Genomic DNA, 287697 nt, shown 5'->3' with positions numbered 1-287697 from the left:
TTAACGGAATTTAAATGGATTTGTATAAGTCAGAAATATTAAGCACAATTTTTTTTAACATTTATTGGTCAATTGAATGATTGTTTAAATTTTAAAATCGGCATGGAGTGTTAGGTTTATTACATGACCATGGACTATAGAACAGAAGATACCCATACTATAGCACACATAGATAACTATTTTAAAGATAACTAAATAGGTATACATAATTTAAAAGTTATTACAATCTAGTTATTATTAAATTTGGAAATTCTTTGTTATTATCATTATTATTTAATTATAAGACAACGGATCACTAAAAAAACAAAGTATTACAAGAATATATTTTTTTTCGAAACGTTATTATTTATTAATTACGCGCATAACTACTTACTGTGTTTGAAATCATTTCTTCGAAGTTATTCTATTTTAGATTTTCAAAAGTTGTTTCTAAAAATATTAAAATAAATATTCATTTTTAGCCAATAGAAAAATTATAACTTATAATACGTATATAATAATTAATTAGTCATACGTAATTAGATTAACATTGTGTACTTAAGTTAAGTACGTACCTACTGTAAACAGTTTTAAAAATTAATGTATTCTGATTTGGAACAATGTATGCTGCATATATAAACAAACTATTTAACTTTTAAATGCTTACATTTTAAATAAATATTATTTGTTCGTTAGTCATTGTTTAAATTTCATATATATAATATATATATTCTCTCTATTTTCTGTCTTTAATGGCTTAATTCATAGAACATAATTTAATTTACAATACATGACGGTGTTAATGAAAACTGAAAACTGTAAATGTTTTACATGACATCTTAAATTATTATTTATGTCTTGGTATTACAAAGAGTGTACCTAATATATTATGTAGGGATACTGCATGAGTGACCAAAAAAAAAAAAAAAAATTCACTGGTGAGGTGTATTATATTACCCATATTTCAACTCAGCTTAGATACTATAAACCAACCGTCATCCGCCACCTACAGTATAAAGCCAAAACATTAAGTATTTATACACGAATATCATGATATATCATCTTATAATTTATTCAATGCATGTAATAATGATATATCAACATTTTAGATAAAAAATTACTCTTAGTAATGAAAAATTAAAATATAAAAATCGTTGTTTCATTTGATACACACTAAAGCAGAATAGATTTCTAAAAATCATTTTAGTATACAAATATCGAATATTTTACCATGTTATAATTATTTACAATGGTCATAATATTATGAGTTATTTATATTTATATTTATATTTATACTGTTACAAAATTGAAATTATGAAGCCTCAACTTATCGTAAATAAAGTAATATAAATTCAAAATTTAAATATTAAAAAAATGTTCATTAATAATTCATTAAACAATCCAAAACAAAATACATGGTTTTCTCAAAATTTAAAATATTATAAAATAAAAATATAAATAAAAAAAGTATAATTTAGTAGTTAGTACTGTATTTTCTCGCGTCTAAAATCATATGACGTGAACAATATTATATTAAAATGGTTATTAGATATTTTAGCTTTTATTGATCGTTTACTAATTGAAACTAAATTTAAAACATATCTAGTATGTATTTAATTATATTGTAATAGGTAAGTTGTTCATAAAACGAAATATTCCACCTATAAATAATTTGGAGTAGGTACCTGGTTGTAAGTATTATTATTGACTGTAAAAGACATTTAGTAATTAAATTTATATTTGATTATTTAAATGCTATTAACAAATGGTTGATCATAAAAAAAGAAATATTATTTACAGTTATTATAATGCTTTCTAGGAGTTTAATAATCATGTTTATAATTTACGATATACTTATCAATAATATTGTGCTTGGTTATTTTTAGGGTTTAATGGTCAATATGTTGCTTTAAAAGTGTAAATAATAATATATAATATGGTAGCTGTCTAAATTTAAAATATGTAAATATAATGTTTATTATACCTACTCAGTACTATTTTACTTAAGTCAAACATAAAAATATACAATAATGAGTACTCATAAATATACTAAAAGTAAATTTAAATACAATTATTCCACTTATTAAAGAAGACAGGTATCTAATTATTTAATAGTATTATGATTGAATTATTCTACATTGAAAAAAGCAGTATTATCTAGTACAACGAACCGATTAAGCCAATAAATAGTTAGTGATAATGGAAAATTGATTTCGTCTATATTAGGTATCATTCAAATTCATACATCAGACACATAGCAAAGATTTTTTTCATTTGTTTAATAATTAAAAATGAGAAGATATGATTTATTTTTGAAAAAAAAAATGAGTCGTTGACATGTATAATATCATATTATCAAGTTCCGGTTGTTTAGCTGTCATGATAGCAGCCAAAAAGGATATCATAGACCTTATACTTAGTATATAATCTTTGTATAATATTATGTATAATGTAGTAGGTATTTTTAATTCGTATATTATACATCAGACACGTATTGTATGACGTACGTGGGCAATGGGCATAGATTATTCGAACAATCGTACCACGGTTTCTTCGTGCATCGAGAGAGATTTAGGATTTTCCGGTCGGTTCCCTATATGGTGGACGAGGTTTTTCTCTATATCCGTTCTTTCTGATCAATATACATACCTCGAAAGAAAAAGAGAACAGCCAAGGGAGTCCACCATTATTCATTTGCGGACATCTGGAAAATATTTACCATTTACAAATACATAGATGCCTGCCTTCCGCATTCGAGTACTATACAAATAAGCGTTGTATATGTACCGACCAATATTATGTACACCAGCTGCATCGAATATTAACATTTACGTATTTTATTATTATTATTCGGCGCAGCTTTGAGAAAATGTTAAAATAAATAGATTTATCAGCCATTTAACTCGTTCATCGGTCAAAATTCGGATCTTATTAATAATTGAACACCGTCTGTGCACGTTTTTCATTTTCTCGACGACTCGTGCGTTTTATCGTGGTACATCAGCCCGTCACCGCTACCGGCTACTACCACCAACTACCACCAAGCTGATGGAGTACTCTATTTTCGAGTATAAAAGTGAAACATTTTACAAAAATTAGCATAATAATAATAGTTCTAGGTACGGTAGTATATTATGCTATAGAAGGTCCGGAACGAACATCATTTATCTCACTTTTTGTATTAATGCGATACAAACTGATACGTTATAATAACAATATGTTCGGCAAATATGGGTTCGCGAATTAATATGAATGTCGTCCCGATGGGTAAACGGACGTAGGTCCACAGGATGGTGTAGGACGAAAAATATAAAATAAAAGAAACAAAGAAAACCGAGAGAAATTGAATATTTAATATGAAAAGTGGCTTTGAACTTTCGGCTTGGCCCTTTGTTCCCTTTGGGTTTGGTTGCCGGGGAAACGGGTGCGATAATACCAACCACCGCAGCCAGAGCTCGGTACTTGGTATCCGTTTCCAAGCATACCTATACATATACACATAAATATTGTATATATGTATATACATACACACACAACATGTAGGTCTTTACCTGTTGATCTCTACCTACCCTGTTCGACCGTTCCATATAATAAAAGGATAAACGTGTATACGTATAATATGTACCTACATATATATATAGTATGTATTGTGCGTGACCATGTACGTAGATTGGCTCACGATGGTTACGGAGAGAGGAGGGTATAGGTGCAGGAAGAAGAAAAAATGGAAACTCGAAGAACCCTCCATCCATTAATTGTTATAAGGACAGTACGACGGAGACGCGTGGACCGTATGAAAAAGTAAGGCATCCACTCAGTGTGAGTTTGTAAAATATAAGACGTTATTAATGATACATTATCTTATTATCTTATTGTATAGTTAGGTAAACTATGATTTATCTATTATTATTATTTTAGGCGTCTATTGTTCCGAATTGCAAACGCCAAAGATACTGCCATTGTCGCACAAGTTCCGGTGTGTATATTTATCGCCTTAAAATCGTATCATTGCATTATATTTATAAATATTATAATATATGATGTGTATAATTAAACGTTAATGATATAATCCAGAAATCTCGTGAATCTCTGTACAAACATTTTAATTTAATTAAATGCACGCGTTGTCATCAAAACTACGCAAAACAATAACTAGAAAAAAGAAAAATCGGCCTATTAGAAGTGGTCAAAATCATTGGGACATGAAAAACAGCAAAAAATAAATTGTAACAAAATATGAAGTCAACCATAGTATAAAAAAGGTGGACAAGTAGTGAGTACCGTTCTGCTTTATAATAGGTATTGAATATTTGAATGGATCACTGTAGTAATGGATGTGTTAAGTTTGTATTCAGTGGTATTACATCATCGTACACGAAAAACGATTCTCAGCGGTCAACCTGTGTTGTTAAATACATTATGTGCATAATATGTTTTTTCAATATTGATAGGTATTAAAGTAATTTATTTTACCTTATAATATTACGGTAAGTTGATTTAATTTTTGCTAAAAACATTGCATTTATTATATTATTAATGTTTAATATTATTATAATAATAACTAATACAATATAAGTATATTATTAGTATGTCATAACGTACATAAAGTTGGCCCCCCGAATTTGTGCAAATTTTTAAAATTTGTTGCAAACAATTGTAAATTAATTTTAAATAATTTTAAATTTATTTGCAAATTTGTAAACCACCAGAAAACTTAGAAATCAAAAAAACAAAAGTCAGGAGGCCTAGTTCGTGCAGCCCCTGATTTTGAACGATTAGGTTCAACTATACGTTGGCTAATTTTGAGTTAATTAAAATATAAAATAAAATAATTAGGATTAGTTAAAAAATTACAAACTTTTATCTTTAGTTTAAAATATAAAATACAACTGTAAAAAAATTATGATTGGTTAAAAAGTACAAACTTGTATGTAACTTATTTTTGACTTAACTTAATTTTTGAATTTTTGAAGGGGGTGTTTACAAATTTGGTTATTGAATTTACAATTATTTACAATTAGTTTACAATTGTTTGCAACAAATTATAAAAGTTTTGAACAAAGTTGGGTGGTCAATTTCATGCACGTTATGTCGTATTGATATTGTTCATAATATGTTATTGTTATTAAATTTTGAGTCAATATTCAAACATAGGTACAATAAATGTATGTTAAATAGGTATAGTGTTCAACAATTGGCGCAATTGACGAACACCGTTAAAAAAATACAAAAAATAAAAATAAAAATAAATAAAATAAATAAATAAAAAAGCAAAAAACTTAAATAATTTTATTTTGGATTTTATTGTATTAATGAGTGTGTTTAAAAAAAAAAATCATAATTTTATAACACGTTTATATTACTTATATCATATTATTTTTAACTGTAAGAAATATAATTCTAAATACTTTTGTATTTGGCTCGTTTTAAGAATTTTAAGAGAATTTTTGAAATTTTTCCGGGGCATTAAAAATTAAAATATTATATTTTCTTAAGTTCGTATAATAATATTAAATAAATCGTAAAATATTTTCTGATAATGTATTATAATTATATTTATATGTTTAATTTAATTTTTACTATAAATTATATTAATTTATGTATTATTAAAAATTTAAAGAAGGTACGTGAAAATAAAGTTATTGTCATTGATATAACTATATCACTAAGTTTTTGTTAAAGTTAACTTTATTTAAAAAATAATGTATTACATATAAATAAATTTTATAAAACTACAAAAACACCTTTTTGATTATAACGTTTAATACTATACCAGTGTTAATAATACTGTTAAAACTGTTAAAAACATTTAATATTATTTGAGAAGAAACGTTTAAAAAGGAAAAATCGTTTTTTATAATCGATAAATCATATTAAGATATAATCTAATTTAAAAAAGTTGACTTTTGGCTATTTTTAAAACTTCTTATTTGCCGGTGATACTTTAAAATAGCATCACCGATTTATAATCAAATTTATAAATTACATGTATAATCTAAGTTTGATTATACTAGATATTATATGAAATTTGAATACAAACGAGGGATTAAATGCCTTAATTTGGTTTGTAGCCATTTACTATCTATCAGAAGAAAGTAACATTTTATAGTGGGAATTGGTGCTTTTCATGCCCCCACAAAAGTTGAAAGACGGCGATAAAGATAACACAAATTTAGAAAGGGCAAAAAATTTTCATTATAATACATTTCCATTTTAGCCCGAGTTTCAATTCTAAAATGTATAATTCCTTAAGAATTAAATTCAGCTTAGGATCAAAATAATTCTTAAACATCAGAATTCATTACAGTTATTATTTCATTATAATAATTTACATTTCAAAACGGCTATTCTTAAAAATTATATAATTCCTTAAGATTTATATACACGGGTACCTTAGATATTAAAATAATTCTTAATCCTTAGGAATCATATATTTTTAAAGAGGAATCGTTTCAAATGGGAATGTATTATAAGAAATTAATAACCGTAATGAAGTCTGATGTTTAAGAATTTTTCGGTCCTAAGCTGAATTTAATTCTTAAGGAATTATACATTTTAGAACAGAAATTCGTTCTCAAATGGTAATGTATTATAAAGAAATAATAACCGTAATGAATTCTGATGTTAAAGAATTATTTTAATCCTAAGTTGATTTTAATTATTAAGGAATTATATATTTTTGAAGAAAAATTGTTTTAAAATGGGAATGTATTATAAGGAAATATTTACCATAATGGCCGTAATGAAGTCTGATGTTTAAGAATTATTTTTTTTTATAAGATGTAAAAAAAATCTTTAGGAATTCTATATTTTAGAACTGAAACTCGTTCTAAAATGGAAATGTATTTTAACGAAATAATAATTGTTATGAATTTTGAAGTTTACGAATTATTTTTGTTCTTACGCTAAATTTTACTCTTAAGGAATTATATACTTTTGAAGAAAAATCGTTCTAAAATGGGAATGTATTATAAGGAAATATTTACCGTAATGAAGTCTGATGTTGAAAAATTATTTTTTTTAAGCTGAAAATAAATCTTAAGAAATTATATATTTTAGAATAGAAACTATAACAGTTATTGTCGATTTAGTTAATTATTTATTAAGATTTATGATTATATTCTATCATAGTTTAAAATAATACTAAAAATACTGTTGGGCATTAATATTCATTCAATCATTTTCCAAGATTTTAAATAAGTTTTATGTTTTGCATAAATTATATATTATACATAATCTTTACTAAAATGTATTTTGTTTATCCTAGGAAAAACTATAGTTATCGATTGATGAAACTGATGAGTACCTAATAGAGTTAAATGAAAACGAAAACAACAAAATTAAATGTTTTATATAAGGTTTAGTTTCTAGTTTTCTTCAACGATATAATACAATGAAAAATTATACAAAATATAATGTACCTATATTTATGTATATAGTTTTAATAATATTTGTTAAAAAATATTATAATTTTTTTTAGTAAGTTTATCTAAGCAATTTAAGTTTTGAGCGTCTACAGTTTGGTAAAACAATATAGTTTACAACAAAAATTTTATGTAAAATAAGCTTAGTTTTAATCTGTACTTAAACTTGTATTCTTGCATCAAAATTAATTCATAATACTATTCAGATCCATCTACATTTCTTCTATCTGCTATAGACAATACAAGAGCTGTTTTCTGTCTCAATATTATGAATTTGTGAGTTTCGAATACAATAAAAATAAAAATGTCATAAACTATTATACAAGATAATTGTAACAATTTGTGGTATGTGATTGTTGTTATTTTAATAACCACTATCATAATATATTTTAAAATTTAAATGTACTCTGTTACATACCTAACTTGAATTTTTATTGGAAACCTTTACTTTAAAATTTCTAGTAACGTTTTTCTGGCTATTTTAAAATTGACTGTTTCAAGTTAGGCAACAATTAATAATAACTTGCATTTAATTAGTGAAAATTATAAGGATAAACCTAAATATAATAGTTATTTTTAATTAAAACAAGTATTAAGTAATACGTTTTCGTTCTGTAGGGAAACCTGTGAACAACGTACCTACAATCCGTGTTTATTCAACATCGTTCCATATTTTATTTTTTCGTGGAACGAAGCTTGTTTGTGAGTTAATAAAATAAATAGGAACGATTATTTGCAAAAATATCAGCGTTGTTGATTTTGTTATCGTCCCAATGAAACAGGCTTCTAAATAGATCGTGACTGAATATCATATACCTACTGCAATACGCGGAAGTTAAGTTCGTATGAGTCCACGGCCTATCGGACGAAATTGTTTTTCATCATGTCTAGCTCATCAGCGTAGTACATGATCAGGGCGCTCGGTAGTAGAGTTGCATCATATGGAGGCTGTCCATCAACATTAGGTTTATCATAAACGCTAAACCGTGAATCATCTAAGTGCTAAATTAAGTATACACAATACAAAATATTACCTATACACTAAGCTGAGTTTGTAAAGATTGACTTACAAGTTAAGACAATAGTACTATAGTTTTTAAGTAGGTAACTAGGTACTTACAACCCAGTTGGGCCATTTGTTTTTGGATATATGTTTAGAACCCAGGTTTTAATAACATCACAAACTTCATTGTCGATTGAACTATAATCTTACAAGTGAAAGGTTAAAAGAGAAACGAGCACCGGGTGAAGTATTGTTTGCTTTTTATCATAATTTTGTCCAAGGATGAATGGCATTTCAAATGGTAACCTATATTTAAAATTATATAAAATAATAATATTATTTTTTTTTTATGAATTTTAACGTTAAAAGTTAAAACTATTATTTTTCATTCAACAATCAGCGAGTTATAGCTAATGGTGAAATGAAAAGGTTTTCAGGTGTTAATAACATAGGTTTTTAAGATTATAACACGGACTAGTTATACATGTACGTAGTACCTAACTACAACTATTGATTTAAATACTAGTATTTATAATAAATGCTACAACCTACAGGTACAAAGTTCGTCATTGCTGTGAACGATAGTTGATAACGAGTTTATTATATGTGAAAATAATAAATATGTACCTATTATAATATTATTATTTATTATTCGTATGTAACTACTAGTCTTCAGAAATAAGACGTATAATAAAAACTAGGAACTACTTATCTTTGAGCAGCTATAATTCGTTAACGGTTAAATGAAATATAATAATTTTAAAGTTAAAACTCATACAAAATGCTGTATTTTCTTATGATATTTTAAATACAGGTTGCCATTTAAATATGTAAAGTTGATATAGGTTTCATTATTAAATGTAAGAGTGAAAAAAAATACAAATGTATATACTCGTAGTTTTAAAAAAGCATAAAACTAAAAATTTTGAAAAAAAAAATTGATAAAAGTCAATATTTTTCGAAATAACGAGTGTTTAATGATAAACGAATCACCATGTATATATTTAATACACATTACACATAATAATATCTCTATTTTAAATTTTTTTTGAACACTTGTCATTGGTTTGGGTTTTAATCTTACATGGTTTTTTTCTCTCTTGCCGAAAAGTCATCAAATAGTCTCTGTATGCACGCCATTTTATTTTTTTCCGGTTGATCTAATGTGCTCATGTATGTTAGCGAGGTCCAATCAGTTTCCAAGGTTCCCGTTAATATTGGATTTTGGTTCATTAAATTTTCTCAACCTTCTTTTCCTTATATAAAACGAATAGCATCGATTTTGAACCCATCCAATCTGTGTAACGTCCAGTATAGAAATATGTTCTAAAAAACTTGTTTAAATTTTTATATTTTAAAAATAATAAATACATATATACCTACTCTATAGACATAAAACGTGTATAAGTATATACTAGATTACTAGAATAACATTATTCTACACAGACCTAGTGTTGAATATAATTAACTGAAATAATAATGAATAAACAATGATTGATTTTATAGATATTATTTTATTAATTATTAATATTAATTTAAATAATTATAAATAAACCTGTTTGTTTTTAAGTTACAACTAACACAGTTCATTAAGTTAAGCAGAGACAACACATACGGGTACGATGTGCAAGTGGGTAGGTAGGAAATATTTTCTGAGGGGGTTTTGGTCTAGATATAAATTAAGTTTAATTCACAGTATTTATTTTAAAATTGTTTTATCTTTAATTCCGGGGGTTTTAAACACCCTCCCCTTACATACGCTCATGACGATGTGCAGTTATTAATATTTTATCTAGCTACTGCAAGATACACTTTTAAAACTTACTCACCCGATTATTTGGAGGTTGTCTATCAGCAATTTTGTCAAATTTTGGGGCTTTTCATACATTATATTCTGTAAAAATATATTTCTTTTGAACTAAAAAATTTAACTAAATGTATTCATTGATTGTATGGTTGGGTATTAAGTTCAATATTATCTTTATAGTTCACACCTTTATAATATGAGGTTGGATTTGGTATGTATATTGTACACAATTATTCATCAAAATTGAATAAGTTCAATACCTATCTATTGTTTTGGTAAAATGTAACTCTCAATCAATTTAAATCTGCACTAGCACTAAATAACTAATTGATTTTTTAATATTTGTTAGACCACTAAAATCATCTTGTAATAATTTAATTATACAAAATAACCAAATCGCTCCAATATGTATGTTTTTTAAATAATCCTATTTTTTCGTTATAGCTGTTTATAAAATTCAATTTTTATAAAATTTGAAATTTACTATAACTGAATATTTTTAAAACCATATTTGTAATGAATAAAAATAAAAGTACTCGCATAATACGTATTTAAAGTCATAAGTACTCAATTTTATGCGTAACTTTTGCAACAAAATCTAAACTCGCAAAAATAAATTTTCCATTATATTATTAAAATTGTATTTTATCGTGGATGATACATTTTGGTTGTGGTCATAAAATATGCAATTACATTTCGTCAGTATAAAAAATAAAGCTGGCCTTATAAAATATAGACATGAGGGCTAGATGTGGAACGATGGCCGCCAGTTTTCGACCACTGTGATGATACGATAGTGAGGAATGAATAATTAATTTTATACTTCGTTTTCGTTCAAGTTATTATATTTTATAAATAAAATCTGTTTTAAACGATTTAGGTTTTCAAAAGAGAGGTGAATGTATTGATTGTACGACGATGCATGTTTTGAGTCTGTGCACCGTGTACATGTTTTATATGTATATAAAACATACTACAGTATGCTTCGATGGTCATTTCAAGGGTGGTTCCTGGTATAAAATTGGTATTTTTAAATTGTCAACATTCCTAGTCCTTTTTAATATAATAAGGAGAAAAATAAATAAAACGAACATTTTGAGTTAAGTTTATCAATTTTCTTATAAACTTAACTCAACTTAAACTTAACTTAAATTATTAATTTGTTGTAATTCTGAAATAAAATCAATTGTAAGAATTTGAAATTTTCACTAAGTGAAGATATGTTATAATATTCAAAAAATATATATATAATATAGTGATCTTTTTGTGCTTTTTGTAATGTATATTTTTACATTTTTGAATATTTTTTATTTAGGCGTGATAAAATTGTCGTTTGTTAGTTATAAAGTTTACAAATCTAATGTATAATGTTATATGGGTTAAAATTAGGTACCTATTATTACAGAATGATAATTAAACTTTATTTATACATATATATATATATTATAATAGTTATAAATTATAATATTATACAGTTGAAAATGTATTTATTATTATAATAATAATTTATTAACCAATGTTTTCAATGTTTAAAATATAGCATTTGAAAATATCGTTAGTCAAATATTTGTGGAACCAGAAGTTATCCAACCACAGGGTGACAGAATTTGATAATGTCTTTTAAGTTTTAAGATTCATGTATACCATTTATATCGTAGGTTATTGTTAGCTAATATTGACGATCTTATTAAAAACTGGTTTAGTAGCTTCTAATGTATTGTATATATAAATTGTTGTGCAGAGATTTTTTTTTTTTATCACGGTCAATATGAAATTGAGATAAATCAATAAAGCGTTCATTATATCAACTTCGTTATTATCTATCATCATTTCATTATAAATCAATTATTTAGTTTGTGTAGGTTAAAAAGAGATGAGGTTTTATTTTATTTCAGCATCTATATTTGTTATATGATTATTATCATTTGGCTTAGTTTCGTTTGACTGATTTTTCAAATAAATAAATGTTTTTTTTTTTTTTAACCAGGTTTGTTTATCACTTATGCATACTTGACTTGGCTTTTATTTATTGGTTTAAAATTGTTTACGCTTTCATTAAAGTTTAAAAAGGTACTTAGAGTTTCTACTTCAGATTAATGAAAATCAAAATTTTTTGATTGATGTTATCCTGTTTTATAAAAAAAAAAAGATTGGAATTCTGATAACTTTTTTCTTAAATTTTTCATAAATACAATTTCAGTTATTAAGTAATTAAGAATTTTTCTCATTCAACGTACAAATATGATAGACGTGCTAAAATAGTATTGTAGAACTATATCTAGGAAACATTAACCAAGGTATAAGGTAAATTTAATATTCCTAAATAATAAATATAAACAACTCAATTTCTTGCAAATATAAAATGATAAAGTATTTGTTTGTATTATCAGAACTTAATTTAATTTAAATTTTAACTCAGCCAAACGCCAGCTAGAATAATATAGTCAAACAAATTATAAGCATTCATTTATAAAATTTGACGTTGCACCTTATTTTTTTAATTATTTACAAATTAATTATAACTTAATATTATTTATATTATAAAATTATATTTGTAATCTTCTTACAAGGGCAATTGAAGTTATTTTACTTTATGATATTTCCCCACAAAATTTATATTTAATAACATAAATGTGAATATATTATGTTAATTTATTTTTTTTTTTTAAGCTTAAATAAATTGTTTGGAATTTTGATTAAAATATTTTGAATATACGTTTAAAATACTTTGCAACTATAGAAATAATTTTATAGTATTTGAAACTAATACTACATTTGGTGTTATAATATGTATAATATATACGTAATAACAATGGACGTATGAACATGATTTATTGTCATTATTAATTATTATTGCAGAAGGGATGTAAAATTAAATATTAATATTTTTTATCGAATACCAGTCCAATAGTAGCGAGTAACAGTGAAAAATTAAAGGTATGTATTAAAAGTGATTGTCTTTTTATTAAAGTATTCTATGTGTTATATCTTTGAACTTATCACACCCATAACTTATAGTACATAATTAGGTATACAAAATAGTATGTACGTTCAGTACCATTGCGATATCCTAGCCTAACACTATTACTGTCTTTAAATAACTTAATGTAATCCTGATAAATTATATCCGATTGCCACCAGTATTGTTCTAATTTATCGTAAAATCGTTTGGGTAATGTATTTTGACAACACAGACCCACAAGTAAAAAATAACAATTTTTAACATTTTTACATTAAAAAAACCGTGAACTAAATAATTTCGTGATCATGGTTAGCTGCCAGTGTAATAGTAAATCCAAAACACGAATCGTACATTATATAGATTACATAGGTACCTAAGTATATTTATATATTATTATATACGTTTTATGCTTAACATTTTTTATTACATACTGTAATATATTTTTTTCATTGTTTTTATGATTGTAAAAATAAGATAAGAACTATACTATATAATCGTGCTTATATTTTATTTTAATAACTGTATTAGCTTGTATATGCTCGATTTAGTTTTAAGAGGTAATTGCAACATTGACAATTTTTATTAATATTACTAAATATATGGTTTCGCATGATATGATAAATGATACATAAAAATTTAGATATTATCTTTAATTAATAACACAATATATTGACATTTTATACATAAAATATTGTTTGACTATACAATATTGTATTACTAATAAAAATATAAATTACTAATAGCGATATAAAAATATATAATAAAATATCCTTAGGTATTATAAGCAGACAGACTGACTCCGTTTAGAATCGTTTAACAATGTATACAATGATTCATTATTTAATTAAAATGCAATGTTTCCATTCATTGATCTATTCAATGAGGATTTAACCTCAATCCCTAATATACAGAATACCTTTTCCCTGGTTTCTTTTTTTTTTTTTTACATTAAAGTAAGAATGAAAAAATTCGAATTAGTTTTTTTTATTAATATACCTACGAATTCTTTAAGAAAAGTCAACTCTATTATATTCTACATTATATATACTACACGTATTGCATATATAGGTATATGCACAGCAAACATATAGTACGCAATATATGTAAAAAATACATAAACATACTAACATAAGATATATTATATAATACCTATGTCCTATATATAATATATATTTATTTTATATTATGTAAAAATGATATATATTGGCGTAAATTTAAAAATAAATTATATATTAATTAATTTTTTGGTATGGAAAAACGAAAAATGATTGTATGGGACAATTAGAAATTAGAATATAAATAATGCATTAAAATAGTTTTTTTGACATCAATACAAATTGTATTATATATGTGGATATTTCGTAATAGGTACGAATAATTTTGTTAAGCAAAAGTAGGTATAGTTTTTTTTTTTTAATTTAGAGTAATTTTCAAAGTGGGAGACACATAAACCACTTGGTCTTACTTATTAAAATATTTTAATGTAAATGTTTAACTTATTAGCTGACCAATAGACTAATTATTATAAAAATTTAATATTAATTGGGTTAGAAAATGATATGCATTTTATTTTGATTTACTTAGACGTTTTCTACATAAAACAATCTTAACATTGAAAAATAAGAATTCAAGTGATTAAACAATTAATTATTGTTAATACATTTGATTTTTAAAATTATTCTAAAAATGTATTATAAAAACGATTTAGTGGTTCTATTGATCGTTTTTATTTATAGTCATTCAATTTCATTTATAAACAATAGTTTTTTACGCAACAGTAAATAGTATTTTGTGGATAAGATAATAAGATTATATTAGTAAAACATTACATTGTTATTAAAATCCTGATAAAATAAAAAAAACTTACCTACGGGTTTTGTACCAAAAGGTCTACTATCTAGGTTACCACAAAAACAATATTCGATAACAAACATATGGAATTTAATCGTTAACGGAATAATAAAATGTTTTATAATCTTTGAGCTTATTATTAAAGTGAAACATGAACGAACAAGTTGGTATTTTATGATTTTATTACTGATAATATTTTTAAAATATTTTTTTTTTAAAGACTGAGTTTATTAATTAACACTGTATTATTAAATTATAAACTCATTAAGGTATCAATTATGTAGGTAACTAGTTCATTCGTAATACATGGACAGAGAAAGTTGTATATAGTATTGTAGGGGATGGCCACATCACATTCGTCATTCGTTGTTGTCAAAATGTTAAATTAAAAAAAAAAATAAAAGAACAAATTAAATATTTTAAGCATAATAATTATAATATAAATAATACAACTTATGCGGTGAACTTGGCGTGTGGCTAAAAAGGGATGGAAAGGATGGAATATAATAAAAAGTTATTAGTCGGCGTTGTCGTGATTGAAGCATGCCGACAATGATACATCAATCTATAAATAAAATTATAATAAAAAAAAATATAATAACAAGTGGTTGTCGTCGTGGTCGGCCAGACACATGGCGATATCGTAACCAGACAATATGTAAATTTAGATAATATAATAAAAATAATAATAATTTATAAAATAGTAAAATTACTACAGTATAGTATAAAACCGAATAAGTTTAAGTTTTTGAAAATCTAAAAGGACTCTTCTTTGTACACCATTTTATTGTTAACTAGAGATAAGTAATACATTTTGAAAGTTCACGGGAAGATAAACAGAAAATAAGTGGATTAGTGTCATTTTCAGTTTAATAAGGAATCGCTTACAGAGTTTTGAGTCTTGTGGCACGGAAATTATGTATATTTAGGTCACCATAGGATGTTTGGTTACTAACGAACAAGAGAATATTATCATAGTTTTTGTGTCAGCTAATACAATCGTATTACTACGTATATGTAAGGATTTTATATTCACTGATGGTTCGATTACCATAGAGGATGAATGATATATTTAGCAATATTTTTGGAACTCGAAAATGTTTGTTTAGATTGATTGTTTTATGCAATTATATTATACTTAATTAGTATAGTCCAATAAAACGGACAATTTTAATTAATTTCGGTAAAACTAGCTTAGACAAATTATATGTTTTAAAACAGTTTTAAACATTTTTATACGTTAAACATATCAGAAATTATTAGTTATGTCGTAGATTAATAAAGCACCGAATTACTGATAATACCTATTATGTTTTATTGTGCAACTGAGACAGCCATCCGCGATTAATATTATAACTTATTACTTACACACTGCATATATGTACCCATTATATATAAATGAATTATTATTTAAACATAAAAACATAAATACCTATATACATATATATATTATATATATGTATATTGCTGATTACCGGTCGGACGGCTTCATTTACATAACACAAATGATGCGAGTTATCTAATAATAATAATAGTTATGATGTCCTAGAAACCCGCTATTGCTCGGTTTCGAATTATTGGGATAAAAAAAAAGACGATTTAAACATAATACTATAATAACATATAGTAACTTGTACATTTGTCAATGAAAGAAAGAAAAAAATAGGTTTATTCATGTTTAGTTGTTGTGGCGACATCCCTATAAAATTGTAATAAAATAACAATTTCGACACACACGCACGCGTGTGTATAAAAATAGAAATGTATTTGAGTGAGTATATACTTGTTTCAATGTACTTTATGTGGTTTTCGATTTTCGTGTATGTTAATATAACTTATTACATTTATATATTTACATATTATATTATATTTTAATACATGTGGGCTGTTTGTACCTGTCAGAGTTACTTTTAACGCGTGCCTACATTGTGTAAGATATTTCATATTATTATATAGTTTTGGTAACAAGTTCAATTTTAACGTGTGTCGTAGTGATGCATTTACCATTTCGTTTTTGTATACACAAAACGTTCTACCGGAATATGTATTGATAGTTTGGTATTATATTCACTGTCAAAAACAATAGCTTCGCAAAAAAAAAATAAATATATTTTCTGTTTTCCTGTAATCGATTACCCCCTTATTACATCCAAACTTCCACTCAATAAAACCAAATAACAGGTATATATAATAACAATAACAATAACAGATAAGTCACAATTAGGCGTAATAATAATAACAATGATACCTGAACAAGTTGTAAATATTATAGTGACTATAAATATATATTATGCATTTTCATAAAGTCCATATTATTTTATCTAACGTTTAGTTTAAATAACTTGAAAATTATGGCCAAGCAACTTTGGCTGATAATGGTATATAACTTATCATGGGTTTAATTTAGGGCAATAGGATACCTATTAAGAAAATTTATGATTGGCTAAAACTATTTGCACAAACAAATTAATCAATTACAAACTAGTCCAACTAATCGGCTTCTTACCACTAAAGCTTATTAAATAGAAAAAAATAAAATATTTCTTTAAAACTCATAGTAATTTAATTATTTTTATTCCAGTATAGTACTAAACCTTTTTGTGGGCATGTCCTTGGTGCGATATTACCAAGAATCTATCTAATTTCTTTATTTGATTAATTTTGACGAATATTCTAAATGTCCAATACTATACACTATAAAACTTTAAATATAAAATAAATAAGAATAATTTATTAAAATATATATATAATATATTATATGGGTCATAGACGTTATTATACGTCTTATACTACAACATTTTTACACCAAAATCGCATTTAAATGTGCAAATCTTACAATGATTTCTCACCAGTTTTTTTTTTTAAGCACTTATTCTGGCTTAAAAATAATAAATAATTTAATTTAAACAAATTGTAGTTAATTAATAATATTCGTAAAATTAAATAATTTTTAAGTATTTGTGTCCATGCACATCTCCTGTTTCTGGTGTAACAATTTTAAACAGTCTCGTCTAAATGATCTTTATATTTATTAGTATTATTATGCAGGTATACTTAACGTCAACGAACGTGTTATTATATAACCTAAACAGTTTGTCAGTTTATTTATATACATTATTGTGGTGAGATCAATGCGCAAAACGTCTCCGCGTCGCATGAATTATTTAACCGTAATTTATTGTTGTTTCAGAATATTTAGGTGCAAATAACAACAACTTATTATTATTAAAGTTGAATTATTTATGAAAATAAGTATAAGTTAATACACGGGGCAAAACCAAAACACGAGATGAAAAAAAATATATTTATTAATAATTATGAAATGCTGAAAAGCGCAATTATAATGACGTATGGTCGTACGGGCAAAAACAGACATTAATAATTACGAATAAAAATACACACTTAATTGTATAATGCCATTTATAAAACTCCGTACTTTTGAAATCAGTAGCTACCCGCTTATATTCATACTAATCAGTGTTAAAAAAAAAAATAAAACACAGGCACAAAGCTTTTGAAATTCCATTACGTATAAATTAGTTACCACCATGACGTGTCGAGGTATACGAAATCCTCGTGATCAATATTCGGTTTTTACAATATTCGGTTACATATTATTATGTGGGATGAACAAATTTTTTCGTTTATTTTAATAATAACATTATTGCTTATTAATGTATTAATATATTTCTTTCAATATTATCGAGTATAATTCTCTTAAATTTTTAATCAAAAACTATCGCCATGTTTCAAAATAATTTATATCTATTTTTAATAAATGATATGCAGATAAATAAATTTATTAATTTCTTAACCAAAATTTTATTTTCTAAATAATTACTAATACGAGTAGTATCATAATAATATAATGTCTCATCGTATTTTTATTAACTTAAATATTAATATTTGTATTATATTTAACTTGTAACTTAGTTAATTAATTAAATAAAAAGACGCTTTTTTTAGCTTTTATTTATATCTACCAATACCAGAATAATTAATATGGGTTATGAACTATTAATGAATTAATAAATTAAAATATAATATGCTCATACTTATTTATTACACAAATAATTATATATTATTTTTTATGAGTAGCTAAAATATCTAAAAATACAGGTTTCAGGATGATTAAGAAAATTTAAATTGAAAAACATTATTATACAATTTTTGTTAAATTAGCTTTAAATATGCAATCATTAAATTATAAAATATTTTGAAATTTATATTTATTTGATTAATTGTAAGAAGTTAAAAAGCGAATAACTGAAAAAAATTTTAACTATCAAATTTTCTGATTGTATAAATAAAAGATAATATTTAGAGAGGATATTATAAAATAAACAAAAAGAAAATCAATGAAATTCACTCGAAAAAATATTATAAATAAAAAAAAAAAACGGAAAAAATATTTTTATAAATGCTGGTAAAAAAATATTCAGATTAAAATTCTTGAAAATAGATAACAAGAATCCTCATAGTAACTTCATATTTATAACATTAAATCTAAAAAATATATAAAGGTAATTTATTTTTTATACCTAAGCACTTAAATTTCAAATTTTTATGAAATTTATTATTTAAATTATTAAATATAATAATGTTAATTATTTTGTCATAATTAATAACATTATTTGTGGAAACTTAAAAATTCTATCTATATTATATTATTATAAATTTTATTACACGCAATGATATTTTTTATTTATTTATAGATAATATGTATTAAGTATTTATATTATAAATCTATATTTTATGGTATTTATAGAAAGATAAAATAAAATTTTGAATGGTATACAAACTCGTCTAATTTTTATATTTTGTTTTTGGTGTGTATGTTGAATAAATAAAATAAACCTAATTTCTAAATATATTTACTTATCATTATATAAGTATTTAATTATTATGTATATTTTATGCAAACGACCTATATATGAATATGAACGGGTGATATAATTTTAACGATAAATTAATAATATTTAATTTATATCTCAATATTTTAATAATTTTATATTGGTAACTAAAACAGTGTACTGAGTGATATTGGTTATTACTAAATGGTCGAAAAGTTACACTGTTCGAAAAGGGAAAGGTTTATTTTGGCCGAAAAGAGTCCTACTTAATATTTTATAAATGTATTACCTACTTATATATTTTTACTTTTGAAAATTATTAAGATTTCATTATCATGTTTTAGTATGATAAATAATATTTAAAAATATAGCTATTATAATTTAATAGTTTGTTCTAGGGAAAAATGTTTAATAATTTAGTTTGTAATAATAAACACGTGAATATGGAAAAAATAAAAGTATTTATTTTAGTTAAAACGTTTGGTTATTAACAACATTTTAAGTAAACAAAGAAAAATTGTCTATATAAATATACACGGTATAAATAAAAATCTAGTAGATTCATTGTTGTTTAGCTAGGCTGGAGCTTTAGCGAGAGTTCTATTTTTTGTAGTCAAAACTGTGTTCATGGCCGTAGGAAGACAGACCGCTGCTGTATCCCAAAGATCCACTGTAGAGGCTTCCAGATCCGTAAGATGATAGTCCGTAACTGGAACCGTAACCAGAACCGTAACCGTAACCAGAACCGTAACCGTATCCAGAGCCGTAACTGGCACCGATGGCAGAAGTTTCAAGTCCAGAGCTGTAGCTGGATGCGATCAGTGGAGTTGATTGGTGTACGACGACTGGGCTGGCTACCGGAACTGGAACTTGTTTGACTACTGGAACAGCGTATGGTTTGGATACAGGCACGGGAACATCATGGACTACTGGAACTGGGTATGGTGAAGCTACTGGATGAGGAACTGGCCTGTCGACTGCGTATGGGACTGGTCTTTCGACTGGAACTGGGTATGGAGCAGGTACTTTGACTGGGTAAGGGGCATCGACTGCGTATGGCACTGGGTGTGGTACGGCGACGGGCACGTCGTGTTGAACTGGCACTGGGTACGGGGCGGATACTGGTTGGGCGTGACGGTTGACGATGTGCACTTCCTTGGAGATCGGTATGAGTGGACCAGTAGTTGGAGCTGGGGCGGCAGAGGTGACGATAGCATCGCTGGAGTATCCCAAGCCGGATGATAGTCCCAAACCGGAACCGTATTTCAATCCTGAGCTGTAGCCCAGACCAGAACTGTATCCCAGACCAGAGCTGTATCCCAAACCAGAGCTATATCCGAGACCGGAACCGTATTTCAAACCAGAGCTGTAGCCAAGACCGGAGCCGTAGCCCAGACCGGAGCTGTAGCCTAGACCGGAGCTGTAGCCCAGACCAGAGCTGTATCCCAGACCGGAACCGTAGCCTAAACCGGAACCGTAACCCAAACCGGATCCATAGCTAGCGAATCTTTTTTCTTTGTTGGCAGTCTTCTTGTCATCTTTGGATGTGTCGGCACTGACAAGTGCTACGACCACCAAAATAGCAAAAGCGGTTGCCTGAAACCACACACAAACAATATAATATTATAATATGGTTATTAAGGTAAATACAACATATTCATAATATGAATACCGTTTATTTCTTTTAAGCCAAAACATCGATATTATTTTACCACAGGTACTTACTATCTATATTATAGTAAGCAATGCTGGTATTATAAATCGTTAGACAATCTTTATAGCATAATATATTATACTTACGATTTTCATCATGTTGAATGTAGATGGTTGGACGATGTTCAATTGAATGATGATTATTGAACGTGGTCTATCGACTATATATACGGTTGCGGGTGTATGCGACGAGTACCCCCAGACTTGTATGGTGGTGAAAAAAAAACGAAGATAATCCGGTCGGCGACAATGATGCGAACCGGTACTGGTGTATATTGTGTCATCGTTGCTGCTCGTCGCAAATGACAAAATCTGTAATGAAATATTATTGCGTTCACGTTGTCCTCGAATCACGTAATTTTCCATGCATTATACTATACATAATATCATATTATACATAGTGTGAGTGGTCCTCGTGTGTGTATTCCTAATGTTTGGACGTGGGTATGCTGATTATTTGGTGCAAAATATTCGAAAGTCTAACGATATAGGGGACCGTCTGTGCGCGAGCTAAGCCGAATGTGGTTTCGGAATCTGTTGACCGAATTTCATACTCTTTCAGTATTATAATATTATTATATATTTTATTATTCTACAATCCGTTTACATTTAAATCCGCCAACGTGTGCATAGATAATGGCTGCAGCTGGAGTGCGTTCAAATATATTTTTTAATCCCGTAATTAGTCATTAATTTTCTGTTAGAGTTATTAATCGGCGATGTTTTCATAATATCATATGTTTAAACATTAAACTTAAAAAAATTATATAAAATTGTTTAAAGTAAAAAAATTGCATATTCGATGTTGAGTGGAGCGTTAAATGAATTAAATTTAAATTATTTTGTGTTTGTTATGTATTTGCACACCTTTAAAAATCAATTTGATCTTCAATATAAAAGTTTTGGGCGTATCTAAATAGTAAGAATTTCCAATAATTTTCAAAATAATTGAAAACGGGAGTTTTTACGCTAATCCTGATTCGAACCAAATTATTTTTTTTTTTAAATTATGTTCATTAAATTTTTGATTGCGTATTATAAACCTTGATGATCAAATATAAGGTGACTATTTTAAGAGAAAACAAAAAATTACGTAAATAAATATTCACAACATTTTTTATAAACATTTAAAGTTTAAATTGTTACAAAATTCATAATAGTCACAAACATTCAAAAATTTACAAAATTATTTTAATGTTAAATTATAAAAAAAAAGAGACAGTAGTAATCGTCCTGATATACAATATGTGTCGAGTACTAGAGTGTATCTCGTCATTTGGTAAGCCACTGTAATGAATGCACAACATTTTAATTCAATTATAAATCATTACTTATGAAAAACGATTCTAAATGAAGATGGTTTGTTCTGCTATATTACTATACAATTATACGAGTATATATTCTAATATATTTATATTGCTGTTCAAGTAATTTATTTTACTTTCAGAGTAATCTGAATTAATATTTTTTGAAAACATTCCATTTATTATACTTAATTATTATAATACTATGTATTCAATATTTATATAATTTATTATTGTTACTAACTTTTGAGTCAATAGCGTCATACCGCAGAACGGTGTAAATGGGTTCGTCGGTAAGTTGTGGTATAAAATGTACACAAGAACTTAAAATTAATACAAATGTTTTGAAAATGACTTTGTGTTTATAAAATATAATAATTTACGTAAAAGTTTCAAGTTCTCAGGAATAATATTTTTAAATTATAACAAAGTAACTAAAATCGTTCTTCTTCATTTAGATATCGAATTTCATACAATTTTTAACTTCAGATAGGTATCTATAAAAAAAAATATATGTCAATGAATCATTAATATTTTTTAGCTATAATTAAAATTTAATAGAAAACTTGAGTTCAATTTTTTTTTCTTGTATCAGAGAAATATTTTTTTTTATTAACAATTATTAAAAAAATCAAAATTCTTAAATGTTTATAAAATATTAAAAATTATATAAAATATTTTTAAAATTATACTTTGTATACAAAATGTAATACTAACATTTTGTAAAAATACCAAGTATTAACAGTTATGAGTTAGAAATAAAAAAATAATTAATTAGGTAAAAACTAGTTTTCTTAATAATTATTTATATTTTTTGGTTTTTCCCAATTATTTCGAAAATTAGGAATTTTTAATTTCCATATTCAAATAACACAAATATATTCTTTCCTAACAGAAAAAGTATTTAAGTTTAAAATTGAATTATTTTTCACATATAATTAAAAAAATACATTATAGTAAAATCAATAAAACATCATTTCACTCTACAAAAGTTGTTTATAAATGAAAAATGCACAATATTATTTTTTATGAACTTTTGATATTATTAAACACACGTAAAACAATAATCTTTTTTCAAACGAGTTTTGGTATTGTCTTTAGTTTAAACTTATCAGTATTGAAGAAACTATTAACATTCAATATTTATTTAAATTATCATTTTCTATTTACATAGTTATAGTATTAATAAAGATTTTTTATACCGATAAAAATGATTAATGTCACCAAAAAACTTAAAAATGTCTTAGAAGATGTAAGATGAGATAATTTTATAGCAGTTTTAAAATATCTTAAATACTTTAGCACTTTTTTTTTTTCAAACAAATTACCTAACTAAAATCGTCAAATTTACAAAATTTTCAAATTATTTGTAGTTAAACATTTTAAAATTTAAAATTTTAATAGCTAAGGTTTGAACATCTTTTGAAGATTTTTCGTAAAAGATTACAGTAGAAAAATTATTTTTGATTATAAATATATTAAGTTCAAATTATTTTAATTTTGAGCAATTTGAATACAATTTTACAATTTTTGTTATTTTATTGTTACGTAAAAAATATCATTGTCTTGAATTCTTTCGTTATTACCTATTTTACACAATTCTATTTTCAAAAATATTTAGTTACCTTTTAAGTCATTTCTTATTAATTATGCCCTGAATCTATTCACACTTTTTTAATGAAATTTATTCAAAAGTTTATATAAAAATATATATGATTTTTTTATTTTATTTTTTTTTCTACGCTTGATGACAGTTTAAAAAATACATAAATCTTGGAAAATATTAAAGATAACAGTTAAAATATATAAAAATAACAATAATAGATAGATAGAATATTAAAAGGCATACAAATAAATAAACATTTTATTATCAAATTAAAAACAAAACGTAATTTAGTCACTTTATATTGGAATAAAAATTTTAAAGCCTGGGACTGAGTTAATTATATGCAGGGTTCTTGGAATAGGTTCATTGCATAGATAATTTGTTTTATGAGTATTTATTTCAAAAATTTGTTTATTACAGGATCCAATCCTAGGTAAAAGAAATGTAACCCATTATAATCGGTCTTACCTAAAACTAAATTATTTATGGATCTTATATCTAACATATTTCTTTTGAATTTAAGGTTAAATAAGTTTAAAAATTCCGATACCGATTTATAATTATGAGGAGGGTGACTAGTTTTTAAAACATAACCAACGAATGAAAAAAATCATTTTTATATGCTTTCAATCCGTTGGGTTTCCTTCTGAATGTAGACGGTCATATTATAACAGATTCATATTCCAAAATTGACTATACTAATAATATGTATAAGTATATAACGTTAAGAGATAATTTGCTTGATTAAGATCAGACGCATTTTGGTGAATAAAACCCAGTGTACGTACTACGTAGTGCTCTGAAAGTAATGTGCTTAACATGAATATTGAATACTAAAAGATAAATATGGTATTAATGTGAATTCTAAATCTTCTACCTGATCTACTCGAGGTAAGCATTCCCTTTAAATTAAGTAATCGAAATTAATTTTTAGGTGTGTTCTAGAAATATCATTACCTTGCGTTTATTGAAGTTTAAAGAGAGTCTAACCAAATTACACCAATCAACCAGTTTAAAAATAACATTTTTCAGTGCAATACACATAAATATATAGGTACTATTATAATAAGAAATATAATTTCATGTATTGATGTTGTCAGTAAAAATTAATTTAACATTCAGTATTATTAATTTTAATATAAATAGCAACTATAGTAAATAGTAAAAATTTAGATATATTATAAAATATTCTTAGTTATATAATCTGACAGATCCTCTTCGTTTAAAGTCGTTTTTTTTTTTTTTGTTTTGTACTTAATGATTTATAATTCCATTTAAATTTTATATCATTTATTGCAGTAACTTACTCAATAATAAGGTACCCACTGTACAACAGGTCGGTTACCTATGTTCGTCCACAATTCAAAAATATATTGTTTCTTTCTAAAGCCAAACAAATTTTAATCGTGAAACTTCTGAAATTATTAGTTATTGTAACAAATAAAATACCTATGTTTATTGCATTAAAGTTTTCGTTTGCCATTGGACGATCGAATGACCTATATTTACACGTTTTGATGTATTTTTGTCAATATTATAATCTCCCACTTTCTGTGGATAATAGAACTGACGATTCGTATTTTTTCCAATTTAAACGCATATACCACTACGACATCATGGCAGCTGTCTGAGGATAACCTGTTCGAAACATATAACGATTAAATCGTCCAGATTTCAATGTTCGAGTTTGTTTCAAGCGACGCGTACCTATCTGTGTGGAACAAAACGAACAAGTATATACAATCGCATTCCGTTCACGAAAACTATTCGATTTAAAACACGTCGTGTGTGACTTTATTATGTCATGTTATTTTGTCCATAAAATAATGTAGAATATATCGTATTCACATCATCACACTCGGTCGCATTATAATAATGTATAATCGCACGCCATAATATAATATTCAAAAGCCTTCCATGTGTATCGTACACCGTATTATAATGTTACATGTGCCGCACGGTTTGCTGTGTTGCGACAGTGCGAAGTTGTGTTGGCCTTTGTGAGACTTTGTGAGGGTCGAGATTTTAATTATCGTTATCAAAATTTGCTATCGTTAGACGTGTCAGTGGGTCGGTTTTTGCGTTCGGCCAAAACGCCATTCAAAGTAAACGTTGCGTAATGTTATCTTTGTTCTGCACACCACCGGGGCGAAGCACACTGTACGAGTACGCCGTAATGCGCATACAGGGTGATTTTTTTTTGTTTTCGTTAAAAAAAGAATTTTGTAATATGATTTTTTACACAGATGTTGCTTGATTTTTTTACTTGTAAATAAAGTATTTGAAATACGAATAATACGAAGAACGCTACGCCCACAACTCTCAAGAGTCAGGAAAAATAATATGTAAAACCGAACGAATAACAATGCGAATAATGTGTCGCATGGTTCGCTATAAAACAAATCATCCTGTGTATAAAATATTATGTATGCATACGACACACTATTATTGCGGTAAATGTCATCCGGTTATGTTGAAGCGGCAGCGGACGTGAGAATTCGCGTTGCATTAGTCCAATATTCGTTTTTAAAACTTTATTTCCAGATTAGCGACAGGTTAGGTTTTACTAAATAGTGGTAACACCTGTGTGTATATTATATTATACCCCATTTTTCATTTGTTCACCGCCCGTAATACTGTAGTTATTGTTTTTTTTTCACGACATGCAGTTTTTGGTATATTTAGTTATGCCTACAGCCACGTATACATACCCTTAAATTATAATATTTATACCTAACTACCGGACGCTGACTGTCCCTATATTACCATACAGGAATAATACGTATAAAGTAACCTTTTCAGAGTAATTGCTATAATAATTAAAAACGGTAACTCCATAGACCTACACAAAACAGATTATCGACAAAAATGATGTATGTGTATACTGTATACACGAGCGTTTATCTTTCGCTTTATATAATATGCGAAGGTATTGTAAACATATTTTACATGATATAGAAAAGATTGTTCATGGGTTCTGATTTAGGAAATAAGTACATATCTATTTTATCTAAAAAAATAAGTGGATTCTTTAGTTATCAACTTTCTAATTTTGTTACTTTGCTACGTGTAAGGGTAGTTGTATTATAGTAGTAAAACATTGTTATTATAATATAATATATCTACTTTCAAAAAACAAAATGCATAAATTATATTTTGGTCTTTTTAGTTTTTAATGTATAATTAGAACATTTTAATCGATAATTTATTTATAGTGATAAAGTACACACACACACATATATATTATATATATTAATTTTTTAAATCAAAAAGTTATAGAAATATCTTGTAATATTTTTTTTAAAAGTAATTTACTTCACTATGTCAACAAATAAAATCGATAATATTATTTTATAATTAAAGCTTAAAAAAATAGGTTATGTTGTGTTATGTGAATTAATTTAAACATAATAAACTAAAATTTCTTGGTTACTACACTAGTTAAAATTTAACTAGACAAAAAAGTTGATTTACAATATTTATGATAATTAATTTAAATTTACAACAATTTTTTTTTTGTTTTTTATTCTGAAATTGTATAATATACATTTTTTTTTTATATAGAAAAGTTGTTTTATTTAATTCAGGCAATCATATTAAATAGAATTGGGATTACAAAAGCATGTTTAAAAAAAAAATGTGATTACACAACGTTCAAATGTGGTAATGACATACTTACGATCAACTTTTTTGTATTTAATATATTTAAAAAAAACTAATGTAATTTAAATATATTTTGTTAAATTTTATGTAAGTATCCACATTCAGAAAAAAAAAACTATAAATACTTGAAATAAAATTGTTTATTATTTTTTGAATTAACGTTTACTTCAATAATTATTTTGCAAATATTATTAATTAAATTGCAGGTTATTCGAGTAGGTCAGAAATAATGGGAATTATTCATTTAATTATCTTATCTAGATGAAAAATAAAATGAGTAGTTATATATTATATTTTTATCTAGAGAAATTTAATCTGCGTAAATTTATCTAAATAAATATTTTGAAAATTTTGAAATACTGTTATAGTTATAGGTAACCAAGTCATTATTATTGTTTTTAATAGTATTTATAAATTTAAAATTTATAATTAGTGATTTTCAAATTTTCATTTTAGTTTTTACAATTAAAATTTTAAAATTGTGATATAATATTATACAAGTCTAGTTTTGCGTATAACAATCATACATTACGATAATAAATTACATGTCACATAAGAGCAAGTGTAGTGTAGTACTAAATTCAAAATGCTTTATCTAAAAGATACTTACATAAATACACGAGTTATACGTTTATGACAAACAATTTGGAATAAAAAAATGTTTAATGGTTATTTATTTTGTATTTATAAACTATTACATAACCTTTCTATATTAGTGGTTTTTTAAAGTTAGTGGAGTCAATGCATGCAGATGCTATAATTAAGGCATACACTTAGAGAAGGGGCGTCGATATTTAAATCCCTTCTTTGAAGTTTTGTCAAAATCACCAAGGTTTATGCAGGATGTGTAATACGATATTATACATGTGTATTATGTAAATTCACTATTAAAGTATAAGTTTATAATAGAAGAAAAAAAAAAACTTTTTTCTACAAAAAAGTGCTGTAGGTAATTTGCTAATAAAAGTATGTATTTATTTTATATTTTTGATTTAGAATATTTAGATATATACCTAGGTAGATAAATTTTAGATAATTATTTTTCTTATACTCATATTAAAAAATATTCATAAAATTGATAATAATAATAACTATAACTAAGATGTAGATATGTATTTAAGTCAATAATACAAACGGATATTTTATTTTACCAATACCAATATTATAGAAGTGTCTATGTCATATAAAATATTCGTTATTGTTCTATCGATTGTTTTTATTATAAAGCAACTGTTTATAACTGATTTAATATTTATTAGTTTGTTAATCTTGCCTTAAGGTTAACCTAACCTAGTAGTATATTGAACTATGTATTGTGATAGACCAATTCGAGAATAACACTAAAGTATACATTTTAATATTTAAGACTTAATACACCTTTTTTATTTTTCTTATATTATTAAGAAAAATAATTCCTAAATCTTTATGTTGTTTAATTGTAAATTATGTGTATATACAATTAATTACTTTAAATATTATTATAAGTTGCCATTTAAACTTGTCAAGTGATTTCAATTGTATGGAAATCGATGTGAGCTTAGAAATAAGCGGTGGAATATTTACGATTTCATTTCCCTCAATTAATGTTAATTAATATAATTAATAAATAATATTAATTATTCATATATTAATATATTGATAAGACAATAAGCACACCTTGAATACTCAACTGCAAAAGAAATTATGTCCTATACAAAAAGCAATGAGTTTGTCGTTTATTGATTTCTAGTAAAAATAAAACTTGACAGATAATACATTTTACATGATAATAAGTTTAAAACTCGAAACTGAAGTTACAACATTTTATTTTGTTTATAGTGTTAAGTTAATAGTAATTTTATAAAATGTGTAGGTATGTGTTGGAAATTTAAATGCAATTATATTAAATAATACATTGAGTTGATAAAATACAGTTTCGATCGTCTAAAAACGAATAATTTGATTGAGAATATTATTATTATTTTTTTTATTATTATTATGTCATTTAGACTTAAAAATGTATAATATTGTTATAATTTAACTTTATCTGTTAATTTTTGTTCTACATTAAAACAGTGTCATTAAAAACTGATTATATATATATTATATTTTATATAGAATCATAGAGTACTATATTTATATGATACCTACTTATTGATTATTTGGAACTATAATATTATTTTATTATTGAAACGTGTATTTTCCGCATTGCAGATATTTAAAAAAACAAACATAATTGTAATATTATATAATACTTCCAAGTCTTTGAAAGTAAACAAATTTCATTTTTTCTTCGCACTCGCCACTTCATTAGTAAACATAGAACAATATTTATTTTGTACAGGATATTATTTGTACAAAACGTACGATAACCTTGCCCGAGTGTTTACGCGTGTCCTACGTGTTCAAATAACGTAGCGTGCGATACAATACAACGGGACAATAATATAGTAACTCCATTCATTTGATTATTTTTATTCTATAATATAAAATTGATAACGTTTACTGGTAAGACGACGGTAATGTTTTATTATCACGATAGGCCAATAGATGGTAATAACAAGTAAGTAATATGGTTATAATTTACAGATGAAAAATTTTGTGAACCTTATATTGTACACTATACTATATAATATTATTTTAACGTCACATAATATTTATTTCACTAGTTATATCTCTGTTACGCTTTTAACAGAGACGGAGACTAAATTCGAATTATTCATTATAAAATATATTTTTAAATACCCTGTTTTTTCATATTCCCGGTCTCCCGGATACGGAGTTAGTGAAATATTTCCGTCGTAACATTAGACTGTAGTCTATATATATTGAATACTGGAAATTCAGCCTTAAACATGCTAAAAAATTCTGTTTTCGCATCACATCAAAAGCTTTTTTTTTTTTCAATTTCATTTTATTAACTCTATCAAACATTATTCATTTATATTTAAAATTGAAATCTAATATTAATATTCAAAAGTTTATTCGTGACATCTCTATAATATTATATTATTACTTTACATATTATGTCTTACTCATTTTCATTGGAAGTAATTTTCTGAATTTTCAATTGCTATTCTATCATACATTTATACGCACCAACAATAACAGTAATGAATGTATTATAATGTATAACTATTTATAGGTACCTAGTTTCCATTTTATGTGAATGGATATTGTTTCATTAAAATATTTATTCTGATGCACCGTGACTCCACTTAAAAATAGTATGCAATTATTTAATGTTATTCAATTAATGAAAATATTGTTGGAATATTATACTTTTAAAACGATCATATTTTACACGTTTTGTTGCATTTAAGTTCGTTTTTGAAAGTCATAAGCTTAAGTGAAAAACTGAATATGGTAAGTATCGTTCTCACTACAATATGAAAAGTATACGTTTTTTTTTTATGTAATATTTCAATGAAAGCTTAAAATGAACAAATTATGTATTACGGATTTGTTTGATATTGAATTGCATTACACAACATCAAATGAGAAATGGTTGATTCTAAGTCTACCATTACGTCTTCTCATGCAAACCTAAAAGGGTATATATAAACCAGAATACCAGAGACGTTTGAAGACTTAATATTGTTCTTATTGTTAATTCGTTTGAAATTTAATAAAACATTTTGTATTTGTTTTTGCACAATGTACCTACCTTTCTCAACTTCTTTTTTACTCTCTTTTGTCATCAATGCAAGTTTTTATTTTGGCTTTGTTGCATAACCCGCAGAATTTCACTCAACCTCAAAAACTTCTGACCTCAGTATTGTAAATCTATTCGGCTTCGCAACATATCTATACAATAGGGGTAACTATTTTGTTGTACTTTTTTGTACCTTTTTATTATTTTATTTTTTTACTATAATATACTTTCTTTATTTATATATTTTTAAATATAGATAAAAATATATATTTGTATATAATATATCTCATTTTATGATATTTTCCAAAACAAAACGCAAGACATAGATGACAAAATAATCCGTACAATTTTTGGTTCCTTCAATTTTTAGTTATGACAAAAATTATGTCTCAAAACCATTTATTTCTTATTATAATTTATGGGCTATACGAAATTAAAGTATTTAACTAATTTAAATGAATTTTTAATAGAATTAACTAAAATAATTACTTGTTTAGTATAACTTATATAAAATAATATTATTAAATTATATAGATTATTATAATTATTTTAATAATATAATGTAATATGAATTATAGTCTAATAATAAATTACAAATTAATTTTCTCTTGATTATATACATAATTAATAAATATTATTCAAATCTATTTGGTTAAACATTATTAGTAGAAAATACTATGCATTAGCTATGTTACATTTAAAAGTAACAATATTAAATTTCTTCCACTTGCAGATCTCATGCATTTTTTTTTTACTTGATTCTTGATTTGTACTAAAAATTGTAAATAGAAAATGCAAAGAACTTGTATATTAGTTTTAAGTTTATATAGTCATTATTTTTCGTATAGAGTAATGTAACAATAAAGCTGTGAACATGTTATTTTATTATTATTTTCTCAAGATGAACTCATCCTTTATTGTTTGTTTATAGTTGACCTTTTTGAATGAAATATTCCAAATGCAGGATTGTTACTTTTTCTATATAACTTGACAGTTGTGAAAATAGCATTTTGTAATCTTTTTAAAATAAGGCGAAAAGAAGTTTTCAATAGAATCTATAAAAGAAAATCGATCATATCGAAGTCATTAGAAAAATTGAAAAAAGAAATGTAATATAAAACGTATGTGATGTATTTATTGTCAAAATACTTTAAGGTCATTGAATATGTTATGGTAATATATTATTATAAAAGGATTACCATCAGTCTGACCAGCTTAGTTAATATAACAACACACGAATAGTTGGTTTAAATGTCTTAAAGATTTATATTGGCAACCAAATCGTTGAATATTTACCTCACCCCTCTTACAAAAAAAAAAAAAAATATTTAAAACAAAAAAGAAATGTTAGAATGATAGAACTTATTGAAGGCATGTGCGGATTAATGCATTAATGGAAATTAGGGGAATGTTGGGTTACAGGATATAGTTAGTTTATTAATTTCACACGACGGCGACAACGAAAAAAAAAATAAAGTCGTGTTATATAGTTTGAATAACATTAATATAAATATAAATATGTCACTTGGTAATAAGCGAAATAAAAATTTAAAAATACACATTTATAAACTGAATTCTTTATTTTATTGGGTATCGATGATAAAAAAAAAAAATGTGTGTAATTTAATTTATTCCTAGTAACGTAACGATTGTTACCTACCCATAATGTAAGTTGTATTTGATATGACAGATATTTAGCAATGGTATTAGATATACATGGTATATCATGGAGGTATCATGATGATTTTAAATTAAAATTACATTTTAATGTGTCAGATACGTTTTTTATTATACAAATTAAACGGTTCAAAAAAATTAAAAAAATCACAAAGATGTGATTGTGGTAAAAAGAACCCGCCCGTTGTGCACTCCTCCATTTTGTTGCAGTGTGCACCTGTTGCTGTTGTGATGGTGTAGGTTCCTGCATGAAAGGACTAGGCTGTTGACGTGAAAAAGCGGCGTGGTTGCGAAGAAGAGGTGTCGGAAATCGACGGGCACCGAAAGAAATGGAAGATTTACGAGCTTCAGTATATGCACATACATTACAGTCAGCACAGGCAGGCTATGGCAGTTGATTAATGAAAACTCGGAGTATAGTGTATACGTCATATTATACATTTTCACACATACTCACACACACACATATAATATATACACATCAGTATAAGTAGGTATGTATATTGTATATGGTTACTTACCACACGTTCTAAGTCATTTTTAGATCCATCCAAATTGTTTTCACCCCTATTGTTATCAAAATACATATTGAATGCTTGTAGTATATACTCTATATACCACTGAGTATATTTTGTTGCCAATAATGAGTTACTTGTATTACTTAAATGTATGAAAAATCTTTTTATTAATTTCTTAACAAGAAATAATTTCATAACTATTGATAAAATAATATACCTAGGTATAATAAGATACGAAAACAAACAATGATAAAAAGAATAATTTATTCATTGTTATATAAGTATATTAAACAATTTATATCTACACAATTGCCAATAGGTTAATCATTTAATATTTTAGTCGTTAATATTTATATAATAATATAAAAATTTGGGTTTAAAGCAATTAGTTACTTGGAATAATCCTTAAATTATACTTCAAAATAAACAGAATTTAGTTAACAAAAATGTAATAAGAAAAGTAGGTACATGATATCAATCAAAATACATTATTACGTTCTTATAAACCAATGTCATGTAAAGGACTTTTTTTTGTATAAGAGCGTTAACACTTTTTTTTTAAATAAAAGAGTTGCTGCTCCAAAAGTTGTATGTGTTCCTATAATTAAACAGGTACTAATTTATTTAGATTATAATTTTTTTTTTGTTTTATTCATTTGAAATTAGTACCTACTTTTTTATTTTTAATACTTGAAAATTAGAATAAGTATAGGAAGTGTAATGAGAGATAAATAACTTTTTTAATGATAAATGTAAATACAATACCTTCCTTATTTTTATATATATTTAAAATTTGAACATAGTGAAAAAAAATATTATTTCATTTTATTAACCTTATGATAAAATAGATTGTTTTGTTAATTTGTACAAAATGCATAAATTTATTTACAAAATTAAGACTCAATTCTTGATCTTGATTTTTAATAATTGTATAGATAATTATTTCGAAAAATTCTAATAATATTAGTATTTAATATAACGAGTAATAAAATCTTGATAATTTTTTTAAATATATTATTGAAATTATAGTCGTGTTTAACACATCCAATTTCAAGGCAACTATTGTTGCCTTTATATTTTATTAAAATTTCAAATCTAAGGTAAGAAAAAATATTATAATACATTTGACAATTTTTTTTCAAATTTAAATATTTTTGGCATCAACGACAGTTATTAGTTGAAAAAAATCAGTTTCTCTTATAAATTTTATAAGTCAATAAGTGGATTGTCTGTTTTTATTGAAAGCGCGAGATTTTTTCATTGAAGTTTCTGTAAGCTTATATCTGTATTTAATTCGGTATATTTTGGTAATTCAAAAAGAATATACTTAATTAAGATGAGTGTACGCTAAAAATCAAGGTAGACATTCCTTAACATTAAAGTGTCTAAATTCTGCGTGTGATATAAGTGTTGTTTATTTGAAAGTGGTTAATTAGGTAGAACCATTTATTTCATTAACCTTTTACTATAACCTTATATTTTTTTTATTTTTTTGACTGGTCTTGACGCATAAGGTTGTACAGCTTGATTTAATTAAGATTATAATTGTGTAAATTAAAGTATATGATAATGTGCTAACACACTCAAATTAAAATATAATCCATCAAATAAAAGTTCAACTTTGAATCGTAGTTCAAATTCAGTGTTTTATTAGGTTTATTATTGTTATTAAATATATTAGGATATTAATAAATTCGACTAAACATAATTTATTCCCAATATTGTCTTTTAACTATACACTTACTTCTAATTTCCATTATGATTTTTTAAATGTTTTATTATATATCATATTTAAAATAATTAGATTGTGTTTACCATTTTATGAGTTTTTTTAATTCTATAATTTTTGTAATAATGTTGATGATTATAAATTCAAATTCAACGAGTACTTTTTTGTTTTAAACTTTATGTACTAATGATATTAGTCCATAATTAATGATTTAAAATGTACGAAGACTATAATGATTTCAAAACTTTAGTAACTAATATTATTATATTTATTATATTAAAATTTAATAATTTATAAAAATGTTAGAGTATAATCATGAGTGGTAAATAGGAAAAAATGTTACACATACTTTTAGTAAACATTTTAAATTAAACATATTATTATCGTTTCAATTTTGATTTAAATACATTATAGCGCCAACGCATAAAAAGGAGGCGAAAACGCATGGTGTATCTTTCAACTTTCTGTAGAAAATATAAATTAACAGTTTTCTAAATTAATTTAATGAGAAAAATGTCCCACGCCCAGTCATTCATACAGTTCCTACATTTTTTCTTAGTATAAGTATTGTTTATAATACCAACGATTTTTATGCAATTATAACATCCATTACCTTCCTGATGATTTTGTAACTTTGTCATTTTCTCAAATTTCCATGCATTATACATTACACTAGATTATTCATATTTCCGGTAATTTATACGTAGGTTATAATGTTATATATATATATATATATTGTAATTAATTATGCATTGGTAGTATGATAGTATGAGTAGTGTATACAAGAGTACATAAATTGAAAAGGCTTTAAGAACCGAATTATAATTCATCGTGGTTAGTTAACTTATAAGGACGTTGTTAATCCACATCACACTTTTTTACTGTGTATAAAAATATAAGATCGATAGAGCACTCAATTGGCCATGTTTGATGGCAGTTAGAAACTATTATTTTAATTTTATTTACAAATAGTAATTTTTATTCGTATAGTATATGTACATACCTACGTATATTGGTTTAAACAATAAGGATTATCTTTTGTTATATTATATTAATTTATATTAAAATATAATTTTTGATTTAAATTATAAATCTATATATATATATATATATATACATAAATATTAATATTTTAATACAAGTATAATATAATATTACCATTTATTTTATCAAATTTATTCCGATTGAAAATGCAGAAATTAATTTTTAAAATTCTGAATTAATAAGTATTCACCTTCGTTATAAGAATTTTAAAGAAAATATTATTAATTTATTATTAATTTTTTCCCAAGATTTAAAGTTAATCAATTTTAATTTAATTAATTGTTGTATTGTTTACGGAAAAATATCTTACAATGAGTCTGGTGTGAAAATTAACACATGCTAAAGTTGTTTCTAAACTAGGATTTTGAAGATAAAAAGCTTTTATCGGCTTCAATTGTTTTCGTGAGAAATAAATCGTTGATATAAACATTCTATTTGTACACTTGAATTCCCTTAACTAAACTTTATCAAGCGTATAAATAGGTACAATAATACATTTTTGGGTATACGAGTATTAAAGTAAAATATATAAAATCAAATATTATTTTAATTTTTTTAATTAATTTTGTTTTGATTCTTAGTATCAAAAAAACAATGATGGAAGAATATTAAAATACTTTTAGGAAATTTTTCATTATAATTAAAAAAAAATACTGCAAAGAAACTCATATCTTGTAGACTAAAATAGTTTAAATAAAAATAATGTTTTTCATAATTTTACTAAAATTGCACGATGATACGATTTATATTTTATATATTTTTACGATGATATTTCACTGATAATAATAATTACAATGCTCTTAACTTAAAATATTAATTTAAGTACTTATTATTACAACAAACCAATGTATTACCTACTTATAGACTTCAGAAATTAATAACATTAATAATCATAAAAACTACTAACTAAAATTAAATTTAAACACGTTGAAAATACCATTGACACACCTACTAAAGGTATATATAATATAACAAACTGATTGATATGGATTATTAATTTCAACATCAATGTCTATAAAATTTCTAATTTCAGTTTCTTATTTAAGATAAAAAAAATATTATATTAAGTTTAAATTAAATTTGACTATTAATTATTTATAGCTTTTTAAAATAATCAGTTTATCTTTAAATGTGTGATTATATGTATTTATTTGTTACTATTTTTGTAGATTTATATTTATTTTATATTTGCGTACCTAATAATGATAGTTTTAAAATTGTAAAGTGTTTGATTATAAAAATATATTAATGAGTAGTATTTCTTAATCCTCAATTGGTGTCTGTTTTCTTTATCAAAGAGGTAAATAACTAACCTATGGCTTAACATTTTACATATTATGTATAATATACCGTATACACTATACATGTATTCTAAGTTGAATGTGTTATATAATTTTACATACTCGTATGATAGGTACTAAATGGATTAAATATCTTTGGATTCTATTGTATCGTAAATCGTAATACTTTTTAAATTATTGTTTATCCTTTTATTCCATAGTATTGTATTCATGAGCTATAAGTTATATTTAAAGATAAAAGTATATTTATTCTATTTCTCAGTTATTATTATTAAAAATACTGATGTTAATTTGTAATAGCATAAAACTTATGCTTAAAAATTTAGATTGAAACTTTGAGATTACTAATTAATGTAAAGAATAAAATAATTAAAAAATTATAAATTAAAAAAAAAAATTGGATAGTTTTATGTATTTAATTGTTCTTATTACCAAGTTTGTATTATTATTGTTTTTTTTATTTCTAGTCTCTACATGAACAAATCGCAATAAATACATTTAAGAATCGAATACTGCCAAAACTTTAATAATTGTTTATTAGGTTTGCTAATATATATTTATAATTTTAATTTATTTTAAATCTATTGAAACAAATATTGTTTATAAGTTACGAGAAAACAATTTAATAAACAAGGTGCACATTAATATAATGCATAGTTCAAATTTTAAACATTTTTATCAGGTTTGTGGTGTATCAAATATGCTATTTTATACTCTAAATAATACTTTGTGAATGCCTTAATTTATATTAAAATTAATTGAGCTTATATGGAAAAAGCTGTATTAATTTTTTAATGACAGTCCTAAAATGATTAAAACTTAAAAGTTTAACTATTTTAAAAAAAAAAAACTGGGTTACATAAAAAATAAAAATAATTAGTGAATGATTTTTTTTTTTTTTTTTGATTTTTTTTTATATTTTAAACCTACATTATTTTGAAGAGAGTATAAAGTGGCTTTTTTTAAAACATTTATATCATAAAAATAATGTTGTCGTTAGAACTTTAGAAGTGTGAATAATAGTTTAATTTAAAAAAAATTATGGATGGTAAAAAGTTTTTTAAAATAAAATTTTGGTCTAAGTTTAAGTTTGTAATTAGTTATTTTAAAAAATATGAATATATACATATTTAATTACTACTGTGTACATGGAAAAATATATTTAGTTTTTTTTTTCTTAGTAACTTTGTAATATTGTTACATTTAAATACATTCTATAGTATAAATATGACTTTTGAAATGTATACCTTATACTTGATTATTGTCAATTTTTATAGATTATGTATATTATCTAGAGTATCTATCTTTTATTCTGTCTGTTTACCTGAAGTTTTTTTAAATTAACTAAGGTATACAATTTTTGTTTTTTTAGATTATTATATGATATATATTGACATAGGAAACTGAAAAAAAATGAGAATTAAATATGTCTGTGAGATACCGTAATATTATGCAGGGTCAAAGGATCTTATAAATTGTTTAAATCGATCTTATTTCTAAGATTTCAGTAATCAAGCTTTAATTTAAATAAAGAATTATTTTTTTTTATCCTTACAATTAATGACTTATTTTGAATGATCTCTCTTCTCATCGTTCAACCTCATCCTATCGTGACAAAATACATAGGACTTGGTTATATTAAAAAAAAAATAATAATAATTCATTGAGTTTAAAATAATATACTCGTATAATTGATGTAAGTTGTAAACATTCTGCATTTGATGAGCTATTTTAATTCTAATTTAATTCTTATCTAACCAACTGAAATTGGTGTGCTTAATTAATTTATTTAAAAACTAAATTCATTGTTTATCTTAAGTTTCATTTACAGTTTTATGGCTGTTATTTGGAACTGTTAATTTTCCTTATTTATGAATGATTCAAAGTTTCTTTTAATGTTAAACTTTTTTCACGTATCTCATACAAAAGCTATTGTATCTTGACAAACTATTTGAGTTTATAGTGTAATATTTATAAATGTTTCTCCATATTATATCCGTTTTATATATTTTTATCTATTTAATTCTGTTTATTATTTATTTGGTATTTCATTGTTATATCTAAGTAGTAGAATTATAGATTTTAGAATTAATTTGACTTTTATTTGTTTATGCACACATAAAATCAACATAGAATAGATTTTTAAAAATGCATGTGTTAGTTAAGGTTTTAGTTATGAGTTCAAATTGATGGATTTCCATAAATCACATAACATATTGTGAATATGATATGAATATGTCTTATGATATCTATGTATCCAATATTCATTGGATAGTTATATATGATAACTATGCTATATGTGAGAATCATTGTATTGGATGAGTATAATAATAATGTACCTGTATATATGTATATAGACTGTGTTCATTAGCCAATAGTTGAACTAAAATAAATGTATATATCCCATAAAATTATTATTGATTATTAATGGATACATGGAAATGATGTAAGTCTTAGAACATATTTATTAAGAATATCTCGAATAAAACACTTGTTGATATAGGAGGATTTAAATTCATAATATTAGCACGTTAATATTTAATCATCGGGTTATTATTATGGATCACAGTCAGTTATTTTAATCAGTTCATATAAGTGAGAAAGCATTTGATATTTAACATAATCTAGAACCAAACATTTATAAATGATGTTCGAGAAATTAAAGCATTATTTTGACTCTTTAAGTGTATATTAACACTTTAAACCAATTATGAATACAACATATTTTATATCTCATTAAATAAACCAAACGTAATAATGCACTTAAGTTAATACGAACAAAACAAAACTTATATTCTAACATATAGTATTATTGATTATTAAATTTAAGTAAATAAAGTATATTATATATATTAGGAAATATACACTAAAATAAATACCAGAAGAGTGAAGATTAATACCTATATATGATTTTACTTAAAATACAGAAAACTTCAGGAACAATCGGATACATCGTCGATATCTTATATTATAAATATTTAGTTATATTTAACGTTTATTTCACAATAAACACGTACCTTACCACAAAAAATATCCAAAAAATACACTTAAATAATCACAAAAAAACACATCTCATTTCAAATATTTAAAATAGTTTATAAAACTCCTCTAATTATTTATGAAACATTCCATTTATAACTATAGTATATACCTGAAACGGTAGCCAACATAGAAGTGTTCGTAAGTCACGAGGATAAATACAATTTTGTCAAGATCCAAAACGTTTATAAATACATTTTATATAATTTGATTAAGTTTTATAAATGTTTACCGAAAAAAAAATTATAATTCATAACAATAATAAGTAAATTTTGATTTCATAAATAAGATATGACTTTGACGAAAGCCGCATGCGACTTGTTAGACACGAATTAGTCACACCCCCAGTAGGTATAATATACAATCATATTAATTGACTATAAATATAAGAAGGTACTATATAGCTCTAACAAGATTAGAACAATCAAACAATGTTTAAAGCAAACATCTGTTGGTGTGTATATATATTATATATTTATATAAAAAAAATATTTACTCTATTTTTAAACAATACAATGTAAATAGATGTTTTAATACAGTAATGGAATCTTTCTATCACATTAAATTTGCACATGTAATAGAATTCGATAAATCTTTTATTTTATGCATTTTTATATTCTTGAATTTGAAAACGATGCTTGTAATATTGCAGACTATTGCATGTTTAAACGATTTTGCTTATTGAAAAACACGCTTCAAAGGTTACACTACTCGTAGTTCAAATAAATGCAAAACCCAAAAGCTAAGAATAGTATAATAATGTACATTATCATTATAGCTAATTTGTATATAACTTGATATTGTTATGTATTTTAAATGTGTATTATTAAATGATATTATAGTATTACAGGTTTAGAATAACAAAAAATATCAATGTAAATTACGTTCCATATTTTTTATAGGTTAATTTAATCGCGTGTTGTTCAGTGATAGTATTTGAGTCAAGGTAAATCCAGATATCTTACTTGACAAGATATTGTTTAGTTTTGATATAATCGATTAGATTATTTCCTGACATATTTTGACGGTAATACGATATTGATCAATTTTAAATTAAGTAATTAATATTTAAGATAAAAAAAAGTTAAAATCATAGTCATACACATGATATGCCTTTTTTTTTGACAGATTTAGGTATATTTGAAATTTGATATGTTACCTAGTTACCCGCTATTAATGAAATTTGTCGTTTTGATATGGATGTTTGGATACGGGGTCTATTTTCGTTGACATAAAAAATAATTTAGTGATCATTAAATATTTCAAACAATATAAAATACAATCTAAGAATAATTAGTTATTAGATATTATGACCATTATTCATTATAATGTTCTGTAATAGGTAGGTAATAAATTATATCCATGTGTTTTAGTGGTTAATGGATATTTATACTGCTAATTCAAAAACCAAAATGTTTTATTGAAATTATTTTTAAATTTATGTACTTTTAGTAAACAACAAAAATTAGGTAACATATTAAATAATTTATACGCATAATATAATATAATTATATTTATTTTTATCATACTTTTTAAAGAAAAGTATAATAAATTAATGTAATTATTCATAATTATACACATATTTTTAGTATGTTCGTCAACTTCCTAGTTTTTTTTTTTTATTTACCTATACATTATTGTTAACGTATTAATTAATTACAAAATAATAATAACAATTGTATATGTACTAACCTATACAAATGATTCGTAATAACGTCTAAAAAGCTTAAGTCATTATACTATGTAATAAATACACATTTTTCATTTTTATAAAATAACAATGCTTGAGTTATTAAGTTTTAAATATTATACTTAACAATAATTATAACTACTCATTGTATTATAATAATATAATATAATGTATTATAATGTTACAATGAGTAAATAATGATATATCTTACCAGAAAAAAACTATTTTAGTAAGTTATAAATTATAACTTATAATTTATTTTGTTATTCTGAAAGTTATTAATGCTTATAGTTGAATTTGTGAAAAGAGCTTACCTCAGTCCTCAACCTCTCATGTATTCAATTTAAACTTGCTTTTCTAATTATAATCTATTATTTTAAAATTAAAACTCGGGATTATTTTCAGAAAATGTGTGTATCAAACTAATGTGTTATTGATTGAAATAAACAATTAAAAGTAATTTTGACACACTAAAATTTGTTTTGTATGTAATTTGTTAAAAAAAATAAAAATTCTTTGAAATAATATTTTGAAATGGAAAAAATTTTTAAAAAATTCAAAAAAAAAAATAACCATAGATACTTATAGGTATATAGGTTTAAATTAAATATTTTTATTAACATTTTCTATTTATGATAAAATGTTGAAAGCTATTTTTAAACATGAGAAATTTTCATAAGTTATTAATTTTTTAATTAAAAATTATTGAAAAACGGTTGAAAATTTATTGTTAAAATATATATATATATATAATATATATATTTTTTTATAACCGTAAACAATTCGTTTTTATATCGAAGACTTATTTAATACAAAGTCCGTCTGTAGTTTTATAATCTAAAATATATTTATAACCCTTCATAAAATTGAAAAAAAAAATTACATTAAGTCAAAATAATTTTTTATGATAATTTTTAGTTCGCATTCGATATTCACCCATAAAATAATTATTTATCCTCAAATAATTTTTGTAATTTTATTGCATTTCAAATAATAATAATAATAGGATTATTCATTAGAGTATTACGTATTATAAACTTGAAATTTTTACCAAATTTTTATGTTATCATTTTCATTTTATTAATTTTCAAAGTTTTGTAACTTTTTTTGAGAGTTATTTTTATACATAAGAAATTTTAAATTTTGAATAGATTTTTTTCTATAAATGTTGATAAACAATTATTCGTTAAAACTCTTGAAAAAATAATACAACATCCCACAAAAGTTTTTCTTATATCAATATAAAATATTAAAAATATATAAGCACGCATTTTTTATATGCATTTCTTGTTAGAATTTTAACAAAATTCGTCAGAATCGCAAAATGTTTTTGTATCTAAGTTTTGAAAATGCATCATAAGTTTCTTCATTCTTCATATTGAAACCACACAATCTACAAAAACAATAAAAACAATAATTTTTATATTTTATTATATTGTATTCCAAGTTTTAATTTGAATAAAATTTCTTACTTAGAGATATATTTTTTAGAAATAAATAGCGATATTAATGTATTTGTTATTATATAAAAATATTATTTATGAAAACTCAAAATTTAAATAAGAATTTTTTTAAAAATATCTTATTATATATTGTATATAATATATATATGGTATTTACAGAAATATGATATAACATTTAGTGTTATATTAGTTGATATAATGTAGTGTAAATATTTATCATTATAACAGTTAAATACTATAATAACCTACTGTAATACTAAATGTAAAATAAATGATGTTCATAGTTATTATAAAAATAAATTACTTAGTAGTACAGACTATAGAATGATAGACTGACAGGTTGTTCCCGCTCTGAATCATTTTTCGTATACTATCATATATCATTGAATTCAAATTTAACAAACCCATAACAGTGACACACTCAATACTTGATATACAGTAGATCGGTACCCACTTACTTACCTTTTTTTTTATCATTATGTATTTTATCGGAACAAACTATAAGAACAATATTTTACGTCCCAGAAATGGTGCAATGTTTAAAAATATCTCGGTATGTAAGAACAAAATTTGATTTATATTGTTGGATATTAGCTTAAATTCATCATTGAGTATACAACAAATTATAAGTTTACACAAATATTTGAAAAAGAAACTCATAAAAAATTCCATCTTAAGTGTTGAAATCTGTAAACCTTTAAAGTATTTCCATTTTATATCGCACTCAGTTAGAAATGTAGAACGAAAAGAAGATTGCAATACGTAATAACACGAGTAATGTTACTCATATAAATTAGTTCTGTATAATCTTTGACCTAAAAAGTCAATTAGTTAAATTTCGTTTATTTATTTGATGCATTCGACGATTATTATTAGTCGACAGCTGTAAAGCCAACTTAGGATGTAAAATGCCGATGAATTCGATTATTAAATAAATTACAGATCTTTCAAGTCGCAGACGGGTACTCAAACCAGTGTGATGAATTGGGATTACAAAAACCATTAGTGTAACAACTTTTTTTGTTACTTTTACTAAAATGAATTTGTATGTATTGGAACAAAGATTCAAAAAAAATTAACTATGGTTTTCAAATGTCTACTGCAAAAAATAATTTACTTTAAAAATGTATCAATTAACTATTATCAATGCATGATGCTTGTATTAGAAATTCCTTACGTACCTGTTTTTTTCATCAAATACGTTTGATGATAAGTAAACAATCTGGATTGATTTTTGGTATTCACGATACATTCATATTTATTTGGAATCAGTCAAAATAACGTAAAAATGTGTTTTTAGTATGTATCAGTGTATTTTATACATAATCCTTTATGTTTTTTATAGGTTTAAATTGCTATTCTTCCCGTTCCTCTTTGTTGGATTCATAATACCGTAGTTCTATTATTATTAATGTAATGACTTTCAATCAATTATTTAAAAATTTAATATTGTTAAATATTTAATGTGATTATAAAAACGTTTATAAAATAATTTAATATAATACGTTAAGTAAAATCATATTCAATTGTAGACGATACACAAAACTAATTAGAAAAATCAACTTGATTAAACTAGAGTATCTATTATTCTTTATTCATCTAACTTATACTTATTTGTTATTTAACATGATAATAAATGTTTAATAAATAGTTTATGACATTATTTAAAAAAAAAGTTTTTTTAGTAATAATTTAATTTTTAGATAAATGTTGTATAAGATGAGTATATTATTATTTTATATTGTGTAGATTGCATATTGAATTCTAAATTTTAATTTTTAATGAAAGCAAATGTGTGAAATGTAAGTTTAGATATATTAACCAAGTTTCATTAAATGAGATTACTTTATATATTTATATATAAGTATATTGTGTACTGGTAAATATCATATTATCATAGTGATCTTAAACGATTTTAAACTTATATTAAAATGCGATTTCAGATTGAACGATTTGTTCGTCCTATGAGTCTGTCAAGCTGTAAAACACATTATGGTGTTGGATAAATCGAAATTAATACATTCTTAATGCGTAAATGCTTCTCTGTACGTTTTAGGTAAACCACTGATGTGTAATGCGATATACGCACCTATACACTTTGGAATGGCAATGGTAAATCTATATTATAATACCTATCCAATCTATTATAATATAATATATCGCTATATAATTGGCGGTGAATGTTTGTGCCAACACAAGCATATTTAAACGCTTAGTTAAATTTATATTCTCGCATAGGTCTAAATAGAAGTAAAGTTTGGTAAGTATTTTGGATAGTGGCGACGATAATAACCTAAAATATTTTTTGTGTGAAGTTAGGCTTAAAAAAAAAACGATTTTGTGTAAAGCTTAACAGAATTAGATGTTTAAACATGGGACTCAAATTTTACAACGTAATGCATGTCAACCATTTTTTTTCAATTTAAAAAAGTGAAATTAGAATTTTAGTCTTTAAAATATACTTTGTAAAATGTGTTTTCTCACTCCAAAAATCCAATATATACCTATAATATGTCACATTTGACTGCAGTTAATGAATTATTTTATCTTTTTTTTTTTTTCAACAATAATGTTAAGACTAATTTGTATAGTTATATAATATAATAATATTATTAAGTTATGCCTACATTATACGATTAGGTTTTATCCCTTAGACCTTTGTAATATATATATAACATATATTTTGTGAACCAAATTAAATACGCAAAACATACTATAATCTTTTGAGCTAAAATACATTTGTGACAGTTGATACATTAAACATAAGTTCCGTACTACATTATCAGAAATATTAATTAAAGAGAATATAAAATAGAGAATTGAAAGTAATCGATTAACCGTTTGTATTAATATCAAGAGGTTTTACGTAGAAATAATTGGTTTTAGTGGTCTATTATAAAAACAGTTTGATGATAAAATATATCAGTGCAATTGATGATTACTGTAATCTTAAAAAAATTGCACTATCAAGAATAATAATTAATAGGTTATTGATTGATTATAAGTTAATTTACTATAAATTCATTGTTATTTTCAATTACTTTACGTTGCATTCCGTAGATATTCATAATTCATATAGATTTAAATAGCGTATTTATAAATTTCTCATTTATTATACTCAATCGAATATCATATCGTTCTTTTATGTTGTATTTTGTAAATTTTAATAAACTACGCTCAGAAAGGTAGGTACTGGAAAACGAATTTAATTCATTAACCCATTAATGATTATGTACCCACATTGCCTATTTACAGCGCCGTGTGACCAGATGCCTCATATTAAGACTACCATAATTCAGTGCATATTTTTTTACCGTCATTGTAATATTTTTTATACGATCGAAACGCACGCGACCATATCTCTTGGCCCAGAGGGAATAGTGCGGGATATTAGAAAATAATATATACATATATATATATACCGGAGAAACGTAAATTTTTATCGGAAAAAAAAAACTCGAAACGTTCTGTAAATTCGTCGAAAACTGCTAATAAAAATCGGTGCGATTCGGTGGATTCAGCAGCAATCGGTTGTCGTACAGCGATGGCCGTGCGACCGTTGTAATCGTCGCGGGAGAGACTAAGAGAGGTCATCGCGGTCATTATGCCGAACGTGTATTGGATTCCGACGAGCTAGCGTGTACCAATTTTGAAATGTAGAAAAGAAGAAATTATATTTTTGATAACCGTCTCGTGCAGCAGGTTGCGGAGAAAAGTTTTTCGTTTCGGAAAAGTCACGTGTTGTGCACCGTATCGGGAGGTGCAGGACCTTCCCCGCATCGCTCCTGCGTACAATATATTATATTATTATATGCGGCCCGAGTCGGAGTCGTCTCTCGTAGACGCGCGTAATCGCGGTCGTTTTGACGGCGGCGGCGGCGGCGTGGCGGCGGCGGAAAGAAAAAGTAAAACCACCGCCGTCACACCGCCACCGAACTGGCGGGTCGCGGGCGAGTTTCGTCGACGGGGTGCGGTGCACTCACTCGCGCGACAGGGCGCCCCTTGTGTATTCTCTCGCTATGGTCAGCCACCGTTGCCTGGGGGACTGCCGCCAGCACGGCGACGCGGAAAAGCCGGGAAACGCGACGCGCACACGGGGAAAAACCCGCGCGTCATCAAGTGTTGCACCTCTTTAACGTTTGCACGCCACGGCCGTACGCACGGCGAACCTCTCAGTCGCGCGTTGTTCGCCCGTGCCCGTCGCCGCCGTCGTCGTCGTCGTCGTCCGCCGTCGTGCCAGCGATATATTTCGACATCATCGCACTTTCCACGCGAGTATATAACTTTTTGATTTTGGTTCGGTTTCCGGTTCACTCTCTCTCTATCTCTCCGTGTTCCCTCCCACCACCGTATCGCGATAAGTTCACTCGCGTTCCATCGACGGTGTTTGGCGGTTTTTTTTTCACCGAATTTACTGGACATCGATGTAAGTACCATATAATAATATTATGCATCGCCGCATACGACCACCATATATTATTATTCTATTGCAATATACCTCGGCACTCACTGAATAATTTATTATTTCGCCTTTGTCGAGTCCGATGCGTTAAAAATAATAACCTAGTACTATACCAATCGTGTTTACCGTATACCGTTTTGGACGACTTGAGGTTTTCTGTAGCTCGTTAACGAGTCACGAGTATATAGTTAAAAGTTTATTTTTTTTTAAATTTTATAACAATAAAAAATTCTTTATTTACACCGTCAGTAATCAATAAAAAATGTTTCTAGAGATATATTTTTATTTTAAAATTCAAGTTTATTATCACGAGTGTTTATTTTTATTCAAGATTATTTAATTTTATTTTTTATAAAAATATTTAAAATACGTTGTTTTCTCGTAACGCCATCGATCTATATAGGCACTTATGGAATGAAAACATAATTCTTCAACAGCATATCATTTATTTTATTTTCACTAAACATTTTATTAGGTATGTTTATCATGAATAAAATGTGAAAAAATACAGGAAATATAATGTTATTGTATATTTTTAAAAACGCAATAATATTCAATAGTTTGGATAACTACGAGAAAGTCGTAAGTCGAAGGTCGAAATACTATCACTATTTGAACCCATATTCGTACACAATGTTTAAACAAATAATTATAAACGCTTGTAACCAATTTGGTTAAAATATTTTGTGAACCTGAAACTAATTCATACTTTATTTAGAACGGTAATCATTTTTCGACCCACTTGAGCGTAGTTGTAATAGATTTAATTTTCAAACAAAGCGATAACAATACGCTTACTAATAGAACGGTCGAGTTTAAGTACTTCCGGTATTATACAGACATTTGTATATTTTATAAGTTGTCGATCAAATATTTAAGATGTCCGATGTAAATACTTCCCTATATTGCTTCTATATGCATTATACATAAAACACCATATAAATGGAAAGCGATTGTTATTGATTGGATGTAATAAATATGCTCTTATATATAAAATTAACATATTATATTCCATAAAACTCTGAAAAATTATAATTATTAAAAAGCACAGAAACTTAAAAAATAAACACTTATAATTATTTGCGTGAACATTTTTAATGTCGTCAATGAAGAAAATACGTTTACTTATTTATATTATACATAAACAATGTTAAATTAAAAATAAATAAATTTAATATCAATTTTATAATTGTAGGAAACCAGAATATTTCGGTATTCATAATCTTATCTTTCCTCTTCAATATGTGACATTTTATTAAAATTAAAAATTAGAACGCATATTATATAGATTATATAGTCATAATATTATTATTATAGAAATCATAATTCCATATGTGCATATATTACTCGGCGTTCGTTTTAATACATCTATTTGTTTTAATTGTATCATTGCTACAATATGGTATATTCTACGTCCTTCCTTGTTTTATTGATATTAATCAGCAAGTGTATCTTTATTTTAAGACAATACATTTATTTAATTTAAATATATTTATTTTTTTTTCATATTGTAATAAAATATGTTTTGTCATTACCTTAGAAAAAAAAATAGATAACGTGTATTTATATTTTTTTTTATCGTATTTTTAACTCTCTATAACCAAAATATCAAAATCCTGTAATCAATATATAAAATATAATAACATTTAATATATTTTACAATTTGTATCTACTCTAAAGAATTCTGCATTATAATATACGATATATAACAACGTCGTATCGATGAACAAATTAAACGTATTGTGGAAGTACTACGAACCACTTAAGGTCAATTAAAGCCACATTTAATTCTAGAACGAGGGTAAAAACTGATACATATATATATACACACAATATAATATAAAGGTATATCTATATAGGTATTTCTTATTCCCAGGAAATAAATACGCGATAACAATCCAAAAATAATCGGTTTTCGTTTACGATTTTCAATTTGTCTTGAATCGCTGTCCGTTGAACTATAATAACGAGTAAAAATTCCTGTGTAATGAATAAAAATACAACGTCATTTACTAAATGAATATTATGCACTTATTGTAATATTATTATAATTATTAATTTAGAATCTTTAATTAGATGTGTTATATCTATTTGTGTTTTATGACCATTAACATCTTGCACTTCCACGTATATAGTATCAATCGTGATTTCAGATAAATAGGGATGATGAGTAATAATTATTATTAAACATATTTCAGTTTTATTTTATTCAACATTTTCGGTGGACATAGTTTTATTGATTTTTACTTTTTGAGCTAGTAAATACATGTACAATATATAGTTTCGAAGCCGCAACGAATTCCTGAGATTCATTACACAGATTATTACTTCTAACTCTGCTTCTTTCTATTTTGTTGTCCACTAAAAGTTGTGCACGTTCGACGGTCTAAAGTTATTTGCGTCCTTAACTTATCCTACCCAGCTATAGTCAAACATTTTGAAATTATTACTAATGGTTTTGTAACTAGATATGATGAAATATGACGTTATATTGTATTGAAGAAGAACAAACTAGAGAAAATATAGGTGAATGTTGTTTAGAGAGGGTGAGCATTATCGAAATTCAGACTAAAAGTTTGAAAGGGAATGTTGTATACTAGAGTTTAGTAATGCTTTCAAAGTAATACGAACAATAGGATATTGTGAAGGTAAACAAAAATCGTTTAGTAATTTAATGCCAAGTAGTATTTCATATCAAAATACTTATACTTGATACTGAATATAATGCCAAGTAATGATTTATCCTTAAACGATTTAAAAATAAATTATATATAACTAGAGTTCACAATACATTTTTAAGAGTTTACTTAATTCGTGTTTTAAAAATTATTTTTTTGATTTTTTACATAAAAAAAGAATATAGCGTAGAAAATGTATTTTTAATATTATTTTGGTATGCACCGACTGATCTATAACGTTTTGTATTATGAATTGACTTCAGTATGTTTATTTTGAACAATTATTTATACGTACTGAAATGTGTGGTTATTGTACTAGGTACCTATATACATATATTGGTCCTTATAATAATGAAATTACTAATGAACCTGATAAAGAAGCCTACTATATGATCAAGAATTCTGGAAAATCTTCGTTGGTTGTTACTTTTGAGTTTAAAATGAAAAACAAACTAATAATACTTAATGTTATATTGTAATAATGGTTCTGGGTCAATCGACCGACAACCAAAATACCGACAATACAATCAACAAATAGAGATTATTACCGACAAAAATATATAAAATAGTCATTTAATTTCACTATCAATGTATTCTTGTATTAAAAATTATGATGTTGATAATATAGTAAGTTAATTAATTAAATAAATAAACAAATAATAAAAATATCACTATTTTTTTTTTTTTTTGTTATGTTATATAATAATAATTGACAATTGTTTTGTAATAAAAAATAATATATAATTGAATATAGTAAATAATTACAAATGTATACAATTATTCGTAATATATAATAAAAAAAATATTAAATACAATAAAAATATTGTGTACATATATTAATACGATTGTAAAGTGTAGATTATATGGTTAAACTGTGATCAATACCTTAACGTGTCTTACCCTCATGAATATTAAAAGTATTCAACCGTTATTCAAGTTTACACTGAATATTTGTTGGACGTGGCTTTAGAGCCACTCAAATAATTCCTTGGATATCTGCATCAATCATAAATGTTTCTTTTAAAGTTTCTAGATGAACGTAAACAGATCAATATTTATATATATAACGTTCTAATCTCTGATAATTTCGGTATATACCACATTATTTTTAGTCTTTATTTTATGAAATAACGAACCATGTGCTAATTTTTAAATTTTCAGCAATTATCTATTGTCCTATGACATATAAGTACTGGATGAATTAAACCATATTTAATTTTCATTTAATTTTTTAATTTTTTTAATATTCATCATGGGCAGATTTTTAAAATAATAATATAAATATTACATTAAATAATGGTTTGTCGATATTTCGGTTGTCAAAAGATTGTTCTCTTTCATGAAATAATAACACAGATAATTAAAATAAATTATTTCATCACATGAGACATTAGTATACATTAGTAGACATATTGTTTAAACTATATATAAAATCTAGGTAGAGAAATATTGTTAAATTATTTATAAAATAAATGCTGATAAAGGTAACTTTCCCAATTATTCCCAGTACGATAGAAAAACACAAGTTATAGATATCTAAGGCATAAATACTCTGTAATTTTATTTCGTTTCCTACACTAAGAAATTTATTGACCTTTATGAGATCAAAAGACCGCAGTAGACCATAAATACACTAGTAGGCTGTAGACTAAACTCTAGTACATCATAGTTGCCGGTCGTTATAGTACTTTAACGTCGTTAGTTTCGAAATATATATTGTTTATTTATTCTTAATGTATATTGTACAATAATTTATTATGTGAATTAATAATTTATTACTCTCACTCTGGAAAAAATTAAATTATTTAAATCATAAAATTTTATTAAAAAAAATTAATGGTAAAAAAGTAATTTGTATTTCCATTCAATAATAAGTTAGTATTTTGTATTAAATTCAATTCTGATAGATAGTATTATGTGTATTATTTATTCTGTCAGATGTAATATTAAAGAAAAAATAATTTTACAGCCATTCTATCAAAGTTAAAAATTTACTTTGGTTTTCTCTAATGATTAATGATATTAACCAAAGGGAGATACATATTAATATTTACGTTTTGCTTGACGCTGACAATATGATTATCAATAAGTGAAATAATTACACGGTGCACTAATGAACTTGTTTTCGAATATACAGTTATTCGAAGCACCAGTGGTTGATTGTAATGGTTCTGGGTAGGAGTAACGTCAGCACTTTTAAAGTTCAGTCGAATGTGGTTCATTAAATCGTATAAGTACGAGATGGATATCGGAGATGTACTACTAACAATATTCAACCTCATATGGCAGAATCTTCAATTTTGAAATTATATACCAACATGTTAAAAATTATAATGATCTCATCCATAGTTATATTACAACGATCTAGAAGTTTATTACAAATAGACATAGTACTATTATGCTAATGGAATGTAATACAAATTTGATAATACCATATAATTTTCAAATGTTTACTATATACCATTATTTATTGTTTTATATTTAAAACATATTGAGGAACAAAATCTGATAATTATTAGAAAGGAGTGCTTAATTTTGAAATGCAGGGCGTATCTTTAGTATGGTTAAAGTAAAATCGTTATTAGGACCGAGTACAAAACATATGTAAATATAATATACATAATATAATATATTAGTATATCACAATGAAAATGAATAATTTAGAATGTATGTAATTCATTAATATTGTTTGGTTATTATTATTACTATCATTGCATATGTATAAACATCTTCCAGTATAATTCGTGTAGTAAATGCAATAAAAACAATTGAATAAATGTAAACTGTTTAATGTTGATATAAAACTACCGTATTGTGTTTATTTTTCTTGACGAATGACGAAGTTAATTAATAACTATTGAATGTCACTATAACATCGAAAGCGTTTCGTTATCTGAGATCTCGAATTAGAGGCAATTATTATAATTGCTTTAAAAGCGTTTTGGAGGGCGGAAGTCTACTGTAACTGAAACACTGGCCGAAATTTAGACTTATTATTAATTTATGAAGTAATTTGACAGGATTACTTTCTCGTTTTTAACTTAATTTTAAGATCTCTTATTTGCATTTTTCATATATTTTTTATAATATTCTTTATTATTTGTTGGAAGACGATCTACTGCTTTAGATATTATATTAATTATTTTACTATTAGCGATACTGCATGTTTAATACATTTTTGCTAAAAACGATCATTTTAAAATGTTATTATATATTGTGTATACTGTGTAATAATATACGTTAAATGTTTCGAGTGCCCATAAATACTATTTTTAAATTACAATAAAATAACTTAAATCGTTATAACTCTAATCGTTATTTTTGTAAAAATAAAACTACAAAAAAAAATTAAATATCAATTAACAGTAAAAAATAAGTCAAAATATTAAAACAAATACACCATGTGTAAAAATTCTAATACAAATATTTCCCAAAAAATTTAAAAACTAAGGTATTTTGTTTTTTAGTTATACCGAAAAATATCAAATCCCAGGTATCGCTTAAAAAATTAAGTTATTCCTTAAATATTAAATGTTTTACTTTTGACTTTCTAAAATGCCAACAATAAATCAAATAAATTCCAACATTTTAAACAATAAAACCTAAATAATGTTATTATAAGAAAAATGGTATTCAAAAACAAAAAGAAATCACTCATAATCATAAGATAAATACATTCATCGCTTCATTGACAACTCAAAATGCACAAACAAATTTCTTCAAATTCACGAATAGTATTAAAAATAATAATATAAATTCATTATATACTCACAGTTACTAGTGCTAAGTATTCATTTTATCGATTAACTTATACATATTATATTATTTATTATTAATTATTATACATTTTTAACACTTAAACTTTTAGAATTCAAGGCTCTGATCCATAAATTTAATTTTCTAAAGTAGGAAATGTTCTAACTTTTCAAAATGTACTTTTAATTAAATCAATTTATATTTTATACATGCAAAGTATAAATACTGTGTAGTTACTTTAGGGTAGAACGATTATTTAAATCATAATCTTTGAATTTATTACAAAATATGCATAATTTATTGTACATTCGTCATAATCGAGATGGTTGTATTTCCGAGCAATAATATAATTTTGTTTAAATATTTATTCTCTCGCGGTCTTGTACACTAAAGTGAACCAAAACTCAAAGCTAATGGATGATAAATTAATACGAACTTAATCCATTTTATTTGCAGAATTACTTTTATCATTCAAATAATAATTGTTAAGACGTGCAACTAATTTCATATTCATATTATGAGTATTTAATATTATACCTATTGTAGTATGTATGTATAAAGTGGAAAATAAATACATATGAATAGGTAAAGTATTAAAACGAATTTAAATCTAAAACTAATTACAAGATGATTTTAATGTTCCTTTATGTTTAATATTAAAACTATTATAGGTATTATAATGATAAAATTATTTCATACCATAAAATAACTACTGTTGTATGTAAAAATGTTATACACATATATAAAGGTTCTTTATTCAAGCCTAGACTACAAAGATTAAAGCTTCTACTGTACAAAACTATATAAACTAAGAAAGTTCAAAAACAAAAAGTTTATTCAAATAAAAAAATACATATATCTTAGGCAATGCATATGCTATGTCACGATCAGTTGAAAATCGATAACTTTCTCTGAACTAATTTATTTAGATAAAATAAAAACTATAAGACTTGTTAGTTGTTCAGAAATGTTTAGTTTGTAGTAAGAATGATAATCTGAGGTAAATATGTGGAAGTGACACCATATTTTTTATAAAGTACGTTTTGCTGTTTTTTTTTTTAAAAAAAAATGGTAATTTTAAATTAAAATAAAACCTACCTATTTTATATTCAATATAATTTTCATATTTCAAATATCTCTTGGTTCTGTGAATATTTTTTAATTTACTTAAAATGCATTTATTTATCTATTTTTTGTAAGCCATTTGTTATAAATGATCAACTGAAAATACATTTTTAAATTATTAATTTAATTTATGCTCATTGTAATGACGAAATTAAAATATATTATTTTTTTTTTTTTTTTTGATACCTAAGCCCTAGGTAATTTATAATATCCTTTGTACGCAATGTTGAATGTTGATTTATAAACATTAAACACTTTATATATACATAAAAATTATTGAGTTATAAATTGAAAACACAAAATTAAACAATTGTTTAATATTGATGACATTGAATTTAAATTATCTGAGAGTTAAAAATATATAGTTAACAACTAGATAATTTTAAACTACTAATTTTAAACTTTTAAATGTAGTTAGCTTTAATAAACTTACTGATTAAAATATGTGTTGAACTTTGTAAATTCAATGTTTTCTAAAAAAAAAAAAAAAATCACACGTAGAACCCAAAATATTATAAATACAAATAATAGATTGACTGATTAAAAATGTTTTAAATTATAAATAATAAGTAAAACTATTTAATTTTCGTCCATAAGAAAAGAAAGGTTTTTAGAAAATTACTATTAATGAAGAGTATTATTTTTTTTGCTTTAAAACTTTAAGGAGAATTCGTATTTTATTTTTCAACTAAGTCGAAAAATTAAAAAAAATCATTTATAATTGCATGTATTATGTTAATTATTTTAATAATTATTAAATAAAAATATACCACAAGGTTATTAGTATTATGTAATGATCTTAAAATCGTTAAAGTTAAAATTATTAAATACTTACATTTAATATTATGTGTAAAACTGCTAAAAAATTTTTAAATAATGTAGAAAAAGCTAATTGATTTTGGTTTTATATTAAAATAAAAAAAATTATAATAGAATCCCGGAATTGATTACACTATTAGTGATATAAATATTATAAAATAAAAATACAAATCCACTTATTAAAATAAAGTCTACAGAATAGTATATTTTATAAATTGAATTTTTCAAACTCATATTCTTTTTTGTGTATTTGAGCTTTTGAGTAAAGTAGGTACGTAACATTATCACAACTCTAATAATGTCATTCAATTGTGAATCAGGTCGTTCGATATTGAATATATATTAAGTTCGGTCACCAGAGAGTAGAGCTAAACTGTTACAGCAATCAGATCAAACTGAATGGAAATGTTATATTTTTTTATTATAGTTTCCTGGTTTTTATTTCGTTTTATTATCAATAATTGTTGTGTTACGTCGAAATTCCACATCCATCGCCTAAAAAATGAATTGAACCTTAAAATTAATCGATTATTCAAAGTTTGTCCAACCATAGGTTATAACTGATAAATTTACTTACAGTACATTAAAATATATTTGTATGTATTAAATGCGTTTGAAAATAGGCATTTTTAAAATAATATAGATAAGAATATTTACTAAAAATAATGTTCTTAATCGTGGAACTAGTCGAAATGTTATTTTAGATTTATAATAATTAATATTTAATAAAACTGATGTAATACTCAATAACGACGGGGTGAATGGACGATCTGTGAAAAATAAAACAAATGTTATTTATTTTTATAGCCTGCAATTTCCAAGGTATAAACGGTTCATTGGGCTTATTGGCTATAATTAATTAAAGTCTGTAACTGAAGTAACTTGTGAAAATAATTATTATAATATTTATTATTCATCAAAATATTTTAATAAATTAAAATAATCGTATTATTTTCAAATCATTAAGTATTATATTAATTTTTTTTTAATAAAGATGTTAAACTCCATTTTTTCTACGTGTAATTATTTACTATTAAATTAGATTATGATCTGAGTGAGACATAATATAGTATTGGAAATTTTGTTTGTTTTAATAATGTATGAGGTAAGTAGTAGGAATTGGGGTTCCAAAAGAGGTTTGCTAAGTTGACAGTTAATACTAACATTTTAAATCGAACACAGACTGTTTTTGAGTGCAGATTATTGAGAAATCTACTCTCTTTTTTGGTTTCTTTAAAACACTTTATCGATTGTGATTTAATTTCGTAGTTTTGATACTACCCGAAGCATCAATCGACCATTTTTTTATGTTATCAACTTTATTATTTATAAAAATGTAATACACATAATATATAGAAAAAATAAGAATAATACATATGTAAGTATATTGTATATAAACATTATATCAAATATTATTAAAACCAGTCATCAGGATAGATCCAAGGATCATGACCCAGATTCTATGTTCAAAATATTTGTAACTCGACGACAGCCAACATCGTTCTACCGTTAGAATGATTAAGCACATCACATAATTATGATTATTGATGAAATTTTAATAACTAAAATGTTGTAGTAAGTATAATGAAATGGTCGTGTATACTAACACAAAATACCTAGTATAACTAGTGCGAAGTCAACGATACCTTTACACGTAGTAATATCGATGGGAGAGGACATAATTAACGGTACCTTAAATTGTTAAACCTGATTAAGATACAAATATATATTATGTTTTTGGTGTTAGTATGTGGTGAGTGGTGGTGAATGGTGTTCTTTTATAAATAGGTTGCATTTCAACGATGAGGTTTTGACTTATTTATATCCATAAGGATTAAAAGTATACAATTTAATGGATACATTTGATAATACACACACAATATAATATATATTATTAGATTTACGAATTATATTTCTAATGGTGTCTAATATTACAAAAATAATAGTCACAAAATAATATAAAATGTCCGGCACTAACTAGCGCCTCGACCGTGTTTAGGCAAGCTAAGCTTTCATCATCAAACTTTATAAAATTGAGATGTTTAAATTACAAAACAATAATACACCATTGTATTGCAACATGGTGTTTAATACTGGTTAGATTCGTAATAGTATTTTCAACATTTTTCCATTATCGTATTTATTTTCTTATTTTGATAAATGAGTGAACAAAAATCTTCGTCCATATATAAAATTTAAAATTCTTCAGAAATTATCTGTCTAATAACGAATACATTTTATGTATACGTTAAATGATGGAATGTCGAGAATATGTCAATCATAATCATCAACCTCTTGCTATTAAGCAGTATGATACAATGCATTAGTGCAATAATAAAACGGATACCTATTTCTTCTGATCGACAAATCTCGTCGAAATAATCTGTCGTTATATATTTTTTAAAGGTTCACTTTATTGTATTGAGTTTATAATACAAAGAGGTCTACGAAATTGTATTTTTCAATTTGATTTTTAACAAATGCAATTCTCTGCATAAATTATTACTTGATTGATGTACATTATATAAGATCTTCCAATTTTTTTTTGTGACAAAAACATTAAAGTTCGCATAACAACACTAACGTAATCCCCACCATTTGTGTCACGCAAAATTTGAATGATACTGTATAACATTCTTGCAGTTCCTTTAGAAAAACATATCAAACTCGTTATATATTTTAAAACTTTGCAATATTCCCGAAACAAGATAAAAGAACTTTATTACACTCACAATTGGAATTGGTTTATACATATAAAAGTTTATCCTTCGAGAATATTCAGAATAATTAATAGTGTCATCGGAAACAATGTCGGTAGGCGAAACATAGAATTTATGTAATACTAATAATAATTAATTTAATAATTTTACTGTATTATATAGTAATGTATATATAGATATATAATTTTCATAACTAAACTAGATATATATGTGTGTGTGAATATTGTGCGAAGGAATTTAATACCGAGAGACAAGGAAAGAATTGTGATTAATGACTGAATAATGAAAAGAGGGACGAACCTTGGTTTCATTAATCCAGTTGTAATGGAGACCCTGGAGACTAAAAGAACAAACATAGATTATTTATTTTTTTACTCAGAACACGCGTCTATTCTACTATAAATGATGACGTAAAGTATTGGAAGATTGATTTATTACTTTGACGAAAGAATTTCCTCGATAATATATAGTTTTTATTATTATTATTACTTTTTTAGGGCATTTTTTAACTCTGTAAATGTTTGAACGTCAAGTAAACGATATTAAACGAAAAACTATAGATTTTATGAAAAATAAATTATATTTAGTAAATTTTCTATGTATAAATATAAAATCAAAAAAAATATATACTGATCATTTCATTGAGCTATGGTGTAAGATACTAATTTATTTTTGGAAATAAAAATATTAGTTTTTAAATATTGTAAATATTTAATAATTCATAAAATATTGTTTAAAAAAACACCAATCAAATTGAATAACATGTTATATTAGGATGATAATATCAAAATCAATAAGTTGAAAATCATGAAAAACAAAATAGTTAAATTTTTTAGATTAAATTTAAATTCAGATTTATTTGTGTTAAGGTAAAACAATTATCAGTTGAATGCATATCTGATATGAAATAAAAACAATATAGGTAATGATTTTATTTTCATAATATGTTTATTATAAAGGACTATAATTAAATTTTTTTTACTAACAGTAAAATCGATTACTCTATAGAATGCTATCCATATCAAAAAGCATTTTAATGTACTTGAAATAAAAAGCTTTTAACAAAAGAGTATTTGGAAACATAAGGTTTAGATTGTAGTTGCTTGGTTTTATTTTCCATCAGATTATATTGATCTTTTTTTTTATGGCTTTGCCTTTTGAATGATTTTTAAACAATACGATAAATATTATGTAGAGATCTAAAATATCAAAAAATATTTTGTGTAAAAATCCTACACCTTTGATATGTTGCTAAATTTTAATTTAAAAAATTAATTTATTAACGATTTAAAATGAATTCATGACTAAAAACGTTGAGATTCTTTTATTTAACATTATACTTGTTTTCCTTAGTAATTACATTACAAAAAAAAATAATTCATCTTTTGTATAATAATTATGAAAAAAGTACTTCATCGACAATACTTAATATTACAATATTTAGAACATAACAAAAACCAATTGAAAATACTAATCAAGCATAAAAATGTATTCAGTACCCAAAGTGTTCAAATTATTATAATAAATAATACAAGTTGGACGAAATTTTTTGTTCACTTAATTTAAGTAATTGATAATAGATATAGTAATAGGTTTAAACTATTTTTATTTTCAACAAATTCAACAAAATTAAATCCATAATTATAAAAATAATAAAAAATAGTATGTACATAACAAATTGTATTAAAATAATTGTACCTATTCATTTGTAATTTTTTATCAGATAAATTACAAATTAATAAAATAACATGTTATTACTCTATTGCATAACTATTAGTTATTAAGAACTAGCAATTAATTGTAATGAATTACTAATTTATTATTTTAGTGTATCTTACGTATATATATTATATACATACGATTATTTTGAGCTCAAATTTTAATTATTTTCATTTTTTTTTTTTTTTTTAATTTACGAGCATGACCCATTCAAAATGTATATAATGTTCTAAAATTTAATTATGGTTAGGTATAATGTACAACATTATCATATTTAATGTTCAACTGTTATTGATAAATTTAGCATTTATTTGTTTTCTTTTGTTTCTACTTAATTTTATAAACCCAGTTAGTATTATAAATTTTATAACAAATATAATTTTATCTCATGAATATTATATACATTTTTTATTTAAAATCTAATAAATAACTAGTATAAAAGACTTTTTAATTTATTTAACATGAACTACCTATATAATATTATGATTTTGATATTTTCTCTTTAAATTACATTAACGATTTTTTTTTTTTTTTTTATAGATTACTAAGTTTAAATTTTAAATTCGTAATTTATAGCTTTACGTATTTTATAATAGTTTCTTTCATTATATGATTCATGATTATTATCGATTTAGGTTCGAATAACAATTATTTTGTTTATATGTTTATATAATAAATATAAAAACTCTAAATTAATTTAGCCATGTTTTTTTTAAAAAATTTTTAAATATAGTTCATGTACAATTGTTATTAATCAGTTTTTTTTTTATGTCTTAGTTGTATTTGTCTAAAGTTCATACTAATTGAAAAATCTCATAAAATTTAACATACATAATATAATGATTCAATACATGTCTGAAACAAATATGAGTCATTACGTAAATGAATTAGTATTTTTTTTTCTGTATGCTATACCTACTAATGTTGAAAAACTATTTGTTAATTTCTGTTGCTAAAGAAAAATGTAAGTTAAGATCAATATTAATTTTAAATCAATAGTAGACGTATTGGATATCAATATAGTAATAATTATGACTAAAATAAGCTAGAAAGTATGCATTTTTTACAAGACATCACATTTGTTGGAAAATGTAAACTATAAAAGTGTAACCACTCAAAATGTGTCTTGCTGACATTTTTATTGGTCGTTTCGATAAGTGTATTCAGATTTCGGATGGAATATAAGAGCCTTTATTGTACGAAATATACTTTTATTCACTTAAAAATATATTTTTAGAAACATAAATATTTCGTATATTATGCCTTGATCCAGTTAAATGTTTATTTTATAGGTTCTACCTCCTCAGCAGAAATAATAATCCATTTGCTGATGTTTATTATTTTAATTTTATTGTACGATTGTATAAATTACAATGGTAGAATAATAATAAATTTCAGATTCATTAATTAGTTACTTCCTTTAAGGCATAGTTTACAATTAATTTTGATTATTTTTAGAAAAATACAGTTTAAATATATAATATGTGTAAAAAGATAATTATGTAATATTCATTTTTTTAATGATTTTTCATGTACATAATTTCACATTTTATTTCTGTGTAAATCTTATATAAAATACCAAATGTAAATATTTATTCCAATCAGATAAAAATTAATTTTACTAAAGATAAATCCGAAGAAATCAGATATCTTATTTTTTCTTGATTACTTGTCAATGTTATTGTAATTACTAATTATCTATGATTAAGATTTATGTGAAAAATTCAATTAAAGTATTTTAAGAGATAATTTCATAATATATTTTATAAGTAAGAAATATTAAAAAAAAAAAGGAAATTTGAAGAACAAAAAATTAATTATTTTGTACTAAGCTGTTGGTATGTCTTGGTTACAGTATTATTATAATTCATAAAGTGAATAACTGATAAATAAAAAATAAAATGTTTTATGATTATCAGCAGTTTGTGAATACTAAATCACATTGTACATATGAATTTTAAGCTTAAGTGAAGGAATTAAGATCATTTTTACTTTAAGATATAATATTTTCTTGATAGTGGTCCATGTACTATTTTTTTATTATTATAATTGTTGTTATTTTATTTTAAATTTGCCAATATAGTATAGCATATTTTATTATTAGTTTGATTATTTTATCATATTATATTATATTATATATTTAACAATAAAAGTAACATTCAAACGAATGATTATGAATTTCATTTGGATTTTAAAATAATTTTGTTATTATTTAAATTCAAACTCAATAGAGTAAAGGAGAATGTAAATCAAAATAAAAATATTTGACACTTCATGCGTGGGAAATAAGAGTTGATTGAATTGAATTATTCTAAAAAAGAATGTAATTTATGTGACTTTGTGTACTTTATGTAACTAAAATCAAATTCAAGGCTATTCGTTTGAAATATTTCTTGTTATCTATATCGTTGAACACACCGTTTGAAAGATTGTTTATAATATTAAAAAGTGATATATAATGAAAAATAATGTAGGATTAATATATATATATAAGATAGAATTTGTGTAAAATACTGAAATGTGTTACTAGTATTGTTTTTAATATGTAGTGTTACAGACAATTCACGTTATCATTTATCTTACACAAAACCAAAAATATAAAAAGAAAGGCAAGCGAATACCGCTCTTTTATACATTAAATGTTGAGCGGGTGTATGTCACATTTGAATTCAATGATATGTCATTATAGTATAAAAAAACGATTCTGAGCGGAGACGGTCTATCTGTTAGCCTACATCATTAAGTAGTATATTTCATGACATGTTTATTGATATTGCCTCATTTAATTTGGGAATTTTTAAAATTTTGACCAATTTTGTTATAATTTGTACTTATAAAAAAATGTACCAATGTACTTTTAATTATTTTAAATAGATATAAAAAACTTATAGGTATGCAATCTAGTATTCATTTTTAAAAAATTAAAAAATGTCAATGAAAAGATTCAACTGTCTATACAATCTATATTTATATCAAAAAACATAATAATAAAAGTAATAATGATTAGAAAATTAAACCATTGTACAATTAATGATTGTATATACACTTGCTGAAAGTGTTAATTTACTACAGTAATTCATTTTTGAATCATAACAAAATAAAGAAATCAAATTTGTTAAAAATTAAAAATCTTAAAATTTTTATTCCGATTATAAAGAAATGTTTTAGAAATGTTTTCCTTTTAAGTTTTTGTCCTCCTAAAGTACTTACCACTACCAAAATCCACCTCTAAACGAACAATTTATTCTACCTTAAAAAGTGAATACACACACAATAAAAAAAACATAACATTGTAAAATCAATACATTCATCTCTCCACTCAGAATCTAAAACGCGATCGAACTATTTACGTTCTATGAACGGAGATAATGGAAAAAAAAAATGTTTATTTTTCTTAGTAAGTACTGTTATTATTATTATTATAGCTAATAGAGTATTACGATAAAAACGAACATCGAAAATTTCGATAACGATGTATACGAATGTATGTGTTCTACTCGTAGTGTTTGTGCGGTAACATACTTGAATGTAGGGAATAGTTTTATTTTTTGACAACCGAATGATTGCAAAGTGTTTTGTTATTTCACGAACGAAATAAACATCCCTTCGTATTTTTGGCCAGTCGTTAACGGGGTCGTGTTCATCAATTTATTTTCTTATTCCAACTTTGCGCTTTTATATTTTGTGCCGATGATTAACGCATGGTATTTAATCTGAGAAAATATATTTATTAGAGGCAAAATATTTTTCAAGGTTACACTGTGTAACTTATTAGAAACTATTGATATTGATGTATATATTTTATAAATTTTATTATTGCCCTTAATCGAATAACATGAATAGACTAATCTGATTTTCAAAAGCTTAATATTTTTTTTAAAGTAATTTATTAAACAAACAATAATATGGTCTATCTTAATAAAATTGAATTAGACTATTAATTAATATAATGTTTAATTATTACCGTGGTAGAAACTGATGTTACTCAATCTGTATACTTCAAAAATTCTCAGTGTTTATATTGAATGTCATAATTTGAGATTATAATATTTTATTTATATACATTACATAAGAACTAAGAAGTTTAGAAAAAAATGACTTAGAAACTCACATTACGTTTTTTTTTTTTTTGCAAATAGACCATAATCTGAATAAGCATCTTGTAATTTTGTATGATTAAAATAAAAACCATATAAATATATATTAAACGTAATAATAATAACAATAGCTAATAATAATCATGAATATTTGATTTAGAATGCATTTGGAATGATTCATGAATTTTGATTGGGTTTTTATTTTAAAACATATCTAATTTTCATGTATTCCCAAATTACAATATTTTTTCATAACTTAATTATAAATATTATGATCAAATAAAGGTACTTGAAATGTATTATGTTGATCACATAGTTTTTGTTATCAAAATATTATAGAAATATTAAAACCATTCTTGGAAATTGAATATTAAAAATTTTAAATTATCAAAGTTATTTTTTCAAACATAGTTAAGTAAGATTTAAGTTACTGTTTTAGAAATCTTTCAAAGAGAATCGTATGATAATTTTAGAATTGGTTATCTATGAAAAAAAGTTTTGAATAGGTTTTCTAGATTGTTTAAAATATATTTTATTTTGTAGTTTTAATCGTACCGAAACGTCTAATGCATAAATATTTAACTATATCATGAAAAAGTAGTTCTCAACCATGGACGCTTTTAAATATTTCTATAATAAAATACTCACTTAACATTTGCTATTTAAAAACTAAATAAATTTTTATTTCCTTTAGTATAATTGCAATGTCTAATGATTAAGATTCTTAATATGTATCTTATAAAATAATACTATGTAGACAATTAATCCAGAAAAATTTATAGTAACGAGTATGATTCAAATTAATATTTACATTTCATATAATTGAATTATGACCTCCTTTTATAAACTTGAATTTAAATACTCTCAAATCATATCATCATATACGATAATTTATACCGAACCTGTATATTAGGTACCGTGAGGATCACTATTATTATATGTAAGAGTGTTAAATTTGAATCCAATGATGGGTATCATTGTGTATGAAAAAGAATTCTGAACGGAGAAGATTTGTCAGCTTAAGATATTTTAAATTTTGAGGTGAAATAAGGTGGTATATGTTTTAATGATCTGAATACCTCAAAATTAAATCATGCATAGAAAATGACAATTTAAACAATTGGTGTATATTTTTATTAACTATTAATTTTTAACAAAAAAAAAAAAAAAAACACTTTTTTTATTAATTTATAAGAAAGAATCAACTTGTATGATTTTTTATTGATATATTAATATTTTTATATTTTCTATTAAATAGTTAAGATAAGAAATTTTATATTTTGTGGAAATGTTTAATGAAACCCATTTATTTATGAGTTATATATAGTAAATATTAGTGATATATGTGTTTAATAAAATATGATTCATAGAAATCTAATATTACTTGTACTTGAAACGTTTTCATTTACCAACAACAAAATCAGAATCGTCGTGTTTTCATTTTTTTTAAATTTCCAGTTGACATTATATCAATATTAAACTAAGCTGTTGTTTATACTTAGTGGCTTTAGTGTTAAGTTAAATAAATATAATATTCAGTTCAATTTACACACAGCTTCAAATACAAAACACATCAAGAAATAAGAATTAATATATTTTCGTTAAAAATTGAGTTTAGCCAAATTTGAGTTTTAAATACCCATAAAAAAACATGTGTTTATATTATTTATATTTTTTAATTTCCCTATGAACTACTTTTGAGAAACTTTATTCGATTTTTATTGAATACATTGTTATATATAAAATAATTTATTAATTTTTGTGACTTTGATAAATGCTATCAATATTTAAACTTAAATTCCTTGTAAAAAAAAATGTATCTTCGATATTTTTAAATAGCTTAAATAACACTTTTACGTTATCTTGTATTCAATTTTCAATCTTTTTAGTCAAAAAAAAAATTATACTTTGACATTTTTAATTTAATACAAGTTTCCTCATGAGTATTTTTTAATTAATTTATAAAGATTTGTTCATATTTGGATAAATATTTGATATTTAAATGAAAAATAACAATTTTACTTACTTTCTTGTAAATCAAAAATATTTTTAATAAAACTTTTGTATATATTATTATATTTTATAAACGTAGTGGCATTTTCAAAATATTTGGTTTAATATTATATGCCTGTCTATAGTATATATCTGTAATAATTAATGAACATTTGTTTATACGACAATAGGTTGATAAACGGTCTCTGTTAAGAATCGTTTTTCGTATTCAATGATTTGTAATTACCTACACAATAGTCAATGACGAAATACATTCAAATCCTACTGTAAAGCAGAGTATTTAGCTACTTTTTTCCCATTTATTCAATGTGATTACCTAAATAATTTTTAGTTAATAAAAAGCCAGTTAGTAAAATGGTCACTCACTTGAGTGAAAGGTAAAACTCAATAATCCGTGACAAACCAATTAAACAAGTGCTACAAATTATCATATTGAATATCATATGGGTATGAATAAGACGAAATTATAGTCAACAATTTATCAAAAGTATAAATTAAAAATAATGTTTCGTAATAATTGTAAAATTTTAATATTTTTTTGTCATCTTTGAATCACTATTGATTAAATAGAAGTAAAAAAAAATGTATTCGCTTTATACTCAACATAAATAAATTTACGTTGGTAATAAATATTAATTTGACTGAAACTGTCGTAAAAGAAGAATTATTTTCAAATTTAATTTCTGGTCAAGAATAATCATAAGAATTATGATGGAACTTTTAATGTTCTTTTTTTCCAATTAAGTTTTTTTACTTCCTTTTAACAAGTTCTTATTTTTTTCTAAGTAGTCTAAGGTTTGACATTTTATTACAACATTTAAAATTAAAATTACTAAATGTTTTTCTATAGTGAATTTATTTAAAAAAATAGTAATAATTATAACTATTTATATATTTTTCTCTATAAATAAATATAGTCTGATATTTATAAGATATAAATAGATATCCATAAAGCATAATAGTGTAATATAATATATTAAAGTGTCTAATTAAAAAATAGCTGATTTCACTTAGTTTTATATTGTTAGGGATTACAGTTTAAATAATAACAAAAATTAATATTGGTGTGAACAATACTGTATACATTTATTGTAACCAATAAGTCAAGTTATTAAAATTGAGTACTCAATTTTTTTCTAGAAATTAAGATTAAATTATATTTAGGTAGGTATGTATAGGTATGGTATAATAGAACTAGTGTTTGGTATATTTTAATTGTAAAGACGACGAGTGTTGAAATCCAATTATTTTGTAGTATAAAAAACACTTAAATACCTACTTTAAATTTACATATAGTATAATATTATTATCTATAGTTGGATAGTCCTATAATCCATAAGGTGTATTATATCTACAATAGAATGGAACCTAGTGTTTTTTTTCAAAGTTTTACTTAAAATTATTAACTAAAAAAAAGTGAGCAAGTATGTAACTGTACAATAGTTGTCAACTAATTAATTTTGATGAATGTATTAAATTTGTATATCATTGTAACAATATGAAAAACAATTCTAAGCAGAACGCTCAATCAGCCTATTCTATCACTAAGTATACAATATACATACATATATTTTATGTTATGTTTTTTTATATTATTTTGTAATTTATTTTACTATAAGTAACACAGTAAAGGTTAAAATGATTTTCGGTAAAAACATTATATTTTAAAATTTACAATAATAATATAATTTTTAAAAGTTTGAATTATGAATACCTGTGTTTTGTCCATTCATTGATCTACTCAGAATGTAAAATGTATACAGTTCTATTCTATAAATTATAAAAAAAATTAGTTTAGATAATTGAGTAGTTAAACTAAATATTATATAAAATTCGATAATGGTTCTAAAATATTAAAATTGAGATTTCTAAGCTTTTTAAGAAAATATCTAAGTTTAGATTTTGTGATCCAAAGAGTTGAATACAAAAATATAAAATTCTTAGTATAGTTAATTATTATAGTATGAAAGGAAACAGGTACATGCGTATTACATCATTTCCGCCACAAACCATGTTTCCCGAACTCAACATAGGTTTCTACCATTTCTCAACTTTTGTAATGTTATAATTACAAAACAGCACTATTATACGTAAAATACATCAGATAATGGTGTAGTTTTTCTGAATCATTAAAATAATAATTAATTAATATCCACGTACAAAATTGTTTTTTAATATTCAAATAATTTTGTACGTGGATATTAACTAACTATTTTAAGCAAACAAACCGCTAAATGATACATACCTACTTTGAAAAATAGAATAATTGGTTAATTAACATTTTGATTTGAATAACATGTCATCGGAATTTTCTGTCTAATATTACATAATATTTTATGCATGATATCAAAATGACGATTTATTTGGACTGTGCACACACTATGCTAGTATGTAATTTGTACAACACAGTGTAATGTATTATTTTTAATTAAAAATCACAGTGAAAAATAATACATCGCCGGATAAACTTTTGAATGAATCGAGTTGGTGAATAAAAGCTCATACACGAATATGCAATTTAATTAGTAATTAATCGGAAGTATGTACGTGACTTTTAAATAACAATAAAAAATAGAAATAAAAAAAAAATTAATCAATCAAATAACAAAGATACGTACGTGCTCATATGCATATCGATCTCTGGCGGAGCTCTTGTTACTAGACTAGCTATTATATTATTATATCACTCTTAAAAGGTACAAGTAATTGGACACACACACACACACACACACACACACATATTATAAAATACGAAATGTCGGATAAAATCGTAGATGTATTATAATATGCATTTATACTATACGAAAAAGCGGCTTACATATGTCTTATGATTTATACCTAGTGAATGATTTAAAGGCTGATAATAGATTTAAATCATAAGTATTTTCAGGAGATTAAATATATGTAAATACAGTCCGAAGATTATTTTACATAAGATTGTTTGACATACAGTTGTATAAAGGTCTATAAAGTAATAACATCGAAAATAATTTCATTATAACTCTGTCAATAAAATGATAAAATAATACGTTATTAAACATAACATAAATTATAAAAATAATTTTTATGACATAATAATATTGTTAGTTTATTGTCATACGATTATTAGTACATTAAGTAAAACAACAATAAAGTTACTATGACACGTTGGTTTTATTTATATTGTATATATTTTTTTTTTTTTGGTATTTCTCATATTTTTCCTAAATATTTATATAAAAATATGATAACCATTCAAATTTTCTTAAATAAGTATTTCGTTTTTTCATTGATCGACAGATCGTTTTTTTATGAAACGTTAAAATGGCGTTTATGATAATATACTACTGGACCTATAATTGAACAAACTTATATCATTATAAAACTGAAGCATTTTTTTACTATATTACACTATTATAGTGTAATCTAAAACAATCCGTCGTTAGGTACTATAAAACTATTCTCATAATAATAATCAATATCATAAAAAGAAATAATATTTAAAAATCATGTACCTAAATTGCCTATATACTACGCCGGTAAACAAATGATATTAAATATCGGGAAAAACAAAACTAAAAAATCATTCTAATACTGTTGTTTATTTATAATAAAGTGAGTGTTTAAATGAAGTATGATTTGTATTTCAATTTTTAAGAGGTATCTCTTTTTATAAGTACCATACTTTTGAGCTTAAAATACGTCAAGAAAAATATATGATATGGATAATAATGATAATATTCGAACCTAGAAAATGCCGTTGTAAATTTAATACACTATCGGCTAATAGTTATAAATTTTATATATTAATAAATTTAAAAGAATAGTTATAATAATTTTATCCGGTTTTTTATTTTTTCGAGTCATGTGTTATGGATGCGTCATAAGAGCTATCACAACATTATACCTACGCGATGAATTGCACTTTATCGAAGAAAAAAAAAATGACAATACAATATAATATTATGTTTTTATTAATGCACAGATACAAAAAAAAAAAAAAAGAAGATATATCATTTATAACGACCACTTATGAGTTATGACATAGGATTTTGGATCACGAGCAAAAAAAAATTATCTCGTTTAAAACAATCGTCTATATGTTATTAGGAGTTATCATATACGCATGCATACCTGTAACAATAACGTGGATGATAATGGCAATGATGATGATAATAATAATATGTTTGAAAAACTTAGTCGCTTTGACCGCAACCGCGAGCGCGCACCAGAACAGAGATATTTAAGTGCGATCGGGATAACGCGTGGCGGCGGCCGATGTCGTATCAGGGTGAGAGGGTGTGGCGCAAACAGACGTGTCGGTTAACAGGAGCGAATATAGCTCTCCAGCGTACCAAAATTACAGCTCAGTGCTGTTGCACAATATATATATATATATATTATGATATCATAGTGTATAGTATATACACAGTGGTACCAATGCCGCCACTCGCCGCCAAAACCATCCACCTACGTCCCTTTTCCGGGTTGTTGCGTGCCGTACTCGAATTCGTGACCTATATAACATCGTAATATCGTATTCATATTATTATTGTATAATAATAATAGGTAATAATAATAGTCATCATTATTAGTATTGTATTCCACGACGCTGTCGTACGTTATTTTAATTTCCTCTTCCGCTGCGACGAAGCAAATCCTATATTGTATAGAAATTATACTGATCCCCGTTTCACCACATTCGGTATGCCCGAGTATAAGTAATCGAACACGTAATAAGCACTTTCTATCTAATAATATTAGAAAAGTCGATCATCTTCGAGAAAACCGTGTTTTATTCGCTGAATCAGAATTCATTTATTTTATTATTGCACAATGATAATATCATTAAGAGACATAACGAGGCATTAATTTTTTTAGCTTTATTTCAATTTAACCGATGGCATCTAAAATCAATCATACCCCGTGAAGCTTATTGTTTTAAGTTCCGTAATTAGTCGAATTCTATTGAAAATATTTTTAACACGTCATCATTTTCAGAATTAAAACGACTGTACACCGAGAAAATTGCATCGACCGTTATTTCAACATAAATTTCACACTTTAAATAGTCCCGTATTAATCCTGATAAATCTTTAATTGTAAAAGCACTATTGACTGATAAGTACAATTTTTTCGTCATTGAACAAATCTTATGTTATTTGCTCAACCAAAATCCATAGATTGCATTACAATATAATTTTATTAAAAGATACTGTGAATATGTAAAACAACATAGTAATATACTATAATTTCCCACCCTATAATATGCAAAGGTATAATTGTTATTGTTTTGTTTTTGTCATGGAATGTAAGCGGACGATTATGTTTTTATTTCTCTTCACTCGCATGAAATCAGACTAAAAAAAACTCTATCAACGGCCAAATTGATCGAACAAATTCTGTGTAATATGGCGACGTCGACAACAACGATTTATTGTTATTTTATTTTACGTTCAGCGGAATAATATATTATAAGCGCCGCGCTCCGTTTTTTTCCCCCTGTTCCGGCGTTGAAAAGAGTAATAATAATTTTCTCTTTACACCGTCGTCAATGGCATGGAACACAAATCCAAACGATTTACCGAATTCAAATTTACTCCTGGTACAGGTATTTTTTTCATTTTTATCGAGTCCTAGCACATAAATAAAACATTAGATATTGAATTTTGAACGCAAGATATTTTTCGAAATAATACAATTTTTTTTTCACTACCATCGTGTGACATAATTCTGGTGGGATGGATTATGCATAAGTGCATAACCATTATTATTATTCGAATGTGAGCTGTGAATAAAAAATATATATCTTTACCTATAAAAAAAGTAGGTATATCTAATATGCGATAAAAAAAATAATAAAAATAAATATTAGTTGGCGCTTTATGTTTATGGACGAACGAAACGTTGTTTTTGGGCATTCAATCTAATCCCTATCAGGTCTGTGTTTACACGACAAAGGCGAAAGGCATGCCAACGGTCATCGCAGCAGTACATTCCTAATTAAATCTCTCCACAGCCCTGTAGAACGCGAACGTCGGTTGAATTCTAAATTCGAGCGACCGTATGAACTTTTAGAATCAATTATAAGAAAACGAGAGGGTCAGCGCGTGGACACTGCAATGTGCCCGCTATATATACTTCTTTATATATATATATTGTGCTTGTGCACACTCACAAAGTTTGTAGTACAGGTATTAAATTATATTGTAATTATTGTAAAGTCGCCGTGGCCGCGCAGGGACCAAACGGGACGGCAAGTAGCTCTCGACGAAGACGGCGTTCGTCTTTATATCTACAGCCGTGTCTGCTCTAGAGAAGATCCCTAACTAACCACAAACAATAGCAGACCACTCCCACACAGATCAGTCATGTACGTTTTTGACTGGGGGTTATGTGTTCGAGTAAGATACGCGAGCTGACAGCTGCAAGACGGCGGTGGCCGTGTCAAGACTAAAATACGCACATAAAATACATCGGTAAACTGTTAACATTGGCGGACTGTGTAGGCTGGTGTTTAAAATAAAATGGGTTGGCTAGTGTATATCGTATATTGTGTATGTATGAGAAAAATAATTGATTAGAATAATATGCTATTCAGGGAAATCTCACTATCCGAGCTCGGTAGATTTTCCTGATTTATATTCTATACAGTGCACCTTTTTTTTTTTTTTTTTTTTGAAACAGTTACTTTATTTAATGATATTATATAAACCAAGAGCTTTGAGTATTAAAATATTATTCAAAGTCAAAACAAATATATTTCGGAGAAAAAAAATGTGTTTTCAATGGACTATCGCTAATATAAAGTAGACGGTTTTAAAAACGCCATTGCATTTAAAATAATATAAAACTTATTGTAATATTATCATAATAAGAATACTTCAGAAACGGATTATAATTTCATAATTATTATATCATTTAAGGATGTTTTTTTGTTGTATAGAAATTCTAAAACTGAAAAAATATTACCTATGATTATTATATTAATTAATATGTCGATTTACACTTTACTCTAAAGCGTTAGTATAAACTAGATAATGTTTCATTACATAGAATAAAATATAATTTTTCAATAAAATAAGTATTTTTTATTACATCAATATTAAAATATGCATTCGTCTGATTAATTACACAAGCAGATAAGTAATAATATTCATAAAATTATTATTTTTTTTAATTTAAAAAATGCAATTGTCAACCTGTTTTCTAAAATAGCGTTTCTTCTAAACCTAAGCGTTAATCATGATACAGTGACGTTAAGTACCTTTAAGTATCTGAAAAAATTATTCAGGGGACCTAAGTACTTATATCCTTCCAAAAAAAAAAAAAATATATATATATATGTATATTTAAAGCGTTGTGACTATAATCGATGACTATCATAATAGCATAAAAAAGTAGCAACATATTACTTATTATTATTTTATCGATTTAATGAAACAAAATTGTCTGACTGTTAGATATTTTCTTCTGGTTTCTGTAGCCATATTCACTATTGTATCTGATGCGCAACAACAATCGTTTAAATTAAAAACCCTAGTAAGTTTATATTTTTTTTTTTTTTACTTTAAACTCCCATATAACAAATTACAATAGAGTGCAAAATTACGCTTTATATACATATTGTTTTTCACATAATTTATTATATATATTTTAATACGTATACACTCGACTAAATTACTTTATGCTAATTTTATTTTAAGTTCTTTTTTTTTTAGATTTCAGTCGAACGGACAAAGTAGGGTTATAATTACTGATCTCCGTATTAAAATGAAATGCATTTAAGATACATATTAAATATTATGTTTATGCTTTAAACAAGTAGGTAGAAAATTTTGAGTATATTTCTATACTTCATAACTCAACAGAATATGCATTTTTATTTCAGAATGTATTTTTTATATTGTAATGTTTAGTAGGTATTTATTTATTATTAGTTAAGTAAATCGTCGTATAGTTATTTTCAAGTACGTTCAGAATATGTATTACCTTTTAAATGACTATCATATTTTATGAATAGATTTTTATGATAATTAAATGTGTATTAAAATGAAAAGGGTTTCGTATTGGCCGTTAGTAATATTAACTATATACCTATATTTTATGGTCTAATATGGTATATTCTATATAAAATTCCATCGTCCATAAAATACACAAGAAACAATCCTCGGGACTGGGATGTTAGATTTACAATACAAAACCAAAATAAAACAGCTAAAAGTGTTAAATGAGGTATTTTACACGAATGTATTCGATTGAAATGGGACGTGTAATACTAATACAGGCAAATTCTTTCCCGTGTAATGGGTAGCTGTTGTTATTCAAGGTATTTTGGAGCATATTATATATCTGTGTATGTGTATCATATGTACGTTCAAATACTATAACACTGCTACCTCTGTTTTGTCTAGTTAATGAGTGGGCATTGTTTGAATTCAAGTAGATTGTTTTCGAAGAATCTCGAGTAGAACTGTGTGTTACGACAAATACTATTCAGGTATAAAATCCCCGTGTTAAAACAATACCAATTATATTATGCTTGTGTAATTAGAATGTATTGCACGAATTTAATGAAACGAATATTAATGCGTTTAATATTTTCGTGCTTCCGTTAGACTAAAACAATGTGTAGGTTTATTCAAAATATTATGTAAATTGTATTATAGTTATTTGTATTTTGTTTAAATTAAAACAGTCAGCAGTCGTTTTGCAAAGAGCAAAGTAAATAAAATAATTACAATTTAAAAGTATATTTAGATACCTATGCCATGTAGAGTTGTATTGCATATCTTATAAATCAAATACGTTGATTAAAAGCTAATAGATACTAAGTTTATAAATGCTGTATAGTATATTATTATATGCGTAAACGTTTAAAATTTAAATTTAGTATTATAAATAACAATATTTCATTTTAGATACCACTAAAAATTTATGAGTACAGAAACTTTGAAGTTTGTGACTAGCTTTGTGGAATATCCATATTTTAATTTTCTTATCAAAATATACTTTCCATGTAAAAGTATCGAGTAGATATCATTAAACGTTGGACAATAATAGTTGTATTATAATTATTTGTTTATTGTAATTCAATGCATTAAATATGAGAAATAAATTTGAAAAAACAGATTATAATTTCAAGATTATAAATACATTGTTATATACAATATTAAACATATTTAAATATATAATTGAATACGTATGTGATATAGTTGATTTTTATTCCTATAAGTCAATTTTCAGTATCTTAATATTTTATTTTAAAATATGATCAACATAGTTTCGTCAGTGAATTTACTAACTGGTACAGTGGTACATCAATATTACAGTTATGATATATGGATATAACTAGTTAATAAGCCGAGATATATTTTATCATTTCGTTTCATATTATATTAAAATTAAACGCATTATTGTTTACTATTTTATATTCATGAGTTTCCGAACGATGCGATAAACATCGTCTTAATCTACTAACCATGCATCGTAGTGAATATTTAATGAAATGTGTAAGAAAGATATATTTGAAACTTAACAAGATATTATACTTCATCTCGAAATTGTATATATTTGAATAATAATAATACAGTACGTCAATAATTTATTGGTTCACTATGACTTATTACTATGTAATATATTTGAAATAGAAATTCAGATATTTTTGTTGCAATATTATTTAAGTTTATATTATTTTTTAACTTTAATGAACAATCGAAAATTATAGAAATCCTTGAAATCTTTTTCATTTTACTGATGAATAAAATGCTGTAGAGCATATCATTTAGAGAATGTAGATTTCCATTTTAAATGTATTGTTTTACTGCAACACGTAGTTTTTTTTAATGAATAATGTAAAAAAAAATCTCGGTTAGTTTTCTGTTTTTTTTTTTTTTTTTTTTTTGTTTATATATATATAATACTGTTATTTTAGTATAAATATTACGTTCTAATAAATACTTTTTTGAATTTATAAATTTTAAAACAAAAAAAAATAAAATTTATCATAATATTGCTTTGTGTGTGACTTATAAAACTCGTAATAATACTGTTTTAAATAATCTAAATGCATAATATTAAGTGACTTTTTAGTATTTAGCGATTCATAAATGTATACGAGTTTTTTAATATATTAATATGTTTACTCTTATCGCAAACAATTTTTAATATTGAACATTACTTATGTTATTATTCAAAACTATAATATTTTGACGTTAAAAATAATTCAGATAAAATTGATTACATTTTCATAATTGAACTTATTATTATTATTATTTTTTTTTTTATGAATAATTTAAAGAAGAATATCTTATTTTTTCATGATATAAACAAAAAAAAAATTAATAAAATTTAAGTTAAACAAACAAAAATACAAATTTTAAATTTTAAAGTTCTTGACTGCATAGTGTCAGTTATGATCACTCTTACTAATTAGATTAGTTGTAGTATTTATGATCGGAGAAACAAATAAATGAAAAAATATGAAAACCCATTATAGTAGTAAGTTATGTAAAGTCATAAAAGTCATATCAAGAATTCGCAAAGTTTTGTTTATTAAAATTGTTTTTAACGTGTCGTACTTTTTTAATATATTAGAGTATTAAGCTCTAAAAAAAACTATTCAAGTATAATTTGGTTTTTGAACGCGTTTTATGAAAAAACAATACAGAGTTTTGGAAACATATAAGATACCTCTTAAAGTATAATATAATAATGTATTAGTATACTCTTATAGGCACTATATTATATTATAACGTTTTATGAGTATAACATATATCGTGATAAATATGTAATCGTAGTTGTGATGGATGTGTTGTTATACTTATCATAGCTCCGAATTATATATTTTATTATTGCATGACATTTATACCTAATGAAACGTTAAAAAGTCAATAATAATTTTCCATCGCTAACATTATATTTTAAAATAATAGCAAAACTAATTAACAAAACACACGATGGATTAAAGAGATACATAACGATATTGCGACAACACGATTAATAATATTATCGGACGTGAAATAAACCGTCTGTTGGTATAGGAAATGGACTTCCGGGTTGATCGTATAAATTCATATTTCCCAAAGTAACGGTGTACAATATACATGCTAATATATGTATACGATAACACGCGACGTTTTGGGTAAGTGTACGTAGTGGTGTTGTAATCTACCCCACGGAGTACAAATCTGAGGGTTTGCATCGTTAAGCATATGTTTAACTAGATAAACGCAAACGAATAATATAGGTACAAGATTCGTGGACTCGAGGAGTCATCATTTTTAACACGGGCCAGAGTGGGCGGAGTAGATGACTAACCTTTAGAAATTTAATACTACAGTAGAATTATTGCCTCTTATACTTTGTATACTATACAGTTTAGATATAAAACACACATTGCATGTGAATGTACACATACACACACACACATTATTATACATAGAACCATTGAAATGTTATGTGAAAACGAGATATTTCACCGTCCATGAAGGGTTCACCCTAATAAATTACTGAACGGTATATTTAAGCTTTGATGCCCAGGAAGAAGTGAGTAGATATTTTTTTTATATATATATGAACTATATAATATACCTACTTCGTGTTAATAGTATACAGAGATACTGTACAACTGCAAAGTTGTATTACGTGGTTACCTAATGTATTTTTATGCGAACATTAAACTTTTGAAGGAACTGTTATGCTTGGAAAAGAGTTTGAACTATTAAAACGATTGATGATGTTTATAAAAGGATACTTTCTATTATTGTTTTCTTTCGTGAAAAAAATACCTTTCTACTAACGCCGCCAATTTAAATTAAAATCCTGGGTAGTATCAAATTTTAATATTGGTTACAATCGATTTTTTTTTTTTAGTAGCAGGCGTCAGTTACGTTTCAACGCGTGATCGCATTGGTGCCGTACTGCTTTTACTTATAAGAAATAATATTAATGTATACTTTTTATATATTATACTAAAAAAAAAAAAAATCATAAACCGTAGGTTAAATGGGTAAATATTTGATAAATGTGTTACTCGAAACGCTAGAAACACAATATTACATGAAAAAGTACATGTTCGTTCATGTTCCTAAACATCGTCTATTAAATATAATATAGAACCACGCCCATACCCACACCCTGAGACGAAACTAGAGGAAGTGTTTTACATTAATATGTCAATACTGGCTCGTACGCTATTCATTGTAGTTAGTCACGCAAACTGATTATCACTTTTCTATCAGGGTTTATTTTTAGTCTATTCACCGTCGAGTGGTTACAAATCCTTATTACCTAACTAGCTGTGTATGCTAGCCAAAATACTCTAATCGTGATTTCTGAGTACTTATAAGTGGAAAAGATGCGTGCCAGCAATATTGTGTTTCCAAATATTTCTTAAAGAATTTGGTACGAGGAATGAGTTAGTTATAAAATTTCAAAAATGAGTGAATATTTTTAACTGAATGTTAAAATATGTTAAATTATTACATAAAATAAATAATTAATCAATTTATGCTTTATATACGACAAATTAACATAATAGACCTTGTGAATTTGTTATTTAGTAAATATTGGAAACTCAAATCTTTTGAATCAACTTTTTTTCATTCAATAATTAATATAGATAAATTTAATTCAGTTAATTATATTACATTTTGTATCAATTCACTGGTGTTAATTATTTTACATCGACGAAATGCACAGAATTTATTTGAATCATTGTGAATAATTTATTTATAACGATATTTCTTTTACTACGCTTTCCGTTAAACCACGCTTCGGTCAGTTGTCAGTTTTGCTATTCACCCGTCGGAGATTTAATCGTATATTCAAATAGCACTACTAATACTATTATTGTGATTGGGGTAATAATTTATGGACTAAATAAAAACTTAAAATTAAAATAGTTAACGTATAAATTGAAGACATAGTGAAAATGAACAGTACATCGGGGGTACTGTATCGATAGATTCTATCGATTCTGTACAAATCTGTACAAAAATATATAGAAATTTATTTAAAATTGTAAATTTATATACCTAATATACACCTAATGACAGATATATTTAATGTAAAATATATACATATTTGTATAAATAAATAAATAAAATAGGGTTATATTATCTGTTTATGATATAAATAATTCTGATATTACTAATAAAATATAAAATAAATACTCAATTGGGTCTATGAATTAACAAAATATAATTTACCTGTGTTATGTATATTTCTGTTTTAATATATTATTAAACATATTTTATATTAAATGAAATGCATGTCGACTACATTATACAGAGACGTCTGTAAGTTATAGCTACGTTAATATTATTTATTTGTGGATAAATATGAATTAAATCCTTTAAAAAATGTATAATTAATTATCTAATTTAATTTCGAATTTATAGACTCTGACAAAGTCACCATTGATTTATATTTTATAATGATAGAAGTACGTATTTATTAATTTTTATGTTATATATTAATAAAAAAGAAAATAATTAGGCATTTTATGTAACCATCAAATATCTACCGGTACGGTAGATGACGTTAATTATAAAATACAATTTCCAATTTTATTATCCGTCGAAATATATTACAGTAAAAGTAACAATCGATTATTACTTTTAAGAACATTTCTAAAAATAAATAAAAGCTTGGCTGTTGTTTAGTTTTGAACAAGTTGAAGAGTTTTCGGTGTTTATTGTTGTTAACATAAAACTATATGTATAATAGGTATATATATATATATATACAGATAGAGAGAAAGAGAGAAATTTTAGTTTAATACAAGATTTCTGTATTAGTTTATGTAATTATTATTCTTGATATAGCATAATACAGTATTGTTTATCTAACGGGTTAATTATATTCATTTAATGGGTCAGGTGATCTTGTGATGGAAGAGAAAATGTTATTTGTACCTATTTCGCGACTATCTAGTTTATTTCAACAAACCATTAGTAAAATCATTTAGTGACTATACCTTTAAGAAGTGTACAAAATTTTACATACGAATTTTATTAACTGTCGTCAAGGATTCAATTCCTTTAATTTACTCTTAGACGAATTTTCATACTTTGTTTAAATAGCATTGTATTACATAAGATAAATTGCAGTTTGAGACATTATTTTATTGATTAGATTAAATAATACATTTTTTATTTACTTTAATTTCAGTTATTATATAATAATACCTAGTATAAGGATACAAAATAATAATGTAACAATATCTATATTTTATTTAAATAAATATTATTACGCATTGAAAGTTTAAGTCCAACCTGTCTTTTCGTTATTAAATGTTTAACAAAACGAGTGTATTAAACAAACGACATATTTTTATTTTTTTTTCTGGTTAAACTAAATTCAAATTTAGGACTCTACACAGAGATATACACTATGAATGTATTATTTGATAATATTTATTGCCAAACTTTATATTTAATTTGGATTAATACGATTATACGATTTATAATATAAACTTATAAGTATAATAAATTATACCAATTTTACATTATAAATCGATTTTATTCAACATGCATATATTATTTTAATTTACATAATATATTAAAATATATGTATACACGATAAACGTAAAAAAACACATTAATTTCAATTGTTTTTCACAGTTAAGTTAAGATTTATATGTACGGATTCGTTCATAAAATATGTACTATACTATAAACATAACTATAAACTTACCAATACTCATGGGTGGTGTATTTTCTATTCTGTATTTTGAAACTCTGCTCAATTATTTACTTAACAACATTCACTAGAGTGAAATTACATTTTGTACGGTTCAATTTCACATCATTCACTATAGAAAAATTAATGAAACTCATCAGTCATAACCATTTAAACAATAAATAATTATTATATTATACCTACTAGTTTTCAGAAACTTTTAATCTCAAATTATAATCTAAATACATTGCAAATAAACGAAAATACGTGACTAAATAGATATTATATTCACAAATACTAAAATAACTTATAAAAATAAAAATTGATAATTTTATTTCATTGGACTAAAATTATCAATGGTTAATGATTTTAATAGTATTAATAATGTAATTGGATTATTATCATAATTAATATTAAATTCAAATTCAATTTGTTTTGAACTCTTTTCATACAAGTATAATGTTAGGTATAAATTATTAATAAGATATATAATTTAGTATTTGTTAAGATTTATATACATTTTTTTTATATTTGTTGATAAATTAAAAAAAATATTCACCATGTTATTACAATAACGATTTAAAATAACGCAAATAAAAAATATAACACATTTAGTTTTTTGGTCATGGTTTTTACATTTTGTATAAAAGTTTAAAAACATTATGAATTACATACATGTTTAAATGATATTATAAATTACACTAGAACACTTGTTCAAAATTAGGTATTTGGCTGTCTACTGGATTTTAAAAAATATATATATATATTTTTAAAGTTAACAAGGATTTTTTTTTGTTTTTTTGGACGTTTAGTTTTATTGAGTTATTTGGTTAATGGACTTCAATGGTGTGGTCCCAAAGTGAGTCTAATAAACGGCAACCAATGTAATTGATATGACTTCTTAATCAGTCACTCTTGTCTTGTAATAAAACACATATAATTTTAATATTGAGGATGATTAATAAATAGAAAACAAATAACAAGGTCAGCAAAAACATAGAATGTTATCACAAAACACATTATAGATGGATTAATTATAGATTTTTAAAATTCTTATTTTATTTTATAAGATGAAAAAATATTATATATCTAATTAATTATAATATTTTAACAGAATGTTTATTTCAATGACATTATAAAATAATTTCAAACCTTCTAGAATAAATCACTATATAGTTTGATAATACAATAGTTGAAATAATTTAAATTTGTATGTTATGAAGCTACTTATATTTATTCATATTTAAAATTAAGAATACATTAAGCACAAATATAATCATTTTAAGCTCTTTACAAAAATAATAATGTAAATAATGTTTAAAAACAACGAGCTTTTATTTTACAAATATAACGCATTTTCTTGTACACAAGGTTTATATAAAAAAATCTTATATGAATTTATAAGAATAATGTATAATCATAAGAACTGTTGTACTTAAGTCTACTGCAGAATTTTATAATATTATATGTATATACTAACCATATATTATAATATTCAACTGAAATTTTTATGAAATATTTTTTTTTGTTATTTACTATTTTACTTCACATAAATAATAACCTATACTTTGTATTAAAGTAGTATACCTAAACTAATTTATATGTATGACATTGATTTTTTTTTTTTTTACTAACAAAAATATACTGATACGAATCTTATTTTTTTGCTCTTAGATTCCTAGTTAATTCAATTTTTTTGTATTATTGTATGTATTAGAATTATGGGTTGTTTATTGATTTTATATTAACAAATAAAGTTTGATTTAAACATTAATTGTATAAGTAATTGCATTTTTAATTATTTTGATATGATTTACATGTGGCTATATTTTTTTGGAAATTTGGTTTTTAGGTTCATTTCTCATACTTGTCTCAAAATCAAGAAAGTATTAATGATTATAATATCATACCTATGATTGATGTGACTACTTTAAAATTCATATTTTATCGTACGGAAAAGTTCAATGTTTATATACTTTATACAGTTTTATATATTTAGTTTGGTGTGTGAACAAGATAAGTTTTATTTTATAAAAAGATTTCATTTTTTTTTTTTTTTTTTTTAATACTTATTCAAATATTATTTTCTATATCAATGATTTTAATTGAAAACTTTTTATATTATTATGTAAGTAAAATTATATAATAAAAAATAACTTGATAATTATTATAATGTAAAAATAATACATTTCATACAATTGAAAAATATTGAAGAATTATACCTGGATACTATAATTAGGATATTAAAATTACGTCACAGTTACGAAAGAAATTTAATTATTTGGTAAGTATCGATAAAACAACCACGTTAATGTCTTGTTACTAGATTTTTTGGCTTCCGAGAATACAGCTATTTTGATGTAAAGCTTTGATGAACTTTACAATAACTAGTGTCTTTGGACTTCGACGGTTAATTATGTTGATGGAATTTCAAAATCTCTGTGAAAGTTTTTGGTACATTAACAATGTGGCTAAGAAAAATTGTATGAATAGCTAGTATACTTCATATAGGTACATAATAATATATTTAACGACTTAGTTAAAATTCGAATACCTTTAAACGGTATTGATCTGATGAAGATATATTATAATAGATTTGTTAATTGTTAGTTTGTTACATTATAATAAATAGTTTAGATCAAAGAAGATTAAATCTGAAATTAGATGTTTTTAATGTTCTTATTTTTTGTTTTAAAAACGATGTCAACTGGTTAGATTATTTACATATAACAAATAAGATTATTTGTACTTATGTATTGTGATATACATGAATATTTTTCAAAAGGTTTTTTTGTAACTTTTATATACCAAACGGATGGAGTTGTATGTAATTTTTATTATAAAAGTTATTAAACGAACTATTTTTCATACAAATTAAAACCACTATGTAATTTATTTTGTTTCATGTGATAATGATCGTATAATATAAAGGTAGTTTTACATAAATAATTTAAAATCTTAAATACCCTTTTTTGTGTAAAATAATATGACAAATCGTTTACAAATTTGAAAACGTATTGTACAGAAAACAAATCCTCCCGACAGGTGCCACAGTACCTCAACAACAAGTACTTTAGACAATTTTACGGACTTTGGATTTTGATAGTTTTGAAATATAACATAATAATATTACACAACACGCAAAAGCTCCTTTGGACAGATATTTATATAAAGCTCTTTGTACGGGGAAAATGTTTTATTATTGTACAGGTGCACAGGATGCTAGGATGTATTCAAGTGATCACGGGATATTTATCTTTGAAACATATATCGTAGCCATCAGTATACCATAGTATTCTTACGCAGGTTTTAATGAAAACTAATCGGATAATTTGAAACAACGTTTTTTTCCCTTCAGTCTTATATTTTACAAAAGTCTATTACGATATTTTAGAATTTAGACGTTTAGATTGCATGAAACAACCAGCAATTTATGAACATACATCTACTGTAAACAATTAATTATTACATTACGAATATACGATTATGTAACTATGGTAAAAATAAAACGAAAAGATTAACGTTCATGTATTGATCCATGAGTTTGTATAATTTCGTCAATGTCTTCGGTAAGGGGGCATAAAATCACATCATGGATTTCAACCAGCCACGAACATTCGACTATATTATTTTAATATAATATGACGCGTTTCAGGTGGTGCACCAGTGTTGGAACGTTTTGTGTTTTCTTTAATAGCGTACAACCGTTATTTTGTAGGTGATCGTAAAAACTTTGGGAATTTTAACGTTGACAACGGGTATAGTATGTTACAAAATACGAAAGAAAACTATGGGTGAAAGAAAAGTAAAATAATAACAAATAGTGCGGCTGAGATGATTCGTCCGCTACAAAAACCACTTAAAAATCGTTTATTATTTTATGTATATAAAGCCAGCACGGTCATTAAACAATAAAACGATAAAATATTCAAGTCTACATTTGCGTGTATTATAATGCATATTATATTATATTTTATACAATACACGTGTGATAACAAAAACGGTGATTTTTAAAAGAGAAATTACTCATGGGTGCGTGAAATTGTTCAATCGACGAAAATTAGACTCATTGAACTGCACGAATCTATGGGCATTCGTAAAAAAGATATTATAGTGTTTCAAGGACTCAAAGTACCTATATAACTGTATTTACTATTTTATGTAAACATAAATAAAGTCAAAAGATTTGCATTGCAGCTCAAAGAGTCAGTATACTCGATATTATTGAGACAGTTCTGTAATAAAATAGATGTCATCTGTGTCACACTTCCGTACTTACATATGAATATATTGTGGTAAAATAGTAATATCCATTGCTTTCCATGTATTTATTATTTATTACATTTCACTCGTCTAGAGCATATTTAGTTAAAATCGAAGTGTCTATCGACGTTTCATAGATATAATCGACAGCTTCGAGAAAGATAATACTTATTAATATGATATAATATATTCTTCAGTGTCTTATTGTAAATTACTTTTAGTACTGCTATTATAACAAGTACCTACATATTATACACAAGTATATGGTTATTAAATTTTTAATAAAACATAAAATACAGTTAATAAATAATAATATAATAATAATAATAATAATAATATTTTAATACATTTTAAAATACAGTGTTATGCAAAACACGGATTATATTGTTTTAAGTACTGTCTTTACTCTGTTCATTACGAAAATAGTACTACTTCGCGCATACGACTGGCAAAAATCATTTGTCCCCACTCGAGAGCAACTAGTAAATGGGCCTAGCCGTTATGTGCTGTAGAAGAAACGATAAGTATTTGTCCACAGCATAGTACTATTTTTTCGGTGAACAGAGTATACTTTGCTGCCTAGCTAGAGGAGAATACTCAGCTCAACAAAAGTTGATTTTAATATTTCATTGACTTTATAAATATTTATTTATATTATAAGCCAATAACATAACTATAAATTAATGATTTGAAATAAATATTCAGGCAGCGGGAGAGTTCTAAAATTTAGTTTATATTCACATTAGCAACCAAATATTCTTGTGTTTATTCCTAAAAAATAAATGAATATAATGGTTTGGAAAATACTTAAAAGGTATACAGCTATTTAAAAATACAAATAAAAAGAACACTTAAGTCTCGATGAATCTATGTAATTGCTTAAAATCTGAGAGAAATCAACCAATATTTGACTTGCAATAAAGAGGATTTTGAGACCTATTGATGGGAACAAGGTCCTTGTAATGAACCGATAAACTGAACTGAAGATTAAAAATAATTTGATAATTAATATTTAGGTGTTTGGATACCATTGTTTTGTTGATGAATTCAATATTTTATTTTATTTCTGTTTTGAAATTTAAAATGAATTTTTTGTTTATAAATATACAGACATTTAGATTCATATATAAATACATATACCTAATATTTTTCAATCAGATATTGCGGCTACTTTAATGGATAATTTATTTAAGTAAAAATGTATATTTTATAAATCACGTTATAGTATACCAAATAACGTTAGTATTATAATATTAGACAGACATTTTTTTTTGAAATTATAAACATTAGAATACTTTAATTAATATTTAAAATTATGCACTAATAAAATGTAATAAATCAAAATCACATAATGGCTTACTTGATTTCAATGGAATTCTATACGTCAAAGAAATCATCAATAGTATAATATTAGCGCTGCAAGCATTATAATAACTAAAACGCACTAAATTTTGATATCATAATTTGCCTATAAGAATATACAATGTAGCTGGCGTTAAGTATTATAATATTATATTGTTGTACAATATGTACAATATTTAGCACGCATTGTCGACGAGACAGCGAATATTCAAACAACTCGTCCGCGTAATCTTAATTCTCAGTACCCATGTCACTAAATCTCGCACTTCTCTGTAATACCCTGAAATCTCTTTAGGGTGAAATGCAGCAGCTTCTTGAACATTTACGAGTACGCAAAATCTGGTAACAAAAAAAAAAAAAAAAACAAGAAACAACGATCATTCGAGCGTTTATGGTATTATATTTTATATTCATCACAAACACACTGCAATCATACGTACTATACGGAATAATTTTCTATACTCAATTTCAAGTTTATTAGTGTTTTTCAACTCAGTTGTTTGCACTTTTTTGAAATTATTGGATTTGAGAAGTGGATGCAATGTTATCTTTCTTTTATTTTTTGTGTTTTATAATGTAATTCCTTAATTGAAAATTGTTTTATAAGCATTACAAAATATATTTAATTTTTTTTTTTTTATTTTACTCTTTTTCACATTTTTTGATAAATTCAACTTTCTAGATATTTTTTTCTTTAGAAACCTAACCTGTTGTTGTTGATATATTTTGTGAGTGGTCGGAGTAAGAAATTTAGAATGCCAAAATAGAAATTATAAAAAAAAAAAAACAAGACAAAATATTACTATTAGGTATACTTAACGGTTAATAAAACACATGGTTTTTTTTTATATACATTTTAAAATATAAAAGGTAAATAGACCCAATGATTTCAATGTGTATTGCCGAAACCGAATTCGATCACCGTCATCGACAGTTCATCGTATACAATTCGGACATAATATTTACCAAGCCGTCTACCTACCGCTATTACAACTATGATTGTATTAATCATGTATCTCAATTAGGATGTATTGTTTACGTAGTTATGGTTATATTGCCATTATATCATTTCGCGCTGTTTTCATTTCTCGCATTTCGTTGCAAGCGGGCAATGGTCTAAACCAGGTAAGTGGGTTATGAGAGTATAGGGGGGCGAGGATATTTGACACTTTCTCTCCACCCCATCATACGAGTACCGTCCATGGGTCACGATCCTCCGCCGTTTCCGGAAATCCTGTCAGAATTATACACGTACATAATATACGAGTTTCCCGGACGGGTCCCGTATATCATATCACAACAATATCCAGATATAATACTGTTGTCTCGCGGGTATGTGCGTGCACATATAGTAGTTGATCTAATATTATTATTACACTTACTAGTGTGGTTCACATCTGGGGCCGCGGGCGAAGCCTCCGTGACGGGTGGTAAAATCTGTTTGAAGGCGATGCATGTTGTTGTTATTGTTGTTGTTGTTATTATTATTATTGTTGTTGGTGTTGACGTATCGCGTGCTATACTATTATAATAATATTACGGTGTGGGAATGCGTGGTCATACAGAGTTAGCGTCTGGAATACAATTAAGATTTCGTGTATGAAATTAATATTCAAATTTTTGGGATTCGCGTATTTTTGTTTCACTCGCTCATAGGTACCGGTAGAGTTATCTTTGACAACCGTCGATTTTCTCTTGACTCGCACGTTTCATCTTAAATATCCTAAAACCCGAACACGAAAAAATATAATTGATTATAATGATAAATAATTATCAATAATTATAAGTGGTTTTAAACTATAAATATGTCATTCGGTATGAATAAATTGCTAACGGGTTTCATAACACTTACAATTTTTTATGAAAAATATTTATTATTTAATAAGTTATACTACTTTTAAAGTTAGTATAGTATGATCATACTTAGCATGTTCAAATATAATATAAGAGATATATTTTAGTGCATTTTATGTTTTTTAGTTTTTAGTTCAAAAATATTTTATAATTTAATCAAATTAAGAAATTATAGATACATGTATATATATATATATATATATATAAATATTAATTATTGTTGACAAATTATAAATTTAACAGGTACACATTATTTAAAATATAATTATGAATCATAGAAAAAAATTTAAAATATATAGCTTATAATTTATAGAGTTTCGTACTTTCTAGTTAATCGGAAAACTTTCATAGGTATTGGAAGTTAAATAAAAATTTATAAATTCGATAATTTGTTTTAAATATTTGATTGTTCAACTCTATAGAAATATATATATTTTTTTTGAATGTAGAAAAATTATTTTCAAACATTTAAATTTTGAATCATAAAACCTCGTAAAAAAATTTAAAACGAAAGAGTAAAAAACTTTATTGGTAGGTAAAACATATTTTGTATTTGGTTAAATTAATATATAAATACATAATATTATTATATTATAAATAAAACTATGAATATAATTTTCGACTGGAAAGAATGTGTATACTTTTTAGGTTTTTCCTTAGATATAGGTAATATTGTTATTTAGATAAAGTGCATAACGAAGAGACAAAATGTTTTGCAAAGTATATCGTTTTATTATAAAAAATATTAAATTAAGAAAAAATAATACATTTGTTTGTTTTTATTACTACAGACTACAAAATTTGGTCCATAAAATATGTGTGGTGTAAATGTGTAATAATGAATATTCTTTTCTTATCTTCACAAAAAGAGAAATTTAAAAATTATGTAAATGTCATGACCTTTATTGCTTTTGTTGTGATAGTTTCAATAGAATACTTATATGTCTACAACAACAATACCTGAAACCAAATAGAGTAATTTGAATATACATTGTTTATGTTTTGTGTCAAGTTGTATACAAGATGATTCACCAAGTATGTTCAGCACATTATCATTTAGGTAATAGTGAATTTATTCAAATTCTAAATATATTATATTTTAAACCATATTGTAAAATTGAGATTTTTTTCAGAAATGCTCTGTGTTGATACAAATTATTTTTCAAGTAAAACCCACTTCTTTTTTACCTAATAAAAATAATTAAAATTTTTTTTTTGAAAATTTAACGTTCCTAATTAATAATTTAAACTAGTAGTTTCTTAGTTATAAAATATCTGTTCTACGAAAAAAAAGTTCTTAAAAATAGTTTTATTAAAATAGAAAATAAATAAAGTATTAGATTTAGTATTTATTAAGCATGGGTCAATTTTAAAAATTATAAATATCAATTGATTAGTATTTTACCATTTTCAAATTACCATTATTTGTGTTCATCAAAATAATATTATATTTTTAAGACTTAAAACACTTAGTGTTTGAAGTATAAAATATATATGAAGAGAAATAATATATTTTTTTTCGTCATATTAGACAATTGCGAAAACGAAATTGCCATTTTTATAATATATTTTTAAGATTTGTTGATTATTGTTAATTTTATATCGTTCGATAACCTAAAATTATGAATTTCATTTTAAATTTAATGATACATTATTTTTATAAAGGTCTCTAACCTAAAATATCTTTTAAAACCAAACCAAAATAATATTCCATTATTTATATTTTTACATAATAATTAGTTTTACATTTTGATATATTTTTTTTTGTTTTTGATTACTAAAATATGTTAAGTAAAAAAAATATATAAGTGTATAATTATTCAAACTAATTAAGTTATCAAAGTAAATCTGTTACTGGTATGTAAATATAGTGAATTATACATGTTGTGTAATATTTTTTTATCTTTAATAACTGAAGTTAAAAGTTCAAAAAAAAAAAATATATCTTTTAACAATTTATATTTATTTTCCAATTTTTTTTTAACGCTATTTCTGTGTAACTAATTGAATAAAACATAGCTTTCATAGTGAAGAAGCGTTTATAAATATATTATGGTAATTCTTTATTTCAAACTCTCTCTATGGTTATGTAATACATTTTAAATCCTTTTAAATATTTCGTCATTTTTATTATATTCAACATCGTATTCAATATTATACACTATCAACTACCATTATTTAAATACTATTTGTATCACAATACTTTGTATCTTCAGTTGTCATAGCATAAACCAATGAACGATGTACAATATTATAGTGTAAAATTGAACTTTCAGAAGAGTACCAGTAATCGATTGTTTTGGTAACGGATGCAGTAAAGTTTTTGGGAGACTTTTATTTGGTGAAGATTTTATAAGTTATAGATACTTTAAACTCGTATTAAAAAGTCGAGAAAATAAAGCTTATTTATTACGTTTGGACAAAATTAAAAATTACGGTTCCATTAATTCTACTAAACATAGAAAATATTTTAACATTTCAAACAGGTCTCTACCATATCAAGACGTTTCAGTAAAATAATAACAGACTCGACGCTATAAATTTACATGAGGAGATTTCACAATGAGCATTTTAGGTTTTTCAACTGCTCCAATAAACAAGAAACACTCGACAAAACTTAACTGTTATTATTACGAAACAGTAACAACAATTTGAAAAACTATTCAAATTAATAACAATAATACTTCATCAATCTGCGCAGAATATATTTTAACCATTCGTCGTTTATAAAATATAAGAAAGTTTACCCTTACAAATAAATCGTCACCGAAGTATACACCTTTTCACGATTAAATTTCTTTGACAAAATTAATTATTTTCTGTACTCTTGTTTTTTTCTTAAACTTTTTAGGTGTTGGTTTCTCGTTTTAATTAAGTATCTGACATATTATACATATATTTGTGGTTGCATTGAGTGGTTTAAACGAAATGATTAATACTGAATTAACCACTTGATCCGAACCACTCAAAAGGATACGATATTACATACCATCAGTTTGAAGTTGAAGAACTTTCTAATATTGTATTATTACATTCGATGTGAATTAAATGTATCCTGTGACTCTTAATAAGATTCCAACTAAATCTTTAACGTACAACTAAATTATTTATCGTATAAATAAAGTGCAGTACCTACAAAGTATAATTTTACATTGTCAAAATTTAATACAATTTTAGTCATCTTGACATTTTGATAATTTATCATCACTTACAAAAATGTTAATCCCGACTAATTTAATAATTTAATAATGCATTTATTAAAATTCTAATTTTTTTGATAATTTTAAATAATACATTTTGTAGGTATACTATTTAAAGAATATATTGTGGCGATGAAAACGTTTTTTTTTTTAAATGAGACTTCTGTTTTACATCAGAAATTGTTAAGAAAATCATTTTTTTTTTCATATATATATATATATATATATAATATATAGATTGATATTAGTTAATAATATATTTTTTATATCATTATGGACATATTTTCTGAATCTAAACTTAACATATAATATGTTTATTATCATTAAATATATAGTTTAATAACTCAAAAATATTTTATCTTTCAGATTTCAATTAATTTACATGAATTTTTAAAAAAAAAATATAAATATTTTAGATAGTTGTTCTTATCTAAAAAAATAAATTATGATTACCACTAGACAATCTTTATTTATAGTAGGTATAAAAAAGTCTAAGAATTTAAAATATTATTTTAAGGAAATAAATAAATAACTATTTAAAATGTCAAACATTAATATTTTAATCCTTTTTGACACATTTCGGAAACATAATGAATCGCCGTGCAAATATTTCATGAAAGCTCTCCCCGGTAGCACGTTTTTTTACGCTAATTTTGTCCCTTTTACTCATAAGTAAATGACACACATAATATGTGTGAGTAACTCGTAATACGAGAGAGAGGGTTACAATCAAGCTAGAGATTTTCTTGTATTATGTACTCACTTCTAGTGAAAAACATAAAACATATCCATAATATACATATATATTATATTAATACGTGCTTTAGAAAATTATGATTTTTTTATACGTGATGATTGACATGACGTGTTCTATGTTCGATTATGTTGTATTAATATTATGAGAATATTTTACATATATTTAAAAAATATATATGTACCTCTTACCGTTTTTTTTTTATCTATTCAATTCACGGTTATTTCAATATTTTTGGAAAAAAATTTTTATGAAAAATATAAAAGACCCGAGTCGTGTCCATCATTAACAGCACAATTCCACCTGGCACTAGACTGGGAAGTCCAACGCGTACGTATAATAATAATATATACGATAACAATATGATTATTATTTGCCAAGAACCGCGACTGTGCAGGCCACTGCGCATGATGACGACGACGACAACAACGTCGACGACACTGATGGATAGTCGTCCACGAACGAATAGCCAACGATTACGATAATAAATCTGAGCTCCTCGACATATGTATATATGTAATATGTATGCGACAAGGGACCGCCAAATGAACGAGCTTACGAGTGTGTATTTTTTGGTGTTGGAAGAAACAAGAGTGGGTGGGCGTAATCGAGATTTCGGTAGCGAAAAACCTGTCGTTTGGTAATGTTCAAGTTAATCATTTAGCGCAATATGTCTCTGGTGGTTTTTTTCTTTTTCTTTTATTATTCTGATTGCCACACGCGTATCTCTCTCTCTCTCTCTATCGTTCTTTATCTCTGTACATATCGCTCTCTCGTTCTTACTCTTTCTATCTCCCATTCTCTTACCGGCGATATTTGTCTCTATCACTCGTCCTATACCGATTGTCCGTTTTTACCCGGTCATCTGTATTGTCGACAGAATAACCATGACATCGACCGACCGCAGGGGATTTATTATTTTTATTTCGTTATTATTCACCGTTTTTTTTCCACTCCGTGTTTTATTGTGCAACCGCAAACTATACACATTTATAAAACTAAAACGCATAAAACGTTATCCAGTAATGTGGTGATATCATATCCAATGAGGATCATTTAAGTTGTGATTCTTCAGGACGGGTTCCCCTCTCGTACAAAACGTTTCAAGAACCTTTAGGATTTATTAGGAAACTTAGTCTGCTACTTTTGAGTATAATTTATAATGCTATACGACAATCATAGACATTAAATATGAAGGATTAATGAAAAGTATACATGTATTCATACTTTTTATAATTTAAATAATTTACACACACACACACACACACACACACACACACATATATATATCAATATATATATATTTATTTATATTATTTTCACTATATATTGTGTTTAAGGCTATTCCACATACACTTTGAAAGTGATATTTTGCAAATGACTTAGATTAAAATCCTATTTTATGTTCTAAAAATGTGAAACTTCTATAGTTACTTAACGATATCTATATCATTGAATCATATCTAATCATATTTCAATACTCAATATATAACGAGACTTGTTATTTTCGTTTTCTAAAACGGTCAACTCTTATTTTGAATCATTTTATGGTTTTGGAGTACCTATTTAAAATTCCAACCGTTATTTTTTTCATAATAAAAAAAAACATTCAATAAGATTATTATCAATTATTAGGTAAATAATTTATTAAAATTTCACAATAGTTCAATTAAAAATCTCGCATTCGCTAATCACAATACTATATTATAAGTATTTTTTATTATAAGGTATAATTAAGGTTTTATTTTGATTCCATCCACTAATAATTTTCAAAATGTGAATGAAAAACTCAAAAAAAAACAATATATATATATAACATAATATTATTAAAAATGTTTTTTTCAATTTTAAGTAGAATGAGGGATATATTTGTCTTGCACTGATATATGTGACTGCTTGTATTAGATATTTTAATTGGTATATGAGTTGTGTATGTATCTTATTTTTGGTTTTAATGATTTATGTACCTATAGCTATCCATGGATTGAAAATAAGACTATATCAGTACTAAACTATATTTATAATATTATTGTATTTACCGATTATATATATGTATATATATATTTTTTTTTTTAATAAAAAAACAAAAAAACAAAATTCAATTTGGTATATACAATATGTATTTTTATCATTGTTTTAATATATTTTTATGAAAATCCTCAAATCCTAGTTTATTCCACATAAAATCGTATTCACCAAATTATTTTTTTATTAAAATTGAAATAAAAGCTGAGGAGTTTTTATGGTTCAATAGTTTTCGATTCTAAGAGGAGAGATGAATGTATTAATTTTTAAGCCTTGAGTCTGGATTCTACTGTAGTGATTTGAAAAGGAGGTTTACTTAATTAATCGGGGGAGATTGTATATTTCTAAATTTATTATTTATTAAATAACCATAACTTATATTACCTCTCCGATTCCCGTGTCGACTTGTCTGTTGAAATCGTGGCTTTCGTCTGAGATATAGATTAGGTGACCGATTTATATTTTAAAGTAAAAAAATCTTTTTCTTTGAATCACTATACTTGTTAATTGTATTTAATTTTTTTGATACACATTAATATATATATATTTAATTATATTACAAACATTTATAACTATTTAATTATATCTTCCTGTTCAGACGATCTGCGTAGTCTTTTTAAACTCGCCTTTGGTCGTCTGTACAAGAAGACAATAATAACGCGAATGCCCGCCTGAACGGCAGACTGGAATTCTTATAATATGCTATCTTAATGTGTGTGTGTATGTGTGTGTGTGCTTAATCTTAATTGCTAATAATTATTATAATTATTTTCTAAAATACTTAACATTTAAAAGATATGATGGCCCAAACGCACATCATTACACTACATTTTGATAACAAATTGGAGCTTTTGATACTTTAGGGGTTAAAAATATCATAAAAAATACTTGAATTTTTCAAAAGTTAATTGAAATAAACTAAAAAAAGTCTACAATATAATATTTTATAAATATATTCATAATATGTATAATTTACCTATTAGGTATTTGTTTTTGTATAAAGGGTATTACTCGTATATTATATTTTTGACAAAATTATATGTATTATTTTTATTTTTTTATGAACGTTTAAGTTCACATTTTGACAAAATTCAAACATTCGTATTATAACTAATACTCATCAAACGAAAATTATTATTTATTTCTAATTCAAAAAATAGTTTTCGTATAACCTTGATACATTCCACTAGATACTTGGGTATTTAATCATGAGCTTAATTTAAAGCGATAATAATATAATATGATATAAAAATGAATAATATATTATACTTGGGAATGCGATATTTTTAGAAAAAATATTGTAATATCCTTTATTTATAATTGAAAAATAAATTATACAATATTCTTAGACATAATATTCGTTATTTTAGTACCATTTTTAGTACGTTACTATTTTTAATTAAATTTAAATTTAACACACTTATTACAGTGATCTTAATCAATAACTAAGCGTAATCAACATTTTATATTACACAGTAGAGCGACTTTGCTAGTTTTTTCTGCATTAAAAAAAAATATATTTAAGACTTAAAAACAGTTTTAAATATTACATTGATCAATTTCTATATTGGTTCACTAATATCACCTTCTGCCATTAAGACATTAACAGAGGGTGTACATTGTTCATTTTAGGTCTATAGCCAAAATTGAAAAGTTAACTTCTTTTTTAAAACCCTCTGTGCTTTGTGACTATATTGAAAAATTAAAAAACGATAGAATCATGGTTATACATGATAGTATAAAAAAATTTAAATATTAATAAATGTAGTTTTACAATTAAAATTTTTTTTTACACAGCACTTTCAATATTTAATTTTAATACAATTCATATAGTACGTTTCAGTGAATAATAATAGGTACTAGGTAGGTATTACAAAAATATGTAGTGTTTGTTAAATTTGCATACTCCTTCCAATACTCGTTAAATTTAAAATTTTTTTATGGTTTAATTAAATTTTCAAAAAAAAAAAAAAAACAACGCATTTCGTCAGCTTTAACAAAACACGAGTTGTAATAGATTTTTCTGTAATATTATTTAATATTTATACATTTTGTATTAGACACCGAAATGATTTGTTTTTTTTCTCAGTCGAGGATGGAAAAAATAAAAATTGTATCGCATGATTTTATCAAAAAAATATGATTTTTTTTTTATCGGCTCGAAAGCGTATAATATAAAATAATAACGATATTATGGAGTATTCCTCTGAGTTTTCCTAGGGACCACCGCTGTCACGACTGTCGCTGACTATTCAATACAATAACAGTATAACAACACATTATTATATTTTTTATTATTAAATGAAATAAAAAATCGATATGTCTGATAGCAGACATTCATACAATATAACATTGGACAAAATCATTTTCTGACCGTTACAAACCAGAGAGTTTTATTTAATATGTTACTATGCCATCCTCGTTCTTAATCCACTAATATAATATTTGTGATTCGGTACCGAGAACGGAAATTCATAAACACAATTTAGTCCATGCGTTTTCATAATTCATAAACATTTTAATTTAAGTTAGTAACATATCTTTAAAGTAATATATTATAATATTATATCAAACAGAGAAAAGTCATTATTAATAATACGCTTTTCATACTAACATACCTACTTCACACTTTTCAATCATAGATAAAAACGTTTTTAATAAAATATGTTTTGTTTATTACAAAAAACTGTGTGATTATTTGAACCATTATCTTAAAACGAAAATAAACGTTTTTGAAATTATTTTTTTGTGTAATTTGAAGAAATTGTAAAACAGTATGTAATATATGTATACAATATACGCATTTACCATTGTATTGTTTAAAGTATTTTATTTTCTTGAATAAAAACACACATTGATAATTTAATATTTCAAATCAAAATATTTCCTGATTATTTTGATGCAACAAATAACATTTTTAACCAGTAGTTATTAATTATAATTTATAAGCAAGTAAATAATAAGTTTAGACTACTAGATTTTTAAGCGTTTTTTGATAAAACAAAGAATTCTGACCAAATTTATCCTTAACTATATAATACATTAAAATTGGTTTATTCTTTATTTTAGATAAAGACTAACATAATACCGATACAATAAGCTTGATTAAATACCATAAGAATTGTATAATATTATTTATTTTGTTTTAATTTAATATAAGCAATATTCCTTCTTCGTGCACCTGGTATTAAATAATTAATATCGTATTAGATTTATACACATATCTGAAAATTAAACATTGGTTTACTTGTTCCTTTAAAATCAGTCCGCCACTAGAAACATTGGTATTATAATATTATATAATTATGTAAACCACAAGGTTCGTGTTAGTTACCTCTCGATTTAATTTACCTAATTAATAATTTTAAAAAGAGTGGCTTGGGGAAGTCGAGAAAATTTCAATGGCAAAGTTTTAATCAATTATTGCATCGTTTGCGTCTGTATATTATGCAACATAATTCACGCTTTGACGATAGTTATAATAATATACAATTTAATATCCGCATAACAACCCATAGAACTGCAACATAGTGTATTTATTACGATAAACGTGTCTGTTACATTAGCTAGACATAAATTAATAGTATAATTGATGGTGACAAGTGCATACTGTCTATTTGAATATAATATTATTATCATTGTCTCCAACACGCGGAACCATAATATAGTTTGACCAAAGAGACGAGACAAAAATTCGAAACGTAACAATACCTACTACGACAATGATCTTATTTTATCTTTAAATTCACGGTTTTCGTGATGCAAGAATATAAACTTATATTACTAGACTATAGAATTTAGGAAAATTAAGTTTATGTAGGTAGAGATATATCGCTCACAGGTCAACTTAATTATTACTTACAAATTGTAGAAGTGATTCTCAACAGGTGACATATAACGTTATAGAAATTTAACTCAACTTGTATTATTGCATTATTGTGATTATTTGTACATTGTAATACTTTGTGAATAATAATTGACGGACAAAAAACAGAATTTTTCCCTTTTGCCTTATATTCAGTGACCCCGTAAATAATAATACATCGTGTGTAAAAGACACTTGCAGACTTTATACCTACAGCTATTCAGATGGAAATGAACATTTCGGCGTTTTTTGAAATTTCATAATTTCATTCACCACGAGTATTTCTTAGCCTCTATAATATTTTATTTTATTTTCTCTCTATATATCTCCTCTCACCATTCCACAAAAATACAATGGTTTCAAACATGACCAGTGAGTACCCGAAAATGTTACGAAATAGTCGACCATAAAATCATGTTATTCGCATCATTATATTCAAAATTCAAATGACTTATATGCGAATACGCAAGCTTATAAAATGCATAATGTAGGCAGTGAAATGAATAAAATGTATTTCATTTTTGTTTATTGTATTTTATTATTATTTTTTTTTTTTAATAATAATATGGTTCGAGGACAATACAATCGAAACATTTTGAATTACCTCAGCCCTCAGGGGGCTACTTATAATAATGATTAAGAAATACAGCATATTATACTAAATCTGTATTATTAAACGTATACAGTATACACCAACCTAAACACATACCAACCCGCTATTTAAAGTCAAAACATACAAATGTTGAACGCGCGATTCCATCCCACTGAACTACGTGACAGTAAGTTTATCCGTTTCAAGCATAACAGGATAAATTGTTCAGTTGATAAAAACTTTGTGTTATCCACGCGTTAAAAAATGACAATAAATATTCCAAGAAAGAAAAAACAGTGAGGCGGTTTAACGATATCTGCTTAATTTTATTCCTCTTGAACTTCTCGCAATTATTGTTCAAGTTGCAACGCAATTTTATTATGTTATTATTTATGCTTTTCTCGTAATTCATATTTTTATCTTTAATAAAAATATAAAAATAAAAAGACATTTTTTTCCAAGTCAGCCGTTTTACCGTAGTTTTATTATTATTAGTATTATTATTATTATATACAAAACAAAATAATAGTATATACCTCAATTACTTTAGAACGGTAAAAGGGTATGTAAACAAACTATTAATATAATTATAACTAACGAACTCGTAGCTAGTAAAAGTTTCCATCATTGATTATGTAAGCATAACAGGTATAATATTATTCTCGGTTATAAACCAGACGTATGCGTACAAACGTATCCACAAATATCACGTCATAATTAAATCACAAATTTCAAATCAACCTTTTTAGCGAGTGCCATTATGATACCATATTTTGTGACGTTCTTGCTAATAATTTTAACATATTTTACAAACATTGTGTTGTATTTTACATCTCGTTGTCAAACAAATAAACAACCACGCAGTTTTCGATCCGTGAGCTCAAAACATAATATTTTAACTTTGTTAACCAATTTTCACTTAAAATCGTCTTTCAAAAGTATCATTTTCGAAAGACAAAAGTCCGGCAGTGTATTTCTTTATATTTTGTCTATATTTGATTAAAATACTGTCTTTATATCGAGTTTACTAATTTATAAATTATTGTTTTATAAAACCGCATATACTGTTATAATTGAGCTATTTAATAAAATAAAAATTTAAACGTAGATTTTTTTAAAACTTGAAAACATAATACAATTTTTTTACCGTCGTATTTTATAGTGGATTTCTTGATTCGCTGTTTAACTGTTATAACAATATTATAACATTATTATAAGTGCACATGCAGTAACATCCATCCGTCTACTGTTTGTTCGCGACGTCGTGTAACGAGAAACATAAATTATGATCAAAAAATGTATGGTGGGCGTATCTACCCGAGGAAGGTGACATATCAAGTACTTTATACCCGCCTACACACTAACTGGGTTAGTGTAATCATTTGATAATTTTTTCGTATTGATAAAAATGTGTAGTCACGGAGTGCTCAAATGATGACGTAATTATTATAATGCCGTTTATTTGATGGAGGGGAAGGCATTAAAAGTTTAAAGCAGAGCAGTTAACTCAACTTCACTTTAAATTATATAATACAATAATACATACATGTAAACAGGGCCCATTTTTGTGTTAATATTAAAGATCGATTATCCCTGAAGTACCGTGATGAGGGAACATTTCCCACTACCTTTATATATTTCTTATTAGTATAGTATGTAGGTTTTTCTTAAATCTTAATATTTTCAACCCTTTTTCAACTGGTAAAATTAAACCAGGTGCAGTATACGTGTTATTTATTCTATTTGTATAAAATGTAGTTTGTAGTTTATTATTTTTATTATTATTATACTGTATCAATTTATATGTAATACAAAGTAACAGTGTTTCTTAACCTGCAGTTAACTTCACCATTTGTTATCGTTAATATGTCTGGCGATCAACGCAAATAACCAATTTACGTAAACGCGTTTACAAGACTAATCAAATCGTGGTGTGGTATTTCACCGGTCCATTATAATATTACATCGTTCGCTTTTAATGTCTACAGGTACAGAATTACGGTATGTCCAATGGCGGTGGATATTTGTGAGCGTCGCAGCAAAATTTAATCAACCGACAACTTACACGGCATTTAGTGTCCGTTTTTATGGTGTTTCCTTAATCCGTTAAGCGCGTCGCGATATTTTCAATGCGGTATATTGTCAACGGGTACGATTACAGTGACGTCGGGATAGAAAAATGCGAGATTTTTCGACTGAAATTTACTTTTGAGTTTTCCGTAGCTACGTGCAATAAAACCACGCATACCGGCTGATTTCGAACCGTAACGATTTTGAGGATTTTGGCGGGGGCAGAAGACAATGGGCTTAAGATATTAAATCCATCTCGTTGACAACATTATCATTTAAACCGCTATATTATTATCGTCGTGTATTTAAGCCACGTAAAATAATACACGCAGACGATATTTTCGGTGTTGCGTTATACAAGTAATAAGCTTTTGCGGGTATAATATAGGCGTATACCGTATATTTACGGCTTTATTACTTACGTGTGTATGTGGTGTACGTGTGTTAGTACAGGTACCGGGTCTGAGTTTACGATGTTAGCTGTAAAGTCCAGACTAGCTGTTTTTATTTTTACGACTATCCCAGCGAGTGTATCTAACAACACGGTAAATAGGTGTACCTTGCTGTTATTTGGATCAACAAGCGCAAATCGTGAACCGTGGAATGTGAAAATAAGAATGTTTATCTGCAGTGGCATTTTTCTGATCATTATATGTACTTAAAATACAGGTTGTTTTGCCAAAAACTACCAACCTCATGTCTGATTTTTAGAAATTGTATAGGTACTATGTATACTTACTTGTTATTTGTTTGACCATATACTCCAATATAGTTTGTTAATCCATTAATTTTCCCGTATCGATACAAACTTATTTTTTTTAACTCAGAATCGTCCTTTTTTAATATTAATTTTAAGCATATAATATATTTTTTAAATTTGTTGATACATTATAATTTGATTAAAATCCGTACGAGTAGTTGAATCATTAATCTGTATATACTATTATACTATATCACTATATACCTACTATGGATAATAAATTATAGACTATGATTATATACATTTGAAAATATGGATATTATAAATTTATGGCACCTAATTAATATTAATTTGTATGAATTGTTTCCAAGTATAATATGTGCTATACCAAATCTTACGTATATTTCTATTTTATGTAAAACTATTATAAAAGATCATTATTATTATTATTAGGATTATGATCATTTCAAATAAAGTATAATAACTCAGAAATAGTGGTTCGAATTATTATTTAGATGAATCATGTTTTCAAAACATCTTGTACTTAATAATTTATAATATGAATAGTAGTTTTCAATTTAAAAAAAAAAGTTCGTTTATCTTCATTGTGCTCCTTAAATGGTTTAAAAAATCTAAGTATCCAAGATTACTGTGTTAAAGTATTAGTGGCTGGTGCTGAATACGTGCTAGTCAAGGCAAGCATAGTATTGTCTAAAAATATTGATCTATTACAATATCGTATAAACATTTGACGTAGGACAATGAAAACCGATGAAACATTTCACTACAAATAAAGCGTTATTTGGATTGATTGACGCGTCAAATTGGACTCTGAATAATCTAGTTAATCGCAGTTGGATATAACATAATAACGTGTTTAATTTTAATATTATTGGGTTATAAACTTGATATTATATCAAATAGTGACTTTATAATATCGTTATTCGACTGTAATAATTATCACAATTTTTTTTTAGAGAAAAATTCAGTAGTAAGAATTCCAACGTTTAATAATTTATTCACCGTCATGACTAAGGACATTTTAAAGAAAATATATACATTTTTTTTTTATACCATTTATATTTAGAAATTTTTATTTTTACTTAACCTCGTATCTACAATGGTTTGAATTATTTACTCTGTATGTTTATGTTATACAGTACAACAGATAATAATAATAACTCTAAAATATTTTTTTGTTAATTATTTAGAATAATTATAGACGTACTTGTTAGGATCAATCGAATTATTAAAATAATAATTAATATAATTTACTGTAATTATATTATCATTTCTAACTGCATTTACTTTTTCCCGTGTGTAACAAGATCAATATTATAATCAAAAAAAAAAAAAAACACAGCACTAGTATACTCATATAGACGACACGCTGTTATATTTCGTTTTGTTAACATGTTTGGTTTCTATGTTAACGGAACACGAACGTACACTATACCTACATGTATATTGTACTGCCTTAGTTTGGCCGAAGGCTGACATTGATTTACGGATGTGGTCGTGGGCTAGTTCGTATTCGTAAGTACATCTTGGTTGTATGATCGATACCCAAAAAATGTAGGTAGTGTGCACCAGACATGCTTGCCGTGAGTTCGACAATGACGGTTATCATTATTTATATTTGCGCAGTATTTTTTTCCGCAATAACACTAAACGCAAAAATATTTCAACTGTAAATATTATAATGTGCACACCGTTTTCTGTCAACGCTTTATTCGGGAATTGAACTCCGAATGTATAATAATAAATCGCGAATTATAATTCTTATAAATATATATATATATATACCATTTTATATGATATTATATACAAATGACTATTAACAACACGGTAGCAGAATCCAGCATTTTCTTTGAGAGGTGGCAGGCTATAATAATATATAAATTTTACAATAAATTACATCGACACCAATATAATACATCAATTAATTATGTGAATGCAACAATATAGTCCTAGCTACTTCATTCCTCCTATTCTTCAACAGCAAATAACATATGTCTATAAGTTGTGCTTTAAAATGTTCAAAATGAATAAGGTAGAAAGGAAAAGTCACTTTTGATAAAAATAAATAATGTATTATTTGAAGAAACTGACGGCTGTATAATATAATAATAATATAAAGTGTAATGATTTAACGACTGCGAGCCATGCAAACTATTAAATTGTGTTCGCTCATTTCTCATATTATGTCAAAATATTGAAACAGTTTTAATATAATTTGTATATTTCAATACTTGAGGTTTGGTGTAGGTATATGCAAAAGCGTGATGACGGGTCGTCGACTTAGTAGTAGTTAAGGTTGTATTATAATAATAGTGTGGAAAGTTATAATTCCACTTACCATTACATTTCCGTTATTTCAGATTTTCTAGAAGGTGGCGACAATTTGATATGATAAAAAATCTAATAAATCGTTAGTTCTCATATAGTTTTTTGTTCTTAAAATATATTTAAACTACCGTTTTGCACATTTAATTGAATTGGTGGTTTAAAGACCATCGTTCTTATTTGTTATTTTTTTTACCTATATTAATAAATATTCATAACTATAAATTCGTAAACGAATCATAATATTATTTTAAAAATAATACCTATAACAGTCAACAATTATACTACAATAAGATGCAAAAAGTACAAAATGATTTTTTTCTTTTTAATACATCCAATATTTCTAGAAATTATTATATGTCCAGATGAAAAAAATAGAAGTTGAAGGGGATAAAAAAATCGCACTGAAATATGTATTTATTATTTGAGATAACTATACATGAGATAACATTTTCACTAATTTAATTAAATAACACTTCAAATGTCATATTAAATACGTGTATATAAATTATGTTAAACAATTTTAATAAATTAGGTATTTTATAAAAACATCATGGTAACAAAATTAAAAAGGAAACTGCTGTGGTATGATACTTGTTATTATTATACAAAATATTTGATGATTAAACCTTTGCCTATTTATTAATTAATTATTATAATTGTATTACTGTTTTAATTATAGAATTATCACATATGCCTTCATAGATTCAACAAATTACCTAATAATTTATAACAATGAGATTATTTAGTTTTCCGTTATAATGTTTTAAGTTTTTCTTTGAAAATCGTAAATCGCATTGTTTTTTTATTAGAAATATAATATAAAATATTTATAAAATTTATCAAGATTCGAATTATTGCACTCGATCATAACAATATTATAACTAAGCTGAGCCTAATATATTTTTATTAAACTTTGACCCGTGGCCTTTAAATATTAGACACGTGAACGTGACCTTCACCCATAAATTGCCACTCGCCTGCAAACTGGGTGCACTTAATGATAATTTCATAGTATACCCACCTATCCTTATAATAATATTATTATAATTTATTGTCTGAGAAGTTAAACGAGTCGGGCGAAAGGTTTCAGATCTCAAAGCGTTATCGGTGCGCATCGGATGATCTATAGAAGAGATATTTTATGTCATTAATTAGAGCCCGCAGAAATCGCACTGAATGGCGTGCGCACAATCTCCTTTGTATACGCTATAATACTACGCATACACTGACATCACATTATTATACGCATACGGTGAATTGGTCCGCTGGATATTGTATGACAACTGGGTCAATAACGACGTAAATGTGGTCTCGGGTATGCGAGGATGGGTGTTTTTGTGCCTTTTGAGAAATCGTTGTCATGCAAGCGGAATTTTTTTTTAACGAGCTTCCGCGTTGTAGCCGCGAGAGTTATCAAGGATCTTTTTTCGATGAATACGGTATTGTTTCCGTACGATTGTTATTTGTAAAAAAAAACTTTCTACAGCTCGTCGGTGCGGCAACGTATTACAATTTTCAATTTGTTTACAAATATATATTATACTATAAAGTATGTATTATACTTTGTACCTACATATTAAATAATTTTAGTGTACATATGAAAAACACCAATATGTTAAAAGGTACTTATATAAGATTATTATTATACAAGCTTTTATTTTAAAAATAAAATTTCAACAACTATTTAATTTTTATATAGGGTGCGGCAGTCAAACCCGACGGTTTAAAAAGAACTAATGGGCAGGGCTAAAGTGGTAGAGATTTCGGGAATATTCTTATCGCTTTTAAATACCAAAAATTTAGCAATCATGAAGCATTGGTCGAATGAACAGCGTGCGTTCGTGATAAAAGCGTATTACAAAAATAATGATATATGTGTAATATGTGTTGGCTAAACAAGGAAAGCATTTGCGTGACATAATCTTTAAAAATGAAGTTTTTAAATATATAACATAAAATTTCACTTGTGTAGTTTTTATTTGTTTGGTGAAAAATAAATAAACAAATTTTTCTATTTTTTTTTTATTTTTTTAAATCGTTGGATTTAACTGCCGTACCCTGTCAATAGAGTATACATTTTAAATTACTAAATAACTAAATAATTGTATGTATTCTTATTATAACATTAAAACATACACTACATTAGGGAATATTTAAACGGAAAAAAAAATTATTGGAAGGTGCATATTAAATTAAATACAAAAAGTCATCGTTAACTAAATTTTCGTGTAAAAAAAATTAGAGAAAAATATTTTAATCAATTACTTTCCAATTTTTAATTATATTCTTTTAATAAGTTATTATTTGTTTTGTGTAATCCGAATTCGCAAACATGTATACTTGTTAGTGCTTATTGTAATAATAACCATTATTTTTTTGTGAACAATTATTGTTTTTCTTTTTTTTTTTTTTAGATTAAAGGTTAAAAAAACATATTAAGTATATATACTACATTTTTATCATTACATAAAACCAGAATTTCGAACAAAAAACTACGATTTGATGTTGTTTTATTTAAATATATATATATATATATATATATATCAATTAATTACTCATCGAATTAGTTATATATAATATATATAAATACATCAAATATTATATTTATTTTCTAACTATAAAAGTTCTTCTGTAATTTGTTGATCCAATATATTGTTAAAGAAATATTTTATACAAATTAACAGTTCTTATCCAGGTACCTATCTATTTTTATAAATTTTCACCGAGACTAAACCTGAATAATAATATACAGAATACAAAATGAAAGTTTCTATTTTTAACCTCGTTATTAAATAAATCCAATTTATTGACAAGTATATACTACAAGTTGAAAGTTAAAAATGGAAATTGCAATACATTCACAAGTTTTCTAAGTTCAAAGCTTCAAAGCTTCTTGCATGAAATGGAAAAATGTATATTTTTTAAACGGTGTTTGTTTTTCCCCTTACGAAAAGAAATTATATACATCTATACGATTTGGTGTTTATACATGTTTTATTATTAATAAATATTGTACATTTGTACATGGTTTAAATTATCCAACATTCAAATAAACTTAATTTCCAATTACATGCTTCACATTGATTTTGAGTACAATTTATAATATTCTGACGTTCTGGAAATTGCAAACGTCGTCTTCATATGTGTCAAATTTAAATTTCCTAATAAAAAGAACGATATACCTACACAATGCTTGAATGACTGACAAGTATACAAGCTCACAAGTGTATATTGTTATCGTCCACTTCAAAGCGTCAAATACAGAAACGTTAGTATCATTTAATGATGACAGCAATAAACCACCGGATCCTTTAGCTAGATGTTTTCCTTATTCGGTAGACCATTTGGTCAATTAAAATAGACGCTTGACCTACAAATATCTAGTCCAGTTTCACAGTTTGTTCATATAAAATATCTATTATTTATTGAGTGTCTTTTGAATCATTATCAGAATTGAATATATCTAGTGCACAATTTCAAAGAATCTAACACCACTTTAACTTAAAACTCTATTACTTTTTGAACTATTCTTATTATTAATAACGACCTAAATAAAATATAGGTTTTGTGGTTTTCTTAAATGTTATATTAATTTCATATTTTAAATCCAGATTCTAAATAATTAATTTTTGCATCATTGAATTTTTCTAATAATATTTTAAACAAACACACATCATATTACTGTATTACTTTATTATTAAATTTATTTATTAAATAAACATTATCTATAAAGAAATCAACGAGATAACTATACTTCAATAAACCAATATTACAGTATATTTTTAAAACTATTTGAAACGATTATTTTATAAAAAAAAACTCTAGGTATTTAGTTATAAAAATAATACTATAGTATTATTATATAGTGGTAAGAAATATAAATACATGGTTTTTCTTAAAGGTGACAATGAGTTGAGAGTGTATTTATTTTTTGATTAGCAAAATACTATCTCTTATAGTTTTATTTAGATTTCATATAAACATGGAAATATAAGTATACAAATAAATTAAGTTCTATTACCGATGTATCAAGTATTAATTAGAAAATCCAAACCATTACAATAATATAATTAAATTACTATATGCTAATAATAATTACTTTCATTAATTATTACATTGATAATAATATTAAAATTGTAATAATATAATTTTAGATAAAAAGTAAAATAATTTGTTCAACAATCAACTCGTCCTACTATTGTATACAAATGTTCTGCTATAAAATCAATAAATAACGTTATAATGTATACTACAGGAAAAGACTTTCTATCATGTTCTTATCCTATTCGAAGTATGACAAGTTTCAATCCAAGACATTGTCGATTTATATTAAAATATATCCATTGTCATATTTTCGTATTATACATAATGACAATGCTATTGACATTGCTTTACATACGTTATTTTTACAATTTCACGAACATTTTTACTATACGATTTTCCATACATTTCTTCAATAACATTAATATCCACGTCCATGATAAAAACTCAAAATGTAGTAAAATTACTACAGCTAAAAGCATCTCTAAGCACAAAATCACTCAATGGATATTTTTAACGAGTTTTCTATACATATGTCAATATTACGTTATTTACACGTACGACTTTAACAAAGCGACTAAACAAATTTTAACTTCGTTTTGAAAATGAAACTAATTTAAACACTATTTAACAATGTATACTTTTAATGTCAGCAGTCGAATTCATCACAATTACTAATGGTAGATTTAGATTAACATCAATTGCAAAAACGGTTGAACCGATAAAAAATGATCATTTGTGCGTAAATTGGCATAGCCTGTAGAAAACATAATATATGAAAACACAATAATAACGGGGTCATATTTGTTGAGACATACAGGATGCTCACATTTTTTATATTCTAGTAAATTTATTCAAATACTGACTTCAAAAAAAAAAAAATAATAATATTGTCTAGGTATATTTAAGGATCATTTCAAATATTTAGATTATCTTGTAGTACTTCTTTTTTCAAACTGTCATCACTCTTTTATATTGTAAATACGAAATTGTTAATCAGATTATTATTTTGGAAATGTTGACATATCTAAATTAAATTATTCAAACGAGTAGTTCTGAAGTTTTAAACTTCAATTAGGTACATTTTAAGGATAATATTCTTTAATAGTGAATTTATATAAATACATATAATATTTAATCTAGTACTTGTTCAATTTTTTTTCCCATAATTTTTGAGAGTTGTTAAACTGTAATAAAGTAATATTATATAATTATTATTATAATTAGGTACTGTAATTTAAAATTATCATATTGTCTAAAAGTTTAAAACCATTATTCGTGGATTGTTATTCTAAGACGTCCTTCAAGTTTAATAACTCATAAACTACTCATTTGGATATCGGTTTTTATTTATACAAATTTTTGAAAAAAAATCATTACCTTAACAATTTTAAATTGTATATAGTGTCTCTTGATAGAAAACATAGATGTTTGAATCGCCACCAGACACTGCATAAATTACAAAATAAAATCAATATGGTTCTTAATTATAAATGAAAATTTTATGAATCAGAATTTTAACAAATGTATTATTAAAGTTGGGTTTTTAAGTGTCCCCTTCATTAAATGTAAAATACCAATAAACCTATTATAATTAAAAAAAAAAAAAAAAAATAAGTATTTATATTATTGGATTTGCAGGAACTAATGCGATCAAAATAGTTATAGTTAACAAAAGCGCATGATTAGTTTTATAAAAGCAATTATAAAATTGAAAAATAAAATAATATATTATGCGGTTGTAAAATAATAAATACGATATGCCTAGATTTATAGCTACATATTTATATTTATTTTTTTACTGAACGAGGCAAATGGAACACAAATGTTTCGTTTTAAATGAAATTATCGATGCACAGAAATATAAATATATTTAATTACTTTAGTCCACTATAATATTTAGGATAAAAAACTTAAAATATCTACATACAACGATTACAATAAATTACAGTACAGTTTATTATAAATAACTTTTTATAGCACAAATTACTAAATACGTATGAAGTGTGTATTTTGTTAGAAATTTAAAAAATAGTTTTATTTAAAACCGTAAATCTATATCAATAGCATAAACTAAGTAGTAATATTATACTATATTCTGTGTTTTTTTTTTCAGTAAAATTTTCGAAAATAATTTGTTAACAATAAGAAAATAATTTTTTTTTTTACAATAATATCAAATGTGATAAATCATAAATGTATCTTAAATGAATGTCTCTATTATTACAAATCTAACTGTATGGTTTTAAAATATGATTTCCGTTGGTGAATATTATTTATTAGAATTTAAAGATTTCAATATACAATTGGATAGTCTTAAATTCTGATTAAATTATTATATTTTTTTTTTCAGAAATCCATTATCAAGATTTATATATTATGTCAAACTTAACCCCATATTTTATTTTATTGGATCCATGAACCTACATCTAATAAACTAATACAAATCCATGCAAAATATCAAACCACCTTGCATTCCATTAATGTGTAATTAATTCGTTAAAAATAATTATATTATGCAAAACTTAAAATTATTAGAATTAAATCACCGGGTAAAAAAAAAATAGTACTAACTAATAATTATTAATTAGAGAAATTTAATAGCTTCTATAGTTGTTTAGTATATTGTATAATATTATATCGAATCGTCATAGAAAATACATCATTATAGTTATCAATTATCATAATAATAAAATGGCACAATTTATATCGAATAAAGTTATTAACTATTTTGAAAATAAAATAATAACGTACAAGTACTGAAGTGAGTATATTTTAAGTGTGCAGAAAGAACTGACACACATATTAAAACGCTTGGAACTACTGAGAATTACACAACGTAAATAAAAGTAAAATGATAAACATAATATTATATAGATTATATTGAAAGCAATATCAACTGAATCGAAGTCTTCGGTTTAGATAAAACTATCTCAGAAATATACTTGTATTTACTTCCGTCTTCCGGTTGACTATAAAAGTATAAACATTTCGCATAGAAGTATACATGCCAGCTACATGTAACCCATTTTTAACACGGAATTTTCACAAATGAAAAGTATAAATGCTTCTTTTATGGTTTACTTTTTATGTTGGTGAATAGTTAAAATCAACATAGTATAACAAGTTATTACTTATCTTGTGTGTTCTGCGAATATTGTACTCAGAAAACGCGAACAGAGAATTTTTTTCGAATGATTCTGAGACATGCGTAAATCCGATATGGCTAATGTTTGTTGTTTGGTGGGATCCAATTTACGAGTTTTTTTATTAGAAATTCTTACAAAGGCTGCATACTCGTGTTCGATTTCGTATGTACAGTGTACAACCTCCTGCTGCAAACATAGCAGACATAAAACATACACACAATCATAATGATTGCAAAACTTAAAATTGGGTCATCTATTAGTATCATTTAAAAAAAAAATATTTATTTTTATGAATTGTATTATCTTACTGGACATTAAAATGAATTACTCCTCAGTTATTGAGAATGAGTAATTATGCATTATTAGTACTGATAATCTTCACTTTAAAGATCCAATACCAAAATCTTTATTTCCTCATACACTTATATAATGATCAATTTCAGAGGTAGATTCAACTCTCTGGGCACACATTTTTTTGGAATATGATGTACCTATTAAAAAAAAAAACCAAATCCACAATAATACGGCATTAACTTAATATATTTTAGCAACTTTCAGCTATTGGAGTTAATTTTTTTCTATTAACTGCTGACATTTTTGTGTGCGTAGTAAATGTATAACGATGTTAAACATAACATGCAATTATTTAATACACGTGAATGCAATTAGTATGCAAAATTTCAATTAAATATATAATATAGCTTCACCAAAAAATAATATATAATATATAATTGTCTATGCAAAATAATTTGTATTGGAAAATAAATAAATTACAACAAGCCAATTAAACAGGAAAATGGTTTTTGCTATAGAATCAATCTTTGGTTAAAAATATAAAAACTGCATGTAGCCATAGAGGGAAACTATAGAGGGAATTTCCATAATTATATAAATGTTGGGCTTTCGTGTTCTGGTCTTAATTAGGAAAATCCATATCAAAATATACAGTGCGGCGTACCTGTATAATATGACGTGCAAATATTTAGTTTACTTTTAGCCATGGTCCACGAACACTGCCACAGGGCGGCGTATTGTATATTAATAACGTGAAGAACATAGAATCGTTTTATAATAAAACAAATGAGAATGGTACCTTACAAGTAATAATAATAAGAAAATTGTAATATGTGCTTATATACTCCATCAGAATTACAAAATAAAATTAGTGTTATAGTGTAAACGTTAAAGATAGAACTAAACCTAACTTGAAACTATAATAATTGTATTTAATATTTTACTGATAGTATAATATATTCGATCTTCATCTGAATTATTTATGAAAAATACAACGAATAATACAATATTTTATCAAAACTTACATGATTCTATGCAAAAAATATAATATGCATGACTATGGAAATTTAAAAAACAATTAAATAAGTGTATATGTACGAACAAAGTCTTCTAAATTTATTATTACAGTAAACCAAAGTATACTTAAATTAAAACAAAAAAAATAATTAAGTGAAAACAATTTTCTAGATGCACTTGATATATACGAGTATATATATATACATTTTTTTTACTAATTTAAAAGCAGAAATATGAAAAGTCAATTTTAAAATTGAAATGAGACTATATCATTTTGAAATATTATTCATATACAGCAAGAACTTAGTAGTCACTTGAATTTTAATTTTTTTTTTTTATTATTATAAAACAAATAATATAATGTTGACATTGAATAATACTTGTATGCATGTAACATACGTATTACATGTAAAGCATGTAATTTTTTTATAAACTTTCAAAGCAGTTTATGGATTATATTTTGAAAATAAAAATTCCATTTGAATTTCAAGAGTTGCTCTTCAAATTTTCATATTTTAATTTATAAAATGATCAATTAGTATTAAAGTTGTTAATTGTTTTTTCTTTAATTTAATGTCTATTAATTGGGATTTTTCTCATTTAAACACGATATCATAGTCATAGGTATAATTATTGCAACTCTAGTATAATAATTTAGGAAACCACTTCAATTAAAAAGTATATATACATGTAAAATCTTTTAAATAAAAATAACATTTCTAAATTTATTTTGTCAACGTTATAAATTAATTAACTCTCTCAGATTTTTTACCATGTATATATTTGTGAGAACAGTGTTTATTTTAAATATTAAAAAAAAATAATAATTCTATAGCCACTATGAAAGTTTAAACAAGACGTCCAACGCGTGCTTATAGCCATTACGAGTGATTAGTTGTGTTATTTAGTATAATATATTATAATTACTTTTTGCGTGTATTCCGCGTTTATAACAGTTACATAATGTATGTGTAATAATAACTTTGAAACTATCTACGGACTTAGTGCCTAGGTACATGCGAAGTTTATATACACAACATAACAAAAAAGGCTATGTGCCGTGAGCAACGTGTCGCTGCGGACAAGTGTAATTAACTCATACGGGTAAAGCATGTCCGTTTCAGTAACACAACTTGTTTTATATAATATAATAACTCATGTACATGTTGTTTCAGAGTCAATTTCGTTGTATTTGATACTTTATTATTGATATAGGTACTATTAAATTGTCACACACCTATCATATTATTATACGAGTAGGTAGTTGGGAATTACGTGTAATTTAAGTCGACCATACTATAAACCGATGTAGTATGATGTATTTGAGCATCACTCAGAGACGTTTAAATAGAATTATGACGTCCTAGGTTATTTTTTTATATTAATTCTTAATCGATTAATACCCTCTCTCTTAAGATGTCTGATACGAATACACAAAATTAATTTGGCACCTACTGTTAAATTTTCAAGTTGCTTTTTTACAGAGCATTATAACAAAAGTTAAATTATGTTTAGTATAATATATAATCAATTAACTTTAAAATAATGATATTAAAAAACGATAATAATGTCTGTTAATTTACTAATCACGGTGAATGTGAGTTCTGTAATCTCCTCGTCCACCTTGACTCTAAACATGGCCATGTCATCGTTCTGAATGCTTAGTATATTGTTATCAATTTCAGTTGTACGTATCTACTACTGAAATACTTCTTTCTCATACAATTACAACGGTTTTATGTCTGTACACATGCTCGTGATAATTCGTTTAGTTCTTATTTTTCAATCGTCCTGCACACTCAGAAAATACCTTGACATCTAATTCGCCCAATGTGCTCAACAGAGAGTATAATACAATAATGCATTGCGTACACAGATGTGATTGTTTTGATGTAATACTATTAGATCGAATTAATTTGTATTTTGTTCAGACCGATCAGGAAGTCTCCCTTCTCCCAACCACGACAGATAAATTAACCATAAGAAAATCTAATTTTCAATTTAAGACCGGCTTAATGAGTTTGAGTAAGCACATTTAGTCCTATAATTACGACCAGATTTACAACGGATATTTTTATGGCATTTTGGTCTGAACCAATATAAATACATATATTATATTCTTGTGTGGTTTTATTCGAGCTGAAGGTTGCAATAAGGGTCCTTTATTTTAGTGCGTACAGCAGTAGTGATTTTTACGACTACTCGTGACCCTTATTATACTATGTGGAATTGCACTCGAGTTCATATATATATATAAATATATGTATATATATATATATATATATATATTATATGCAAAACGATTAGAGGAGTAAAATTCTATTTTGAATTAAATGATTATTATTTTAAATTGGCTCGTCGAATAACTGTGCACTGTTTATTGTTCAAACGACTATAAATTATGAAAAGCATTTAAAAGGTACGTGTAATGTTGTACATGGATTTGGTTTGGATATTTTATAAATGCATTCTGCAAGAACGTAAAAATTGATTACAAGCCTCGTTTTATACGCCACAACAATATCATTATATATTACATAATAATTAAATTTTTAATTATATAAGTCGCTTTTTACTGACACATTTTGAAAATTATTTGTTATATATTTATTATTTTATATAAATGTGCAATCCTAATATTTAAAAATATATGGAACTACAACATCTTAGAAAGTAAAAGGGAGTTTAAAAGTTACAAGTAATTGATGAAATCAACAACATTTCAATAACTAAATAAGTTAATTGCAGTTAAAACGTTTAAAAAAAACTCCTTCACTGCATATCGAAGGATCATTTTAAACAAATTTTTGAAAAAAATAACGCGGTACAGTAAAAATACAATTGTTTATTGTAAGATATTAATCAAATGAAAAAAAACATCAACAACACAACATCAACTGTCCAAATGATGTTGTAAATACTTGCAAATACTTAATCACTAGTTAGCACTATTATTATGTGAATATATAGTAAACAATTAGTTAATAGGACAATGATTCAGACAAATGGTGGAAAAAAAGAATTTTCTTTTTATCATCTTTTAAAAACTTTCAATTTTACTGACCACTTGTAACCTCGCGTGGGCCGTACGGCCACTATACTATTTGCATTTAAATTGCATTGTAGTTCTACAAAAATATTACTTTTTTGTTTATTTTTTTAATCCTCAGCGAGACAATAATTATGTTTAAAAAAATCCTTCAAATATAGGAGAATTTCATGTATTAATTATTTAGTATAATATTATGTAATTAATGTACACTGAATAGTGAATATACTATAAAATATTTAGATATATGTATATAATTATGCAGTAAAAATTTTACTAAAAGATAAATACTTAAAAAATACTTAGTTTATTTTATAAGTAAATAATAAATTATATTATTTATTATTTAACTTAGTAATTAAACAATTATATTGCATCTAATTAATTAAATCATTATATTATTTAGACTCTAAATTTTAAAATATGATAAACACGATTATAGTATGTGTTATGGATAAAACCGCGTATTGTATCCATGTGTTATTATAGGAATGTTAGTTTATATATTCGTAGTTCATACACCACATATTCAGTAAAACACTTCTGTATATTTTTTATGAAGTATTGTTTTTTATTCATTCATCATAATAAATTAAATTTTCATTTAACATTTGACTATAATTTAATTTATAGAAAAATAATAATATATTGATTGAGTTTATTTTGCAACATTTTCACGTTTATAAAATAAATGTTAACAAAACACATAATTAAATAAACGTAAATAATAAAAATATTATTGTTAATTGAATTAAAAACAAAATTTGTCATAAATAAAAAAAAAATAAACGATTCTGGATGTTTCCAATGTATATAATTAACCTAAATATGCATGTATTTTAAAATAATCAATTTTTTTGACATAAAACACAACTATATAAACGCGACAATAATTTTATAAGTTTACTAAATTATTATAATAAAATCACTTTAATCAAAACTCACCACACGAAGGTTAAAAAATAGGTCCACATTTCTAACAAACATAAACTTTTATGCAAAATATCACAAATGGTATTGTTTGTTTAGATAACGACAATTTGATTCAATGACCAATGCACAGCGTTTAATAAAGTACTAGCATGTTTTGATACAATTTTTTTTATAAGTGCCTGTATTACAATAGTTTTTATAGTTATTTTTTTTTCAACATAATTATATCATAATTTTATAAACAACGTAGGAAAGATGATCAATATTGTCGTGACATGTAGAACGATAATAAAAAACTTATATCGTCATGGATTGAGTCACGAGTGTTTTTTTTTGTTTATAATAATATTATCTTATCACGTTTTTACGGATTGATATACAAACTTCAGTTACCGTAAAATATTTAAAAACGTCGGTCATTTGTTTTGGTTACAGATATGGATTCGCAGAAATGAATAACGAGGACGAGGTGCAAAAAGTGTTCAGGGGTGAGTTGGATACGGCAGAATGGGCTATACCACGGTTGGTCAAGGTATTCATCGCGTCCACCAGAAACGGTAAGTCGTGAGAGTGTTACGATATAATATAATATTTTATATTCTTCAAAATTACAATAAGAAGAATATTATGCTTTACGGTGCAGGTCCATTTGTAATCAGAGCCTTTATATACACGATGCGCAGAATATAAATACGATCTATTATCGCTATAATGATATTATACTATTTAGTGTTAAAATTATTTATAGGTGCACCTGTTGTAACTCCAAAGACTTGGGCCTTTATATTTTTTTTAATTTTGGTTTTGGTTTGGTTATTGAGGTTTCCTAAAATTTCGGTTCAGAATTCATTAAAACCATAAACATTAAAAATGTCTGTTTTGTTTGATTTTAACCTACGGTTCCAGCAAAATTTAAATACGATTTAGTAAAAATAAATACATTTAAGTTATAAAAATCATCAAAGCAATTTCAAAAAAACGACATAAATTAAATAAATCATAACGATCAATAATGTGATGACAGTGTAATCTATACGCACTAACGGTATGATTTACTATAGTAATTTAAATTTAATACAGTAGGTATATAAACTAAGTACAACTACTATAACTAAAATTATACACAGACACTGCAGGTCAATTTTTTTTTTTTTTTTTAATTTGACATTATAATAATTATAATTCATGCTAAGTGTTGCCAGTGGGCGGCTTCTTATTCAATATTTTATGTCATTTTTTTCTCTTAACACATAAGCTTATTGTACATTATTTTGTATAGATTGTTTATTTCTAATAAAAAAAAAAAAAAAAATTGACATAATTTCTACCAGATACCATGTGCATAATGTTTTACCACAAGCCACAAGGACATAAAAATAAGAAGTACCTATTAATTCTAATCTTATTATCACATTAGATTTATATTAATTTTTTTTATCATGTTTATCAAGGTCTTAATATATGAAGTATGTTTTTAAGTATTAGAGTGCCGTTAACCTATTTAAATTTAAATTAATTCGTCTCGAATAGTAATCATAATTCAATAAACTTACGCGAGCATCTATGAAATACACAAACATATGGATAATTTAAATACAATTTTTAAAATTGTAAATACTTTTTTTTTTTGAGACTCGTGCAGTTAAAAGCATCTATAATTTTAACAATAATAACTATTATTAACTAGTATTTACAACATAAAATTTTTTCAGAAAATTTTTTACTTTTCAGTCAAGTAAATTTAGAAAAATACAACTAACTAAAAGTAAATTATGTCATTTAGATTTGTTTAAAGTTGCTTAAAATATCCACGTATATTTTCGTTATATTTTTAAAATATTAATTATTAATATAGTTTATTATACAAAAATAAAATGCGTATAGTATTTATTCTAAAATTGTAAAATATAAAAATTGACTGGTAATACATTATGTTGTATAAAAATTATGATCATTATGAAAATAATTATCAAATATTAAAATTATAAAAACTAATAAATGTGTTAGATTTAAACAGAAATTCCAACTCGTTGTATTATCATATTATCATATGATACTAACCTATCAATGGCAATTGCTTAAAAAGTTTATTAGTAGTTATTGTCTTACAATAAAGTATTATTATATGATCTTGATAAATTGAACAATATGAATATGATTGTACTATTAAATGTATCATTGGTCAATTATAACATAAATTTGATTTTTTTCCATTCATAGTTTCAGCTATAAATTTATATTTTAATATTTTTCTGAAATAAATGAAATGAATACATTTTTATGATAAATTATTAGTTTTATCCTCGTTTTTGATATAATATGTTTGTAAAAGAGAACAATCTAGAACTACAGAAACATAATTTAATTTAACTTCCGTTATTGAACAATTAATCTTTGTGAACTTAAATGAATACACAGACACAATCTAAGAAAAAAAGTTCATATGTTATAATGAACAATTTATTATAATACGTAACCATCGTAATAATATCTTCCATAATTTTGTTCATATGCTTTTTGTCTTATAAGTATTTTATAGTTTTGTTGTAATGTATTCTATGTAATTTGTAAACTATACGTATGTACATAATCTAATTCTGTATAAACTTCTGTTAGTTGTAAATAAGTACGATATATTTTTTTTTAAATTAACATTAAAATATTAACGAGAGATATTATAGCTTACGTAGATTATATGATGTATACTACACAGTATTCTATTCAACCCTTTCAAACAATAACTTTTGAACTAATTAAGGATGCAGTATTATCAAACAATAGTTCATACAAAGACGTCCAAATATAAACCATTACAAAACTAGATACACCGCATGAAAATTGTTTGCATGCCAAATTTAACAATCACGAAAAGTCATTATCTCGGAATACATGAGCAGTAAAATCTGTACGATATTTCTTAGTAAAATAGCTAGCTATAGAAGATTGAGAAACTTCATTAGTTTATTTATATACGTTTATTTATACCATTGATGCATAAAACTGTAAGTGAAATGTAAGAATAGCTGTTACAATTAGACTATAGGTATTTCCACGATAAATCCTACCTACTACATAGTTAGTTTAATTAAATTATATGATTCTACAGATGTACCTCTTCACAGAATTTTGATTTTTTGCATAAAATTATAAGTATAATAGTTTTTTTTTTTAAGTAATTAAAAATATAAAAATACACGTGGTTTATAATATTTATATACGACTGGTTTGGTTGTATTTGTAATGAAAAACAGCATAGAAACCCATTATTATATAATACAGCCATTGTAGTTAAAATAGTTTGTTATTATTTTAAATAAATACAATTAGCGTTAAGTATATTTCAATTAAAATACTCGTAGTGTCTAAAACAGAATATATTTGCGATTTTAAATATTCAAATAAATTAAGTATAATGCAAATATTTAAACGACAGCATGATTTTGTTAAATTAATAAATTTCTTTTATTAAATTCAATCTTAAAAACTTATAAAAATACATTTTTTCTTCTTGGAAATTAATAATGGATGTTTCATAAAATAAATAAAACGCTATCAACAATAAGCTATTGTAACATCACATAAAATTCAGAATCTAACATTACAATACATTATTATTATTTTTATATCACATTTTATATATTATTATTTTTTTAATTCAATTTTTTTTTTCATCATGTTATTTTATTTGTGACTTATATCCTGCATTGTTCTGAATACTGACCTTATCAGTCATCATATTACTTTTTTAATAAAATATGATATTTAGGTACTGGCTTAAATATAATTAAATCCATATTCAATTTTAAAACATAGGTATTTTTTCCCATTTCAAATTTGTTTAATAATCTTACGCTGTGGATGTTAAGGTATGGAAAGAATAACACTTGCGCGTTTTATTCGGGCGGCTGTTTTTATTTGATCAAGAAAATTAAATAACAAATAATAACAATATCACGTCCGTTGGCCGTTGCTGAGTCAGTCAGTAGCGGACAACGGTCGCCGGCCGGACTGGTCTCGCGCATTACCGACAATCCTCGTCCGCAAACCTATCGCGGACCAGGATCAGCAGACGCGCTCGTTAGGATAACGACCGCGACAATGATACTACTTACGATCTGCCACAAAATACCATAAGTGGTATCATAATGTCCCCAATGCCAATATAAACAATTTAAACTATCGACTTTTTTCGTATATATTATATTTATGGTTTGTTTTAGAATACCATATTTAAAAAGTTGATCGAACTTTCGATACAGTAGGAACTATTCATATTTAATCTAAAATTAATTTATACAACACGGCTTGCTTTTAGAACCACTGTACTGATTATATGAAATAGTAGTACTTTGAAAATCTATATATAGACGTTAAATGAAAAAGGAACTTAAATATTACGCAACAGATTGTGCTATTTTCAACATTTACTTAAAGCCTAAAGGTATTAGAAGTCGATGCTAATAGAAAAGTTTGACATCATATTTTAAAGATATACAATTTTATATATAATATATATTATATATGATTGAAATAATTGCTTTTAAGTCAAAAGATTTAAGTAAAAAAAAACGATAATATAATTTAGTCTTTATTTAACATTATTTATGTATACGTACTATAGAATTATAGAAGTTAAATACTTGATTATGTATGATTCAATATTTATTTGAAATTATTTTGCCTTACAAATACAGACCTTGTTAAATATGTTAATGAATGAATCAGGGTAATTTTGCATATTTGTAACAAATTCCTATGATATAAACTTGAAATATAAGCTTAATGAAATAATCAAATTAAAATGACAAAATCATAATAGCAAAATTAATTTTCAAAGAATACTATTCACTGTAATTTAAGTTATTAAAATTATATTAATAATCTCTAATTAACATAAAATTACCACATTGATACTCAATTCACTGATTTGATTAGTATAATTAAAAGGAACACTCATTTATTGTTTTTAAAAATACATGATAGTGAATGCAAAGTTATTCAGTTATATTGATCTCCAAATATTTTTTTTTCGATTTGGTAGAAGTTACTCAAAAATTTATACGTAAATTATGAATATATTAAAATCTATAAATCTTTTGAACATACATTTTTTTAGCGTAAATTGAATTTCAATGAGAAAAGTTGTTTGTATAGTAAACAAAATTTATTAGTTTTCAATAATAAATATAATGAAAATATATTTTAATTTTATAGACAAAATAACCTTATACATTTTATTATTTCATTAACCAACTTAATTTAGTACTTGGGTTTAGTGTCGTGTCTTCTAAACTTGATTTTATAGTTTTGAGTTATTTTATTAAGATTTTCAGTTCAGAAGAGTCTTAAAAAAAAGTCATAATATCCAATTAATACTTGTTTAGTGCACTGAAACCTTAATTTCTTATTATAATAAACTAAACCTATAAAATCATTAAGGATCCAGCTTCTGTTACAGACGTTGATTATAAATACATAAATTATTATTTTATGGAATATTGGTGACGTGGAAACAATTAAATACCGATTATAGGAGCAAAATAATTACTGAATTTTGTCAATACTCATAGCGAATAAATTAAAAATAAAGCTCCAGGGAGTCGTCTATCACTGTCCGTTATTTATATACGCCATTAATGGTTTTAGCTTAAAAATTGTATATGAAATCTGATAAAATGAATAAATAAATTCCACAATGGCACCAACAATAATAATATTTTCAGTATAAATTAAGCCTGTCAAAATCATTTTTACGTAACTGAAATTCATTAGATAGTAATATATTCTGTATATGTCATGATATAAATAAGTTTATTTAATCGGAACATTTTTGTTTTTATTATAGATTCAACTAGGCAATTTAATAGACAATTTTTTTCTAATAATTAAATTATTTAAACACGTCCATTACATTGCTAACATGTTTGAATTGTTCTAACTCTTTTATAAACAAATTTAATATATTTGACATTGTTTTAGTATTTCAACTACTACGTTTATTCAATATGCTGATTTATTTAAAATTGAATTTTACTGTTGATATTTTCATCATTGCTACACTCTTTTTGATACGTGTGTATCAAATAATGGTCACTTTTGTTTTTGTATTAGTTATCATAATGTTTTTTAAACAAAATACTAAAATTGATTTTAACCTTGAAATTGTACTAATTTTTGTAATGATAAATAGAATGAATATATATAATATATAAAAAAAAAAAACTAAAAGTATAGATAGGTAAATAAACAAAGCTAACGTGTTAAAATATTAAATTATGTATCTACTTAAAATTGTCTTGGTTCTATAATATTTTATTCGTTATTCAAATCAATTTTCATAAATATAACACCTATCCGAAATATTTATACGAACGAAAGTAGTAGGTGTACGGTATTAAATCTGTATTAAGAGAAGTGCATAGATTAAAATGTTAAAGTGGTGCGTCTGACATTCTGTTATTTATTACGTAATTTCTTAATAATATAATATAATCTTGAAAGTAGTTTATGTATACTATTTTATAGTTTGCGCATATTAAAAACTTAAATGATTCTCGTTATTTTAAATTTTGACTGAATAAATGTATCAACTCGATTATAACACAGGTGTAGATTATATACGAACTACATTAGTTAAGTTTTGATTTTAGTGTTATTTTTTATTTGTGTTCGAATATTAGAAATATTAGTTATCGTCATGATTCCTAGTAAATTATGATACCTGCCAATAATTGAAGATGCAACGACGATAATGATATTATAATATATTTTATAATTCATATAATTTATATTATAATATTATATTTTATTTCATACATGACATGTCTTACCTCTTAACATATCTAACCTTAATCATCGAGATAAATAATATACAGCTAAAATTTCTCCTAACAAAAAAAAAATCATATTTTGAGATTTTATACTTTGATCATACATTAGCTTAAGATGGTGATATGAAATTTGAACTATTGAATTGTAGTTGTTATTAACTGAAAACAGAATTCTCAATAGGAATACATTTGTTATTTATACTCCTCTTACCGTTCACTTGAAAAACAAATTTCTCACCTGCATTCAGAACATTTTGTTTGGATTTGATTGTCTTGAACTTTTGACAGTCTTACACAGTTATTTTCATTCATATATATTGTGGAATATTGCGAGGGCATAGACTACAGCAGAATTGAAAATTCTACTTTGTTGTTACTATAATATTTTCGTAGGGTCGTCGTTGACAAGTCACGGTATGTTTATTTTATACTTCGTATACTTTGTACGCATACTACCGTATTATTTATCATTTATTGACACGTTTACTTGAAAAGAATATGGGATACGCACTTATACCTAATAATGTATAGGAATTATGATAATATGATTTACGAAACCCAAACATCGATATTTGAATGAAATATTAACTGTGGGTTCTTATTTTATTTTATTTTCTTTCCAAAAGCCGTTACGTAACAACACTGATAATAAAATTAATAATTTTGGATTATCTATTTATTTAAAATAACCTACTCGTGATGGTAAATTTAATAGGATTTATTATTTATACAAAACTAGAAAATACATTTTTTAGAGGGTTCTGAAACGTATGCAATCTACCCTCCAGAAACGACTTTACTACCTATACGCGATGATGTATCATCATTTTTTTATTTTTATTTTTTGTCGGTCATATTTCAGTCACAAAGTATTCGTCTCGTTCGTCGTCTTTTCAGGAAAAAAAAAACTACTTTTCATAATGGTTTATATACTTCCGTTGGTTTTCGCTTTCAATGTATATCCAGCAAAATGAAAAGAGACCGACGGGGCGACGACAAAATCAATAATAATTCCTGCGAACAAAAAATCGTCGAACCACGTAGGTGAGATACGGCTATGTCAAAAGACGATTATCCTCTACTCTGCGAATTATTCATAATATCATATGTACGATAATGGCAATAATATTGCCGACTAATACCGACTATATAATATTATAATATTACTATCATTCCATGTTTATTATTAAATAATGAGATGTTCCGAAACGCCTGAAACGTACATATACCTATATATTCGAACGTGCCTGTCTCATAGCATAATATTATGGTTTGCACCGGAACTACAATAAGTTTGGATTATTTGCCACTCGTTATTTGTTCGTTAGTGCGTAAAACCTCCGACATGAGGTATATACCTACCTATATATTTTTATGACCCACAAGCATGTCATTAATGGCACGACAGGAAATATTATTTTTTTAAAACTACAAGTTATACACACATTTATAACACGCGTACATTATTATTATTAATATATTATATTATTATATCATATAATACAGTTAACGTATTATTAATATTATGGTGTTGATAAAAATCTGAAACAATTACGCTTTATGACTACAATCTCGTGAAACATTTGCGCAGCATCCATCTCCGTCCGCTCAACGCAATGAGTAAGTGCTGTATTTTCAATATTAAAATCATTTCATTCGGAAATCCAATTATAATATAGGTACCAAAGTGTTCCACAGTGTTTATACACGGATCATCGTTTTTAAACTTTAAAGTGCTTATAAAAATAAAACCTATCAAGTTTTCTCGACATTTATTGAACGAATATTATAAATAAATAACTGCACTGTACGAGAAATATAAGAAAGAGTATGAAAAGAACATCGTCATAAAATTTATAGATTTTGGCGTGCTTAAACATTTTGGCTTTCTTAATAAATTTAAATATTTGGCAACATTTTTCAGAATAAATAATAGCATTAAGCGATAAATCATGTTTTATTATTTCACAAGTCTAAATCACGAAATAACTCATTTCATCATAAAAAAAAAAAAAAAATGGAAAACAATGTGTTTATAATAACATTGTAATTCGTGAGATTAAAATCACTGTCACTATAATTCAATATTTAAACCATTTTAAATAAAATTTCCTAAAACCATTTTTTAATATTAATCAAAATAACTTTTAACATGTATTTCAATATTTTTCATAGATTAGTTTTATATATAAATAGGTAGTAACATTAACTAAAAATATCAATAACGCTATTTCTATAAAATTTGTATAAAACAGATATACATAAACTTTTTGATAACTTTTAATGATCGAAAATAGTTTTCAGTAAACTATAAAACTATAAATCTCCGTTTCATTCAATATAAACTTCGATCTACACTACTAGATAAACTTTAAAACTTTAATAAGTTTTGATTTTCTTACTGGCATTATGTAAATGGTTCATTATGTATTTTACCTATATGTAATCTCAATTAAAAAAAGTATATAATATACATTTTTCAAGCTTCAAGTCTTAAGTTATTGTAATTTACATATTGTGTCTAATAGTTATAAAATGTATATGATTAAGGTCTTTTAGATTATGTCATCTAAGTTGAGGTTTACTTCTTTACTCTGTACTAATTCTCTTTACTAATGTATAGCTCTGTCTTACGTACCCTTAAAAACTTTCACCGACCTCATCAATTTTAAAGTAAATTCAAAGAAGTTTCTATTTGTTGGTTTACCATGCTTAATAAAATCACCACTTTATTCACAATTACGTGCTGTTTTATATAAATTATTCTTGACCCCCTTGGTTCATAGACTAATTTATGCTAACATCATATTTTTACAAAAACTTACTTATAAATGATTCAACTGATGGACCGTGAATCAATTCTCTAATATACTAATTTCCAATAAATATTTTAATATTGCCTGTAGAAATGTGATGAATTACAGACAAAAATATCTGCTTTACCATGTAAAGTGTCCTTTAACCAGGTCTCATTTTAGTTTATGATAATTTCTTTTAAAATTTAACTATTCGTACACCATTTATTTATAAGTATCATATTGTGTTATTATTGTAACCAGTTGGTTCTCGATTATATAAATAGACTAGGTATTTCCTTTTTATTAAAAAATTTAAAAGATTCGTCTACATTCGATTTGATTTATTATAAATATTAAATATACTTCTATTTTTTCTTTTGTTTATTCATTATAATTTGTAATTTAATTAGTGTTTGTTGAATAATTATATTATTTTTCGTATTTTGAATATAATTTAATTGAAAAGTTTTAATAAAATATTGTTGTAAGCTGTTTCTTAAAATTAAAAAAATAAGAAATAAGAAATTATCGTCTCCATATTTATAACGACTTAAAATTTTCTACAAAAAAATACAGGTGTTTATTCTACAACTTGAAATAGTTACTTTAGATAGTTAAATATTTTTTGTCTACTTATACTTAAAATATAATATATTTTTGTAAACCATGTTAGGTGAGAAAATAATGCTATGATGCCCAATTGTAAGTGTAATAATATATTGTTTAAACCAACAAAATTTTATATCATGATATAATTGGGTATCTACAGCTTGTATACATTTTAAAATATATAAAAAATTAATAGTTGAACTTTAAACTGGAGTTTGATTTAAAATTAAATAATTTTGTTTAAAGTTCAAGTTTAAGTTTATAAAGTATATTTAAAAATGTATAACTAGTTCTAAATCTGCTCGGAATTAATTTATTAATGATTTAAACATATTATATAATAACATAACACGTACTAAACACATATATCAGAAATACCTATGTGTATTGTTTTATCGTCCGAGTAGGTTACACTACGTACAGTGTTGTTGTAACGGTCGATCGATATTTTGACGGTTATGTTAGTGGCGTCGGCGGCGTCGGCAGTGGTAGGTCTGGTACATTCGGGCATTCGGTGTCCGTCCTCGAGTGTAACAACAGAATAAAAAGAAAACACTTTTGTTTTGTCGACACTAAATCTACAAACTGCGGGTCAGAAGCGGAAGAAAAAAAACATAAAAATGACCCCAATATTTCACTACAGGCCTGGAATCTTAAACAAGATAGTTTTCCGCATAATGCGTGCGTTGTTTATTGCGCGAACTGTATCGTGCTGTTATATTATGTACGTAATGTATAGTTACGTCTCTCCACAAAAGAGGGTAGAGGTCAGTTTAACCCTATTGGTCCTTACATCCGGTTTCTTGAGTGCCCTCACAAATATAAGACAAATGACGACGTTTCTGCATGAAAACAATTGAATAATAGTTTTTGAACGTTCTAGCGTGTTATTATTACTACTATTGTTATACTGTAAAGGTAATCATTGTGTTTAACGTCGAATAAATAGAACCTACATAATATGTTACAATAAACATTTTATTTATAAATTACTTGGAGACGATTTGAAAGACTAAAAGTGATCGATTTGTTGTAAGAACGTAGCTGTAACGCAACACATTTCTTTCTTCTACCAGATTTTCTTACGGTTTTTGGTCCCAACATTTTAGAGCCCTTGCTCCATTTAACATTTATATAGTCGAAAAATGAGTAATTTGTAATTGAAACTTATATACAGCGGTATCACACAAGTTCTTAGGGGAATATGTAAGACTCGAGTGACCTATCTTTTGGTCGTCGTCTACACACACAACACGTTGTTTAATCGATTAAACAACGACGGGTGTTGGTGACTACGGTAGTGGCAGTAATTCGCAGTATACATATTTTGATAAATGTGCATCGGTTTTTAGGATTAAGACATTGGAAAAAAAAATATACACTTAAACTTTTGTTCTTACACTTTCAGCTTTAAAACGAGAAAAGGTTGGATATACTCGTTCCTATAACAGTGACATTCTTCTGGAAATGTCAACGATACATTTTTCTCGAAAATTATGTTAAAATATTTAGTTCAAGTCGGGATGTAGAATTTATGATTATGAACAAATCTAAACTGGTTTATTTTAAAACTTATTTTGTCAAATTATATTTCAGGTTTTAATATAATAATATATGTAACTGGTAATATTATCGTTATAGATCCGTGTTCATTTTTCTTTTTTTTCAATGATAAATAAATAGAAATAGATGATATCTTGTAAAACTATTTATTTTAATTTATAAAAAAAAGTAAATAAAATAATAAAATATTAAACATTTAAGATACACTGTTAGATATAAAATTATATTTATATTCTATTGTATTCAAAGCAGTATAATTATACTAATCGATCAAGAACTAATAAATAAATAATTAAGGAATAAGGTTTCAGAATCTATCACTTAGCAGATCGATATTGGGGATTAACCAATACTCAGTAGTGACTCATATATCCTTGGGTTCAACACGCCGGAGGATAAGTAAATAACGACATTTTCGTTTTTGACAAGTGACGACACGCTATATAATACATATTATTATATTATATTAAAAAACTAATTTTTAGGCTTACACGAACTACATGGAACGGATAATACGAACATCATTTAATTTATAAAAAAAACGACCCCACGAGTAATGACGTGGAATCTCGATCAAGAGGATAATATTAAAATATATACAAGCATTATTTATTGTTATCCCTATAATGTCGACTAGACGTGGTGTAACGATAATAATTCACAAAAAAAAATATAAAATACAAAACAAAAAATCATAAATATTTTCGTCATACCTATATGGTCGTAATGATATGATTTTATCGGTTGGTACTTTATTATTGTTATAGAAATACGACAATACTCGAATAAGGCTGTCGTAGATATTTACTGGCCGACTAAGCTCATCCATTATTGTTCATCCCAAAGTTTATCGTCAAATAAGACAACTGAAAATGGGTTAATATTATTACCCGTGATTAGTTTAAATTAGCATACACGATAATCATATAGGTTACCTTTAGATAATATATGTACTTACATATAACACCATAATTCTTAAAAAAAATAATAATCTTCAGTTAGATTTTGAAAGTAATGTGAAAATTCGTGTTATTACCATTTAGAGTTTACAAGATAATAGTATATTATAATTTCATTAGCCGTGTAATTCAAAATCTGAGTGGTGATAATTATTGTTTGTATTATAGTTGTTATGCTGTACAACTAAAATTTAGGTGCGATACAAAACATTTTCCAGCTTTTTTAAAAACATCAACAACTGAAATTAAAGTAATCGAATCGATTTGTATGGTTTTATAAAGATTCGTAAAAAAAATGCAGAAAATATGAATAGTTTTTCTATTATATGGAGTAGTTTTTAGTAGAAAGATTGTTTAGTTACGTATGAAGTATTAATTAGGAGGCTATAAGAAATTTATAAGAGCAGGGTTAGATATTTTTTATCATAATCGTATACACTCACATTTTCTACATTTTCTATGTGTTAAACATTGTCGGTAACAATTGATTTTTTAAAACCTTTAATATACCATTTCAACATAATAATATTTTCTATCTATAAATATTAAACATATTTAAATTAAATTAATAAACGTATCTATACTTCGTACATACGCATCAATATTTGCAATTAGTTATTAAGTTATTATAACTTTTAGTCAGTTATGAAAAGTATTTAATAATTTAACATTCACATAACATATTTATTTACTGGCTTTTTTCATATTAAAACAATAAGTTTCAACAGTTCGTCATATCGAGGTTTTTTATTTATAAGACACCTATAAGATTATCGTCTTCTGAAAATAGTGATGCCAAAATATTATTTAAACAACATTGTGTGTATGGAATGTTTTACCGGTACAATGACGGTATTGTGTTTCATAAAAATAGTACGAAAAACACTCGACTCTGTAATCAACATAAACATTATTACAATTTATTATAAAATAATAGATAAATTTACCAATTTTCTACTAATTTTTACTGCAATTATCTGTATTAGGCAACTGTATTGTCTTTACTACACTATATTTATTACCTGTCAGGCGTTAAAATAAAAATTGAATAAATACGTCAACCTAATCAAGTCTACACGATAATGGTGTGCACACAACATTATGTTATATTGCTTTGTAGTCCAAAACCACCATCATCGCGTAGTGTATTATTGTGACCGATCGATATTTTGGCAGTGAATACATCGCATATAATATATTGTATCATGGATGCTATGGGTAAAAATTAAATTGAACTGAATAATATATAATATATTATACAGTGTGTGCGTAAAATCTAAACTTTATTCAATTTTTGTACTTAACGTCGTATAAAGAATAATACATTTAACAGTCATACTATTGCTTTTAACGTTACGATGTATTATATTGACAGTGCCATTATATCATAATATATTTGGTACAAAGTATAATAGAGAATAATATTGCCGGATACGTGGTCTGTACACCAGTCCCCAGTCCCCTGCAATTCATCATTTGGGTACTTATGCCTGTATATGTATTTATTTGACAATTTTTAAATGGTAATTTATAAGCTTTAATTGTGATTACGAGAGCTCGGTAAATAATTTGTTTTTATTTTTCGTTAGTGATTAAGTCACTTAATTGTCACTCTAACAAAACGAATAGAGGTACAGTTTAACATTTTAAATAAACTTTTTTTTTCATCTTATAATTTGTGTTTGTTTTAACATTTTTACCGTTGTTTATTGATATAGTTTTTGTTGAAAACAAAATAAATGGAAGGTATTGATTATTGTTTTTTTTTTAATTTTTTATCTTTTTGATTTGTTTTAGTAAGTCTAACATTATTATAAAGTTATTGATGTTGGTTTTAAATCATTCAACTCCCAAAATTAAATTTAATATACATTAGATTTAGCATTTTGATTAATTTTGACATTCACAATAATACTTTGAAGTCCTATTTAAATATACAAAACAGGAAAAGGGATACAAATAACAATTTTAATTTTATTTGAAACTAATATAATTAATTTTTGCGATACGGAAAACGGAAAACAAATACAAAATGAAATCACTGATTTATAGAATCGGCCATTTACTGGAAACAAAATATACAAATCCAAAATCGTATGACTTTAATGCCATCAAATAATTATCAAAATCGGATCTGATTATATTTATAAATTCATTCAATACAATATTATAATAATGTGACTTTAGGATTATATTAATGATAAATATCATGCGAAATTTAAGTTGAAAATAGCTTATAATTATTAATATTATTATTCACAATACTATAAACACTGCATTTTTTTTTTCAAATTTTAAAAACAAATATATTTTATGGATTAGACCCCAGTTAATACGTAGATAGTACCAAAATGAAGTGTACCAATGCGATCACATCAGGCGCAACTCCCTATATTATTACTGCCGTAATAATGGTAATTATGATGATAATGATGATAATAAAACTAATTAAAAAAAATCATCGTCAAAACCAGATCGATATGTCGTACTTTTATCCTTTTGGAATCTAAAATCTTAAACAAAATCATTCCGACGTGTAAAACGTATACATAATATAATGTATATCATACCATTCCAGCCTACTGTTGTGGAATCTCAAACCTTACATAATATTAAGTACAATATAGTATATTTATACAAAACGTATATGATACATACACAGCTACGTATAATAGGTATACCATCTTTCCGCATGATATGCTCTCGTTGTTTCTCATCACGAGCTTCTATCGTGTATAGGAGGCCACATATAGAGGATACGCGCGTAACGAGCTTTGCATAAGTTCATCAGGGTGGTATATATTATACGCTACACCCATATATCTGCTTAGCAATCAGTCACACACATTTTCCCCGGTGAGGTGCATTGATTATACAGGCACCGAGGCACGTAGTATACCTCAATATATATATAATATATGTATAATAATATGTACGCGATTTAGCATAATACGGTTAATAATATTATGCATCGTGTCCACGGCAAACGTTATATTATGATAGGTGTATAATGTATAATATATAAGGGTGGTTTTGAAAAGTTTCAGAATATGTTTTCCGGAGAATTCCAGATAATATGTATATTATAATTTATAATATAATATGTATTAGGTATAATAGGTATATGCACAATTTTGAAATTCTCCTTTTATGTTTTTAACCATCTACGTAATATTTTTTTTTATTGATGAAATTATAGAGTTGACTTTTGATGTTCATACTTGATCGTTATTGAAATCGCGACAAAGAGTGTTCCTTAAAATTTGTTTCGTCCATTAAAGCTTTATAAATTACTATTAAATAATGAAAACAAATGTAAAAATATTATGTCAATTTTTGTTTTAATACTGAATATTACAATTTTTTGAAAAACTCAATGATTAAAAATATTGCTTGCCTATTTAAGGTATTGATAATGTTTTCAGTGTCATATAAAAAATGTGAATTAACCAAAAATTCTTGGAAATGATACAAAATGATATTAATTCCATGATTATGTAACTATTTTTTGTATCAAATGACGTTGAAATTCCAATTAGAAAATGTTGAACTTAATGATTCTACCAGTCTTTGCTGTCAAATGCATTGCTATGTACGAGTTATATAAACAGAAACGTATCTATCTTAGAAAAGTTACCGAATGTAATATGATTCATATAAACTGTTCTGTCTCATATTCTTATTTATCCTTGTTGTTGGTGTACCGATTATTAAAGTTACAGAACATAACACTAAAGGAAGCATGCTGCGTACTTAGAGGTTATAAAACTATTCATTTAGGTAAATGGAAGGTTAAGATGCATTTTACTATCAGTAATCTGCAGAATAAATACATATAAAATATTATGACCAATTTTATGTTATCGTAAGAAAAAAGTATTTATGTCATTTGATTTTTGATATTATAGAATATTTTTCTTATTTTAAGACAGTTGTATTATAGACAACTGAAAACACATCATACTTTTTGTAAGTTTACCATCGAATCGTATATAATTCTTTAAGTTTTCGATTATTATATTTAGTGCTTAAGGATTTTATTTTGTTGCTGTAATATAATCATTATTTGAAATGTTATACCAATTAATCAGATACGAACATTATTTTATCTTTAAAACGTCGTATTTAATTTATTTGACTAACATAAATATTATTTTAATGATTTTAATAATTTTAAATACAAAAATAAACTTTAAAATTACCTATTTGTTTACGTTGTAATTATACAGACCTAAAATTTAAATTGCTCGAGCCTTAAGAGTATTATTAGAATATTTAAACTTATTTTTGCATTATGTAATTGTAAGTTCAACAGAAGAATATCAACTTGATGTAAATTATTACAAGCTTGAACTCCATAAAGTCGGAATAAGAATAATCCATTGAAAGTACAATTTAAGTAATAATAATTTTTATTATACTTTGCAATTAATTTTATATTCGTTATTTAATGTTAAGATTAGGTTTTAAATAATTTTTTGAAAGTTTTTTTTCAATAAAAATGAACTAACTTGTAATCCCTTGTAAATGTTGACATTTATAAAAATATAAAGATTTAAAACCCAAATAAGTAGTAGTTCTGACCAACAATTAATTATAATTTAAACATCACCAAATGATATATTATATTGTGTAATACGATTTTAAAAAGAATGTATATTCTTATTGTTTTAACATTAAATTTTGATCTGATAATTAATATTTTCTAATGTGAATCATTAATTTTTTTAATGTTAGTATACTAATTAAATAGACAAAACTATATAGTATTAGAATATCATGTTAAGCAAGATTATAATATATATATATATATATATATACATATAAAAGCACAGATATTTAAATTGATCTACGATTTGTTAAACGTTAAACCCATTTATTATTATTATTTTTTTTTATTTACGCATCTTACATCTTTTCGTAAAAGCTAAGGAATATATTCGTGTAAACAATAATACGTATCATATATTTAATATACTTATCAAATGTATGATATAACTTTAAATAAAGTCTAAATTCTTAGAAAATCTTACATAAAATTATACTTTAAAAACAAATACTTTTCTCCGATACATAAATACTTATTTTTTAACTGATCTGATTTGTCAACGACATATTTTAATGACGAAAAAACGTTTTTCGTTGCTCGTCAATGTTATCCATTAACATTTCAATACTGTAGTTTTTTCCCTAACAATACTTCACTTATCTGTCTTGTTCTTCTTATTCTCTTGTAAATTCCAGGCATTTCTTCGAAGTATTAAACTACCACATTTCTTTTGTGTGAATGTATGTATATATACATAAAAATATTAATGCTGACGGTGGTATCCCAAGCTTTATTATAAATCGTTCTGTAGTGACACTCGGGCGAACGACAAAAGATTCACCCCTAGGCTCTCCTTTCCCTGGTTTCAAGCCAGCCACCAGATAAAAACCCGTTTCACGGCTAATTAAACACAACCCCGTCATTTCAGCGTGTTCCTATAGTTGTAAGTAAAAGCTGTCCTCATTGAACCCATCTTTAAATATATTCGGGAACAAGTGATTTTTTTTTCGGAAAACGTGCAATTGATTCACCTGAAATCGTGCCTCATTGTTATTATAAGTATTCAAACAGTTATGCAGTCGGTATAGGGCTAAATAAATAAACTTGGCACTCACCTAATAGCGTTTTTAATTTGTTTATTTTAACTACGAATTTAACAACATTTTTTCTAGAATTATTTCACTATTCATACTTAGAACTCAACCAATACATTATACTGATTATATTTATTATCAACATACAATTCAAAGTAAGAATCATAATAATATGTTGCCTTTTTGAATAATGAAATATTACTATTTTTCCAATATAATTAAATTAATGTTTCAACAAAAAAACTTTTGTTTTTTATTTTATTTTTGATATATAAAAAATAGATTTTTTCAACCTAACTATAATAACATTTTTTATAAATGTTATGATATTTATTTCTTCGTGTATAATAGTTATAGATTTCAAGTCTTGGAGATATAAAACATAGATAATTAAAAAATATAATGTAAGCTCAAATATTTATTAATTAAAAAAAATAATAGTTATCTATTGAAGCATAATAACAGAACGACACAGCGACACACTGTAATATTTTTAAATTACTGAAAATATAAAAATAAAGTTTCTTCTTTGAAGATTTTTGCCTCATTTCATGAAAGATGAATCTAATATACTTTATAATCATTTTTTTTTTAATTTAAAACCACTGACGGTTATTCAACGACAAGACTCATCTCATAGTTTTATTTGAAAAAAAAATGAAATTCATTATCGTAAGTATTATTACTATATACTTACAAAAGCGTAATTGTTTAAAAGTAAACAATTATTTTCTCAAAAAGTTATACCTAAACTTTATTAAATTTTTAATTCACAATCGGTACTGAACTCTTGAACTTATTTTCTGTCAGTATATATATCATATAATATTAAGTATAAGGTATAATGTTATTAAAGATAATCAACATTGGATAATTACTATATTCCATACGAGTATTTATAATGTTATAATACAATAATATAAACATATCGGTGTAAAATAATATCTTACCAATAATTAATGTGTATTTACAATATACCTTTAGTAGTAGTATTCATTTTAGTATATAAATTATTTTTACCTATCCATCCACTCAAAATTTTAAGTCATTCAAATGCATTAGTAAAGATGGAAACCTGGATCATGGCAATTAATTAATTATAAACTCGTTAGATGGGTACATGAAACAAATAATAATCCTTGGCATTAATTTTTTTATACTTACCCATGCCTCACTTATAGTTATAATATTTAAAATAAAAACATTAAAATACCACAACCATTTTCACATATGGCACTTGAATACTGAGTTATAATAATTGTTTGTTAGTCGTTATGGCTGTATTTTGAATGGTCATATCTGCAAGTTGAAACAACAAAATCCCGTAACACTGTTTTAGAGTTTATTCTCCGTTTTAATGTTTATTTTTTTTGTCCAAAAACATTGTTCTATTTACGTCAGTAATACTAATAACTCAGACAGGAATTAAACCGTACGAATATGTGTTTACATGTATGTGCACATTTACTTTCACTCGAAAAATTTTAGTTTTTAAATAGGATTTAGTAAAATACTTGTTTAATTCTAAATTCTCATCACAACATAATACCTATGTATATTTATATATTTATTATATTTCAATCATTAGAGCATTAAATAAACTAAATTTATTCGTATTAACTCTGACTTAAAGCACCAAGTTTAAAACAATACCCACATATACGATAAACGGTCGAATAGCCTTTCACAAACATTTTGCGAGTTTTTTATTATTTTCTTGCGTAAAGCTGCTATTTTGACGCGTTTCTAACCACATTACTGCAATTATTTTGACATATTATTATGTACACTATTGGATAAATTCCCAGCAGATTGCTGTAGTATGGGAAAAACGTACCAATATAATATAATCTGACGACTGATTCAAAATCCACGTAATTTGTTTATGCACTTCAAACCGAATCAATCTCGCATGAACATACGTGTTTAGGAGAGCATAATGTTTGTATAAAAAGAGATTTTCAAATATGCAATACGCTCTCATTGAGCGCCATATAATAATATACATAGTATAATAATATTTGGTCACGTTTATCAATATTATGTAATATGTGTATAGATATAGCAATATTATGCTGATCAGTTGTCCATAAAAAAGTCGTGATTGTGAATAATAGGTATAATGTATATCTTATCGAACGTATTGTCGGGCGGAAAATCATCATTATGACGAATATAATTAATATTAATATAACACTTTAAGGATCAATTGTGTATACTATTATTTATTGTTCGACAGTAAAGCAAATTATTATTCGAAAAGCAATTATATATCATTATTGTTATTGTGGCATACAGCTTTGTTATTATGGTTCAGAAATTTCAGAAGAGACTTGAAAAGCTGTTTCTGTGTATTTTCTATTTTTGTAGTCTCACTCTCTCTCCCTTGCTCTCTCTCTCTCTCTCTCACACGCCTTTCCTATTTTTTTACCGTCGTCGGTCTATTATAGTTATTGTCATCATTAGTTTACACCACTTGTTAATTTTGCAGTGGTATATATAAAAAAAAAAGTATAATATAATACCGTTCAAAAATAAAGATCGATACACGTAGCCCCTTCGCTACATATAATAGTGTTTTACGATTCAATAACATCGGTTGCGAACACGCCCGTGAGCGCCTCGTATTATAACAAATCGTTTTAGTGGAAAAATTCACCATGCCCAGGCCCATACTGTTTACTCTACACTACCCGCGTTTATTATTATCATTATTATAATCATTATTATAGTGTGTACTGAACGTATAAATACTCCATACTAATAATATTCATCAAGCATCAACTACCTACATGACCGGATTACATTGATGTATAATAAAAATAAAATCAAAAAAGTATATTATTTCATGTGCTCAAGTTATCGTATACCGTATGCGCGTGCGTACGTCATCTAGGTACTTGAGCGTTTATAAAACAATATGTTTCATATGTTTTACGGAATACGAATTTTTACATTGTTAACCTGTCACAATCTATCTATCAATACGCTTGTAGTAACAAGATGATTTTTTTCTGTAACGCAGTTGAAAGCTTATGCGTGGAAAATATCACGTTATAATGGATACTATCATATAATTGTAATGTATGTTTTATGAAATGAGGAAAAAACTATCGATAACGGTCGACTATATACAAAAAAAAAAAAATCACACAACTAATAAATAATTTGAAAATACAATCCGGAAAACACGACTGAAAATGTACGCTTGGGACAAAAAACAAATTGGAAATGTATCGGTGTTGCTGGTAATCGATAACAGTCTACAAGCACTGCTACCGTAAATTAAATTATAATTATATATATGTACCTATATTATGATGATTATAATATTTATAATATTATACTTTAAAAAGTAATATTATTACAGCTATTTTCGTCTGTTAACCGATAAGTGTGTTGTATAATCGTGTTATTCGTAATAAATACAAATATTATTATGGATAAAAGTAGATAATGATATCCCCTGTTTTACAGAACAAAACAGTTTGGAATTTATTTTTCGATTAGATCAATATTTTTTATTGAGCCCAACAATTACTCATCACTGAATTCGTCGTATTCACAATGTAATCTAAAATGTTTGTTAATTGTATATTTTATGATAATATATTCACGATTTCGATTCAGCACGGTCAAAGGTAAAAAAAAAAAAAAAATAGGCGATTTAAACAAAACATAATACTACCTATGACATTTACCAAAGAAAACATTCAATTATTCAGAAAAGTTTTGAATTGTAATTAAATTTTATGAAATTCGAATTGTCACATTGTTTTTAGTGCATATACAATATAAATACCGATCTCTGGACTTTAGCTTTAGTTTTTTATAAATTAAACTTTAACTTTATCTTATTCAAAAAATAAAATATAATATATGATTTTAATAAATATATTATTTTAAAGTGTACAATGTACATATCGCTCATGAATATCCAATATTTTAATAAAAGTATAGACATAATATTTTACGGTATTGTATTTCAAAACAGTATTGGTGATACATTTTTTTTTTTTTTTTTAGAGTCAGAATCATAAGAAATAGATATTTAATAAAAAAAAAAACTCAAAATTCAATACAAAATACTCAGCACTTTACCTTTACAGGACACTCTTTTTTTTTGGATGTGTGATTAAAATCATGCATTTATTAAAATAAAATAGATTATTTAGTATTATATTATTATTCTCATTTAGATATTAAACTTTTATTTCATCAGATATTAATTTTCATTTATATACAATCATAATTTAAGATCTGAAACATTATAATTTATATATTTTATACTCTGATAGACAACTCTTAGATAAGTAGTTATATTAAAGTAATCAATTGAATATTACACCCAGCAAAAAACGGTATTGTTGTCAGTTTCCAAAATTCAATAGATATTTTCTAAAAGACGTTGAAACAGAAAAGCACTTACCAGTTATGGCGCCGGAACCTTTTGAAATTATTGGAATCGAAACCTCTGCAATACTTTTATTTAAATATTTTAGAAATCGATATTTGATAGTAGGTACTAAAGGATGTTTCCACATAAATAGCTTTGTTCGTTTTGATTTGTTATTTTTTATCAGTTACCTATACATAATTATATCGGAAAAGGTTAAAATTTATATTAAAAAAAAAAAAGAAAATGCAGTTATTTTCATTTTTGAAAAGATGTACTATACAAATGTGTACTACAATATTTTTATTTTTCTGCAAACTTAACTTCTAAATTGAAACTAAAATCTAAAAAAATCATAAAGATTCAATATCTGCTGAATTTTAAATATGACGTATTTTACAATATTAATTAGTCATTACTTATATAACACATATAATAATTCTGTAATTAATAGCATTAATCATTTCAAAAACTATTAAACTTCAAATTCACATTATTTTATTAAAAAAACAAAATATTTTTGAAAAAAAAATATTTGTATAATTATTATTTTCTAAATGTATTGATTTTTCGTTTGAAAAAAAGTATATTTATTTTATATTTTATTTTAGAAGTAGAACTTTTTTAAAGATAATTTTAAATATTGTTATTCACAATATTCTTTAATTTTGAATAATTAATTAATTTAGTAATATTATTAATTATAATAGATATCGACCTCCGTGAAAGAGTTATAACCCATTAGACGAAAGTCAGTTAACGTTATTCAATATTTAATTATTGTATTTATTTTATTATTATTACTATTATTATAAATTTATATAGGTATTATATTTTTAAGTAAATTATTAATATGATATAAATAGGTATTATTATAACAACTGTCGATTAACAACTATGGCAATAATATAATATTACACCTTTGGAATGTTGTAATTAATTCTCATGACGTGAACTTCTAATGAAACAGGAGACCCCTTGTCTAAAATGTTTTAAAAACTTTCGAATACAATGCCTACACTACGTGAAGTATATTCTTGGGGTTTTGTTAAATTTAAAAACATAACACGCCTCGTTTTCGGTGTAAAAGAGGTTTCAGCTAGTTGTTCTGGTTGTTCGTGGTTACTTTACTAGTAAGGTAATTTATTGTTACCTTGAATTCGTTCCACTGTTGTTATGTTTTATTTTTATTTCTTCTAGACTTGTGAAGAAAATCGTTTATCACTGTCGGGCAGTGTAAAAAGTCCAAATATTTTTTTAAATCGTGCTTTAAGCTCGAAAAATGATCTCAGAAAAACTATGCGTTACCCGCGTTATATATGATTCGTACACTAAATATCACTCGTTTTTCAGTTTGTTTTGTTTTTTGCTCTTCCAGTTGCACTGCACTTTTTTTTTTAAATACTTCTATTATATAACTAATACTTATAAATCAACAATATTTATCTTAATGTGAATTTTTTTCATCAAAACTAATATTTTTTTTTTTTACAATATATTTAATTCCATAAAATATATTAAGTAATTATTACCACATAAAGTACATATTATAAAGCGATATTCGAATAATATAATATTATGGCAATATATTAGTATTTTATAAATAAGTGTCAGTTATTATTTTAAATAAATAACAAAGCATGCATAAGTATTCTATCAACAAACATACAGTTATGCATCCCTTGGGATGTACATGCATTTTAAAATTAATATTTTATTTTAGTCAAGTGAATATTTTGTGAGAATAACTTTCAACGATCGCGCGGAAAACATCGTGTTTTATTTTAGTATATTACATAAAAAAAAATGTGTATATTTTAATATTTAAAAACATTATAACATGATTAAAAAAAATAGTATTAAGCAAAAAAATTTAAATTTAAAACTTTTTTTAACAAACAAAAAAAACTTTAAATGTTTAACATAATTTATTGTATTATACCTATTTTACATCAAACAATGTACATTTGTATATACTATTCAATATTCATATTTTAATCTACATATATAACTAAGTCCACTCTCTTATTTTCTTTATTCGGGGAAAAAATACCTCGTAATAAATTACATATAAATGCTACAGTGAGCTGTAAAATCATGTTATAATTTGACTCATGTTGTTCTAACTTACCCCTGATACATATAATTAACCAAATACAAAAATACTTTTAAATAAAATATTTTTGTGTAGATATGTAACAATTTATTTTTACTTCTATCTAGCCATTAATAGCCAATAAAGCAATAAATACCTACATTATCAAATTTAAATTTAAACACATTTTATCTTCAAAACTTATTTCTAAATATATTTACATTAATTTTCTCAAAGCACTATTATGTACTATGATGCAGTAAAATCAGAATCTGGTTTAAATTTCTAATTATTTTTTTGCATTTTAAGTGTGTTTATGAACAGTAATTATCATTTATTAATATATTTTATATTTATATTGTTAAACTATAATAGTTCTATTACTAAGAACTTAATTTAAATAATAATAATAACTTAAGATAATATTGTTAATAGTTTTTCATCGATTTTAACTATGACCACATTAACAAATATTAATTATCAGATAACAAAGTGGTTTACCATAACCACTTTCAAATTTGTAACCTTGTATATTGTATATTATATACGGACTGTAGGATTATTTTTCCAAGAGGCAAGGGTTGGTCCATCACAAAAAAACGATGGTCAATTATTCATTCAATACCAATTTAATCAGTTTGATGTCAAAACTGTTTACGACATAAATCCTTTGAAAATGGAAAAACAAGTATTGAAAGAGGATTACTTCCATTGTGATTTGCAGTAACATACTTGTATTCATTCATTTTTTATTTCTATCCTATAGATTTTCTATTAAACCTTTAGAAAATCATTTTTCTATTACCATGTTCTTAAATTCAATACATATACATTAATAGATAATTTTCTACTCAAATAATATAATACAAAAGAAAATTTACACATGAAAAAAGTAAACTTATTTTTTGTTTATTCATAAGTAAAATTATTTAAAATACCTACTATAAAAGTTAAAATCGTATGTATTTTATATCATACGGTAATAAACTGTTTAAAATAATTAGAAACAGTCAAAAAAATATTTTATGTAACTTGAGTATCAACTTTAGGTTATAATAAAAAACAAGATTAGAAATAAAATTATAATCCGATTTAATATGAATGTTATAATTATCAATGGCATACAATGGCTATACCTATTTAAACATAAAATATCATTCATAAATAAATATATAGTAAAAGCAATATTTTTATGATATTGAAAATTATTTGAGCGTTAAACCTAAGAATTATTACAATATGTTTCAAGTTATTTTATAACAAAACAGTTAAAATTTCTGGTTTTTAAGTAAGGAATAATTATAATATAATTTAGTATTAATATAATTTAAGCTTAACTACCTGCAATTTATTGATTTTAAATAACTAGAATAAGATTTATACTGAAAATAAATGTTATGTTAATTTTTTTTGTATTTTATACATTCAATATTTGAAAAATGTGAAGAAAAAGTTAAAAATGTTATCCATAAAATAAAAATAATTTTAGTTCATTTGTTGAATAAGTAATAACAAAATATATTATCAAATCTAATTATTTGAAGGTAATAATTTAAATGTAATTTTTTCGGACTTCCAAAGTCACCTATCAGTATCAGATCACAATATAATATAATTTTTATATTCTAAACTATTTAAGAAAAATCTAGTGTCTTTTGTACAATGAAGTTTTTTTTATGATATATTTTTTTTTTTTATTTTAGAGGTAAAATATTGTAGTAGTATTGTACAAGACCAGTTTTTACCTATGCAATATATTAACAATTTAATAACAATTTTATTTTAAATAGGTCATAATATTTCAAATTTATTATTGATTGTTAACAATAAATATAAATTAAAAAAAAAAAAAATATTAACTGAAATATTATGTAAACATGAAAATGTTTAGAGTAATAAATTTCAATTGCAATAAAGGATAAACAATTTCTTTTAAATTTAAATAAACCTGACTTCTAAATGCTCTATTTTATTTGTATTCAACCCTTGATACATAAATGGGCTTCATTCATACTAATAGAAAACATTAAATGACCTGTGAGGTCATTGCATGATAAATGGATATATCATTGTCTTTACCGTCTATCAGGTTGTTTTTGTGTAAAATATACTAATATTGTATTTAATATCTAAAAAAATATGTTAAAAAAATATTACAATAAACATGAGTATAACTTATATGTATATTTATAATGAGAGTTTTGTTTTGAAAATTAGTAAAATTTAAATTATTTATTAAATAAAATGTCACATTTGGGTATAATATTTCTAGGTAAATATAATCGATAAATAGATGATGAAAATAGAACAGTACAATATTATAACATTAAACATAAAAATAAATTGAAACGTTAATATATTGGACTAGTTACTTCAGTAAGTCATACCTAATCAATAATTATTTGTTCTATTATAATATTTAAATCATTAACACTATTGAAGTGGGTACTTTTTTAAATTTTAAAATGTATTGTATTAAAAGTGCCATCTCAGGATTAATTTTGCAGTGTCTGGATTTTTATACAAGAGTATCTGCAAATAGCCTTTTAGACAATTTTTAATTCGTTTTAGTTCATTGTTGAGCATGCTGAAGCATTTTTAAAAATGTATAATATATATATATATATATATATGTACATAAACATAGTTTTTAATCAACCGTAACTCATCTTTTCAACTACCTACTACTTTATTTTTAATTCACAGCTAAAAGTTAATTTACATTAATTCCTGTTCGATAAAATCTTTTAGCTTCACTCAATTTATTTCTTATTCTAGTTTTTATTTTAATAAACACAAATAATATTCGTCAGTTATATTATGCACATAATGTTTTTAATTTCCAAAAAAATTGATAAAACAGTACAGTGAGAAAATTTGATATAAATATTAATTATAAGTTGGTAATTTCCATACACTAACTCAGTTCTAAAAATAATACGAAAAACACGTCATATTTGTTTTTAAAAACACTTTAAGTTTTATAAGTTACGTGAACTTATTACTTGAATACTAAAGCACTCATAAATTTTAGTTTATGTCGACATAACCGAAATCTTTCCATCCAACGGACGTACTGTAGAGAATTACAATTATAAATATTCATTATTTGAATAAGTTTTTTTCAGAGATTTTACCCCGAAAAATGTGCAAAAAAATTGTTATTTAATAAACATACAAATATATAATAAGCAGCTATTCGATGATAAAATAATTTTCATCTGCTGGAATACTAATGCAAAAAGTAGTTTATACATCGTTAACCATGCCCCAGTGCATTATTGTGTCTTGGTGCCGAACTATTGGTAATGGTGCGTGAAAAAAAAATTGAGAATAAAGCAATGAACAACTTGGTATTGAATAAACTCTCAAAAGCACAGTATAAAACTTTATTACCAATAAGACTGGATTTAAAATATTTTATTATAAATTTTATATAGGTACTAAATATGGGTTGTACGGTACTATAAGCATCATCACATTATGATTGTTTAACATAATATCTACCGTAAATAAATGTGAGAATAATATTAATACCAAAAGCAACTAAAGATGTCTTGCGTTGAACAATTTTCATAAATTAGTTGAAATGTTTAACTATTTTGTTGATTTTGTACAAATTTCCATCTTAAAATTTGAAAAAATGAAGAAAAATTGTTTGAGTATAGATAATTACATCAAATTGTATGATTCATAATATGTTTGATGGTTCAGATTTTTTTTAATTAAGTATAATATAAAAGTAAAATTCAAAATAACAAAAAGGTGATGACTCTTTTTATTTAATTCGAATTTTTATATAATGATTATAATGATTCCAAACAATTAATATAGTTTCATATTTGTATAATTTTCAAAATATATTATATAATATTTGGTAAAATATTACTATATTGTGCTAGATATTAAAATGCTAATAATATTGAAAATATCAGAAAAAGACATACTATTTTTTATCCATTGCATACAAAAATCAAAAAACTATAAATTATTAAATATAATATGATGTATCAAATAGCTTAAATTGATAAAAACATGCCCACATCGCTGAAAAGGTTGAGAATTAATATTTTATTTTCAAATTTCAACTATAAACTATTTTATTATTAACTATATGATAATGTTATCCGTGCTAGTCGTGTTAAATAATATTACAACTGACAGAAAATATAAAATAGAATAGACAAAACTAAGGAAATGAACGAAAATGTTACATAGTGGATATTTGAGAAATAAGCAATTGATGAAATTGTGAATATAATACATTTAAGAAAACAGGAAATGTAGAATAAAAATAGAAAATTCAGAGCACGGACTTATTCAATATGCTCGAAAATGGATCATTGAGTTCTGAACGTGCGATATTATTTAAATATAAATTCAAATTCAAATGCGTATAATAAATTTTACGTGCTTTATAAAAGTATTTACGAGTGTGGTTAATATACTTTTTTTCAATATCATCAAATAACAATAATTATAACCAAAAAAAAAATAAAAATAACGCAATCAAATAATAAATACTTAAATACAATATTATTATATTTTTAGCAGTTTATAATTGCATATAATGTTAATTCATTTAATATCAGTATTTATACGATAATAATATAATATAAACTAAACCATGTAATATAATTTTATGAAGTATTTTTCGTATGATTGCAATAATTGCGTTTTATATACTTTAATCAAATAATAAAAATCATTAACTATTAACATCACATGAACAATATTTGTTTTTATTCATTCTTAAGTCAAGAATGGTCGCGTATTTTTTTTTTTTTATTCTGAATATTTAATATTTAATTAAGCCGTTATTACCATTTACGCTATTAAATTTAGTCAATAAATTATTGTTTGAATTATACATGTTTGTATAGTGGTACACCACACGACTCATAAGAATTTCATAAGCAAGTTTTGATCTAAAGTTCAATTGTCTAGGTAATTTATGAAGGTCAGTAAAATGCCATGCGTAAAATAATGCTTATTATTTATTTTTTTTTTTTTAAGTGAAAATATCTTAATACTCATAAACAAAAATGTTTTGTTGGCATATTATAGAGAAATTTCATTTTAAATCAACAATTTATTATTTAAGTGAATATTTTTTAATTTTCTAATGTGTAGTTTTTTAGATTCTGAGTGAAGAGATGAATGTATTTCAATATAATAAATAAACTCTAAAATTTGTACATGTACTAAAATATAATATATTTTTTTTTATTTTTGAATGATATAATGTATCACATTATGCATAGAGCCAATTAATTAATCATTGTTTTTACTTCCACGTGTCGATATACATATACTGTCTATATTATTAAATTTATCAGAAATTTATAACTTATAAGTATAAAGTATAGTGTATACATGTTTTAAGTTAATTGAATTAGTAGAGTGATGTTCTGGGTAAATAAACTTTCTATATATTTGTTTAGCTTCGCTGTATTTCTTTAAACTTGACATTTATACTATAACTGGTAAACTATTTATTCAATATCAAAGGAATAAGAAGAAATTTAAAAGTATGCACTCTGTGTTATAAATTATAATTTAAAATACAAAATCTGAGTTTGATATTTTGTTTTTAATAATATATACTAAAAGCTGGTAGGTAGCGATTTTGAATATAATGTGAAAAAATATAAAACGTCAAGCATCTAAAAACTTTTTTTTTAAAAATGTAAAAAGTTTTTAAATAAACCGAAATAACAATAATGGATCATTTTAATAACAAATATTTGTATAATTTATACACAGTATATTATGGTTCAATAACTTATAAAATAATTTAAAGATATATTTATAAATTGGGTTTCGATTTCGGTGAATTTATTACTGTATATAATCGGAATTAATCAAAATAATGGATAGGCTTAATTTTTTTTTTATTTATTGATTTATTTAAGACTCGACTAAATATCTGAATTATTACCTATACATTTTATCTCGTAAATTTAATCTAATTATAGCCAACGGGAATATTTTGAAACGTCATTATATCTTCAAATTAAAAGTTATTAATGGGAAGCGGACGTCAAATTAATTTATGGGTAGAAATGGTACATCGCTTAGAAATCATCCCATTATTACAACCCAACGAATCCTTTGACGACACAAAACAACAGTATCAGCATCGTTATAATAATTCAAATGTTTAATTTTAAGCTCAAATAATGTTTTGAAAAACATTGTTTTTCTGTGTATTTGCAATTTTTTTAGCCAATGTAAAATATATCCAGTGAAGTTAATATTAGTGTAAAATACTAGCTGTAATTCTTTTTCTCAAAAATATATTTTTTCTTATATGTGAATACAAAATAAGATCATTAGTTGAAAAATTAAATTCGACCCTTCGTTGGCCATTTAGCTTAATATGTAACACGATTCTTACCTTTTTATGAACTTAGTGCTCGTATTATACTTTATCCACTTATTCTCCATCCAGAAACTTCAGATATTATAATAATATCAAACAATTGTTCTATAAATGTTAAATATATTTAGAAAATAGATATAATTATAAAATTACCACTAACATAGTAATATAATTATACTTATTGTTGTAATACAAAAATTAATTATTTTAACATAATATAATATATCACTGGTAGGTTATATTAATAGATGTACTTTTACTAAAAATTGTCGTTATAATTAATGTAATTAAATACATATATTTTGTAAGCAATATCTATATTTCTATTTTGTTTTATTAAAATGTATAATCATCCAATTGATACATTATAATATATATATTATGAATTAATGCTGAATAGCGCGTAATATTTTTATTTAAATCTAGCTATTAGGTAGTAATAATAGGTATGTAGTCATGTAAATACCACATATACCTAAATCATAAGTAACCTACTTATCAATTTTCAGTTTTTATGAAAAATGTTTACGTATTTGTACGAAAAGCTTTATATTTTTAACGGTAATCTTTAGAGAATTATGCAAAGTATATGGTATGGGCTTGAGTGGTACCTAACCAATAAGTATTTTACAAATAGTTAAAAAAAAAACTTATTATTATTTTCATATTTTATGAAAATATTTATAATCCATTGTTCATTTTGTATATTATGTTATCAATATTTTATTTTATTTATTCTAAAGTTGAGGATGACTAAGATGTTTGGTTCAGATCTATTAAAGGTGTTACAAACATGATAATATAATTAATTCTCTCTCGTATTTCGGTGCCTGTGTCGGGCATGCTGTGTCGTTGACGCGTCCGTTATATAATAAAAATGTGACAACTCCAATTGAAATGTGTGTTGTAATTAAATGTCCAATGTCTCTTTGTTTAATAAAATATGTAATTAAAATACCTATTATCATAAATGTAGTGACATAAACAGACATGAAAACGAACATGATATTATTATGTGTATACACAATGGTTTATAAAATACCTATTTTTATATATCTTAAACCCTATTGTTAATTGTATTTTTATTATTTTAGAGTAAATAATAATATTGCAACTTATAAATATCAAGTTAATTTTAATTGGTTTCTTTTTTTCTAAATAAAGGTATTACTATTAAATTTACTATAATATATGATTGTATGCATTCTGAAAACATACTAAAATAATTTTAAAATTTTAACAAAAAAAAAATGTGTTAGACTAGGTTAGGTATACATAGTACGTTATCGTATACCTAATATTGATTGAGTATATTAATTACTGGTATATATTGTTTTCTTATTACAATACGTGATAAAAATTTCAAAATATTTAGATAGACTAACAATAATAATTATAATAATATATCTCAAATATATTCATACTATTCTACGGTGTTAATAACAATAATTCGTATAATATATTATTATAATATTTAATAATATTTAAATGAGTCCGATATTTTCGATAAATATTATACATCTAGCATATTGTACTTATAATAAAATTTTTTTTTGAATTATGAATTTGAATTATTATATTTTATTTTAATTCACTCAATTTTAATCATTATTAATTTTCACTTTTAATAATTTGTCATAAGATATTGTATAAACCTAAATGGTGTAAATGTCTTATTACTTTTTAATTACAGAAGCTTTGTATACGGAATTATAATTGTTTTGAATATAAACTTCCAATAGTTTGGGTTAAATCTGCCACTTAATTCATTATGTACACTGTAAATTACAATATACAAGTTATAACAAGTTACTGGATACTTGACCGAATCAGTACAAGCCATGAACAGCTGTGCATGATGTTTAATGGTGTCGATCTTTGATGAAATTGTCACAATACCGGACCGCAGTTGACCTTAAACTAAATATTATAATATTGTGATCTATGGGCGATAGTTAGATACAGGATACCCTTGACCCATATATTATATCAATATCAAGTTCAAACACTAGTGCACTTTATACAGGGTGGTTTACTCCTCACAGTTATTCCTTCATTATTAATATTAATATAAATTATGATTTTTTGCAACTATTAAGGACCTTGATAATATTTTCAAATACATAATTTTTGTATGCCATTCAAAGAGTATTTTGTGATAAAATCACTTTTTTTTATTTTTATTTATTTATTTTTTTTTTTTTCATAATTATTTTAAAGTACAGATTAGTTTTAGTCAAATTTATAACTACAGTATTTGAATTGGGATGGTGTTATCGCTTGTTTTTATCCTAAGAATATATCCATGTTATCTAATAAAAAATTATATACCCATTTTTAATTATTATATACTCAATTTAATATAGATTTTATATAACTTAGATTTGATATTAAATGTTCGACTTTTATTAAACAAACAAAACAACGTCAAACTTCTTTGATAGGAAAACTAGATTATTTACCTAAAAAATTTGACATTTTTATTATTTTTTTCAAATATATTTATTTATTAACCTCTGTGTAAACAAAACCATGTCTTCATTATTATTATTAAATTTAAAGATACTTTGAACCCTTGACAATCATACTATATTTTACACAATTATTGGACAAAATTACGAATATTAATTAATCTAAATCTTATTTAGTTTTAAGAAAAAATTTATGACGATTGTAGTAGTAAATATTTTCTATCTAGTCAATGATTTAAACAACCTTAGGATCATATACTTAAGTTTAAATTAAATAAATTGTATTACAACTCTTAACATTTCAATATTTCAATGAATTCACGGTTCACTTGAGTTATTGAACTACATCATAAGCAATAATTACCTTTACAATTAATCAATATTTTTTATATGCTAATACACTCATAGTAAGCTATAACTACTTGTATTTGTTAATAAATAGAATATAATATGTATTATACGTACATACTTTATTCAATAAAGTATATAAATAGACACTATTCAAATAAGTTATTATACTTGAGGTTATTCAATCAACCTATATTTTAAACAAATAAGTAGAATTTTAGTTTATAATATTATACTTATCGATGTCCGATTACTATTTTGAATGTATATTTGAAACCAATAGCTTTTTAGATTTGAATATTTATTTTTAATGAACAAATCCTAAATAAAAATTATTTAAAAAATGAAAATTATATAAAATACTAAACTAGTTACCTACTTTCATGAATTAAGTATTTTAAGAAGTATTCTATTTCAACGATAAAATATTGAAAATGTATTTTCATTTTACTCTAAATATATATAATACTAATTTCTATTTCAAAAATTTAACAACTAAATTATATATTAATGTATTAAAAATAATATTTTTCAGATTTTTTGGAAGAGAGGAGATGTATCTTGGAAAATGTGGGTCCAGATCTACAAAACCTGTACGACTCAACTGGCTTAGAGGTGATTGGAAATTATTTTATTTTATTATTTCAATAAGTATAAAAAAATAAAATCAAATGAATTATTTTAATATTTTTAGTAGATCTTATACACCTAATCTAAACCAATAAATAAATAGACAATTTTTTTTTTAGTAATAATTTTATTTTATATTTACTTTTGTACTTTTATTTGAAATATAATTTTAAATACGAGTATAAAATAAAAAAAATAAATAATTGTTTTGGTATGATCTCTAACTTTATTATTAAACACAGTAGGTACTCCTGACTTCAATTTATTTCCAAGTGTCTACACCACAACGGCATGCATAAGCGTGCCTATATAACGAAGAAGTTAACCCATAAATTTCCATTCATTCATTCTACTTTACACTCATTTCACAAACACCTGCAATAATACGTGAAATATGAGAAAACTAAGTACAGGGTAATATCATATTATATAATATTATATACAACAGATCTGGATCCTAAAATTGGGATTTCTAATTTATACCCCGGTTTGTAGTTTCAATACAATTTATAAAATGAATAATATTACAAACTTATTTTGGGTTTTGTAATTCAGTCAATTAAACACATTTTTAATTTGTATATCTTATTTATGATTCATATAACACTTAATGTATTATTCAAATTACTAGATACTGATTATTGAATTACTTCTTATAAAGTAAACATTTTCAAAATTGATTACAAAATATTTTCGCTGTTATTTATTTTCTCTCGTATCTATTTAAAGAATAGTATCAATTAGCCAGAAACGGCTATTACATCCATTATAATTGTTATTCTGGTCACGAAATTCATTCTTTTCGTTATTTTCTGATTAATAGCTTCAATTGTGTTTTCATCTGAAATATAATTCATAAAACATAGACTGTTGGGTGGATTTAGTTGAATATTTTTATATATATTTTTTTTAACTAAGTTTAATTTTGTCTCCAAATAGAATTGAATCCACGCTGTGAGAGACATTTAATTTGTTGAACAAAACAAAATCATGTATATTATGAAGGAAAATACATGTCCACAAAATATTATGAAGTTATTTTAAATTTTAATTTAAATTATGAGTAGGATAAATCACGATTTTAATAACAACCTATAATTTTAGGTTTTGGTAGTTTTAAATATTCTATTAAGATCTTTAAATCTGTATTAATGAGTGACGAATAATAACTAAAAAAAAAATTAACTGTGCATTTTCATAATATTATTGAGATATATACCTTACTAAAAAAAATAAATAATTAAACTAATGATCTTTGTAAACATTAAAAAAATATGTTTTATAGTATTTTTATCAAATATTTATTGAATTTAATGTAAAATAAATATTGTTTTAAAATGAAAAAATAAAGTATTAAAAAAAAATATATTTTTTTTTTTATATGTTATAAAGTTGAAATATTTGTTATTGCACACTAATTACTAATTAATTTATTTTAATGACATAAAATACTTATATTTATTATAGTTTTTATTCGATTGTCTATTTAGACATTCTAATATTAATGAATAGTACAAACAGTATAATATATTGATTAATATTAAATAATGTACGTATAAATTTATATCGTATTAATTACATCCATATTTAATATAATATACTTGTATATTATCTTATATTTTCAAATTTTAACAAATTAAACATATTATTATTACATGGCACTGTTAAAATTTAAGCAATTTCAAAAAATTATAGTTTTCTTCTAAAGTATTGTAGGTATCGATTATTTTAATTTTATTATAAAAAAAAAAAAAAATTACAATTTAATTATAAGCAACAAAATATTATTTATTACATGTGCCTATTACAAATTCATAAATAAATGCTGTAAATTAATTCAAAATATGAACAAATATTAAATTAAATGTTGAATAAATATTTATTGTAATTTTTGATAAATATCTTCAAGTCATAATATTTTAACATTCAGTAACTCAACACTTCATATAAGTAAAAATAATAAGATTCCTCTATTAATTGTTTTTATTTTTTTATTTATCTATCTTACATTTGACTTACTTGATTTCAATCGAGTTTTTCAAGACAATTTTACTAATTCACTTTTAAATAACAACAAGGATGTTGGAAATAAATGAGAAAGTTCATTGTCAAATACTCTGACTTAAACTGTAGGTTTTAGTCAGCCTACGCTATTTTTCAATTATACTAATAGGTATTGGAAATAATGGTTGAGTTAACCTATTTTCTTCTTAGTTCTTAGTCGATAATTATAATATTACGTTTTCTCAAAATACATTGAGAAATTTATTTCGAAATTTTTTTTTTTATAAACTGTACCTATACAAAAAATATTATAATTTAACTAAAAAATTAACATTTGCAATTTGATGTATAAATTATCAAATACCTTTTAATATCTTATAATTTGTATCATATTAGCTTATAATATTATCTGTATCATAATATTAAAGTAATCAACAGTTATTTGTTTAATTTTTAGAAATACGCAACAATTCACAGAAAAAAGGAATTATAGAAATAGAATAATTCGATTCTTTAATAAGTAGTATTACATTGTACAGAATAACGTACGATTTTTTTTTATATAACCATTATAACTTACTGTCATATGCTTGTTTTTATAATTTATTTTCTGGAATCGTGATTTTTTACGAGTCTCTTGGGCTCGTCTTCATAGTATTTCTATTGAAGACATCTATTTTGTGTGCACGTATCCGCCGTTATAGATGCTCTGGATTTACATACTGTGACCAGAAAATTATTTCGATGTATGGTAGTTTTTCATTGTTGAAACTCGTTGTATGAATATAAATAACTACGGCTTTAACGCATAAAACTATATGGCTTGTTTTGTTTTAAATTGAGTGTATACAATGTTGAAGTTTTCAAGAAATAAAAGTTGAAGGATATTAGTAATCATTAAACAATAAATTTTAACAAATTTTAAATGATTGACTATCAATCTTTTACAAAACCGATTACGAATTTTAAATTTTCAAATAAGGTGATTCTATTTTTCATTTATAACGATAAAACTTATATATGTATTAAAAATAAAAATATATTTAATATATATTATAATATATTTAGATATAATTAAATATCTGATGATTTGAACAATTAAAGTTTAAGGAAAATCTGTTGTTTTTTTTAATATTATTGATTCACAGAAATCATTTTTCATGACATAAAATATCATATATCATTGTATAACATTATAATTTTCTTAAACAAAATTAGTAATAAATATAAATGTTTTTAAGTTCCATAACTGGATGGGCTTCCCTTTTCACCCTTTTCATATTATATCATTCATGTTATTATTTGTAAATTAAATAAAAATTATGTCATCATATTCGCTTAGTGTGCTTCATTGGCCGATCATACATTTTCCAAATAATAAAAATAAAGATTAATCTTCTATTGTTTCTAATGTATTAAATCAATAAAAATATTGTCAGTATAACGATAATTTAACTATTTTTACTAAAATGTTAGAAAATATAAATTCACATATAACGGAGTATGCCGACTTAGAATCTTAACATTAGAATTTAGATCCTTAGGATATTGGTTTTGGATATGCAAATTCGACGTAATGTGAGTGTAAAGGAGTTAACGGTTTTGAATAATGGATAAGGATTTTCCTCAAAATCTATTAATTAATAATTAGGTGACCGTTGTTATAGAAGAGAAATTAGAGAACACGAAACAGCTTTTAACCGTACAAACCCTTTACGTTTACCCTTACCCTTTCATAATCAACTTTCCATATTACACTCATTCATACAATGCAGACCCGGTTGAACCAATTTGCACTCACCTCATTCTGTGTAATGTGACTCCATCATTGATCTATAATATGTTAACCTTATCAAACTTTGGTTGTTCAAGTATTTTGATTCTTTAGAAACCTTAACCCAAACTCAATTTTCCCAAACATGATCATTATTAACATTGTATTAAAGTGACATATTCTTAAATATTGCCATAAATATACTAGCCTATCAAACAAATATTAACCAATCATAATACATTCAATGTTCTTCGTATGGTGTTTAACACTATTTAACTACTTTAAAATGTCAAAAAATAACTGTATCTAGTATTAACCCAAAAATATAAAACAATTTCAATTATTTATCATTCTAAAATTATAGTTTTTTGAGTAACATTCAATAAGTAAAAAGTGAATTAAATAAAATTACAATAAAACTTAATTATGATATTATACATAACTGAATACTTAAATTAAATAAATAAATAATTTGAATGAAAATAATAACTTTCAAAAATTCTTTTGAAAGGGAATGTGTTATTTAAAAGCTTAAAATTTTAAATTATTATTAAAAAAATACAACAATATTTTATTTTATAATTAGAAATATTGAATATACAAATATTATAAATAAAAAAAAACATTAGAAAAAATAAATCACATAAAGTCACATGAAAAAAAAATAGAATATTATTAATTTGTTTGAGAAATTATTGCAAATAAATAATATTTTATGAATATTAAGTTATTATATTAAAAAATTAAAAATATCAAAATCATTTATTAATTTCTTTTCATTATACTAAAAAATCAAAAAAAAAATTTTCAGCAAATAGCAATTTATAAAATTTAAATTATATAAATAGTATGATGGACATAAAGAGACTTCATATATTAGATAAAAAGTGAGTGTCACAAAAAAAAAAAAAAATATTATTGTAAATTTAAAATTTCCATTTTCTGGTAAAACATTTATACTGAAAGTGATTTTTTATATGTTTTGAAAGTTATACAAATAGTTGGAATAAGACAAATTTATGAGTGATGTTTGAAAAACAAGATATTTAAACTACCAAAAAACATATAAACCGATTGACACTCAATTGAACTTTCTATATGCATGGGCGCCCATTGGGAGTGGTAAGATAGGGCACTTGCCCTCCCCTTTGGACAAAAAAATATTATGCACTTGTAGCTCAATAAATATTAAAATAATATTATTATTATCTTTAGTATCTTACATTTAAATTTTTTTTTTGACCCCCCTCTCCTAAAATTTAACCTATGAGTGCCCATGTCTATATGGTAACTTTATATAAGTAACAATGAGATGAATACTCTCCACATCTCTGATTACGTTCTTTGTAATGATTTGATTAATAAGTATTATCCAACTGAAAATGATTTAGAACTCCATAAGTATTAGATTAAATTCGAAATTAAAAGGTAAAAAAAAAATGATGATTCAATCCTAAAAAAATAGCCCAATAATAACATAAATTGAGTTTCCCTGATATAAACCTACAGCTGATTTTATTTACGGAAATACTACTGAGAATGTAAACACTAAACGTGTATTTACGTTATCCACCAGAGAGCTGAATGTCTTTCATCCTTGACACATTTAGAATTTACATCCACTTCAGGTAATCTAAAGCCAGGTCGTATTATAATGTTAAAGAAATGTATACTTTTCTGATTGTAAATGTATTGGAACAAATTAATTACTAGTATTGATTAAAGTCAACAATACTATATACCATTGTATAAATTTGGCAGAAGATAACAAGGGTAGTTCATATCCCATGTACAATACTTGATAAAAATAGAAGTTCAGATATCCCTTTACCCAGTTACACTTGCTTTTTCATTATAGTCAATAAGTCATAGAGACAAAATTGCATTATTTGTTACATATAAAGAGACTATATTTCTACACGTGATCAATATGCATTTCATTTTTATAATGTAAAAGTCATAAAAAAAAATTAAATTGAGTGCAAAGTTTTAAAGAAATCAATTGAAAACATTGTATTTGATAAAATATTATAGTTATTAAGATAAATTATGTGTTTATAATAAATTATATTTTATTTAATAATTGTATTATTTTTCAATCAGATTTCTTATCCTCCTAGTTATATACGTTATATAAAATTACACTAAATCTATTTTGGGAAAAATTACGGGAATTATAATAATTACAGTATTAAAAATGATGAAACATCGATATTTATAAAATTTCATGTTATTTGTTAATTCAAATAATTATTTGATAATTCTACAAGGAAATTTATAATATGAACAATCAATATAATAATAAGTTAACTTATTTTACTTAAATCAAATAAATTGAATTTTCGTAAAAATATTATTGTAAGCAACGTTAAATTAAAACAAAAATAGGAAAAATTAAAATAACATTATACCTATTATTTTTATTTACGATAAATTCGCTCCACGTTCAATTATAATATGTAATGCTCTTAGTAACATTTGAACACAACACAATAAAATTGTCAAACGAGTAGGTAGTTTATTGGTTAAAAGCATGCTAACGTTTATAGGGAATCGAAGTGTGGTTTGCGTATCGACGAAACGTGCCGATATTTTTAGATATGGGACTGGGGGTGGGTGATGAAAAACAAAGAATTTTCTCAGATTTTTACTAGGAAATAAAAGTTATGTTAAATAAAAAGCAAAAAGGCAGTGGCGGAGACTATGTTTGGTACACGAAAAAGGAATGTTATCCAGCATAACGATAACGGATGTGTAGTCTAATAGAATAAAACTCTATAGAGTAGTCAGCGTTTAGTGAACGGAACACACGGAAACATTTTCGGTCGAATTAATGTAATTTCCGAATCAAAAGCTATCTCAGGAAAATTATGTTATAAATTATATTAGTTTGTGGTAATGATAATGGTATATAGCAGGTGTCAATGAATGGGAGAATTGTCCGAGGTAGGAGCGTTTTATTGGGATTAATGTGGTAACCGAAATTACAGACAGTTTGAGTTCAATTCATCATGCTCAGATCGGTGTGGTTTCGTTGTAGAGTCATGGCATAACTTACGTCAACGCATTTGCCGAATTAACAACGAATACGTTTTTTCAATTCAAAAACCTTAAATAAAAGTAAACTACATAGAACCACAAACTTATACTCATTATATTATTAAACCAACCTTATCTTTTTTTTCCACCAATCACAAATTATAGATTAATCCTGTATTAATTGTTCATATTGTTTTTCATGAACTAGATTTTTAAAAAAGCCTAAATAATTCTCAGATTTTGTTTCTTAAATGTCATCCTAAATCATTCATTAATATGTGAGTTTGGCAATATCAATGTCAACGAAGTGCTAACTTTTTGATTGAAGAAAAAAACTAAAAGACTATAAACATAAATATTTTTAATATAATATTATACGAGTTTTTTCAAATAATTCAAAATTATTTTCTAGAAGATAATTTATAAAAATTCTTTAATTAGCATTTTTCTCAAATAATAAGATTCAAAAGTCTAAGTCTAAGTTTAAGTTAAAGGTTTTAAAAAATAGGTCAACAATAGTTTGCATTCAACAAAATGTGTATGAATTGTTTGTCACGTTGGTTATTCATGGAATTTAATGATTATTATTAATTACATCCCTTCTAAAAGGACAAAACCTGAAGTAAACCCACTTCAAATCAATTGACAGCATAGAAATTTAAACTGATTTTTTTAAGTTACTATTGACGTATTCTGAAAATACAAAAACATATACATAGGTCAAAACAAAAAGGAATTATACTTTTGTAATTAGTTAAAATATTTTATTAATATCCTATTAACTTATAACTTTATTTTAATAATTTATTTATAAAATCTTAAGTCTTAAGACAACGTAATACGAAAATGAATATGTAAAAAAATTATGAGACAGCCTAAACTAAATTGTTTTATAATGAATAATTTATTAAACAACAATAATTTTAATTTTCAAAACCTAAATTAGGCCTAATAAATATTAAATATACAAGATAAAAATGAGTGGCAAAAAATGTATTACAATAATATATTATATCTTAGTACTTATAAATAAATTTTTTATATTATAATCATATTATAAAACATAAGTTCATCACTTACTACTAAGCAGTACTTAAAAAAATAACTTACATAATGCTATAGTACTCAATTACTCGGGTAAAATGAAGTTTTGGGAACACTCTAAATGCAAGAGCTTTCATTATTATTTAATAACTCGACGTCGACGTGTTTTACTGTTATAGGAATTAATGAGTGGTAGGAAAAATATGAAAAATTAGAAAGCATGTTCTTCAAAGTCTTTGATAATATAGTCTACGGAGTGATTATTAAGTAGCTGTTAAGTGGAATTATTAGAAATACATTTCGGTAATGGTTATACATAAAAATACAAAAATATAATCTTTACTTAAGATGCATTCCATACGAATTAGTCAACTTTAATAAAAATAAAATGTTCACTAAAAATATATACAATAAAAAAAAATGCATGTAGGTAATACCTATCTTATTAAGAAATATATTTCAACACGTGAAATAAATAAACAAAAATTTACAATTCCGAAATCCAAATGACACAAATAATAATATTTTGTAATTTAACCCTAAAACTATAATATGTCATAATACAATTGTGCTTTAACTTATTTTTTTTGGAATTAGTAACTAAAAAGTAAATATACCTATACATATATTTTTATTGTCAAAACAAATTGAATTTTTGTTTTCAATAATTGTATTATGTACTAGCTATGGAATAATAAAAATTAATTAAAATTTTTGTATATTTGATTATTCTATTCACTCGATTGTGTAAATTATATATTAGACCATACAATATATGATAAAATAACAATTGCCATGATTTAACACTCTAATTCAGTCCTCAAATTACATACATTCACTTTTACTATTGAAAACCGGAGAACTCACTTTGATATATAGTAGACTCCAAATGTGATTCCTCATTGAGTATTTGAGTATGTCAATGTAATTAATATTAATGTATTCAACTTGATTTCAATAATAAATTAATGTTTATTAAAAAATGATTCTGAGCATAGACAGAATAGTATAAACCAAAAAAAAATAAATAACTTTAAATATATCATAATAAAATAAATTAAGTTTAAAAAAAAATGTTTTATTGTATAACTAATATTACCATTGTACATAAAATATGACTTCTGATTGACAAATGTATATTAACATTCATCACTCTAACTTAATAATATTTTTAAAAGTTTTTGAACTTATTTTAATTTAAAATTTGTCCTGAATAGTTAACTAATATGAAAACATAAATATACATTTAAACAATCAATATAAATTATGTACTTTGGAAGTATTTGTTAAATAGTTTTAGTTCTTCTTGAACGAATTTCATCTTCAGATTCGAATGTATTTTCTGTTAGAAATATAAGGTAGAGTATTTATTAATTTCTTTTATGCGATGATTTGGAATGTTTGAATTTTGTTTATTTTGAATTTTTTTGTTTTTTTACTACTCTATAGTTTGAATATACGTTCGGATGAGTTTAGTTAGGAATTTGTATAAGAGAATTGTAGTATTTACATTCATATATATATTTATTGTTAATGAAAAATATAATCGAAGGTTATAATTAAAATTAAGTCTTTTGGATGTTAGCGGAAGCACTTATATAATTATACAATATGTGATATTAGTTATAGATACTTGACTGTACGTGAAATAACTCAAATAAGTATTTGAGTTTTAAAGGTTAAATAAAATATAATATAATACTTTAGGCAAAAATATCGAAGTACAATTAATTTAGTGTAAATGAATAAATTCAGATATGATTATTTTAAGTCACCTTAAAAATATTTAAAATCATTTATGAAACTAAAATACTACAATATATTGTGTAACATAATTAGCATACAATTTTAAAACTTTTGAATCATTAACATTTAGGTTAGAAAATTTTAGTCTAAATTGTAGATAAAGAACTGAAAAAAAAAAAACTCGAGAACTTAAAAAAAAATATGTACATATTATATATTTATAATATTTTATAACATATTGATAGATTTAGATAGATCATATAATTTTAAAGTTTATAATTTATTTCATATATTTACGAAAGTAAACATTTAATAATTTAAAAACAAAATCCAAGGTCAATTATACAATTTTAAATTAATTGCATGTAATATGGCTTAGAACTTTTAGAGAATTTTTGATTTTGAGAAGTTATTTTTGGATATTTAGATAAGAGGTTACTCAGAATTTATTAAGGACACCTGTATTAATATTATAACATTAAGATATCCTCTTGAAACTCAATCAACTGTCAACATCTTTAATCATAATGTTCTCTTTACGATCATTATGAGCAACTTTTAAATACGTCCTGCAAATTTAAAATTGTCTAAACAGTATCGTTTTTACGTTTAAAAATCAATGGTTTTAAATAAAATTATTATTTACAAATTTAAATGTATTCCATGATGTTATTTGACCAACTCCTTATTCTACAATCTTTCAGGTTTACATAATGTTCAGAAGTCTACACAATTTTTAAACATTAAAGTTGTTTTCGTTGGATGATATATGACCCATAAGTTCTACCTGGTCCCAAAATAATACTAGTGCAGTCTGACAAACTCGTTATGGCCGTTAAGTGATGTCACGAGAATTTCCCCGGGGGTACGAGTGTGTCAGTATCTGATGGAGGGGTATCCACACCCTCTGTGGATGAGTTTGGTTTTCAGAAATCGATTGGCGAACAACATTATTACTTCTGCACCACTCCTGCACACCTGTCCATAAGGCTATATATGAGGAATCCATTAGTCACAAGGAATTTGGCACCGAAATGTATTCCCTACTGCTGCATCGCCACCGCCAAATACGTGGTAAACGAATGAGGGTTTATGGTTTATCACGGATAGGTTGTGCAATGGAAATAGGAAATTCACTTCAGTGCACGAGTTGTATTATTGTTAGCGTCCTGTTGAAATTCAAACTAAACTATAAACTTGCATGATGTTGAATTCGCAAATCCTCAGAAATCCGTTTGGTTAATAAATGGATCAATTTTCATCGTATTTGCTAAAACATGTCTTTTCATTTAATTTTTTTACACCTTATTACGAATTTTACATTCACTTGAACATTTTTTTTTAAATTTTCTAAACGTAATTTAAATTTTAATAACGCTTCATAGTAAATTCGTGTTTTACTACAATAGTGTTGGTAAAAATCAATAGTAGTTTAAATGATATAATGATATGCATTTGTTTTTATCGGATTTAATATCAAAATAAAGCCATTATAGTTTCAATATATAGTGTTTATAATATCATAATATGATTAGAAAATCATTTTCTTGTATTACTAAACATAACATGAAAAACGATTTTGATGGTTATATAATATTCTTTGGCGACATATAAAAAGCCCAATTTTATTATACATTTCGTTATAATATGCTTTATGTATTTTTATGCAATTTTTACCACTACCAGAAAAATATTTTGTTTTATCGTTTTTTTTTTTTTTTTTTTTTGTATTATTATTACTTCAGATATCATAATTTTTATTTTTTATATCATATCATTCAAGAAAGTAAAAGTATTTGATAAGCCGTTATTGTATCTTTTCACTACGACAAAGAGACGGTTATCGAGTTACAATGGGCGTACACCTATACGTCGAGATCACAAAATAGTATTTTGGCACCCTCGGGGCTTGGACTATCATATCTGAAAACTCAAAAACCTTATAATACTTTACGATTTTTTCTACAAGAACACGATTTAGTTTTCAAATGACGATTGTATTTTTATGTCCCAATACATATTTTTAAGAAACGTATCAATTTCGATTACGATTTTTGGCAACGTATTCATTGTATAGATGTACAAATAAATGTTTGATTATATATTATTAATTCTCATGAAAAAAATACGTCCATTTTATTTATTTAACTCTTTAAAATTTAAGATATATAATACATTTTAATAATATTCCAAAAATATACAAAATAATAAATACTATAAATAAATTAAGCTATGAATTTAAAACAATGATTTATAGATAAACTAATGTAACTTTAAAAAATACTAATTATTAAAAGCAAGCTATAATATCATAAGAACTTTTATCTATTGTTAAATATTAAAAATAATATGAGATTTAACTCTAAAGTAGAATGCTTAAAATACAAAAATCAAAAAATCCCATTAAACAAAGTAGAATATAATTTAGAATAACTGTCACAACATTTTTATGTTAACTGCGTGTGCAATTCGACTCAATTAATAAGATAATATATCGTGTTTGTTCATCATTATATAAATATCAAATAGAAAGTAATTTTAAGTTAAGTTAATAAATGATTTAAATTTGAACATTATTCATAATATTTTATGAAATAGAATATATTGAACTAAAATAAATAAATATATATATATATATCTTATAAATAACGCTGCGTTTTATTATTTATATATTCACTTAAAATATTCGTTAATTTTGATATTATGGTAGTACATTGTTTGTAAAACTATTTTAATTCAAGAACGTCCAAAACTTATTCAAATAAATCTTAGATGACACGAAGAACACCAAATGTCGAGTACAATTTAAACTTAATATAACTTTAAACTCCACATCCAAAACTAAAACTTAAATTATAGTAATATACTTAAAATTCCTTCAACATGGTAGGTTCCTACAAATACTAAATCAATCATGATGGTAATATTTTAAAATATTATATGACACCTTATAAAATATTTAATGTATAACACATTAGAAAACACACCTTTTAAGCATGTTAGATTTCCAGGTTTCTATACATCATATCACTGTGGAAGAAAATATCATAGAATGATTATTGTGATTAGTTTCTTATATACACAATAATTGTATCAAATAATAATAAACTTACTTATAAATTATCATTTATCATTATTTATTATTTATATTGACTTTTGTAATCACTGAAATTCGAATTTTAAGGTAAAGTTAATCGGCTGATTGATGTGCGAATACAATGTGGAACAAAAAATTAATCAAACTTGTATAATATTATTATGCTATTTAACATATTGGAGGTATAGAAATAACCGATTATTAAACAATATTATTAATTTTGATACACTTAAAGTGATGCTGACCGAGTTAGAAAACTGTCATACATAAAGAACGATGGGTTGACTTGAGAAACCATTAATAGTTTATCCAGCTTACGAAACAAAGTTTTTATATCCAAATCCTTTATAAATAACTTTCAACTAATCAATTTCTAGAGCACAAAAAAATTTTAATAGCATTTTAAGCTGAGAAAAAACGTAATTTTTCATTAATATATTCTAACCCCCTCATAATTCTATGGCAATATTATTATTATGAATGAGCATAATGAAGAGTTCGGTACCTTGGAAATTCGTCAATCTTCTAACAAACTTTAAAACAAATAAAATGTCTTTACCAGTTTACTCAGTTTAGAGAATAATGCAGGGGTTATTCAGAAAAACTTTGTATCATAAAATATATTTTAACGCTGTAAAGAACTAGAGAGAAGTTTATAAAAGTTTATTTATAAAAAACAACGTTTTTGAAGCAGAGACGATGGAATTTAATAAACGTTATTTTTAAAACAAATAAATATCTGTCTTCAAATAATACAAAAAGATTATTCTTAAAACGTATTAACAAAACTTACAAACGAAAATGCAATTCAAATATATAAATATAAATGATAATGATAATATGCAGTATTAATGTTTTGTGTATGTTGAGTAAGAATTTAAGTGTATTATATTCCAATATTATGTTTATAGTTTTATATGGCTTGGTCAAATTTTAACACTATTTTACTGTACCTAATAGATTTTTAAAATTTGAAATTTTAATTCTTCAAAATTATTAATCACTATAATCACTATCGTTTTGTGTAGAGTTAAAACATTGATCTAATATATTATTATGTTTCTATTTATACTGTTGTTTTTATTTATATATATACTAAATTGTTAAAAGCAGTAATGTGTTCTTTCTTTTCATTAATATTGATATTATGAGTTTCTATTTTTTCAACACTTGAAAATATGATGTATTAAAGTTGAGTAGGAATAACTAACTGTAACTAACCTAACCTAGCTGTCAAATGAATAATGACGAAATTTCTAAAAAAAATATTGTGAGTTCTGAAGCACATATTTTTTTTAAGTTAGTTTATAACTAGGATACATTACGTGAATAATAATTTCAAAACTGGAAGTCACTATTATCCCCCATTTATCTTCCCTCTAACACTAAACACGAAAAATACATATATTACCAATGTAAATTATATAAGTATTAAGTACGCAGTTGAAAACCAGCAACTGGCCAACTGTCATACAGTTAACAATAATCCAAGTCGATCCGATGTCATGAAGTTTCTACAATAAACTCATTATGCAATTTTTTTTTATTTATTTACTTTACTGTAGATACTTTTAGTATCGTCATGGCATCTAGGATCATAACCTTTTAGTCATTAAATTTATTAAAATTGATTCAACATTTTTTGTTAAAAAAAACCCTACTGTCTAAATGAGTCCTATTGTCTGCTACCTCTACGAAATAATATATAAATCATTTCTTTTCTATTAATACACTTATATAAATGTAATATATATTTCAATTGTAGACATCCAATTAATAATCTAAAACTGTAATAAAAAATATTCTGATTTATATGATTTTAAAATAATAATTTTGTTTTACATTCGTTCATCTAGTAAGTAATACAAATAGGTATAATAAGCTATATATTTATATGTTTATATTTTCTAAACTAAATACATTTTAAGATAATAAAAACAAATTATAATTTCTTCCGTGAAACTGTTGCTTTAATAATAAATAATTATACTAAAATGTTATTTTATTTCGTTTTTAATTTCATTAAATAGTCTTGAGCCGGTCTTAATTCTCAATTATATTATTATTTATATAATTCAAGATTCACTGAATCACATTTTTAAGAACATTCTCACATAAAAAACGAATTTGTTTAAATTTTAGAGTTTGATTTAATTCCATCTCTCGTAATTTAATCAAAATGTATACAATGGGATAAATGATATGATTTGGATAATGAAAATATCAAATTAATAATTTGAATTATGTATATTGTGATTATTTTATAGTAATACTTATAAGTGTTTAATTAACGCTTATGATCCTATAGTTATACAAAAAACAAAAAAAATAATAACAACCATAATTGTTCTAATTTAATTTATAAAAATCGCAATAACTTAATTTAATGATGTATTAGTCTAATTTCAAACGAGTATTGCTAGAAAAAAAACCAAAACGATTATTTTAAATAGCACTGTGTTGACCTACCGGGCGGCAGTGTAGCGGAAATTAACGTTCAACGGATTGTTAACTTAGCATTAAAGATTTATCCTGTGTTAACGTAGTCCAACTCACTAGGCCCATTGTTAGTTTTATCGTTCGGATTAACACTTCGAATAGTGAACGTGGTGTTGGCCTGTATCCAACTCCGTGGACTGATACATTACGATTATCTTGAATGTAAATGAAATTAAATTTTTGGGTTTACATTTTATTGTTGAACAATTTGCTGATTTGGTAAAGTATTTTTCGACATAATGAATCCTATAGGAATATATTGCTTGATAATATTTTTCCTAAACAATGACTTAAAATTCAAATTAGTCAAATGAATAATTTACAAACACTTAAATATAATTAGTATCAAGTAAAATTCTGTACAAGCATTGATTTAACATTGAGCTTCTCTTTGTTGATCTATTAATGAAAAGAATATGTTTCTTTTTCATAAAAATCGAAAGTTTGATTACAGTACACTTTTATTGCTAATCATTAATTAAAATATCGCATGTATTATAAAAATGAATAATATAAATAGATGAGCAAATAATTTGTATTTAACTTGATTTGAATCAAAGTGTTCTTTAGATTAAATTATAATTATATAAATACATTTTTTGTGTAATGTAAAAATTAATTATTGTACAAAACCATAAAAACGCTTTAAAGGTTATATTTTAGGATGTATAGTGTTAATGACTTGGGCGTATTTTATTACGTTTGCTAAGTTATATTATTCTGAAAACTTAATTTTAGTCGAGGAATATTTAGTTAATGTGATATTATCTTTCATTATTTATATTTTTAATGCATTTTCATCTGAAAATGGGTAAGTTTCATTATATGAGTCAGAAATAAAATGAAAATAATAAAAAAAAAGTATTTTATGTATATTTTCTTCTTTCATATTTTAGTTTATTATTTTTGACTAATATATATATGTATATATATACATACACACACACAAATATAAATATTTTATAACGAAAACAACAACAAAATACAGTTAGTTAGTTCAAAAACATTATACAAGTTTTGTTCCAAATTAAAAACGATTTCAATTTTTACCTATCCTTATTTGAGTAGTATATTTATTATATACAGATGTATTATGAAGATTATTATGAATATTTTATTATCATATAAATTTTTGTATTTGTACCTATTTTTGTGTCATTTGCTTTAAAGTGCATATAAAAAATGTACTTATATAATGTCTGGATACGTGATGTACATGTATATATTTAGAGTTAAATTAAATGCTTAAAAAAAACATGTCAAATTAGTTTGCGACGTAAATATCTTATGTAATGTTGTCTGAAAATCATATATTTTCATAATTTCTGTGTACAGTAACGTTCACTGTACATAGAAATACAATTTGATATGCTTACTAGTATAAAATATTACTCATGAACACATTTGAAAATTTTAAAATATTTCTACTTAAATTATTTACTATACTATTATACTTGCGGGGAAATTATCAAACACAACATTTTCAATTAAAATCAATTAATTGTCATCATGTCGGGTTACATAATATATCCCGTACCAACTTGGATACAATATGTAATATCATTCATTAATAACTAATCAATCAACGTCAAACGTTTATATACCTACAATAAATATACATTCGTATCTATATAGTACTATTGAACTATTTGACTAATTAATATACTAACTTAAAAAAAAATGTAGAACACTAACATAGTTACCATTTATAATAAAATTTTAATTTTTAAAGACGTAGATTTAAAATGTTTTTAATATAATAAGAATAACACTATAACATTTATATATTCCAATAAAAATAACTTTATCACAATTCTCGTAATACATAGATTAGATAATAAAATATTTTATTATTTAGTAAGTGTTGAATCTATATATTTAATGTATTGTATTTATTTCCATGATGATTATGTTTTTCATTGTTGTGTTATTTATATTTTCAACAATATTTCAGAATATTTCATATCTTTAAAAACTTTATACTAAAATCATCAACATCTAAAATGGTTATTCAAATTTAGGACAACCTGTATGGAATTTCATTGTAATTTTTATTTTGTCCCTAATTTACATCACGTACTAATGGAGTTATGTGAGACAAAAGTTAATTTTTGTAGGTTTACCATTCAACTTTCTAAAACTGAATCAGATTTCGAAATAGAAAAAAACTTAATTTTATTATTCACATTATCTTGTTATTATGCAGATTCAATTTATGTCAAAAAATAGAATGTTTTTTAATGTCAAATACACCAGTACATCACACACTTTACTCACTCAACCCGTCGCTCTTATGGCAGTGGGTTACTCAATTAATATATTTATAAAAACTTTAAACATTAACATTTAAGTTATAAGCTGTAGAAATATAATATAATACCTTTTATTCAACCTAACCTACCTACTTGCAGCAGTTTATTAGAAATAGATAATATTATGTGATCGCTATACACCATAAAAAAGTCATTTGACTTCGAACGGCTAACGATTAAGACCGAACGAAACTCCTTAATGCCTTTCAGTTTTTTTTATCTTCGGCTTTTATTCCTTGCTATTGTGAGATTTAATGAAGCTCGATGACTAGCTCTTTGCATTATTATTCGTAACGTAACATAATAACACTACCTGAAAAATGTGGGCTAAACCTGAAAATCGGCCGAGTATATAATATTGTCATTGTTAACGTGTAAACTGTAAAGGTTGTGAGGTGGATGCTTGAATGTTATTAGTTTTCTTTAATGATAAATTATTATCAGCTATTACCGTAAAAATTGTATTTTCTTGGACGGTTTTCGTCGCTCATCGATTGTCTCATAATATTTATATACATTTTTATAAGTATCAAGCGAATTACGAATCCACTTTAGAACGTATAATGTTATTACGTTATATTATATATTTCACTTATAGTGTTCAAAACCATCGCCTTCGTTTGCGTGTGCAGGTTCAAAGTTATTCTGTCGAGCTCAGATTTGATTAAGTAAAAAATACCCATGTATTATTTGGTGGTCGCACTGAGCTGAGACTTGGTCTCACGTCATTAGAGACCGCTCGTTCTCGTCAATTGCATACACAGGCCGTTTGGGCTAGCATGTTGACGACAAAAATCCATACGATTGCTGGCGCACAAGAAAACAGTCAATGTGTTCTTTTCTCTAAAGTGATCGTATTTTTTACTTAGTCGACTGTTGATGGGCTCACGTAGAAAATACAGAAGTCTACGCCAGCTTGGTAATTGGTAATTGGCACACAGATATGCCATGTATAGATGGCGTCTGACGGACCGTCGGATAACTGTTTTGCAAAAGTTCTCATACCGCAAAAGATAAACAGAAAAATCATAATTACCTACAATAAACTTCACTCCGCTATTTCTACAAGTATGATGCCAAAGTGACGGTTTTATAAGTCGTCATAGCGTCATACATATTATACGTGATAGGAATTTCTGTTTACTCTGTCTATCCGCAATTTAATCGCTATAAGCGTCATATTAAAACTCGAATCACTACTGCGTTACACGCCACCTGCGCCTGTCTGTTATTAAAGTACCTACGACCAAGTATATATTCTCATGAATACCAAACCACATGGCAAATAGAGTTATTTTATTATATTGCTGATACTGTGTAATGAAAATATCGATACACGGAAACCGAATCCTCTGCAATTGCACACATGAGTGTTCGGTGATACTCCAACACTTTTGTATACACTATCGATCTTGTTGAACTATAACGAAGGTGTTTTTTACGATGCATCTTGTGGCGTAAAAATGTCTATGGTTTCACTTCAGACTTTCAAATCCCTAATGAACACCAAGTACAGGAAGCAGTTTTATTTTCATGTATTTACTATTACTATTTATTTTTCTATGCAATTGTTTTTTTCAGATTTTTAAAAGGATCCTTGTATTTGTTGTGCCTAGGCGTACTTTGAATAAAAGTTATCCACTGGCAGTTTTTCTACAAGTTTCTAATAGATCATTAAATGGAATAATTTATTGGCATAAAAATAAATTAATTACAAAATTAATACTTGTTGATTTTCTAAAAATATCTAAAAATAAAAAAGTAGAATTTATTGTTTTATAATTTTGTATTTTTTAGTTCTGAGAACGTACAACACATTAGGTTAGTATCGTAAGATATATTGTATTATATACAACTAAAGTCTAAATTATGTATACGAATCTAATTATATAATAAATGTTAAATTGTATTTTGATTATCATCAAAATAAAACAGCTAGTCTTTGAAGCAACGCTGTATCTATTTCAATAAAAGTTATCATCAAATCATTGAAACAAATAAAATTACATTAGATTCATTGTAACATGTAATTCAACTTATTAATGTTGGGTTACATAGATTTTTCCTTAAAATAAAAAAAAACGTTTATGTGTTTTTAGTTGCCTTTTGATACATTAAAAATCCCTTATTCACTGGTAAAATGTTAAGTGATTTTGTATATTATAGGACATATAATGGAGCAAGTTTCCAATATAGCTTTACCAAACCCCTATAAAATTGATCGATAAAACTGAAATACACCCATGCTACTATTATGATTTTACAGTAATTTAAAAAAAATCTACGGGACCACCTTGATCGTGTTAAAAATCTGTTTGTTTATCATTTATTATTAATTTTCTCAAATGGAAGTAAACTTTAACCGATTTGCTAATGAAGATATAACTTATTACACTTAGGCCAAATTACACCAAGGTCTGTTCCAACTACCACTGGATTGCCCATCTTGGCTAAATTTTTCCCATAAAAGAAGGTTTATACATACAACGATATGACCGAAAACTTAGGTACAATAAAACCAAATTACACCAAGCATGGTATTTTATATTGTTTATTTTTCCCGGGTGAAATCAGGTAATATAGTTAGTATAAATACAAAATAATTTTATTTCAATGATCTTAAGTTAATTAAATTTACATACTACTAGTGATAGTAATCACTAATTATAAATAATAACTTCTTTCAAAACGAATAAAATTAAAAGTTCTAATATTTTTGATGGAATTATTTTTTATAATTATGAATAACATTGATATAAAAATATAATACTTTAGTTGCACATATTTCCAAGTATTCCATCCTAATAATAAAATGAAAATAATGAAAAAAATGAAAAAAGTATAAACTGAGACCTAAAACGAAAAAAATGAAACGAATTATTTTTACTGAAAGAACTGTTTGGTTTTTATTTATTATTTAAGTTTGAAATGTATGTCATCTTAAATCTTGATACACTTTTTGGCTGTACGAATGAATTTTTATTTTGTATTAAGTTCTTGTATATATTCCATTACTGTATATGAACCAATTCTAACTTTTATTTTAAATTTCAATAATATATACATTATACATATTGCACATTTTTATTTTCAATTTAATGCTCTTCAAGTAAAGAATCGAAGAGTTTATGGCAGTTTAAAAATCTAAAATATAACTTTTTAAAATAACAAAACTTGTACATGTAAATACAAGTAAACATACACAGGCATGTGTTTATGTAAACAACGTTACAAGTATTTTAGTTAATTTATCTTAATTTGTGGAACAATTCGAAGTGATTTAGCTCAGCATAGTAACTTTCGGTTATTTGTGTCAGGTTTTGTGATTAACCATCACCTTCATTAACCAACTATGTAAGTCAATCTGTAATTTATCATGATTATTCTATTAGTTTCCCAAAAACCACTTATAACTTCTGTTATTTATATTCTATTAAACTGAATTGATAAAATTATTTACAAGTTTTCTGTGTACACTTACATACAAAAAAAAATAATTTATTCAGATAAATAGCATTTTTATTTAAATTATTACATCATGAATTTAGAAATTACAGTCAATCAATTACAAAAATAAATTCTACGAATAATAAATTACTTATAGATATATTTAGTAAATTGAAATTCTTTTACGATATATTATCTTGATTGACATAACGTATAAGCTACCTATATCATGACCTATTTAATTTCATACACTTCAAAAAAAAAAAAAAAAACAAAAAAAGCAAATCAATTATTTTCATGTATATCAAGGGAAATATTGAATTACTTAAGCTCGTACATACCCAGTTCATATCTATGATACACATTATAGTATGACAACTTCAAATAAAATTTAAGTACTTGTTAGGTTAGGTTACGTAAATAATGACAATAGTGCGCAAAGGAATAAAAGTAAAGTTGGCATATTATACTAATCTGTATTGTACGCTATAAACAGTTATACAAACATATTAATATAAGCTTGTTATTCTATGAAAATAAATATATAAAATGCAATGTAATAATCTAAACTTAAAATAATAATCATAAAAATAACAATAATATTGTATTTAATTCCCAAAAACAAATAATGTAATTAATATAAAATATTTTAAGGATACACAAAATTACTTGAATACAAACACAATTATAAATATTGAGACAAAATGAATTACTTAGACGGAATTTATTAAAAATGATTAATAACATGAAAAAAAAAGTCAAAATCTTTAATATTATTACACTTCACAATCATTCTTGTAATAACATCAAAATTATAATAAATTGTACGGTGGTAATAGTAATAAATAAAGGAACAGTCTTTCTAGAGTTAAAATATGGCATGTTAAAAATTATATCACCTTATACTTCGGAACAACATTTTTTATCATTAATAAGATTATCGTTGAACCTAGTTTTAAATTAAATAAAGAATTAATGGCAACTGAGTTAATAAATTTATAGTAAAGAATATGGGAAAATTATTTTGGACCTTTTCTATTATTTTTAACTAACTTGTATTGGTAGGGATTTCCACATAACCGCCGAATCATATTATAAAACAGGATATACAAGAGCATAGATAATTATTTTCAACAGGCCAAATCATTGAACCCAAGAAGATTTTTGCTTATAAGTCCTAGCATTTGCATTTTTTTATCATATGTTACAATAATGTACTTAGTTCTACAAAAGTAATTTGTAGGAGTTATTATAAAATCCTTGAAATTATTTTCAATTTTATAAGTTTTTTGACTTTTTATGTGATTATATCAGATAAAGTACTTAGTACCAAATGAGTACCATATACATATTATTAAGCATTAAGTATGGTTTTTGAAATAAAAACTCAATGGTTTGAATAAAATCCATTATACAAATTTAAAACGTAAAAATTCAAAATATATAACTACCTATGTTTATTTGTTTTGTATAGAAATTGTTAAAACTATATAAAAATCGTTCCATGCGTCTATCATACACTATGTATATTGTGGTTTTGTATTTGTTACTTATTAGACTTAAAATAATTTTAAATTAATAGAATAAATAATAGAATGTAAAAACAATAGAAAATCAATGGGTAAAAAAACATTGTACATAATACCTACATATAATATGTATATATTGGTTTCTTTTTTACTGTTAGCACAAACAGTATAAGAATAGCAAATTCTCTAGGGATTCTGTTTCTATACCATCCGGCTTAGTATTTCCTATCAATATCCAACTCACGATGTGATTCCAAAAAAAAAAAACACTGACTCGACCAACACAATGACGTGACTCTAAAAAATCACACAAAACAAAAGTTTAAATTTTCTTTTGATTTCGGCCATCTAAAAAAAAAACTTGGATATTTTGGAGAAAACATTTGTTCTTTCTATACTGTTTTATTAAACTACTTTGTATCTGATTAAATTATATGTTTAAAAAAGAATAACAATTTTGTTTGAATATTTTATAACTATTTTAATTTGTTTAAGTTGTTATTCATAAGTACTAGAAACCTTTAACTATTTTATTCAAACAATGGCACTTTCAAATGCAATGTTTTCAACAAAATAATTCAACTTATCATAATATTAATACTAAAATAAACTTACTAATATAGTCCTATGAATAGTCATAGCTAGAATCGTTTATTGTATACAAAGATTTATTATTGGATTCAAATTTAACACATAAATTACAGTAATATACTATAGTATGACGAGACACACTTAACATCTACTGCAAAAAAGTGTAAATACCTACTTTATTTTACATCATACTTTTTTCTATGAAATCGCTTTTCATCGTCTTCATAATAAAAGCAAGAATGTTTAAGTAAATCGTTCGTCGTTTAAAAATCAGGTTGGGTTGGTTATCAGTAAGGACGATAATATTACATTTTTTTGGTACAAAATTAATTATTAAAATTATGTTAATACTTCCAAAGTATATGAAAGCAACTAGTGTCAAGTTATATGCAAATTTCCTTGTCTTAATTTTTGTTGTCATGGGTTTGAAAATAATTGTAATACCGAAACACACATTATAATATACAAATTATTTACTCATTGTACTTTATGGATTAAATCGATGAAATAAGTAAATATTGATAATTTTAAAGTTTTTCCAGTACATCAAAGACATACATTATTAAAATTACATACTTTTAATGTTAATATGTGTTCGTTTCAATTCGTATAATGTTGACAAGATTTATTACATTAGTAAATAAAATTTTACTAACAAAACAATGTTTTTGTTAAAAAAGATTTTTAAATTTGTATTTATTTAACTCATAGTTTCTGTGTACTTTTTAAAATAAATGTAATATAATATGAACATATAACTAATGAGCAGTGAGCACCTATGAATAATTTTGTTAAAATTGAAAAAATAGTTTACGGATACACTAGAAACCGCAACACTCCCTTAATATATAACAATTCGTAATACCTAGTGAATTAAATTTATTTAATAACTTTTTTCAAAAATTCTTTACTATCATTTTTTTTATGATTAACTAATGTTATAAATATTGTGCGATAATATCTCCCAGCACAGGTCCCATTATGGTCGTAAAAACGCTAGCGGGCTGTAAATACGTGCCCTGCTCTAATTAAATTCGAACGTGTGTCCTATTAATCTAGTCTGGATGAAATAAAAAAAAAAATCTGCGTACACTATTCCTCAGTTACCGTGACAGTGAAAATATGTTCAAGATAGATGAAAATTAAATTATTAAAGGTGCAAAATTCAATTTATAACAACATGAAGTACGCTAAAGACAAAATAATACATCAAATTGAATGTAACGTGTGGTATTTCCTCGTACATCATAATAATACACTTGCTTTTCAACCTGCACCATAATTATTAAAACATCTCTAGAGATTAAAACGATAGTTTCATAACAATTATGTTGTGTATAAATTATGTTTCTTGACATAATATCATATATTAATCATCAAACGTTTAAGATACCAATATATATATGTACCTATACTATATATTGTATACAATACGTTATTGTTGTAGAATACTGGCACCATAATTATTATTTATTTTAATTTTAAATACTTGTTTATTTATATTTAAGCCCGAACAGAGTGGAAATTCATCAACGTGTAAAACAATCTCTATAAATTGATATTGTACTACTAATTTAATTGCAAATTAAATTTTAGTACTTTTATAAGATTTTGTTTAAAAAATTAGAAATGCATTATTTATTTTTAAATAATTTATAGTAAGTGCATAATTTCTATATTGTAATAACTATTTAAGCATACAAATTGTAATATAAACGTAACATTTAATTTCATAAGAGTATAAGACTGTATACTTTATTAAAAATAAAAAAAATAATTGTAATATATTTTATATAACACGCCAACTTTGTCCAATGAATACATTACAGTCAAACCTATTTTTCTTATAATGTATTTTAATTATTCGTGAAACAATATATTATAATATACTTTTTGTTCTATTTTGTTGATTAAACATTTAACAATCATTGATTTCAATATGTTTTTAATTTATAACAGTAAAATGTTAAAAGTTTAAAAAAATATTAAATATTTTAACGAATGACTAAAATCAAACGATAAATTAACTCGTTACCAAAAGTGTTTACGTCACAAAATTTTCCATAGTTAATTTAACAATCAAATAACACACGTCATAGCATATATTATATGTATAATAAAATAAAATAATGTGAATTGTCAAAATCAGGATAAAAATGAAAATTATAAATATTGACGCTTTAATATCCAAAAACAACATATTATTATAATAATAACTATTTAATAAAAATAATTTACGGATAAAAATTCATCAACCGTCTGTATTGTCAGAAATTTTTTTATATGTCTGATTAAGGTCTATAAATAAAAATTTAAATTGTATCTATTAATAATCTACGTATATTTACCAATGGCGTCTAATCATCTGATCTAAACTTATTGTGAATTTCAAAATAATTCTTCAGACATTTTTAAAATCGATTGTATACCCAATAATTATAATAATTATTACTGTACAAAGTCAGTGATAATACCGAATAAATTCCTTTTAAGACACTGGTACTTAGATCCGGGTATTTATTACTTTGCTATTATGTGATATCATGGTATAGTGTTATACGTGTATACTTACCAAAAACTTTATTCGATCGTTTGTGGAATTAATAATTGTTTCAAACATTTATTATAAGAAATAAAAAGCGTGATAACCGAAATAAGACAAGTATAAAATACTAATACCATTATAATTATATGACAACAGTGTAATACCTGTCAACCAAACCAAAAAAATGTATCAATATCCCAATAAATACGACGCACAGTAATACTTGTCTAAATCCATCGAATGTGTATGGAAAGACTTAATACATTAACGACTTGGACTCAGAACCAGAAGACGCTAAACCGATTATTTTTTTAATCAATATTTTTGACATATATAGTTGTATTTCTCAATGTTCTACTATTCAAACTCGCACACGTGTAGATCCGTTATTTATAAAATTTTCCATTAATAAAATGTTCTAATTCAAAAAAATTACAAATATATTATTTAAGATTATATTGTAGTAATTTTACTTATTTTATATAAATAATTATATTTATACTATTTATAGATTTAGTGTTTACGTTATCGGTGAACGTCGATCATCAATCCGCATCGACTACGACAACAACGTTAACCAATAACTCTATTATTTATGTTTCGTATTACAGTCAGCCTTTAACCGACAAGTTCAGCGCGTACAGTGTATTACAAAATACAGATGCATTTTGTCTAAATATTTTATTTGTTTTCAATTAATTAAGATTCTGATACTGAATGGTGATTGTGGCCGTCTCCTACAATATAGTCAGAAAGTTTTGCTCTTAACTATAGTTAAAATGTTTATTTAAATAATAAATTATTTAGTGTTAACTAAAAATTACTATTATATATCCATTGTTTTAATCATATAATAATTAAAAGAAAATATACTACCTATTCTTGATTACTTTAACTTCGTCAACCAAATAAATAATAGTGTCATAATATTTTTTTGATTTTATCATAATGAATAGTGTAACTTTTTTGATTTCTAGATTTAACATTATTAAAAGTAATCGGTTAGTAAATAAGATAATATAGACTGGATTTTAAAGTTGCACTCATTAACTATTTTATACTTTGAGATAACAACTTTGGGTTGTGAGCTTAAGATATAACTATAATAAAATGCACAGACCGAAAAAAAATGAAATATAGGTAGTTATTATCTTATTTTAGTAAAACTGCTTATATTTCCATACCATCGTAGACAATAGACACTATAATAATTATCAGTAGCTGCACTACCAGCTACATTATAATATCTAATGTAATCACAAGGTTTAATACAACAATATGTATACATTTAAAATTTTGACTTTTTTTTAACATGAGGTATTAATGTAAACAGATTTTTAACACGATTATTTTTTTCCCCAAAAACAAAATTAAAATACAGCTAATATATATTGTTTATCTTAATTAATAGCAACCCTATAAGTACAAACAAAAAAAAAATATTCGATTTCCATTTTTCAAAATAAGATCTCTGCATGAGCCCATGTTTAAAACGCGAATTTTTAAAAACTGTATACACAGTATGACGTTAAATAATAAAATATCTTTATGTACCGCGAAAGGCTTTATTTACACTAGTATACCCATAATCTAAGTCCGTATAACATTTTAAAGTTACCTCCTAATATGTAATATTATATAATATTATATGTAAGTGGTTAATATTATGAAATACAGTATTAATAGATGCTCACATGTGCTTACAATGGTAGAATCATAGTTGAATAAATTGTATATTTCAACAAATATTCGTCTATTATTGATAACAGTATGGGAAACAATATTTGAAAACTGGTGTACCGAAATTGCCTATACAACGCGCCGGCTAATGGACAAAAGTACTATTATTATTATTATAAACATAATATTATAGTAATGACCATTTATTATTAACTACAATTTTAATTTTTTTTCTATAATTTTAGCATAATATATTGATGAACCGATAAATCCATATTATCTTTTTAAGAATTTATTTTAAGTTTTAAATGTCGATAATTAACCCGTTTTTTTATTTAACTGTATTAAAGCAATAACTAAAATTGCTCTTTAAATAGCAGAACTATGAATAAATAATCAAAAATAAAACAATTAGTTTAGATAATTTAACAAATATTAGTTCCAATCCAATCCAAAAAAATAAAAAAATAATTTATAATTTTTTATCGTAGCAACTCGATAAATATAAAACACAATACATCACTAATTGGCAAGGTGTACGTGTACAAATCTAAAATCATTTTCATTACTATTCATTAAAATACATAACCGTACAAAGACATTATATTGTACGTTTATGGTTAGCGTATTTACCATTCGAATGTACATCGCAAGAAGGAATCAAGACACTAACCGATTGAAAACCCGTTTTGTCTTCTCTATGCAGGTAATTCGGTCGATAGCCAACAAAACATTGTGCATACAATAATTGTGTATATTTTCTATGATCGACTGGTGTTTAACCTATCGTCACTGGTACAAAAAATAATTAAATGGATAACAAAAAAATTCTAAGCCACTTTTGAGTTTTAGCGACAAGGATAACTGTTATCCTCGTTAGTGTATGTGTGTGTGTGTGTGTGTGTGTGTGTGTGTGAGTTTGCGTGAAAGTACACGAAATGGCATTCAGTGCACGTGGAATATATTATTAGTCGACGCCCGTACAACGAAATGGTTGTGGGTGTCGCGGTTGGAGGGAGTGAAAACGCCCTCGGCCATTGGGTCCGGACCGGATGCACGTATTTATCGCCCTAGCCGATCGATGGCGGTGGCGGCGTTTGTCGTTTTCTACATTTGTGTGTGTGTATGTGTGTGTGTGTGTGTAATAAATCATCGCCGAATCCTCGCCGTAGCATATATACACTTAAATTCGGACACCCTTCCACGCTGACACCGTTGCACAGTTGCAAAAGGGTAACGACGAAACGAACGGACGGGGTAGTATTATTAATGGTTTTCGTCAATTATTAGGACACGGACAGATGGATTGACTTTTATAATCTGACTGTATTAAACACGCTCGTTCTCATTCTCTCTCTTTCTCTCTCTCTCACTATCTTTCTCTGTATAACCATTCACACTTTCCTGTCCACGTAGACCTCGTCTATCGTACAACATCAGCCTAGAGGTAAATTATTTTATTTTTCTCGTCCGTTGGAGAGAAAAGCTCTGACGATTTATATACCTATATTTTGTCTCTCGCGTGTTCTATATATAATTAATACCTTCCTTTTGAAATGGTTATACATCGACAACACTAAATAAATATTTATCAATTATCAATTGAATTAAAACCTATCCGTATGTTGTCTAACTTTTATTTCTCTTGTCCAACGAAAGGACAACCTATGTAAAAACGACAATCATAAAGTACTAATATATTTTATTATATATATATATATATCATATAATATTTTCATGTGACGAGACGTCCACAAGTAATTATATTGTGTAATATAAATATGGTTTATTAGATCATAACCAGACTGCTGGCAGCATCTACTTTTACTCACCAAAGACCGCTCCTAACACGTTATACATCGGGGAATGGCATACTATTTGATGACAGTCACGTGGCATACACGTATTATTTACTTTTTTTATTTGTATCATTATTATAATATATACTGAACTGAACTATACTATTATATTATAGCATTTCGTGGAAATAAATTATAAATTTGTTCTTTAATGTTATTAATTCACATAGGTATACCTGACGACAACAAAAAACGATTCACAACAGTTCGATAAAAATGTCTTTTTTGTTTTAAATATTATGTAATATAACTAATGACAAAAGTTAAAATAATTTATTGCATTTATCTTAACTCTGTCTCTGCGCTATCGATTCGCTATGTGTCATGATATCATATTATATAATATAGTGTGAAAATACATAATAATATTATACGGTATGGATGGTATATCATAATAATACACACACACACAAGACTATTATACCATTTAATTGCATATAATAATAATGCTAATGTACTAGTGCCATACCAAGGTATTTAATTATTCCTATTTAACGACTATAATTCTAGATAATAATAATATATATGTTAGATCTAATTTAACTTTGAACAACTACAGTACATTATACGTCGTTGCACTCGCTAACTAATAATAATAATAATAAATTCGCTATACGTTTTTGACTAAAGCGATGAGTTTTTCGATTTTAATCACTCGAGTTTAAACTAATTATAAATTATGCACTATAGACTATATAGTATAATACAATAACGAATCATTTTAATTACAAAAACAACAATAGGTGTATACTGCACACTTCATAAACACGTTTCTAAAACTCAGTTGAACAATATTCGAGAAATAACTAACTAAAAACTTATTTTTAATTACCTGATATATACTGACAAGCACTACTTCACAGACTTTAAGTTAACTAGTTCCAACTAAAATCTACATTTTAAAATAGCTAAATAAATTAAGTTATTTAGTAAGCACTACACGTAATAGTATTATTAATGATGTCACGTAATTATTTTATTAGTAACATTGTTCATAATCGTTTTTTTAAACTCTGTTATTATTATTATTTAAACTATGACAAACAATAGAGATTTTTACATTTAAATACACCAACTATCTATTAAAAGGTATAATTCAGTCAATTTCTAAGTTAAGTTTTTCCATTGTTGTACAACAGATTCCAAAGAAACATTAAAATTTAACTATTTCAACGGCCAAACACACATTTACAGGTAAGAAAATACTTTATGAAAAATTGGATTTTATTTTCATATATAAATATACCTACATATTTTTTTTGTATTTGAATTTTATTTAGGTCACATAAGACTCTATTTTTTGAATTATACGGTAGAGAAACACATTAATTTCGGGGCAAAATTTTTACACTCATATAGGTAGCAAACTACATTTAATTTAAAAACGTTACTTTTAATTAATGATGACTGAAGGTGAACAAAAGATAGAAGCAGCAGAGTTTTTGTTTGGTTATGTAAAATGTTTTTTATTTTTCTAGCCGAAATACGATAGTACCTAGTTCCTCTTTTATAAAATATACTGGTGTTGCAATCTGTAGAATGTAAATATTACAAATATAAAGATGCAATAAGTTTTCTCCTCGTCTAGTTGGTTCATTCAATATATGTAGAAATATACATTTGTTTTCTTGAAGAATGCTATAATATTCCAAAATGAGATATAATTTGTCAATATTCAGTTAACAAGAAAATTCAGTTTCCTTCTAGTTTCATAAAAACTGAAAGAGTTTTGAATTATCTTTTGCTTTCATAAAATAGCCATTTGTCATAGTTTTTTTTTTCAATTATATTCATACTTTTTTTTTCATTTTGTTTTTTTATAGTTCATAGAACTCCATGATATATGGAATTTTAAGAATTAAGTAAGTAATAGCGTTATTTTTACATTTTAAATCGAAAAGATTTACTCGCAGATGAAGTGGAATCAGTTCACTCAAATTGGTTTAGTGATTTAACCTCATTCCTTTACGAACGTATAATAACGTATCAACAAAACTCGTTGATTCATTAGAATTAATGATATGTTGGTACTTTAGTATGTTGATAATTTTAATTGAAATGTTAGCACATGACTCATTTTATCGAGATATTCGTTACATGATAATTGGTAAAGTATAGGTTTATTGTGTCACTAAAACAGCGAGAGAGAGGACAAAGTCCAATAATTTATTTTTTATAGGTATTTGACTAGAAATGATAATTGAAAACTATTCATACAATTTTAATTTTAATTACGACTATCAGTTATAAATTACAGAAATAAATTAAAAATATGATAAAGGACTAAAGGACTAAGCTATGACTAAAATCTAATATTATTAGCAGTATGGAACATCCTATGGAGTGGATTATTGAAATTATAGACTATGAAACAGCACTGAATATAAAATTGAACTTAGTTTCATGTTTTGTGAGAAAGGATTTTAAATATTACACGAACTAGTTGTTCAGAAGTATCTAAGGCACCATTAAAGAGGAAAAATAAGAAATTTATAGCTATTTAATCTAATTATTATCTCTTTTTATCTATTTCTTCAAATAATATATGATTTCAAGTGTAAGCTGCAAATACTTATTACCTATTGAGAATAATTAATGGATAATAAGTGGACTTACGTGATCTTTCATAAAAAAATGTATCCCTTTTAAAGGAAGAACGTGCTTTAAGATATTCAATAGAGCATAACTAATACTATCTTTGATTATAATGATTTTCAAAAAAATAACAGATAAACACAACAACATAGTAATTATTTACTACATTTTAATAATATTGAAATTAACATAAGGAACGTGTACGTCAGGAACTACGTATGGATAAAAAGCTTTTAGAAACAAAGAAAACATTAATAATTCTTAAAGATAATACGTGAACAATGCGTCAATCACTTATTGAAAACATTTTGATTTTAGTGACATTGATTTTATAATATTCGACATAATAAAAATGTATATTTAGGTTATTTCAGTATAACAGATAATCGGTTAAATATTAATTACAATGTTTAATTCAAGTAGCAATTTAATTCAATTTGTTAGATTAAAATAATTTTTGTATTATTTTATATCTTTTATCATAATTATTCATAATAATTTACCAACACCACCTATTCTCGTTATTGGTTTAAATATTTTACTCTAGTATTAAGTCATAATCGCAAGGTTTTGTATTCAATATACATGGAATACTTATTACTAACGACTAACTTTTAATCATAATAATATAACTAAATGAAAAGGGTACAATGCTTGAAAAAACAGTCTTTCATCTATTATAGATATATCAAACGTAACAAAATGAAAGATTTTTTATGAAAAAGCTAGATAAACTGTATTATGTTTGACGCAAACTTGCAAACAGTATATATAATGTTTATTATGAATAACGACTATGAATAATATATGATGCTAATGAGTAACAAAGTATCTTGTATAAATCGTTTTTCAGAGTAGGTTTGACGAATATAAGTTAATTTAACAATATGGAACAAAACATTATTTGTCTGTCTTTATAAAAAAAAAAAAAGAGTAATTAATATAACATCTGAATGTGCTTGAAAATAAATTCTTTTTCTAAATAAGCTAAATAAAATTGTTACACTTTAATCTCGTTATATAGTATTGTCAATCAAGACATAAATAATATTTTCGGATAAATAATAATTTATATACGTCATAACATAATAACCAACATAAAATAAAATTCTTTGTTGATATCTCTCAACAACCAAATAAACACAAACATATCATTACGTAAGAACTTATTGCGATACTAGAACAATTAAAAATAAAATAATAACCAATGGCTAAAATTGTAGTAATTTATAATTGTCCTCCAAGTTGTGGTGAATTTATTGAATAACGTAAAGTATTCAATAAAAACAATCATAACATTATAGAAAACGACGCAGCTTGAGATGTCCATGTGTGCGTTTCAAAAATTATTGTTATTCTGTGGCTGTATACGTACTAGCGAATTAGTGCGATATAACCCTGCGAGATTTGGACAAAAATCAAAAAGAAACGCGGTGTATGCGAATGCGATTATTAAAGGAGTTGTGTGCGCGTTGCGTTTATTGAAAAAATTCAGTAGAGCTGAAATAATAATATGAGCCGTGTATCCGTAAGCAAAAAGTCGAATCAGATTATAAACGACAGATACGTGGATCGGAAACAAACTAGAAAAGAGCTTACGAATGTAAATACATATCGAGAACACGGTGTTGCGGTTAATATAATAATAATAAATAATAATCGAATAAGACTACACTTCTGCCTGGGCATAACACCGTAGAGCACGCTCCGGAACACTCGGTCGGTGGTACGTACTCGTGATTTATATCACACACACACACACATAATATATTATTATTAAGTTTTTGGGTGGTCGATATACAAATTCGAAGCACATCGCGGAAACAGTTCGGTTCACAGACATCGCAGCTATATAGCTAAAACGACTCTTGAGTATTGCCGTCGAACTCGCGTTTTATAATATAGGTATGTAGCACGGATCCGAGCGCACCAGACCAAAGAAAACTGCTCGCGATTCGCGTAGGTTACCGAGTGCATAATGTCATCGTCATTATATTATTATTGTTGTTCTTGTTTTTGTTGTTTTTTGTCGTTGTTTTATTCGTTTCACGACAATAAATCAAATTTCCATGAATACAATTTTATTTATAACGCTTGAAACGAAGAAAATACTTCCAAGAAAACGGTGGTATTTTACATGTTTTAGTAGTAGGTATTATAATTTTTCAAACGAATCGTTTCACTCGTGTTTTTTTATAGTACGCGACAACTATTGATTTGCAAAACTGTTTTAACTGTTCGTATAAGTTATGCGTATTTTTATTTTATTTTTTTTTTTAATGATCAACACGATTTTAACGCTCTCCAACAAAATAAATTGTGCTAGTCTCGTTATATTCTCGTTACATGTTTTCAATATTTTTAATTGTGTCTTAGATATTATATAGTTTGTTTAACGAATACATTTGATTTAAAAAATCATTCAAGTGTACAACTGTGTAGACAAGCTAACTCAATACTAACCATGTATTCGGTTTTAAAATTGATAGCAGCGAGTTTGCGTCATATTTTTTTTCCTACATGCTTAATCCTAATGTGGCTGACGGCCAAATCAAGTTATTTTATTTTCTACGATATATAAAGTTGTGTATATTACTAATAACATACCATATATATAGTTGACAATAATTCTTGATTTAAGCATTCATACTACTATATTTGGTTCGTTTAAAAATCAAAAAAAAAAAAAATTCTATACTCAATACTCATATCGTACAAACTTATCGAAGTTTGATTAAATCAAATAGTATAAGCAATATAATATTACGAATCATCTATATTCAATTTTATATCTCATTTATTATAATACATTTAAATATAAATTTTGCTTAAAAAGTTTGTACACTATTGTAGTTTAGTATATTTTATTGTAATTCAATAAATCTTGATTTTGAACTGTGAAATTATAAAATATGATAAAACATTTTTTAAAGAAAAATACTCCCTATTTTATATTCTGTCACTGCATAAACGTATTAATAATTAGATAATTTGTTTATTATTATTATTATTTGGATGAATTAGACAATCTTTACAAGTATTATAGGTACAATAATTTTCAATAATAATGAAGAAAATTTGACGAAGAACCTTGATAGGAAAAACCATCTGAAACGAAACCGCTGGGTTGTGGTTAGTTCACAATTTTTGGATTTTACTTTCATAACGTATAGAATTATTTAATAAAAAAATACATATTAACTAGTTTCTATAATTAAATTTAATAAAAATATTATTAAACCAATTATAATAACGCATCAAAAAGCATTGTTTTTTTAATTACATTAACAAAGTTACGTAATAAATTGAATTTTAAGTTAAACTACAATAATTGAAAGAAGATTTTGATATATATTTAACTTGTCTGGGAAAATTCAGTTTCACTGTACTTTTCACCAACAAACTTTTCATTGCCTGGAATGAAATTATCGAAAAATGGAGAAATTCTAAAAGGAAAATACCATGTGTTCAGCTATAATTATATTTATATCGTTAACCAATGATACTCATGATTCGGTAAATATTAATAAAATGAAATATTCTAAGAGATATGTTTTGTTGAATATCATTATTTTTGTGCAACAATAACGCTATGCATATTATCCTGTAATTAATACCCAGATGTTGCAGACGACAAAATGTATTTCATACATTATTTTCAAACGTTATGAGAAACTATATGGGTTGACGTTTCAAAATTCATAGTGATATTTTAAATTTTAAATCAAACATTTAAATTTGACTTTAATTTAAACTCTACAGCATAATATAATAATATAACTAATAATTAATATTATTATAAAACTGATAAACAAGGCAAAAGTAATTTAATCCAACTCTCAACAACTTATTATAATATTTCATTGTGTATTTTACTTTTCCATAATAATAATTAATTACATTTATTTTAATACTTTGAATAAGATGGTATTTTTCTGTCATTAAGAAAAAAAAATACTCACAAAATGTCACCACGGAATTTACAACTAACTAATTTTGTCTTTAATTTTAATTAATTAGCGTAATATTATTAATCACAACAATGATAATACTAAAATAATGACAGTGCACTGTATAATAAATATGATGTCTTATAATATTATTTTATATTAATTAAAGTGTCTTTTAATATGATTATTGTATACAAATTCGTGTAAAAAAAGTGCTAACAATGAGTAATTCGTAAATGCTTAGCAGCTACATAAGTTGCAATGAAATTTTTGGATTGAATTGAATGAAAATCCAATTGTTTGTGATAATTAAAAAAACAACTATTACTTATATTATAAACCTATCAAAACTTATAACAATATTAAACTATTTTAAACATAAATATTATAAAATAAATAAATAATATCATAAAATAATTTGTACTATTCATCTCTGATAACTTCTTGCATATTTTCAAAAAGAATTAATAATCAAAAACATATACTAAAGTGACAGATATTTAATTCTTCACATTTTTTTTCAAATCAATCTGATAAACTTATATGAAAGAAATATATAAATAAACATAAGTTAATAATTATTTAATCAATAACAATAAAAAATAATGTTCAAATTAGGTTTTTTAGCTCTATGATTTAAAAAATATATGTATATAGAATATAGATGGTTTATTTAACTTATACGTCAAGAACTCTAAAGTCAAAGAATAACATTCGAATTTCATACGTCATGTAATCACATTTTTAAATCGATAATACATTTCACGCCAAAAAGCTCCTTACTTAATTACATTCAAGTTAATTATATTATTAAAATAAAATAAAACTGCGTTTATCAAATTATTTTAACTTGAGTGCACTAGAGCCATTTGGATAACGATAATAAATAAAAATCATATATACCTACATTCTATTAAAACTTTTAAAAACTTTATTTAATGTTTATAATTAGTTTTGAATAATAGGAAAAATACAATCTCGTCGCTGAAAATTAGGAGTATTTCCACAATAATACTACACATTATATATCGTATCGTTAGTAAAATTTAATTTTAGATTTTCATCCACTTATTTAATTACAAATTAAATATTTGAATTAATCTTAATGACTTGTACCTTATAACATAAATTTGTTTTATAAACTATTGTTTTATTTTATTAACTACTTATAAGAATTATCTACCTATTTGTGTACAATGTTAGTCAAGTAAACATTATACCTAGTAATATAACATTAGGTATAACTATAATATTGAAAAACTCTGTGTGATACTATGATCTCTAAATTGAGACCTGTAATTGTATTCAAAATACCTAAGCCTAATATAACCTCATTTATACTCAAAAATATTCATTTTTTTTTTGTTTTGTTTTATTTAGAACTTTGATTTAATATCTAGATTATTCGATTTAACCTAACCAATTATTTATAGTTTTCATTACAGTATATCATTTCATTTAATAAACACATTTTTTGGCCATAACTTGATGAACTGTTATTTGAAATATATTTTTTATTTTTATATTAATACTTGAATAATTTATAAACTCACCAAGAGTATAGTATATTATAATATCTATAATATTATAGTTTTTAAACACAAAATACTATCGTTCTTAGGTACTTACAACGAACGATATGATTAATAATTAATAATTATACAACAACAATAAACCTATCTCTCATGCTAATTATTATTTTAAAGCCAAATAAGGATTTAATTAATTTTTTGTATTCTTTATATACACGAATTACACATATAATTATAACATAAATGTATTCGTAAACCTCACACGACTTATTAGTTACATTTACCATTTTTTATGAAAAAACCAAATGTGGGTATACTTCATTTTTTTTTTTTTAAACAGGTATATTAATGAAAAAATACAATAATTTTATAAGATAAAAGTCCTCTCAATTAAATTCTCGATGAGTCATAGTAAAACAGCTTTCAATTATTGTTTTAACTTTGTCATAATATTTTTACATCGACAAACCATAATAATAAGCACATAAGCACACATGTACACAAACACATACAATATATGATATTTTACGCAGCGCAAAGTGTGACTTATTGTGCAAATTAAAATATGGATATTTAACAACAATATATAAACATATATTATTATTATTATTATATGTATTAATAATGGCCATTTTATTTACGACAACCGTGCGCGAACTAGGGACGTTTGAAAAAATATTTCAGTTTAAATATATTATTAATTCCTATTAATAATAGTATTTTTATTGCAATCATAAAAACGTGTTAAACGTAATTACGCATAACCAAGTAGTAGTAATACAAAGCGATAGCTATCGTGCAAAATTCACCTAAATAAATGATCGAGTCATATTACCAGTGGAATAACGAATATAAAAACAATAAAAGTTAATCGAATATGTTACTAAAATATATTATTATTATCACAAACATGGCCGCTTTTCTGTATATATAAAAGGGAAATATACGTAGGTACTGATGGTACGCCAATGAATTATTTAAACGCAATTACTCGAAAACTTTCCCGGTGTTTGCATCGTTCAAATTATACAAGCATACAACGAATGAAATAAAACGACAAACACTATACCGGGTGATTCATTTAAAGTAAGACACTCATTATATTAACCGTTGAAAAAATTTCCAAAAGGAGGCAATTGGAGAACCGAAGGGCATTTTGTCACCTGTCATACTTTGGACAAAGTTATCATAACAACGAGTCAAAACCTGAAAATACCAGAGCACCGTGAATTTGATAATGCATGGATAGATATATAAAGCAATAATAACATATTATGATAGAAATAAGAAATAATTATAGTAATACAATAAAACGCATAACATAACACAACAATGATGGGTACATGGAAAATTGTATCGAATAGATATTAATGTAATGCCAAGAAAGCTAAAAACAAGCATAAAACTTGGTCCAAAATTAGAAACAAAAATAAAATAATATAATAGAATGACGAGACAAAAAGACCATCCTCATAAACACACACACGTCACACACATATATACAGTCAAATCTCGAATAACTTGAATTTTTTTATCCATTGGTAATTCCTATACATACACTCAATGAAATATTTGTAACTTGAAAAATACACAAGTCTAATTAATTTTTACATCAATTGAAATTCGAGTTATCGAGACTCGACTGTATGTATAAATCTAAAAACCAATGGTTCCAAACGGCTCCTTTGAACGGTTACCGGAAAAAGTGACAATAATATTAGTTAAATAATATGGTATATTGACTAGGTACTCAGTACATGATACCAAAACAAACCAATTAACTAGACACCCGTCGATGATCACCCGAATCATCATCGTCCTTCACATCGGATATCGCCAGAGAAGATTTTAGCTGGTGCGCTACCCAATGATGATAAAAATAAAATGTCATATACAATATTAGATAATATTAAATTCTTTATTCCAAAACGAAATATTTTATTGGAGTAATTAATTCGTTGTATAAAAAATATTTAAAGTTTTGAAAAGCGGAGTAGACACTAGACTATATGACGTATACTGTACAGGGATACCCTACAAAATATTGGTCTGCTACTCCGCTCAACAAAACTTTATGTACTTGCAAGGTATAACTAATAATTAATAAACTACTTGTCCAAAATTTAATTATTATAGATCAAAATACTCAAAATAATGTTTTACAAGGGAATATTAAATTATAAATATATTTTGTCAACTAAAAGAATAAAAACTTAAAAAATAATAAAAAAAACTTATTTTTTTTCCCAAAAATGTTGTTTTGAAACAATTTAAAAATATATAAAAGATATATTTTCAAAAATGTCAGTTATTGGTGTCTTATATTAAACGGATCACTCTGTTAGGTCACGTAATACGATGCCAGTGGCGTACCCACTGATGAGGGGAGGAGTAGAAGAATAATCGAAATTGATCACCAGATTCTTGAATAGCCGAGTTTATATATTATTTTGTATAAAAATGTGTGATATACATATATATTATATATGCGTATATATTATCATATTATATCGCAATAATAATTACAAAATTATTCAACTTTTTTTTTATTATTATTATTAATGGCTGTTAAATATAAAATTCCACACAGTAGATACTTTTAAAAATTCTAAACGTGCCGCTGGTATCAGAGTTGGGTACAATTTTTTAAAAAGTCCTCATACTTTAAAGTTTAGACACACTCAAATAAACATTTTTAATCGTATTTTTTCATAATTTAAACTTTAATAATTTTTGTACAGTTTTTGCTCGATATAAATAAAAAGAAATTCGTAAAAATATCTTGTCATTCCCGTACACATAACAATAGCTATAACACTCAACACGCCTTCATTAGATCTTTTGAGCACCACACCAGGTCAAGAAGGTTTGAATAGGATGTCAGTTTTTTATTTATAAACATATCATAGAAGAAAAATGTATGTATACGTTTATGGTAAAAAAAATTATGACATCTTGAAACTATGATAAAAACATAAAAATATTAATTTAATTTGGCCCTTTATAAATTAATACCTAATTATATTATACTTTATTTATAGCAATACAAACACACACATATAAATCAAACAATTTGTGTGTTTTATTAAATTTTAAATTTTATTTAAATACAACATAACGTATTTAAAATTATTGATTATGTCCAACACTGGCAACACCAATATTTGATCACTAATCGACTGACAATTGAGAATACAGGCGAAAAAAACTTTAATAACCATCAAGTATAAATAATTGGTTGTTGGTTGTTGTCGATTATCGGGAATGACGTAGTTAATAGCAAAACGAAAAACAATGTACAATTTATCTGTTATTTGGAGGAAATTGTTTTGACAGTTATAACGACGATTCATGACTCGCTGAACCACTTTTTTTAGTAATAAAACTAAAAAAAAAAAAGGAACATAACTACACAGTTTAAAAGTTTTTCTAAAATACACAATGATTGGCATCCTGTAGTTGAACAACCGACATCAAAAGAGTATACATATAAATATAATCGTACAAAAGTAAAAATAAAAATACATTCAAAACCTCAAAGATAAATGCTGGTAAATGATCGAATTTCCAGTTGATTATAACATTCGTAATATTCAAATTTCATTTGTAAATTTGATTAGTTTATTGACTAATTTTATTTTAGATGAGAGAATTTCTTGGAGATTTTAGTAATTGGTTAATTCGATTTATTGTCAGCATTCAATAAGTATATCGTGTTATATTATGTTCGACTGTAACCAATGACTTGCAAACTGTGCATGACTAGGGTGTATCTTCTTTGGTTTTGAATTTTCTTTGCGTGATATTATATCCATCATATTAATTATTTTATAAAAGCTAATTATAATAGTTATTAAAAATGCTTTTAGTTTCTTTGTAGATAATACTTTAATACATTTTTATATTTTCTATGCGTTTGAAAACTTTTAAGTACTGTTTCTTCTTTAAACATGCAATTCGTCTATAAAACTAATACAGTTTATAATTTATAACTTTACTTTATTATACGGTTTTAAAATTTAGTTAAGGCCACTTTTATACAAGAACTATATAATTGTGTGTGTTTTAAGCATTATCGTATTATTTAAAAAAAATAATAATAATCCAAGGAAAAAATCTAATCCTAGAAATAGAATATTAAACCTCAATCTAAATGCGAAACTTTAAACCTGCTGGATTTATAGCCACTCCCTATTTAGAGGGCTTATTTCCAACTTAATCTAGATCAAGTGAATATGTTTTTTTTTCATTCCACTTTAGATGTTTTTAATGTAACCGCAATAAAAAATAACAACAACGGATGGTACCTGGGACTGATTTTTTTTTTTATTTTACGTCAGGTACAAATTGGTTTTTTTTATTTAGAATTAGTATTTTATTACATTTTTGATTATTAAATTAGCTAATTAACAAAATGCAAAAATTTTATCTTAACGTATTTCAATCTAACTAATGCACTTAATGCACCTAAACCTTTAGAATTTTAAATACTATACATTTTTTTGTGAAGGCCAGTGGCAATAAATATAATTGCCAAGGCTTTTTCTAAAAGTGTCAAGTGGTGGCAATTATATAAATTCTATTCTGGTTTAGTTTATTACACATTATACATAAACTATGAATAAAACATACGATATATAAGGCTTCTTTTACAATTTTTTGTTATGTGTATGAATTAGTGGTGGTCTGACTTTTTTTGTAAAAACCATAATGGTCTATAGCAAATTGATTACAAAATAGTGAATATGACCTTTGGTGAAACGATTGACAATAGCGATAATAATCAGTCATATCGCTATAACAATATTAACCGTAAGCGATCGTGATCCACAAACCATATTATATCAGTAGTCAGTTGCGTTTATTTATTTTTTTTATAACAGGTGCTTTACGGCGCAGTGTTATCGTAATACGATAATATCGGTTAGTGTATAAAGTCTATTAGAGCATGATAAACACATATCTACCTATCGAATAATTATTATAAACTCGTATAATGAAATGTTTGATCAGTTTTGCTACGCAACAATAAATTTGGAATACTGTAAATGATATCTGGTTTGTCGCAAATACCATGGTGGTGAAATTCCAATTCTAACTATATTCAATATACATTAATAAAAAAATAATCGTCATTTATAAATAAAATGTCGTGCGTGAGTCAATATAGTAATACACGTCCGTTATCGCTACTGAAAAAATATCCGATCGCAGCACGTTCATAATACCATATTTTAATATCATAATGAACCTGTATTTAACACATTTCACGCAGGTATCAATCAATCAGTGTATATGACGTTATACACGTCGTATTAAAGTAATACTGGGGAAATTAATTATAACTCGCGAAAAAATCCACAAGTATCCGAGTGGGGAGTACTGAAAGACTCACACAACATGCAAGTGTCCATTTGACATTCGGGGTTGGGAATAGAGCTAATCTGATATTTTTTCTTTATAATTTGAAATTACCTTATTTTAATTATTTTCGTGATTATGACTAAAGCACGATATTATAATTGTGTACAAAATATTATTTCAACGTATTACATTATTTTTTAAATTGAATTTTTCGAAATTTAATTCAATAAAATAGTATTCAAATTAAATTTTACTGTTTTTACGCTTATTATTATTTATGTACATAACACTGTGTATCATTTGTACATCGCAATTATTTGTTTAAAAGTCGATGGTCAAGAAATAAAGGGAACTTCACGGTCGAGTTAAACGATAATTTCAAGTGACGTTCATTGTTTTCAAGACAAGTGTTAGAGTAGCCTTTCTTTCTTTTATTCTTCCAATATGAACACTGCGTGTACGTAGGTAAAGATGGCTCAAACATATAGATTTATATATATTTAATAAAATGTGCACTTAATAGAAGAGGATCTACCTGCAATACAAACACTTTGTAATCACCCGATAAAATTTTTCGTAATCCACTACATGCACATAATAATAAATATGATTATAATGATTATGATCGTATCATGGTGTATACGCTAACATAATACATAAATTTCACAAAGTGGTTCGTGATACTATCGGAAGTATTAACGATTTTAGATATTGATGGTCTCCAGAAAAAAAATTATCATCGTGACCAGTGTTTGGACGATAAAACACAACAAAAATCTAGAATAGTTTAACATCCTAACTCTAATAGAGGATGTGAATAAGTTAGGCAAGTATACATAATATATGAAAACCACATATCAGTCTGCCAATAAGCCTGCACCGCTGACACTTTACAGGTACTCCTCACGCATCTGAACACTACGACTCGGGGCCCATAATCTTACGTCAAAGCCTCCCGGGGGATTTATGACGTAACGTCGCAAAGTGTGAGCCGTTTGATGAACATAAATGCATTTTCTCGGAGATGGGTTAAAACCGTGTTTATGTATAATATTATGTAACAACTCGTACGTAAAATGTTTCGATCTGCTCAAACATTTTAAAATTTGTAAAAAAGAGTGTAAAGTACAGTATAATAGATTATGGTCAATTTTTATTTTTTTTTTTTGCTTTTAGAAATCATTTTCTTTTTTCATTTTTTTGTTGAACCACTCATCTTGTTTTACAGTTAATTGTTAGTTCAACAAGATTAGAATTCGTGAGTTAAATTGAAATTTATGTTAATTTTAACTCTATCCACTGATTTAAATTTAATATCGATTTAACTTTAACCCCTTTGAAACTATAAAAATGCGTGGGCGATATTTTATAAAATAATTCAAATGGCGGTGCAAGTCAATTTCAAATGAAATATTTTTTTATCTATTTTATTATTGTAAGATGGTAATAATTTATCAGTTACTGCTTTGATGTGAATAAAAATTAAAGTTCCTACAAATTTAGGAAATTTTGTAATACTTTTAGATAGAAATAATACAATTTATCAGATAATGGAAACATTAGCAGCTAGAATGCTCAAAAAGAGTCGATTAGAGTTCGCATTTAACTACCCTTCGAAGATACGTAATGTATATTATCTATATATATAATCTGTATATATTCGTTTAAGTATTATTATAGTCATTCAAGGTACATTGCAATGTTTAAACTATAAACAGTCACTGTTTAAATTTTTATTTTTTATGGTTGTAGATAAGATTACACGAACGATCGTTTAGTAATCCTAATAGCTAATATCGTCGACATTTCACTCCGTGTTGTATTTTCACGGGGTCACAAGTCGTAGCTGTTATATTTTACCACCATCATAACGAAATTTAAAACTTAAAAACTTTACGACTATGTATATTATTGAGTAATAGCCGAAAGACGAACAACGACGAGAACTTTGTACTTACACAGTTGTGTGGCGTTTTTCTGGCGGCTTAAACAAGCATGTGATTAATAAATTTCTTAGTTCGTTGTTACGCCACACTTGACGTACACACAGTACCCATCATCCGCGAGCAACATATTACACGCAGTTCTCTAAGTTCTCTTGTGCGCAATACTTCACATCAACAAAAAAGTAATCATTCAGCTAAAACCCCGCACAATAAAATCGACTGACGGTAATAACGAGTGGCAAAAATAAGTGTCATCAAAACGAACAAAAGACTGCTACACTCGTGGCTATATACATATATATATAATACATACATACTATACTTTACGTACGACGTAGTACACACTACCAGAATCCGTGCGTGGGGCCGATAATTAGAAATCTTGTGTACAAAATGTTTTCAATTGTCAGATAAATGTCGAATTCGTCTAATACACACTTCATCGTTTACCGTATTTGCGATACTGTATTATGCTATATTATAATACATGCTTTATTCTATGATTGTACCTATCTACGTATAATGGTACCCTATTATTGTGTACAATAATTATCACGTATCACTCTCAACCTTGACGTCAAACCCCGGAAAATGGTTTAGTCAACTCATTACATATTATATTTTTATACCTTTTCGACTATTAACAAACATCAATTACATCATCAATATCTAACCATATTTATTTCAAACGTTTAATGTGACAAATGCTGTTATGTGATATTTATTTATAAATATTCGATAGACTTGGAAGTCGTATTACAATCATGAGTTCATTTTGAGCAAATACGTTCTCAATATACAATAATATGATAACCAATTAACTGTGAATAGAAACTGAAAGTATATAATACGAAATTTGTTTACATTAACATTATAATATGATTAAGTTATTATTATTATTATTACTGTTAATTCCACGTATTTAAGGAAATAAAGTCTGAATTGTCACCGAATAAGATTTATATTTTAAAACTACCATTTCTGTGTCGTTAATAATTCTATTATAGCTTATATAAATTAGTCATGAATTCAATTTATAAAACCTTCATACAACAGTTTTAAGAATTTATACGATTCAAAAGTGGTTTAAAGATAAATTATTTTGTCTACTTCAAATATTATTTGAATCATAACACGCGTATATTTATTCAATCATTACTTTTATATTAACAAACATTAAACTTAATTATAATAGAGCGATATTATTGAATGTATTTAAGTATATTTTCTTATTGTTATTTTTTATTCTATAAAAGTTTCTAACCGTAGTTTATCTACCACTTACGCCTCTTTGATCCCCTTTTATTGTGCGTGCAGGAATATGAAACAACATTTATATATTTGAAAATTTAATATATTCAATGTTTTCATATTTTTTTATTTTTTTTGTTTACAGGTAGAATTCGTCGACATGCATTATGGCAGTGAATTGGATCCAATGAAAAATCCATTTTTATTCGCAGAACATTTGGATGAAATAAAAAATTGCCGAAAAGTGTCCCGGGGATGTTTCTTTTTGGTATGTTCACATAATTTATACTATTTAAAAAGACACCAGGATTTTTTTGTCAGTACAAAACTTGATTCATTTTAACATTAGTATTAAAATTGTGTTGGTAAACAAAGTTATCTTTTATGTAGTAATGAACTTTAAGCCTCGAAGGCCTGATATTTTATTTAAGTAAAAGTTTACATTTAAGAAAAATGTAAATGATCTGTTTGCGTAGTCATGGGCGTTTTTTTTTTTTTTTAAAATATTCTTTAGTCACGTTTAATTTTATTTTTATTTATTTTTTATCCCTCTGTGGTTTTCATAATCCTTAAGTCAGATTTGCATAGAAAATAGTCTCAGGAGTTTGATACCTTTAGGACTCTCAACTTCAGCTACGTGAAATACCTACAAAGAGATTTTGATTTTCATTCAAATAAATTCTGAAACGACAATAACTACAGCAATAACATTATATTATAATTCTTTACAAGCTGAAATAATATATTCTTTTGCTGTACTAGTCTGATAAAGCGAATCGGTTATTTAACGTTTGCTATGATGAAAAAAATATTTAAAAAAAAAATTATTACTTATAATAATTAAAAACAAAATGTATATCTAAAAAAATCTGACGTAGTGGCTAAACAACATACTTATATTATAATATTATACTTATAATAATAATTTATAATTTATATCTACGACATAAAATTGTAATTATTGCAAGGAAAGCTTTTGTTAATTGTATATTATGTTGTAATGAAATTATTATCACACTTTGCTATCATATTAAAGTACAATATAATACAATATTATATTATTGTAAAATGTTTATTTAAATGTGAAATACGCTCAAATAGGTAATAACAAAAGAGCACACCGTATCAGCTATAACATTTTTACACGAATAGACTTGCTAATGCATTGATGAAAATACTTCCACTTTATACATACTTTAATCATACTTCATATATGTATCATATACTTTTGTATAAATGTAACTAAACTCAACAAAAGTTATATAACAACCAAAACACTTAAACATTTTAATTATAATTTTTTGCAAAAAAAATAATAAAATACTTTCTACGCTTTTAAATATTAGTAAATTATTTGTTTGGTTTCCTGTAAACAATCAATACCAATATTTTATTTTTACAAAAACATTTTGAGTACAATGTATTATGCATTATACATTATTATTACGCAAAATACATATTGTTTACGGGTACCTACAATACATCAACTTTGTCATTATTTTTATTAATTACAGATTTCATTACGTAAGTCATAAACTAAACTAATTTATTGTTTTATTCAAAAAAAAAGTATTCAGTATTATTTTTAGAATTCATATCGTAATTACCTATTATTAATTATAATTGATAAGTTATAGGTAATTCTAATCGTGAACTGGCTGTACACGAAGAGTTAAAAAGATGTTTGCGTTTAATAAATATAAATCATCGTTACCTAGGGACCTACCTTCTCAATTTGTACAATTTATTATTATAGTGTTCTTAAAAACATTCACTTTTTACACTCAGATTAATTAATAATATGTGATTAATACATTAATAGGTACATTGATAAGTTATCCTGCACATATAATTTTAAACACAATCATTTTTAACTACTTTTTACCACCAAAGATTTAATACCAATAAAAAAATGTATAAATAATAAATTATTATTATTAAATTTTATAAAAAAAAAATACACAATTAAATATTTTATTAATCAACCTATAGGTAATAAAAGTATATACACTCATAAAGTTATAATTATTTTGAAAATATTTTTATGTATAGATTGATCATTAAAAAATATTTTGGAAAAAAAAATATTTATATATTTTTTTAATTTTATCGTCAGGTAATATTTAAGTTTTTACTTTTTTAAATGACAAAATAAATATTTTATAATATTTCTAAGAAAAATATTTTTTATAGTTTTTTAAAACATAAAAATCTTATTTTGAATGAGTATAGTTAGTTGTAAAATTAGTATTTAAGTTCTGAAGAACAAAATACGGTGGCATTTAATATAGCTATAATACTATTTCATATATTCTGTGATAATACTAACTAAATTTTACTTATAAAATAAATTTGCCAAATTATTAAGATGTATTTGTTTTTATTAATAATTTTAAATTAAACAATTTCTTTAAAATAAATAGTTACTAAATAAAATATGTTTGATTCAATTTGGTACACTTTTAATTATTCATTTCGCTTAGAAAATATTATATTCACTTCTCATGTAAATTATTTGTTATAAGAAAAAATTAAATAATTATAATACTAAAAGTATGAACGAATATCATATAATATTAATAGATAATACAAGTTATTTTTATTAAAATTTTTATTTGTTGGCATTTTTATTATTTAAGTATATAAAATAAAAATATTATAAATTATAAATTATAATAGTTCATAAACAATTACTATTTGTTTCCCATTACAAATTATTAATATTTCATGCCATTATTTGTTATTCTACTATTCTACATAACAGATCACATCGACAGTTAAAAACTAGAACATAGCTACAATAAACTCTTAACAATTTAATTTTTAATTGAAAAGTGTTTTTGTTATACTCTTTTGTTTCTTTTTAGATTCTTAAAGTAATATTTTTTAATTAATGTTTTTTAATACTTGTTTTTTAGAAAATATTTTTTTAGGCAATAATACTAAAAAATATTCAGACTGCAGTGGCGGTCAAATGGTTTTGTCAAGGGGGGGGGGATGCGGTTGATTTTTTTACAAACGTTGAACATTATTATCATCCACTTAGTGTTTAGAGGTAAACCAATTTGCAACAAAATAGCAAGTTATTTTCCTTTTACTAGACATAATACGTAAAACAGTAAAATAGACAATACTACAGGCGGATAGTGCACAGGAATGACACAGTACGAAAAACGAAAGACAGTGATGACTAAAGACTGGATTTATATGTTTTTAAATATCCTAACTGAGTCTATGTAGTCATATGAGTTAAAATAGTAAAAAATGTGGACGATTTGTTCAATTCTTAGTTTGTAGGAAAAAATTATTTTTACATAATATTTGAGAATATTTCATGGGTTAGGAAATATTTAACTTTATTTAGTATAAGTACAAATATTAATTTATTATTAATTGTTATTTTTCATACTTTTAGTTTAATACAACTTAAATTAAAATTTATTTTTAATTAAAATGAAGGTACTAAAGAAATATTGTTTTTATATTTTAATATTATATATTGTTAGATTTATATTATATTCTTACTTTTACTTAAGTGGAATATTATTCCGTTATAATACCTACACAAGTGGAATACCTCATAAATTAATTAAATGAATATTATAAGAAAAAATAAATAAAAGAAAAATTGCAAATTAAAACATGTATTGATATTTTTTTATTTTTTTGAAAATTTTAAAATTTTAGTGAGAATATTATGACAATATTTTAGGGTTTTTTAGATAATATTGGCATAATATTTTATTTGTTGTAAGAGAATATAAGTCCGGTATTTAATGATGACAAAAGATTATGATAAATATTAATAGTGATTCAATAAATCGACTAAGTAAGAAGTAATATTACTTTATTAAAAATACGGGTCAACCGATGCACAAGGATATTTTTATCGAATATTTTCAATTATCGAGTGAAGTATACTTCCCGTAACCCGTATATTATGTATAATCAACTAAATATAAATAATAATCATAGACCAATTCGTAAATATGATTCTTGATAATAATATAATATACTATACACAATGACATAATGTATAAGAATATACTAATTATAATCATAAGGCATAAGTACATTGGTATTAGCATCTGTGGAAATATACTATAATTTATTACTTACCTTAAAAAAAAAAATCAGAAATCGTTAAAAATATTTTTAAAAAAAAAAGGTCGTGGAGAAATATAACACCCTTATGGCCCATATTTGACCACCACTATCACACTGTACACTCGCAAAGGTTGAGCGTGACCAGTTGGTGGCCAATTTTGTGTCAGTTAAACGCAGTCAGCTCCTGAATGGTTTCAAAACTCCGTCCACGTATACTTTGGTAAGCGGTACGGCGAAAAAAGTTATTTTGGATGCACGACTGGTCACGATATGCTCTTAACGTGAGGCGAATCCACCTACCTGTATTGGATATTTAACTAGATAGTGTAACTTTAACTAATAGTAACCTAATTTTTTCAAGTTCTTAGCAGTTTCGGAAAAAAATATGAGGATAATTGTTGAAAATTTTTTTATAAATCTTAATTCAATTCTAATTACTTTTGGTTCACAATAGTCATTTTTTTATAAGATAATAATCAATAATTTACTGGTATATTATTACACAAAAATATGGCTTTGTTTACCATTCTTATAATCGTTTATATTCTTATTATTTTTCTTTTATAAGTAAAACAACAAAATATCTACACATTATACAGTAAATTTTAAAAGTTCGAAATTCTGATAAATTAACAAATATACATATATTTCTGTGGTTCATGTGTAATACGCAATGACATAAAATTACTGCTAAATAAAACGTTCATAAAAATTACAGTTATTCTTAACAAAAATTATAATTTATAAAGTGAAAAATAAATAAAAGCATCTATCTACGTATTATTTTATTTATTCACAACATCCCATTGTTAAATTCATCAACTAATTAGATTTTGTGAATAAATCTAAAATGTATACTTTAATTTTTAATAGAGAAAAAAATATATTTCTTTTCTGGTTCTTGTTGAATACGATCAGCAAAAGAAACTGTTATGCGTTTTAGACAAACACGCACATACTTTATTAAATGGGTTAACGATTTTTCATCTGGAACTCGACGTTGTTTGCTTTTTTAAGTGTTTGGTGGGCGATGAACACCAACCATGTCCTGCGCCGGTGTGCATAGCGGAGGACGCGTACGAACAACTAAAAGATGCGGCGCAGGAGCTAAACTTGGAGTGGTCTGCCGTGGAGGGCGCTTATCAACTAGACCCGCTGAACAACCACTATACGCTACCAAAACCGTGAGTACCTATCTCTGTAGAGTATAGAACTAATAGATACATCTAGTTATCGTCTTATCGTTGTGCTAGCAATTTTTTTGTATTTTTATTCTCACGGTGAAACCTACGAACCACCACAACAGACCGCAAATATTCTGACCCCAGACCATCAACGTTCGCTGATGAAAACCGAGAGAAATCCCAAGAACACTCCTTGTGTGCACAAATAACCGTGTAAATTAATATTGGCGCACACACGTCGATCGATAGTGCAATCGGCAATAATAGAACTCTTATAATAGAATATTTCTCAACTTACATCCACCGACCATCGCTAGTCACAATTATCATGTTTCTCATATATTTCCATTATAAGAATCGATGTGCTCAAATTCTAAAATTTGTGACAACACTTATCGTTGTATTACATGTGCAATATATATGCATAAAAACGCGGTAAGTCGAAAAGTTTTTACGTATGAAATCAATACAAGTTCGGCACTAATATAATATAGTTTTTCGGGGGTAAAACTAGAACGTTGACAGCGATAAATGACATTGCCAAGACAACCTCAGAATAGGCCTTTGCGTGAATGGGAAAAAAATGTAATTATTAATTTCTGCGTGATGTTTAATTTATTTTTCAATAATTATTTAATAACGAATCGCATCAGAAAAATGCCAGTACCTACTAACTGTAATGTGTCGTGTACGACGCATTCGACCGAATATTTTTTGTAAATAATTTGTTTTTATAAAACATACCTCACTTCAAAACACATTTTCCTGATAAATAATTTTAATGTTTTTATTGTAAATTGCAACTTGAAAAATTGTATTATTCGTTTTGTAATAAGCAATGTTTCTTACCAATTACATTTTTTTTTTTTTTTTGAAATAGTTTATTTTATTATAATCAATATTAATTATTATTGAAAAAACAAGCAAATAATTTATTTAAATGCAATATCATGAAATTATGTTTAAAAAATAAAAATGTTAAAAAGTTCATATAATTTTTAAAAAAATAAGTAGCTACTTAAAAACGAATTCATGAAATATATATAGCAATGATTATTGTAATAGTTAAAATCATCAACAACATTTCAGTTCTTTTATTTCATCCAACTTAAATCAACTGATTAAATATTGTTGAAAATAGTTTGTTACGTAAAATTTCAAAATAAATCACAAAATTAACGTAAAAGGTTAAACCTTGCTAATTATATGATACAAAAATATTTATTTTTTTTTATTTGCGTAAAATTAAATTGTGCTGATATATATTTTTATATAATCTACCCATTCTGCTATGCTGTCACTCAAAAGTAATTGTTTACTTTAAATTATGAAGGGTAAATGTTTTTAACATGATTATTTCATTATTTTTTTCAACACGTAGCTAAAATATTATATAAAACATAAATAAATATCAAAATAATATTTTTATAACACTATATTTTATATTTTATAATTTATTTATTGATTTTTTTTTTACATTTTAATCATTTACTCTAATAACTAAAATGGCAGAAATTATTATTAGTATTAATAGGATGTAGGTATACGTGGTACCTATTCATATTAACCTTGCTTATCGTGAAAATTAAAAAATGTGTATAAAAATAATCATAAAAAATATCTATGTATACATATAAAATATAAATATTTTAATAACTAGGATACAAGATAGGTTGTATGTATAAAATAAATTACGTATTATATTCTATCATCAATAATAATAATATAATGCTTATTAAAAAATGTGTATAGTTTTAATTTAACACCTTAATAATAATCTATCATCTTTTGTTTTTTTTTTTTTTTTAACCCACTTAATTATTGATATAATTTACCAAAATCTATTTTTCTTTTGCTAATGATTAAAATCTTAGCTGTTGTGTCTACTTAATCCGTAAATATTTTAACTTAATTATTACTGTTTGTACTTTGGCTAATGTAAAATTCATCGAATAATTGTTCTCAGTTCAACGATTCAAATGTATTGTTGTGTCTATTTTTTTCACTCAAATTAAGTACTAAACTAATTCCTCAGCACAACGGTGAATTAAAGTATTTCCGTGTTTTTGGAGAAGGGAAGTGCCTAACTGTGTTTATTTTACAATTAAACAACGTTCGACTGTCGAGTAGGATTGTGTAGACGTAATCCAAAGACAAATATATTTTGACGGAGTTTACCGTAAAGGACTGAAAGAGGGGAAGGGGAGAACCCATCATCTGCTGTCACCGGTTTTAATCTGTTCAACAAAGTCACTTCCCGTAAGTCCATCAATGCTTTTTTCGCCATTTCTTAATTTTAAAAGGCTGTCATATTTATAAACCTATTTCCCTGCTAGATTGTTGCAAGTAAGAATTACACGCTGTGAGATAGAATCTATGTTCAAAAGACATAAATCAAATCCTCGTTCTACCACAAACCGGCCGAACCCATAGTTCCGCCGGCGTCATCTCATTGTAACATCCAACCGAACGAATGACTTATCGCGGTAATAGGGTTTTGACAGGATCCTGTTATAATCTGAAAAATGAAAGGAATCAGAGCAGGTGTCTCCATTTTTACACAGTTTTTAAACACAAAAGTACCATCCATCGTGGCTGTCTATAGTGACAAAAAAATAAATATGTTTTTTTAACAAGCCAATGCTATCGAATTAAATATATATATATAAAGGTGTTTCCACTTAGTATGATCATTTTTTACACAAACTAGACACTAGTTCGTAATATTAATACTACTGCGTTTCCATCAACATTTTTTTGATACAATAAATTTTCAAATTATTATTCATTATTTATGTATGTAAAATTATATATATATATATTATACTCGTATACCTATATAATCTATATTATATGTATAATTTATTGAATATATAAATTTAATAGATTATTTTTTTGGTTCATTAATGTTTAAATAATGGTATATGAATTCAAACAATTCAATAACACACTATCAAATTTATATAATGAATCATATTTCATTATACTCAGTTAATATAAAGTTTAAATTCTTTTTCATCTTTATTTTTATAAGTTTATCTATGTAGATGTGGACAAAATAAAATAGGTAATGCATTATAATTCTTACTAACTAAATGAATCGAACAAGTGACTATGGAGAATGATATAATGAAAATACATAGACAGACTTTAAATTTATATTTTTATCGTAAAATTAAATTTCAATGTGTTACCGAGATAGGCAATTTAAGAATTATGTAGACTGTAGAGAATTAAAAACTAATTATCAACTTGCATTTATGAAAATAGACTTCCATTATCCCATTAGAAAAATTCTCCATTAAAATAAATCTATTAAGTATCCCACTATTTTTCCACCATAAACCAGATTAAAATATTTACTAAAATAAAGAAAATCAAAATTATTTCAACAATATTAAATATACTCACAATATTTGATGCTTTACATTATAATACATAGGTACATATCATAATTTTATTTTTATACTTAGTAATTAGTATAATAAAATATAACAACCCACAAAATGAAAATAAAATACTTAAATATAGCATTACACATATAATAATACCTATAAAGTTTTAGGACAGAATATATTATAATAAAACTGAAAAAAAAATTTAGGTACCTACTCGTATTTTATTTGATAATACTATAAAATACAGTTTTGATGAATGATTACTATCATTTGACTATGTTTATATGACACCGTGTCATCGTTAACAATATTTTTCTCTTTAAATAGTAATATTTTATCTAGTTTTCGGTTAGAGCACATTTGGTCCAAGTATATTTGGACATTTGGAAAAATTCAACCCGTTTGGGCCAATTTTTAATTCATAAATTTTATTTCTAAATAATTATTGAGCCCGCTTAGACGTTCAGTTAAATTATGTCAACTAATTTGTAAATTATGGGCTGAACAAAATTATTTATAACTAATAACTAACCAAAAACCCAGTTACATTATTTATACGTATATATAAATATATATAATAAATATACAATAAATACCTGCGTACCAAGGCGTAATAATATATAACACATAATGTTATGACAAGGCCCTATCGGCCGATGTAATAATATCTTTAAGACAAAGTAATCTTAAGAATTATTATATAAAAAAAAAATAATTACAATAAAAATAAATAGCAAAATTTTTAACTATACCACAGTAGCAAGCTTATTGAAATATAATAAGAAAAAAAATACTAGTCTAAATGGGTCTTCAAAATTAGTCTAAACGGGTATATTTTAGAAAAATAGATCCAAACGGGTTTTACCCCTAATGTTCACTAACAAAATCAAACAACATAAATTATATGTATGTATATATATTCAAAAAAACAATATGCTTTTGAGTTTTGAGTATATTGAATAAAGTTTTATAAAAAAAATTCATATAATAATAATATAATATACTATAATATTTTGTTAGTTTATTTTGGATTAAGTAGAATTTGTCCTCTAAATTTAATTATAATATGTATATTATTTTTGCTTTAACAATATTTATATTAATATTTTTAACATAATTGAAAAAACTCTAAAAGGATAATTCTCGAACTCTGTTATACGTTATATCTATGCAGAATAATTACGACTACAAAAATGTTCAAAAATATTATTTATAACGATAAACTAATACAAAATTTCCAAAGTCCTGTGTCACTCTAGAAGTATTTTCGTAGAAAATTAATATATTTAATAGATATTTTCAAAGATTTTCTAAAGGATAATCCTGATTTATGACAAAGCTTTAAAATATGAATGTTTATTCAAAATAATTATTTAGTTAATAACCTTCAACGCACTTTACAAAATAGGTTTTAATATGAATTTAAAGTATTTCTCTTATATGCTATCCACCGGTATGCCATTAGTTGCATGTAACATACTAGGAAATTTGTATGTATCATAAAATTATTATCTTAACAAAACAAAGATATATGTTTATTTTATTCATGCATTGTCTAATAAGCTATCAGCTTCTACAAATACTGAATTCATATATAATTTAAATTAATAAAATAATAAAACTGAAATAATTTGAATTTAAAAAATATTTTTTGATCTTTACTTACTACTTGTAAAACAAATTATTGTAATATTTATTTGAATATTTTTCAGTAATGAGAAAGATCAAGAACAGTTGGCACTTTGGTATGAAAAAAATGAAAAAGCTTTAGTAGTAATGCAAGAAGCATCTCAGGAACTATTAAGCAGAGGTTTGATTGTTGATCCTCAAATATTTCATTCGGCAGTTCAGCATCAAACTTTACACGCTCTAGGTTAGTTAAATTAACGCATCATATTTATGAAAACATAATAATCGTACTAAACATATTTCTTTAGACTTAGATAAAGATCATATGGTCGTGTTCAACAGAGAATTCACTGGACGGCACAATTATGAAAGTGGTATCGACGAAACGGTTTCATCATTTAAACATTTCTTAAAGGACACTGTATCACCAGATAATCTTATTGAATTAAGGTAAATATCTACTTATAATTTCTCTGTATACATTTTATTTAACAAAAAAAACTGCAATTACAGCGTAGAATGGAAACCTGGAGGTATCGACGGTGAACATCCAGAACATGATATGTATTTGACCATATTCCAAGAAGCAGTCATGTCAAAAATGCAAAGTATGATAAATACAAGCATTGAACAGAGACCCGAGTTAAATGCCAGAAATAAAACTATACAAGAAGTGCTGAAGGAAGCGATAGTGCACATAGCACACTGCAAAGATCTGATTAAACTTAACCCTCCGAATCCTCAATTAGATGCAGTCACTAAGATACGAAAAATGATGTCTACGACCACTAAACATGGGCCGATCATCATACATGGTGGTCTTGGCTCCGGAAAAACATCGATAATCACCACTATCTATCGAGAATGTGAAAAATGGTTCGACAAAAAACCAGTAAGAATAGTAAGGTTTTCGGGAGTGACGCCAAGGGCCTCGTACAATTTGGAACTGTTGAGAATCATTTGCGAACAGCTAACTTGTATACTTCAGCCTACTGGACTTTGCGTACCTTTAGATGCCTCTTTTGACCCGTTGTATATCAGCGATTGGTTCCAGACGTTATTAAAACGATTTGAAGAAGAATGCAGATCATCAACCTTGATTTTGTTCATTGACGACTTGCATAGGTTAAATCCTTTGGATTCAGATGTTGTCGCAGGTCTGTCCTGGTTACCGACAGTACTGCCATTTAATGTACATATCGTATGCACAACTTTGAACATTCCTGATGAATTGAAAATGACACCACTACAAAAAGAACGTTTTAGAAATTCTGAATTTTATGTAGAACAACCAGACGCTAATATAGGTAAGATAATTTAAGATTTAAAATATATCATACACTGCAATTATTATTTTAAAAAAAACTCTCTTTCCTAGGAATCAATTAGCTGTTTTCTTGTTAGGTTAATAATTAACAGCTATTAATTTCAATGTTCATCCACTTTTTTAAAAATGTAATTTTAGAATCTTTTAAATTAAATATAAATACTATCAATTAACATTTAACTATCATTTTATCATGCAAATTTCAACCACCCAAATTTTTAATTCATACTAAAAAATATGGCTTATTTAAGCCATATTTTTTATTTTGAAGGTTAATAAAATTGATATTAATATTCACTAATACTAGAAAATAATCAATACAATTTTAATTCATCTATAAAATATAGTATTTAAATTTTAAAAGTTTAAAAAAAATAAAATAAAACCAATAACAATTTTTCTCACCAAAGTCTTAAATTAAAAGTTACATTTTTTTTTTTTTTTAGAGACAATCAAGACAAATATTAACAATATGTTAGACAACTACGAACAAGTGTTTGGTTTGAAAGCTGTTTCTAAATTAGCTTCATACATATCAGTATCCGAATTTGGTTTGACAGAAACCGAACTTCTTGAGCTGCTTATGCCAACAACTGGTGATTTTGGAACTCCTTTAAAGTTAAAAGACGGGAATTTCAATTTTTCCACATTTTGTACAGCTAAAAAAACTATAAGTGAGAATCAAAATGTTAAAATTGTATACAAAAAAATTAATATTATTAATGGACTTTATATAAATGTATTTATAGTGCCTCTCTTATATGAAAAGTTCATGAGCGGTCGTATATTATTATGTTGGAGACATAAAATAACATTTGATGTAGTTATGCAAAGGTATCTTACATCAAAATTACAAAAAAGAACGTTACATATGGAAATAGGAAACTTGTTCTTCAGTGAATTTTCCAAAGACGAATCAGAATCTAAAACTGATGGTTGTAAGTAATAAGTATACACTAATTATAGTCGTTTAACTTATTACACATATTATATTTATAACATAAATTAATTATTTAATAACATTTACATAATAATTCTACAGAGTATTAAATAAATTTATTATTACAGCAGTAAGTAAAGATGGAGAAACCATTATACAAAACGATATGACGTATAGTTTGAGACATGTCGAGGAATCGTGGATTCATCTGTTAAAAGCAGGTAAATCAGCAATAATGAATAACATGCTAATCTCATACCATTATATATAGTCATTAAAATTAAAAATTGTATACATAAAAATGCACAGGTGACCACATCAGACTAAAAGAGTTGACTTTATGCAATTTTGACTTTTTATTGGCGGCGGTACGAACTATATCCGTCAGTTACCTACGATCTATTCTCGAGCACGCGCGATGTTATGTGTTGGATAGAGATGTCGAATTGGTTTACTACACTGTGAGAAAATCGAGTGACGTATTAACTAGGGATACTTTGCAGCTCGGTGCACAAATCATAAGTTGGCTACGACCCGTGGCAGGTAAACAAATACGTGTATTTCGAATCAAACCCTAATGCATTATAGATACTCATATTAACCACGCTCCATTCCAACATTACAGATAGTAGCAAACTAATGCACAGAATCATAAGATGTTCGGTATCTTGGTGTGACGGTTTCACGGATCCGTTATTGGTGCCGCATACAAGTTGGCTTCAGCCACCTTTACCTCTTCACATCAAGTGTAATAGATTATTATAGTGATACAAAAATCAAAAAAAAAATCGTTCTATAGAATCCATATTAATCTCGATGTGGTTTATTGTTAAGGCGTCAACTGCGGTATACCGATCCGCCACATAGCTCCTACGCCTTCAGCGCAGCATGTAGTTGTCATACCGAAAGAAGGCGACGCTCAACTTTGGCACACGATGGGAAACACAAGGGTTCAGACGTTTCAGGGACATCAAAAACCGATCAAATGTTTGAACATAAACAAAAACCCTCAGTTATTAGTCACCGGTTCTGAAGACCGAAGCGTTCTAGTCTGGGATCTAAACACATATGCTTTATTAGCGAAATACACGTGAGATATTAATTTTAACTTACTTAGGTCAAAAGTTAACAGCTAACAATCATCCAACATTTTTGGAATGTGTATATTTTAAACAACAATTATTGTTTGTATCAATTTTAGGCAAGTAGAACCACTGTGACCAAAACAAATCCATATTTATATAAAAAAAATTATATTTGTTATTTCAAAGTTGATCTGTCGATATAAACTTAGCAGTACTAAATTGAAAACGTTTTTGTATAATTAACAAAGTTCCGACAAATAAACAACAAAATTATTGGACGGTTTTAAAAATGGTTAACTGTTAATGTTTCTCTGCATGTTTAGTGTTTACGGCCATGAACTATTCGTTTAAATAAAATGTATAATTTATTTTTTTATGGTATTATTTTTTCTTTGCAGTGAACTAGAATCTCTGGTTTTAAGTCTTTGCGTAGCGACGATAAACGACGGCGGCAATAAGGAACTTGGCGTTGTTTTAGGTTGCGAAAATAGTAAAATACTTCTGTTCACATTAAAAGGTAAAATGGTAAGAAAAATTGACTATCACAAAGGACCCGTTACAGCCGTTCAACTGACATCACAAGACGTTCTAGTTACGGGTACGTATATATATTTATATATATGATATTACATTATTTATAGGTTTAATTCAAAACTACGATAATAAATTCACTATTTTTGGGAATATTTAGTATTTTTTTTTATTTTTTTTATCTTAATTTATTTGGCCTAAATATTACATAAGTATAAAATTATATTTAGGTATATACATTTTCTAAAAATAAATGATTTACTTTTTATGGATCTTAAACACAATGCGAAATTAAAAATTCTGAGAAACAAAACCAAAATTTTTATACCCCGGAAACTATAATTTGAGCGATGTGTTAAACGTTACGGTGTTTGCACAGGTTCATCAGATTGCACCGTGTGTCTTTGGGAAATGGATACTCTCGACCTACTCAACACCATCTCTCTGCCCGGGCCTGTTGAAATGTTGGACATATCGATCGACTCAATGTTCCTGTTGGTTCTATGCGAAGGAAACCAGTTGTGGCTACATGCGCTGGCGACGGGCACGCTCATACACAACCTGAAAGGATACTGTTCTAAGGTTATGTCGATCGCATTAGCCGAGGACTGTCAGCGAGCAGTGGTGGCTGGTATTGACTCCAGGGTGTATATCTACGACATACATTCAGGAGATTTGGACCTGGTGCCAATATCTACGGCACCACACCACAAAGAAGTTATTGCCGTAAAAATCACAAACAACGACGACTTTCTCGTCACTGCAGGTGAGTAATAATATTGAGAAGAGTATTTAATGAGTGTGTGTATGGAGAGGTATGTTTCGGTTTTCACCACTCATAACATATTGTTATTGTTATCACTAAACAGGAAATGGCAAGATCGCTTACTGGAATTTCCGGAAAATGGGAAGCGCACACACAATCAACAAGCAATCGTCACCGTTATCGCGAAAGCCGCATACCAGCGCTATCACCTGTTTGGACATATCAAGGGATGGCACAATGGCCGTTACAGGTATGACATGTAATAAGTTAGGGTCTCGAACTCTGATGCAAATGAGACTTTTTTAGCACAGCTTCTATCTAATAATTATACATGCTTATTTAAATACAACTACGGTTTCAATTTAAAAGATTTTACTGTAATTTTCAGGAATAATTCCAACTATGTAGATAATTGTTTTTGTATTTTTGTTGTTTAAAATAAATTTTTCAGTTATCCACTCACAATTTTAAAGTTTTTATCAATCCAAAAGTTTGTAATAGTCTTAATGATTCAGCTGTTGTACTATTTATTATTAAACTAAATTAATATTATAAATAATTTTAATTAGTTTTAACAAAATATAAATCAAACCCTGCTTATAACTGTAACATAAATTTGTTTTTATGAAATTGAAAAATCAAATTACTTACGATTATGTCTCATTTACACAGGTGGCCTAGATAGTCTAGTTAATGTGTGGCATCTAAACGTGGAGAGTTTGGAAAATGTCTATCAGCTGAACAACAACGAGTTACACTCCACCATGCACGGCCACACAGCCGCCATAACATGTCTAGCCATTGCTTCTAACGGACTTTTCGCCGTTTCCGGTTCGGAGGACAAACTTGTGTTGGTCTGGGGCTTGACCGTGGGCAATGCCGTTTTCACGTTCAGCGTAAGTACACTTTATATCATATACTTAATAAAAACTCGACGTTATCTATATCAATGAGTTGTTAAATTTCCATGTCTTTAAATTTTCATTTCTCATACGAATAACTTTTGTTTGATCAACCGACAGGGCCACCAATCGGCTATCACCGCCGTGGAGGTAACCTCAGACAGCGAGAAGGTTGTGTCCAGTGACAAGGCGGGCGTCATAGCAGTCTGGCTGTCAGACAATGGGACGCTACTCAATTCAGTGATATGTCCAGCTACTAATCTATCAGTGACCAATAACATGAAATACCTAGTTAGCGGTGACGGCCATTTTTCGTAAGTCATAACTTGATTAACACTTTTTCGATTGAATTCCAAAAAATTGAAATGAACTGCAAACAACCGAAATTATAATTACTAATTGTTTACTGGTGATTTCAAAATCGGTACTGACCATGAAATTTTGAGACCAAGGAGTTTTTGATTATTAGTAGATTATTTTGGTCTTAATAAACCATATTTTTAAAAAAAATGATTTCATTGCAATTAAGCTCTCAATTATTTTTAATATTATTTTATTACAATTTATACGATTTTAATCAAAATTACTAATAATACAATTCAGGCATACATTTTATTTAACTATTTACCACCCAAATTAACTGTATAATCTTATTGATAAATTTTCAAAAAATTAAAATAAATTAGGTTTTTGTTGAAAAAAAAATAGACGAGGTTAGTTCATATTTCATATTTACACTCTTACATTTTTGTAATATTATTTTTTACCTAATTCTTAATAAAGTCACTTTAGAAACTAAAACTATAATCTTAACTAGAACCTTAATTTTTTTCACTTTTACTAATCAAAACCTAACAAGTTATTAAGGTTCAAGTCACGTTACCACAGTATATATTACATGAAAGTTTTACACAGGCTGCACATCTGGCCTTTGTCAATCAAAAACGAGGGAGGACCTTGGACGGAAAAATGGCCTGTCAGTCACACGGAAGAGATAACGTGTTTCGTGATAACGTATGACTCGTTGCAAATAATCACCGGGTCCAAAGACATGTCATTGAAAGTTTGGCAAATTAATGGTGGCAAACTGTCGCAGGTACGTGTATTATCCAAACAAATAATCAACCAGCCTCTTGCTGGATATCGGTCTCTGTCGCTGCAGGTATAGAAAGAATTTTTTTCCCCGGTCAAATATGGGGAATATTATAGGTACTTGAATTTGATCAACTAATCATCAATCGGCCTTGGATTTATTATTATAATAAATTTGGATGCTATTTGAAAATCAAAAGTTTATAAAGGTTTCGCCAACCATCGGCGCATAATAATATATGAGGACAACGTAAAATGATAGAAATGTTTTAATTATCCAAAAAAGTATCGACACTTTCATTAGGTTTCAACAGAACCATCCATCTCCCTCCTGTCAATCCACTCACTCGCCACCATCACAGGTGGGCGCGAAAGTTATAGTTATTATTTCTTTGTGCTACAGGTGTTGGTCGGACACGAAGACCAAGTAACGTGCGTGGCGGTGGCCATCAGCGACAAATCAATCGTTGTATCCGGTTCATGGGACGCCAACCTCATCATATGGGACATACACACAGGCGATGACAGACACCTGCTGACTGGTCATCTGGGTCATGTGACGTGCGTCAAGCTGAGCGGTGACGGTTCGGTGGCTCTTTCCGGGTCCGACGACAAACGCATAATCGTGTGGGACACGAAACGCGGAGTGGCGCTCACGTCTTTACAGCTGCACCTCCCCATTTTGGGCCTGTCCATGTCCACAGACGTGACCAGAGTCGCGGTACACCTGTACGAGAGCCAGTATTTGCCGATCACGCAGCTGATGAACACGCCCGCTCAGTACGTCAAGGTTCCGGTATTCATCAACCGAGGTATTTGTACTATAATTTATAAATAAAGTACCTAGATGATCCACTCTATTTGGACATACTGGTATTATATTTTATGAATTTTTATAGTTTCTGAGAAATTAAAAGGTTTTTATACAGCGAGAATCGCACTAACAATAGGTGACTAAAACCGCACCAAAAATAAACTAAACACTTTAAAAATATTGGAACAAAAATCATTGTTTAAATATTTTAAAGGTCAGAAACGAATACTAAATGTATATTTCCATGCTGATTTTTTGATTAGAATATATTAAAAAATATATAATAATAAAGGTTTTGCCTTTTAAAGATCAAAAATATATATGCATTTCATAAGAAATAAAAGATAGGCTGTTTTTTAACAAATAATATTCTCTAACCTAACTTTTTCTTATTAGCACTTACATCACAGAATTCTATCACGCTACTGTCGTGTGCATAAAATACGAAACTGTTTTTATTGGCATAATACATAATACATACCCGGTGTTTCACTTGCTCCAAAAACCAAAAGTCGATAAAAAATTAGATACATAAAAATAAAAAATAACAAGGTCACCGTCGATGTTTTAGACACATCGATTAATGAATATAAAACTGATATTAAGTGCGTGTCAGAAGTAACAATAAAACCATATTAAACACTAAAATTATTTAATTTAATAAAACTGAAAACCCTCAATAAATAATATAATAAACTTGGTATTTGCGTCGCGTGAGCCGTAGTCAGTACTCAGTATAGATACGTACTTGTCTTTTATTACATTTTAAAACGACAAGAAAGTCACTCTTGATTTACCAAGATTTATACAAAAACGCAACGATGTAGGTACAAGTATTATATAAGAACCTAAAACGAATATAATTTTAAAATCAAATTAAATCTTATAAGCGAATTAAATGCGAGATAAAATCTTATTTTATTATAATTGTATTCTTAGATCATTTTAATGGCCCTCCGGTGTTTAATAACAAAGTGATTTTTTAACTCGTAAAATTACATCACGTTCGAGTACACAATGCAATTTGTGCATGTATAACCATGTTAGAATACACTTAGCACAAAACCATCCAATTATACTATGGTACTACGTTTTTTTTCCTTCTTACAGCGCCATCACCAGTTCTATCTTTTTAACTTTGTCATGCAATTTTAAACGGTTTTACAAGCGTTCGTAGTATTTATATCGAAATATTATTTTTCTAATTTGCCACACAACAGTTGCTTACCAAACTTTCCTACAAAAATTCTATCGATATAAATATATTATAATATAATACATATAATACTTCGTAAAAACTAGAACTGAACCAAAATCATCAAAAAATCAAAGTATTAAAACCAAAACCTTTAAAAATCGGTACCTAAACCTAAGCTCCCTTTCTCCTCTGAAAATTGATTTTATTTTTTTAAGAATCGTAGAAATCGAAATTCAGATGGATAAAATTCTATTTCCAAGGATATTTAATATTATATTAAATTAAAACTATTGTTAGCAATTTCTGAATTTTAATAGTAATAAAAAAAATCTGTAGGTAGGTACGTGAAGAATATTCTGCAAATTTTCTGTTTAGAACGTGATAACACAAAAAAATATTAAACGTTCTAAAACAGATGCATAGCTCAATCCGATTAAAATCTAATACAGTGACACATTTAGGGTATATCTTTGAGAGAGGATATATGACCAAAATAATTGTCGATACCAAAAGTCTCAAAATTGTATTACGTACTTACCTACTGATAAAATGATCAATGAAAAAAAAATACAACTATAGTCTATAACCATATAAGTACAAACTTAAAAAAGGGTCTCAGGTATCTCACCTAGTAAATACGCCATTGATATGAATATAATTATAATATGTCACTCATCATTATGAACTTTGAATTTAAATGATATAAACAATATAATAATAAACAGAGAAATAAAAATATAGACGTATTTTACGGTCAAAATAAATGTACATATTATGAAACTATGGATATGTATAAGCGATGAATCAATTTTAAGCATATTATATACATACATATATTGTCTATTCATTAAAAAAATTAAACAAATCAAATTTAGGTACTCATGATTATCCAATTCTACCAAATATTAAATTAAAATCGATATGCTTTAAATTTGTACTTCAACGAATGAAAACCTATAAAATCATCATTGTTCCAGTTTCAGATTCTATAATATTATGACAATATTATACCTACTTATATTTTTGTAATCATACCTAATAACGATAATAATGTGTTGATGTTTTTGTTATCCCAATATCTTAGAACACAGATCACTGGCCGCCAAAAAACCCACGAGGAGGATGTTGATCAAAGAATATTCGTTGGACTCGTACACGTGGCAACGGAAGTACGCGCACTTGACCTCGTCGATAACGCGGGCGGCCGTCGATGAAAAGCTTCGCCGGTTTTCCGTTTCGGCCAGCATGGAAGAAATATCAAAACAGGCCAATAATAACGAGAACATGGGATCACAGGTACTTAAACACTCAGACGCTGTGCAATGTTTTGAACGAGAGATTTACAGACCAAACTATGCGTGTTTACAGAATCTAGGTCCCGAACAGGCCGCTTTAGCACAATCGCAACACTTTGACCAATTGATCGCCGAATGGAACAACAAACGATCGCCTTCCAAATCAACGAGCCGACCGAACGTGGTAAGTGCCCTCTAATAACTAACCTAACTTAAAGTGTCTTAAACTATATATTATGTGGATTACCGTAACAGGTATCTACATTTTACATTTATTTTGAAAAGTATAGAAATGCCCGTAAAACCTACATTCAACAAGTAGAGTCAAAAAACATCATAATTTTATAAATCGAGTTTTCAATCAAATCCTTTAGAGAACCTAGTTTATCTAGTTAATTTATTTATTGATAATGTTATTACTGAATGGTACCCGAATAAAAGATAATTAATACAAAATCACCACTTTTAAGACAACGAAAAAAATGTTTCATATCTATATTAACTTTATAATAGCTTTTTAAATAGGTAAGGTATTAACATACAATTGTAAAAAAAAAAAATAATAAATAAAAAAAAGTAGGTAGTTACTGTTTAAGTAATGAAAATTAAAACTAGGTAGAAAAATATTTTATTCTACGATATAATATACTAGTCAAACTGTGCTTTGTTATTGGTTTTTTTTTTTTTAATTTATTGTTTGCCATTCAAAAAAAAATCAAAAGGAAATGCCCGTATGCTTGTAGCTTTTAGACTTAGTTCAAAAAATATACTAAGATATAGAATCAATTCATCATCGCTATTCGACAGATTATCCATTTCGGTCAAATTAGTTTTCAAAGCAATGTCGATTTGCCCATGAACTGACAACTGAGGTGGGCTAAAACCGATGTAACGGTAGCGCGGGCCTTTATGTTTGTTCATTTTTTTTCCGGTTATTTTCAAAGTTACAACTAATATTTTATAAATACCATCATCATGCTATGTATTCAAATCATAGTCCAAAAAGCAATAATATAAAATGTGTATATTAAATTCCTGTCTCTAATAATAATTGTTATATTAATATGTAATATCAAATACATCATATTATTATATAGGCGTATTATGATTCATGGGGTGTGTAAACATAGTAATAGGTAGGTATTATATTAAAATAATATACCATTGAAGCAAAATGGTTGGAACTTGGAAAACATTGCTAAGATTTTTCTTCAAACATAATTAAAGTAAAATTATCAAAAACAAACTATGGAAAAAAAATCATTAAATTTAATATTTAAAATGTTTAATACGTTATGAAGTCATCTTACATCTTAAAAAATATTTAGTAATTAGTATAGGTAAATATTAGCACATAATCCTATAAATATTTAAATAACTATAGTCAACTCATGTTTCCAGATTATGGAAAAAAAATATTTTAAACCAACGCTATCTACAAATCGACGACATCCAAGTTATAAATATTAAATAGGCATATAATTAATAATTTTTGTCACGTCTTATCTTTACATGCAATGGCGTGGTTATGTGTTCACCTATGTATTTTGAACTAGTTATAATATAATATTCATCAAACATCAAACTATAATAATATTATATAGATACCTAATGTATTATAAATTAGGGCAGTATGTAAACAAGCTATAAAACTTAGCTAGTCAATTATGTACACATAAAACATATATTGTCATTTTCTTCCCATAAAGTCTACAACATAATATATGGCTGGTTATAGGTATAGGCTTATAGTTATAGTAATTGTTATTGTTTATTATAAATTGTACATAATAGCAAATTACTGGTACTACAGAATAATACACAGAGGTTACCAATACAACCTATCACAAATTCACAACTTACTGTACATTTGCAAGCATAGGTTTCAAGTCACAACTTATCAAGTAGGTATCAACCTACAAGAATAAATTATTAGAGTAAACCGTACGAAACCTTTTGACCTTTTCATTTCGTACAAGGTTATACACTTATAAGCTAGTTTTCCCATCGGTCATATACATTTTATGACTTTATGTTAGTGTGACAGTAATAATTTTTTTTCTATTTTTCACCAGTGTTTCCGAGTGTTTCTTATAGTACCTAGGTAACCATAAAAATTATGATACTATTTCGCGACGTTCAAATCAATTTTAATTTAATATTTCCAAAAAATCTTGTTATTTTGCATTGAATTCAACAATTTAAAATCATAATAATATTATGCTTATAATATTATTATGCTATATTTTCATATTTTTTTCGTGTTTTACCAAATATTATAATAATTTAAACATTTTCAAATTATTAAAAGTTAAAATCTTAAATCATTCTTTTTTAAACCCACATCCCACGATCCACAACATTACACAAACATCTTGAAAGTGGATCTTTTGATTTATCAATATCACTATCAAACAATTAAAATAGTTTAGGTTAGTAAATAAGTGTAGTCTAATATTATTATGTATCAAGTACTATCAACAATATAATACATCTTGTAAGGCGTAAAGATGAACCTCCACTTTTTGTACTTATAAAATTATGTTCCCTCTCCCAAATGACTACATACCTGGGTATGATGTATATTATATACATACAATAAGTTCGTAATAGTTATAGACCGGCCACAATTTTTTAAATCAAAATTAATCAACAATTATATAAAAACTAGATTTGAGTTACAGTTTAAAATTCAAAAATTACAAAATATGATCACATTTAACCATCGCGTCAGTTCAATTAAATTTAATTTTCCTCATTAACATTTACTATACAACTCTTATAATTTTTTATGTAAATATAGAAATTTATACAATTTTAACACCAAGGTACCTTAGTCATTAATTTGTCGCACATAAATATCAATAAAATTATGTTTAATTTTAACAGTGGTAACTACAGAAGAACTACATTATATCATCATGCACGTTATTTATTATTTATTGAATTTAAGAATTTTTAAATTCTTTAAAATTTGGAAGTATAAAATGTGTATCGAAAGTACTCAATATAATTTTAGGTGTAATTATATAAAATACATACATGTAATTCATTATTCGAACTCAATGATCTATTTTTTTTCCAGTTTTTATCCAAACAGAACTCGAGATCGAGCAGACAGCATTCAGCTGACGACGAGAGCCACGGCAGCGATGGTCAGTACACTAAACTTCTATATTAGAATAACTTACAATTTACAAATATTTAAGAACATATTATTTATTAGTGAAATAATAAATAAAAGCTATAAATACATCTTTATATATAGCCATATATCCGTTATAAGCATTCGTTTAAAATACATGTTTATATCATGTTCCTCGTGTATAATAAACTTAAATATATAATCCTTGTCGAAAGTTTTTCTTTTGTTCTCAAGACATGAAATGGAGTAGGTATGTTTTTCGCTTTTCAGTCACGAACTTATCTACTTAATACCTATATTATATAATACTTATGACTTATATTTAATACAGTTATACCACTTATACCTATGCTTAGTAATAACATACATAATGTATTAATGTCGGTTGTGAAAATTAGAAATCAGATATCTACCTATAATTAATATTCAATATATATATATATATATTATATATTTATATATAGGTAATAGGTTACATGTAACACAATCGCAAACTAGGTAGGTTGGTATCTAAAGTCTTAGTTCTAAAGTATTAGAATACCTCAATACCATTATAATATATATATAATATTATACTGTATTAAATAATCTCAAAAATTAAGGTAGGTAGGTATACATTATATTATAAAAATATAAAATCCATGATTTTGTCTGCAAAAAATATATTTTATTATGTAAAAATGAATAAAAATACAGTAATCAGTTAGTTAGGTTACCTATATAATTCAAAAGCATTGCATTGAAAAAATAGAAATATTATTAACTCTTTTATTGATTTATCAATCGACACACGTCAGTCATCAGTTCATTACATTGCCCACATCATATTTGCTAAAATGTAATGACGAATGGTACATGTTATTTAAATAATTATTTTCACTGATTCTGAAGAAAAATATTACACTTCACATGTATTTCTATAAGACGTACGTAAAACACATTTGTACTTTGTAAATTGTAGCTAATCAGGACATGAGGGGTGTCATTTACAGGATATGTACAAGGGTATACAATAAATTGCTTCAATTCCCATGAATGTTCTTTAATTCTTTAATTGTATATATTTGTTATTGAAAAAAAACGATTTTCTCACACAAAAAAAGATACTTTGTTAGTTTTAGAGTTTTAATAATTTTTTTAATTTCAATTCTTCTAAGGTAACTACTATAGCATATATATATACTGAATTATTTGAATATTTTAACCAAGTACTTTAAAATTATCTGTCATAAATAATCTATTTCTTTTTGCATAATAATTTTTGATTGAAAAAAATGATCAACTAATAAAATGTCATAATATTTAACATAACTGTGAAAGTATTTATTTTGCAAGCAACTCTAATATTATGATTGACAAATGGTAATTTTTTTAAGTTTCATGCAATGTTTAGAAATTACCCCCTTATAGATAATTCAACGATTAATCTGATAAATCAAAAATTTTGAAAATATACCTAATTAATTATAATATTTTACTTTCACTTGCATATACTATTAATTTGTAGCACTAAAATAATAATAATGGATGTGCTAAAAAGTATTTAATCAATAATATATAAAATATAAATATATTGGTATACTTATGCTTTCTACTTTAAATATGAATTACATAATGATAAAAAATATTTATATTTCAATACAAATACCTTTACTAAAGATTATAATAATGACACATGTGGAACTTTGATTTATTTCAGATTTCATCTGATGAACCAACATTTATTGCTGCACATTCGTCGATCACGCCCTAGACAAATCCTACTTCATTCACCATTGTTGCAACCTAATTGTGATCAAACATTCAATCATTCTTCTTATTATTAGTAATATTAATGTTTAAAATTACGGAAACATAATTTTAAGTCTATGCAATAATTATATACCTTATTATTTAAGTATAAAGCATGGTATAGCTATTGTTAAACATTTTTATCCTAGTCATTTCAAGACCGTAGTCTATTCTAAGATTTTTAGATTAAGTAAAGTATTTTGAGCACAAAAAAATATCACTGTCTGAGTGATTTGTTTTTATTATTATTATTATTAATTATTATTAATGCATCAAAATCATACATTTATATCTTAGACTTTCTGACTGTATATCACTAATTATAACCAAACAAATCAGATTTACTATAACTAATAAACTCTTATAGAAATCATAATATTATAATACAATCAACTAAAACAATTGTCTGATTATGTATGTTAACCGATTAATTCTAAGGTGACAAAATTAGTCAAGTACTGAATGACTGCATTTCATGAGAAAAATAATGCTCTATCTGTTTTGGCCAAGTGTATGTGTTTTTTATGATAACTGTTTACTAAACTGTCTGCCAGAATTAATATTTGGGTATCTTGGTTAACGTACATATTAACTTTCATTAAAAACAAATTTTAAAGTATCATAAAAAATATGTATTCACCCCATAATTTATATTTTACCAATATTTTAGTCCTAAGAGGACACCACACCCATATGTGATGTCTCCTTCTTATAAATATGACATATACTCACAACAATTTATTTTACTTTATTATTTTAAAAATTAGATTGTATTGACATGTTTTAAAACTTAAAGGTCAAATAATTATCTAGTGATCTGAGAAGCTTTTGTTTATATTTTAATTACAAAGCTAGCAACAAGAATTTTAAAACTATACATCTTATAAAAAATGTACAATAAACATAACTTCTTTCAAAATTTAAACATTAATAAAATTACCAAATCCACTCTAGATAGTAATTTTACCTTTAAATGATATAATAAGTCGATTCAATACACTTTTAAAAAATGGAGTAAAATTAATTACTGTTAATTTAAAATATCTTAGACTGTTTGTAAGATAAAGACAACAAAATGCAGGTGGTGTCACCCTCTTAAGATGTCAGTGTGCTACCTATTTGTTTTATCTCTGACCCATATACAAGATGGGAAATATTTGTTCAGAAAAACCAATCTTATACTGTTAGCTTTAATATTAAAGTGAATGAATGTATTATTAAACTTTAAATTAAGAAAATTCTCTCTATATGTACATTGGTTTTTTTACAGTACTTGAATTTTTATGCAAATAATAAACATGTAAAATATTACAATTTAAAAATACTCATATCACAGAAAAAATAAAATATCATAAAAAAACCAATGGACAAAATTTGTACCAATGCAGATACTATTTTTAATTGAGTATAATAAAAAATAAATTCACTCTAATATTAAAGCTAACATGAAACTGGCTCTGTTAAACATAGTGCACTGACTTGATCTTAATAATATTTCTATTTTAGCTATTATAATTTATTTGAATGTTGAAACTTTTAAAATATCTGTTTGTTTTTTTTTATGTTGTGTATTGTATATTAGTCAACTCTTATTATTATTGTTTTGAATTGTAAGTAAACAAGATAAAACAATAAACTTCAAATGTACACAAATTGTATTGATTTAATATTATTTAATATAACTACTAAAATATCTCTATATTTACAATATTAATTAAGTTAACGGTTAACATCATTTTATCTTTGAAATGGCATGTAATCTAAACCAGTGTTAAATTGCACTTTCTTCCTTGCTTCTTTCTCACGTTTACGTTTGCCAATTGCAATCATTTCTTTGACCTCAGACCTAAAAAAAAAAACATTTGTTAGTTCGTAAACTATACATTTTTTTTTATCAGTTAAATTAATATATTTATTACCTGTATGCTGGTGGTTTGAGCTCTTCGTGGAGTGTACAAGCTGGTTGAGGTGTATTTTCAGGAACTTTATATATTGTTCGTTTGATTACGTCAATGTCTCTTGCTAAATAGTTATTGAATGGATCTAAAGATGAACTAGGTGCATCAAACTCAACAATAAAATAGCTAGCCTGTTTGTGTATTGCGTCATGTGAACTTATTCTCCAAGGTGTATCTGCAGTTCCTAGGTTGTCTATACGCCGTATAAATCCACCAGATTCAAAGATTTTACTGGCTGTTCGTTTTAGACATTGCGCTATTTCAGGCTGAAAATAAAAAAAAAGCTCATTGTTTAGTTTATTGGTAATATTAAACAGATTCATAAAAAATGAGAGCTATTATAAATTCACATAATAGGTATTGTATGTGTAATATAATAGTCTAACAATTATAAATACGTAAGAAATATAATTGATTATGCATCTTAAACCAATAATATTATTATAAAAGTACCATCAATATATTGTTTGAATAGATTTGAAACTTTGCATAGTTGAATTGATAATATTATTGAAATATATTAAAATAATTTTCAAACTATGCATGTTATCAAACACCCCATTTAATTATATAAATACATTAAATATGTATGTAGAAACAGTTAATTTTTGACATGTGTATTTTAAACAGATACAAATTATTTGTATTTATTGTTATAACTTATAAGTGTATTGTCTTAAAAACAAATAGAATTTCTAAAAAGTTCAATTATTATAAATAGATAAATTAAATAATTAAGTATACAAGTACTAACTTTTTTTTATATTTTGTGATTTAATTTAGTTGTCAATAATCAGAACAATAATCATTGATCACAGTCAACTATAAAAATATATAAATGTGTTATCAATGTGTTTGGATTAAAGATTAATAATAATATGAAACATATTCAAATACTCCTAAATATTTCTTATAAGTTCCACTATAATACAAAATGTCTTTGAGTGATTTTAAATAATATCCCAATAAACAAAATTTTATTAACAAAAACTACACTGGAAATTATATCAAATGTAAAATAAGAAATATCTTTACAAGCAACCTTATTGTCTTTATTGTTATTATGTAACAAGTAACTCAGTAATTGTATAACCTGAAGTAACTAGTATGAATGAAAATCTACCTTTAGCTTTCAGCTTAAAGCAAAAACTAATAAGATTATATTATATTGCAAGTGTATCATTCTGTGAAATATAACACAATATGAATAATGCATTTTAAAAATAATACAATATAACATGCATAAATTAATCTTTAATATAGAAACTTAAAATCAATATTAAGTAGCATAAAAAGTTTCAGTTACCAATAAAATGTTTTAAATAGAATTAAGAAAAAATATGTTAATTTTAAATAGAATTATAATGCTTCTCTTTCAGTTATTATTAGAAATAATAATGAAAATATAAAGTAATAAATTATACACTATCCAGTGAGAAAACATGCTGTGGCTTAAAGAATATGTGTATTCCCTAATATTACTTACAGAAAACCTCGTAGAAAACACACATAAATTAAAGTAAAAATTCAAATTCAAAAAAAAATTTATTTGACAGTAATGTAATTAATTCCTAAATTACATTACTTAATGCATTTTTAATGATAGTAAGTAATAACTAAAAAATGTTCAGTGTATGAATTGAAAAACAAATTATAATTTTACAATTTACACTAACTTTTTAATTTATTTTTATCTTTAAGAAAATAATCCAATTGAAATTAAAAAAATATTTTTAAATTTTCTCCTAAACCTTTATAAATTACAATAGGTAATGTATATTGATTTACTAATTTAATTTTGATTAAAGAAGATTAAACTGATTACTGAGTATTAAAAACATAATGTTTATACTATGTATGATGTACCTACCTATTGATTTTTAAGGGGTTCATAATATATGCAATTATATAAGGACCTTAGACAAAATATTATGAAAAATTAAAATCAATGACTTCGAAATTATCAATACATTTAAGTAAACAAATATGCCATAGCAATATGTTGAAATGACTAATGACAAATAGAATGTATGGAATAAGATTGGTATTTCTGAGATAGATAGACCTACTATTATATCTGAGTTTTGAGTTTATATATAATATTTAGATAGTAAATAGTATAAGAAATAATTGAAAAAATATAGTATGCTGTATGATTATATTATATAATTTAAAGCATTGTTTTTAGCCTATATAAAGCCTAATTTGTGCTAAAAGTTAAAGTACCTTGTATAAATATGGGTCTTAATTTTAAGAAAGACATTATTGTTTACACAATTTAATTAAAAGTTAAGTATAAAACTATGCTGTCTATCTCATATAATTTCGAGTATAATTTATATTTGTAAAAATAATCTGCTCAAGATATAATGAACATAATAATATTTTATTTTTATAACCGTGTATAATATAGTACTATTAAAAAAGGTTTACCTAACTTTTTCAAAAGATTTATATACATAAGTATATAAATATCTATAGAATGGGAATACATTTTAGAAAATCTCAGGTTTATATATTATATTAAATTATTCAACATATTATTTAGGTACTAATATAACTTTATTTTTTTCATTATTTATAAAACAAATTATGTTGTATAATATATGAAAAGAATCATAAATAGAATTGAAAAAAATCATTTTGGAAACAGAAGAATAGAGAAATATTTTGTCATCCAACCAATTTACGAATTGAAAAAAAAATCATTTATAGTATACCGAAATATAGAATACTGAATATTTTAAAGATATTAAGACAGAAAATTTTTTATTGCTAAATAATAGATATAATATTATAAATGGTAATTTACCAAGCAGGCTTATAAACTACTTTTTAGAATTTTGATTTTTGTACAACAAATTTATTTTAAAAAATTATTGTTTAAAAAGGGATGAACATGCTTGGTAAACCAACATATATATTACATCTATATTTAAAATATAAAGAAAAAACAAAAATTTCAAAATACAATATACTGCAGGGCACAGAAACAAATAAACATGACTTAATATTAAATATTTAAAAAAAATGTTAATTTCAAACAAATAAATATGTGTATAATTTTGAAGGTAATTACTAATGATAGCCTCAGACCGTATACAATTTATACTGAATAATATGATCTTATTGGATAACTAACCTATCACAATATTTAGGTTGTCATATAAGAAAATTAAAAATAACTAGGACTTTATATTATTATTTAATATTTAATATGCATAACTTATTACTTAAAATATTAAATAGCTCATTAATCATCAATCTCAGACTTAGAGGCTAAAGCATTGATCAATAGTTTCAACGAATGCGACATACTAATGTTTTTTCGATGTCTCGACGATTCTAATGTTCACATAACATAGATAGGTAAATAAAAATATTTAATATAATATATTACCCTTGGCAAGACTTTGAACAGCAAACATAACTCATAGCTGGGCATTTTTCGAATACAATTCGATAGCGTGCAACAGAATCTTTAAAAAAATAATAACAACTTTTCGGCGTGTCGAGTGTGTAAATTGAAAAGTGTGAATACCGGAGAGATTACAACTAAAGAGTATGAAGAGATGATGATAATATTAAATTTTTTAATATTTCGGTGTGGTCTGTGCACACGTTATCATTTTCTTATCGGAGGAGTGATAAGACGCCGATAACCAATTATCTACCCGATTTCCAGGGAGTTGCACACGAAATAAATAAACTATAAAGCACTGTAAACACTTAACGCGGTAAAAAGAAAAAAAAGAAAAAAACCAAAATATTAAATAGGTACCCAAATAAAGCGATTTTTTTTTTAAACTTACTGACATCGTAAATAAAAAATGTAAGAAAACGCTGACACAAGGGTGAAATGAGAGTAGATACTCGACTTTAGCCAAAATTGCAAAAAATAACGGTAGAAATTCTGCCGGACAAATATTCGATACGAATATTATTTAATTAGGTACACTAATGTATCGTGTACAGTCGTGATAGTAATACCCCTACGTCAGTCGAGCATGTTTTACATTGTAATTACAAACTAATAATACGTAAGCATTACAAATTACAATAGTTTCAATCGCTGTTCACAACCGACGGCCGCGTAAGGCATAGGTATTCGTATTGTATACGTTTACAGCAGTTTTGGTAACCACTGGTCTAACAATTGTTTTCGTTCGGTCGTGGAATTCATATGTGTGTGTGCGTATGTATGTGTTGTGCGTGCGTGCGTCTTTGCGTGTATGTGTGAGTGTGTGTATACTATACTCTTAAATAAAACAATTTTCTCGCGATAATTAAAACATTCCACTGGACTTCAACCGACGACTACTGTGTACTGGAGCCTGGAGGCGAATATCGAAAAGCTCAGAAAAATTACAATTATCGCTAGCCATTTAAATATTATCATTTTATTTGCTTTTTTACAACTACACTTTTTAGTTTTCGGTTCCCCGTCAACAGTAGTCGGTAATATAAAGCAGTGTGCACTGAGCAGCTGCAGTGGTGGTCAGTCGTGGTCGTCATCTCCGCCCAGCAAAACGGTAGCAGCGCCAGTGAAAAGATATCAACTGTAGAATATTAATATCATCATCATTCATCGTCCTCACTCGTCGCGCCCGTTAACAGACGTGCACGCGCAACGCTCGGTGTCCGCGTACCGTCCGATAACGAAATAGGGTAGGTAGGCGGTGACTCGTTAGCGAGTGTGAGTTCGTACGTGTGTGCGTGTGTGCGTGTACAAGTGCGGTGTCGTAAAAAATATAAATATACATAAAAAAAAAACAACTGATTTCCTAAAATAGGTAGGTCGGACGTCAACGTTTTCTGTGGCTCGTGCAACAGTGCCGACTCCCGTCCTCCGCCCGCCCCGCTTGTCATCCGACTGATGTCCGGGTGCTGGACGCTATGAAAGAACTCAACCGGTCGTCATCCACCAAAAAGAAACCGATCAACAATTCGAATGGTATGATCAGAAAAGTGTCGTCGCTGTTTAGTCTGGACGGCCAGATGAACGGCAACGCCAAACCCGAATGGATTGTGGACGAGATAGCCTTGGAAAGAGGTGACTCAGGACTGGGCTTCAGCATTGCTGGTATGTTTTTTGAGTTTTTCTTTCATTAACATTAAGTAGGTACAGGTAATAACCCGGTTTGATTAATTATGCCCCGATGAATAGTAAGTATTGTGTATAATATATGGAATGCAGCTGCCACCGAGTTTTTGCTAATGTGAGAGGTGACAGATTAGCTTATGTTTGTGTTTTTTTTTTTTTTTCATGCGTCCAGGAGGTACAGACAATCCTCAAACTGATGACGATACGTCCATATTTATTACCAAAATAATCCCTGGTGGTACAGCCTATCGAGATGGTCGGTTGTGTGTCAACGATATCATCACCAAAGTCAATGATACGCCTGTTGTTGGAGTCCCTCATTCAACTGCAGTAGATGCACTCAAACGAGCGGGACATAGAGTTACTTTATGTGTCAAACGCAAGAAAAATGTGCTGCCCTTGGGGCCAAATGTTTTAGAAATAGAACTCAGCAAAGGCACCAAGGTATATCTATCGTCATTTATGTCTTATTATAGTTGAACAATTTTGATTTTTCAATATAATAATGTAGATAGAAATGCTAATAACAATATATATATAATATATATTTTCTTTTCAATAAATTAATTAGTGTTATTTAAATTGACGTATTTTGTTTGATGAGTGATGATAAAATGTTCTAAGAATTCATTGATCCATATTATATTCTCACTAAAGCAACTACTTTAGTTTGTCATTCTCTATGTGGTATCAAATATTTTATTAAACTTTTTTCCGTTGACAATAATTGTACATATTGTACAAATAATTTATTGGTTGTTCCAAAAACCTTTCTGTAACCATAACAACTGATATGTTGACATTGAATAAATAACAAAATCATGTCCCAATAAAAATAAAAATTATATTTATTTATTTTACCATTGGCTATTATTGATTAATTTAGCTATATACTTAGTATCATCATATTTTTTTGATTGTTTTAAATTTAGGTATCAAATATATATTGGTTAATCTGGGGTTAATCTGACGTTTGATTTTCATTGAATATATTTATATATTACAATCATTACTACCTAGAACATAGAATTTAATCCTAATTATTTCTAATTAGTATTTGGCACTTAGCATTGACATTTTACATAAACTATTGTATTATCAAGTAAATTTTATGTCTTCTTTTAAAATGTTAAATTAATATTAGTTTGTACCTAGGTATATGGTAGTTTTAAATAATGAAGATTATATTTTTTTTAGGGATTGGGATTTAGTATTGCGGGTGGTATTGGCAATCAACACATACCTGGTGATAATGGAATTTTTGTTACTAAAATAATGGATGGTGGTGCTGCCCAAGTAGATGGTAGAATATTGGTTGGTGATAAACTAGTTGCAGTCAAGAACACTCTTCTTGGTGACCGTAATTTAGAAAATGTTACACACGAAGAAGCTGTATGGACATTAAAAAATACCCGTGAAAAAGTGGTATTAGTCATTGGTAAAACTGAACCAATTACATATACCGATTCTGCGCCATCACCAATCATCGTTGATACCATTCCAAATTCTTATTCTACTGACACATTAAATACTGTAAAAAGTTATGAAAGCTTACCAAATTATGATGTAAGAACAGTAGTTTTACATAAAGGTTCAGGGGGCTTGGGATTTAACATTGTTGGTGGTGAAGACGGAGAAGGTATATTTATATCATTCATTCTTGCTGGTGGTCCAGCCGATCAAACAGGACAATTGAAAAGAGGAGATACTATTCTAAAAGTAAATGAAGTTGATTTGAATAATGCAACACACGAAGAAGCAGCTGATGCCCTTAAAAATGCTGGACAAACCGTTTTATTAACAGTTCAACATCGACCCAAAGATTATAACAGGTACTTAAAAACAACTAAAAAAATAGGCTTGTTACATATTTTAAAATTTTTATGTTATTAGTAATATGTATTTATTTTTAGATTTGAAGCTAAAATTCATGAACTAAAATCTCAACTTGCTGCTTCTTGTGGTACATTGATGCGCACTACTCAGAAAAAAACTTTGTATGTCCGCACCCTATTTGATTATGATCCATCCAGTGATGATGGTCTTCCTAGTATTGGACTACCATTCAAATATGGTGCTATTCTTCATGTGACTAATGCAAGTGATGATGAATGGTGGCAAGCACGAAAAGTCTTAGCTACTGGTCGAGAAGAGGGTATTGGTATTATACCTTCGAAACGCAGGTGGGAGCGAAAACAAAAAGCCCGTGATAGATCTGTTAAGTTTCGAGGAAATGAAAGCAAAAGTTTGGATCGGTTATCGACATTAGAAAGAAAAAAAAAATCAATGACTTTTAGTAGAAGATTTCCATGGGTACGAAGAGGCAAAGATGGGAAGTATGAGAATGGCCTTGATGATATGGTATTGCAAAGGCAATCTAGAGAAAATATATGTGAAAAAATTGAAGAAACTCCTTCTTATGAAGCAGTGGTATGTATTATCAAATGTTAATTACTAATTTAAAGGTATGATATATGAGAATAGTATGATATTTAAGGCCTAGAAGTTGCATATTTTTTTACAAGCTCTCAGTTATAGATGACTAAAAAAAATATAACAAATTTATGTATATTTGAATATATTATGTCAATTTTAGAAAAAAAAACATGCATAGGTACTATTAATATTTTCATTTCATAACTACTATAATTTAATATACAACTATACAAATATTAAAACATATTTTTATTAATAATATTTTTGAAATTAACATTGGCTACTAATAACAATTTTTCAAATATTTAATAAAATAATTTGTATAATAGTAATATATTAATAAAAATAATAATACAAATAGGTACAACAATGTAACAAATACATATTAAGCTATAATTTTTTTTTCTATTTTAAATCTCATAATTTTCAAGCCTTTATGATTACCTACTAATTAGGTACTAATTAAATAAATGTTTACATTCTAAGGATATAAAAATTTCTTCTAGTTTGTTAATACAAATTGCAAATAAAATCTGCTTATTAAGTATTAAAATATAAGAAAATTTAGTTTAACGTAATTTGTAGAATTTTATTTTTTATTGAGTTGTCTGTCCCTGGACGAAAATGATATTGCTATCCGGCATTTTTTTCTGTTTAAAAAATAATTACTATGAAAATATGTATGACTAATAAATATGTTATTATCATTCATGATAATGTATAATTAACTATTAAACATTATCAATAATTCCTTGACATTAAATTTGTTTAAATTTTTTTCTGAAATATTAATTTCATAAAATGTTCCACTTAGATAATAATTATTGAAATAGTTCAATTTTAACATTTAATGCCCAACTGACATATTAATCATTGATTATATTATTATACTATTATACTTTTTACGTGAAAAAAATATCAAATTATGTGACTATTCGTCAGCAATTAACAATTTTTAATTACTTATAATATATAAAGTAAATAGTTCACTTCAATCATTTCTATTGAATATAGTAAATATAACAATCAATTTCAATATATTTATTTAGGAACTTGGAAATGAATTTTAGATTCTGGGCTAAAAAATAAATGTACTTACCTCGGATTTATTCATTTATTTATTTTGTTAAAATTCAAAAATTAAAATGAATACCCATAGAAACTAGAATATTTATTAAAATTTACAAATGAAATTTGATATTGATATAGGCTGAAAGACTCAGAATTATTTTTAAATGCAATTATATATCTTTGAATTAAAATTTAACATAGGTACTCATTACAATGATCCACTCAATCTAATATATAACAGAGTAATACCAACTTGTCTACCTTTATTTTTGAATTTATTGTTTGTGATTGTATTGTATTAAGTAATTAGATACTAATATCAAATTATATTTTATAGGTTCGACTTCAAATCTCCTATGCACGACCTGTCATTATACTTGGTCCATTAAAGGATAAAATAAACGATGACCTAATTTCAGAGTATCCAGAACGTTTTAGTTCATGTGTTCCTCACACAACTCGTGAAATAAGACCAGATGAAGTTGATGGTCGTGATTATCATTTTGTAAAATCTCGTGAACAAATGGACCTTGACATCCAAAATCATTTGTTCATTGAAGCTGGGCAATTCAATGGCAACCTATATGGTACATCCGTTTCATCTGTCCGTCATGTAGCTGAATCGGGTAAACATTGTATACTCGATGTAAGTGGTAATGCTATTAAACGACTTCAAGTTGCCGGATTGCATTCTATAGCAATATTCTTCAAGCCAAAGAGTGTAGAAGCTTTAATGGAAATGTGCAAGCGTATGAGCGAAGCAGAAGCGAGAAAACACGTGGAACGAGCAGCTAAAATAGAACAAGAATTTGGTGATCAATTTACGGGTATAGTACAAGGTGATACATATGAAGAAGTGTATGATAATGTAAAAGCAATGATCGAAAAAAATTCTGGTAGACACATTTGGGTATCTTCTAAAGAGAAATTATAAACGATAAAACTAATTGTAATATTTTAGACAGATTTATAACAAAAGAAATAATTGACGCTTACTTGTTATCAGGAGTACAATTTTTGTGTACTTTCATCAATTGTTTTTTGTTCGTCATTAATTGTTATGTTTCTATTATGTTAATGAATTTTATTGAACTCTGCATTTAATTTTGTAGAATAACTTAAGCATTCTAAATAAATATTATGGTGGGTGGGTGTAAAAAAATCTAGCTTAAATTGTCCGTATTTTTCCCCCTTTTTTGGCAACTATTTTAATTATTGATTGAAGTATAGTCTAGTCTTAATTCTGTACTTGTTCCAATTTCTAATTAAAAATTAATTATTGTTAATATCTATCATTTATCATAAACGCAAAAGCCGTGCCAAAGTTCCTTTAATCAAATTTAAGTTTAAATATATAGTAAAAGATATATATATTATGTGCAATTAGAACTAAATCAAATTCCTGCTCAATTTCTATTTTCTTATTAAGTATAAACATCTTTTTTTTTTCATTTATTAATATTTATTTTCCTTATCAATTGTATTATTTCTAAACTTAATTTTGTTACATTAATCACGTGTCTAACATGTAGTAGTGCCTTTTAGTTATTATTTATTTAAATATTTAAATTATTAATATTAACTAATGAATTATTAACAAATTAATTTATTGTACGTTAACTATATGTATATGTGCTTTATAACAGAATGCACCTCAACACAAAACTTGTTGAAACAAATATAATTTATGTATTATGTATTATTATTATTATTATTATTATTATTATTTTCTCAATGTTGTACTTATTTTAAGCAATCAAATAACTATATTTTTATTATTGTAATCTTGCATATTCAAATATATATTTTTGTGTATTTTATGAACTAATCTCATTTAAAAAAATATGTTTATATTGTATTATTGTTTTTTATTATTATTATTATTATTATTATTATTATTATTGTGAAACAGAAACAAAATATTATTTTGTTAAAACGATGTATTAAACAGTATTTAAAATTGTTTTAGGTTATTTTTAGTACATACAAGAAAAATTAATAATTTCAATCCTTTTAGGCTATATTTTTACTAATTAATGTGGATTTTATTCTTGTATAAAGTACAATAACCCTATGAAAAATATTTGTAAATTTATTTTCGGATAATTCCTTCAGTTTTTGATTTTTGTGAAGTATTGTAATCTCATGTGTTCAATAATGTAATGATTAAATAGTATTATTTAAATTACTTCACATCTTGCATAAAAAAATTTAATTACAATTTTATTATTATTTATTTTTATTATGACAATGGATTTATAAATTTGGTGCTTCAATATGTTATTCTCAATTTTTTTTCAAATAGAATTACAATATTATATTATAGTTGATTAAATTTGAATTTTGTATAAGTTATGTATATCAGCATAATATTGTAATAATCAACAATATTACATCTGAAATTGATAATGCATAACCAAATATTGTTACTCCCAATCACTGTCTCAATATTATTGTATGATATTCTAATTTGATATATTTATTTATGTACCTATATAAGTTATGCATTTAAAAAATACACAGAAATACTATTGAAATTAATGCTGTAGTTAAAATTTACAATTTATCTATGTACATTATATTATTATAGAAAAATAATAAATATTTAATTTTTTAGCAAAAACACTGTTTTTATGTTTCTATATTTATAACTGTTCAACTGCTGTTGTTGAATAACCTATACAAAATAATTATATCTCAACATGTAATTGTTAAAAAAATTTCTTATAAATGTCTTTAAAACGCGAGGTCAATAGTACTGCTGATTGAAAAAAACATAAGTAAATAAATAATAAACAATATTAAAAATAATTAGTTCTTTATATTTGGATTGATAAAAAAAAAAAGTTAAATGATATTAAAATATTATACCTATACTTTGCCCAGCAAGAGTACAAGCTGTAGCCCAACAAAAATTGGTTCTGCACGACCCTACACAACACTGCTACATAATGGGACTGTTCTCAACAGTTGTTGTAAAGTACTTGAGTTAAAGTATTCTAATACTTTTTTAGTACTCAAATATGTATTTTAATAATTTTTTCAAGATTAATATTTGTATCTGTGCTTAAATATTTTTAAAAAGTATATATTTTACAAAACTAGGTTTCAATAACAGGGTGAGTAGAATCGGAGTGTTTTCTTGCTGGACAGAGTATATAATTGTATAATTACTATTTACAATCAAAGTAATAGGTAATGCAATTATTTTTTTTAGACAATATTGTTTTTAATAAAACAATGTGATATAAATAGATAACCTACATAATGGCTACATGGTAACTAAATTATATAGACAATAATATCAAAATGTCGGTCTTTAATTCTCTCTCTCTCTTTTAGTTTATTTATTTTATGTTGTTTACCCTATCTGAATTTAAATCTACTATAATCGTAGGATCATAGGCGAAACTAGACAATTTAATTAGAACAGGCCAAGTGACAAATATGAAAAAAAAAATTCTAAGTTTTTAAACTTTATTTTAAATTCTACTAATTACTAAGTCAGTATTATGATACTATGATATCCATAATCTAGTTTCGCCTATGCATAGGATTAAATTAATTAAAATTACATAATTTATTTTGCTGTCTTATCCAATATCCATTACATATTAATTTGTACTTTATTGTTCCGTTAGTTAAAATACTTGGTGATTTCATAGATTCTTCAACTTGTGACTAAACAAAAAAATCATTAATTAAATTATAAATAGTTTATACAAGCTTTTTGAATATTAATGATACAATTACTTTCTAATAAGGATGATGGCGATTCATTGGATAATAGTTTTAAAACTTCATTGTTAATATTAAGACCATTCGAAATGACTTTTAAAACACAATTGTCCAATCCTTTTTCATCAGATTCATTAAACTCCTGTAAAAATGAAAAAATAAACGATTTTAATAAAAAGAAATATATATATATTAAATTTAATTGTTTACCATTGATAATTGTATTTCGTGTGTAGCTAAATGATCAAACATATTAATTATTTCTTCATTTGGTGTTTTATCAAGTGAAATATCAATTCCAATTTGTATAGCATTTCCAGGCTGAAACATATATTTAAAAATAATATAGAAATAATAAAAAAAAAAAAACATTATAATAACCAATTAAAATCTACCTGTTTTTTTAAATTATCTGAAAGCTCAAATATATTACATAATTCAGCCATTTCTATATCACCATAGTCAATATATAAAACACGGAAACAATTTTTACCTTCAGCACTAAGAATTTTAGCTCTATAATATGATTTGTATGCCGGTGAAAAAACTTTAACAATGTCTCCTAAAACTGGATTCGCATTTACTTCACTATCTAAAATTAACCAGCAATTTATTAATATTCAAAAATGTATTACAGATCCTTTAGTTTTCTTTATAGCAGTTTAACCATTGATATTAAAGTTGGGGATTTGTCATTTTATATAAATCTATGAGTATATACAACTAATATCATTGTTAACCGCAACATAATATTATATCTAGAGCTTGGATTTATATGTAAATAAATATTTTTACTGTGATTTGATAAATTAATTTAAGTAAGTGATAAATTTGTTTCAATGGATTTCTAATTAAATGAACTATATTTTATTTTACATATTTTACCATAAGTACAAATTTTTACATATTTCTCAATAATTCCATTTTTTCCATCATATTTCGACAATTTATTTATTTTTGATTTATTCATAATAATTAATTATATAGGTACAACTATATTTTTCAATACAGACAATTTCCCATATTTCCAAAAGTACAAAATATTCGTAGTAACAAATGTTCGACATTTATGAACTCGTCGAACTCGATAAACGGTAGATAATGATTAAAAATTTAAAAATGCATGTTATCATAAATTGATATTTTATAATTTTTAATAATTTTACTATATAAAATATAATTTGTTTTATTAGGAACTCATATGTATGTATCATATAATTAAATATTAATAAATAAATCAAATTAGTAAAATACGTATTTTGATAGTATAAATAATATATATAAATCCGAGCTCTATTTATATTTCTTTTTAACCAAGTTTAAATATTATTATTTTTTTATCGCTCAGAAGGTACTGTGCAAGTGAAAATCATTGTTTCTTTCCGTTATATTGGACTTAAAATAATGTATGTTTAATAGGAACGCTGTTGTGCCCAAATTATTTAATATAAATGGTTAAAACCTCGGTTAAAACATATCAAACATATAGCACAATTTATGTCCATGTAACCATTTAAACTTTAAAATTGAAATATTGACATCGTTTCTTCAAATTTTAGTTATTATTATTATGTTAGTAGATACACTCAAAATCAGATTTATATCTGAACAAGTTCAACAGTTATTTTTATTACAATATATTTCATTTCAGTAATTTTTAATAATTACTATAAAATAAATATAAATAATTTACAAACCTGAACTGTGGTGCATATCCTTAAACATACTATTTATATCATTATTAGTATAAAAGTTACCATCAAAATCATTACCAGCTTTACATATATAAATGTCTTTAAAATTTTTAAAATAGGTAATTATACAATAATCTCCATTTTTTAATTTGACATTTTCAAAATCGTCAATTTTCAAATTTTTTTTGAATTCATTAATTACTTCATCGTTTACATTACAATTTGACATTTCTAATAAAATAAAAACAAATTTACATTTTATATTTTAAATTTGGTTTGAAAATCTTAAGATAAAAATGTTGACTCACCATTACATATAAACGATGGTGTACCCTTGATACTTCTAAAAAATTCAGTGAAAATACTTTCAGAATTGTCTGTTCTTTTTAAAATTACACATTTTTTTGAATATTTATACTGACTTGAATCATTTTGAACCCACTTCTGGAACATTAATTAAACTAATTTAGTTTACTAAATAATAATTTTTTTTTTATATATATATTATAAAATGTATATTGTATAAATACAAAAATAGGTATTTACAATTTGAATCAACTTATTATCATTATTTGTATATATGTTTACTTTTATGAAAATAACGTACCACCAATAAAGGAATGTTTTCAATACTTTTAATATATGATATCAATAAATCTTTATCTCCTGTGTTGGCATTTATTTTAAGAAGATCATAAACTTTAAGTCGTATTGATAATCTGGGGATCTGCCACATAAACATAATACAAAATATTATTTTTTCAATACATAAAATAGCATATAGTTTAAAATCAAACCTTCATTAAATCGTTTGATAACTCATAAATGGAATTGGGTTTAACAAAATTATAAGCACCGGTGTCAATATTGATAACAGAAATTGAATTGTATTTACTAAGTTTCATTTGTATTTTTGCTCGATATGTAGAATTTCCTGAAATAACTTTAACAATATCTCCTTCATTGAAATCTGTTTTGAGTATGGAATCTGCTCAAAATAAAAGTTAAAATTGTAAAATGTAAATTTTTTTACTTATAGGTAACACATTTTAAGTAATAAATTAAAAAGAAGAAAGTGGTAGAATGTGATAAACTACCAGTTATTAGTTAAGAATGGATGATGTTAGATAACTTATAACACATAAAGTGGTTAACAAGTTGCTTAAATGGAAAAGGAAATGCCAGAGGACTAGAGAAAGTTTTTTGGTAATTATATTTAAAACAAGGTTAAAACAAAATAAAGAGTAAGTATAACAGAGACTAAGAAACGTGAATGCTAAAATTGATGTATAGAGTAACTTGAGAGGTATAAGAAATTATTTTGTGAAAGTTAGTGTAGAATTAATGTTATCAATTGTAAATAAAATTATCCTTATAATAGATCAAGTTGGTTTGGTCTTGTTACGACAGAAAGTAACTTGGAGTTAGTAGCTATGGAAGTAAATGTAGAAAAAAATAGAGTAAGAAAAAACTTAAGATGAAATGAATAAAATTAATAAAGAATGATTCACAAATAGGAAAGAACAAAAAAAAAAAAAAAGATAGGGACAGAGCTCTTTGAAAGTATAGGATTGATTGATCCCATGTATAGTTGAGAGTGAATGATGAAGAAAAAGAAACAGAGGAGATAAACAACAAACATTTTAAGTTAACTTACTTTTGTCTTGAGTAATATTGAATGTTATTTCATTAAATAATTTTATATCTTTTATAACATAAACAATATTATGTGGTTGGAAACTTTTTAAATAAACAATATCATTATTATTTAATTTTCTTCCAAGATTAATATCATCATGATGGTTATTGTTTATTTTAAAATGTGTGTGCAATGATTTTTGACATTCAATTTCTAGATATAAAAAAATATATATAATAGATTAAACATAATATATATAATAATATATAATATACAATTGTAACTGCAACATATTGTATAACTTTTATTAACAAAAAATGTACCCAAACTTATTTTCATATTGTTAAGACTAATGTATGTGTACATATATTACAAAGCTATTACCTGATAATTCATTAAAGCAATTTTTTATAAAATCGTTAATATACAATCCATTTTCAATTTCTTTAAATTTTACATTTTGTAAGTAATTTTCAGGAGTTTCATCAAATTCCTATGTAATAAATTCTTAAATTATGATTTTATAAAAATATTTGCACATGCATTTGTATATGCTATTTGTATTATACAAATAATTAAACTATCAATACACATCTTACAAAACATTTTAAATTGAATTATAAATTCAAAAAATAAAAATGTTTTTATATACATTATATTATATGAACATTACTTACAATTTGGAATATTTTTTTATTTTTAATGAATATTTCAAATAATTCTTTTATTTTTTCATGTGCTCTCAATGAATTGTTTTCAACAGGTACTAAATCACTAATTCCGACTTTAATAATTAAACCAGGCTAAAATAAAAATAAAATAATTTAAAATTTATGAAACTCTAATAATATAACAATTTAATAAAATAAATAATAACATTATTGTTCAATAATTTTAAGTACCTAATGTCTTATAGGTTATTTTTTAATAGATCAATATTAGTAAGAAAAATACAAAATTACATATTGTATTATACTATAAAATAAAACTATAAAAATTTAAATACCTTGCAGCATAATTCTTGTGGCAATTCATATATTTCACTAGACATAATTGTTTCAATATTTCCGTAGTCAATAAAAAAGACATCATAACTATTTTGATCATTATTTTTTTTCAAAATTTTTGCTCTATAATAATCTTGTTTTTGGAATGAAAACACTTTGACAGTATCGCCCAAAATTGGATATTTTTTGAGTTTTTGATCTATAAAAAAAATTAAAATATTATGTATCTATTGTGTTTTATAAAATAAAAATTATAAACATGAAAAAAATTGTTACCTAATAAATATATGGTATTATTACTCAAAATTTACTAATTAAGAATACAATTTTATTTTATCAGTGAACCAATTTACGTTTTTAACTAACCTTTACAGTAAATTGTTTTTGATAAAACATCATCAACATCGCATAAAGTATAATTTTCATTTTCAATATTTTTCACAACTTTGCATACATAAATATTAGACAAATCATTAAACATTTGAATAAAACAATAATCTCCATTTATTAATGAAACATTTTTTTGCTCTTCCTGTCTAGCTGGACTATAAGTGATACATTTTCTAAAACATGGATTTAATATATAATATGTTAATTAAGAACTACTCTTCATCTAGCATAGGTTAGGCATATACAAGGGGGGACATGGGGGTCAGATCCCCCTCCCCATTGGCATTATTATTTTTTGTTTTTGCTTAGAATATTTAGTATGCACTATGCACTATAATGAAATATTTTGTTATATTATGAATTATGATCAATCGAGCTATTAAATTTCAACAATTTTGTCAAAACTGAATTCCATTATAATTGTATTTTGGTTTATTTATAGCAAAGTAATGTTTATTTGGTCGAAATGGCCAATGACGACTATGATTATTATAACAATACTTTATTATAGTTTATAGCTTATCTTATTGTATTTGATGTGAATTTTATATTAATTAAAATTATATTTATTGTTTATTCTTGTTAAATATTTTACTACTTAAGTAAAAAGTTTTGAGATTGAGAGGGTGAGGGATTTTCTAATTTACCCCTCCTATTAGACTATGTCATTTTCTATTTTTGATCCCTCCCCTTTCAGAAATAATGTCTACACCACTGTTAGTTACCTACATAGCAACAAATTATGAGTATAGAGGGACGGACAAAAATAATAAAGAAATACAACCTTTTATGAGTAAAAAGTTTGATAGTTTTAAGGTTCCTCATAAGTTTATATCATTACTAGTATAATTCTAAAAATATACCTGAAACTATGTAATAAAATGCATTTTTAAGGAGGTACTAATACTTACTTATTTTTTGTATCTAATTGATTTTTTTCATCTTCGTTATTCAACTTGATATTATTATAAAAAACATCAACAAGCACAATCCCTTCATGCAGCTTCTATAAATAATTATATTAAGAGGAAGCCACATCAACATTTATTTTCTCTTTTTATCTCTCACATATATAGGAACAAACATATTATGCGAAAGATAGACAGAGAAAACAAATGTTGGTGAGATGGCCCCTTTGGCACTTAATAATAAATTATAAAAAATAATATGGAATAAAAATACTATAAGACACACTTACGCTTTTAGGAAAATTCGGTTTTATAGTTAATTTTGTTGTTTTGGGTGTAAACTCCTGGAATTGGATTGGTAGAGCCTAGAATAAAATAATATTGTGTTACCTATTATTTAAAAAAAATTATTTAGTATTATTGATTTTTTTTTTTTTTTTGAATGTGGCATCCATGACTATTCAGTATACAGTGAAAATATAAAATTAATTTAATTTCCATATTTCAATAAGAACATTAACATAAATAATAATTTTCTATCGTCTATAAGTTGATGACATTCATACAGGTTATCAGGTTATGTCATCAATACAGAAAAATGTAAATATGAATTATAATTCAATATTAAAAGCTTATCATATGTACACAATTATATATTTATACTATTTCATACTATAATTGAGAACATTTTATGTTTGAAATTACACATTTCTATTCAATTAATTTATATTAGAAATAAACAATAAAAATATCAGTTTCCATTAAAAAATACAAATATAAAAACTTAAAATCAAATAGGTATTTTATTTTTAAATTTAAGCTTTAAGGCCAATAAATATTTTGACCCATATGTTGATGAAATTATATAAAAAAAATATTTAAATGATACAGATCATAATAATTTATATTTGAATGTAATCTGATGTATACAAATATTGAATGGAATATTTATTAAGGGTATACATTTATAATTTTATGGACAATTTTTAGTATTTTTCATAATTTTGATGGTTGTGATTCTAGTTTCTAACTTTGATTAATAGGTATATAGGATAAGTAATTAAGTAAAAGAAAAAAGTATAAAAAGGGAATGCAGTGTTGTACTTCTGTTGCCTGTACCTTAACCGTACCTGTTCATATAATATTTAAAAGCATATGCATAAAATTATAAAATAAAATAAATTTATTGAGAAAATTTAGTGTAAAATTGTATTAAATATAACGTTTAGTAATTCGGTATATGACTTACTAATTGTTCATACAACAAGAAGTATGGAAGAACAAACAAATTGTCTAATTTAGTTTGATAAAAACAACCAACATCAATTAACTCAATTCTTGTATCATTAAATTTGAATTCATTGTAATTTATCATTCTTCCTCTATACCTAAAAAAAAAGTCATTTCAAAATCAGTCATTTTTTATAAGCACCATAAGCAGATAATTGGTCACATTTGTAGAGGTGCTTAATATGTTTATCTTATCCATATAAACAAAATTTTTAGACACTTCAACTGTCTGGTATGGCTTGATTACATTTCAAAGGGGGGCTTAATCCTCCAATATCCGCCTATGATAAATACATTATGCAAGTGATCACTAATGTTTTTCAGTTTTATATTTATTGTTATACAGTTTTAATATATTTTTTATAATTTAAAGTATAATGTAAATATTTAATTGATATTAAATGTATTTAAAAAGTATATTCATTGCAAATAAAATAATTTAGTAATAATATAAATAATTAAGTACCAATTTTCATCTATTATAACAGCAACAATTTCCGAAGCCTTAAATTCTTTAACTTTTTCAAAGCAATCACCAAATACTGACATTTTATTCATATCTTCAAACTGTTTTATTTTTTTATCTTCAGTTGTAGCTATATATACACCATTTTCATTTGGTTCAAGTGAAATTAAGATTACCTAAAATCAAATACAATATAATTTATTTAAAAAAAAAAAAAAAAATGTTTAATGATTAATATTTATGATTCATGATATTTATTCAATCGTTTGAAAAAATAAAAATAAATGTAGGTACCAATCTATTGATAAGTAATATAATTATATTAATTTGTTTAAGTATATTTAAAATAAATTAATAACAGTCATTTAACAAGGAAAATTGTCCGTTTAATAATTTACAGTAGAAAAGGGGTTGCCATTTGAAAATAGAAGTATTTATCTCCACAAGATGCACTTTAAGTAGTAGGAAAAATCTTAAGAATTTTAATATGACCTTTAAGTATAGGTACTTAAAAATTCCAAAAATCAGATTGAGAAACATTGCATTATTGTCTATTGAAGAAGAAGAAAAGGAGTGAACGTACTCGGTGAATCATCCTGACCCAAATATAAATGTATTATGTATACCCAATGCTAAATGTTTATTAGGTATATACACATATCTTTAAATAATTGAATTTGTTTTATAATTAATAATATACCTATATGGTAATTTAGAGAAAAAATGTTTTTAAATAAGCATTGGACATTTCTTTTAAAAAATATTTACAATAATTGTTTGCTTCACACAAATGCACAATAGAGAATGTGAATTAAAATAGGTAATAATGTTAATTGTGATATGAATGTTCAACAGTTGAAATTTTAACATACTTCGGTCCAAGTGTTCAGAGGTAAGAATTCCAGAACTTGAGAAGATGTAAGAGGAGTCCGCCAATTCATTGTTATAACGTTTTCGTGCAACCACTTATTACACTAAAAATATTATGGTTGTTCTACTCGAGCCGTTATTTATACTAAATTATCACTTGACGATTAAATTTAATATATAATGACAGTCGAAAACAACAATAGGTACAATATTTATTTAACAGACTATACAAGAATGTGAAAAGACGTCAACCAACTATCCAACTGTTGTGAAATATTAAAATAATAAATTACAATACTATTATGAAAAACGATATACGATATATTATAAGGTATAATGAGGGTTAGAAATATGTGCAAGCTGCTTGAGCATGACACCATGACCCATGGGCCATGACTATAAAAATTTAAAATTTAAAAATTAAAAATTTACAAATGACAAAACCACAAAACACGTGACTTGATAACTTATTGGATATCAATTTTCTCAACAGCTGGTGGTAATCAACAAGTGTTTCCTCCAAAAGCGGTAACTCGTTTTAAATAAACTTGGTTAGGTTCGTAATCGGATGAAGACTTTTGAAACACCGCCAAACACCCTATTATTGTCTATTTAATACGATTATGAAATTAAAATGTTACTCAATTTCTGAGAGGTATTAACAGTTTTAGCCTTAGAGCCTAGGTAGAGGTTTAGTTGTTCATATGAGTGGGAGTATTGATTAAATGTATTTAATCAATGGTGTGAAATACAACCTGTCAAATACAGAGCCAGTGCAAGTTATTTTGCCGCCCTGGGCTAAATTATAAATTCCACTCTATTAAAACTAAACAAATGCTAAAATGCCACCAATGGGTATTTAAACAAAATTTCCCGCCATGGGCTATCGCCCAGGCCGCCCCTGGTCAAATACAACTTATCCCAATCATGGAAAAACATGAAAAATGTCATTTTTATAGAGACTCTAGCTAATACGTTCGCCGCAGACCAAAAGAAATCAAAGAGCATATATTTTTGCTTTTATTTTTTTTTACCTAATTTAGGCTTAACATTTAAATGCTTTTTTATTCGATGCAACACAAATTTTATTTTAAACTAACGGATGGAAAAAAATGTTTAAAACTATAAAAGGGATCCTAACCATTTTTTAAAATTATTTTTATTGTTTTTTTTACAAACAAAGAAAGTAAGTAGGTACCTGGGTACCAAATCACTAGGTATATGTAAAACAGCATTACAGTCATGTTGTACAGTAGTTGTCAAATACAACTAGCTCGTCATTAAGTAAATCACTTTACTATATATAATAATCTATAGGGCTAAAAGCTATAACCTATAAGCAATGCATTGCTTATTTGCATATAAAATCATTCTATTAAAAACGATTTTGAGCGAAGATGGTCTGCTAGCTGTACAATATTATGACATAACAATTGCGGACACTAATATTTCCCTTCACCGCTTTTTACGGACTTAGGATAAGCTACCAAGAAAATTGGTAGGTGGGGTTAAAAATATTTGTGTCAATTATTTTGCAAAAGAGCAATCGTTATTATTAAAATTATTGTGAATGTTTTTTTTTAATAGACTATAAAATATAGGCACCTACTCTACTAATTTCACCACTTGAATATTGTAACATTTTTTTGTTGATAAATGCCTCCAACTATTTTTTGCACGTTTTAAATTTAGTACAGCAGTATAATTCATTTTCGTATATTAGATACTAGTCTGTACTTCATTTAAGGCTTCAATAAATTGATATATGTATATATAGGGTAGATAACTGCGAATTGCGATAAGCCGATAAAACATACCAGTAAGTTTAGCATGAAAACTTTCACAAGCAATTGTGGTTTGGGAAATCAATGAATAAAATTCTGCTCAGTAGTGGGAAAGCGCGTTCATATTGTGCGAACTTCACATGAACGAGTTCAATTTTCAAGAAATGAATTTGAACGTGTACCTGCTACTAAGTTCTTATTTATTATGTTCTTAAAAGTTTTGGGTTTCCTCATTGACAATTTAATTTTCATGGGACATATTTATACACTTTTATATTTATAAAATAATTTAGTAATAATAATATAATATACTTTTTATTATTAGCAATTTTTATTTTTTAACACATTTTATTTAGTAGCTTTTTTATTCTTGATAATAATATAAACTAGTTTTTAGTTTATATATAAATGTATAATATATAACTAGTTCAACTATGAATTTGAACTTGAACAAGTTCATTTTTATTAAGAACTTTCAACTTTCCCATTACTGAATTTCTGCCCATATATTTCTGGAAGTTAATTACAGAATCTGTATTTATATAAACATATAGATCATAATAATATAGGTAATCTGTATAATTATGTACAGCAGTTGGCTTTGGCAGCGTAGACATAAAGTCATTTGTAAAACAATTATCCATTTCGTTAGGTGAAAAAAATGGTACCTATACCGAAAAATGTTTTTTCAATAACCAACTGTAGTAATTTCCTAACGTCCATAATCGTTATATCAAAAATAATATTTTGTAGGAATTTTTCCGCAATTAGTATGTAATATTTGTGTTGGCAATTGGGGCAATATTCGTATATTACCCTTTTAGGTTTTGTCCGCAACTCGCGTGGTTTTTGACATTTTGTCCGCAACTAGTGAATACCGCTAAAAATACTATGACGATTGTAGGTAATTACAACAAAGCCACAAAGGATTCACTGTTTAGGTGGATTAAGGTTTTTGAATCCCCAATGGCTATTATGAAATAGCAATTGTCTATTTTGGTATTTTTATTTTTATTAAATATTAAATATAAATCATTTAATACCTAAGTATTTAATTTAGAAAACTTTTTTTAGTTTTGATTGAAGCACATTTTTGTAACATATTATACTCTATAAATTTCTCATTATTTACACTCGTACACTAATAATAATATTAAATCCAAAGAAGGAATTTAAGAAGGATTACTACCTTTGCCTTGTCGATATAAATTATAACTAGGTATCAAATATGTTTTTTAAATTTAAATTTTTTTAAAAATAATAGGTACTATATTATTATACATTTTGAATAAATACCTACCACCTTACTGTAAAATAGACTGAATAGGTTCGTGGTATAAATAGGCAGGTATATTTTACCTATTAAGGTGTATAAATGAGGTAGGTAATTTATATAATTTGAAAATATTATTCAGCGTAAGTACCTATAATTGAATTCATAATATACCTACGTATAATTTTAAATTCTAATACAAACAATTTTTTAGAATTACCTATTCATAAATAAATTATGTAATTTGAAATTTCATTCAAATCTTAACATAAAATGTTTGTATTAAAATCTGTGTGCTAGGTGATTCTATTTTTTTTTTTTTTAGAGTTTTGGACTACTTCTATAAGTAACCTTGAATTAATTTTTCAAGTCTTTACTAGAAAAAATCAATATTTAAAAAATTGTTGACAAAATAATTTGCTAATTTTCATTAGGTAGGTAGTTACTTGCTTTCTTAAAGTTATACTTCTTAATGTAAGGTAATTAAAAAAATTATGCTATATTTTTTAACTATGCTTTTTAAGATGCTGGTTGTTGGTATTTGTATATTATGTTATGTGTTTGTTCTTTGGTTATATCTATAGATATATAGGTACCAAAATATATTATGATTTACCAACTTGTATTTAGTTAGATATATTCTTATACTATTATTCATATACTCTATATGTTATATTTTTATTTTTATTAAACTTTAAAAGGACGCCTGCAGTCCTGCTACCACTCAGTCTTAAAAACGCATAACGTGAGCACGTGGCAAACTGTAGGCATGTTATGAACTATGTCCTATGAAAAATCCAAGTACCAATCACTATTTTACTCACAGATATATAAAAATACTAGATAGACGACTCCCTATTCCTACAATGGAAAAATTATGAAGCCTACAAAATGGCGGAAATTCTCTTATCTAAGAGGTGAATGTTTACAAAATATATATTATGATAAAGTGATAAACCGTAATAATGTTATGGCGGGAAACAAAACTATTAAAAATCTATTAATAATATATAATTATAATAAATATAATTATTATCTTAAATTATATTATTATTTAGTTAATTAATAATATTATTTATTATAATAAACGAGAAATACAATGCAGATAAACATGTTTAATTAAAAAGTTTAAAGCTTATCCAATACACACATGCTTGAATTTGGTTGATCTGAGTTCATTTAATAAATTAACTAAATATAAAAATAAACGTTTATGTTCCTAAGTCATACTTCAACATAATAATGTAAACAAAGAGAAAGAACAAATAATTTAATTTAATATAAAAGAAAATAAACTAGGTGAAGGCTGGAATTTACTTGTATTAACTCTAAACATAGGGTGTAATTAAATCTGCAGCTCATACGTTTGACTAAAAGTTAAAATCTTAAACTCATGATTCATTAAATTAGTAAAATTCAATTTGCTTTTATTAAGAATGATTTGAATTTTTAGTTGTTACCCATGCCAAAATACAAATATTATAACCTATATGAATAAATCAATGATGCAAGACCAAAATAAATAATTATAATTATAATACCTAACATATTAAGGATAATATATGATATATAGATTGCTATATTATACATATTTTTATTATCATACCAATCTTTTAAAATATGATGCACAATGATTAGCTCTCTTAAACAAGTAGGCATCTAATTAATACATTTTAGTTTTTTTAGTAATGTGCCATAAGTAGTATTCTTTTTACAAAATGGTTTATTTTTGCTGTGTTTGGCAGTGCAACAGAAAAAGAGTTGCAAATAATGGTATCCATTTTTTTTCGTAAGTATCATTTTGAAAATTGTTTAAATAGAATGTATAGGTACATTATCTTTTGATTTTTAGTTTTCCTTTCTAAATAAAGAAATAACAAAAAACTGGATAGATGCAATATAAATAAAAGAATTTGTTCCTACAAAATATAGCAGAGTATGCAGTAAACATTTCACTCACTCAGATTTTAAAAATATTAGGGGGCAAAGTTTACACTTAAAAAACTGATGTAGTTCCATCAGTTTTTCTTCTAAAAATTGTTTGAATTGCAAAAATGTTTAATGTATACATAAACATTAAAATATATTTACTTCATTATATCTTACTTTGAACAATATAAACACATAAGAAAATAGTATTTCAAAAAGTAGGTAGGTACTTATTAATAATTTATATAACTGTTTAATGAGTCTAAAGTTAATAATATGAGTTATAAAAATTAAAAATCATGATCTTAGAATGTCTATTGTCTAATATTCATATGATAAATATTAAATTGATAACAATGATATTCTGTATCAATGTTGTGAATATGTAAACATTTACCTCTTAGATAAGAGAATTTCGGCCATTTTGTGGGCTTCAAAATCATTTCTAAGTCGGCTATCTAGTATTTTTATATATCTGTGATTTTACTATAGAAAATATATATAATATTATATATATATAATGTTATATTATGGTTTTAAAAAACTTATGAAGTTTTTATTTTTTATCACTGATTATATTATTATCTATGATAATGTATCTTTAACAGTTATCAGATTTTAAAAGTCAGTTGAGCTGTGTTTAAGCTAACCTTACAGTCTTTGCTATCGTTACCTTCGAGAAAATTCGCTCGTTATCTTAGTTTGTGACGGTAGAGGTATCTATAGTCTATACCTGTGGAGGTATTATAAGTTTTCCTATAATCATTAAACACATTATAATATAGTGGTGGCTGATGTTGATTTTGGAAAATCGTTATTTTAAAATTTTAGACGTGAACAGAAAGGATTGCAAAAACTAAAATTCATAATAACAAAGTATCGCAATGCCTCAAGGACGTCGAAAATTACCTTTCAGCGGAAAACAAAAAAAACAACAGATACAAGAAAAGAGGAAAAGAAAACAACAGAATGCTGCATCCGGTAAGTGACTTAGTATAATGAATTATTAGTTCACATGAGTGTAATTGTATGATAATAGGTATATATATTTTATATTTTTTTATAGAATCTGAGAATAAGTATGAAAGAGCTGAAGGGAATAATGTCAGACCTCCCAAAGAACGTTTGCCTGAATTCAATGTGCAGAGTATCAATCAACAGCCATTACATCGTGGTGGTAGATCTAACCCTAATCAGTGAGTATACATTAATATTTATTTTAATTGTATTGTGCTACTTTTTTGTTTAGTATTTTCGAAGACTAGTTTTGAACTAATAATATAATATGGTAATAACTATTAAGTACCAGTGACAAGCTATAAAAAGAAAATACTTATACACACATAATATGTTGTTTCCATCATACGAACATTTAACATACCAAATATACATTCAGCAGATTCAATTGTGTGGAATGTTCCAATATTAAAATTAAAATTTCTCAATTGATCTATTATAAAAATTATAGTTAATATAGATTAATATATATCTTGATTCTATAACATTTTGTATACTCTAATCAATATTTTAATTTTGAAAGGAATATATTTACATAAAATATTACAATTTTAAATAAAATTATATAAACTTACCTTAAAATGTAATATAGTTAAAAGATTATCAGGGTACCTAGTGAATAATTTAATATTCTTACTTTTTAATTAGATAAAATATACATTCACTCTAATATTAGAACTAATAACATATAAAGGTTAAAGTTATTGGCTTTAAAATAAATATAATTTATTTTATTTCATTCATGACCAAAATTATTCCTATATTTATAATTTAAATAATAAAGTAGGTAAACTGGAACAATTTTGTTTAGATATGTGCTACAATTTCGGCGAGAAACTGAAGAAGAAATAAAGAAAAGAAAAGAAGATGCAAGAAAGCAAATTATTCCAGTATCTGAAGAAGAACTCGAGTTTGATCCTGCTCCTTATTTTTGTGGTAATGAGCTTGGTTTTCCAATACGACCTAAATGGAGTCCAGATATGACTAGAGAACAGTTGGATAATCGTGAATATGGTTATTTCAAGGAGTATTTACTAACACTGAAAAAAAGAAGTGACTGGGATGAGTTAAGTTATTTTGAGTTGAACTTAGAAACTTGGCGGCAGATGTGGCGTGTTATGGAAATGTCAGATATTATTGTATGGATAGCTGATGCTCGTTATCCAGTAAGTTATTCAATTTCAAATTTCACTTATGTATTATTTTCTTCCTCTAAAGCTGTACAATTTACTGTAACATTTTTTTTTAGGCTGTTCCTACATTCTTGTTTACATATGTATTAAAGACATTAAAAAAGAGTTTAATTATAATTCTGAATAAAATGGATTTAGTGCCATCAGCTATAGGTTTGGCTTGGAAACATAAAATAACACAAACGTATAATTTAGATGATGATGACAAAGCTAAAGTTCATGTGTTGTTTTTCACTTCTTTCAAAAACAGTTCAGAATTTAAAGAAGGTATATAACCACAATAATAATTAAAATTGTTTAAAATATCAGTTTTATCTATACATTGTAATACAAATATACATGTTGCAGGTGTTCAAAAAAAAAAACCTAGAGGTAAATTAAAGATGGCTGCAGAAGCTGCAGAATGTTTGTTGAAAGAATGTAAAAGCATTATAGAAAAATATCAAGCAAAAAGTATGTTTTTTAAATGTTAACAAAATTGAATACTATAAATAGTTATTTTTAATGCTTATCCATATGTTATAGTCGATTTACAGAGCTGGGAAAATAAAATTAGTGAAGAAAAAGAACTAGAATATGATAATGATGAAGATGTTGAAATAGAAGAAAAAATTACTGTGAGTTATTTTATTTACTCACTATTATTTAATAGTATTTTTAAAATCTAAAATGTCATTTCAGATCATTTAAAAAAATGATTAAATAATTCATGTAATTTTTATTTTTAAGGCTGTTCCAGAAACGAGTTATGAGCATTTTGATTTGTTTCAAAATAGTTATCTTACAATTGGTTTGTTAGGTCAACCTAATGCTGGGAAATCATCTGTTTTAAATGCATTAATGGGCAAAAAAGTAATATAGAATATAGATTATAAATTACAATGTAGTTAGTTACTTTAGCAATTTTTGTATTGTAAATATTATAATATATTTTGCCTATAATTTTAAATTTTTTTAAGGTCGTCAGTGTTTCTGGAACTCCTGGACACACAAAACATTTTCAGACAATATTTTTAACTCCCAGTGTTCGTTTGTGTGATTGCCCTGGACTTGTTTTTCCATCTAAACTACCTAAACCATTACAAGTATAAAAAAAAATTAAAATTAAAAAAACATGACGTAATATTTCATATGTGCAGTTTTTTTTTTAGGTTTTGATGGGTTGTTATCCTATTGCACAACTTCGTGAACCATATTCAACTATTATGTTTTTAGCTGAAAGATTAAATCTAGTAAAACTTTTAAACTTACAACATCCTGAGCCAGGTGAAAATGAATGGTCTGCAATAGATATTTGTGACAGTATGTAATTTAAATGTTTTTATAAAATACGTTTCAGTCGTTTTTATGTATGGATTATTTATTATTTTATTAATGATTTAGGTTGGGCTATTAAACGAGGTTTTCTAACTGCTAGAGCTGGACGACCAGATACATATCGTGCTGCCAATCATCTGCTACGTATGACACTTAGTGGAAAAATTTGTTTAGCATTGAGACCTCTTGGATTTACTGAAAATAAAAGTATGAAATATCAATTTTAAAATGTTTAAAAATACATATGAAAGTTGTAGACTGTAGAACTGTTATTTCCTTTAAAAACCTAAAATATGATGCAAATATATTTTATTAATAGCATTTAGATAAATAATTTTTTTTTTATTAATTTATCCAATACTAAGGAATACATTTTAATGAAATAGAAAATTTATTTTGGATGTTACAAATAATTTTTATACATTTTCTTAGCCCTGAAATATTTTTAGGTTTATTTTAAGTTAAAAAAATTGTCTATTTGTTACACCCTATAAGCTGTATAAACTAAAACTATAAATACCTGAGAACTGTACTCGGTGACCAATTTGTGTGCAGGGTTATGGCGAGTACCGGTTGACCCGGTAAGGGTAACTAAGTCGCCAGACTGCTGTTCAACAATTAGTTGCCGTCAAATATAGTTCTTCATTTGAATAGACAATTTTTTATACTATTACTATTTAAAAATGCCTATGTTCATTATTCTTATATTCTTTAGAATATTGGTTGTCTTCTGCGGAGCTAAAAAATATATGGAAAGTTAAAGGCATTGTGGATGAGCTGGATACCTATGAACACAATTGTATAGAACTATCAGATGACGAGCAAAAACCAACTGCTCAGACTGACACTAGTGAAAATGAGGATGATGGAAGTAATGAAGACGAATCTTGTGATAGTGATAGTTCAGAAGTATGTGGAACAATTGCTTCTAATAAGTTTTCTGTATTGGATATGTCTAATTGATACCAGTTTTAAAATTTTGTCTTTATAAAGATAACATATCGTTAATCCTATGCATTATTTTTTTTTTTTTTTATGAGCACTTTTTAATTAAAGATGGTTGTAAATGTACGTGATTTAATTTTAAAATATATAAGATGTTCATTATAATTTAAAAAATTGTAATGTTTGTTGATTATACCCATGCAACTTCTTATACCAATTGTATCGTTTTACTTGCTTGACTTAATATTCTTATTTTTTCTTTTAAACTAAAATCAAAATTTTTGAATGATCAATTAAAGTTCGATAATTTATAATTTATGTATATTGTATTGAATAGTATATTATACTATATTCTATAGTATAGAATCTATACAATATATTTTCTTTACACATACAATATAAGATTATATTCGTTGAGACACTAATTTAGTCAGTCAGTATGGTTTGTTATCAAAATAAACGATTTTAGTTTTGAAAAAAAAAAAAAAATCCTGAATAATACTATGGTATCAATATTATATCATCATGTCTATTCTGATGGAAAATTTTCCCTTTATAGGACTCTAGCGTAAATAATTATTCCCCTTTAAAATATGTTTCCATGTGAATTTTTCTATTGTTTACATGTAGGTACTCTATAAACTACACTACATTAATTGTGAACCTAAATAGCAAAAAACCATTTATTTGAACTCTATATGATTTTTATGGTCAATTATTGCACATTCCTATAGATTAAGATAAAATACCTAAGTGGGTTTAAAATATTGTTTTACAAACTACAGATCTTCAATATTAAGTACAAAGTAAAGATATATGTTACATACCATTTATTTAAATAATAATTAATTATAGTCATATTTAATGTATAAAATAATATTTTGGAAATTTTAAATATTTAATTAATCATTTAAAATCTACAAAATACATTATTTACTTATTCACTACTCAATCTTTAGATTTTTTTTCTTTTTTATGTTTCTTGTGTTTCTTATGTTTCTTTTTACGTTGTACTGTGTCGTCGTCTGACGAATCGCTGTCAGATGTGTTATGCTTCCGTTTCTTTGACATCTTCTTCTTTTTCTTTTTCTTCTTTTTGGACGCCGCCTCTTTCAATTTCAAAGCCAACTCGGTTTCACGCAGCTGAACCAGTGGTGTCACATACTCCTCTTCCGGTTCACTGCTCGTGCTGCTTACATCCAATACGATATCCTTGTTGGGATCGATTTTGATGAAATTCCGACATTGGAACGTTAGGTGACCAGAGTAACCGCATTTCTTGCATGCCGGTCTAGCTGTGGTTTCTTTAGCAAAACCCGAGAACTTGGACTCCATAACTAGTCAGTAGTCAACGACCCGTGTGCGCAGGGCTTATTATTGTTAGTAGCAAACACTCGAAGAAATTGTTTCATCAACGAAGGATGGTTAAACTGCACATCTTCATAGTCCCGGTGGAAAATTAACACTTTCGGTACGTTTTAACGGCAAGAGCGACAAACTAATTGTACAATCGAAACCATAATAATATTAAATGACAGTCAAGAGTGACTTATAAAACATGAAAACTAAAATTTAAAATTTAAACGTTTGTGAACGTTTGCACTATCGTTGTTACTGTTAACAGTTGATACTCGATACTCGATACGAGTAATGAGTATATCCGAGTTGTTGTAGTATGACTATAGTGATTATACGACTACAAAAAATTGTCTTATCACGTGTAAACAACTTTTTTATCATCGGACCGAGTTAAATGTAAATAAATAAACTTACCGTATCAAGTCACATATGATTTCCTTATCAGCGATTTTGTGCGAGACAACTTTTCGTCTTTGAGTCGACCACTCGTTATAGATTAAAGACTCGTATCCCATAAAGCCGAGTTGTATCCGTTTTGTCGTCGGTTAAAACTATGGCTCTGTCCGTGTCTGGTTTGAAGATTGCAGCGGTTGGGTTGTCGCAGCGTGTTTGTCGTCCAACGCTCTTACAAGCGGCCAAGTACTCGTGGGAACCTTCAACAGAAGTGGAGACTCACACGGGTCAGGTGAGTAGTCGTTCGGAATAATTGGAGACTCGGGCATTTATAAATAATGATATTAATATTATTGTACATTGTGTCGTAGAAATGGGAAAAGGACGATTATCGTTTAGCGCGTTTTGTTGATAAGACGAAGGAAGTGAACAAGTCATTCGCCATTGATCTCATCAATCAAGTACCGCCTAAGCCGTGTACGGAGCGAGTTGTATTTTGCGATGGTGGCGGTGGACCATTAGGTCATCCAAAAGTCTACATAAATTTGGTATAGAGTTTATCCGTATATTATTTTATTAACATGCATTTGTTCACAAACTGATTATTAGAATTTAAGTTTCATAATATGACATTTTAACGCATTGTATAATACACTTGTCTCATTAAGCTTCTTATTTGATATGTTAGGTTTATTAACATTTATGACTTATGAGTAACCTCAATGTCCAATAATTAGGTACATAGGAACAGAATAATAGGTACTAATAAAATTTCTCTGTCAAGGCTGTATTTTTTTTTTTAAGTCATTAGCTGATTAATGTTTTAATATTTAATTATTTTGGGGTTGCACTCTGGTGGAAAACCATAATATTTTATAAATAATATTGAGATTTTTTTTAAAATTTTCTTTCTTTGTTATTATTAAATAACATTATAAATCTAACTACCTATTTCTTTCTGTACCTAGTAGTTTAGTACTCATACAGGTATTAATACCTATTAGGAATACTAAAATATATTATATATTGTCGAGAATGTTTCATTTGTTATTAGCATACAGTGACATTACATTATTCTCTTGAATAATATTTTAATTTTATAATAATGTTAACTAATATTAATACAACTTCAACTCTTATTAATACTATTATAAAATGTCAATATAATAACCCAAAATAATATTAGACTAAAATTTTTACTTAATAACAAAAATACTAATATTGTTCTAATAGATCTTTGATAGATGTGCTACCAAAAATTAAAAAATGAATACCCATACATATTTTATGAAGAATGCAAAAATATCAAATTATTGGATTATATTTGTAGCATTGTCAAATAACCTTAGATGCAAAATAGCTTAGTAATAATAAGTACAACTGGTATAAGGATATGGTATTTAAAACTAGATTAAATTAATGAACCATATAAATAAACCATCAACAAACTTACAATAAATGAAGTTACCATTTTATTTTTTCTAATAAAATGTCAAAAAATATAGTTTAGATGTTAGAGCTACTTCTTGTTGATTCCCATATTACCTTAGTTAAGAAGTGGCTTTTCTCTACTATTAATACCTACTTCTAATTGACTAATCTAAATCAGAAATTATAGATTCATGTACAGTTCTTTTAAAAAAATGACCAAATAATTGTTAATAAATATATGTTACCTATAATAATAATGTGATATTCAATATTTTTGGTCTATATGTGTTTAATTTATAATAAACACATTCATTATTTCAAATTTTGTTGCATTCTCTGTGTTTAAATAATTAAGAAGCACAATAATACAGTGTATATTGCTGTACAATGTTATTTAAAGTGTGTAATGCCTATATTTCACTGTTATGTTTATTTTACATAGTCTTGTTATATAATATTTGTTATTAATTATTATTATATTATTTAGGACAAACCAGGAAATCATGCTTGCGGATATTGTGGCTTACGGTTTGTCAAGAAGGATAGTCACTAAAAATTATTATATTATTCAACCAAAATTTTTGAAGATTATTTAGATTAACAGATATTGAATAATAACAAGTTGTAAATTGGAATCTGTTTATATTAGAAATAAATTACATTTGTTAAAAAAAAAAATGTTGTTAAAATAGATATGTTATATTAAAAATATTTTTAAAAAAGAAACCCATCTTTCAACCAATATTTTACCAATTTCTAACCATTCATTCATTTATTTCAATTTGTTATTAGAACTCTACGTTCTAACAACCATCTGGTTTCTACAACCATGCTCATAATTTAAGATTGAATAGTTTTTACAACTGAAAAGTGATGAAAAGACACTAAACAGAATATATTGCTTATCTCAGAATAAAAAAATATGATTTCTATTACTGCTAATGCATTAGGTACACTATTTTTATTTAATTTCAAGTATAGAGATAATAATTTAATTTAGTCTGTTTAGTTTAACATAAAAGCATTTCAAATGTAATTAAGTTTGTTCTTTTATTTTTTTACTTTTGATATTTTCAATTCTATGAAAGTTGAAAATATGTATTAAATGACTGAAAAATAAAAATAGTATAAATTCAGATATAATATATTAAATTTGTTAGAATTATCACAAAAATATTTTCAAAATAATACTTATTTAAAGAAAATGTTACTATAATATTTTCAATATTTTTTGTCTAATAAGTTAGGATTACCAAGTATTTTTAATACCTAAGTTGAAAGTATTAATGAAAATTCATAAGCTTATAGTTTAATTTAAACAAGGTGTAATTTAATTTGTGTCTGAGAATTACCAAAAAAATATATTTTAAAAGAAATGTATTAACCCTGAATTATAAATGTCTTAATTATTTATAGTTTATAACACTGTCATGCTGAACTAGCTGCCAAATTTGTTTTGTAATAGGTTTTTATTGTTTTTATAGTTATTTTAGGCTTTAGTTCTTCTATTAAACTTGAGGAGAGCTTTCTTAAAAATTAATATTAACTTTTAAGTGTATACATGTAAAAGAGATAGGAGTGCAGTCAGTTGGTGGCATTTGTCCTCACTATATCAAGCTAAAATTATTTAAATTCCTCATTTAAGACTACTACACGAAAATTCTCTAAATTATTATTAAGACTGTTTAATCTAAGTATAACAATATAATGCATGTTAAGTATTAAATACAATTACTAGTTAGTAAATTAGAATGTGTTAGTTAAGACTATCACTCAATCAAAATTGTACCATATTTTGTAAGACCTATATTGAGAGTTATTTTAATTCAACTACTACAACATGATGCAAGCAATCATGTTTTATTTATTTTTTATAGATTGCAAAATAACAAATCTATTTTAAACAATATAAAAGCATGTTAGATTAGATTATTTACGCATTGAATTCATCATATTAAGTTTTTATGAATTAAAATAATTATTAAGTTACAAAGGTACTTTAAAAATAACTACCTAAATAATTAGTAGTTAGTGTCTAATTCTTTACCTTTGAGTAAATGGTACCTATTATTAAATGATTCTTAAAAATTAAAAAAAAAAAATCTATTTGTATCTTGTAAATAATGTTAGGTATGTATTAATTATTAATGTAACGGTTTTATTACCCGAAAACTTAATTTTCAATTTTACATAGTTTTAAGAATACAAATTAGTTGCTACTCGAATAACATGTATATTTTGTTTATGGAATGTGCAATATTGATAATATCGGAAATAATAATATTTGACGGGGCAACTCAAATATTTGGGGGGCTGAGACCCCCAAGCCCCCACCTAATTGCGCCTATGCTAGTATCAATAATACAAACTATAAATATATAATAAAATATGTTTAGAAACATAAGCTTTGACAGCCCGCGAATTGGATCAGAGTCATTTTTCATCGTACTTATATAATTATTTATCACTATATTCAAATCACTTCATCCATTATAGTGAAATACTGAATGACACGGTACGTTCAACAACATCTATTGCAGTACAGTAGGGTAACTTCTCTGATTTTTTTTTATGGGTATATTTTATTAAATAGTGGTGATCTACAGTCTACACAATTGTTTGTTGAACTCGGAATATCGAGTGTGTATTATATATATAAGTAAATCACATTTGACTTGGCGATTGAGACACGACAGTCAATGAGTACCTAGGTATATTATTATAATATTATCCATAGCGAATTGGTCAATAATTGACAATAATCGTTGAATATTACCGTTACCGTTTTATTTACACGGTTTTTAGTTTTAATCATAGGTATTTAATATGCCTTAATGATTATATTATTTTGACAATGCATCGATCATATTATTATAAATAATAATAATATTATACTATATTATAAAAGCCGCGTTGATGATAATATTATTACGTTAATACCTACGTGCCGTGTGGTCATCATACGTACCGACCTATACCTACACTGTTATTATCCACTATGACTGCCTATTACGATTTACGACGGACGTCATTTGAGCATTATAATATGACAAATAAAATATTAACATATCATAATACATACGAGGCATTCGTGAAGTCGGCGCTTTAATATATATATTTTTTTTTATGTACTCGACGCTCGGATTGTTACGCCGCAAATGCCGCGATACCACGCTGCAGGTGTGATTAAAACAACGAATAAAAAACAAAATAACCTTTAAAAAGTTAAGCTAATAATATTATTGCAATGTCGCGGAGGGAGGAAGCTTTAACGTTTATACTATTTGCAAACATCGCACACACACTATACGTACCCGACGAGTGTATGGGGTTAAATATATAGCACGTACTAATATTATAACGTACGACACGCTGCAGCAGTGTATATTGTACGCACAGAGTTCGCATATGGCATATCGTGTCCGAACGTCGGCATCACAATAGGATTAAACGATTAAAAAGATAATGCGCTTGTTGCCATTAATATATTAATATCGTGTGCAAGTGTATAATATAATGCTATAGTGTAAAAACGGCGAGTTACATGTGTATCAAAATATATATAATATTATGTGTTATAATAAATATAATATATGTAATATATTGTAACACAGCGGAGAAACACCATAATGATTTTCAGCAACACATGTCACGCGTATATTATTTGTTTTGGACGCCGAACATATTATTATTTGTAGTTATTATTTTAATGCACCTCGTCGTCGTCGCTGATTTATTATTATAACGACTTAGGGTGGAATTTCGATATTCGCGGCGAGTATATAATATGGAAGCAGCGAATACTGACGTCGAGAATAATATTATTCTCGGTAAGCGCGAGTCTCTATTGATAGTTTTAGACTTCTCGAATATTATACTTACCTACGTAATATTATGATGCGCATCATTACTATTTACCGACGATATTTATATTATAGGTATTGTACGGGGATATATTGTATTTGACAATTATAATACCCATTGTAAAAGTCGATCACGTTAGGTCGTGCATAATATTTTGGTTTATATGTTACAAAAAATCAACTATTGTCACTGGCGAACTGCCGATTTCTGTGTTTCTAAGTCGATTAATGGCAAAAGTCTTCGTAAAACAATATTAGGTACTTAGGTATACTATACAAATGCACGAGAGCAAGTTTCATCTTACGGTGATGTAAGTACATCTTCTAGGGCTTTATAATTTTTCTTACGAATAACATGTTTGAAAAAAGAAATGTCAATAAACTGTATTTTTAGGGGTGTACCATCGACGCTGTTCCTAAACATTATCATCCAACAAGTATGTTTACACCAGTTGCATCCATCTTGAAAAGTGTATACATAATGTAGACGTGGGCGTAGGCATAGCCATTTTGAATGGGTGTTGCTAATGTCTTACAGAACCATCGAAAATTAAAAAAAAAAAAAACGTTTTAATTTAATAGGTAATAGTGATTAATAGATTAGTTGATCCTGCATGGGAATGATTGCTAATGGGCAGTGATAAATTAAATAACGCCAGCTAGTGGATTTACTCTGTCTTAAACTTCGTAAAATGTAAGTTACACATATTTTTAACACGATAATTTTGATAATTTTGACCAACTAATATAAAATACAGGTTTGAAATTGAATCCAATCATAATAACTTTTTTATTTTCTGTAACCAATGGAAATTTTATATGAACAAAAAATTTTTTTTCGTGAGCCCACAAATCCCTTTGTGAGTCCCATTTTAAAATGTAAAATTAAAAATTGGCTTCAAGGTACACATCCTATTCTGGTATAGAATTATACCCATTGTCCATATAATGAATTTCATAACAATGAGTGTGATAAACTTGTCTGAAATCTTAATAATATAGATAATTTTTTAAAGATTAAGTTATGCACAACACACAATAAAATACGTATATAGCACATAGTAATTAAATATTTATTCAATTATGCACTCAAATAAGGTACTTTCTCTTTCTCAGAAAAACTGTTTGTTGAATATAGATGCTAATGTTTGGCTTTTGACTAGGTGTTAAAATTATCACAGTAATTACATCCATCGAGGAGTTATGATTTAAAAAAAATATCTAGGTATGACATATATCTTAATTTCGGAAAGTGAGCACCATTTATTATCATTCGATATTAATTTATCTCGGTCCTAGTAAGTGAAATATATAAGCACAAAGAAAATGTTTTTTAGCAGTACTTACTATATTGCGCCATTTCGATAATTAAATACCTCAATCCTCTTAGTTCTTATACAGTTATACATGGTTTATCAATGCGCTGACTAACTTCGTATGATTATTTAATAATTTACAAACAGTTAACACATTAATAATTTACAGTTTCAAACTAAAAGTTAAGTTTGATTAAATTACATAATGTATAATATGGATAATAGCATTGATTGTAATAGAAAAAAAAGTAACATTTTATATTATGTTACGTTTGTAAGTTTAGTACATAAAATTATTATAAATATTGTTTATAATATTAATTAATTGTCTCCAATAATAGTAATAAAAACGAAAAAAATGATAAATAGATCGTGTTCTACATTATTATTATTATACCTACCTATGTGTAATTCTCTTATGAATTACATAAAAAACTGTATTTTACTTCTTTGACATTTTGAATAGGTAAGTAATCACCAAAATATCAGCAAAAGTTTCATCTGAATGATATATTATTAATTGAAATGCATTTTTATTATGGTTTGAGATGTAAAAAAATATATTTTTTAAAAATTTAAGTCAGTTTATTTGTAGTTAATAGCTAGTGGACGCTTATATAGGATCATATATATATATATATTATATATATATACATAACCGACCTTTACCTCTATAATATTATATAATATACGTTTCATTTTTGAAAGCGGTTGGAATAACCGTCCGAGTACTCAATCGGATTACTTTTGGTTCATCTCCTGATAACATTTCATAAACGTTCAGTCTTTTATAATAACATGTGATATTTACAATTTAAGCTAATAGTTTTGGATCGCAATGCGGTGCATTAGAATATTGAAATAATAATAATAAAAAAAAAAATTATCGGGTTAGTTGTAATAGTAATATGCATTATACAAATGTATACTCGTATATATATTATATAGGTAATTATATTATACCTTACACGCCAGTTTTGTTAATTTACAATAGCTCTATCGGACGGTGGAACTTCTTAAAAATATATACACAGGTACACCTCGGAGGTGTATTTTTTTGTGGAGAGGGTGGTGTGTGTGTGTGGGGGGGGGGGGGGGGTAATACAATTTGGACAAACACTTTTCTGGTGATTACTCAGGAGAGTCGTAAGTGCATTTCGTACCGTATATTTTATGATGTTGCCTCTGACGTGTTTATGTATATTTATACATTATGAATAAAAGGACAAGAGCGAGCGAGCGAGAGGACATAAACTTTGTAGGAAAAAAGAGAGAAACATTATAAAGTTTTTCGTTAAAACAAAAATAAGAGAAAACGTGTTGGGATGGTGTTTTATAGCCTATAGGTTTATATGGGTGCACGTTTATAGTCAGAGAAGGGCATTTCGGGGTCAGACAAAACGCAGTCACTTTTGAGTTGTATTATATATGAACGAAAGTAAGACGAATAAAACGTAGCTATAAGGTAGGTACGTATTATTAAATATGGGGTTAGTGAATATACCAAGTACGCTTATCTCCTTTTTAAAATGTATTTATTCAAATTCGGATTTCTTGAATGATGAAGTTGTACCAGTATTTTTTTAAAAAAATACTAAAAAAAATATACACTTTATATAATCACATATTGTGTAATCAATAAAAATACGACGAATGTCATCGCTTCACATAGAATCCAATATAGATGGTACTCTTTAGAAAAAATAAGTTTATATCACCACAAAAGACTTTTGAATACAAAATTTAATGATTTTAAAATATATAGTATGCCATATGGTATAGATACTTATTTAAAAATTTAAAAAAATAAGAATTTTAAGTTTATTATTAAAAGAAAATTTAGGGATATGTATGTTTAACAAGTCACTCTGTATGTACAGTAAATGTCATGATCTTATTTGACAAAGTGCATTTTACTTTTTTCTTTTAATTTTATCGTTTCTAATTAAATTTGGAACTAACTTACTGAGTAATATATTTATTATGCAAATACTCGTAAATGTTAACGTGCTCGTCTCGCAAGCTCAATAGGTGAAATTAAGTATTTACGAGTTCTAACTATACAACATATACATATTTAGGTATACCTAAGTATCTATCTAACCAGAAAGTATATATATATGTATACATATATAAATCTTCCACTGGTTTGTTTGATATAAATAATTATAAATATATATATATAGTTTAGAAAACATGTATTTGAGGTAAATCACTGTTGTATTCTCGACTAGATATAACTCGACTTGTTGTAATATTGTGCACAGTATTATATAAAACTTGATGAAACTTATCACCGCCTCGGGATGTTCCAAACATGGAAACTTCTTAACTCATAGATACATACATAATATACTCACTAGGCTCATTTATACTAATTAACTTTTGCATCTCTCGCACTCATTGCATCCACTCCCTTCTCTTCAAATCGTTTCCTGTTAGTTTTGATATTACTATAGCGTATGCTCCCCTCCGGAGATGTAGACCATATTCATTATTTAATTGTTAGAATAATTTTCATCCTGGATAAACATTATTGTGACATGCACCAGAAAGTTTTTGATGAATTCCATCTATGCCCGTCGAATAACGAATCCACTGGATTGTATTTTGATCGTTTATGAAACTGCATGTTTTGAATAACGGAAAAATTAACTCTGAATATTTTCACATTATTATGCGGTAGCTAAATTAATAAATTATTTTGAATTTTTTAAATACTAGTAATTACTAATAATTGCCTTTATAACGTGAACAAATGTAGTGGAAAGTGAATTCGTAAATATTGTGTACGAAGATCAGATCCTATCTTGGGTATAATATAATATTATATAAATACCTAAATCCTAAGTATCCCAATAATTTTTCTTAGTCTAATGATAAATACCTAATGTTTATAATATTATTGTTTATCGTGATTGCTATAAGATTCTAAAACTGTAGAAAAATAAATTATTTACTTGACATAATTATTAGGTATTTACGAATACACAAATATATTTTGATATAATTACTGTACGTACTTTTAAAAATTTCTAGTAACCAGTAGGTAAATACTAAATAATAACATCTTCGTATCCCGACAAAATATTAAATAGACTACTATCATTTTAGATCAAATAGGTAGTTGTATTCAAGCTCAATCACTTAAATAAGTCAAAAATACATGATTTTGATAATGTATTTTGTTATAATTTTCTTTGATATTACTTATACCTAGAAATATAAATTTAACTTTATCGACTAACTAATTAAATGCATGCTTCACAGTTTGTCTTTGATGATATAAAATGGCAGTTTTGTTAAATAAAAATTCATACAAATATTGTGTGTTTGTATTTATGTAGGTTAATAGGATTTCTCAATTCAATATCTTATTACAAATTATCTAGTTGGTGGATTGATGAAAATTAGTTGAACGTTTTAAATTGAATTTCAGTTATGTGAAGTTTATTAAGAAATATCAATGAATTTGATTTTCGCAAAAATTATAATTGCATATTTTCGTAGAAGTACCTATATAAACAAGAACTTTGTCGATGAAATTTAGTTAATTAATGCAAATAAATGTCCGAGAACATTCGTATTTTAGTAAAAAAAATGCATTTAGAATTCTGAAAATAATGCTCAGGTAGAAAAATATAACAAGACAAAATATTATAAATGCATAAATAAAATGCTCAATATAGGTAGGTATTAGTAAACTGAATAGTTATTGAAATTAAAAAAAAAATTATTTATACTAGCACAATTTAGATATGACATAAAAAATCGTTAATATATATCACTCCGATACAGGATTCCTATCTTTAGGAATCACTTTTAGGTCAACATAATGAAGAGAGAAATGTTGGTTCTCACTTGTAACGAAGTTAATAAATGTTTATAAAAAAACTAACATTTAAAAAAAAAGAAAAAAATGTTTCCTAATAATATAATGTTTCGGATATTAATTGTGTTAGATTATAGATTTTTATATACCTAATTCTGTAATTATATACATTTAATGTCAATATTAAAATATTTTAGATATTTTTGAACTATTTATTGACATTTAAAATGGTGGATGATATATCGAATGTCGGCATTGACTAAATTTTTTATTGATTTATATTTTTCACAACCATAGTTACCACATTAAAAAGTTTGATAGTCCAGATCCTGACATGAGTATTTTTTTCAAAAATTAGTGCAACGTAGTGTATTACTAATCATTTTTATGAATTTTTAACTATAGAATAACTTTTAAATTTTTAAGATTTTGACGAATTTTAGCAAAATCAACTAATCTAACTTTAAATTCTTGTAAAAAGTATTATTTTATGGATTTTTAGATATTTTTTTAATTCAAAAATTAAAAACCTTTAAATGAGCTTTGTATTAAATTTTCAAGCATTTCTATACCCAGCGAATAATTTAAAATCTACATTTATAGAAAATTGAATCATTTTATCGCATATCATTAAAAAATCAATGTTCCGCTCATAATCTAAACATTTTTTTTTAATGTTGTATACAACGTTTTGAACTGATGAGTGTTTCCTCATAACTCTAAGTTTTGTTAACAAAAAAATTTTTAAGTGTATTAATTGTGTAATATTTAAATTTTTGTTTGTTAACATGTTTCAACTGCAGCTAATGATAATATTTTTCATAATTTTACCGATTTAGTAAATGGCAGATGATCTATAAAAATCAAATATTTTATAGTAGAAAAATACCATAAAAAATTTAAATTGCATAATAATATATTATTAAGTATTATTTTTTTCTGTAATGTATTAATATCTTTTAATATATTTTTTAAATGTTCGTGTTTTATGACAAGATAAATATGTTTCAGCCGAATAAACACAGGCTTTGTTTAACAAGGCACCTACTTGTTGACATAATAACGCTTGAATAATTATTATTTATATTTAAAAGTTTTAACGTATTATTTTTTATGATTAGATTATTATTATTATATAATTTGTAATTTTAAATTAAATTTTTTTTTTTATATTATATTATATTTATAAATAATAAAATAAAAGCAATTTTACACTAATTTAATTATATACCTACTTATAAATATAACGAAGTAATATTTATTTTGAATTTAATAACATACACAAAATAGCTAATTTAACTTAGACTGTAATATTTTTGTTTTATTACCCAATGTTTATGTTTATATTGTAGATACCTACATTGTACAATGGCTTATATTATGCTGTATGTGTAATTGTGTAAATAATATATAATAAATATTGTAACTTCAAAAAATGCATGTAACTTTGTCTGAATTTCTGAAATTTCTTATTTTTAAATAGTTATATCTTTATATCTAATGCTTTGTACATATTATAATTATATGATTTTACATCAAATTATTTAATATTATTAAATCAATTTTTTATTATAACTATTAATTATTGACAATGTTGATGATTAATGTTAGGTACATCAATATGATAAATAAATGTTAAATATACGTAATATGCCAGTATTACAGTGAATGTGATAACATATAATACATTTTTATTCATTCTGTATCATTTAAATTTATATTAACTTATTACTAATACAAATTTTCTTTTTTACAAGATAATTCATTAATTTACTTTATTTTTTACCTAATAGTTCTGCAGACTTTGTATGTATCCTTTTTTATGTCTTTAATATTCTTATAATGTAGGTAATACAAAATATATACTGGGGGGTTCATTATATATTAATGTATAGATAACGACGGTATAATGTTTATTTAGTGTCACTATTTTATTTTTTATATGTCGATAGTACCGGATTTTACAGGATATATAATATTATGAAGAGGCTGAAATACTATCATATTATATTCAAATAATGAAGTGTTTCAAAAACCAACACTCGGGCACTATCGTTTTTCTATAATACGCGCTGTTAATGTAATAAATGTATAATATTTTAATTAGAATTTTAAGTTTAATGTGATAATATACTGTATAGTGTATTTAATACTTATAGTACACTCATTGATTTCGATTCGTAAAGTGTTAACGCCGATATGGGCTTATTTGTAATTTATAAAATGAATTAACGAATGAAAAAACAAATAAATGTAAAATATGTATGAAAGAATACGGAGATAAAAAAAAAAAAAAAATGTAAAATAATAGAACGACGGCATTGAACGCGATTGTAAAAAAAAACTGTCGGCCACGAGCTCAGTACGGTTCAATCAATTTTTATCGTACGCGTATAACATTATATTTTGTATCATTCGAAAACACATGTTTCATTGTGTGCGATTGGTGTCATTAAGTTTGAAATACATTAAATACAGGAATTCGATTGCGCTGTTTAGATAGACATGTTGGTCGTGTACCTATAATATACGCGTATTATAATCGATGTATTGCCGAAAAAAAAAAACAAAAAAAACCACGTTTTTTTATCTGAGTGTCCGTTTGAGCGTGTTCAGTGGTACTATATTATAATAATGCATAATAATTCATTTTGAAAACGTCTACCTATACATGATACATGAATATATGTCGTATCATAATGGTTATAATGATGGTACCTACGAGCGTCATACGATATAATATGTAATATGTACGTCGCACACTCTCACGTATATGTGGGTATTTAAATATCACGTGTGCCACAATGTGTGTATACAAAGTATATTTATATATTATACGACATAATTGTATAATCTCTCGTAGTCCGTCGGTTTTCTATTCAAATGTGTTTGTGAAATTTATTTTGACATTTATTGCGAGGAAAAAAAAATTATTTTTAAAATTTGTGCCATGGATTACCGTAACGATATAATATAATATTATTATTATGTCCTGGTGCAGTTGCCGCTGTATATGAACGAACGTGACCCATGTTTGTACATTAGCTGGCGTGTTGTACACTAAAAGTTCTCCAATCATAATAATCACAATGATCCTTTCAAAGGGTATGTGGGTGGCGGCTTTGTTAAATATTTAAACCTTTAATGCACATTGTTTCACCCCTCGAGTGGTCGCGTAGTGGGAATGATGCAACCGTTTCCACTTTCCGTCGTGGAATACTCGACTCCGTCGACCCACACAATTTTTGGCAGGTATATACACCGTCGAAATACAAAAAGCAATGATAAATAATTCTCTTTCGTCCGTGCAATCATGAATATCGTGCGATAAGTTTAAACGGGAAAATGCAAATTCTGTTCTAATTCAAATATATTATACGAAATACGAATGACGGCGGCTGGGGCGCTGGGCGGTGTGACACTTTTTGATTGATCCTTCGAACCCGTCAAGGGTTTTACCAATTACTGAAAAAAAATATAAAATACGGACTCGATTCCAGTATATATAGATAATAATATTATTATAATGAGTGATGACTGATGAGTTCAATTAACTGCGATTGTGATGCGCGATGGCATCTGGTTAATACTTTTAAGTTCACCACACGTGACTGGTCCGGAAAAAAGGGAAAAAATCACTGCTGAATATTTTGATATTACTTTATAATTATAGTTCTATATATGTAACGTTTACTAGTTCATTTTACTACGAAAACAGAAAAATCATAGAGTATGTTTTATTTAATACAATTTTTAGCCACTATGCTGTTAAGTATACACGGACACACGGTGATTCACCAAGTATGCTAAATCCCATTTTAAATTTAATAATAATTTTATTCAAATTTTGATTTTAGGAATTTTTAAATATACTTTAAAAGTATATTAAAATATTCTTGAAATGTTTTGTATTATACTTAATGAGTGTCTTGGAGCGACACAATATTTGTTTTTCAAATGAAAACCCTCTTTATTATTAATTATTTAGTGGATGATAATTTTTTGGAATTTAAAATTTTAACGAGTAATTTATTAGTCATTAAAATGTTTATATTAAGGATAATAGCCCTTAAAAATGGTTTAAAAAATGTATAAAATAGATTTAATACCTATTATGCGATTAAGTAATTATTATAATTAGCCAATTCATCAATTTTTTATAAATTATAAATATTGATAGATTATTATTAATATTTTCAAATTACCATAGTCCTTTTAATCTACTAAACCTATTAATGAACATATTTATCCTCAGTATATACAATATTAAGTAACTCAAAAACTACTTGTGTTTAAATTTTTAGTTTTAATATGTCACCATTTTTAGAAAAATTAATAGCTAAATAATTTACTGTAAGAAGGTATTTTGAAAAACAAAATTTTATATTTTCACGAGACACTCCTAAGCAGTAAAAAAAGAAAATCAGATGTTGAATAATTGCGTTATTGAAGAAGAACGAGGGGAGAGCGAACATGCTTGGTGAATTATTACAATATATTGTATAGCTACATTTTTCACATTTGTATTGACTGTATTACCGTTGAATTATGGAAAAAAAGAATGTATATGACAAGTATATTCACCCAATCGAATTTAATATAATATTATTCCAACTTAATCCATTTGAATAATACGATGATAAGTATATAATATGATTATTTGATTACAAAGAGAAATGTCTTATTTTTACAGTGTACATCACTGCTAGAATAACTACAACTCGCAAGTATTTCTATACAATCACACAAACTCTATTATATTATTATTATATTTAAGGGGTGAAAACCATATTACATTATATAATAATATTTACACATACACACACATATACATACATATTATGTGTCTTTGTAACACGCTTTTAATGTACTAAATGTGTATACTGTATATAACCGCTCACAGTTGGACATGGCTTCCGGCATACTACGCCGTACACACGGAAGTATACGTTATATATATATATGGCAAAGTTGTACGTTAATTAAATCTGCGATTCCGTCCATTAGACTCTGAGGTCTCGTCGGACATCAAAGGCTCCGCGCAGAGAGCTGCACCGTCTCAGCGTGTGTGCTTCGTGGTGTGTTTTGAAAACAACAAGTATCCCCCGCCGACCGAATCATAAATATTTTCTTTTATGTTCAGATGACGGTACGTACCATATATATTTACTCCCTAAAAAAAAATCGTTTGGCACATGTATATACGACATATATCTTACCTGCAGCGGGTTTGGGAATTCAATATTTTTCTCTTTGTAATCTTCTCCATATACGTCCGCGTGCAGTATTTATATTGCATTTCCCTCCCCGTCCGCATTATTAATTCAGAATAATATTATAGTCACTAGCGCGTTTTACCTCGGAGGGTTTGTGTTTCCGAGATCTAGGGAGAGATAGTGAGGGGAAAGAAAATAAAAATTCGGTAAAGGGATATCGGTGGATAGGAAAACGTATATCAGTAAACCGAAAAAGGATATGTTATTATTATATGAGAATGGGCATGCACGTGTGACGAAACTGAAAACAAGACCAATATCATATATATGAAGTTGTCGAATCGAAAAATCTTTCCTCTCAAAAAATCAACGATGTAACATTTGAATGAAACTTCCGCCCAAACCATCGGCGTTTTAATATTCGTCACTTTAAAGTCGACCGATGTTGTAGGTATGTTATAGGTATATGATGGGTATACGATCGCATTAAAATGTGTTCAATATTTCAATAATATCGTATACAACGTTTTTCCTTTTGTACTCGAGTGGGTCGATGCGTCGAGCTCTAGAGACAGATAAATATACGAGCGTATTATATTATTCCTTTCGTCATATTTACCTTTAAACATATACTATACATTATGTATATAATTTTATACGCACTACATAAATATTTTAAATCCACTTAAATATTTTACACGTTTTATCCTTATATTTTACTGCCTGCACCCGTATGTTTCTAGCATGTCTTTAATCTCTGCAAAAACTGTCGTACCTATAAGAATATCATACCTCTGTACGGATTATTCATTAAATATGCCAACTTTTATGAACTCGTAAGCGGTTCACATATATTTTTCGAATCTAACATTCTGTATTAAAATAATAAATTGCTCGTGTACATTTTAGGAAAGGTACCGGATATGTAGTTGCACCATTTTTTAATAGGGGTATAACATTTAAGCAGACTGCTTTTTCTTCATCATACTAAATACATACCTGTATGTATGTACGTGGTCAAAAGGTTGTATATTTAATATTTTAGTTTGAATGAAATAAAAAAACTGAAATGTTGGAAGTTGGAAATAGATTTTGACATACATACAAATAAAATAGATTAATAAATGATAAATATACATTTTACTATATTATACATATTATGATTTTCATAATATATTTTTACTTTTATGTATCTACTATCAGTAAATTTATAAATTTTATGGCAGGCTAATAAGATTCAAAATAACATTAGGGTTGCCAAAGTTCACCCGGGTCCCCTCACCATATGGTGTCCCAGCGGATATGTTTTATTTACTGTTATGGCCACACTGCGTTTTATAGTAGTTAATCCTTTCAGTACCGTCCTATATAGTTTAAACTTGTATGATTGGCAAAATCTTAATTAATTTTTTTATTGTACAAGATTCAAGCATGAAAAGTAAAAAAAGTTATTTTGTATCAATAGCTAATGTATTATTATGCCTAAATATGGTAAAAAAGTAAAAAAAAAAAAAAACATCTGGAAAGAAAATGTTAACACACACTTATGTCTAGTACTCTATCTGAGTTTAATAATGGACCATAATATAGTATACTAAACTAAACGTATTTACGAAAATATATTAATCTGTTATTAAGTACAATAACATTATAACAGCGCAGCCGTAGTTGCCGGTCGTGGTTAAACGCGTGGAATACTTCAATTGTCACAGCTACGGTATATCTATATTTATATATAATTCACTTTAAGATCCCAATCGTTGCGTTCCGTTCGGATGGTTTCCTTAGCACCGTCCCCGCAATCAGCATCCTGCTCGGGGCCTGATCGCTCCACCGGACATAATTGTTGTCCTCCCGAAAGATTAAACTGCAAACAACGGGGTCGACCTCATCCAATCGCAACGAAATCGATCAATTATAACCGAAATTGAATCGCACTGGACACGTTCGGCCAAGCACTATTGTACTTGTAGGTATATAAGACACTCTATCCCGCTTACAGAACTACGTATATCTACACTACAGTTGTCTCGAAGCCCCGTGGGAAATTTGGCCAGTCACCATATTCAACGTGGGGCGATCAACTATAGGCATGCACATTGCATATATTTTATTCTTTAATTACGCCTTTATTTGAATTCTGATTTTTGAGCATATTTAAAGAAAATATTTTAAAATGTTTAGATGTTCTATTAATCAATTAAGGAGTATCCTGTGGCATTAAAAATTATTTTTTTTTCAAATGACAAAATCATCCTTTATAAATATTGTTAAGAAGATGTCAGAAGTGCACTATTTAATTTTTATAATGACCAACGAGCAAGGTATTATGTACATAGCAGCAGAACCAATCTTATATTGTTAGCCTTAAAACTAGAATTAATAAAATTGACCTAACATCAAACGTTAAGTTAAAAACATTAATTGTGTTGGTACTTAAGTCTTTTTCAATTTTTTTCGTGATAAATGAGTATTTTGGATAGTAATAGATCTTATATCTATAGAAAAAACTATATCAAGATAACACATATTATAGAAAACAACAAATTGATTCTGTTAAGCGCAAATTGGCTATGTTGAGTGTGGATCACTGAGAGAAAATAAATAGTGCACTGGAATATTTTTAAGTTTTTTTTTTCTATTTTTTTTTGCGTTGTTTTCTTTTTTTTTCTTTTCCTTATTTTCCCTGTGGTGCAGTGGTCACACAAGTTGACTACGATACGCGTAGACAACAGTTCGAACCCGGCTCAGTATAAAATATATTCTGCAGAATTTTCTGCAGTCTCCATCCCCTGCCGTTGTTCTGGTTGTTTACACTGCCCCCCACCGGACCCACACCATTGGGAGTGAATTCTACACATACGTGAAAATTCTCTTCTTAGAGAAAGGAGTACAAGTGCTACACATTAAAATCTACCCCCCTCCTCCATGCGAAAATACTTCGATAAGACCCCGATGGTCGTTTCGATAAAAACAAATTTGAAAAAAAGTATGTAATAAAATAAGTTTTGTAAATTCTATTACATAAAATTAAAATAATAATGGTAATACGTATAATATATAAAACAAATAAACTGTTTTCTCAATATTCAATTTTCTTTCAGTATTTTTGTATTTTTTCGATTCTTAATACTCGTAATAATAATGAAATTTACTCAAATATAATTATTAAGTGTTAACAAATTAAAAAGTGTATTTTAAACATAGTTTAAAAGAAATGTATTTGATTGACTATTATTTGAAAAAAATTAGTATCACTACTATTTTGCAATTACGCGACGTGAGGTCCTTTTTACAGAGGTTGCAGTGGTAAACTGCACTCGAGGGACGGCAGGTGCGCGCTTCGTTCGGTTCGTAACACTTCGGGCATAGAGTCGCCCGTCCACCACCGCAAACCCTCAAAACTCACCCTAAAAGGGTTCAAGAGTTATTGATAATAATACTACCAATCGCCAGTCATATTATACTCACACACACGCGCGCGCGTATGTATTTATGATGTGTTATATTATTATGATATTATATACGTATACTATATAGTGTCCACGCGCGGGTCAAATGTTGACGACGACAAGAGGCATTTCCGCGGTTTGTCTCGTTTATCATAAATTATGTAATATTTCATTAAACTCGACACGAATCCCACACCCCGTCGCTACCGAATACACCACCGACATATCGACGCCTTTGCAGCGGCGGGAAAGGCGAACGTTTTTAATAAATAACATATTTTATATTATGACGTAGCCCCGCGAGTACAATATAATATCAAACGCGCTCGACTGCGGGGGCGACACGAATTCTCCCCGAAATCATTGGTTTGACATGACTCACATATATATATATGTAACATAAAAGTCGCCTCCGATCGGTTTTCCATTATACGGTCGAACGCGGCGGCATAATGAGCGCACGCTGTATGTGCGCGCCTACACGTGCCACCCTCGGTCAAACGCTCCGCATATATATATAAGTATACGTCTCCCAGCGCAACACATGTATGTGTGCATGTGGGTGTGTGTGGGTGTGTGTGTAGGGTTTAACAATAATCCCTGTTGCTTCCGTCCCCTTTGCCGCCGCGCCGCCGTCCGTTCCGTCGACGACGCCGTTTTTCCTTTTATGTACATACAATATATATATATATATAAATATATACCTAGCCTTCCTTTTAGATATGTCGCACAACGTACATTATATATAAATATATATATATATGTATATATTGTACCTACCTATTGGTTTTTACGACCTATTCCCCGGGATAAGCACTTTTGCTCCTTGGCCGTTTAATCACGTTCGCCCGGACGCACATGCCCGCGCCCTGTGACGAGGGTTTAGAGTTTAAAAATAAAAAATGAAAGCGAAATATTATATATATATAAAAAAAAAAAAACTGCAAACATATTTTTGTCGTATAGGACTGTTGTTATTACTTATTAAAAATTATAAACTAAAAATAACCTATCAAAGAACGAAAAACCTTCGTAAAGGTATACACATTATAATACGGTATTATGTATAGTTGCTTTTTTTTTATTTATCTAGTTTTATTAACCGCTAATGGTGCCTACACAGGTACCACAGTTTGTAAATTTAAAAAAATAAATATCTTGTTCATCCAGCTAAACATTTACTACCCGTGAGTTGTACAATTTTTAACAAACCATTTGTTTAATTAAAAATTTTATATTTGTTGGAATCGTGATTTTTAGCTCCAGCGCACTTGCCATATTATTATTCAATAATATTGTAAAAAAAAAAACCTCGACAGAAAAATGATTTAAGTTGTCAAGTTTTTGTATTCCTTTTCAATTTATTAAGTGATTAAATATAGCTATACAAGATAAGGTCGTGTATGTATAGGAATATCGCGTTATGTTTTCCAACAACGATTTCAATGAGTTCCATATCGTTTTAGCATTATTTTATGATGTTTTTCTCGCCACCAAGATGTAATTTATCGATTTTTTAAACAAAAAATTTTAATATTTTTTCTACATTAATCCATTTATGATTTATAATTATATAGTTGTTTAAGTTAATACATATTTATTTTTTTGAAAAATTAATAACATTTCGTTAGTAAAGTCAACAGACTGTTTATTGTTGCATTACTTATGATAAACACTATGTTAATTTAACTTAACATTTCTTTGAATATACTAAGATTTTTTCATTATGTGAACGAATAAAATTTTTATTTTTACATAAAGTCAATATAATTATATTATACTTATGACTTTTATATGAATTCATGTATTCTGCACAAGCTTTACATTTAGAATAAAAGACTAATTCGTGTACAAAAAAAAAAAATGTCAGTTATTTGTATATTTAATATTTTTTAAATTAAAACTAATTTAAATTATCACATAATTTTTAGTAATGGGAAATTACAAAATAATTTCCTATCTGTCTCCTTAAAATATTCAAATAAATAAACTGTGGAGTATTATAATTATACTGCGTATTCTGTGTTTTGATATATTTTAAAATTTAAGAAAATATGTTTACAAACTTGTAAACGTACCTACGCATGTTTAGGTTTCATTTACTGTATAGGTATACGTATTCCGCGCGTTCAAAGTAATGTTTCGTTATATAATTACATGGCACATGTAGTACATGATGATAATACAGTAGGTATGTACATACATATTATGTATGTGCGTTTGTGGAGCTACGGAATTTCAGCCTACCGTCGCCGCCATGTCCAATGAAATTAAATAGTTTACTGCGACTGTACGTATAAGAGAGGGTTTTACTGGTACAGTACCATATACGCGTAATAATATACCTTATAATAATACACACTATATACACATTCTGTAGAGCTCAATTTTTTTCACTCATTCCGCGGATGCTTTTTAAAATTATTATTTCCCCGCTCCCATCATTTCGGTTTTCGTTTTCCGGTTAGGTACACGTACGGTTTACAGAATTAGAGCAATTTAATTCGTGCTATACGGAGTTGATGGTTGGCATATTTTTCGTTTCATCATTTATTCTACCCGAAATACTTTACGCATATTATTAATATGTTCACTATGTGTATCCTCATATATAATATAGTTGCGAAAACTAAAGCGTATTTAACGTATATATATATATATATATATATATATGCATATATTTTAAATATATAACATATTATAATGTTCCGTGAACATATCTAACGTAGTATGGTTTTAAATATGTTACATTGCTTTTGTTTGTTCAGCAACAATAATAATAATAAATAAATTAAACTATGTCGATGAAAATAACGTAAATATTTGTACCGGGTTTCATAACGCTCCAATACATCTATAATAATTGAAATAATATTTATGTTTATCACAATTTATTGTTATGCGTTTTTTTTTCTGTTGATATATTATGAACGCCAAAATATATTATAATATAGTACCATACAACTACTTCTATACGTGCTTAAAGATAATTTAATATATACAGTAACGACGAATTCATGTGTTGCGTCTATATCTACGTCCTACATATAATGAGGTCAAAACAAAAAAAGTTCTGTTACATAATATTGAATTGTTCAGGAGGAACATTTTAAACTTTGTGATACAACTATACATTTTTTCGTAATGAATAGTTTTTATCAATTGTTGAAATCTAAAGTATAGAAGGGATGTTTTATATTTTTGAATTTTTGTTTGTTATAAATATAGTGTAAAAAAAATATTATGCAAACAAGTTCAGTTAGAGAGCAAAACGATGTATGGATAAAACCTTATGGTTGTACCTAAATATATTTTTTCATTTGATTTTAATTATTTATCTTGTAGTAAAAACAATTTGAATTTATGTATTCTAAACAATAGTAGATGCGATGAAGTTGAAACCAATATAATGCTCTAGTAATATATTATGAATTATTTTTATTTTGTTATTCATTTTAAGATAATATTGTACGTATTTTTTAACCGCGTACATTATACACAAAACCAATTGGATTTTCCATTATACGACCTAAATTAAATATCACAAAGAAATAACAAATTTGTAAATTGTGTTGGTTAATTTTTTAAATGATGTACCTAAATGGTTATTGTGAGCATTCTTAATAATTAAATGTAAATTTGTAAAAGCAGCTTTTTCAAAAACAATCTATTTGGAACCTTTTAGTTTTGAATCTGTGTTATCTAAAATTTGATCCATAAAATATAATATGTCTCATTTATCTATACCTACACCAAACAGCTAAACCAAGATTAACCAGCAATTCAAACGTTTATTACTCTTTAAAATTGTTATTTACTGATGTCTTACAACAATTTGGTGTAATAGAAAATGAAATATGTGAGTTTCAAAAATTCTTGTTATTAAAACTAAGTATATAATGCACTGTTACTTTTATAGAAAATACATTAGTCGAATTGAATACGTAAAATATTTAAGCTAAAAGATACGGTTTAAAACACTATTATTATTAATAAATACTATGATAAATAACAAGTTGATGAGAGTTAAGTTTAATGTGAATATGACTATGTAACTGCAGACTACCTACCAAGAAAATATGATCGTAAATACTCGAAATTGTAATGATACGATCTATTGATTATTTTCGGACTTTGGCAAGAAACTTAAGAAGAAAATGCGGCTTACGATCGAATGGAGTATCAACATTTTTATATCAAGTAAGTACTACAAGAATAATAGTGGTCAACTATTCAAGAGAATATTGTATAATTCAGACAATGATAACTTAAACGCAATTTAAATTTTAAAATTGTTTTAATGATAATATAATTATATTTTTTAAAAATATTTTTGAAAGAAGTATTTAAAATCATAATAGTTAGCTAATTACATGTTTGAAAATTGTTTAAAGTGAATGTATAATGATTTCTTTTTGTAATTCCGTATAGTATTAAGTATGTTATTTTATATTGGATTATTACGAGTTACGATGTATCGAAGTACGTATATTTTGACTAGTATTATTTCTACGAGAAAAATTATTTAATTTTTGTAATTAGTCCATTATAATATCGTTAACATTTCTTTTAAATGTTTGTAATATATTATTTATTTGGAATATTTGTATGACGATTTTAGTCGGTATTTATATTTTGTAGTTTTGTTTATTATTTTTTTCATCGCAAAATTCAAATATCGTTACAAAAGAAAAAAACATTTGATTGACTGTATTGTAATATTAAGATTTCTATTTTCGACGAAATTCGGTTTGATATTATGTCAATCAGATGCTGATGTTGACAGAAACGGTAGAAATATTTATAATATTTATAGTAAAACCAAATTGAATTATTCCAACGTAATTTAGAAAGACTTGAAAAAGGACTTGAATTATAAAATTTTCAATAAATGTCAATTGAAGATACGGTTGGGAAATTTTATAGAGAAAATGAAGAATAATTATGATAAAAGTGGTTTTTGTGATCGTATTTAGTTTTTGAAACGGTTAATTCGTTTAAAAAAATAATAAGCACATCTGATAATTTTAAATTTGGTTAAATACATTATTAAGTAAAGTTTAAAAATAGAAATGTGTTTATGTGTACATATGTGCAGTATGATATGGTGCAGTTTACTATTTTTAAGAAAGTTTGTAGGTTTAATATTTTAACGTTAAAATTAATATTGCCAATAACTTCTTAATTAGATGATATGACCATTTTTTTTTCAGTTTTATATTCAATTTAATAATTTGTTGCAATCTGTATTCAAAACAAAAAAATAATGCATTAAGTAAAAATGTTTTTAACTTTCAATATAATTATAGTATTAAACTTAAACATTTTTTAGCAACAAATATATTATTTAAATTACCCTAAACCAAAAATTAATATTATACACATAAAATAAATAATTAGTTTTATTTTCAAACAAATTTAAAAAAAGATTGTTTGTCTACAAATTTTGTTACTAACCAATAAAGTAGGTTAGGCTAAGTCCTATATACTTCATTTTCAGCACATTTTAAAACTATATTGTAAAAGTTTTATTTTTAACATTATCCGTGACGTGTGCACCTGTACAAATCTATCAAGTATAAAACATGTGACACTTTAGTCTTATATTGTAGAGTTTCTGAAAGTTTTAGACGTCGTTAAGAATAGTTTTAATAAACGCTTACTCGTTAAAGTCTATGGTTTTTAATCTCCATATTGCATTCAAAATTGCTTCTTGAAAATTCGAGCTGTAATAACGTAATCATATGGACTGCTGCATATATTTTCGAATTTTTTTTTTCATTATTATTAATTTCCACGTCGATTGGTCGGTGATCGTGTGCGGTCCTATGAATAAAGATGTGTCCAGTTAAAGAGAAACCAAAAATACTTGAAAAGGTAATTAAAGATTACAATATGAATTGGATTTTTTCTTTATTCCTTGTATACAATAATTAATGAATTAATTAATGGCAACCACACACGTGGTAGGATGGCCGGTAAGTTAGCGACAAGAATGGCAAAAAAATGTATATATATATATATAAATGCTGAAATCACTAGCATACCTTCAAAATGAGATGTAAACACGTTCTTTAGAACCCTGCACATAGTTAAATTTCTTAATATATTTTTTCTTCTATTCTTTGCGAATCAGAAGAATTTCTTATACATTTTAATTTGAGATAAAAAAAAAAAAAATATATATGTAATGAAAGTCTCCGGAAATTTTTATACACACGTTGTATTTTTATTTTACACAATAGTTTTGATAAAAAAAAAACTGTCCACAGTATTGGTCCATATTCAAGCTTACTGATTATGCATTAAATTACTAGAGTACCTACTAGACTACTAGTAATAATGTTATGTGATCTTTTATATTATAATATGTAATATACCTACTAATAACCATAAAAAATTTTAGATCCATATTTTCCTTTGAAATTTTATTAATAGATATCGAGAACATATTTCCGATTACCGTTTTGAAAAATCACCGAATTGTATGAATAATTGAGTATTATTTCATTTAACGTATTTGAATAAACTAAGTATAATACAATATGTGATTTTTTTATATATTGAAAGAGTTATTATTTAATTGCAAAAAAATACATGGCAATTATTTTAATAATGACTTGGGTAGATGACTCGTAATATTTGCAATTTCGCATATTTGTTTTGATTACAAAATTAGCAGAGTATGATATTAATACATTTTATGCTTTCACATATATATCTAGTCTTGAAATTTTATTTTACATACATATGCATACGAGTATATCGAGTTATTTTTGGTTTTATGATATATTTTTTCCATTTTATACTTTTAAATGCATATTTTAAATAAATTATAATTTTATCAATATTTTTCAGTTAATTTTATCTAATTTATGATTACAATATTGTTAAATTTAAAATAATTTTAAATTTTGATCATATACTATGTCATTGTTTCTCATTTATTTTAGTGTCGTGAGTCACGCCTTCAAACTAAGTATAAAATATGATAAACTATTTTGAGATTCTCTATCTATATTAAATACAAATTTTAACAAAAAAAATATAATTCTAACCAATTTAAAATTACTAATTAACCATATGAAATATACCATTTCGAATATCTATTTGTAAATACTATGTATAGGAATTTAAACTAAATACAAAAATCATTTGTTAAATTAATTAATTTTATGTATTTAAAATGTTGAACCACATATTTCAAATGTATAACAAATCAAAGATCGTACAAGTTATTAATTTTATAATGTTACTAATTTTTCTTAGTATATCCTTATTTTATTATTATTATTTGAAGTATATTTTTTGTTCAATAAAAAATTTTAAATAAAAGGTTTATTTTGTAAATCAGAGTTTTTATTATTTTTGACCTACGTTACTTCTAGTAAAGGTTATCGTGACCCCCAGGATAAGAAACATGATACTGTGTCATGTTATTGAAGTATTTAAAATTAAGTCAAGTTCCTAATCTTAAGTAAAAATATATGATGTTTTGAAAAAAATATATTGGATTTCAAAGTTAAATTAAAGTTTCTAAAATTTTAAACGGCGATGAAACTTAAATTGATGAGTTAGCTTAAATTTTCGGTAAATGATTTGGTATATTTTAAATACTCTTCAGCTAATTTTATCTATGTGAAGATCATTTATGATGTTTAAAATACTGTTGGTTGACAACAGACAATCTTCACAGTTCGACAATTTGATAAAATATTTAGCCATTCAATGCAATTTTTAAAGTAAAAATACAATAATTGTCTTAATTATTTACTGGCTTTAACATATTTCATTAAAATACTATGAATTTTATTTTTCAGGGTTAGAAGAAGAATTTTCAAAAAAATATATTTTATAACCTGTTTTGTTAAAAATAACGTATATATTTTTTAAAATAAATCACTTAATATATATATACATATGGATAAGAACATATTTTTAGTGCATATTAGGCTTTTTAAGTGCATAAGTACTTGCATATTTAGTGCTTTTTTAAAGCTAAAAGTCCCCTGATTAATGACTAACCTTTCTTTTGTTTAAAGATATTTTTTTGTAACTATTTTAATATTTACGTATAGATAAAACTGATAAAAGAATACTAAAATAAAACTGAACTGAAATTACCAAATTGGGTACTTATTTATTTTTATTTTTTTTTTATGTAAGTAACCATTTTCACGATAAACCATAACTTTTTACATTCTAGGAGTAAAAATTCATCATTATATGTTATATTAAGTTCGTTAAACAATTAAACACATTTTTTAAAATTTTATAATAAAACAATAAAAATAAAAGTTTTAGCCACGATAATAACAAAGAACTTTTTTTTTTTTAGTTTCTTAATAAAAAGTTATAACGAAATTTGCACCTCAGTTTATTTTAGGTTTTTTCTTTTTTATCATTGTTTATTCAGATAATAATATATTCACGCTAGTAACCTTTTCAGTGTTTCATATAATAAAATAAAGTTTTTCTTTATTATAATCTAATTATAAACAAATAGAGAATTGTATTTGTTGGCAGAGCGAATTTTCCAGTATATATAAATCGTATTAAAATATTGTTAAGCATAATTTCATAGTACCTTTATATATAAAAAACTAATTAGCTGTATAGATTAATTTCACGTAAATCCGTTTCAACAGAACAATAAACATCAATGTTACATACTGTGTTTTGAAATTAATTTAAGTTGTATGGATTTAATTATTCAAAAACAATCTCGAATATTATTATTAACACACCCACACAAATAAACACACATACACACATCATGTATTATATTAATTGTATTATGTGCATTGCGTCTATCTGAAAATTATACGGACCAATAAAAGTTTTTTTTTAAATAGGTAATTTTGAGTTGGGTGGAATTTATCACTTTTAAATAATTATTCAAAATGTAAGATTAACTAAATAAACAACATATGACATGTATTTTTGAACCCTAGATTATGTTTATTTGTCAATTAATATTTTTATTTAACTTGCATGCATAGTCGATTATAGAGTAACAATGTTTATATTTTTGTAAGCGAAATAAATTTTAGTAAAAAACAATTGATTAGTATTTTTTTATTTGTTTTAACGGCACCCCTATCCCAGATTTCGTATTTTATAAAATAATAATATTTTTAATGCTCTTCAAATATTATTTTACTGAACATTTTGATGGACAAATGTCAATTATTGTGAAATCAATGGATTATTATACGTATAAGCATTTAAAGTTTAGACATTGACAACCGACAGCCGACAGGTACCCATACCCCTGGGCATTGTTGCTGCAACAGTCCTTTAATGAAAACTTAAAATACTTCTAAATTATATATTTATGTTTTATTTATGATATATAGATATTATATACATGTTTAAAAATATTCTTCTATTTCTAAAACATATTACACTTTGTATTGAAAGTAATACGAAAAAGTAAATAATCAGTCTTTCATTAAAAGGTAGGTACGTCACAATTATTTTCAAGGTATTTTAAATGTAAAAATAATAAATATTTTCAAAATCACAAAACAATTGTATTGATTGAAAAATGTTAGTGTATTAGTGTGTATATTATAATTTGTTACGTTTAATAAATCACATCTGCACGTGTACAACGTATACCTATATAAATCCGAGCGGATTTGTGTATTATTTAAACACAAAGTGCTCGAAGTGTGTTTGTAGCAGCATAAAAGATATTATACACCCACAATACATATTGGAAAATAATATCTTAAAACACGTTGATTTAAGACGTATACAAATTATATAAACAATATATATGTTATTTAATACCTAGTTTACCTGAAGTATCTAGCGTATTTATATAATATACAGTAAATACAGCAGCAAAGTACCGAATCATAATGTATTTATATGTATCGAGTGTCGTAGGCGTCTTCCGGACAGGGAAGGATTAAATCGAATTTGATTATTTAACGTGGAGAGCAATCGCACAGTGTCTCTCCCTCTCACATACACTTCCTCTCCATCTCTCTGCAGTCATGAGTAATGTATATATATTTACTCGAACTACGAGGGTATAACGCGTAGTAGTACTCTCGAGGGTGCTGCACCAGTCTTTCCGTTGGTGAGCATTATGCAAATATCGCGACAAATAAGCCCCGCCGCCGCATCGACTATACGATATACGCGATCGGTGAGCCGACGGGGTGGAATTGGCGGCCGCAGCTGATGAAGGATTTCGGATGTCACGATGGCGCTATAGTCTTCTGGCTCAATCTAAAAACAAAAAAAAACACAAACTCAAATGAAGGGCTGCGGGTCAGAGGTAAATAAGGTGGGGAGTTTGTGTATACCCTTACTCACCAGTACACGCCTCGCACGCTCCGAAATATTATTATTAATTATTATTGTTTTTTTTACACGCGTGCGAAATAATAAGAACCCTCATCTCGACGTTTCTCGCGAGGCGGCACCTGGGCCAGGCTTCACCCCCCCCCCCTTACTATCAACCACCGGTTGAGAGAGATTTTGACAACTGGGCGCGGGGCCAAACGCATCAATCAAAATTTTAGCGTTTCGTCCGCGGGCGCAGTCGTCGTTTTTACGCGTTTCCCTCGGTTTTATGTTATATTATATTATATAATATGACAGGACCGTTCGGATTGCCATTAAAGTTATAATCCCCGAAATGTGGCCGGACTTATGCGAGGCTTTCCCGGAGCCTCGGCGGGATATAATATCTCGTTTCTGTCACTCACTCGCTCGCTCTCTCTCTCTCTATCCATCTCTCGTGAGTCACGTGCATAATATGTTTAATTTTTTCCTTCGCAATAGAATCATTGTATTATATATTATACGCGGACGACGTTCGGACCCAACTCGCGACTATATTACGCAGCAAATCTAAAATACGTCATCGTCGTCGTGGTCGTCATGCTGCACTCGGAACGGTGCAACGAGGCAAAATATGACCCGACAAGATTCTAACAATATTATGCTCGATAGTTAAAAGTGATTAGAAATAATGGCTGTTGAAATACTCACGACATTGCAGGCTATTATATTTGTGCGTTTACAATAAAGGGGAACTTTTTTTTTTATCCTAACGCAAAAAATCCATTTCGCTCGGCGTCATTTATTTTTAATTCGATATTCTATAGCCAGAACATTTTTCTACACACATATTATTATTCTATCGAATCGATAATTTATAATATTTTAAAGGCATTCAAAGCTTATACGTATAATAGCGCTTTTAAAATTTCAGATATT

At 25.6% G+C, this 287697-nt stretch overlaps 8 protein-coding genes across 14 annotated transcripts; 4 read left to right on the top strand and 4 right to left on the bottom strand.

Moving 5' to 3' along the window:
• Positions 1-20321: 20321 nt before the first annotated feature.
• Positions 20322-21837, bottom strand: LOC114129942 (zinc finger protein 512B-like). The gene is made up of 2 exons (XM_027994817.2): positions 21680-21837; positions 20322-21475 (listed from the first exon to the last, which is right to left on the bottom strand). The coding sequence occupies exons 1-2, from the start codon at positions 21689-21691 to the stop codon at positions 20480-20482; spliced, it is 1008 nt and encodes a 335-aa protein (XP_027850618.2). The 5' UTR covers positions 21692-21837; the 3' UTR covers positions 20322-20479.
• A 26531-nt stretch (positions 21838-48368) lies between these two features.
• LOC114129933 (protein qui-1) lies at positions 48369-225218 on the top strand. Of its 2 annotated transcripts, none has more exons than XM_050201730.1 (25): positions 48369-48686; positions 118266-118387; positions 152463-152542; positions 198507-198629; positions 203486-203652; positions 208763-208923; positions 208988-209129; positions 209193-209986; positions 210453-210680; positions 210756-210944; positions 211078-211167; positions 211256-211489; positions 211572-211694; positions 211781-212036; positions 212430-212629; positions 212942-213328; positions 213432-213578; positions 214001-214224; positions 214351-214544; positions 215146-215326; positions 215726-216134; positions 218419-218630; positions 218703-218813; positions 221715-221784; positions 223474-225218. In XM_050201730.1, exons 2-25 carry the CDS (start codon positions 118282-118284, stop codon positions 223482-223484), a joined length of 4839 nt encoding a protein of 1612 aa, XP_050057687.1. In that variant the 5' UTR covers positions 48369-48686; positions 118266-118281; the 3' UTR covers positions 223485-225218. The 2 variants fall into 2 exon arrangements, with proteins under 2 accessions (XP_050057687.1, XP_050057686.1); XM_050201729.1 differs by having other exon boundaries at positions 211075-211167.
• LOC114129935 (probable 28S ribosomal protein S6, mitochondrial) lies at positions 223542-229159 on the bottom strand. 2 transcript variants are annotated; one of them, XM_027994809.2, is made up of 4 exons: positions 228924-229159; positions 225485-225789; positions 225272-225411; positions 223542-223559 (listed from the first exon to the last, which is right to left on the bottom strand). In XM_027994809.2, the coding sequence occupies exons 1-3, from the start codon at positions 228966-228968 to the stop codon at positions 225303-225305; spliced, it is 459 nt and encodes a 152-aa protein (XP_027850610.1). In that variant the 5' UTR covers positions 228969-229159; the 3' UTR covers positions 223542-223559; positions 225272-225302. The 2 variants fall into 2 exon arrangements, with proteins under 2 accessions (XP_027850610.1, XP_027850609.1); XM_027994808.2 differs by lacking the exon at positions 223542-223559 and having other exon boundaries at positions 225203-225411; positions 228924-229158.
• Positions 229160-229604: 445 nt separating this feature from the next.
• LOC114129934 (disks large 1 tumor suppressor protein) lies at positions 229605-235185 on the top strand. Of its 2 annotated transcripts, XM_050201733.1 has the most exons (6): positions 229605-230195; positions 230321-230606; positions 230800-231071; positions 231825-232459; positions 232541-233057; positions 234472-235185. In XM_050201733.1, the coding sequence occupies exons 2-6, from the start codon at positions 230420-230422 to the stop codon at positions 235066-235068; spliced, it is 2208 nt and encodes a 735-aa protein (XP_050057690.1). In that variant the 5' UTR covers positions 229605-230195; positions 230321-230419; the 3' UTR covers positions 235069-235185. The 2 variants fall into 2 exon arrangements, with proteins under 2 accessions (XP_050057690.1, XP_027850607.1); XM_027994806.2 differs by having other exon boundaries at positions 229605-230606.
• LOC114129948 (uncharacterized) lies at positions 234785-246767 on the bottom strand. Of its 3 annotated transcripts, XR_007604428.1 has the most exons (19): positions 246139-246767; positions 245267-245442; positions 244760-244898; positions 243801-243875; positions 243514-243608; positions 242579-242775; positions 242212-242411; positions 241883-242008; positions 241590-241698; positions 241224-241418; positions 240364-240554; positions 240174-240293; positions 239875-240010; positions 239570-239797; positions 238268-238464; positions 238083-238193; positions 237888-238014; positions 237710-237815; positions 234785-234925 (listed from the first exon to the last, which is right to left on the bottom strand). XR_007604428.1 is itself a non-coding variant. In XM_050201731.1 (18 exons), exons 1-18 carry the CDS (start codon positions 246205-246207, stop codon positions 237805-237807), a joined length of 2502 nt encoding a protein of 833 aa, XP_050057688.1. In that variant the 5' UTR covers positions 246208-246767; the 3' UTR covers positions 236936-237804. The 3 variants fall into 3 exon arrangements, 2 of the variants coding, with proteins under 2 accessions (XP_050057688.1, XP_050057689.1); XM_050201731.1 differs by lacking the exon at positions 234785-234925 and having other exon boundaries at positions 236936-237815; XM_050201732.1 differs by lacking the exons at positions 234785-234925; positions 246139-246767 and adding an exon at positions 244964-245081 and having other exon boundaries at positions 236936-237815; positions 245267-245400.
• A 4975-nt stretch (positions 246768-251742) lies between these two features.
• Positions 251743-256095, top strand: LOC114129944 (guanine nucleotide-binding protein-like 1). 2 transcript variants are annotated; one of them, XM_027994821.2, is made up of 12 exons: positions 251743-251838; positions 251954-252103; positions 252189-252318; positions 252951-253305; positions 253389-253599; positions 253681-253785; positions 253858-253949; positions 254062-254184; positions 254292-254417; positions 254484-254634; positions 254716-254856; positions 255365-256095. In XM_027994821.2, the coding sequence occupies exons 2-12, from the start codon at positions 252007-252009 to the stop codon at positions 255610-255612; spliced, it is 1779 nt and encodes a 592-aa protein (XP_027850622.2). In that variant the 5' UTR covers positions 251743-251838; positions 251954-252006; the 3' UTR covers positions 255613-256095. The 2 variants fall into 2 exon arrangements, with proteins under 2 accessions (XP_027850622.2, XP_027850620.2); XM_027994819.2 differs by lacking the exon at positions 251743-251838 and having other exon boundaries at positions 251873-252103.
• Positions 256096-256409: 314 nt separating this feature from the next.
• Positions 256410-257277, bottom strand: LOC114129946 (protein SREK1IP1-like). The gene has a single exon (XM_027994822.2). It carries the CDS (start codon positions 256927-256929, stop codon positions 256543-256545), a length of 387 nt encoding a protein of 128 aa, XP_027850623.1. The 5' UTR covers positions 256930-257277; the 3' UTR covers positions 256410-256542.
• A 131-nt stretch (positions 257278-257408) lies between these two features.
• LOC114129947 (NADH dehydrogenase [ubiquinone] iron-sulfur protein 6, mitochondrial) lies at positions 257409-259503 on the top strand. The gene is made up of 3 exons (XM_027994823.2): positions 257409-257638; positions 257718-257894; positions 259265-259503. Exons 1-3 carry the CDS (start codon positions 257507-257509, stop codon positions 259328-259330), a joined length of 375 nt encoding a protein of 124 aa, XP_027850624.1. The 5' UTR covers positions 257409-257506; the 3' UTR covers positions 259331-259503.
• The last annotated feature ends 28194 nt before the right edge of the window (positions 259504-287697 follow it).

This window comes from Aphis gossypii, chromosome 2 (genome assembly GCF_020184175.1).
Source record: "Aphis gossypii isolate Hap1 chromosome 2, ASM2018417v2, whole genome shotgun sequence".
NCBI lineage: Eukaryota > Metazoa > Arthropoda > Insecta > Hemiptera > Aphididae > Aphis > Aphis gossypii.
Note: the sequence above shows the minus strand (reverse complement) of the source record. Positions and strands in the feature narration are given on the sequence as shown.

Excerpts from the sequence above, each read along its gene's own strand:
- LOC114129933 (XM_050201729.1), top strand. The coding sequence starts at position 118,282 with ATGAATAACGAGGACGAGGTGCAAAAAGTGTTCAGGGGTGAGTTGGAT. Across the intron at positions 203,653-208,762 it reads CACTATACGCTACCAAAACC|TAATGAGAAAGATCAAGAAC; the intron begins GTGAGTACCTAT and ends AATATTTTTCAG. Across the intron at positions 211,490-211,571 it reads TTGGCTACGACCCGTGGCAG|ATAGTAGCAAACTAATGCAC; the intron begins GTAAACAAATAC and ends CCAACATTACAG.
- LOC114129934 (XM_050201733.1), top strand. The coding sequence starts at position 230,420 with ATGAAAGAACTCAACCGGTCGTCATCCACCAAAAAGAAACCGATCAAC. Across the intron at positions 231,072-231,824 it reads AACTCAGCAAAGGCACCAAG|GGATTGGGATTTAGTATTGC; the intron begins GTATATCTATCG and ends TATTTTTTTTAG. Across the intron at positions 232,460-232,540 it reads CGACCCAAAGATTATAACAG|ATTTGAAGCTAAAATTCATG; the intron begins GTACTTAAAAAC and ends ATTTATTTTTAG.
- LOC114129946 (XM_027994822.2), bottom strand. The coding sequence starts at position 256,929 with ATGGAGTCCAAGTTCTCGGGTTTTGCTAAAGAAACCACAGCTAGACCG.
- LOC114129935 (XM_027994809.2), bottom strand. The coding sequence starts at position 228,968 with ATGCCCAGCTATGAGTTATGTTTGCTGTTCAAAGTCTTGCCAAGG. Across the intron at positions 225,790-228,923 it reads TGTTCAAAGTCTTGCCAAGG|CCTGAAATAGCGCAATGTCT; the intron begins GTAATATATTAT and ends TTTTATTTTCAG. Across the intron at positions 225,412-225,484 it reads CTCAAACCACCAGCATACAG|GTCTGAGGTCAAAGAAATGA; the intron begins GTAATAAATATA and ends TTTTTTTTTTAG.
- LOC114129947 (XM_027994823.2), top strand. The coding sequence starts at position 257,507 with ATGGCTCTGTCCGTGTCTGGTTTGAAGATTGCAGCGGTTGGGTTGTCG. Across the intron at positions 257,639-257,717 it reads TGGAGACTCACACGGGTCAG|AAATGGGAAAAGGACGATTA; the intron begins GTGAGTAGTCGT and ends ATTGTGTCGTAG. Across the intron at positions 257,895-259,264 it reads CAAAAGTCTACATAAATTTG|GACAAACCAGGAAATCATGC; the intron begins GTATAGAGTTTA and ends TATATTATTTAG.
- LOC114129948 (XM_050201731.1), bottom strand. The coding sequence starts at position 246,207 with ATGAATTGGCGGACTCCTCTTACATCTTCTCAAGTTCTGGAATTCTTA. Across the intron at positions 240,555-241,223 it reads CAATATTACTCAAGACAAAA|ATTCCATACTCAAAACAGAT; the intron begins GTAAGTTAACTT and ends TATTTTGAGCAG. Across the intron at positions 240,011-240,173 it reads AAAACATTCCTTTATTGGTG|AAGTGGGTTCAAAATGATTC; the intron begins GTACGTTATTTT and ends TTAATGTTCCAG.
- LOC114129944 (XM_027994821.2), top strand. The coding sequence starts at position 252,007 with ATGCCTCAAGGACGTCGAAAATTACCTTTCAGCGGAAAACAAAAAAAA. Across the intron at positions 253,306-253,388 it reads TAGCTGATGCTCGTTATCCA|GCTGTTCCTACATTCTTGTT; the intron begins GTAAGTTATTCA and ends ATTTTTTTTTAG. Across the intron at positions 254,857-255,364 it reads TGGATTTACTGAAAATAAAA|AATATTGGTTGTCTTCTGCG; the intron begins GTATGAAATATC and ends TATATTCTTTAG.